Source organism: Adiantum capillus-veneris, chromosome 25, assembly GCF_014529385.1.
Source record: "Adiantum capillus-veneris isolate H3 chromosome 25, ASM1452938v2, whole genome shotgun sequence".
Taxonomy (NCBI): Eukaryota; Viridiplantae; Streptophyta; class Polypodiopsida; order Polypodiales; family Pteridaceae; genus Adiantum; species Adiantum capillus-veneris.
Genome location: NC_140955.1, coordinates 19,400,639 through 19,649,020, shown reverse-complemented (window position 1 = coordinate 19,649,020; position 248,382 = coordinate 19,400,639). Strand labels below are relative to the sequence as shown.

The window sequence follows — 248,382 nt, the reverse complement described above, 5'->3', positions numbered from 1 at the left end:
CTCGTAAGAATACTCCTTATTCCTCTCGATCTACTCTCATACCCCACTAGCTCTCACCATCTTCGAAGGTGTGTGAGGTCTTGGGTCTGAGATCGTGAGGGAATTGATGTTGTGTTTGCAAGTGTAAGCTTGGTGCTTGAAGCTTTCATCTTCATTGCACCATCAAGTTATTGAAGGAACACAAAGTATTGTATTGCAAAATGTCTCTCTTGATGGGGGAAACCTATAATACAAAGCCTTTTGGAGGGGGGACCGACTCCATGTAAATCCGGTCCTCAACTGTTGTCAATAGCTTAATTTCTCTCTCTTTTTGAAGTATTGTTCATGCCTATCTAACTAGGTGTTATGCTTTTGTTGCTCTCTCCATCCAAGCACTCTTGCTATGCTCATTAGGAATCTATTCTAATGAAATGCTCACTATGTCTATGTTATTTTCTGCTACACATAAGTTACTAGACCATTAAATGTTACATTGGTATCAGAGCACAAGGTTTCTCTTTTCTTGCTCAAGAAGAGAGGTCCTCAAGCTAACTATAAATGGTTGGTATTATTAATTTCAATTGAGTAAGTAGAATAGGGATTTTTCAGCCTTGCAGTGCGCTTGCTTCATGCAGATAACGGGGCATCACCTTCGAGAGCTATGGTCTTAATAGTGGAGTCCTACTGGGCTTGCCTATGGCTTAACCACTATTGAGCTATTAGAAGCTTGATAGGAGTCAACATTGTTTTGGTGATGAAAGACTCTCTCTTCTATTCCTTGCAATTAATGATATTCGAGCCACAAGTACAGGAGCTTGAGTGCTTTTCTAAAGGGGTTAAGAGGAGTAGCAACTAGGGCTTGAAGTGCCAAAGTGCACTTAAAATTTGTACACCTAATTTTTTTTAGAATGGCTGACAATAGTAAAGAGAGTGAAATTAATGTTGATAACTTTGATTTTGCTAATAAATAGGCTACTAATGATGCCCCTATGCTTGTCAATTACCTTGTTTCTAAGCTTCAACAAGCCATGGGCAATCCATCCCTCCAAAGTGAAGTGCAACGGCAGCTACGTGCTCATGGGATTCTCCAAACTCCCCACCAAGAAGAGAGAGTACCTAGGAAGCCTCCTTGTGAGACTTCCAAAAGAGGCCTCTCTCCGATAAGGGAAGAAGAAGAGGATCCATACGAAGGGCTCAAAAATATATTACTTGACAACGCATCTCCTTCCCAAAGGAGAACTCAAGTTTCAATGGTAAAGCCCCCACCGAAAGAACGAGAAAGAAGTGAGTCTCCTGCCACCTCTGTGTAGATGGCTCCATGAAGACGACGCGCAAAATGCTCTCCAACACCCCCTAAACGGAGAAGACCATCGCACACTTTTTCACACCATAATTCAAAGAGGGACGACAGAAAACAAGAGAAGAAAAAGGCAAGGAAGAGGTCACCCTCTTCTCCATCTTCTTCATCCTCTTCCTCTTATGAAGAAAGTGATGGTGCAGACAAGGAGGAACAAGGGAAGAAAAGGGCAAGAAAGAGGTCACCCTCTTCTCCATCCTCCTTAAATTCTTCCTCTTCTGAAGAAAGTGATGGTGCAGCTTTCGAACCACCAAAAAGAAGAGGCCATAGGAAATCCTATGTTGCGTGGAAGAGGTCGTCCAAGCTCAAAAAGTTCAAAGAGGGGGAAAGAACATCTCTTTCCTTACCTACGATGGCACCTTTGGTGCTACGGACAAAGTCTTGGCCTTCATTCAACAATTGGATGCTACGTTTGGAGATGAGGGCTTCACGGAGTCCTCTAAGCTACACCATGTAGCTATGCATTTTCAAAAGTCTGCCAAGCAATGGTCGTCTAGCCTACGGGCAAACGATGAAGCTCCACGAACATGGAAAGCTTTAAGAGCTTCCATCATGAAGCAGTTTTTGGCTATCGATGCCAAAGACAAAGTACTCACCGAACGGCGAAGCTTGAAGCTCTCTCCCTACGAATCTATCCACAAATATGTAGACAAGTTTTGGGACTTACATCTCAAAGCCAATGTCTTCAAAAAGATGGATTTTGGAGAGAAAAAACAATGGCGGAGTATTTCAACTCCCAAAGGCCACGCACCATATCTGCGGTCATACACCATACCATGGTGGCTTCACGAATCAATTTTCAACAAGGGGCTAAGAGAAATCTTAAGCCCACGGAGAACAAGGACCGTAATAATGAGCCCAAGGGGAAGGACAATGTCCAAAAGTCTGCTAAAGGCAACGCCAACAACAACAAATCTAAGGAGAAGGGAGTTTAGAAAGGAAAAAATAAACTCTCTTGAAGAGCTTGAGCGTTATCGTAAGGATAACTGCTATTTCAAGTGTGGGGAGCAAGAGCATGCCTATTGGGTTTGCCCCCACAAGAATACACGAAATGAGCCTCCTAGAGCTACCTTGGTCGAAATCCAAGAAGAGGACGCTCACCAAAAAGGATCTCCTCTATGCCATGCTTGGGCAAAGGTAAGAGAACATGATGCTTTTTTATTCTCTTTGACCCTGGTTCTACTCACAATTTCATATCCACAGAGTTGGCCACCAAGCTAGGCATCCAAGCCTATGAGATGGGAGATGTCCTACCCGCCGATGGTGCTTTCAAGGGGAAAGAAGCCTCAATCACTCCCTTAATTGGGAAATTGAGGCTCCATGTCCAAAGCTATGTGGACAAGGAGGACTTCTTTATCTCTCCTCTCAAGCACGAGGATGTAATCCTAGGGGCACCATAGTTTGATCGCATGGCTGCCAATGTTAAATTTCCTGAAAGGCAAATCTACTTTAGGTTCAAGGAAAAAGATATGTACATAGATGCGAAGGATTTGGGTAACACCATACCCATTATACATACGCAAGCTTTCAATACGTCAATAAAGAGCTCTATTTTCGTGTACATGATTTTTGTTAAATATTCTCAAAATGAACCTAATGCTTTAGCAAAAGAAAATATAAACAATCACAAGGAATTAGAGTTATCCAATTTTCTCAAGGGATTTCAAGATGTTTTTATTGACGACATCCCTTGTGAACTACCATGCACACATTAAAATCCAAAAACGTTCAAATGCCACATGGAGAACATCCAACAATTCAATTCAATGGTAAAGGAATTGCACAAAAAATCTTCGCTTTTCCTTATGCCCTTATGTATGAGTGTTATTTTAATTGACCTCATGAAAACATAAAAGAATATAAAATATTAGTGAGAGTTTAGGAATTGATCTAATTCTTGTATAAATATATCAATAAAACAAATTACATACTAAAATGATGCATGCTATTAAATGAAAGAAACCCATAATATCTTTAGGATAGAAATGAATATTGAAATGTCTAAACCTAATCCCTAATAGTAATACATTGTAAACCTTCTTTGAGATACTTTTAGGAAGAAAAAGTCCTCATGGTATCCAAACCACATTAACAAAAAAAATATCGAGACAATGCATACATACTCTTATCTAAGTACATACTCCTCAACACTCCTACATCCCATGGATGCCATAGAGTTGAATTGGATGTGGATCATATCGATGCCCTTGGCCTTTGTTTGAGCACCAGAGAAAGAATACACCAAAATTTTTTTGGTTTGTATGTGTTTCATATGGTGTCCACCAAAACACCTTGAATTGCCATCACAATAGTGAGCAAGGGAATTGTGGTCATAACCAAAGACCTACATGATAATTGAGCCATTGATAAACTTTTACATGTGTATGAATATAACCAAGGACCTTGTCGATCAGACTTTCGAGAAAAATAAGATTTCCTTGACTTTAAGGTTATCCTATGTAAATAGCACTTGCCATAACTATGAATACCATCTTATAATAAGAAGAATCAAGAAGCTTCTATATGTCTAACAAAACCTGTGAAAAAAATTCACTCCATACATCCAATCCATAATTCTTGTAAAAGGATGGAGTAGGCCCTTGGGCATAATCCAATCCAATAAGAGAAAACATAACTCTTTAGTGGAAAACTTGATATAGCGGAATTTGACTGTGAGAGGGATGTAGATAGACTAGACTATTTTGGATCAGCCCCACCTCTCTGAGAGTAGAACTATGTAACAACAAAATCCTAAATGCACATATTCACGATGTGCAAGAGACATGACAATACTATAAAAAAAATTTGTGCAATATCTCAAGTATAAGAGCAAGCTAAGTTAAACATGTTACTATGATTGTGCTACCATATACGTGTGGTAGTGATGCGTGTGAACACACTTAGGACAGTCAAGGCATTTTTTCCCTCACTAGGAGGTTTCCCCCCTTGTGCATTGTATATACGCCCATTCATTCTAGGGCTATCTATCTTTCCATTGCACACTACGTAATACACTCTATTGTGTGCCTTGAGCTTCCTTTGTCTTCTCCAAGCTGTGTGTGTTTTTCTGCAACCCTAATTCCAACAATTGGTATTAGAGCAGGTTGCATCCTCCTGAGCCTAGTCCCCAGTAGCTCCAACACACGCTTGCTCAGTTTCTCGATTTCAGTGAGCTTTGACAAGTGCTCGCGCAGGTCAACAATTTTTTTTGGTTTGGACTCATTTTGGCCTCCATTTCCACTACAAGCAGTACTGCACATGCTATTTTGTCATTTTGTGTAGAATTTATGTCAGTGCTGTTTTTTGCATAACAGGTCCCTTACAATCTTCTACGGTTTGTGCTATATAGCACGTGTTGTTCCCGCTTAGTTTCTCCTTTTTTCGCGCAGTTTTCACATCAGGTGCAGCATTTACCATGGTTGACAACAACATAGATGTGTTCAAGATGTTTGCTGCTGAGGACAGATTGGATGGGGACAATTACCCTATGTGGGCTTGTATGATACAACATGTTCTTGTGTCGAAGGGCTTCTGGAACATTGTGCAGGGCATTGGTGTATGTCCTGGTTCTGGGGATGTAGGCGATGTTGAGGATGTTGCAGGTCTCGCTACAAGGATTGCTGTTGTTATAGTTGTTTTGCCTATAGCTAAGAAAGCTAGTTGGGAGTAAAAGATGTGTAGGCTCATGCATTGATTGCGTTGTCTATGAAGCGCACTATTGCTCCCCACATTCGTTCAGTGAAATCTGCCAAACAGGCTTGAGATATTCTGGCTGGTCTTTATGCAAGTCGTAATGAGGCTAAAATTGCATTGTTGCGTAAAGAGCTGGAATCGAAGATTATGCATGAGGAAGATGATATGGACACTTTCCTTGCTGGTATCAAGGATATCAATGAGCAACTTATTTCTGCAGTACGTGAAGTCATTTTAGATAGTTCCTTGTGCATATTGTTCTTGATGCGTTGCCAGGTTCTTACCAGACTTTTGCTTAGTACTTGGAGACTTATGACCCAAGGAAATCCTGAAGTTGTCAAGTTGATGCAGTATGCACATTGATGTTGCAAGAGTCACTTTTAAAAAAAAGTAGGATTAGACAGCGTACAATTGAACAGGATTTTATTGTTGCTCCAAGAAAGTATGTAATAGCAATGCAGCCACTTCTTATGGTTCTTCTGCGAGTGGAAAATCACATGTTCCTAATGCTTCTGCTGGCAACAATTTGTTTGGAAATTCTGGTGATAAGGGAAAAAAGAAGATACGTTGCCATTATTGTAAAGCTAATGATCACTTGATCAAGCAATGTCCTAAGTTGAAGGCGAAAGAGGCTAAGAAGAAAGAGGGTGTTTCCACTGCAAATGTTGGATCCACTACAAATACAGCTATTGTTGAGTCTTCTGTGAAAGGAAAAAGTGATGCTGATGTTGTTGCAGAATGGGCTTTTAGTGCAGAGTGTACCTATAATCCTGTTGTCCATGATGCATGCATGTCAGTTGCTGTAGATTCACATATGTGGTATTTTGATAGTGGTGCTACAAAGCATATTACCTCTCTCGAGTCTGTCCCTTATGGAAATTCAGTCAACAATGCTTCTTATTCGATTCAAGGAGTTGGAAAGATTGTGCTTACTGCTGCAAATAGAAGTTCTTTCACACTTGTTGATGCACTTTATGTACCTGGGATCAAGAAGAATCTTTTGTTTGTATCTGCACTTGCTAGACTTGGACTTGTAGTGAAGTTTGTGGATGACAGATGTACAATACATGATCTCAGTTTTGGTGATGAAATTGTTACATCTGGCATATTATGTCGTGGGTTGTATAATCTCACTTTGTATGGCAAGTGTGGGAAGAATTTTGCAAATGCAGTTGTGGATTCTAAGGCTATTTCATATTCAAAACTTTGGCATGCATATTTTGGGCATCTGAATTTTGCTAGTTTGCTGCGTTTGCAAAAATCTGATATGGTTGCTTCTTTATCGCCTCTTGAGTGACCTTTCAAACATGTTTGTGAAGTTTTTAATCTGGGTAAGATGCAAAGTTCTAAGTTTCCAAAGGATGGTTCAGTTAGCACCACATGCACGTCGCAGCTTGTGAATAGTGATGTTTGTGGGCCCATGCAAACTCCGTCCTTGGAAAATGACCTTTACTTTGTGACTTTCATTGATGATTACTCTAGGCATGCATGGGTATTTCCGCTTAAAGCGAAGTTCGAAGTTTTTATGTGCTTCAAACAATTTCTGGCTATGGCTGAAAATGTCTTGAAATGTACTATGGGCACCCTCCGTTTCGATCGAGGGGAGGAGTAAATGTCTCATGAATTTAATGCATTTTTGGCTAGTCGTGGGATAAAACACCAATGTACAATGCCTTATACGCCTCAGCAAAATGGTGTTGCTGAGAGGAAAAACATGTCACTTACGAAAATGGCACGATGTATGGTCAAAAGTCAAGCTTTGCCACATTCTTTTTGGCTTGAGGTCATCATGTGCGCCATTTACGTACTAAACAGGTGTCCTACGAAAGCTTTGCAATCTATTACTCCATATGAAGCATGACATGATAGAAAGCCTTCTATTGAGCACATGCGTGCTTTTGGTTGTTTGGCATATGCTTTGGTGCCACAAACACAACACAAAATATTGGATGATAAGGCTGTCAAATGTATTTTTGTTGGTTTTAGTGCTAAAAGCAAAGGTTACACGTTGTATCATCCGCAAACAAAGTGTATCTTGGTCTCACGCGATGTTGTGTTTGTGGAAGATTCTATTCAGCCCTTGTTGTCATGTACTAGAGACAGTAATGTCAACTCACAAGACATTTATGACACTTTATTGCTTCTTTAGTTTGAATGCAGATTCTAATGAGGCAAATGTACAGCCTATGGAGGTTTCTGAAAATGTTATAGATCAACCTATTACTGATGTAGATGTACTTGATGAGGAAAGGGCTGAAAATGAGCAGGATAGAGGTATGCCAAAATGGCTAGCGCATACATTGTGTGACAGTAAATTGGATGCACCTTTGTCTAATTGTACTAGTTTAGGCTCTCTCCATGCATCTTATGCATCAGATTGTTATGCTTTGGCTGTGTCTAGATTACATGATGTTGAGGAACCTTTGTCTTTTGATGAAGCACATTTCAAAAAATTGGATGGCTGCCATGCAATCAGAATATGATGCACTTATAGGAAATGACACATGGACTTAATGTGATTTGCCTCCTGGTAAAAAGGCCATTGGTACGAAGTGGGTTTACAAGTTGAAATGCAAGCCGGATGGTGAGATTGATCACCATAAGTCTCGACTTGTTGCAAAGGGTTATGCACAAAGAAAAGGCATAGATTATGAGGAGACTTTTGCTCTCACTTGTCGTATGACTATTGTGCGTTTTCTATATGCATTGGTAGCTCATTTTGGTTGGGATGTACATGAATCAGACATTGTTACTGCTTTCTTAAATGGTGACATATTTGAGGAAGTTTATGTAACATAGCCTCGTGGTCTTGTCAAGAAAGGACAAGAGGATAAGGTGTGCAAATGTCACAAAGCTTTGTATGGGTTGAAGCAATCTCCTCGTGCTTGGTATGAGAAGGCAGTCACTCATTTGTTCAAATGAGGCTTTCGTAACAGTCCAATAGAAAGCACATTGTATGTCAAGCGTGAGGGCGATGTACTTCTTATTGTTGTTCTTTATGTGGATGATTTGTTGATCACCGGTTCCAATGAGGCACATATTGCTGAATTTAAGGCTGACTTGAATACTACTTTCAAGATGAAAGATTTGGGGCTGTTGCATCATTATTTGGGCACACAATTTAAGCAATGTGATGGTGGTATTGCCTTGTGTCTAGAAAAGTTACATAGAGACATTGCTATGTAATTTTGGACTTAAGGATTGCAAACCTATTGCCACTCCCATGGAAATATGTTTGAAATTGAGTCTACATGATGCTGGTGATCCTGCTGTTGTCACTCTTTACAAAATTGTTGTTGACTGCTTCATTTTATGTATGCAACATGAGGCTGCTTCATTTATGTATGCAACAGGAGGCCGGATATTCAATTTGCAGTCTCACAGGTCAGCAAATTTATGCATAGCCCAGGGTCTAAGCATTGGCAGGTAGTCAAGATGATTCTTCTCTACTTGAGTGGCACTTTAGATCTTGGCTTGTTTTATCCCAAGGGGAGATCATTGCCGCCAGACTTACATGTCTTTTCGGACTCCAATTGGGCTGGTTGTTTTGACACGCGAGTGTCCAGAAGTGGTTTTTGTTTCATGCTTGGAAGTTCATGTATATCATGGTTGAGCAAGAAGCAACCTACTGTGGCCACTTATAGTTGTGAGGCTGAGTACAGGGAAGTCTTCAAAGCTACGGTTGAGTGTGTATGGCTCAGACGAATTATGGTTGATTTGGGTGTTGGACAGGACAGTGCTAACACTATCTACACTGACAGTCAGAGCGCATTGGCAGTTGTGAGCAACCCAATTTTTCATGCTCGCACAAAGAACATTGAGGTGCATTACCACTATGCCATGGAGAGGGTCTCAGCAGGAGAGATCAACTTGGCTTATGTACCAACATAGGACAATCTTGCAGATCTTTTCACAAAGGCATTGTCACGTGAGAACGAAAAGCTTTGGGCTTACTCCCCTTTGTGGATGATTATGTCCTCATGGGATGGCACTTCCCTTTACTCATGTGCCAGCTCTCGTTCACTGCATCACTCGTCGCATGGGGATTAGCTTACCATATACATGTGGTACTGATGTGTGTGAACACTTACCATATACATGTGGTAGTGATGTGTGTGAACACACTTAGGACCACCAGGGCATTTTTTTCCTCACTAGGAGGTTTTTTTCCCCGTGCATTGTATATATGCCCAATCATTCTAGGGCTATCTATCTTTCCATTGCTGTTGGAATTAGGGTTGCAGAGAAATACACACAGCTTGGAGAAGACGAAGGAAGCTCAAGGCACACAATAGAGAGTGTGTTACTTAGTGTGCAATTGAAAGATCGATAGCCCTAGAGTGATGGGCGTATATACAATGCACGGGGGAAAAAACCTCCTAAAGAGGGAAAAAATGCCCCGGCGGTCCTAGTGTGTTCACACACATCACTACCACATGTATATGGTAACAAATCCCACCTGGAGTGATGCGGTGAACGAGAGCTGGCACATGAGTAAAGGAAAGTGCCATGCCCTGAGGACAGGATCAGTCCACAAAGGGGAGTAAGCCCAAAGCTTTGCGGAAAGCTTCAAGCTTCTCACAAGACAATGCCTTTGTGAAAAGATCTGCAAGGTTGTCTTGTGTTGGCACATAAGCCAAGCTGATCTCTCCTGCTGAGAGCCTCTCCCTGACATAGTGGTAATGCACCTCAATGTGCTTTGTGCGAGCATGAAAAACTGGGTCCCTCGCAACTGCCAATGCGCTCTGACTGTCAGTGTAGATAGTGTTGGCAGTGTCCTGTCCAACACCCAAATCAGCCATAAGGCGTCTAAGCCATATACACTCAACCGTAGCTGTGAAGACTGCCCTGTACTCAGCCTCACAACTCGAAGTGGCCACAGTAGGTTGCTTCTTGCTCAACCATGATATACATGAACTGCCAAGCATGAAACAAAAACCACTTGTGGACACTCGCGTGTCAAAAAAACCAGCCCAATCTGAGTCCGAAAAAGCATGTAAGTCTGGCGGCAATGATCCCCCCTTGGGATAAAACAAACCAAGATGTAAAGTGCCACTAAGGTAGCGGAAAATCCTCTTGACAGCCTGCCAATGCTTAGACCCTGTGCTATGCATAAATCTACTGACTTGTGAGAGTGCAAACTGAATATCCGGCCTCGTGTTGCATACATAAATGAGGCAGCCAATAGCAGTTTGGTAAAGAGTGACATCAGCAGGATCACCAGCATCATGTAGACTCAACTTCAAACTTGTTTCCATGGGAGTGGCAATAGGTTTGCAATCCTCAAGTCCAAACTTACATAACAATGTCTCTATGTAACTTTTCTGACACAAGGCAATACCACCATCACACTGCTTAAACGGTATACCCAAATAATGATGCAACAACCCCAAATCTTTCATCTTGAAAGTAGCATTCAAATCAGCATTAAATTCAGCAATATGTCTCTCATTTGGTCCAGTGATCAGCAAATCATCAACATAAAGAACCACAATGAGAAGTACATCACCCTCACGCTTTACATACAATGTGCTTTCTGTTGGACTGTTACGAAAGCCTTGTTTGACCAAATGAGTGTCAGCTTTCTCATACCAAGCACGAGGAGATTGCTTCAACCCATACAAAGCCTTGTTACATTTGCACACTTTGTCCTCTTGTCCTTTTATGACAAAACCGCGAGGTTGCGTTACATAAACTTCCTCAAATATGTCACCATTCAAGAAAGCAGTAACAATGTCTGATTGATGTACATCCCAACCAAAATGAGCTTCCAATGCACATAGAAAACGCACAGTAGTCATACGACAAGTGGGAGCAAAAGTCTCTTCATAATCTATGCCTTTTTGTTGTGCATAACCCTTTGCAACAAGTCAAGCCTTATGGCGATCGATCTCACCATCCGGCTTGCGTTTCAACTTGTAAACCCACTTCGCACCAATGGCCTTTTTGCCAGGAGGCAAATCACATAAAGTTCATGTGTCATTTTCTATAAGTGCATCATATTCTGATTGCATGGCAGCCATCCAATTTTTTGAATTTTGTGCTTCATCAAAAGTCAGAGGCTCCTCAACATCATGTAAGCTAGACACAGCCAAAGCATAACAATCTGATGCATAAGATGCATGGCAAGAGCCTGAACGAGTACGACTAGACAAAGGTGCATCCAATTTACTGTCACGCAAAGTGTGCACCAGCCATTTCGGCATACCTCTAGCCTGCTCATTTTCAGCCCTTTCCTCATCAAGTACATCATGTACATCTACATCAGTAATAGGCTGATCTAGAACATTTTCAGAAACCCCCATAGGCTGTACATTTGCCTCATTGGAACTTACATTCGTATTGCCACCACTGAAAAGAGGCAACAAAGTGTCATAAATGTCCTGTGAGCTTACATTATTGTCTCTAGTACATGACAGCAAGGGCTGAACTGAATCTTCCACAAACACTACATCCCGAGAAACCAGAATACGTTTTTTTTGCAGATGATACAACCTCTAACCTTTGCTTTCAGCACTATAACCAACAAAAATACATTTGACGCCTTATCATCCAATTTTCTGCGCTGCACCAAAGCATATGCCAAACAGCCAAAAACACGCATGTGCTCAATAGAAGGTTTTCTATCATGCCATGCTTCGTATGGAGTAATAGACTGCAAAGCTTTCGTAGGACACCTGTTAAGTACATAAGTGGCACACATGATGGCCTCAATCCAAAAAGAATGCGGTAAAGCTTGACTTTTGACCATACATCGTGCCATTTCCGTCAGTGACATGTTTTTCCTCTCAGCAACACCATTTTGCTGAGGTGTATAAGGCACTATACATTGGTGTTTTATCCCACAACTAGCCAGAAATGCATTACATTCATGAGACATATACTCCCCCCCTCGATCGGAACGGAGGGTGCCCATAGTACATTTTGAAACATTTTCAGCCATAGCCAGAAATTATTTGAAGCACATAAAAACTTCGGACTTCGCTTTAAGCGGAAATACCCATGCATGCCTGGAGTAATCATCAATGAAAGTCACGAAGTACAGGTAATTGCCCAAGGACAGAGTTTGCATGGGCCCACAAACATCACTATGCACAAGCTGCAACCTGGATGTGGCCCGAAATGAACCATCCTTTGGAAACTTAGAACGCTGCATCTTACAGCCTTCACAAACATGTTTGACAGGTGCTTCAAGAGGCGGCAAAGAAGCAACCATATCAGATTTCTGCAAACGCAACAAACTGGCAAAATTCAGATGACCAAAACGTGTATGCCAAAGTTTTGCATCTGAAATAGCCCTTGAATCTGCAAAATTTTTTCCACACTTGTCATACAAAGTGAGCTTATACAGCCCACGGCACAAAAGGCCAGATGCAACAATTTCATCACCAAAACTGAGATCATGAACTGTACATCTGTCATCCACAAATTTGACTACAAGTCCAAGTCTAGCAAGTGCGGATACAAACAAGAGATTCTTCTTGATCCCAGGTACATAAAGTGCATCAACAAGTGTGAAGGAACTGCCATTAGCAGCAGTGAGCACAATCTTTCCAACTCCCTGAACTGGATAAGAGGCGTTGTTGGCACAAGTGACTGAATTCCCATGAGGGACTGACTCGAGAGAGGTAAACAATTCACGATGTGAGGTAATGTGCTTTGTAGCACCACTGTCAAAATACCACACATGTGAATCTGCAGCAACTAACAAGCATGCATCATGGGCAGCAGGATTGTAAGTGCACTCTGCGCTAAAAGCCCATTCTGCATCAACATCAGCATTACAGTTTCCTTTCACAGAAGACTCAACAATGGCTGCATTTGTAGTGGAACCAACATTTGCAGTGGAACCACCCTCTTTCTTCTTAGCCTCTTTGGCCTTCAACTTAGGACACGACTTGATCAAGTGATCATTGGCTTTACAATAATGGCAACGCATCTTCTTTTTGCCCTTATCACCAGAATTGCCAAACGAAGTGCTGCCAGCAGAAGCATTAGGAACATAATTTTTGCCACTCGCAGCAGAACCATAAGAAGTGGCTGCATTACTGTTACCACCCTTTCTTTGAGAAGCAATAAAAGCCTGTTCAACTGCACGCTGCCTAGTCCTGTTTTTTCTGGAAAGTGACTCTTGCAACAACAATGGGCATAATGCATCAAACTTGACAACTTCAGGATTTCCTTGGGTCATAAGTCTCCAAGTACTAGCAAAAGTCTGGTAGGAATCTGGTAAGGCATCAAGAACAGTCTGCACAAGGGAACTATCTGAAATGACTTCACCTGCAGAAATAAGCCGCTCATTGATATCCTTGAAACTAGCAAGGAAAGTGTCCATATCATCTTCCTCATGCATAATCTTCGACTCCAGCTCTTTACGCAGCAAAGCAATTTTAGCCTCATTGCGGCTTGCACAAAGACCTGCTAGAATATCCCAAGCTTGTTTTGCAAATTTTGCTGAACGGATGTGAGGAACAATGGTGCGCTTCACAGACAACGCAATCAATGCATGAGCCTACGCATCCTTAACATCCCAACGAGCTTGTTCTGTCGTAGGCAAAACAACTCTAACAGCTGCAATCCTTGCAGCAAGACCTGCAACATCCTCAGAACCAGGACGTACATCAATGCCCTGCATAATGTTCCAGACACCCTTTGACACAAGAACATGTTGCATCATATAAGCCCACATAGGGTAGTTGTCCCCATCCAACCTGTCCTCAGCAGCAAACATCTTGAACACATCTGTGTTGTTGTTGTCAGCCATGGTAAATGCTGCACCTGATGTGAAAACTGTCCGAAAATAGGAGAAACGTAGCGGGAACAACCTGTGCTATATAGCACAAACCGTAGAAGACTATAAGGCACCTGTTATGCAAAAAACGACACTGACAGAAATTCTGCACAAAATGATGAAATAGCATGTGCAGTACTGTCTGTAGTGAAAACGGAGGCCGAAATGAGCCCAAAATTTTTGTCGACCTGCGAACGCTCGCCAAAGCTCACTGAATCGGAGAAAGTGAGCAGGTGTGTGCTGGAGCAGCTGGTGACTAAGCTCGGGAGGACGTGACCTGCTCTAATACCAATTGTTGGAATTAGGGCTGCAGAGAAACACACACAGCTTGGAGAAGACGAAGGAAGCTCAAGGCACACAATAGAGAGTGTGTTACTTAGTGTGCAATTGAAAGATCGATAGCCCTAGAGTGATGGGCGTATATACAATGCACGGGGGAAAAAACCTCCTAAAGAGGGAAAAAATGCCCCGGCGGTCCTAGTGTGTTCACACACATCACTACCACATGTATATGGTAACAATTGCACACTAAGTAATACACTCTCTATTGTGTGCCTTGAGCTTCCTTCGTCTTCTCCAAGCTTTGTGTGTTTTCCTGCAACCCTAATTCCAACAGATTTCTCATAGTAACATATTTCAACTTTTTGGATTGTTTCTATCCAATACGTAATTGCTCAATGGGTTTGGAATAATTGGTGTGTCAGAAAAACATGCCTTGTATGAGGAATAGCATATGAAAACCCATAACATCCTTCGCATGAAAAAAGAAAAACATATTGTGATGCCTTGCCTAGAGCATAGAAAGCTATATCTATTTTGAAATGAACTCATGTCTTGTATGTCTAAAGGTTGAAGTAAAAATGTGACTCACACATAACTATCATGCTACAAGCATCAAATTAAAATTCAATGTACACGTCTCTTGGATATAAACTGAACCACTATCAAACAATAGTGTGAATGATCACAAATATATATAAGTAGTTGAAATAACTTGAAATATTAGTGAAGCTAGGAAATAGTTAGAAAATCCCTAACAATTAGAACGCACGGATCATAGATTGGCCTTGGCAAAAGATCACATATTTTTTTTTAAAAAAAGGTATTGCTGATCCATAATAATATTAGTTTTCCTTAAAACAAATCCAAGAAAATTTAATTTAAGAACAAAAATATATCACAAGAATAAGTCAAAACATCAGGATATCGAATAGATGTTGTATTGGCCATGTCATAGCAGTAAGAGAGAAACATCTGGCTTATATCCAAAGAGTTCATGAATGCATTTCATACCAACATATAAGCATGATTGCATGCCTTATATGTGTTTATTCCATGGCCGGCATGCATACATGCTTTGTATGTAAAAAGCTTGCTTTACATACCATAGATTGCACCTACAACCGTAGCTTGCATGTACATGCCATGCATATACATGTGCAAACTTTAAGTACATGCATATACATGTATATGCATGTATATTCCATGCATATACATGTGTAAACTTGAAGTTGCAGAAAAGACAACACCGTAGCTTAGGTACTAAAAGCTGCAAATATGAAAAGTTACATCATCCAAGTTGTTAAAGAAAAAAATAAATTTGTTACCCAAACTATGCTTGAAGAAGTTTGACATTACTATATCAGAGATTCTTGTCGTAAACATGGAATTGCACGGCGTAGAATAATTCTACCACTTGGTAGCACACACTTGCATGCACTATGGCAATTGCATGACTTTGCATGCAACTATGGCTACATCGATTTTCTCTATCAAATGATGAGCGGCTTCACCATGGTTAAGCTAAGGCTTCACCCTCCATAGCCTAACGCTAATAGTAGGTAATTAGGCAGTACGCTTCCACATAAACTAACCCATCAGAAGGGTGCTAGTGATGCTGTCGAGATGTCAAAGCCTTCCCTAATACCATTTGTTGGAAAGACATCTAGAAGAACGCATGCAAAGATAGAGAAGTTAAAGGAGAAGCTCAAGATCACGCAACACATGAAGTAGTATTATTGAGTGTGCCAATGCAAAGATAACGCTTGGCCTATAACGTTTTGCCTATGATGATGCCACATATACAAGCTGGGGGAATAAAACCTTCTAGTGAGGAAAAAATGTCCCATGGTAATCCTAAGTGTGTTCATGCTCATCACTACTATAGTATGGTAACGGAAATATGATTGAATGTATGATTAATGTGTGTTGGTTGATGTCGTGGACGTGGATTATGAGGACGCATTCACTTCGAGTAGCATCTACTTCTATAATAAAGAACAAAGCAAATTCAGCTCTTAGTTCATAAGAAATCCCCTCTCAAACCACTTTATATTTAACAAAATAGTTTCATTTTGGGATGGTTTGGACCCAATCTTTGCATATGGTCTTCCTTGCATGCATCTTTACTGTAATCTCTATGCAAAATTGGTCTTTGACGGCATATAACCACGTCTAATAGTGGTCTCAAATCATCGATACACAAGGGCTTGATGAGAGTAACAAACCCGTCTATGCGAAAGCCCCCCGCATGAAGTGCTCTTGCAAGATTTCCTAAGCCGTATGACTTGAGGTAGCAACCAACCAGTGGCACTCAAAGATGGTAATGGTTATTGTTGACATGCCATTCACATTGCATGTGTAGAGGTCCTTCCCAAAGTTTTACGATAAATAGGGCCTTGAGCTCACCACATCAAGATAAAGAGCCGAGTGTTTTATCAATTTACTATTCACCCTCCTTGCTTACTAGTGTTTCTAAGTTTTTTAAAAAAGCTTTTAACTCTCTAAACAAAGCTTTTTCTTTTATATTTGCTTTAGTTTCCCACCAAAAACTTCCCATCACCTTTCATACTATAACATGCACGCTTCAAATAACAACCCTTCGGGTGATATCAATCCAAATTCTTTAAAAAAAAGTACCACAATGACTTTACTATTCACTTTCTTTGTTTATTAAAGATCCTTCAAAAAATCCCCAACTCTCTAGACAATGCTTTTTCTTTTATATTTGCCATAGTTCCCCACCAAAAACCTTCCCATCATTCCACACGATACCATGGATGCTTCAAATAACAACTCTTCGTGTGCTATGAGCCCAAATTCTTTGAAAAAATTATTAAAAAAAGAGAAATTGACCGAGAAAAAGCGATGCAAAGCTTTAGAAACTACTCTCGACACGCAGTTTTCTTTCAACCATGAAGACAAAAATCAAAGAAGTAAAAATATTCTACTATTAACGAGTGAAAAAATAGCCGTTGCTTTTTACGCTAAAAAAAACATGATGGTAAGAAAAAGGATGAGAACATTCTTTCTCTTGGCTTAGTCAATTTGATGATCACTTTTCTTGCAAATTTTTTTAGTGAGAAAAGGTAAAATGTACAACTAATCTTATGGTTGCAAAAACTTTCTTATGTGAATTGTTTCACAAACAAGCATCAAGGCGAATGAATATCAAGCTCCAATCAAAGAGTCCTTTTTACCCATCTCAATGCTTGTCTTGGAGTAATTGTTCTTGGGTCCATTTCCTAGTTTACATAGACATTTTGGCAAACTTAATTGAATTTACGATGCTTGAAGACGATCCCTACTATACGATTCAAATAAAGTACGAAGACAGATGCCTTTGTTTAATCTTTTCAACTTTTGATATAGTATTGATTTGGTTGTGAAAATATTATTGCATAGACACTTAGTAGGCATTCTATAGTCAATAAATATTTTTTCATTAATATGATCTCTTTTAATCTTATCATGATGTCTGGGCTAAAATGGGCCTAAAATGATGCATATCAATTGGATGGCAACTAATATTCTAATGGTTTCCTGTTTTTTCATGATAAGTCATGTGTGACTATACTCTTTTGACAATTGTATTACAAGAAATCCATATGCCACCATGTATAGACCATAGATGTATTTCAATCACTTTTTGGTTGTGAAGAACAATTTTTGTTACCTGACGTGCATCGCTTTGTCTAGTGGTCTATATCTAAATATACTCAACATAAATGTTAGGCATGAATTAATATCATTAGCATATGTGTGTGTGTGTGTGTGTGTGTGTGTGAGAGAGAGAGAGAGAGAGAGAGAGAGAGAGAGAGAGAGAGAGAGTGTTGTATGCGACAATATGAAGACCCAGACCATTTATGCACAGAGATTCCACAAGAAACAAGGATACATGTAGGGAAGACGATGTGCATAGACTGTGTCCAATCCATCCCCCATGCACGAGTGAGCTCGTTAAAATTGAAAAGCAAGCTCTAAAAGAGAGATACATATATTCCACTTTGAATAAAAAGTAAAATACTTTATTGAAAACAGAGTTTGCATGGTTTAAAAGGGGTTTCCTGTGACCAAGGGTTGAATTGACTTTGCTCTTTATTGTAGGAGAAGAAGCCGCTGGAAGTAAATGCGTTCTTATAATCTGCTTCTACTCATCTACCAACTGGGCTACCTACACACATCAATTACCATCAAGTTTTCACCGGCATAATATTTGAGTTGGTTTAAAAATTAAAAGCATTATTCAATTCTTAATGATACTATTTCGATTAGTTCTCTATACAAGCATTAACCATACATTGTCTCTCTCAACAATCTGTGTGCTATCTAATGTGTGTTTGTGATAGATATTGACAAGTAGTAGTAGTCTTCGGTGCCTATAGGAAGATTGCCTCTACTTGGACATAGGTGAAAAAAAATCATGATGAAGAGGAATTCTAGCATGTAAGCATTATCATTAATCTTTTGGATGATTTTGAAAGGGCCATAAGATTAAAGAGTAAGCTTAACCCTAAGATGTTTTCAATGTTCTGAAATGCGTTTTTCACAACTCTGGGCCATACATAACGGCTTTCTTCATAAATTATTGGTTTACGGTCCTTCTGTGAGCACCAATTTTTCTGGTGCTCAATTGTGAGACATCTAAGGAGGTAAAAGATTGTGCCATTAGTGGCTTCAGTTTGATGTTTACTTTCAAGATGGGAAGCAAAACGAAAATCCATTTTACATTCCAAACTGAAACCCAAAGCTATCCAAAAGTGATTATCTAAATATGAGTCTCTATAAAAGTTGATCACTTTAGAAGACCATGCTGAGCAAACACATTTTTAATAAAAAGCTTCGCAGTTTGTGGTGTAGTCAATGTTTTCTCATGCCATAAAATATGCCATTTAGCTAAACCTTTGAATAGTTTATACCATATGATGATGGAATCAATAGAGGAAAACTTGCATGAAATCCACGGAAAACCCTTGCCAAGGCCCAAAAGGAATAGGCAAAAGCATGAGAAATCCTTGAGGCTTGCCATGTGCCTGTTTTACAAGCTCACTTACAATGTCAGTAGAAAGTTGTGCACTCTAAATGTTTATTCGAAAAAAAATATAGATATAAATTAATAGATAAATTTTATATAAACTCAAAGATTGAAGATTCCCTCTTCATGATTTTGCCTCAAAACTTTTTTCAAAAGATTGAAAACAGGCAATCCTTCACATCCTGCTTGCAAGCTAAAGAGTGCATTGTGCTGGTCATATATAGTCCAACAGACCATTGATATACTATGACAAAGCACTTCAATATTAAACTTTTTAGGCAAGTAACTGAAAGGGATGGTCAAACTTTGTTCAAGTGCACAAAGAAACATAAGATGATTCTCCGCATTATGAATGAGAAGGCTTTTTCTCAATCTCTTTTGCAATACCAGTAGACGTCGCAGGGACTAGTTGTCACCTACTAAGGAGAAGGCTATGGAGGTGTTTGCAAACAAAAAGGAGTAATTCTCAGCCAGCAGAATGCATGGGATCATTAAAGCCAATGACGGCAAAAGATTTGGTGAATGTCGGAGCCAAACCACGAGGTGCTCATTTCAGAAGTCTTGATCTATGGGTCAGAGTCTTCATTGGTGCCGGAGGCGTTTTAAACTTCTGCTCACTAGACCAATCAGCAGCCCGCATTACACCAGAGGTACTTGCCTTGGAGTGAAAGAATCCCTACCAAAATGATAAGACTACCATGATGGTCAGACCTAATCGCACTCAATTTATACCCGTTTGGACCTCAATTGCACTCAAATAGACAAGAACTATACCCAATTGCAGTCCATGATTAGACATGAACAATACTCAAACCCTCAATTAGACATGAACTATTACAGGGACCAAGGAGGTGACATCCTGACCTAGACATACACTACAAAAAACTTCCCTCAGTGACGTCAATTCTACTCCTCCATTGGCGACAGATGTGCCACATTTTTTGGTGTTTCGTATATAATTCCAATGCAGACAATGGTATGCAAGGTTCAAAATATCATATTGTCGTCAAGTACACGCCCAAACATAGATCATGGGAACTTTAAAGCGTAAGAACTCTACGACTTCAACAATATTTTGCTCACATTTGTAACATCAGAATCCAGAAACTATAAGCACATACAACCTCTACAAATGGAAATGTATGTACCTTGAGTGGAGTAACGCAAACCGTTTCTCTCTTTCATATACATCTTAAGCCATCCGTTTCACTCTTTATTGTACACTTCAAACACATGGATATGGGCAATGCCAACGACACCACCATCTCTCTATGAGGGAGGCTTCTTGTACAAAATACAGACACGAGCGTGCTACCATCCTAAGGTACCCGGCTCACCTTTGAAAGGACCAACCACCTTGGAAGTAATCCAGCCACCATAAAAATTTCCTGGTTGAGGCTGGGCTTTCTCATTGCCCACATAGCAGGCGTCCATGGCCCCACAGTAGAAGGCGATGTGGTGTGCTAGGGGCATGAAGCTGGCAGTGGGTTGCTCATAACTCCAACCCACTTTATCTGCTCTCTTGCCATTTACGTCCACACTCCAGTACGATGCCCTGCCCTTCCATTCGCAGAATGATGAGCCTGGTGCTGGCTTCACATACTCCATCTTTATGTCCTTAGGAGGGATGTAATACACTGCATGCATCCATACACAAGCTATTGGCATCATCCAAATGGAGCTTGAGAAAACAAAATGGATGAAGTAAACCAAGCCCGTGTGTGTGCGTGCGCATGCCCGCCTGTGTGCGCATCCATGCATGCACCTCCCTCTCCTGAGCATAGAATGCCAGTAATTGCCTCTCTCTCTCTCTCTCTCTCTCTCTCTCTCTCTCTCTCTCTCTCTCTCAGGCGCGTGCACACAGACACACACACACCCCACAAAGCGGAAGTACCTGGAGGATGGCTGGTCTCCAGTACTCGGAAGGCCTTGTGGGTGTCGGCAATGGTGACGTTGTTGAAGAGAATGCGTACTCGGTCCTTCTCGGGCTCCAGGCGAGGGGGCCGAGGATAGTCCCACACCGATTCCTGCCCCGCCCCAGGCGCCACTCTCTTCAGCCCTTCCATCCTCTCTCTCTCTCTCTCTCTCTCTCTCTCTCTGCGTCCCTCCCTCCCTTTGCTCTCTTCGTGTGTGTATGAATGTACTTCATGAGTGCCGTGTGCACATGCCACAGTTTCGATAAAAAAGGTAAGGTCCCACCTTTAATTTGTCACCCAACGATCGAGTTCTTTCGCCCTCCCAAACTTCGTTCAATCAGAACGCCTCCGATTGAAGTGGTGGGAGAGGACCTCATAGGTTGCAAAACCTATGAATGGACATCATATGAGCGTAGTCGCGGTCACTCATAGACGTTCACTCCACATGAATGATGTGATCGACAGAGCTCCGTGTGCTCTCTCTCTCTCTCTCTCTCTCTCTCTCTCTCTCTCTCTCTCTCTCTCGTGGTGTACACACACACCCACGATCTGATGTTTGAAGCTCGCCAGACGGGCACGCCCATGTCATCTCCATGAACAGGGCATCACCATCCTAGCTGTGATGAAGCCCCCCTCCTCCTCCTTCACAATTGTGGGACTGAGCTCCATCTGCACAACCAGTTGTATGTGTGACACATTAGCTGGAATTGATGGTCGTACAAATACAATCTGAATCACTGTAGGAGCAGTCGCGTGCAAGCATAGCTTGCCGCAACAACAATCGGAATGGTTTGCCTCAACACCCCCCCCCCCCCCCCCCCGCTACTATGAAGGCCGGGAATGATTTTGCAATGGCCATTCCCTGCAAAACGCGTTCCCACCATGGCTTTTGGCCTCCGTCGGTTGCCATGTGCTCGACAGTTATTACAGAATAGGACCATTCCCTACACCTTCATTATGTTGAGTAGCGGCAATTTGTTGTTCAAGAGCGCAGGAGAGAAACAGAAGCTTTGACAATGCTGCAAAATCTACCAGTCCCCTTGCAAAAGATAATTTTTGCACACATGGTACCCTTTCATAGCTAGCTCTCATTTTAGCTACCGATAGTGTAGCATGTGCGTAAACGCCAAGTGGATAAACGTCCAATGAGGGCGAATGCTTTATTGATAGACTGTGTGCATGTGCTCTCTCTCTCTCTCTCTCTCTCTCTCTCTCTCTCTCTCTCTCTCACACACACACACACACACACACACACACACACACACACACACCTTTTAAATTCAATCATATATACAAGAAATATGGGAAAACCCTAAAGAATATACAATGACATCATAGGTAAAAATACGAATACAACTAAAGGATACAAAAGTGATAAGATATAATCAATCGTGAAGATGGTGAAGAAGCCTATACAAATCCACCAAAAGCTATGGCAGCCTCTGACATTATAGTGAAACTGTGCAATCCAATGCTAGAAACCAAAATGAGAGAATGTAGTTGCAATAAGAACCATCTTGTCGCAACTCATATAAACCATGGGATTGAGAAGCTTCCATGCTCTGCCTCCAAAATCATCCACTCCACTCCATTGAGATAGGATGTGATACACTGAGGTAGGATGCAGATCTCCTACTATGAAGTGCAAGGGAATGTACCAAGACAAGGACCTCTCTGACCATATTAGCTTTCCCACATTATTGCTAATCTGGCACTCATATAAGCGAGAAACTAACGAAAGTTTATGATACTGTTGGCCTCCACCAATGTTTGCTCCTGTAAAGTATCCTAGATAGTAATCTCTATCTAGGGGAGGTCATGCAACTTCTGCAACCTGTATTTGAACATATGTGCTCTTTCTAGACCTAAAAACGTTGAGCCTCATCCCAAAGACTATTGTAACAGGACATATTGACACACATAGAATTGGGCTAGCAACCACATGGATAATGGAACATCTAAAGGTGAAGCAATGCCCAATGAATAATCAAACTCCTTTGTTAAATGGGGAGACTCAATATCATGTTTCCTCATAATAGTACCTACCATGAGAAGCACCTATGAGTGGATCTCGAACGAATCAATCCGCTGCTGAATTGGCCTCTCTTGGAGAACCTTAGACTGACCTCAATATGCTTCTGACTATTGATCCTAGTGCTCTACCTGCCTATCAAGCTGCTCCAGATCCACCTCTTAATCCTGCTCTGGTAGCCTCTCATCAAAAGGTCTATTTTGTTACGAGATTGGGCACCCTCATGTTGTAGTCTTTAGCTGCAATTGGGATAGCTGGCATAATGGTTAATTATGTGCTGTCAATTTATTTTTCTAATTGAGTTGATGATAATGATTTTGTAGAGTGGAATGTGAGAAGTTGATGAAGAGGCGCTGGCAATTACTCTTGGACATTTTATATTCGCACAGTATCTCAGAATTTCATTTCAACAAGCCACTATGGCTCTGTAAATAATTGTAGTGGGAACTCCCCTTATGGGTCATGCAAGAACTAATGAGCTTCACTCATTTACAAAAGTGAAGTGATTTTGTAAAAAGAGGGGCCTTAATTTTTGGCACCTTAAGCTCACAAATAATATATTAAATACCAACTCCACAAGAGAGGTGCAATGGAGTTTGGGGCTAGATTTAGGCCTTTCTCTTGCAGATTCTCTTCTCTACTCTCTTATGCTATGTTCTATTTGCTGTGTACTCTCTAAGCAAGTCTCTATCTCTTACAATTCTCTTACACACTCTTACAAGCCTGTCTATGTCAATTCTATGTTCTGTGTGTGTGTGTGTGTGTGTGTGTGTGTGTGTGTGTGTGTGTGTGTGAGAGAGAGAGAGAGAGAGATAGTCTAGGTGTGTGTGTGTGTGTGTGAGCGCGCTTGGAAATTGGGAAAAGAGGTGGACTGGTTGATGGTGATGTTTGTGAGCATGTGTTGAATAATTTAAGCAATCAATATCCCCATCTCTTCCTCCAACATATCTGTAAACAAGGATAGGCTTCCCTTGACCTTGTTCACTTGCCTATCTCTGTCTCTATCCATGTTGATCACTCTTACTACTCTATTACTGACTTTAACCCCTCTGACCTCTATCATGTTTTCAAAACAACATCGTGCTGTTGAGCATAACTTTGTTGGGTCTATTGCAGCTAAGGAGATCTAGTTCTCCTATGATAGTCTATCTTTTCTATTGTCCTCTAGGGAAATCCCTCACTAGACTTGCCCATCATATGACATCTAAGGCAATGGTTTTGTCCGCTTGTAAACACAACCTTTGCAATTTACATCTTTCATTTCCACTCAAAAGTAGTAGTGTTTGGAAATCCCATGGAAGGCATGACAACCACCTAATAAAGGGCACATCTGTCACGGTCTGCACTGAACATGTAACATTTAATGGTCTAGTAACTTGTGTGTAGCGGTAAATAGCATGAACATAGTGAGCATTTCATTAGAATAGCTTCCTAATGAGAATAACAAGAGTGCTTGGGTGGAGAGAGCAACAAAAAGCATAACACCTAGTTAGATAGCATGAACAATACTTCAAAAGAGAGAGAAATTAAGCAATTGACAACAGTTGAGGACCGGATTTGCATGGAGCCGGTCCCCCCTCCAAAAGACTTTGTATTATGGTTTCTCCCATCAAGAGAGACATTTTACAATACAATTCTTTGTGTTCCTTCAATACTAGCTAGTGCAATGAAGATGGAAACTTCATACACTAAGCAAAACACTTATCAAACACAACATCAATTCCCTCACGGTCTCAGACCCAAGACCTCACACACCTTCGAAGATGGTGAGAGCTAGCGGGGTATGAGAGTAGATTGAGAGGAAGAAGGAGTATTCTTACCAGTAAGATGTACATCTCCTCACATAGTCACTCATATTAGCATAGCTTAGCTTATTAATTAGCATGGTAGAGGAGATGAGCATGCATTGAATCTTGGCTCTTGGTTGGATTTGCATCACAAAGCCAAGAGTTGTTGGTGTAGGCCTTCCTTCTCACAAGCTTGGAGTAGGTGATAAGCTTTCCATTAAAGCTTGAGAAGGAGAGAGAGTCTTCTTACTCCACACATGAGCTAGTGTGAGTGTGTAGGTGATAATGCCTTTGAAAAATCAGCCCCCTCTCTCTCTTGGTCAACCCCTCATGCTATTTGCTCTTGCTAGCATCCTATTGGACCTCCCCAGGCTTAGCCAATGGTAATTAAGCAGCATAAGTGATAGCCTTCTGACATGTGTCCCCCTTTCCCCTTTTGTGAGAGCTTTAGGTAATTATTTAATTCAACTAAACTCTCATTGGACCCCTTTGCCTCCTGGCCAATAGGAATCAGGCAAGCCATTGGGCTGCTAAATGCTCATTGGTCCCCTTGGGAGACTGTCCAATAGTCTTCTAGAGAGCTTAATTCTTATTGGTTCCCTTTATTAAGTGTTTTTAAATTAATTAAACTAGATTACTCTAGAATAATTCTCATAGGTCCACCTCCAAGGCCATCCAATAGGAATTGGGTACACCTGGTGGGCATCTGGGCCATGTGTCCCTCATTCCCTTTGTGTAAAGGAAGCTTGTGTGTGTGTGTGTGTGAGTTTCTCTCTCATCCCCTACTTGTAAGGCTCGCCCCCTCCTATGTAGGGATTGACAAAGACTTTTTGTGACACACACTAAGCATCCAATTTCCCTAGTGTTTGGTCTTTGGACACTGGCCTTTGGACACAACCTTTGAATTTTGGAACCTTAGCATTTTGGAAGTCTTAATGGGCTGAACCTTAGGGTCTTTTAAGCCCATTGTTGCACATGGCTCTTTTACAGATGCCCCCCCTTTTGGATAACTATTTTCCCTCCTTTGGATCCCTACCGTGGCCGGTCTGCTAGCTTAACCAATTTCTAGCTTTTTCTCCCCTGGCACTTCCCCATATTAAATGATCAGTTTAACATGAGAAAATAATTTAGGAGAATTAGATATTGATTATTATGACATAACAAATGAAAGGTATGCCAAAAGTAACCGGCATTTACCTCAACATATTGGGCAACTTAAACTATGCAAGTAGCTCTGGAAAATCAATTTTTACTAGGTGCTTTGGAACTTGATATGTATCCTCAAAATTTGCTAAAGCAAAATCTTGTACCACGGTATTAAGAAGATCAATACATCTGCTATACAGAGAGGAGAGCATGCGAGCAAGGTGGCGGCAACCTCCTTGGAAGAGAGTATGACTATGAAAGGACCTCAAGCCAAAAGAATGATTTTCGCCACTCAACCTCGACCCTTCACAATCAATTACAACCAAGGTCAATCATTTTTGGATTTTATATTAGTTGTAGGAGCATCCCAAAATTCGCTCTATAACAACTAAATGTGAGAACCTCAATAAGGTTGCCAATCTTTTCCTCTCTCTCTCTCTCTCTCTCTCTCTCTCTCTCTCTACATGCTAGGGATATGTTGATGGAGGTTCTTGCAGTGTTGTTCAATCGTGCCATGTGTGAGGGGTTACCTGAGACTTGGAGGTTGTCTACTACTGTGCCTTCTTCAAGGCATGTGATCCTACAGAGCTTGGGAACTACCGCACTATTATGGTTGGACACACATTGGCACGGTTGTATGCATCCATTCTTGAGCAGCACTTGAGTATTGGGCATAGGGTGAGGGTGTACGAGCAAAGGGTCAAGCCGGTTTCAAGAGGGGTTTCTCCACTCTTGATCATATTCTGACACTCATAGCCATCATTGAGGAGGTCAGGTCACATGGGAGGCGGATTTATTGTAGCTTTGTGGATTTTCGCAAAGCATTTGACATGGTACCAAGAGCTCGATTGATGCTCAAATTGCAGGAGATGGGGGTGCCCATAGAGTTGATTTGGGGGATTATGGCTTTGTATAGATCAATGATGGGACATGCACGCACTCCGGAAGGGGTATCTGATTAGTTCACTCTACTATTGGGGTGAAACAGGGCTGCCCATTGTCTCCTACTCTGTTATGTATGTTGATGAGGTGTCTGATTACATTGACAGAGAGGGTGACAGAGGTGCCCATTTGGCAGGGACGTGGATCCCATTGTTGTTATATGTTGATGATATTGTGTTGATATTTGACTCATCAGAGGGTATGCAGTGACATCTCGAGGAATTCCTGCAGAGGACAGTGGATTGTGTGTAAACCTTGGTAAAACCAAGGTTATGGTGTTTAACACCACACCACAGTGGATCAAGAGATCAGCACTTACTTTCACGTATGGTCAGGAGATTGTGGAGTATACATATGCATACACTTACCTGGGGGTAGTCTTTACTGGGCCGAGATTTTCTTTAAGAAGAGCAGTAGAGAGTAGACTGACTAGAGCTTATGCGGCTTTGGGAGGATTGGAGAGGATGTGTTTGCAGGTTCGGTTCCAGGAACCTAGGACAAATTTATGGCTCTTTGATACTTTGATTGCCTCTACTATGCTATATGGGGTGCAGGTTTGTGGACCATATGTAGGCCAAGAAGGCTGGAGACATATGGAGAGGCCCTTGGTATCTATGATCTCTTGGCTGATTAGAGCCAAGGCCTCCGTACCTCATGATATCATTCGAGCGGAGTTAGCTGCCCCCCCTATGGAGATTGAGGCGCTTACCACACCAGTCTCCTTTGTACATACTACTTGAGTTACACAGGCATAGAGACACTTTACTAAGGAGAGCTAGAGAGAGACAGTCCTAGAGACAGATTACAAATTTCTTTACACTAGATATTAGACACCCAGAGGAGCATCCACCATGCAGATCTCTGCCCGCACTCATACTACCACTACTGGAATTCTCATAGACCGAGCATTGGAGCTAGGGAGATCTAGAGGACCGCGATTGAGGAGAGGAGCTACACAGTATCGAGATGGAGATTACAACAGAGGATTCGAGCCATACTTTCTCGATGTCCAAAGTGCGGATGAGGATGGATCTCTACCATATCCCCCCCCCCCCCCCCCCCCCCCCCTTTCTCTCATTGTACTACACAGTGTACTGGGCACCTTTTGTATTAGCTAGCACATCCATACATCCCCAGTTAGTAGTAGTTGTATTTTTGTTTCAGTTCTTTTTTGATTTCAAACATGGTATTAGATTCATTATGTTGTAACAGCTTGGTCTCATAGGTCATTTTGGCCTTTTGAAGACGTTAATATATCATTTCATTTCTCTCTCTCTCTCTCTCCATATATATATATATATATATATATATATATACATATATATATATATATATATATATATATATATATATATATATATATATATATATAATTATTTATAGTCTCTTCATAAAATTTTGATGTCTTGTGTGTGTGTACACGTGCGCGCAAGCTCACACTGAGTTTATCGATTGAAAGTTTGGTGTCTCAAGCCTTGTCACTATCTTACACGGGGTCCCTCCCTAGGGGAGATCTATGGCTACCATCATTCACACATGAGAGGGAAAATATGTGTTGGGGATAAAGGCCATTAGGCCAATACCATCAAAGGCTAACTGCTCCACTAACCCTAATCTCATTCTTTCTTATTGATAATATAGAACAATAAGGATTTCACATATAGTGTGAGAAGAAGCTCCACCAAAACTCTCTCTCCCTCTCTCTCTCTCTCTCTCTCTCTCTCTCTCTCTCTCTCAACCCTAAACTCTCAGCTCTTGTATTCCTTCCATGCTATGCACTCATAAACAACTGGTATCGAAGCTCATGGCGATTGTGGAGAGCACGACGACATTGTGGCGGAGATTGCGATGAAGGTGTGAAATTTTCAGCACTGTTTTGCAGGAGAATTTTGGCTGAGTAAAGGGTTGATTTTCAGCTTGATTTTGAATGCCTGTATCTGAAATGTCGTGGTCTACAACTTTTTAGTTGAAAGTTTTTCCAAATTTAGCATTGATTTTGTTGTACATTTGGCAAATTGCCTGCACGTCTAGGGTACACAGTTGCAGATTTTTATATATTTGTTTTGACAGATCTGTTTTGACCTATGAAAACAACCCATTTCAGGTCCATTCCCTCTAGTCTTGACCATTTTTTTGAGATCTACAACTTTGCACTGCAAATTCTGAATGGTTTGGGAGATATCGACTGACCGACTAAAGGGTGTTCAAAAAGTAATGCATATTGCATACTTCGTTTGCTCAATGCGTGGCTGATTTTCTCAGGGATTTTTAGCATACATAACAAAAGTTTATGTGTGGCTTTTGAAGGAAACAAATGCGTTCGAATTATGCTTATTGAGCCCATCTATGGTTAATAGTGCATCTTGCAATTTTTCACTTGTTTATGTGCATTGTTGATTAATCTGTTGCATGGTCTTGTGGATACTGCCTATGTACGCATTTGTGGAGCCACTTGGCTAATATGGCAGTCCCAACCATTTCTGAGGCTTGGTTCGAAAGATAGTCATTTCTAAGACTTGACTATAGCGTATCATTGCTTCGCCTTTTGTGAGGGGTGTGAGGTTTTTTGAAGCCGAACACTGGGGACCGGGTTACCCAGTGCAAGGTGGATTAGGTTGCTAGAGCTCCCCTTATCGTGGCCTCGCCATAGGACACGTATGATAGTGGACATAGGTGCTCAACATATGTATTCATGATATGTATGCATTGAGAGATGTGTTGATTCTTGACTCTTCTTGTTGAGATGCTAGCAAATATTGCTTATTCTAGTGATTTATGACATTTGGGATTTGAGATTCTGTTCCTCTTACAAAAGAGATTCTGCCAAAAGTTTCTCATGAATTTTATGGGTTGTGATTTCTTGAACATCTCTTTAACTTGCCATTCATTCTCTTGTGCTTCTATTGGGTTTCTTGGTTGAGATTTTACTCAATTTATAGTCTAAACTCTGTTGAATTTTTGTCAAGATTATTCTTGCCATTTAGTGGTATTATGGCTTCTTCTTCTTCGGAAAGCGCTTTGCTTAACATCGAAAAGTTTGATGGAAACAACTTTTCTTATTGGAAGAAGCAAATCATGAATGTCTTGGTTCAAAAGAACCAGGTTAAACCCATAAAGTTTCAAGGTGTCAAACCCGAGAATATGGATACAAAAAAATGGGAAGAGATAGATGAGCTAGCTAAGTCTACCATTCAGTTATCATTGTCTACTACAATGTGGAAGATGTTGAAGGAGGTGCTTATGCATTATGGTAGTGTTTGTGCAATCTTTATGATCAGACTAGTGCTGCATCACAAGTCTATTGGCTAAAGAAACTTGTTGATTGTCGCATGAAGAAGGGAGTTCGGTGTCAGATCACTTGAACGAGTTCAATGTATTTTTAGCCAATTGATTGCACAAAAGGTTCCTCTTGATAGCCTAAAAGCTATGTTTTTGTTGACCACTTTGCCAGAAAGTTGGGATACTTTTTGTTAGGAAATAAGACGTAGCTAAATAGATTTTTGAGTAGATTACTTAATGGAGAGAGATAGATTTCACACACAAGAGATTATAGAGTAGAGAGAGAGAGAGAGAGTGCACACGATATACATGGTTCACCCAATGTGGGCTATGTCCACGGGAAAGCAGCCACTCAACGGCTTTAGCACTTCAAAAGAAGAAGTAGTTTACAAAGGGATTAAACCCTTAATCAAGCTCCCGCCTTGCTTCACTCTCACCACCTCACACTCACCTTGTTGCATCAACTTCACACTATGAAATGTGTGTAGAAATGGCCTCCTTTTATAGGCCAAAAGGGCTGCCCTCTCTTATGAGAGGCATCCATGTGTAGCCGCCCTTGTGCGAATAAGTCCAAATCAGACCCTCTAATCCGCCCATGTGTGGCTGCCCTTGAGAAGACAAATCCGCTTTTGAATTCGGCCACCGGCCACTGGCCATTGACTTCCGACCACCGGCCATTGACTTCCGACCACCGGCCACCGGCCATTGACTACCGGGCACCGGCCAACCGACCGGTTGTTTTCCGACCACTTTTCGGCCGCCGTTCGGCCATAATATTCCGGCGAGGGAAAAAAAAAAGTCTCGGGGGCCTGTGCCCCCGAGGCCCCTAAAGTTGCCGCTGATTCTTTTCGTGAAAATTTTGGTTTCCGGTGAGTGATTGTCCTTCACGCACGATGGCTTCTCCTCATAATGGGGGCCTTAAAAATGTGCGCTTTTACCACAGAAAATTACAAGGGTAAATCAGGCTCCATACTTAACAATCTCCCACTTGGAGACTGATCTCCAATCCAAACCTGTGACTGCTTTCCATTCTGGCTTCTTATCCTTGAATGCCGATTGAAGATGAGCAAAAGCTCAACTTCTCCTTGTTGACCACCTTTGTAAACATGTCTGCAGGATTTTCACTTGTATGCACCTTTCCTAGCTTTAGCTGTCCCTCTTCCAAAAGAGTGCGTATGAAGTGATATCTCACCTCAATGTGCTTTGTCCTTGAATGAAAGGCTGAGTTCTTTGCAAGATGGATAGCGCTTTGGCTATCACTGTACAAGACACAATTGTCTTGTTTGAATCCAAGCTCTTCTAAGAATCTGTGAAGCCACAGAATTTCTTTGCTTGCCTCCGTCATTGCTACATACTCTGCTTCCGTGGTAGAAAGTGAAACCACTTTCTGCAGCTTTGAAGCCCAGCTTACTGTTGTGCCTCCAACCATGAACACATAACCAATAGTTCTCCTTCGAGTATCTTTGTCACCTGCCATATCTGCATCATCATACCCTTCTAGAAAAATATCAGTTCCTCCAAAATACAAAGCATTTGTTGTTGTCCCTTTTAGATACCTAAGTATCCACTTCACAGCTTGCCAATGCTCTTTACTTGGGTTGTCCATGAACCTACTCACAACTCCCACTGCATGTGCAATGTTTGGCCTTGTCCAGACCATAGCATACATTAGAGAACCTACCGCTGCAGCATATGGAACTTTAGACATATAGGCTATCTCCTCTTGTGTCTTTGGACACATATCCTTCGTTAGTTTAAAATGACCAGCCAAAGGTGTAGAAACTGGTTTTACATTTTGCATTGCAAACCTTTCTAGTATCTTCTTGATGTAATCTTCTTGAGATAGCTTTATTGTCTTCTTCGTCATGTCCCTTGATATTTTCACACCAAGTATCCTCTTTGCAGCACCTAAATCTTTCATTGAAAAAGATTTAGACAACTCCTCTTTTAGGTCTTTGATGTCCTGCATGTTAGCACTTGCAATCAGCATGTCATCAACATACAACATTAGGATGATGAACTTCCCATCTCCCAAATTCTTCGTGTAGACGCAGTGATCCGAGTTGCATCTTGTGAATCCATGATCCAACATCCATCAATCAAACTTCAAGTACCATTGTCTTGATGCTTGCTTTAAACCATACAAGCTCTTCTTTAATCTGCAAACCATTTTCTCCTTACCTTTTACTTCATACCCCTTTGGTTGAAGCATGTAGATTTCCTCCTCTAAGTCACCATGAGGGAATGTCGTATTTACATCCATTTGCTCGAGATTTAAATCATGAGCAGCCACAAGGATTAAGACAAGCCTAATTGAGTTCATTTTTACAACAGGAGAAAATATTTCATTGAAGTCAATACTTTTCTTTTGAGAAAACCCTTTTACCACAAGCCTAGACTTGTACCTTTTCTTCCCACCTTCTTCTTCCTTCAGCTTGTACACCCATTTGTTTTGAAGTGCCCGCTTACCTTTAGGCAACTCAACCAACTCCCATGTTTGGTTGCGATGTAGTGAGTCCATCTCCACTTGCATGCTCTTCGTCCATTCTTCTTTGGATTCATGTTGCATAGCTTCTTCGTATGATTCCGGCTCTCCAGAATCTGAGATCAAGAGATGGTTGAAGGAAGGAACAAACCTTTATGGAGGTCTACTTGCTCTTGTAGATCTTCGGGGAATAGGTTGAGGCTCCTCATTTGGTTGACGTTGTTGCACATTGTCACCGTTTGCAGTCCTTGAGTCTTCACCGTCCTCAAGCTCCATGTACTCATCACCTGTTTCTTTTGTTTGTTTTCTTTCCAAGTAATCTTTGTACATATTTTGTTCGTTAAAAATTACATCCCTACTCCTTAAGATTTTACCATCTTCAGGATTCCATAGGCGATACCCAAAGTCACCTTCTCCATAGCCAATGAAGAAACACTTTTTGGACTTTGCATCTAGCTTTGATCTTAGGATTCTATCTATGTGCATGAAAGCCTCACACCCAAACACTTTGAGAAATGCATAATTCACCGGTTTACCTGTCCATGCCTCTTCTGGAACTCCCCCATCCAATGCCGTTGAGGGTAACCGGTTGATTAAGTACATAGACGTGCTTACAGCTTCTGCCCAAAGCTCAAGCGGTAGGCCTTCGTGTAGCCGCATGCTTCGTGCTTGCTCCATGATTGTCCCGTTCATCCTTTCCGAAATCCCATTTTGTTGAGGTGTCCTTGGGGTTGTCCTTTGCCTCCGAATGCCATTGCTAGCACAAAAGCTTTCAAAAGCTTGGCTGCAATATTCACCTCCATTGTTGGATCTGAGGCATTTAACCTTGGTACCTGTTTCATTCTCCACAAAGGCTTTCCACCTTTGAAATATGGAAAATACATCGGATTTATTCTTCATGACATAAACCCATGTTTTTCTAGTCCCATCGTCTATGAATGTTACATAGTACAATGAGCCACCAAGTGATGGTGTACTTGCAGGACCCCAAACATCAGAATGAACCAACTCAAGTTTTTTATTTTTTCTTTCATTTCCTGATTTTTGAAATTTTACCCTCTTTTGTTTACCATAAACACAATCTTCACAGAACTCTAAGTCCACTTCTTTCAAACCTGGTAGAAGCTTCTTTGTTTGAAGGATTTGCATTCCTTTGGCACTCATATGCCCAAGTCGATAGTGCCACACTGCACTATCAACTTCTGTAGTTGCTGCACAAGCTGAAGGTTGCGTGCTAACAGTACACAAGTAAAGTGTACCGACCTTTTCTCCCTTGGCAACCACCAAAGATCCCTTTGAGATCTTCCACCGTTTGTTTCCGAATTCAATGTTGTGACCTTCATCGTCCAATTGTCCTGTAGAGATCAAATTTTTGCGAAGAGAAGGAACATGCCTAACATCTTTAAGCTTCCATTCATTTCCGTTAGCAGTTTTGACAGAAATTGTACCTTTGCCGACAATCTCACAAGCTTCATCATCTCCCAAGTATACATACCCAAAATTACCTTTGGTGTAATCTTGGAGATGTTGCTTGTGTGGTGTCGCATGGAATGAAGCCCCGGAATCTACTATCTAGGAATTAGACACATTGTCTAATGAGAGAATTAGAGCATCTTGCTCTACTTTACCTGCCACATTGGCCTCCGATGTTGGCTTGTTGTCTTGAGACTCAGTCTCCTTCTTCTTCTTTGACTAGCAATCCTTCTTGACGTGGCCCTTCTTGCCGCACTTCCAACATTCAAGAACTGACTTTGTTTGAGCGATCACGACCCTTTTGGCTTTTGAACCTCTCCTTAGGCCTTCCTCTTGTTTCCATTGACAATGCAGCACTTGATGATTCTCTTGTGCTTCTCGTTCGTATTTCCTCGCTTACGAGAACACCCACAACATCATCAAACTTAAGAGTATTTGTACCAGAGATAGAATTACTTACAGCCATCACAAGGTTGTCCCAACTATCAGGTAGAGATGATAGTATAAGGAGAGCTCGCACTTCGTCATCGAAATTGATTTTTACAGATCGAAGTTGACTTATGTTTGTGTTAAAGTCATTTAGGTGTTCTGCAACTGAACCATTCTCTGCCATCTTTAGATTGAACAAGCGCTTCATAAGAAATACCTTATTGGATGCTGATGGTTTCTCGTAGAAGTCGTCAAGTGACTTCATCAAGTCCTCCGTGGTCTTCATCTCCGAAACATTGAAGGCCACCATTGACGCTTGGACGCCAAGCTTAACCGGATTGTTCCCAGTGCCTTTCGATCAAGGACAATCCATGCTTCATCTGCCATTGTTGCGGGCTTCTTCGCAAGACCAACTAGTGGCAAATAGAGGTCCTTCTGGTAGAGATAGTCTTCAATCTGCATCTTCCAATGTTGGTAGTTTTTGGCATTGAACTTCTCAATCTTGAGCTTCCCTTCCTCCGCCATAACTCCCACTCAATTCAAGGAATCCTTTCCTTGAGATAATTTAGCTACGAGCAAACCTTGCTCTGATACCAGCTGTTCGGAAATAAGATGTAGCTAAATAGATTTTTGAGTAGATTACTTAATGGAGAGAGATAGATTTCACACACAAGAGATTATAGAGTAGAGAGAGAGAGAGAGAGAGTACACACGATATACGTGGTTCACCCAATGTGGGCTACGTCCACGGGAAAGCAGCCACTCAATGGCTTTAGCACTTCAAAAGAAGAAGTAGTTTACAAAGGGATTAAACCCTTAATCGAGCTCCCGCCTTGCTTCACTCTCACCACCTCACACTCACCTTGTTGCATCAACTTCACACTATGAAATGTGTGTAGAAATGGCCTCCTTTTATAGGCCAAAAGGGCTGCCCTCTCTTATGAGAGGCAGCCATGTGTAGCCGCCCTTGTGCAAATAAGTCCAAATCGGACCCTCCAATCCGCCCATGTGTGGCTGCCCTTGAGAAGACAAGTCCGCTTTTGAATTCGGCCACTGGCCACCGGCCATTGACTTCTGACCACCGGCCACTGGCCAACCGACCGGTTGTTTTCCGACCACTTTTCGGCCGCCGTTCGGCCATAATATTCCGGCGAGGGAAAAAAAAAAGTCTCGGGGACCTCTGCCCCTCAGGCCCCTAAAGTTGCCCCTGATTCTTTCCGTGAAAATTTTGGTTTCCGGTGAGTGATTTTCCTTCACGCACGATGGCTTCTCCTCATAATGGGGGCCTTACAAATGTGCGCTTTTACCATAGAAAATTACAAGGGTAAATCAGGCTCCATACTTAACACTTTTTGTACGGCAGTTAGTAAAATTCTTACAGTGAATGAACTAACCATGGAGAAGGTTGCTAGTTCTTTGTTGACTGAAGAGATGAACAGAAAGAACAATGACAATGGGAAAGGTTCTACTGATCTTAATGTCTGTGGTAGATCGCAGTCAAGAAAGGAATCTGTAGATAGAGGAAAATCAACAAGCAAATCTCGTTCTCGTCACATGAGATAAAGTATTACCATTGCAATAAGCCAGGTCATATACAAAAGGATTGTTTTAGATGGAAGAGAGAGCAAAGTAAAGCTAAAGGTAAGCAAGTTCAAGACAAAAGTGAACAGAAAGCTTCATCTGTGAAGATTGAAGAAGCAAACACAATGGAATCACATGGAGATGTGTTGTTCTTATCATCTCTTGACTATGATGTTTTAGTTGCAAGTTCCACTACTACCTTTCAAAATTGGATCTGATTCTGGTGCATCATTTCATGTTACTCCATGTAGAGAATGGTTTTCTACTTATGATGCTTCAAGGAAAGGTGTAGTCCGTCTTGGAAACAATTATGCGTGTGACATAGTCGGCACTGGTGATGTATAGTTGTGGTTTGCTAAATGTTGTCACTTCACTTTGAAGAATGTGAGACATGTTCCAAAGTTGGCAAAAAGTTTGATTAGCACTGGGAAACTTGATGATGAGGGTTATCATACCTCTTTTGGAGATGCTTCTTGGAAGTTGTCAAAGGGTTCTTTGATTGTGGCAAAGGGTTTCAAACATGGAACTCTTTACACTCTACATGTTGCTAATGTTAAGAATAATGTCATATGTATAGCCGAGCAGCCAAATACCTCTTTGTGGCATTGTCAGCTAGGTCATATGAGTGAAAAAGGAATGAGCGCATTTTCTTGTTTTGGTTATTTATCGGGTCTTGATTATTTTAAGGTGTGTGAGCATTGTTTGTATGGCAAGCAAACACAAGCTCCTCCAGCAAGGTCCTATGCCTAGTGTCTCATAAGGGGGTGCTTCTTATTTTGCCACATTCATCGATGACTATTCTCGCAAAGTTTGGGTTTATCCTCTTAAGTACAAAGGACAAATGTTTATGCTTTCGGAGCAAGGAGGCATGTGTAAAAGGATACACGGATGTTGATTATGCAGGGAATGTGGACAATAGAAGGTCCACGAGTGTCTATGTTTTTACATTTGCTGAAGATCTCGTTTACAAGATTTCATTGCTCAATGAGCCACTGAGGCAGAATATGTGGCCACCTCTAAAGCTTGCAAAGAAGCTATTTGGCTTGCTCATCTAGTGGGAGATTTGGGCATTCATGTTGAGATTACAATGTCGCATTGTGACAATCAAAGTGCTATTCAACTAGCACGAAATCCTGTGTTTCATGTGAAGACAAAGCACATTGAGATCAAGTAGCATTTCATTTGAGAGATGCTTGAGGATAAGTGCATCGAGCTTGTCAAGGTATACACACATAAAACCCTGCTGACCTTCTTACAAAGGGTTTACCTCCTGAGTTTTGCATATTGTTGTGACTTGAAGGGTATTGGGTAGAGCCATCATACTCTACTTACCCCTTTCTGTGCTTATTGACACATTGTCCTTTAAGTGGAAGGTTATTGGGGATAAAGGCCATTAGGCCAATACCATCACAGGATAACCGCTCCACTAACCCTAATCTCATTCTTTCTTATTGATAATATAGAACAATAAGGATTTCACATATAGTGTGAGAAGAAGCTCCACCAAAACTCTCTCTCTCTCTCTCTCTCTCTCTCTCTCTCAACCCTAATCTCTCATCCCTTGCATCCCTTCCACACTGTGCAGTCATCAACAATTTGGGTTGTTGTACGTGTAAACTATGGGTACACTAGGGGGGGTAAACTAAGGAGGATAGTGAACTAGGATTATGTGGATAAGCCACACCTCCCATGCCATGATGTGTGTGATAATTTGATGGTAAGGCCTCCACCTTGCAACATTAGGGTCATGGGCTCAAACCCCCCAAGGAGAGTGGATGGTGAACTACACATTTTCCCCCTTGACCCTAGTTTATCCCTAGTTCACTTGATGATCAAATGGTGTATATCTTTCTTGCATCATGCGGGATAACGAGTAGTAGATCTCTCCTAAAGGAGCCCATGTGAGATAGTGACGAGGGTGTCCAAGAGGAGAAAATTATTGCAGATGATTGGAATGCCACAATTCACGGGATGATGGCTATGCTGCTATTGGGGGGCTGTGGTACTTTCATTGGCACAACAATCCTACCCTAGTAGCCAAGGCTCCTCGGTCTCTTTTAAACTTCCTTCACATTTTGCTCATCTCACTTTACAAGCTATCAAAGTGGTTGGCTCTTGTGGCAAGATGGCTTATGCGGATCCATTATTCCCTTGTGGCAAGATGGCTTATGCGGATCCATTATTCCCTTCCAAGGATTCCCCTCTTGGCACCTATGGATATGAGAGGGTTGACCATCATCACCATTGAGTTAGGATCTGAGAGAGTGATTGTGGCCTTCTTGAAAAACTCCAAACTATCTCTTTTTTTGAGTATACAATGTGTATTGGCAAGAGCATTTCCGTCAACTTTTCATGAGTTTGAGGCCCATCTGTGTGATGTTATCATTGTCGCAATTTACAAAATTACTTTCTAAATTATTTTGAAGCTACATGCACACATGTTTTGAGTTCCACTCTTTCTACTATGTCTGATACCTTGATGGATATATGGTCAAAGCTATTGTAACCTTTCTAAATTATTTCAAAGGCTGGATGCACACATGCTTTGAGGTCCACTCCTTTCATTATGTCTAATACCTTAGTGAATATATGGTCAAAGCTAATTTAACCTTTGAGTGATCATCGAGATACTCAGTAGAGCAAGCTCTTTCAAGATAATGGAGGAGAATCGCTAATCCTTTCAAGATGGTGGCCCACACTAGTGTGGTGTTCAATATGAATCAAGGATACATCACTTGGAACTATGCACCCCCAATGGTTCACTTTGTACTTTACTCATATTGTATTGTGGCTAGCCAAAATTCTAAATTTTGGGCTTCATCAAATGAAAGAGGATCTTCCTCATCATACATACTATACACATCCAAATAAGAGGCATGCTCAAAACATGAACAAGTATGATTAGATAAAAGTGCACTGTTACAAGATTAGGCACCCTCCTATTGTATGTGGTTAGCATTATAATTGGGATAGTTGACGTGTAATGGTTAATTACGATGCTATCTTTTATTTTTACTAATAGTGAGACTAATACTATGTAGATTGGAACTCTGGGAGATGAGGTGAAGGTGCCAAATAACATCTCTCGGCCATTTATATTTCCACAGTGTTTTAGTTATTTTTGCCAATAATCCAATATGGTTTCATTGTGTATATCTAGTGAGAAATCACCCTATAAAGGGTCATGCAATAAGTGATAGCCACTACTCATGTACCAAAGTGTAAAGAGGAGCCTCAAATAGCTGGCACCTAAATTAGGTTTCATGATAGAAGAATCCATAAGAGGCGCCCTAGAGTTTGGGGCTATAATTTTATGCCATTCTTGTGCAAGATTCTCCTCTCGCAAGTCTTATGCTAAGCTTTGTGTGCAAAAATTATGTCTACATCTCCTTCTCTTACATGCTTTCTCTATGAAGTCTATTTGTGTGTGTGTGTGTGTGTGTGTGTGTTTATGGTGTCCTTGTCTAATTGTGTGTTTTTGGGTTTTGGAAGAGATGGTGAGAGTTTGATTGTTGTGTGTGTGCAAAAAATTGAATAGTTTCAGCATCCATTCTCCCATACTCCCAACAATGGTATCAAAGCATTTGGTTTGAGGTAAACAACAATTTGATTCCAATTTCTAAGGAGGACTTTTAAATCGCTAGCATCGGACTGGAAAATCAAAGCTTAATCAGCAAATTGATCCACAAATTGTGTTTATCAACCATTACAATTGGTATGACAAGCATCTAATTCATTGCAACCACTAAAATTTTGTGGATTGTGATTCAGGTAAGTACTAAGAGAAAAGACAAGAACAGACTTTCATGAAGGCGGACGTACGAGGAAATGAGAGAGAAAATTATGAAGAGACTTGACGGGACAAGTCAAGAGATAGCTTTTGAGAGCCCTCCAATCTTTCTTAAAAGAGAATTTGAATTTTATAACCTCGGGAGCGAAGCTGGAGGACAATCAATCACCCTAGAAGAAGAAGCTTCAGTTGCATCAAGATTTTTGAATATGAAATCGAAATTGCGACTTTTTCCACCTGAAGCAAGGATTATACCATTAGATACTATGCCCAACCAACTACACCAACCAGACAAGAGCCTGCCATGGGAATCAATACTTGCATGTAAAGATACTTCGCATGTGACCACCACCAAAACCGTGCAAAATTGGTAGCAACAGGGTTGCCTTGGCTTTTGGAACACCTTGTCCTTCTTGCACATTGGCCCGAGATGGCCCTTGCTGGCCACCATCACTCCTTTCTTCTCCCACACTGTCTCTCTTGTGCCTTCCTCATTGCGCTTCTCTTTTTGAACACACATTCATTCTAGCTTTTTAATGAATGGTGCTTATAAACCCCTTGGTCAGTCGCCCGTTGCATGCCTAACTAATTAAGCCAAAGGCCATTTACTTCTAGGGGCAATTCGCCACCCAAAATCCTCATTCCATTTAAAACCTTGGCCAACCGCCCAATCTCGGGTGCCATCGTTTGACTCCAAAAAAAATAAAATTACTTTACCAACCAATTTCAAAGCTCTCTGGCCACCCATTGAGAATCAAACCGCTATCATAAGGGCTAATTATTTTTTCCTTCACACTACAACTCAATTCCACAATGGTCGGTTGCATCTCAGCCAACTTGGGAATTTTTGGGATCCAAGGTTAAGGATCTTAAATCAATTGACATTTCTCATTCGGGTATAGCATAAAAAGTAGTTGACTTAAAGAAACGAAAGTTGATCCCACTTTTTGACGTCCATCAAGAAAATTTGGATTCCTCTCTTATTAATTGCCATTTAGAATTGGGAAAGGGAGTTTGGAGCGAGTTCTCTCGCACGCAAATCTGCTCAATTGATCGCCATATTTCAACCTCGCCTACTTTTGGATTGAACGTCGTCACTGAACGTACAACTAAGTAAAAATTTTCTTTGTCTTTTTCTTTTATTTACTCATTGTTTTGCATACCGGTCATATCCACATATATATAGCCATGTAAAAAAATCTATATAAATATAAATATACACACACACACACACACACACACACACACATATAAGAAAAAAAGAAGCAAAAGAGAAGAGCATGCCATCATGGATCACCTTCCACAACTAACACCCTCAATGCTACGCAGCTCACAAATTTGCAACAATCACTTGCATATGAGCGCTTGTGAAGACATGAATTAGAAGATAGACTATAGCACATTGCACGAGCCGAAACTGCACTTATTCCAAAGCAAAATTTTTTAAAGCAAAAAGGCTTTCACTTTTAAAGATTTTAAACGACATTGAGGATGCTAGTACTGTTTTGGCATGGGTTGGTCAATTAGACGACTATTTTCTTGATGAAGACTTATCTGAGCATGACATGGTGAAATATGCATCAAATCACCTCACCAATAGCGTTGCACTATAGTGAAATGCCACTAAACAACGAGGTAGAAGACCTCGTACTTGGCATGCATTTAAAACGTTGTTTCTACCTCATTTCTTACCCACATAAAGCATACCACTAGTGGGATTTAGTTCTTCAAGGTAGAAATGACGATGTACAGTCTTACAATGATCTTTTTTGGAAGTGTCTCATTCATTTGCAAGCCTTTGAACATGTCAGATGCTGCGGGTACCTAAAGTGTAAGTACATATTTGGGTTAGCTAGTACTATAGATTGGTGGTGAGGTAAACATGTTTGAGCCAGATTCATTGTTAGAAGCTATTAACTTGGCTCTTAATGCATAGAAGAACAAAGGTGGACATCAACTTCACACTGGTCAACCTACTAACACTAACCGTAACAACAGAGTTCCTTTCTCTCTCCTAACTTTGATAGGAAAAGGAATCAAAGTTGTACTTTCTTCAAGAGATGTAAATTTGACAATTTTACTATAGCTTCTTAACCCCATAGCAACAACAACAATAATGTGAAACCTAGAGGCAATCAAAATCTTTCCAATTATCAATACCCTACTCAACCTTCCAATGGTAATAAAAATGTGAAATGTTTTAAATGTTTTCACTTTGGCCACTCTGTAGATAAGTTCCCAAACAACACTGCTAAGAGCAATGATCATTCAAATGCCCAATCCAATGGAGTCACACATAATCCCAACCAATCAGATCATTCAACAAAAACCGCTCAAATGGTGCACAAGTTAACCTCATCGAAGATGCTATTCCCGATGACAATGAAGCTGAATCCAATTATGGTGAGGACTATGATCCTGAGTATGATGCCAATAACAAAGAATTGATTGCTATAGTGCACACTTTAAAATTTGGAAACATTATTTAATGGGTGCTAATTTGATAATCAAAATTGATCAACAAAGTATCAAGTATTTATTATCTCAACCCTTCATAGATGATAGGCACATTCAGTAGACTCCTTTTATTCAATTTTTTTAGTCCAACATTCAATACCAACCTGATAAAGAAAATGTTGTAGTTGATGCTTTGAGTCGAAGACCCTCTCTTAACAATCTATCAATTATTAAGAGAGGGTACTTGATTTGATTTTATTCCTAAAACTTATACACAAAATGATAATTTCAAAATCACATAGTTGTATATGCTTGACAATTCGGTGCACACATTTCTAAAATACACCATACAAGAAATTTTTCTTCATTTTAAGCAAAAGTTATGTGTCACAAAACCATTTTGTCTTTTACTCATTGAAGAGTTGCATAAACCATCCTATGCTAGACATAGAGGATTTGCTGCTACTTTCCAGAATTTATGTCATAATTTTTATTGGCATGCTATGAAAAGTGATGTTAAATAGTATGTTTCATCTTGTTTGTTTTGCCAAAAGATTGAAGTAGCAACATGTAAGAGATTAGGCCTTCTACACCCTCTTCCCATTCTTGAACGACCTTGAAAACACATTTTTATGGATTTTGTTACTGGTTTCTCACTCATTGTTCACAAGCATGATATGATATGGACTATCATTGATCATTTTCTAAACAAGCATACTTCATTCTATGAAAAAAAAATTCTCACAACACATCAAGTTGCACTTCTCTTTCTTAAAGCTGTCTTTCCTCATCATTGTTTGTCAAAATTCATAATATCTGATAGAAATTCCAAATTTTATAGTGCTTTTTACACTACAATATTTGAAAATCTTGGTACTACTCTTGATTTTCTTTTGCATTCAATTGTGAGTCTAATGGTCAAACAAAAGTCACTAATTGCACCATCATTGATTTATTGAAAGCTTATAAGAAATGGGATGATTACATGCATATTTTATAGTTTAGTTACAACAATATCACTCACTTTGCTATAGGTAGATCTAAGATTGTGTATGGTCACTCTCTTCCTACTCTTGCTTCACATCTTTCTAACATTGTTCATGTTACGGTGGATACTTTTACTATAAATTTTTATGACATTTATTAAAGTGTTCATTCTACTATTAAGCATTCACAAGAAATTTACACTAAGCATGTTAATAAACATCACAAAGCACATGAGTTTAAAGAAGGTGATTATATTATGCTTTGAATTGAATCGAGAATTATAGTGTTGATACAAATATTTTTGTAAAGATTGCTCATTGTTTTTATGGTCCATTGAAGATTTTTTTGTAATAAGTGATGTTTCATTTCGTTTAGAATTACCTTAACATTGCTATATTCACAATGAATTTAACACTAGTCTCTTACGACTCTTTCAAGGACCACTACCTACACATCACATTTATGGGGATCCACCTTCATCAAGAAGGGAAACTCATCCCTCGTCAAATAGTTGATCACACGACCACCACCACATGCACTTGCACGATTTCCAACCAATATCTTTGAGTTTTAAAGGCCATCCTAGAGAAGATGTTAAATGGATGCCTGAAATGTTTTTCCAAAACTTTTCAGATCTTCTTCACTTTTGCCATCACTCAAGGTCCAGTTCATTCTCTATTGAGCAATTGAGGACAGTTGCTATCCGTGGTGGGGGGGATGTTATGAGATTGGGAACCCTCCTTTTGTTAGCATTACAATTGGGATAGCTGACGTGTAATGGTTAATAACGGTGATGTCTTTCATTTTTAGCTAATAGGGAGATTGATGTTGTGTAGATTGGATCGACATCGAATGCCAATAAGAATCTTGCTTATTCCCTCCTCTCGCACATCATTACTTTTTCCATGCATTGACTGAGTATGCATCAGATAGGGCCACATTACAAGGCCGCGCATTAGCACAATTTTTAACCCATGCACTGCACATACCCTGAGGCGATATCTTGTCGTCTGGGAGGACTCCGACTAGGAGGGGGGGAGGCATTCTCAATGTGGACCCAATGAAGGTAAAAAGAGAAAAAAATGGCATGTTTTTCGACTATTTTGAAGGGTTTTCGTTTGATTGCAAAATTTTCTGGACTAACCTAAGTACATATGCCCTATACAACACGAATCTACAAGTATATGGGGCCAAACGCCAAATTAGGCCTCTAGGTGTGTGTATATATGTAAAAATAGCCATTTTTCGGACAAAATATTGGTAAAACGGAGACATCCGCCCATAAAAATTGCATGGGATTTGAGGAGAAGGCACCAAATAATTTCTCAGCCATTTATATTTGCATAGTGTTTTAGTTATCGTTACCAATAAGCCAATATGGTTTCATTGTATATATCTAGTGAGAAATAACCCTATAAAGGGTCATGCAATAAGTGATAGCTACCATTCATGGACAAACGTTTAAGGAGGGGCTTCAAATACTTGGTACCTAAAATAGGTTTCATAATAAAAATTAAATACTGGACTCCACCAGAGGTGTTGTTGAGTTTCGGGGCTACAATTTTAGGCCATTCTTGTGCAAGGTTCTCCTCTCTCAACACTTATGCTAAGCTTTGTGTGCAAAAATTATGTCTACATATCCCTCTCTTACATGCTTTTACTATGGTCTATTCTATGTGTGTGTGTGTGTGTGTGGTGTCCTTGTCTAATTGTGTATACTTGGGTTTTGGGTGAGGTGGTGAGAGGTTGATGGTTGTGTGTGTGAAGAAAATTGAATAGCTTAAGTACCCATTCTCCCAAACTTCCAACAGCGGTATCACAGCTTCTGGTTTGAGGTAATCAACGATTTGATTCCAATTTCTAAGGAGGAATTTCAAATCGACAGCATCAGATTGTCAAATCAAAGTCTAATTGGAAATTAACCAACAAATAAATCCAAAAATTGTGTTTATTGACCATTACAATCAGTATGACAAGCATCTAATTCCTAGCAACTGCAAAAAACTTTTGGATTGTGAAGTCAGATGTGTGAGGACATGAGAGAGAGAAGATTATGAATAGACTTAACTTTTGAGATAAAGTATTTTGAACAAGCTTGGTAAGAGCAAATCTTGGTTTGGTAGAGAAAAGAAGAGGGGACAAGTTAAAAGACAGATTTTGAGAGCTCTATAAGATTTCTTAGAAGAGAACTTGAATTTCATTACCTTGGGAACGAAGCTGGCGGACAATCAATCACCCTCCTGGAAGAAGCTTGGGTTGCATCAAGATTTTTGAATTTGAAATCGAACTTGCAACTTTTTGCACCCGAAGCGAGGATGATTTTACCATTAGATACAAATGCCCAACAAACTACACCAACTGGACAAGAGCTTACCGTGGGAATCAATCCTTGCATGCAAGGTTACTTCGCATGTGACCACCACCAAAACTGTGCAAAATTGGTAGCAATAAGGGCACCCTAGCTTTTGGAACACCTTGTCCTTCTTGCACACTGGCTGAGACAGCCTCTACTGGCTGCCATCACTTCCTCCTTCCCCCATCCTCTTGCTCTTTGCGGCCTTGCTTTTGCTGCACTTCTCTTTTTAAACACACATTCACACTAGCTTTTTAACAGACTGTGCTTATGAACCCCTTGGTCGGCAGCCCATTGCATGCCCAAAAAGTGGATTAATTTTATTTGCAAGTTAATCAATTCGTGTTTTCTGGCTAAAGGTGATGTTTTTTCGACTTTATATAAGCATGGATTTCTCTCATATGTACGCTCTCTAAGGTGGCGTTGAGGTAGGTGAAATAAGTACCAAGGGAGGGAGAGAGAAGAAGGATTAGACGAAGAGAGAAAAACATACTTGTGAGATAGACATACGATAGGGGTGTGAGAGTATCGACAACGAGAGAGAGAGAGAGAGAGAGAGAGAGAGAGAGAGAGAGAGAGAGAGAGAGAGAGAGAGAGAGAGGTTCGAGCCTGAGAGGGTGTGTGAGGGATATATAGAGAGAGAAAATGCCAAAGTGAAAGCGACAACCGAGAGAGAAAATCATTTGCACAATAGTCGAATTGTCATTTGTGCAATGATAGGGGCATAATATTCATAGCGCACAAATCAAGCATATATTCTTGCACATTCCACTAAAGCAGTTATTGGTGGTCACTCATGGCACTAGTAGATGCTTTTCAAGGTTTGAGACTACTCGTGACACTAGAATATGCTTTTTGAGAAGTGGGACCCCTCATGGCACTAACACATGCCTGTGAGACCTTGCACCACTCATCCATCACTATCAGATGCTTTTTGAGACCATGCTGCTTCAGCCTATATAAATGATATAGAGGCAAGCAGCATATGCAACACAAGTGACTCGGAGGTGCCAATCAAGAGAGATTTTTTGATTTTCCCTGTACTTCTTACAATGCATGTAGGATATGCAACTACTGGTAATGAGGTTGTTTGTAAAATCCATGATGAGCTTCACAAACTCCCCCCTAATGCACCCCTTGAAGAAAAGAAGATGTTCACGCAGAGGGAGCATGACACAAACAAGGCCATCTGGATGTTCAACCACCTTAACCGCGCTCGCAACACCTGAGACAAGGAACTCAATGAAGGCTATGAGACAATGAAAAGTGCTCTAGCCAAGTGGGAGACATGGGGCTACATTGACAGTACTCGAAGGGCCACTTTGCAGGAGGAGATTGACCATTTGCTTGTCTGCAAACACACAATCAACCTGGTGGACATCTCTAGCTCTAATGTGGCGGAAGATTGAGGTGGATTTAAATAACGATGCACTAATGAACATATTTACACAATTATGCACTAGCACACAATAAATTGTACTAGTTTGATGCAAGTTGTACTGTGTGTGTGTGTGTGTGTGTCTGCAAGTTTGATGCCCTACCTAATATTGTAAACAACTTATTTTAACTATATGATGGTGTTCTTTGAATTGTAATGATTGATATGACTAATGTTGAGTATGCTATATATAGACTTTTGCAGATAAAATAGTAATTAAAAATACTTTACTGAGTTGAAGAACTACTTACGTACATAAACACACATATAAATAAATATATAAATTGTACTAGTTTGATGCAAGTTGTACTGTGTGTGTGTGTGTGTGTCTGCAAGTTTGATGCCCTACCTAATATTGTAAACAACTTATTTTAACTATATGATGGTGTTCTTTGAATTGTAATGATTGATATGACTAATGTTGAGTATGCTATATATAGACTTTTGCAGATAAAATAGTAATTAAAAATACTTTACTGAGTTGAAGAACTACTTACGTACATAAACACACATATAAATAAATATATATATTATACTTAAAAATACTTTATTGAGTTGAAGAACTGCATACGTACATAAACACACACATATAAATAAATAAATAAATAAATAAATAAATATATTCTTAGACCGACAATGTAAAGAAATATTGACAAGCTTTGTATACATGAAACCATGATTACATTTCCAAACATGATCAAAAAGCATGATTATATTGACAAGCAATCAAAATTTCGGCAGCATAATGGCGTGAAAATGCAAACAAAAAATTTTCCCATTCCATACTTGCTTTCGTGAAAGCTTGCCTAACTTTCGTTAAGCTTTGTATACATGAAACCATGATTACATTTCCAAACATGATAAAAAAAGCATGATTATATTGACAAACAATCAAAATTTTGACAGCATAACGACGTGAAAATGCAAACAAAAAATTCCCCATTCCATACTTGCTTCCGTGAAAGCTTGCCTAACTTTCGTTAAGCTTTGAATACATGAAACCATGATTACGTTTCCAAACATGATAAAAAAGCATGATTATATTGACAAGCTATCAAAATTTTGACAGCATAACGGCATGAAAATTCAAACAAAAAAATTCCCCATTCCATACTTGCTTCCGTGCAGCAACCCAATGCTCACGGGAAGAAGAAATTACATACGCAAAAAAACATGTGTTGGTATATTACTTTCGTAAATCGAAAGCTCTCAACTAACTTCTATCTAGCTAAATAAATATGAAATCATGACTGCATTAATAAGAATGGTCAACACCAACAGCATGTCTTCAATCATACCAAAAAAGTGGCACCCAAACACGTCGTCCCATACAAATCATAAACTAGAAAACACCATAGATAATACCAATGTTGATGTCAATCAAGGGTAGTGTGATCCGGGCTCATATTGTTGCCAGTTGGTCTCCTCATTGCTATCTGCATCAACTACTGGAATAGCACTTACACATGGAGCCTTGAAGCGTGAAAGATGTTGCTGAAAGACCTGCGAATCACTATCTATGCAGAGGCATTGTCTAGACAACTCAATGCAAACATGGCCCAAGCCACCACATCCAGAAAAGATATCAACAATGTAGGTGCGTTCCGCTGTAAATGTCCGCACGAGCCAGTTAAAAAAAGAAAAGAAACATGCGTATTTTTACTTTATGTAACATATTCTAACAAGACATAGTAGGAAGCATATCTTCTTACCAAAAGAAGTCAAGGCTACGGTTGGCGGCGGCACCTCTAAGAGCAGGTCCTCCAATGTACTCTCCATCAACACGCTCCACCAGTATTCCGGACTTGGCATCGAAAGATTTGTTATCCATGCTCTCTCCATCTCGTCGATCATAGATAGGACGTTGACCCTTATGATAAAACAATCCTAGCAATAGTGTTTCCACCTACAAATTACAATTAGAATGTGATCTAATTGAAGAAAACTATGAGCTTGCTTTTTCAATCACCAAGTAACTTTACTTACTCTCTCAATCTCAATGGTCTTTCGCACATAACCATCAGGGATCAAAATAAGGATGGTGTGCATCATTTTGAATCTTATCTCAATGGCATGGCTAGACATAATCCCAAAGTGATTAGTGGAGCTTAAGGTGATGTACCACCCATTGTCTGCCACATACTTAGAAGCTATTATGGCCATTTTCTTACTTAATTTTTGAGAGAATTGATTCCATGGAGGGACCTGCATATTACGCATTGTTAATTTATTTAAAGTTCCAAAACTATCATAAAGTGCCCATTGAGGTAAGTTGAAGAATGCACACCTCGTTCTCCAAAAATTTCTCAACTTTAAAATTTGTTGAAAAATCCGCAAACAAAAGAGAGGCCACTTCATTGCTCTTTTCCCCATCAACATTGGCTGAATGTAGAAAATCCAAGATCCTGCATACGATCAAACACATGTATTTCAAACATTCACACCACACACCACACATAGTCAATCTTTATTCTCACATGTATTTACCATTTTTCATCATCGAGAGAAATTTTATAAACATCTAGCATGTTGCCAATACTAGTCACATCATAATCTATGGAAGGCATTGCATAATCTAAAAATAAAATAAACTTGTTGAGTAGACAGAAAGTGACAGCTAGATATCTTTACAAGCAAGTTTACATGTGGAACCTTGAGCACCTTTTTTGTTCTTTTTGGGTGACTTCTTGGGCTTCTTGGATTTAACAAACTCCAATCGTCTCTTTATAGAGGAGACTGTACTAGTGTTTACTCTTTTTCAAGAGGTGGCTTTCTTGGAAGCTGAGCCAATCTCCTCAATACCCTCTTCATTTCTTTCAAGAACGTGCTCTAAAGAAAATAAAAATATATTACTCTCACCACAAACATACTCTAAATAGTATGAGCACTTTAACAATTTTGTACTTTTTATAAATGCCAAAAAATAACCTTTATATAAGTTCCCTTCGTCACGTGGTAGGGTGCCTCGAGTGTAATCTAAGCACCAAGGGCAATACTCAATTTTCCAAGCAAGCAAACCATAATCTCTCATCCATAGTGGATGCATACACTCCTCACAAGAGAGGTCCCTTCAACTTTCAACAACAATTGACAACTTCTCCAACAAAGTTTGAGCATAAAGCTAAATTAGCCATCTATATGATATGCATGTAACTTTCTTTGAGCTCCTTTACCGAGTGAATTATTTATTATACAAACTTTAAGTGAAAAATAGAATATCAACCATAAAAATATCAATTGTATTACCTGAATAATACTCTCCTCAAAGATTCCATGAGCTCTAGAATTTTTTCATCCGACTCTTTTGTGTTGAGCTTACTCCAAAGCTCCACAAAAGCTTTATCAATGTGCTCCCTCAACTGGTGATGAAACCATGCTTCAAAGCCCTCCGACATTTCATCAATCATTTTCCCTTTGATCCTTATATATTGCTTCAAGATACTTCCCCGATACCATTCTTTACGCAAGTACATTCTAAATTTCATTGCACTAAAATAACGCTCAGAAGTAACATCATCTACACGGCAACGCATCAAAGAGTGCAATATTTTCTTTTTCCTATAGAGAAAACAATAAAAAAACCATAAATGCATTGATTCATTCGATGATTTCATGTGCATTTTTGAGCCAAGGATTATTACCTCTTCGGTGATATTTTAGAAGTTGCCAAAGAGTGGAACTTGCCTCTTGTAAGGCCCACCTGATCCTTGTCTCTTATCCAATTGAAGTTAAATAACAAAGAGAAGAACCATTGGCCATTAGTGGGGTTGGCAATGGCCAACATCTATGTTGCATTTGCACAAAATAAAATAAAATCAAAATTTCAATCCAATAAATCCAATCCAAATGACATGTCAACTTACAATTTTGTAGAAATTCAAACATGAGTGGTGAGAAGAGAAAGTGTTTACCTTATAAGCTCTTTCTTTGAATATTTTTTCTACTCTTCCTTGAGCAATCGTTTCCTTTTCTGGCACTGAAATCGATGGATCATTGATCTCTTGCATCTTTTTAATAAGAGACATGTCAAAGTCTTCCTTTTGTAGAGCAAGTAGGAAAAAAAGTAAGATTTTACAAAATTATGCCTAACTTTAGAAATCACTAGTAAAAAGTCTACTTTAAGGTAAAAACGTACCTTTCATATGAACATTGCCAATAAAAGAGGAGGAGAGTTGTACCAACTCCCTTTAGATGCCTTCTTCTCGCAAGCAAGCTCTACCTCTATCCATCGAATCCAATCTTGGGGAAAGTCTTTTATTAAAGAATCTTTGCTTTCCACGGCTAGTTTTTGGAACAAGAAGATCTCCTGACCAACATTTGTGCTCACAATGGTTCTACCAATCCTAAACCACAATATCTTAAATTAAATGGCAAGAGAATGACATCAATAAAGAAATAGCAATGTATTTAAAAACAACAAATGAGCCTACTCATTTTCAGAGCGTAGAGATAGCATAAGCTCCCCCTCTGCACTTCTATCGACATAGACAAATTGACACTTGACAAAACAATGTCTCCACCTTATCATTGAAAATTCTACAACAACAAAAGGGCAAATTAGAAAGCATAGAGTAATATAAAACAACCTTATATTAAACAAAAAACAAATCACTTACGTGTTTTTATCAAGCGCATCCAAGTTTTCAAGCGGTGATTGCCATCCCAAACAATAAATTTTTTTCCCCTTAAGTCTTCCCACTCCCCCATTCTTCTTTGTATAATTCGAAAACATAATGTTGATCATGGCCAGGCTGACATAGAAAATGGAGCTCCAAGCACACTGTATCCAGACATCTCAAACCTTTTCACCAAGCCCTCAGTGCCTGGACCCACCGCTCTAATGGATTTGTTTTCCATCAATCTGCAGAGAGGAATGCGAGGAGGTTCCCTACCTCTCTTTACAATAAAACCCTCTACAATCTCCTCCAATATGCGACCATGAACATCCTTTCCAAACACTATAGGATGATCGGCAAGTTTAGCAAAAATTATCGTTGCTTCATACACGCTTTAGGCAACCACTCCACCTTGTATAGCATGAATATCTATGAGCTCCTCTTCTTCATGCACATCACCCAATATATCTTCCTTCTGATGGACATTGGAAGAAGCAATGGAAGATCATGCATTGGCCGTATTTCCAGTAGTGCCAGACCTTAATGTGTATCCTACTCCTAACAGCAAAAAACAATAAGGCCACAACTAGTTTAGTATGTATAGACAAAAAAAAGACCACAAATAGCTTAATATAGTTGAACTTACTTTGAGAGATACCTGTCCTGCCACGTTGAGATGGTATATGAACCATAATCTATCAACCATAATAAACAACAAAAATATTCTTAGCAATGACAATACAAATAGAAACTTCAAAATTTTGACAGCATAACGACGTAAAATGCAAATAAAAAAAATTCCCATGTCAAACTTGCTTCCATATAGCACCACAATGCTCACGCGAAGAAACAAATACAAATCCACTTCAATATGTGTCAATATAAATCCACTTCAACATTTGTTTAGCTCTGCTCTACAACAACGAGTTTACTACAACAAGTTTACTACAACGAGTTTATTTGTGCTTGGTTGTGTAGTATGAAAATGCATCATTGTAAGTGTGTGAATGCAAGTGTGTGTATGTTTGTGTGTGTGTATGCATGATTGTTACTGTATGTGTGTGTGTATGCATGATTGTTACTGAGTGTGTGTGTGTGTATGCAAGTGTAATGTGTGTGTGTATGCATGATTGTTACTATGTGTGGGTGTGTGTGCAAGTGTAATGTGTGTGTGTGTGTGTATGCATGATTGTCACTATGTGTGTGTGTGCAAGTATAATGTGTGTGTGTTACTGTGTGGTTGTGTGTGTGAATGCAAGTGTGTGGGTGTGTGGGTGTGTATGCATGTATGTTCGCCCGGAGGAGCTCCATTAAGAGATTCATTGGGGTTCCATTGGAGCTCCTTCATGCCCTGAAAGGCATGGTGAAAAGGCAGCGCGCATGCTGCCTTCTCACCATGCCTTTCAAGGCATGGGGGAGCTCCAATGGAGCCCCAATGGAGCTCCTAATGGAGCTCCTCCATGCCTTGAAAGGCATGGTGAGAGGGCAGCGTGCGCTACCTTCTCACCATGCCTTTCAAGGCATGGGGGAGCTCCAATGGAGCCCCAATTGAGCTCCTAATGGAGCTCCTCCGGCGGATCGGACATGAGCGCGCTACAACACACACATACATTCTCTCTCTCTCTCTCTCTCTCTCTCTCTCTCTCACACACACACACACACACACACACACCTTTGTGAGTAGAAAACGTGCACACACACACACACAAGATGGATGCGTGAGTACCTCTTCTTCTTCTACTCCTTCTTCTTCACAACAAAACAACCTCCTTCACTTTCATTCTCACTTCACTTCACTTTCATTTCAATTTCATTTCAATTTAAATGTGAGATATTTATAAAATATATACATTAAACCAACACATAAATAATTCTATACCAAGCTACTAATTGAAATAATAGAATTAATATATAGTAAAAATGCTACGTTATATATGTAACTTAAACACACACAGTCATGTGTGTGTGTGTGTGTGTATATATATATATATATATATATATATATATATATATATATATATATATATATATATATATATATATATATATATATATATATATGTACACACACACACACACGCGCGCGCACGCGCACACACACACACACAGATCACACACACAAGATGGATACATATATATAACTTAAATAGAAAAAATGCTACATTTTTTACCTCTGTGTGTGTGTGTGTGTGTGTGTGTGTGTGTGTGTGTGTGTATTAGCACACTCAAATCACACTAATTTTGAGTCAAATTTGACGTTACTTTTTCCTAGTTTTGAGATACTAATGATTAAATTGATTGCGAATGGTTAAAATGTCAAAATTGTACACACACACACACACACACACACACACACAAGATGGAGGCACTATTAGATTGCATTAAATGCAGTCATTGAACCACCATTTATAAATTAAATGGCCCGCTAAATTTGATGACAAATTCCACTAGCAAGCACAAAATTATAGAATGTACATATTTAAAAATTATAATTTACCAGTTTGAATGCACATGCATTCACAACCGTCATATATTAAATGACGTACTAGCCAGTTTAAATGCAATTCTTCAATTATGATTTTATTATTCTTTGAGCCGTCTGTGTTAATGCACAATATATTATGCAACTGTCTTATACACAAAATCCATGGGTCTTTTCGTCTACCTACCAATCTTTCACTTTCATTAACCTTCACCACCTTGACTTAACCCACCACAGTTTTCTCGCATCTCCACCCTGTAATCTTTTGCTTGAGATAATATGTCCAACATGAAAGTGACAATAACTTGGAAGGTTGGTGGTCAGATAGTCAACCACGACATTCAGTTGAGGGGAAACTCATTGTTCCTGAGTGCTTACTATTTGCAGAGCTTGCTGCCTCCATCTTGCCATTTTCAATCACTATCTGCTCTTTTTTAAAGTGATTGTGGCCTAACAAAAGTCTTATTGCAACCACAGTGGGATGTTGAAGGTCATCAGCATTTCTTAATATATGGATCTTTGTCGAGCTTGTTTGAGTTGCTTCATTCAGACACATTTATATAGGTATCTGACAGTGAGAAAGAAAATGATAAAGAGATATCCAAAAAGGTTTTAAGCATTGTGCATCTTGAAAGTAGCGGTCATGATATAGGACATCGCAAAACTTAGTCAATTGTCATTTGGATTCAACAAAATCCAAGGGCAAAAAAGTTAAAGGATCTATTAACATTATGTGGAGCTCCTTTGCAAGTTGCTAAACTTCCGCAACATTATGATGGAAATTGGTGCTTTGAGTTGCCTGCAACTCAGGATAAAACAAAACAAATGTCAGGGATGGAACAACACTTTGATGGTCACTTGTGGACTCGCCCATCTGTTACAACCATGTCGATAACATGCACAGTTCGTCTAAGCCATTGTTTGGGATGCATGCAATGCAATTATTCAACATGTCCTCATTATATTAAAGAAAAAGAATTTAATATAAGAGATTTTCATGTATATTTGGACAGACAGGTCAAGAAGGACTATCTTGCAATGGAAGAGAAAACAACAATAACTTGTCATTATTGTCAGAAGGTTGTTACTTGTGTTGCTACTTGTCCCTGCAAAATCTATTATGTTTTGCCTAGAGATGGTACAATGTTGCGACTGGCAATACATGTTGGTAAACATTGTCATAATGTTAAGGCAGAAACCTCCAGGGCTGCTATTTCAAGAGTGCAGAAACTGGTAGACATAGTAATAAAAATTGAAAAGGGTGGCCCAAGAAAAATTCAAATGTTGGTGGCGCAACAACTTGTGCTTAACTCTTTGATTGGTGAGGAAGCTGAAGTTACATCCGATGGACAATTCAATGATTTTTTGGAAGAAATGATGCCACTTGTTCAAACCAAAGGGTATGAGAAACTCAGTTTTGTTCCTTGAATTTGTTAATTTCTTAACTATTATTGGTTTAACTTTCTTGGGATGCATCATGTAGGTTTTCTTCAATTGTTTCAAAGGAGAGGAAGAGTCAAGGTGTTGTTATTGAGGATGGATATGATACTATTTTATTGCTTCAAAAAAAGTTCATGTTTTCTTTTTTCCATGGGAGTAGATTTCTTGGACATGGCAAAGAGGATGACAAGTGCTTCCTACAATTCACTGCCACCTTCTCTTGGCAGTCAATCCATTGACTTTGGATGCATCTTGTATTGCATGACAGGAAACTCACCCTGCATATAGAACCTAAATTGAAGAGGTTTTGAGTGCCCCACAAGAGCTTCCTTTGAATCACACAAGTGGTCCTCAATATAGCTTATAAAATCTGGCACATGCGTTAAAAGAAATGGAGTAGGCTTTGTGCTCTCACATGATTGGAAATGTTCCATGAGATGTGGAAATGTAAAAGTCATGCTTGTCCTTAGCTTCTACATCTCACTTACTAAAAATTGCATCAATGTCTTTGTGTGTATGACCCACCATTAAAAAACCCAACTGGATCATCTTGAATGTCCCTTGTGCAACTAGCAATGACAAAAATGCAAATAGATAGCTATTTTTGTTTTCTTACCCACAATTATCCAATTGCAATAGTAAGTTATCAGGAAACTTTTTTAAGCCATAGACATCACCACGCCCTACATCTTCATTTTTACATATTGATACTTGTGTGATCCCTTTATGATGATCTAGTGCTTTCTTGGAATTTAGAGATTGAAGCACTATAGAAGTCGACCTTGGCATTCCATCTAGCTCAAGGTCACCCTTTTCATGACTATCCAATCTCTCTAGATTTCTTAAGCATAGAGATAGAGAGCCAATTGTGAAGTTTGGGTCATGTGGCCACAAATCAACTGCAAAGTGACCATATCTTCCTTGCCCATGTCCATGCGTAATCATGCCAGTCAAAGAGACTGGAAGCTAAGGAGGCCTATCTGTTTGCTTTGAGTTTCACCTAGCCTTGGAATTGCAGCCTTTGCTTGGTCCATCATGTCATGTATGATGCACAAGTTTGTTTGTGGTTCCAACTGAGATGCCAAGTGCCAACCATAGTAAAAATTTCTATAGCTTTGTTGTTGTAGCATGTGAACTCGAAGCTTCCTTAAAAGTGCATTACTCTCTTGTAGACACTTTGTTGATGCCATTTTGTCCTTTATTTCTGAGCAAATAGCACATTTGGAGAACACGCTTGTTGTTGCAAGACTAACATGATTGAACTCTGTGTTCCATATCCGATTAATGAAGATATTGACACTTTCTTACTTCCAACTTGTTCCAAGGTCTTATTCACTTCTATCCATATGTCTATTTGTTTGTAGATGTCAGGGATGACTAATTGCGTTTCACATGTTCCATCATGCATTGTGCGGCTTTTATGTGGCATTTTCTCTGCATTCTTCTCAACAAAGTCTCTAAGAATTGCTCTTCCCATCTCTGTGTGATCTCAACCCGCTCTTATTGTCCCTTTGTTTCCATGCGTTGCCCTCCTCACACCTTGCTCAAATTGAGCTCTGTACCTATAAAAAGATGTTCTTGGTATACCATGCATCTCCTACCATGCTTTTCCACATACAACCTTCACAATCAAGTGTGTCATACACATAATTTGTACGTTCCTCCTATTGCAAACACCAAAAATATTTTCGCAAGTTGAGCAAATCTTCTCTACTTGATATTTGGCCACATTTATCTAGACAACATTTATCCTGGCCTTTGAAGCTTTAACACTAGAATGGTAACAGGACACTTTTATGTCCTTGGACACTTTTGTGTCCTGTTAAGTGACCATTTTGCTTCAATTATTTGAAGAGTATGAAAATGAATTTCTAGGTGCTATATATCCACAAAGTTGCATTATGAGCTGAAAAAAACTTATCATTTTTTTTTGAGTATCGATCTCACCATTAACCTTACACTTGCAGAACATTTTTGAACCTAAACTGTGTGAAAAAACGGGTCCTGTTTTTGGCTTTTTTTTCAATTTTTGGCAACTGTACCAGTCTAAACTTCATGTTTGTGAGGTTTAGATGGCTAGAGGTTAGGCCTTCATAGTTCTCAACATGTTTTGATGCTTGTAGGGAGAGCTAAGTGTTAAAATTGAAAGTTATGACCAATTTACAAGAATTGCATAATCCTGTTTTTTGGCCAAAATTAGCACTTTTATGAATTTTTTGGTGGCTTTCTTGATATTCAAATTCAATTTTGATTGTGTAAGTGTAATGTATAACATAAAGCTAATCTTCCTTGAGTTTTGGGGGACCTAATATGCTATATAGCATAGTATGATGATGGTTGAGTTTTTTGATTGGTTGCTGAAGAATACGATACATTTTAGAGTAGCAAGTATAACTTTCTCAATATTGCTAGTTTCTTAGGCCAATTGTGTGTATTTTGTAGGTAGTAACCATATCTAATCATAGACTACAAACTTGGCTAGATATTGAGTACTTTCTATGGGTTTCTAGAGGTCATAATGCTAAACCCAGTTTTTTCATGTTTGCTGTATGTAGCACTTTATCATTGCCCCCAAGGTTCCAATTGTAAGAGATCCATTATCCTTTTGACATGCTCCATGGCTCCTTTTGAATCCAGAGGCCCAAAGGGAACTAAGAAAACATGTATATAGTATCTGTATTGAGCGTGACTATAGAAACTTTGATGATAGGTCCGCATAATGGCAAAAATGCAACTTTTTTGTACCTATTTTTTTTGCCCAAAAAAACATTAGTGAGGTAAAAGCAACCATATGTTTTGGTCACCAACCCATTGAAGTTAACGGGGCATTTTATCTCATGTCCTACAAAAATCTCCACTCTTATTTATATGCAATCAACCGTAAGCAATTGCTGTTTTGGGTAAAATGCACTGGTCCATCAACTTTGGAGGCTTGTAGTGACCAAGGGATGAGAAAAATTACAAGTTTCTCATTTTTTCCATATGTAGTAGTTATTGAACTATAAGCTCATGAAAGGATTTTTGAAAATGAGTGGATCTACTATGGTTTTGGAATTTTTTCCCAAAACCCTGAAAGGACACTTTTATGTCCTGTTAGGTTACCATTCTAGTGTTAAGAGCAAGAATCCTAGGCTTTCTATTAGCCATACAATAAGTTTGCTTGTGTACAAAAAGTGACCTTGTCCCTGCAACAAAATTTGCAGCCGCATAATCCACATTGTCCATCTCCTTGCATGTGTCTTCATCCACAAGTTCTTTGCCCAATGGTTTAACAAGCAATGGTGATCCTTCTTGGAAGGTAACCCTCTTAATAGGCCATCATACTAAAGTAATGCTGTCACTTGAACTCGTCCTTGTTCCTTCATTGTAAGCCTCTGACCAAAGCAAGACAACACACTCTTTCCAACTCTCTCGCAATTGATCTCCGTAGTCAACTTCCTCCATATGTTCTCCTTCAAGGGCCACATCCACTTCATCATGTGGCATACTAACCATGCCACATTTCCCTGTAAGCTTGACATTTTGTCTCTCCCATTTTGCAAACCCACCAACCATCGATGCATGAATTGCTGGAAAGGGCAAGCAAGAAAAAGAGTCATGGCAATGATCAATAGACACTGACAAGTTACCATCTCCAAGTAATTCACCATGGCACAAACCCGGGGGATCCATTCTATGTACAAAATGGGACGCCATTTGCAAGCGAACAACTTTGATAAAACCCCTATGTACGACTTATATTAGGGAATATGACCCCCCTTTCAATGCTTATACATCAATCAATGAAGAAAACTATCATACCCCTACCTTACATTAATAAATTTAGGTCTCACATTATCTAACTGAGTAAATCTAGTCAAAGAGTGTGTAGCATAGTGATTGGCAACGTACTAAGGAACCACTTTTGTTGATAACTAGATGTACCCTCAATGTGTCTTAGTTTGACTTTCAAAATATGTGCCGATCAGCCTGCACTCTAGCTCCTCGTCCAATTGTGACCCATCTAAATTACTCAAAAATATGGATATAAAGTTGTGTTAGTTTCTTCGTGTAAATTTGTATCTGTACAAGCTCTTTATAGCTTTCATCCCTCAACAAATGAACTATAATCACAAAACAAGCAATTGATACAAAGCAGTGTTAGTTCTTGCATGTATCTTTGTAGCTAGTGACTTACAAGTTCAAGGGCAGCCTCTTTTGGAAAGCCATGATTTTGAAACACAAAAACTTCCTCTCATTTTTCCCTTTTCTCACCCCCCCCCCCCCCCAAATAAATATGATACCCCCTCCGTTATTTTTAAGCTTGGGAGATAAATTATTGGGGCCCTGTCCCTAGCTTATATGCTTATGTAACTTGTAAAAAACCCCCCCTCCCCTACACTTACGTGGTGCAGTAAGTTTACCATGGTGAATCCCCCGGGGCCACAAAACACTAGGTTTGGTTGAAAATACACTCCCATTTGCAACCACCTTGTCTCCAATGAGGAGGTCTACAAGGTCTCCACTTTGAATGACTTTTGGAAAGATACCTAAAAAAACATTCAATGCAAGAGTAGTCTCAAGATTTGACCATGTAGCACAAACTTGAAGCTCATGTTGAGGATTATTAGAAATATTAAAGTAACATGTGAAAGATATGGGTTTGCAATCATAGAATGTACCACCCTCCACTTATATTACACGCTATCACTCATCTAATATGTACCCTCATAGTAGCCTCAAGATTTGACCACGTGGAAAAAAACTTCAGGTCCTGCCAAAGCGTATTAGACACGTTAAAGGGCCATGTCAAGGGTATGGGTTCCTAATCATTCAATGGAGTGGATCCCACTTTTATATACTTTATGTTTAGTCGGCTAATATCACTTCATGTATACCTTCAGAGTAGACTCACGAGTTGACCACGTGATAGAAACTTTAGGCCTAGTACACCAAGGGTTATTAGACACATTTAAGGAATGTCAAGTCTATGGTTTTGTAATTATTCAATCTACCAAACCCCACTTCTATTACATCCAATGTTTACTTGGCTAATATAACTTGGGGTGTACCATCATAGTGTGGCCTCAAGATTTGACCACATGGAAAAACCTTGAGGTCCATGCTAAGGATCATCATACACTTTCAAGGCCTATGTCAAGACTATGGGTTTGAAGCTATTCAATCTGTATGTTTACTCAGTTAAGATAACATCGGTTGTACTAGTAGCCTCAAGATTTGACCACGTGGAAAAAACTTGAGGTCCATGCCAAGGAGTATTAAAGAACAAACCTATATCCCTCTATGTACAGTAAGCACAAAGTAGATATATAAAATTTATATACACATAGGCATGTAAATAGGCAGTAAAATCTATTGAGATGGACCTTCACAGTAGCCTCAAGATTTGGCCGCATGGAAAAAACTTGAGGTCCATGCCAAAGCGTATTACACACGTTAAAGGGCCATGGAAAGTGTATGGGTTCCTAGTCATTCAATGGACCGGATCCCACTTTTATATACCTTATGTTTAGTCATCTAATATTACTTCAGGTATACCTTCAGAGTAGACTCAAGACTTGGCCACGTGACAGAAACTCTAGGCCTACGCCAAAAGTACACATTTAAGGAATGTCAAGGCTATGGGTTTGCAATTATTCAATCTACCAAACCCCACTTCTATTACACCCTATGTTTACTTGGCTAATATAACTTGGGGTGTACCATCATAGTGTGGCCTCGAGATTTGACCACGTGGCAAAAACTTGAGGTCCATGCTAAGGATCATCATATACATTCAAGGCCCATGTCAAGGCTATGGGTTTGAAGCTATTCAATCTGTATGATTAATTTAAGATAACTTGTGTTGTACCAATAGCCTCAAGATTTAACCACGTGGCAAAAACTTGAGGTCCATGCCAAGGAGTATTAGACCAAAACCTACATCCCTATATGTACAGTAAGTACCAAACAGATATATGACATTTATATACACATAGACATGTAAATAAATATAGATATATGGGCAAATATGCATTGACTAATGGAAGGATATTTTTGAAAGAAAGAAAGAAATAAATATGGAAGTGTATATGTATGCGGACGTACTCGCACATATGCATGCATACGCACACATATGTTCATGCATAGCATACTAGACTATACAATATTGATATTTATATAAATATATAGACATAAATAAATAAATACACACACACATATGCACAAACACATTCATTTCTACAACTATGCATATTTACATATGTATTTTAGATACACATATGTATAAATACGTACACACACATGCATAGCATGCATGACACACACACATATGTGTGTCCGTGCACATATGTATAAATATGTACACACATGCATAGCATATTGCATAACACACACACACACACATGTGTGTGTGTGTGTGTGTGTGTGTGTATGTATAATCATGTATATATGTATTCACATATATACATAATTATATGTGTGTGTGTGTGTGTGTGTGTGTGTGTGTGTTTGTATATATATATATCAAGGTGAAAACACACCTAATATACGGCCCTTTTAGATCTCTCTCTCTCTCTCTCTCTCTCTCTCTCTCTCTATATATATATATATATATATATATATATATATATATATATATATATATATATATATATATGTATGTATGTATGTTTCTAACCGGTCACCTTCCGCCCAACGCTGTCTCTTTAAATATCTACATCAACATGAACTACTGTGCACTTTTGTTTTCTTGCAAAAATTGTAGCGCAAAAAACTTCTTGTTTGTGCTGCACGCCAAAAGCCTCCCATTTTGTAGCAGGAAAACTGCTTGGGAACATCAAATCAATGCTTTTATTGCACTTGATGATTATTAGGTCAGTGAGAAAGATCCAATTTTTTGTCATGAGGAAGGTAGGAGAGCATCGTGCAGGCGACCTAGCCCTATGTTGAACGGTGGACTCAAGTTGCAACAACCCCGTATCTAGTAATAGGACAACCATTTTATAAAGAGGTGTGTGTATGTGTGTGTGTGTGATTAATGAGGTGTGAGGTGTGTGTATGTGTGTGTGTGTGTGTGTGTGAGAGAGAGATTAATGAGGACTAGATATTTCTTGGACTTTGAAATTAGGGGGGGTCATGGAGCATTTTGTTTTGAAATCAAATTTAAAATTCCCTCTCTCTCTCTCTATATAGGGGTTCTCTCTCTCTCTCTCTCTCTCTCTCTCTCTCTCTCTCTCTCTCTCTCTCTCTCTCTCTCTCTCTCTCTCTCTCTCTCTTCTTTCCAAGGCTCAAATCAAAATATGGCTGCTCCAAATTGTCATAGGAAGTCAGTGATGTGGAAAAATGTGTCTCAGCTTAATATCGTGTTGTTTTCAATTTCAAAAATGTCGATTGAGAGCAAGGGGAAAGTGAGGAATTCTGCCCATTTTCCTCGAACACTACAGGAAGTCTTGAAACCTTGAAGCCAACTAAATCTCTCTCTCTCTCTCTCTCTCAATCCCTCATTTTTGTCGACATGGTCAAAACATTAGTGAGGTTATCTCTCCTAGCTCTTCACTCTCCCTAAGTAATCTCTCTCTCTCTCTCTCTCTCTCTCTCTCTCTCTCTCTCTCCATCCCTCAGTTATGTCCACATGTTGAAAACTTTGGTGAGAATGTCTCTCCTAGTTTTCCCTAAGTGACTTGGTTTTCAAAGCCTCAATGACTAAATTTGGTGCTCTCTCACTCTCTCTCTCTCTCTCTCTCTCTCTCTCTCTCTCTCTCTCTCTCTCTTTTGTGCACATGGTCAAAACATGAGTAAGGATGTTCTCCTTACTCTCCCTAAATGAGTGATTCTACTCGTCTGTGTGTGTGTGAATGGTTTCATCATTCTCTCTCTCTCTCTCTCTCTCTCTCTCTCTCTCTCTCTCACACACACACACACACACACACACACACACACACACACACACACACACACACACACACACACACACACACACACACACACACACACACACACACACACACACATACGCACGCATGCACGCACACACATATTTCCCAAAGCTGTTTTCACATGGTCAAAAGTGCAATGAGGATGTTCCTCCTCACTCCACCTACACGAATAAGATCAATTCTCTCTCTCTCTCTCTCTCTCTCTCTCTCTCTCTCTCTCTCTCTTTTGTCCACATGGTCAAAACTTTAGTGCAGATACTTCTTGACACTCTCCCTAAGTATGTGAGCTTGGCCATCTCTCTCTCTCTCTCTCTCTCTCTCTCTCTCTCTCTCTCTCTCTCTCAAGTGTGTCCCTTAAGTTTATGTACTATTTCATACTACAAATTGGTTTGCAATACATCTTAATGGGTCTGTTATTAAAAAAGAGTCATAAGGTAGTGGCTCCAATTTGTTGTTAATCATAATCACATGGCAGCAAAAGCTAAAATAGCAACTATTGCCTATGAATTCACTTTTGTTTGTTTCACACCACTCAAAATAGAGAGTTTGCTAGGATTAAATGGCTTAAGTAATATTTGTGCAAGTGTTTTATCCATTTACTTAAAAAGCCACAAGTTGAAGAAGTGAAACTGAATGATCTTGTCAAAAGCGTTCAGATGAATTTCTAGCTATATTTTTCAAATATCAAAATTTGTAAGGTAGTGAAAAAAACTTAACCACATGCTCAAAGGAGAATGCAACGACAATTAGATATAAAAGTCATTTGTAGCTATTGCACTTCAAAAAGAAGATACACTCGCTCATAGGTTTTGAACATGTGACAGAACACACTCACATGGGTTTTGACCATGTGGAGAGAGTAGTTATAGTTCAAAAAGAGTGGTCAAAAAACAAAAGAGAATATTTAAAAATGTTTTTACTACTTGTTGAAAAGCTAAGCAAGTGCATTATTAAATGCTCAAACCTCAAAAGAGAAACTTTTACCCAATCAATACATCTACTCGTTCTGACAACATGGTCAAAAACTAAGTGGGAGCAAGTTTTGTCCACATGTTCAAAACCTAAGTGAGTGTGTTTTCAAGTGTTCAAAACCCAAATGAGCAAGTTTGCTTCACATTCTCAAAACCTACGTATTTGGTATTTAACCAAGGACTTTTTGACACAAATTTCATCTTCAAAGATGAAAGGAATTTATTTTTTAAATAGTGTGTTATACCTTCCTTTGTGTATGAGGTGTGAGTTGTCAATAATCAAGCGTGCTATAGACATCAGCAAGGTGCATTTGTATAAATCTACCTTGTTGAAGAATCCTTGGCTAGACATTCTTGACATAGTACAAAATGACTTATGGGCCATGATAGTAGATCTAACTATATGTACAACTTATCCTTGGGATATGAAAAAGACATCTACTTGAGCAAACTTAACATCTAAATACATATATGCCTTATTGCATCGAATTGTTAATGACCCAAAGTTTAAAATATAATTGTCAAGTATAGAAGAGAGTTATCATCCCTCAAACAATTGTTTAAATGTGCATTGTTGAGTGAAACTATTTGGTTGCAAGGAGAAATTGTAGATGGTACTTTTTTGTCAAGCATAAGCCTCCAAGAAAGATATGATTAGGGAATTTTGACTAAGCAATGTCTTTTTGGGGTTTGATAGATACACCACATGGTATCATGACAACTTCATCGGTATCTGAAACTACATCAAAGCTATGTGTTATCTTGGATCTTAATGGCCTACTGTTATGACGTTGTTTTGCAAAATCCCAAAAGTTCCAAAGTCTCCAAGTTGGTAAAAATTGGGTGGTTCTTCCGCCAGGGTGTATGGAGTTTCTTAATGCCTTGTTTGATAGATTTCATGTTGGAATTTGGTCAACAGCTTTACTCCACAACGTGTTGGCAATAATAAGGTATTTAGAGACTCATGCAATGAAGAATTTTCCTTTCTTCATGATATAGAATCAAGAAAATTGCCACAAGAATTCAAAGACCATCATATATCGACCTGATAAGATGGGGGTGGAAGCAATGTTTAAACCTCTTGAGTATATTTGGAATCAGTCAAGAATTGTACATTTCCCACCTCCTTTGATGTCAATGTTGCGGATCCAATTTTGATTGAAGAAGTTTTTCCATACTTGGTGCAATTAAGCTAGTCAAGTGATGTATGTGGGGTTGTCAAATTTTATTGCTATGGTCAAGAGCCTATTCAATTTGGACATGCATTGTATGAGCAATTTAAGAGTGTTATTGATGGCTCGACCAAACCTAGCGATAGTGATGTCTCATCTTCTCAATCAGTTCAATCCAAATGTCTTGGCACCAAGCATGGAAGATTTGTTCAATCCTCTATCACCTCTTGCTTTAAAGGGCCTTCTCTATCACAAGGATTGACTTCATCAATCACGACCACAATAAAGCATGCTCTTTTGCCATCAAATGTTCTCAAAGATCGAAGCTACATAAACTTCCTTTGACCTCAACTTTAAAGGACATGGAAGCTATGCAAGAGTTGGGCTATAACAAGAGTTACATAAATGGAGGATCTGTTAAACGTTTCATAGATAGCTTACAAAAAATGTATTCCCACCAAGGATGATATCAAAGCCCCATGATGTAAATTCCACTCTGATAGAGTGAACAATAGATTTTCATCAAGATGCACCTTTGACAACACATTTTTACATTACTTTGTATTTTGTACTTTTGTTATTTTAAGTAGATATACTTGCAATTAGTTTAATTTGTGTATGATTGTTTGGTGTTTCTTAACACCACCTTCTAAACGAGAAAATAATCTACTCTTATGCCCAAGAAAAAGCTTTACTTAAGAACTTATCACACTTGGTTGCATCCTTTTGGATTGTAATGGTCATAAGTGACCTAGATAAAGTCTTGTCATGCTTCATGCCAAACACAGTTGTCATACATGTTGTGGTCACCCATGTAAAATTTATTGGAGAGTTAACCTCTATGTGTATGAGTGAATGTACTCCTTAAGCATTTTAATGCTCTATGTACACAAACACATTGTCACACATTGCTAGTTGTATATTATTTCCATCATTTGTTCTTGTATCTTGTCTCATTAGTGAACTAAGTAAACAAGCATATTGTACCTTTCTTTTTTATTTAGACATTTCACAATCTTGCTGATATAGTTTGATGATGATTTTGGGATAATATGAAAGGACTATAGTAAACAATATGCATGTATAGAATTCTAGAGAGACATGACATTGCTTGGGCTTGATCAAATAGTTCAACGTAAAAATTTTGCTCACAATGTCAAACCTACTCAACAATGGATCTCTTGGAGTTGAAGTGATTACTCAAAAAATAATGCATTTTGGGTGCATTTCCAAGTTCTCGTAGTAACTTACCAAAGTTTGATCTAAAGATCTATGGTCTTATTAAAAGTTTTCTCTACACATTTATCCACATTTATGATAATAAGTTAATGACACAATTCGAAGATACAACAAGTAGTACCTCATTAACAATTTTTATGGTTGGAAAGAGAATAATTATGATTGAAACACATAGCAAAGTACTATATCGTGGATAAAACTTCACTACATTTACAAAATGGGAATCAGGATTCCCATATTCACTAAGAAGGTGTTATTTTGCATATTGATCATATCTACATATATGTAGCTATTCAAAAAATAATAAAAATAAAAATAATAATAATATATATATAGACACACACACACACACACACACACATACACATAAATAAAAAATATTTAAAAAAGAAAAAAAGAAGAAAAACAATAAAAAAGTAAAAAAGGAGAAAAGTACGCCATCGTGGCTCACCTTCCACAGCTACTCTCTATTACTGAATAGCTTACAAATTTACAACAATCACTTGCATATGAGCGCTTGCAAAGACATGAATTAGAAGATAAGCTATTGCATATTGCATGAGCCAAAACATCACCTACTCCAAAGCAAAACAGAATTAGCACAAAGGTTTTCACTTTTAAAGATTTTGACGGCACTTAAGATGCATATACTATTTTGACATGGTTTAGTCAATTAGACGACTATTTTCATGATAAGACTTTTTTTAGCGGGACATGGTCCAATATGCATCAAATCATCTCACTAGTAGCGTTGCATTATGGTGGAATGCCATTAAACAGAACGGTAGAAGACCTCGTACTTAGCATGTATTTTAAAAAATAAATTTCTACCTCATTTCTTACCCACATAGTATAAAGCTAAAACACGCCTCTAGTGGGATTTAATTCTTCAACGTAGAAATGAAGGTGTATAGATTTACACTGATCATTTTGTAAAAGATCTTATACATCTAAAAGCCATTGAATATGTCGACCGCAGGAAACTAAAGCATAAGTACATATCTGGGTTAGCACTGTAAATTGGTATTGAGATAGACATGTTTGAACCAAATTTATTGTCAAAAGCTATTAACTTGGCTCTTAATGCAGATAAGAAGAAATGTGGAAATCAACTCTACACTGATCAACCAACTAACACTAACCGTATAACAAGAGAGTTCCTTTCTCTCCTAATTTTGATAGGAACATAAATCAAAACCGTACTATCTTCAAGAGATGCAGATTTGACACCTTTCTTATACCTTCTCAGCCCCATAGTAGCAACAACAACAACATGCAACAAGGAGCAATCAAAATATTTTCAACAATCAACACCCTACTAAACCTTCAAGGGTAATAAAAAGATGAAATGTTTTAAATGTTTCAGTTTGGCCATTATACAGATAAGTTCTCAAACAACGCTGCTGAGAGCAATGGTTATTCTAATGGACAACCCAATGGAGTCACATATAATTCCAACCAAAGATCATTCAACAACAATCGCCCAAATGGTGCACAAGTTAACCTCATCGAAGATGCTATTCCTGACGATCATGAAGTTGAAGCCAATTATGGTGAGGGCTATGCTCCCAAGTATGATGCCAATAGCAAAGAATTGACTATTGTAGTGCATGCTTTAAAAATTAGAACACATTATTTAATGGGTGTTGATTTAATAATCAAAATTGATCAAAAAGTTATCAAGTATTTATTACATTAATCCTTAATAAATGACAGGCATATGAAGTGGAGTGATTTTATTCAAATTTTTTAGCCCAACATTCAATACCAACCTGGTAAAGAAAATAATGCACCGATGCTTTGAGTCAAAGAGCCTCTGTTAATAATCTATTGATTATTCCAAGTACTTCATTTGATTCTAAGCCTAATACTTATGCACAAATTGATGATTTCAATATCACATGGTTGCGTATGCTTGACAATTCAGTGCACACATTTCTAGAATACACCATAAAATAAATTAAAATCTTTTGTTAAGCAAAATTTGTGTGTCACAAAACCATTTTGTCTATTAGTCGTTGAAGAGTTGTATATACCACCCTATGTTGGATGTATAGGATTTGCTGCTACTTTTTAGAATTTATGTCATGATTTTTATTAGCATGCCATGATAAGTGATGTTAAATAGTATGTTTCCTCTTGTTTCTTTTGCCATAAGATTAAAGTAGCAATAGGTAAGAAATTAGGTCTTTTACATCCTCTTCCCATTCCTGAAAGACCTTGAGAACTAATTTTTGTTAACTTTGTTACTGGTTTTCCACTCACTGTTTCCAAGCATGATATATATGGATTAACATTGATCATTTTTCAAAACAAGCATACTTCATTCCATTCAAGAAAACTTTCACAACACATCAAGCTACATTTCTCTTTCTGAAAGTTGTCTTTATTCATCATGGTTTTTCAAAAATCATTATATTTGATAGTTGTCTTTCTGATATGGATTATCATTGATCATTTTTCAAAACAAGCATACTTCATTCTATTCAAGAAAAGTTTCACAACACATCAAGCTGCATTTCTCTTTCTGAAAGTTGTCTTTCTTCATCATGGTTTTTAAAAAATCATTATATTTGATAGAGATTCCAAATTTTGTAGTGCTTTTGGGCTATAATTTTTAAAAATATTGGTACTACTTAGATTTTACTTCTACATTCCGTCATGAGTCTAATGGTCAAACGAAAGTCACTAATTGCATCATCATTGATTTGTTGAAAACTTACGTTTCTTATCAACCAAAGAAATGGGATGATTGTGCGCATATTTTACAGTTACCTAATAACAATACCACTCACTCTGCTACAGGTAAATCTCCATTTAAGATTATGTATGTTAACTCTCTTCCTACTCTTGCTTCACGTCTTTCTAACATTATCTACGGATACATTTACTACAAATTGTCATGACATGTATTCAAGTGTTTATTCTACTTTTAAGTATTCACTGGAACGCCACACTAAGCATGCTAATAAACACTGCAAAGCATGTGAGTTTTAAGAAGGTGATTATGTTATGTTTTGAATTGAAAAGCGAAGAATTAAACGTAAATCTTGTCCCTCATTTTTATGGTTCATTCAAGAATTTTATTGTAAAAAATGATGTTTCATTACGTCTATAATTACTTTCACATTGGCACATTCACAATGTATTTCACATTAGTTTCTTATGACCCCTATCTACACATCACATTTATGATGATCCACCTTCACTTGTAGATCAATAAGAGCGACTCATCCTTGGTCAAATAGTTGATCATGAAACCACAACCACACACATTGGCACGATTTACAACCGCTGTCTTTTGATTTTTAATGACCACCCTACAGAAGATGCTAAATGGATGATTGATTTTTTTTTTAAACTTTTCAGATCTTTTTCACTCTTTCCATTACTCACGGTCCAATAGATTCTCTATTGAGCAACTAAGGATAGTTGCCATCCTTGGTGGGAAGGATGCTACGAGATTGGGCGCCCTTCTTTTGTTAGCATTACAATTGGGATAGCTAGCGTGTAATGGTTAATTACGTGCAATCTTTTATTTTTACTAATAGTGAGATTGATGTTGTGTAGATTGAAATTCTAAGAACTGAGGAGAAATAATATCTCTCGGCCATTTATATTTGCACAACATTTTATTTATTTTTGCCAATAAGCCAATATGGTTTCATTGTATCCATTTAGTGAGAACTTCACCCTATAAAGGGTCATGCAATAAGTGATAGCCACCACTCATGGATCAAAGTGTAAAGAAGGGCCTCACATACTTGGCACTTAAATTAGGTCAACTTCACAAGAGGTACCATGGAGTTTGGGGGCTATAATTTTATGCCATTCTTGTGCAAGATTCTCCTCTCTCAACTCTTATGCTAAACTTTGTGTACATAAACTATATTTACATCTCCTTCTCTTACATGCTTTTACTATCAAGTCTATTCTCTGTGTGTGTGGGGGGGGGGGGTGTCCGTGTCTAACTTTGTGTACTTGAGTTTTGGGAGAGATGGTGAGAGGTTGTTGCTTGTGTGTGTGAGGAAAAATGAATAGTTTAAGCATCTATTCTCTCGGACTTCCAACATGCACTCAATTCATTGTTACGCAAGGTTTGTACCAACCATCTTGACATACCTCTAGCTTGGTCATTTTTAGCCATATCCTCATCAATTACATCGTATAAATGTGCATCAAAAAATGGTTGATCTATAATGTCACGATGGTGGCAAAGGAATTTTGCTTGCAAATCATAGAGATATGAGAGGGTTGTGAGGTTGGTGGCTTTGGGTGGCCTCTTCATCGACTTGTCCTGCTCTCTAGCTTTTCTTGCAAGTGTACGACACTCTCTCTTCGGTGTTGCTTCTTGTCTTAACAATATTTTTTTTCTTCAAGTGGTGTGGATGGTGGTATAGCATTTTTCTACCCTAGTGTTGTGCACCACTAGTTAGTCGAGGAAGTTATAGAGCATGATGCCTTGATAGTGTAAATTTTGAACATTTATTCTTTTGGGAAACATAAGTATGATTGGAAATACTTCCTTTATTGGTCATGGTAAGCTTATATGTATTACTATGTTTTATCAAGGACAACTGATCCTCTAGGTTAATGCCATCCTAAGTACTTTAGAAAGTTCTCTAATTCCGAAGACTTTATTTCCACAAAGTTCAATGAACTATTGATGTAAGTTTATTGTTACTAGAGCACCACAAGTTTGTAATTTAAATGTAGAACTAGGTGCAAAAATATCACAATTTTCTCATTTGTTGACCTATTATACATATTTCAATAGCTACACTTGTGATTGCCATTAATTATATGTTTATTGATAGTATTTGCCACACTATGACAAGTTTGGACTGAATTATGAAGTATTAAAACTGAATTATGAAAATTGGTTTCCACAATGTGGCTTTACTAACCCCTGAAAATTTTATTACCACAATCAACTTGTAGAGACATGATGACACTCTCATAGAAGCGTCAAACTTATTATGCTTCTCATATCAAACGACACATATTGACGAAAAGACATTCATATGGGAGAATGAGGGGTTATTTTTTGTATGAATACAAAAGAATGTTGATGTTGCATTGTTAGCTTATGGGATACTTGTTGAAATTAAAGTCTAAGAAAACATGGTTCTATGAAATGGAATCCATGAACATAGCTATATTTCCCCTAGAATAAATATCTAGCTCGAATGCTATGAAATTGGATAAAGCCAAACTTTGTCAATAAAGCCACATGGCTGATTCTTTTGCATGTAAGGCACAATTTGAGATTTGAACATCCTTTATTCCTTTAAAGCATGGAAACATGCTGCAAATTGGTAGAGGTAATTTCATAAGAATGCAAAAATAGCATTATTTTAATATAAATCTGCTTGAACAATCTTTTGCAAGAGCAATGTTGAAATTGGAATGTTTAGTCCAAAATATTGGCGAGATTTTTTTCAGCTTATGAGCCAACTTTTCAATATAAAACACTTCAAAACTCACTTCGAATTTATCATAACAACTCTAGAAAGTTGGTCCACTAAGAGCACATAAAAGTCTTACGAGTACCAATCGAGTGCTACTTAGGAGCCAACTTTTTAAATAACTGTTGTTGTTTGCACAAAAATGCTTGTAATGAAAATGGAGGTCAAAATGAGGCTGAATCAAAACTTTTATGAAACCAAAGTACACTATCTTTTTGGAGGCACATGCAAACATGCAAATGCTCCCCAAACATCACCACCATAAGAGGCAGTGAAATCTTCTCAACAAAGTTTCAAAGTTCAAGGTTCTTTAAGTGGCAAATGACTAGCAACACCTTAGTGCCTATTCAAAAATTAGGGGATTTCTCTTTGTAATTTTGCAATGTTTTGTTGCTTTGAACTACTACTTCCACTCCTTATCTCACTTGAGGTTATGCACAAAGCTTGAAATGAGACTTCCAAAGTAATCTCAAAAAACTCTTTCCTTTTGTAAAGGACCTACACTATACAATGGCAATGAAAAGGAACCAAGAGTTCCTGCGTTTTGTGTGTGTGCTACTTACATTTTCGATATTTGAAGGTACGGCCTACAATTCTAACACTCAAAGAAATCCTTTAAGCTTAAGGTAAAGGTGCTTCCACTACTTATTCAAGTTGAAAGAAAGCATGAAATTTATCTTTTAGGTGGCTAATATGTGTGTGTGTTCTACTCCAAAATAGAGCTTTGTTCTGTGAGTTTTGAACCTCTACAAATTTGTGAACATTTGGGATGGCATTGTTTCCAATTAGGAGGGATGATTCCTCTTTGAAAATTCAAGTACCTTTCCAAAAAGTGGCTTTTATTACCTGGATTAGCAAGTTCCTTTTCACTATCACTGAATTATTGGGAGTGTTTTTGACTCAAGAAGTCCCTGCTGAACAGCTAAACCTCAATTGGAAAGCATTATGTAGCTTCAAGATGAAGGCTTATTTTTATAGAAAAATTGTTTTGTTTTTAAAAAATAATGTGATGGACATGCATGCATATATATATATATATATATGTATATAACAAACAGTTTTAGAAGAGATCTGTCTGTTTGACAATATTCACAAATTCCTCCCTGTTGAGCTGACGATCACCTGCAAAAATTGTCAGAGCTGGTTGAAAGAAAGGTTTAATGCAAAGGAATGTGCAACAACAAAAGCCGCCGAGGGGCAAGCAGAAAAGCATGCCTACAAGCAGGCACTCACCATCATAGTCCGCTTCAGCTATCATTTCCCACAACTCTTCATCGGTAATTTTGAGTCCCAGTTGAAGCACTGCAGTTTTAAGGTACTGATAGGTGACTGTTCCCTACAACCATCCCATGTTGAAACGTTACACCGCCAGCTTAAAAATGGTACAGTTTAAAACCTCGTGCAATGGGCATGTTCAAGTCACTAAGATCATGCAAGATAGGATATGTACGATATATGGATCCATTCATACCATACAACCGTAAGATACGTCAAATCAGTACGCACGTTTAATACAATGCAGTACAACATCGTAGATATCGTACATGGATTTGACCATTAATCACTCTTGGAAGCTTAGAAAAGCAGAATATTTTACCAACAACCTGACTCACCTCAGCACTATCTAACACAGGGTCTTAAATGAAGCTAAGGTGGTGGGATCAACGGCGGGGAAGTGTCGGCACAAAACCAAAACCAAATGCGCCTGATGCTGAAAAGTAAACAAGGACATGGCGGGGGGGGGGGGGGGGGGGGGGGGGGGTAGACATAAACTAGCTTTATCATCAAGGGCACTCACATGCGTTTCAACAACCCACACGCGCATGCATGGTGAGCTCACCTAGCTCCCATCCGTGGGGTGGTGGGTTCAAATCCCGAGCTGTTGTCCGTGGCGTTGACTTTTTTGAAGCCGTTCTTTGGCCTCGAGATTCCCCCGCAACCAGCCCCACCGTCGATCCCACCGCCCGGGCCTCATCAAGACCCCGTGTTAGATAGTGCTGAGGCCTCACGAGACCATGATAATGACTGAGTAGGAAAGGTCTTCCAGAGCAAATGCGAGAGACTTGTATACATAAGATCAACAGTTTCTTTGCGGATTGTGAATTGTGATCTTGTATGTTTATGAAATATGATGAATAACCTAAACTATTATATATTTAGGTTTTTTTCTATAAAATAGTACAAAGTTTTACCCACCAAAAACTCATACTACCAGCTTTTGTTGCTTCATAAACCCCCTTGTGGTGGACGTACACCATCATATGCAGCACGTGCGCGCACGCACATGTGTGTGTTCATTCCCAATTTCACATAAAAGCCAGATACCCCCCCCCCCCCCCCCCCCCCCCCCCCCCCCCCCCCCACCCCTGGTTTTCTTAGCAAATTAAGGCAAAAGAAGAAACCTTTTGCTCCATTAGATAACACATGTAAGCAAGAAAATTGATCAACCAGAAGGGCTCCAGATAGTAAGCATTAGTGTGTACAGAACACCAGCGCCCCATTTCTATTTTGGGAAAAAACAAAACAAAACAGGTATGACATACCAAAGGGATCAAGCTTCCCTAGTTTTATTATTTCAAGGGATCCCACAACAATCCAAAGCAATCAATCAACTAATGGTTTAGCACCAAGTCAGAGACCGTTAGCAAAAAGGTATAGTAAAAGAGCCTGAGCATCCAAATTCCATGACAAACAATTCTGATCAAGGTCAAAATCTGTGAGTACAGACAGCAAATAACATCAAGTCTACCCAGCTCACAGTAGCCCAAAGCCACCCCAAGGACAAAACCACTGGGTCAGAAATTTGACTGCATTTTTCAGTTACAAACACCACCAAAACCAAATATACAATGATCTTTATCTAGTCAAAAAATACCAAAGGCAAAGACAAATAACATCATTAGATTTAACCACCTCCAGTTACCATGACATGATATAACCAAGGTTTAAAAATCCTTAAGTAAACTTAAAATCAAGAAATCCAATCCACTCCATGTTTAAGGAAAAAAAACCAGTAGGACAAGATCTCAAGCCTAGTTCGCCCAGAGGGCCTCTCTTGGTCTTAGCATTCCAACAAGTTCAACTCCTCCACACATTCTCACACTAGTGGATACCCCGCCTTCAGTTGTTGACAAGCCATCCCACAATGCCAAGCAAGGATCCAAATCTTTGCTCTCCGATATCGATAACACTTTCTTGGAAGCAGTTGCTGATCTACAGCAGATTAAGGTACCAGAGAAACCATTGGTAGAAAAAATAAGCTTACAGCAGAGACAATCTTGAAGAACACCTTCCAACAAGTGTCCCTCTATGACATGTTGCGGCTAGATGCGAGTTTTAGAAGTGACACCCTTGCAGTTATTCAGTCACTTTACCCCGGAGCAGGTCCTAGTGGCGGGCACCTCCCAGTGCAACCATCAGAGTCCTATATGATATCCCATCCCGCTGTTCCCCTCACTGATTATAGAAGCCCTTGTCTCACCGTGTCCGTCTTGGGGCGGCAATTCTCAGGAGTGATAGTGGATGGTGGATCTAGCATCAACCTGATGCCCGAGTTCACTATGTTGGCTTTAGGTCTACAACCTACCCGCCCTGCTCCCTTCACAATTACATTGGCCGACCAAAGGATAGTCTACCCAGTGGGCATAGTGGACAAGGTGCCTCTGCAGGTACAAGACTTCACCTTTAACTTGGATTTTGTTGTGGTTCATCTTCCCCAGATTGAGGGGAGATTTCCTTTGCTCATCGGTAGACCATGGCTGCGCCACACTAAAGCGCTTCATGATTGGGAAACGATGCAATGTGGATACATACTCCTGGCTCCCCAATGCAACCAATTCGCCTAGGAGGCATGGATCCCGTAGTGCAGAAAAGTTATTTGTCAATAGAACCAACCCTGAACGAGAACAGCCTACTCCACCTGACGGGTCAGACAAAGATCTGCTGGAGTGGTTGGACGCTACCAAGTCTATGCCTTGTTATGGGGTCTCTATTCAATCTCTACGTAAAGGGACATTCTCCTCCAACGTTTCTACTGTCACTGAACCCAGTAAGCCACTTGAGCCAGCAGCAAGTGTCGAGGATCTACAAGAGTTCACATACAAATCAACCTCAGGACCATCTGTGTCCAACTGTTCGATCCAACAGTTCTTTGTGCTCCATGTACTACCCTTCACCAAACCTCTTCAAGGCGGCTTACAACAAAAAGATGTCAATTTAAAAGTAGATGACACACCAACTCCTGATGTCTCTCTACTCCTAGACACGGCAACTTCTTTTCCTACAATGCAATTTTCAGCAGCGCCCTATCCAGACCCTATAAAGGGAGCAAACTTCGGTGTTTCTGATACCCAAACGGCTCGGCTAGGCCAAATGCAGCGCAAACGATCATCTTTGCTCTGGTCTAGGTCACAGAACAAGCGCGATGTACCACCTTCTGCAGGCACATGCAATGATTTTGCACCAGATCGGTTTGTGAAAACCCTGTTTTTATACCTCCTCTTTCTTGGCTTCATCAACCAATTACCACCTTTCGCCCCCTACCTACCTCCCCTCACTCTCACTCGCTCCTACCCACCCCATCTCGCCTCTACCCAACCCACCTCGACCCTACCCTCCCCCTCACACTCACTCGCCTCTATCCACCCCCTACTTGCCCCTACCCTCCCCCTCACTACTCGCCCCTACCCAACCCACCTCGCTCCTACTCTCCCCCTCACACTCACTCGCCCCTACCCACCCCCTCACTACTCGCCTCTACCCTCCCCCTCACTCTCACACGTCCCTACCCACCCCACCTCGCCCCTACCCTCCCCCTCACTCTCACTCGCCCCTACCCCCTTCCCCCTCGCCCCTACCCACCCCCTCCCTCCCCTCCTTCCTAGTCCTCACCACCTTATCCCCTACCCTCCCCTCCACTCTCCAGTGTTAACAAGATACAAGGCGTAATTAATTCACCGGCGCAATTCCAGTTAGATTTTGAGCTTGCCTTGAAGATACTGAAATTTTTTTGCGAACTGAAATCTTGATCTAAACGCGCGGGAGCATTCTAATAGCCAGCTCTTTACCTTTTGGCCCATTTACAGTCGCCTTGTGACTTTCAGGCTTTGTTCATGCTAGGGCATTCTTCAGTTTCAGCTTCTGGCAGATTATTTCTCGTGGCAGGTGTCTGTACTTCTTCATCATCTCTTACAGTCGCCTACATCCCTTTCCTTCAGAACTTACTATCTTCTCTACACAGCTTCTCCAGTCTTGTTGGTCTACAATTTCCTCTGCTAGTTTCAGTGCCCTCTCTAATTTCAGTATTCTCTGCCAGTTTCTCAGTGTTTGTCTCACCGAGACAGTGAGTGGTTTTGTGGCGGGCAACCTGTAGCAGGGCTACAGTGTCACTAGCAGAGGACAAGCCGTTAGTTGCAGTTGGGCAGGGTTCACACTGGACGCACTCTCGCCTGGGCAATGACACATGGCAAGTGATACGGATGGTGGTCTAGTGGACACCGTGGCAAGGTCACCACCACCATAGTTTGGAGATAGGCTTAGCTGGATTGGGATATCGGCTAGCCGTTGGTGGCTCCTTAGATATGAGTGGTTGGAGGTGTATCATTATCCATTTTGTATGGTTTAGCGTCTAGCCTTGAGTCCTGAGTCTAGAGTTCTGCACGCCACTGGCACTCTCCCTGCAGGTTGGAGCCTCGACACCCCATTGTACCTTGAGTCCTGAGCTTGGAGCTGTGTGTGCTACCAGCTAGAGTTGTATGGTTCTTTGAGCTTGTCGAGTTCCATTGAGTTGAGTCTACAGTTGTGTTTTGAGTCGTATCGTTTCTTGGGTCATATTCCTCTTCTGTGTTTGAGTCATGTTCCTGTGTGATGTTCCTTCTATTAAAGTGAGGTTTCATGCATACTGCACTGAGGAGCACCCACTCTAGAGAGCGCGACACCTTTTCCTCGCTACAAGCGAGTACTGGCATTGTACTGAGTTCAAGCAATATAAAGAAATACCGAAAGGGGCGCCAAGGTTTGGGGCCAGTGCTCTCTCGGGGTGCAACTCCGCCACTCCCCATTTCGTGTGCCGTGCACTCTCTTTCAGTTCAGTGTTATTTGAAGTGCTAAAAGTGTTCAGTCTGTTCTTCCCGTTGGCACATGGTGCCCGTCCCGTGACTCTGTGTGTGTGTGTGTGTGTGTGTGTGTGTGTGTGTCATAGCTCTTTTGCCGGTTTGTTGGATGGATTTCTCACAGACTCTTGGCCTCTGGGATGGTCCATAAGGCAAGGATGTCCTCTCAGTGCCTTGCTTTATGCGATCGCTACTCACCCCTTGCTTATGTATTTGGATTTCTTGACTTCCATTGGTAGATTGCATGGCCTAATGTTACCATCTTTGTCGGCCATGCTTATGCACATGACTCTGTTTATGACTCGCAATCACTATGATGATATGGAGCAAATTATGCATGCTCTTCACTTGTTTGGATTGGCAGCAGGCCTCAAAGTTAATTTCCGTAAACTAAAGTTACTACCTTTCAATGAGTATGATTGGCATAAGCTACTATGGTCAGGGGAGGTTGTTCCTCCAGGTATCATAGTTCGCCTTTTGGGTTATCCACTCACTTGGAATGCGTCAGCTGTGCAGAAAATGGATTGGGTTCTCCAACGTTTGCATTCCAAGTTAAATTATTAGAAATTGTCCACTTGGCCACTACATGTACGGCTCAAGATTGTCCAATGCATTCTTATGGCTTATGTGCAATTTTACTTACCTTTGCTATCTTGGTCTTGGGTGCGTTTGCAGTCTCTTATGTCTAGTATTTTGGAGCATTTTTGGCACACATCGTGTCACAGAAAAGGTCTCAGGCTGTTGTCTATGGACAAGTTGTGCTCTCCCAAGCGCCTTGGAGGGCTGAATATTTTGGATTTGCGAAGTCATGTTACGCTATTGCCAGTCTTGGTGGAACAACAATAGCCCTGGACACTCATGGTATCACATTTGTGTGCGCATATTGTTACATCGTCCTTTGGTCATTGGCAGCCAACATATAAGGAAGTTAAATTTTGGGAAGCTTGAAGGGCACATTCTAGGATGTCCCTTTACTTCTTCTCTCGTTGCTGGTAATCTGGGCTGAATATTTTGGTTTTGCGAAGTCATGTTACGCTATTGCTAGTCTTGGTGGAACAACAATAGCCCTGGACACTCATGGTATCACATTTGTGTGCGCATATTGTTACATCGTCCTTTGGTCATTGGCAGCCAACATATAAGGAAGTTAAATTTTGGGAAGCTTGAAGGGCACATTCTAGGATGTCCCTTTACTTCTTCTCTCGTTGCTGATTGGAAGATTACCACCTCACATTTGGAATGGAATGGTCGACAATCCCCTCTCGGCAATTCCTTCGATTGGAGAGCCTGCATTGGAGCAAGGTTTTCTCTTTGACTTTGGTCCAACAGTCTCCTTGCCAAGCGTGTTTTCTTTCTCATAAAGGGATTTACCAAGTACATCAGGTGGTGGATGACACGGGTCATGTTCTTTCGTTCTCTGATGTGGCATCTCGTTTTCGATTGGGATTCCACTATTCTCCTCTTTTGTAATGTACCCAACATTTATCCATATAAGTCATTTTAGTTATTTTGCAAAGTAATTGAGATTCTCAATTTTGTGAGTCATCATGAGTTTATCAGAGCAATCGGATTGAAAATCGGGTTTAGAATCTATTTATTTATGATCTTTCTTTATGTGGAACAATAGGTTTATGTGGGAACCTAATCTATGTGTAAAGAAAAAGCTTAGAGATAGTATTTTTAGGAAAGAAAGAGAGGTGAGTCAAAATTAGGATACTTCTTTCTTTCTCTCTCTCAAGATAGAATGGAAACTTGTAAGTATAGAGCTTTTTGAAAATCGCCCATAAGATTCGCGAACGTTAAAAAAAAAATATATATATATATATATAAAATTTAAAAAATTATAGAGCCGCGACGACGCGCGAGTTTTTCCTTCTCCTATTCTTGAAACCCTCTCAGTATTCTTAACACTCCCCTAGGGCCTATATAAAAGACCCTTCTCCTCTCACTTTGAACACACACACCTACAGAAGCAGAAGCTCTCTTGCGACGACACGCCGGAGGAAGTCTCTCTCCCTTAACCTGTCACCTTCAAGCCATCTCCATCTCCAATCCTCGACGTGCAGTCTCCAAGTTTGTGAACACACTCTCTCTCTCTCTCTCCAACAACACGCTTTTCTTTTCTCTATTCCAAAGCTATGGTTCCGAAGCGTGTAACGCGAAGTTGTAAGGACGCCCATGCCGTTGCACCACCAAGGAAGGTGGAAAGAAAGGTGTCTACTCCGAACGTATTTCATGTGGAAGCATCAACCGAAGAAGAAGTCGAAGCCGTCCAACCTCTAGCAAAGGAGTTAGCCGCACGCGCTCCAAATTCGGTAAGACAAATTTATAATTCTGCGTTGCTATTCATGTTTGACTTGGGAAGCTAAGCATAGGGAACCCCTTAAACTGTCTGAGAAACGTGATTTATCACAAGAAACAAGCATATGTTTTCATAGATTAGTGAAAGAACTATTTGATAAATTGTCACTGTTTGTTGAATTGTTATTGTTTGATAAGTGGATTCTGATTGATATGAAGAATTGGTTGAACATGTGTGAAGAATCATTTAAAGAGAAGAATTATTGAAAGAATATCTTTTGTTCCTCGTGGGTAGTGAGGTGATTCCGCGGTTAGCGGAGATAAGCTGAGGTTATCGGCTCTCTTTTGTTCCTCGCGGTTAGCGGCGGTTAGCGGGATGCCTGGTTGAAACCGGCCTGTCCAATCCAAAAAGGGCGGTAGACTTTAAACTTAAACCTTGATTTAGCTTTCACCCATTTAATTTGTCGTCCACTTTACCTGTACTTTCAAGACACAACAAAGGGAAGAGGGATACAGGCTGCTAGATTGCACCTGTATGCGTAGATCGACACCAGATTGGCCCCTAACTTAGGCGCCCCTTTCGGTATTTCTTTATTGTTTAAAAGAGGGAATAAACGCTGTGGTTCTTTCCAAGCTGCCCCGCACAACCTTGGCTGAATTTTGACTGTTCTGGCTTGATTTCGGCAACATAACTGTACTAGAACCCTTCACGGTCAGTATTCCCACGCATTAAATGACTTCCCCGACGCATACGGGCACTTTGCAAAACCTGGCGAGAATCTGCAGCACGCTGAATTCTCTGTTTTCAGCCCTGAAAATGCGCCAGATCGCCTGTACAGCGGTCCCCTTGCGTCCTCGAACTTCCTGGGGGTATTAGGGTCCGTTTAGGGCCAAAACCCTAAACCTGCAAAAATACACAGCAGGCTGTAATTTACTGTTTCGGGCTCCATTTCGCGTGCCGGTCGCATCTGTAGCAAGTCCTCGAGCTCCCGCACCTGTAGGGCTACTTGCCCTTTGAATCGGACGAGATTTCTGGCGTGAAACCTCTCCGAATTCACCTGTACCTGCGGGGGATTAGCCGCTAGCTAATCCAGTACCTGTGCAAGAGGCTCTTGCCTCGGCAATCGCGCATGAACCCACACAACTGTACATTGGTCAAATGAAGAGCCCACTAGAGGGGCATGACATACTACCAAAGGGGAGAGAGAGGGCAGTGCGTAGCGTGCAGGGCATCACTCCTGGCACCGCACTGTACATAGGAGGGAAAGCAAGCACTCCATAGCTCTTAACCTGTGACAAAATCTGAAAATGAGCCTCTCCCAGCTTAAAATTCAGCGCCACTTCTTGTTGCATAAGGAAAGTGCACCAGAAGGTGCCACTTGGCACATTTATAAGCATTTTCCCGTTTCGGGGTTGCCGCCTAAAAATCTCCCAATCGGTCGCCCAGTTGACTTCACGGCAGAGTAAGAAAATGTTCTCCTTGTCATTCCGGAGGTAATGACGCAAACACATTTTCAGGTCCCAAAATAGCAGTTCCCTAAATTTTAGGAGATGCTGCCATTGTATCTTTCTAGGTCACCCGACCCTCTTTGTACACTGCGGCCACATCCAGAACTGAAATGTAGCCTCTGTAGCAAAGGATTCCACTTTGGCTAGTCAATGACCCCACTTGGCTAACCATAGTCCTTGTCCAACTTTAGTGCTCTCTTGCCCTCAGGCCTGGACTCCCTCTGGACAGTTCCACACTAGCTATGCAATGCAGGGCAGTTAGATTTCCCGAGGGGTGTTTCCAAAAAGTGAAAGTAAATAGATAATAAGAAAGAAATCAATAAAAAGGATAGATAGTAGTCACACGCTGGTGACATACCCCCCTCTTGAAATCTCAAACGTCCTCGTTTGCATCTATGTCGTGCATGCTTACAGTCAACACTGATGCATTCAACACCTGTCGACACATGTACGACACATACATGATCATTGTCAACCGTGGTGTATTCAACACCTTGTCGACTCATGTATTGCCTGCGTGTGAACCCTGTCCCAATGACATAGTGGTAGCTTCGCACTCTGCCATTGCTTTGAGTCACTAACTTTCCAATGACAAAATGGTAGCTGCACATTTTGCCACTGTCTTATAGTACACGTTGGATCCCGTAACACTTTCGAGCATACCCAAACCGACAGTTTAAGAATGCAGTTACACATGTACTCTTTAATAGAAGCAATTACTATATTCTTGACAAACTGACAAGAAATACTCACTTCTATAGCACTAACCAAACTTTTGGACATTCCATAAGAGCAATTGCCAAACTGACAATCTATACAGCTCTAACATTCATGTAACAGGTATTTCATTTGAGCTCACTTTAAATACCATGTACATGATTTGTTTCAGAAGCCATTGTCACACTGACAATCCATGTAGCTTTGAAACTCAAGGGGTCAAGGTAGGTTGCAAACCGAAGGCTTCAAGGTAAAGTGATAACACAGTTGGTGACTCTGCAAGTTCACCTTCTTCCATCCACTTAGCATCCATTGGTGGATAGTTTTTGAACTTTACCAAGTAACGCCTAGCAACCTTGCCTTTCACTTTCCTTTCTTTGTGTGCCAAAATCTGTTCGGGGACCAAGATCTCGTCAAGTTCCTCGACTTCCGGTTGATCTTCAGCTGGCATATCTTCTGGCACATCACCCACATAGGGTCTGAGAAGTCTCACATGAAACGCATTGTGAATCTTCCAACTGTTAGGCAATTTCAGCCTATATGCAACATCACTGATTATGTCGCATACTTGAAAAGGCCCATAGTAACGCATGCTGAGCTTTGGAAACAGTCTTTCCTTGCCCTTCATCTTCTTTAACCTTGCCTTTTCAAAGCGTAAAAGCACCCAATCACCAAGTGAATATACCACTTCACGACGGTGACGATCAGTTGCTTTGTTTTGCTTTGCCTGAGTCTTCTCTAAGGCCATTTTGACCTTCTTGTACATTTCATCCATGTCCTGAACATACTTATCTGCTTCAAATATCTTGTCCTTTGTATGCAGTATGGGAGGAACTTTCTTGCCACCTTCAACTATCTCAAAAGGTGCCTTGCCAGTTGATGAATGCACTGTATTATTGTATGCATACTTCACCAATGGCAAATACTGCTCCCACTTTCCTTTATGCTCTGACACATAGCACTTCAGCAGATCTAGGACAATAGAATTTGCCTCTTTTGACTGCCCATCTGTTTGAGGATGAAATGACGAAGAGAACTTGAGCGTTGTGCCCATATTCTCAAACAAGCCTCTCCAGAACAAACTTGTCATGTGTGGATCACGGTCGCTAACAATCGACTGTGGCATGCCATGATACTTGAAAATATTGCTCATAAACAAGCGTGCCATCTGATCTGGTTTTATCTTCTTCCTGACAGGAATAAAATGAGCATGCTTGCTAAATCTGCAAATGATGGTCCAAATACCATCGTTTCCTGTCTGCGTTCTCGAAAGATCAAAGATAAAATCCATAGCAATACTTTCCCATGGTTTGTCTGGAATAGGTAGTGGTTGCAATAACCCTGGTGCCTTTTGCCTGTCAAACTTGACCTTTTGGCATATTAGGCATTCTCGCACAAAGACATCCACATCTCTTCTCAATGTAGGCCAGTAGAAGAATGTCTCAGCCGCTTTAACTGTAGCATCAATACCACGATGCCCTGCATACGGTGGGACATGACTCTCTTCCATAACTTTGCGTCGCAATGGCTTTGTGACACACAATCTGCCATGCATCATCATGAACCCATCTTTGAGAAGATAGTGTTCATGACGTTGTCCATCCATTAGCTACTCGAAGACCCTTGCAAAATCTTCATCATTTGCATACTTTTCTCTCATATCATCAAGTTCATGATGATAAGGAATTGACACACCTGAAATTTGTGGCTTCCTTGACAAGGCATCAGCCACAACGTTCTTCTTGCCTTCCACATGCCCAATCTGAAAATGGAACATGGACAAAATATTTGCCCATCGCATATGCTTCTCAGATAACTTTGTCTGTTTCAAGAAGTATCGCAAGGTCCGATGGTCCGTTTGGACAACGAAGTCTGCACCTAGCAGGTAGTGTTTCCAACTTAAGAGCGCATGAATCACAGCCAGTAACTCTTTCTCATAGACCTGCATGGTCATCTTTGGCCCTTGCAAAATTCTGCTCTCATAGGCTACTACCCTGCCATCTTGCATTAGCACTGCACCAATGCTACTACCACAGGCGTCACACTGGACCACAAATGACTTCCTAAGATCTGGCAACACAATGACTGGATCCGAAGTCATCTTTTCCTTTAAGAGATTAAAAGTTGAAATCTCTTTCTGTGTCCATCTAAAGGTGACTGCCTTGTTTTGAAGAGCATGTAAAGGTGAAGCAATCTCAACGAAATTTCGGATAAACCTTCTGTAATAGGAGCATAGTCCCAAGAAACTTCGGACATCGTGCACCGTCTTCAAATCTGGCCATGACTTGATCGCTTCAACTTTTGCAGGATCCATTCTGACACCATCCTTTGAGACAATGTGTCCCAGAAAGTGGATCTCTTCCAGAAAAAATTCACTTTTCTTTGCATTGATGAGCAACCTATGATTGCGTAACTCTTTGAACACAATGGCCAAGTGATGCCTATGCTCCTCTTCATTCTTTGAGTAGACTATCATGTCATCAAAGAATGTACCAACAAGCTGCTGGTGTGGACGGAAAATTCTGTCCATCATCCTATTGAACGTAGCAGGAGCATTTGTGAAACCAAAGGGCATCACTAAAAATTCGTAAAGGCCAAACCTCGTTTTAAAAGCAGTCTTGTGCACATCCTCTGATCTAATGCGGATCTGATGGTACCCACTCTTTAGATCTATCCTGCTAAACATAGCTGCTCCTTCTAATTTGTCCATAATATCATCAATTCTAGGTATAGGGAACCTATTCTTGATGGTATTCTTGTTCAGTGCACGGTAGTCTATGCACATACGCCATGAGCCATCCTTTTTCTGCACCAACAACACTGGAGAATAGAATGGAGATGAATTGGGCTGAATCAGCCCCTTTTCTAACAGCTCCTGTACTTGGCCCATTATCTCTTTCTGCTGAGCCGCACTAACCCTGTACGGAGGCTTATTTGGTGGGCTACTGCCTGGCACCAAATCTATCGCATGGTCCTCGGGTCTCTCTGGCGGTAATTGAGACGGTAATGAATCGGAAAAACAATCACTATACTATTGTAAAAACATTGACCTTTCTTTATCTAGCACAGATAAATTTGATCCATCACAATCTGACACTTCACGTGCAAAAACCAAGTACGCAGAAAGATACTTTTTCATCACAGAAGTAATAGCAGAAGCTGATACAGTGGGAATAGACTCCCCTTTAAGCTTTACATCCAGAATGTGAGTCTTTCCCCTGCTCTGTACAGTGATCTTTTTGTTGTAGGCATCCATGATTCCCTGTACACGAAACAACCAAGGAATACCTAACAACACATCACATCCGTCCAGTGGCATGATGTAAAATTCTTCAGCATCTACATAGGACTGGATATGTAGACGCAACTTTCCAATGATGGGTGTCACAACCTCTGTATGGCCAAGACATGCCAAACCTGCCTCTGCTGTATACCCCATCTCTTCAGGTTTGATTCCCAACTTTGAAGCCAATTCTAAGGAAATGAAGTTGGCTTTGGCACCTGGATCAAAGAAGATAAGCACTGTTTGATCCCTGACCTTTCCCCATGCTCTGCAAAGCTCACTTGCATCTGAATTTGGCTTATCGCCCACCATATCTGACACTAGACCAGCCATGGGCTTCTTTCCTTTCCTGTCCTCCTTATCTTCAGAATCAGCTGGCCTTTTCTTTGTAGGACAATTGTAAGCAATGTGGCCAGGCTGCTCACAAATAAAGCATTTGTTCTCTGTCCTCAGGACCTTCTTTTGCTCTTCAGACTTGCGAGGAAAACGTCTTTTCCATTTCTTCGCTGGTCCCTACGTTGGCTGGCTCCTGAGTCACTTTAGGAACCTCCTTGGAAACATACTTCTTCGCTGAATTTTTCTTGGCTGATCCTTCCTTGACGCCAGTATTGAATTCACAATCTTCTCCCTTGAGCAAACCATTGCCAATGTTTGCTACCTCGATGAGCTGCGTCAAAGTAGTGACTTTGGTCTTCGTACAGTACTTTCTCAATCCTTTGGGTAGGCCACAACAGTATTTTTCAATCTGTTATGTCAATGGCACAAACCTATAGGAAGTTACTGGAAGTAGAGCTTTCCAAAACTTCCGATTGTAATCATCCAGATTCTTGCAAGTGGCAGCATTAAGCTGGTGCCATTCTGTCATGACATCTGCTTCAAAATCATCAGATAGCCATGCTGCTGCAAAAATCTGCTTGAAGTAAATCCATGTGGACGGAGCTTGCCCTTGAAGCAGTAAAGTTGTCCACCATTGTCCCGCATTCCCTGTCAAGAAAGTGGCTGCCTTGCGGACCTTTGAAGCCTCTGTAAAGTTTCCCCCTGCATAGGCCTTGTCAAACTGCTGGAGGAATGAGAGAGCCTTCTTCCTGTCATCAAACCCTGTAAAGGTCGTGAATGACACACCTTTGCCACCTTCTTTGTATGCAGTTGGCCTCTCCAGCGGTGTTAAATTGTCATAAGGAAGTGATTGAAACATGGGAACACTGTTAGGGTTCATTTGTGTTCCCTGACCACAATTAAGTTGACCTGGAAACGCCATATTTAGCTGCTGTAATTCCAGCCATACCAAAATTTGCCTGTGGCATCCCAAATTGACCCTGAGTGCTCTGAAACCCTGGTAGCATGCCCGTGACACTATACATGGGGTTGGGCATCATTGTTTGAGCACTCCCAAACACTGTTCCTGGCGTGTAAAACTGATTTCTAGGTGCATGACCAGCCATGCTCTGGAATACCGATCCACCTCCAAATAGCCAAGGTGTACTGAAGGTGGTGGGAAGACCTATTGCATAGCCTGTAGGTTGCTTCCCTGCCCATTAGATCCAGCTATAGGCTGCTGAAACGTGGCGGGCTGAACTGATACAGCTTGAAAGACTGGCATCTCAGCCACCTGTTCTTGCACCTTAGGCATAGGTTGTGGAGACTGCATGTTCTCCGTCAAGTGTACAGGTGTTTCCATTGACTGTGTAGTATGAATCACCTGTGCTCGAGCCTTAACAGGCTTTTGAATATGATCCAGTGACCCAACTTGCTGAGACGGAACAGGAGGTTGCAGAAAGGCTAAAAACCTTGGATTCTGCATTACTTGTGTGAACATAGCCACAGCAGTAGCCAACTGGGTCCTGAATATATCATCATCCGTCTGTGGTGGTCTTGAGGACTCACCCACTTCATGTGTCTGTTGACCCTGTGAAGAGGAAACCTCTTCAGTCACATCATCTGGTCTGTCAGCCATAATTGCAATTGCGTGTGTCTGGTCTATGATCCCCTGTGTCTTCAAGCCCAATCTGACCAAGGCTCACTTCTATGGGAAAAAGTGATTTAATCCCGTCGATGGAACCATGAAACCGGCCTGTCCAATCCAAAAAGGGCGGTAGACTTTAACCTTAAACCTTGATTTAGCTTTCACCCATTTAATTTGTCGTCCACTTTACCTGTACTTTCAAGACACAACAAAGGGGAGAGGGATACAGGCTGCTAGATTGCACCTGTATGCGTAGACCGACACCAGATTGGCCCCTAACTTAGGCGCCCCTTTCGGTATTTCTTTATTGTTTAAAAGAGGGAATAAACGATGTGGTTCTTTCCAAGCTGCCCCGCACAACCTTGGCTGAATTTTGACTGTTCTGGCTTGATTTCGGCAACATAACTGTACTAGAACCCTTCACGGTCAGTATTCCCACGGATTAAATGACTTCCCCGACGCATACGGGCACTTTGCAAAACCTGGCGAGAATCTGCAGCACGCTGAATTCTCTGTTTTCAGCCCTGAAAATGCGCCAGATCGCCTGTACAGCGGTGCCCTTGCGTCCCCGAATCTCCTGGGGGTATTAGGGTCCTTTTAGGGCCAAAACCCTAAACCTGCAAAAATACACAGCAGGCTGTAATTTACTGTTTCGGGCTCCATTTCGCGTGCCGATCGCATCTGTAGCAAGTCCTCGAGCTCCCGCACCTGTAGGGCTACTTGCCCTTTGAATCGGACGAGATTTCTGGCGTGAAACCTCTCCGAATTCACCTGTACCTGCGGGGGATTAGCCGCTAGCTAATCCAGTACCTGTGCAAGAGGCTCTTGCCTCGGCAATCGCGCATGAACCCACACAACTGTACATTGGTCAAATGAAGAGCCCACTAGAGGGGCATAACATACTGCCAAAGGGGAGAGAGAGGGCAGTGCGTAGCGTGCAGGGCATCACTCCTGGCACCGCACTGTACATAGGAGGGAAAGCAAGCACTCCATAGCTCTTAACTTGTGACAAAATCTGAAAATGAGCCTCTCCCAGCTTAAAATTCAGCACCACTTCTTGTTGCATGAGGAAAGTGCACGAGAAGGTGCCACTTGGCACATTTATAAGCATTTTCCCGTTTCGGGGTTGCCGCCTAAAAATCTCCCAACCGATCGCCCAGTTGACTTCACGGCAGAGTAAGAAAATGTTCTCCTTGTCATTCCGGAGGTAATGACGCAAACACATTTTCAGGTCCCAAAATAGCAGTTCCCTAAATTTTAGGAGATGCTGCCATTGTATCTTTCTAGGTCACCCGACCCTCTTTGTACACTGCGGCCACATCCAGAACTCAAATGTAGCCTCTGTAGCAAAGGATTCCACTTTGGCTAGTCAATGACCCCACTTGGCTAACCATAGTCCTTGTCCAACTTTAGTGCTCTCTTGCCCTCAGGCCTGGACTCCCTCTGGACAGTTCCACACTAGCTATGCAATGCAGGGCAGTTAGATTTCCCGAGGGGTGTTTCCAAAAAGTGAAAGTAAATAGATAATAAGAAAGAAATCAATAAAAAGGATAGATAGTAGTCACACGCTGGTGACACTGGTGGTTAGCAAGATACCTGACGGTTAGCGAGATGGGAAGATTGCGCAAATCGCGGTTAGCAAATAAATCCTTTGCAAAGGCTCTGTTGATTAAACAGAGGAAGTCCGTGGGTAGCCGCAAACTCATGAGCAATTGGAAAAGTTGTTTTTGTTGAAATATAGGGCTGTCTTCATTAGGCCTTGTTTGAATTCATTTGGTATTGTTTGAAGGGTTGTATAAAAGAATCTGTATTTGGAATTAATTAAGGAACACTGTTTGTATATGTAAAACAGTGTGGTAAAAAGTGTGAGTGTGGGGTGGAAAGTGGGGGCTGGCTCAGGTTGCCAGTCAAGGATGGGTGGTCTCGATTAGTCGAGAAACTCTCCATTCCCTCTTATTAAGAGAAGTGAATATTTAGAGACTCATTGTGCCAAGAGTCGAGATGGCCCAAATCTACGTAACACAAGATTACTATTTAGTTTAGACTAAGTCTCATATCATATTTATGGTTTATGGATGGCGGCCGTGCCTCTTAAACATGGGAAAAAAGGCGTTTATAGATTCTAAATATGTCAATGGAATTTCATCTTTATGTTAGGAAACAGCTTCATTAGAATGCTAGAGTTATCGACCTGGCTTGTGGTGTATGACCCTTATAACCACGTAAACGATGGATAGAGGACTTCCTCTCTTCTGTTGCTCGTATCTCTACTTTGTGGAAACAGAGTAGGGTGTCGTCAATGGAAAAGGAGAATAAAGGAAGGCCATCTATCAAGTCGCCCCAATCTTCTCGGGGTTGGGGACCTCACATCTTTGGCAGGAGATTCAAAGGATGCTTGTTGATCTCTCACCTATTCCTCCTTTGAATGCGGACTCTCACTGTTCTGATTGGAATCTTGCTGATATCAGCCTGGAATGCATTTCAGCTGGCAACGTTTATGCCCTCCTACAATCCGATGCGTGGATTGTGCGTCATGGTAATCAGCTGTAGTCACTCTCCAAGTCAATTTTATGGTGGAAACGAACATTTTCTAGAATTTGGCAGAGTCATCTCCCTCTGAAGGAACGTATCTTCCTATGGCGCTGCTTGGTGGAAGCTCTATCGATTGGCAGCCTATTGCATGCACAGCATATTTCGCCTTCTACTTGCATCAGATGCCATGAGGATGAGAAGACTGTGCCACACTTATTGTGGGGTTGTCACTACTCCAGATCCTTCATTCGCCACGTGTCGGCTGCTCTTCGGCTCCGGTTTTGGCTTTTTGGGATGCTTCAATCTCAACAGTCTCAGTTTACGGTCTTTTTTGGCTGGGTCAGATTTTGGGTTCTGTGGGCCATTTGGCACCATCGCAACCTTTTAATGTTTCAAGGCACTGATGTTGTCCCGTCTCCCTATTTCAAACTGTCGCTTGGTCAAGCTGCATTTTGCTTATGATGTTGGGGACATTACTCTTGAAGCCTGACTGTTTCTAGCCCTCGAAGACTCATAGTGCTCTGCCTTTTGTATCCCTTCTTTTTTATGGGTTTTCCTCACTTTGAGGTTTCCCTCTTGTAAATTAAATCAACAAGATTTACCACAAAAAAAAAAGTGTGTGTGTGTGTGTGTGTGTGTGTACTGTGGGAGTGTCGCCACTCTAGCACCTTTATTCCACATGCTCTCCGGCATCGCTTCCCATCTAGAACTTATTATAGATGGTTCTCGCTTTTTGGAGTACTCCAGCCTCAGCAGTCTCAGTTTGAGGTCTTCTTTAGCTGGTCAGATTATAGATTCTGTGGGCCATCTGTCATCACCGTAACTCAAAGATGTTCTAAGGTTCTCCTATTGAACCCCTTCCTTACTTCAAATTGTTGCTTGCACCAGCGCTACATTATGCCTATGATGTTGGAGACATCTCTCTTGAAGCCTATAGAATTTACTTTGAATGCATTTTAAGCTTTCTCCCAGCTGAACACTACATGTTCTTCCCTTTGTACATGAGCTTCCTGATGGGTTTTCCTCACATTGAGGTTTCCCATATGTAAATTAATCTAAAAATGTGTGTGTGTACTATAAAAAAATGTATGTGTGTGTGCGCGCGCATGCGCGCGCATGTGTTTATAGTGAAAATTTCTCTCACCGAAAGGAAATAGCATAATTGGACTAAAGCTAAAAAATGCTTATTTAAAAGTACATCCACATTCAAATATACAAGATATCTCTCTTACAGATATCTCGCTAGCAAAATATCTCTCTCATGAGAAGATGTAACTCTGTATGATTGAAATGCTTTGGCATCTTCCTCCTATGGTGCTCAAAAAGCTATGATTTGACTATGATGGGGATGTCAATGTCTCCTGCTTCCAGTGGCTGAGCACCACTACACTATTGAGCAAGACACCTCTAGAAGATGAAATATCTTCACGTCGTGTCCCTCCTGATGTCGGTGAAGCGCGCATGATGTCAACAGCCGTACTCATGCTTGGGTGTGCGGCAATGAAGAAGCGGGTGCTTGTGCTCCGCCTGGACGGACCCAGCTGGTGAGGTCTCCTCTCCCATATAAATAGCTGTCCAAAATATCTAGAGCACCAAGGGAGAGTAGGAGCGCCAGTGATAGTGCTATCCCTAGATGTGATAGTGGAAGGTGTCTAAATTTTAAAACAAATCCATTACTGTCTAGGCGTGAATGAGCCCCAAGGCCATCTCATTCTGTAGAGTCGCTCTCATGTCTCTAGATCATCATCATAGCAACAGTTTTAACGAACATGTCATCATACCAACTATTATGAAGCAACTACTTCTAAAACACCGCTACTCCTCAACCCCTGATCCCGAGGTTGAAAATACCTCCTTCCTACAAACCAACTCCTATTTCTAACCTGACACTCCAGACAATACTCTAATTTGTGGCTGGTGTTGTCTCTGTATATCTAAAATGCCCTCAAAGACACCTGCATCCAGTCTAAGTGCTCCATTGCAATTCCATATGGCTGGGTCTGATAGGTTTTATGGAATCATTTCGAGTTCTTCTGAAAAATAATGGCTTTTCCCCCTTGATTAAAATATCCACCTTCCCTTTCGGCCTGCCATAATCCGAAAGACAGAGAGAGAGGGGGGCGGGGGTAAAACAAAGCTTTTGGCAGATTTGTGTTGGCTTCCCGCAGCTACTTTTAGCTTCTACACCATCTTCAGGATTGATTGCATCTTATAACTGAGGGATCTTGTGGTTGTATGGTGTTTTCACTATGATGTCATTGTATATTTTCCCATATTTCTTGTGCATTTCCCTATGAACGAATTTTATGTAATGCAAAGGGTAAAAACCTTGCTTTACTTAGAGAGAGAGAGAGAGAGAGAGAGAGAGAGAGAGAGAGAGAGAGAGAGAGAAATGAAATGTAATATTAACGTCTTCAAAAGGCCAAAATGACATATGAGACCAAAAGGTTACATGTGGTGAATCTAATACCAGGTCTGGGTACAAAAAGTACAAAGAATTGAAAAGAAAATAATGGGTAGGGGTGGGGTGAAAGCTGATACATAGGGGAATACAAAGGGTGAGCTGATACAATGGAGCTCTCTGACAGTCGAGGCATCATATACATATACATCGGCATCCGGGACGGCTCCTATGTCGCGCCAGTATGGTATGGATCCTCTGTCACAATCTGCGTCAATGTCGAGAGGGCCCCCTCATCTGTGGGCAAAGGGACCGCCCCAACTCTATCGCCCGATCAAGCAATATGCCTCTGGTGCCTCTGGTGTTGTTACGCTGGGGGGGCTGCTCAAACTCTTCTATCTGTGACTGAAAGAAATCTGTAATCTTCCGCTGTCTCTAGATCTCTCTCATCGTGCCCCTCTTCAAGAGATCCTCTCTGTGTTTGCGAATCTCCAGTAAGTATAATCCGAGGCATCTCCGATCCTGGTATCTCATGACTCTAGAAAGTGGCCCAAAACCCTCTCTAAATAGACAGTGAAAGCGGCCTCGTATCTCATAATATATTGGGCAGTGACATATGTAATGTAGCTTTGTCTCTGGCTCTATTTGGCACACCTGACAAATCTTGGACTCAGCGGGTACTCCTCTAAGTATGTGTGTCTCGATCTCTAGCTGATGTGAGGATTGCATATCTGACCAATAGCACATCGTATCCCGTGGGATAGATGAGTATCCATGTATCCTGGTCTGATCACAAAACCATCCTCCGTGAGTTGGAGAAGATGCTCTCTATTGAAAGTCATCTTCGTACCTAGCTCATGTGTAGGTTGTATCCATGTCCTCTTCGTATCCAACTGAATCAAGTCCTGTCTGATGAGTCCTGTCTGATGAGCCTGGTAATCTCTACCCTAGTGAGGGAGATGGAGGGTGCATCCAAAGAGTACTGAAATGGGGGTAGCCGGTCCATACTAAAGCCATGTAACTGAAACCAAGATACCATTTCTGCATACCAACATGAACTATCTCCCTGCAATGCAAGCTGTCGCGAAGACTCTAGTGCTAATCGAGCATATCTGTCCTAGGGAGAGCCCAAGTGCTATGCATAAATGAAACTGGTCGAGTGAGTGCCTCCACTACCAATGGAGGAGCAGCGAGCTCCGCCCTAACAATGTCATGTGGTACTGAGGCCTTGGCCCTAATCATCCGAGAAATCATAGACACCAAGGGTTTCTTTATACATCTCCGTCTATCAGTACTGCCAGCTCTGCTATGATGATCAACCGAGGGGCCCCATATCTCCACTCTATACAACATGGCCGAAGTGACCAAAGTGTCAAAGAGCGAAAGCTTTGTCCGAGGTTCCTAGAACTGAACCTGCGAGCATATCCTCTCAAGTCTTCCCAATGCTGCATAGACTCCGGTCAATCGCGAATCTGCTGCATGCCTCAGGGAAAATATTGGACCACCGAAAACCGCCCCAAGATAAGTGTATGTATCTGCATACTCCACAGTCTCTCGACCATATGTAAAAGTGGGGGCGGACCTCCTTACCCATTGCGCCGTGGTGTTAAACACCATTACCTTGGTCTTACCAAGGTTCACAAACAGTCCATTGTCCCGCAAATACATGCAATGCATCCAAATGATGCTGCATCCGCTCTGGAGAATCAAAGATCAACACAATATCATCAGCATATAATATAGCAACGGAATCCATGTCCCTGCAAGCTAAGCACCTCTATCACCCTCTGTATGTACATAATCTGAAAACTCATCTACATATATCCCAAAGACAGTCGGAGATAGGGGACAACCCTGCTTCATCCCAATGGTGGAGTGAACCATGTCGGACATGCCGTGAGTAGTGCATACTTGTCTACCACTGTCCTGTATAAAGCAAAGATCACCCAGATCAGCTCTGTGCAAGGTTGGATCAACACGTACGTACGGATTGGTTCTGTACCGTACGGACGTTCTGTACGGATCCGTACCGTACGAAACGATCCATACGTCCTTTTTTTTGGGGTGTGGAGCCCGTACGGTGCTGATTTAAAATAAAAATTCAAGTCTCTTGCAGTAGTTATACTATGTGGTTGTCTTGTAAAACGTGTCTTTGAATGTCTCTATAAGTTGTTGGCTTCTCTCTTGTTTTTTATTGGAAATGTCCTAGAAAATCTACTACTTTGCGGTTTTTTTACAAGAGTACGTATTTTTACGTACATAAAATTTTTTCCTGTAGGGAACAATGTACAATACGTACATATATGCCACGTACGGTATGTTTGGTACCACCTTGGCTCTGTGGGCACCCCCATGTCTTGCAATCTGCATATGAGTCTAGCTCATGGCACTGTATCAAAGGCTTTGCGGAAATCCACAAAGCTACAATATATCCTCCTGCCATGGTGTCTACCCTCCTCAATAATGGCTCTGAGTGTCAAAATTTGGTCAAGAGTGGAGGAGAGCTTGTGCAGTCAAGAGTGGACTGCACAGGGAGAGACATCATTTTCTACTCTGAGATGCATCAGGCCCCGGGGCAGTCCATGCCCCATGTGAGCGGATACAGATGGGAGACAACTTGCAGACAGGAGACTCGATCAGAGCGCAGAGGACGAGGTTCAGGAGGAGTGGCAGTCTTATTCAGGGAGGAGCTACAGTCTTTGATACATATAGCTCGGAGGGATGAGCATGCTACGTACATGTGGGTGAGACTGAAGGCAGAGACAGGAAGATATCTCTACATTGCTATTTGCTATTTCCCTCCTAGTACGTCATTATATGCATCACCTAGAGGACATTCCCCCTTCTCTATTTTAGTGATGATATATGGGAGTTTTCCAGAGATGGCCACATAATTATCTTGGGGGATTTCAATGCTAGGACTGCCCATCACCAGACAGTATTCTATGATACCTCAGAGGAGTTGATGCGGGAGCTTGATATTACAGAAATGGACCTGTCTAGATTATCACAGGATGAGCAGCACACTGATTATGGCAGATACTTGATTGATATGGGGTTTGCACATGGATTGGCCATTTTGAATGGCCTACAGAGATTCCCTGCAACTGGTGGTTTTACATGCTTTCCATATCGGCATCGCGCTAGTACGTTGGATTATGTTATGGTTCCGCCAGAACTCATTCCTTCCTTTCAGGATTCTGTGGTGGAAACTAGGCCGGTTGGGATAGCAGTCGATCATGCTATCTTGTCTGTCACTCTATCGTTCCAGTTCAACACAGCTCCATTGGGAGAGGCCTCCACACATACTCGGTATACCTTCACGAGGGAGACGGATCACGTGTACACTGATGAGATATACACGCAGCTATGCACTCAGGAGCCAGGACGACCATTAGATGAGATGACTCAGATTCTGACAGAGACGCTACATGATGCAGCATTAGATGCATATCTTCACAACCAGCCTACACGCAGACGATTTGAAAGCATGCCTCAAAACAGTTGGTATGATGAGGAGTGTAGAGAGACGAGGATCAGATTACAGAGAGAGGTGCTCATGGATACTACTACACATAGACAGTCACGGATTATCTTCCGCCGCCTAGTGCGACGAAAGAAGAGGGCTTACCTATATCAATCAAAGCGTGATTTGTATCAGCTGTTTATGAGTCAGGACTCTAGTGAGGCATGGAGGCTTTTCAATGAGCACTCTCCACCGCCAGCCATCACTTCCATAGAGACATGGGGGGAATATGCTACATCTCTCTATACAGCATCGGGGCAACCACCTTTGCCTGACCCTCCACAGGCATGCCTAGAAACATGTATTTTCTTTACGGCTGAGAGGGTAAGGAAAGCCATTGACAAGATGAAGATAGGTAGAGCACAGGATCATGATGGTCTGGTAGCAAAGCACTTTATCCATGCCAGAGATATGCTTGCAGAGCCTCTTGCTATGACGTTTAATAGAGCCAATCCATGTGCAGTCCCCATATCAGTCAAGTATCTGCCATACAAAGTGTGCTCCTCATCCTGTGATAATCTAGACAGGTCCATTTCTGTAATATCAAGCTCCCGCATCAACTCCTCTGAGGTATCATAGAATACTGTCTGGTGATGGGCAGTCCTAGCATTGAAATCCCCCAAGATAATTATGTGGCCATCTCTGGAAAACTCCCATATATCATCACTAAAATAGAGAAGGGGGAATGTCCTCTAGGTGATGCATATAATGACGTACTAGGAGGGAAATAGCAAATAGCAATGTAGAGATATCTTCCTGTCTCTGCCTTCAGTCTCACCCACATGTACGTAGCATGCTCATCCCTCCGAGCTATATGTATCAAAGACTGTAGCTCCTCCCTGAATAAGACTGCCACTCCTCCTGAACCTCGTCCTCTGCGCTCTGATCGAGTCTCCTGTCTGCAAGTTGTCTCCCATCTGTATCCGCTCACATGGGGCATGGACTGCCCCGGGGCCTGATGCATCTCAGAGTAGAAAATGATGTCTCTCCCTGTAAAACTATCCTCAAAGGCCCCTACATCAAGGTGCAAAGATCCATTACAATTCCATGTAGCCACTCTGAGTGTGGTCCCACAGGTCTCGCACCGTCATGCGGAGCGCTTCTCGAGAATAACCACTCGTCCATCCCTGTAGAAGGCCACTTTCCCCTTCTCTCGAGCTGTCATTTATCTCGGGCATAACTTCTTTCATATGAGCAAGCTGTGTGAGTGTGAGGTCATCTTCAAGGAATATGCCTGTTTTCTTTAGTGTTGGACACTTCTTCAAGAAGTCCTTTGCCTCCATGGATGGGAAGCGCATGATTAGAGATCTTTCTTTTGAAGTCTTCCCACTTCCTTGTTTCTTCTTCCCTACCCTCCATGCCTTTGAATAAGTAGCCTCACTACCCATCATGCGGAGAAGTTCTTTGACTTCCCCTTCCACATCATCTCGGTCTTTTAGACCGGTTATTTGTATGTGCAAAGCTCTAGTCTTCCTTCACTGCTCTTCTTCTAAAGTCATGTTGATGATTGTAAGAGTAGGGATAGTCGTGGTTTCTTTCCCTTTCCCTTTCTTAGCGAATTCAATCCATTTCTTGTCCTCATCCGCTTTCTTTTGTGTCTTCGAAATTACATCCACCCACGAAGACGTCTTTGCCCCATTCTGTTTCTCTTCCTCTTTGATCATCCGTACATGTTCCTTGATAACCTTGATTTCATCTATTACCGAGGGTTGGAATTCACCTTCCTCTAGTCCATTGCTTGCTCTATCAACAAGTTCTCGCTTGAGGGCTGAGACCTCTTCTTTGAGTGCTTGTGAATCCGCCTTAAGTGCTTGTATCTCTACGTGCAGGTCCTCTTTCTCCTTCCATTGCATGCCTTCAATGAGGAACATTTGAAGAAGGCTGGCCTTCTCCTTCCACCATCCTTCCATCTCTGCTTTCCATTCCTTCATCTCCCTTTACACTTGTGTTATTCGCTTGTTTGTAAGCATGAAGGTCGCCTTCGTATGGGACTTGCAAACTGGTGAAGCGCTCATGACCTCCATCGTAACGGCCCCTGTTGCGCAAGCCCTCAGTTATACTCGTGTTTAGTAACATTGTTGAGTACTGATGGGGTTCTGTTGTTGCAACCCGCGATGGCGACCTGCTCAGCAAACTGTCCCAGGTCTGCTGCCTGTTGTGTCTGCACCTGTGCGTTGCTATGACTGCTGATGTGTAGCCTGTTACAGTACGTCTGCACAGAGAGAGAGCGAGAGAGAGAGAGAGAGAGAGAGAGAGAGAGAGAGAGAGAGAGAGAGAGAGAGAGAGAGAGACCTGCTCCCCCTGCGTTTCCATAGCCTTGCACGTTCAGCAACCCTTGTGCGCTCAGCAATCCCAGCCTTGCATGTCCAGCAGCCCGCCATGAGAGAGAGAGAGAGGACTTGGACTCGATGAAACTACACGCTGCCTTGCCCAAACCTGCCCTGTTGATATAACCTTACGTTGTTGCTGCAGCTGCCGTCTTCAAACGAGAGAGAGAGAGAGAGAGAGAGAGAGAGAGAGAGAGAGAGAGAGAGAGAGAGAGAGATGGAAAGAAATGATATATTAACGTCTTCAAAAGGCCAAAGTGACCTATGAGACAAAAGAGTTTACAAATGGTAAATCTGATACAATGTCTGTGTAAAAGATTGAAAACTGAAAACTGAAACTGAACTGAGCTAAAGTGAAATGGAACGAAATGAAATGGGATGAAATGAAATGAAATGAAAGGCTGAGATGCTGGAATCAAGATCCTATCCTATGATATCTAGCATCAGTCTTTGGCGAAGCTCATCAATGTCCTCCTCAGTGAGTACTCTGACTGGGCATCTCCCATGTCGTGCCAAAACAGTCCGGACCCTCTGATGCAGCTTCCACCAATGTCTCGATGACCCTTGCAGTCGTGGGCGTCTGGATCTCCCAAGCTCAGTGGCCGTGTCAGTCAGTGTACCTCTCGTACAGGTGGACTCTGTCTCTGGCTCTATATGGCATAACTAACAAATCCTGGCCTTTACTAGTACTCTTCTGAATCTACCAGCCTCAATCTCAAACCAGTGTGATGATGTGCGCACCTATCCAATACCACATCCTAATTTATGGGATAGATGAGTGTCCATGTAGGCGGTGATCCGAGCCTATCACAAATTTTTGGTTTACTATATTTTGTTGGTTTTCCTTGCTTCTAGAGGTTTACAATAAAAGAAAGAGTGAGAACAACCTCTTGGAAAAATTCAAAAAATGATTTGATGGGAATTTTTCCTTGACTAGTTCACCGGAGGTGAAAAGGAGAACCTAGTGGTAAAGGGAAGGGAAAATATGTAAATGTGAAAAGAAAAGATATGATGTGTTTGTGGAGCCATGCACCCATGATTCAAGGGTCATGAGTGGCTCATATCATCATGGCTTTGGAGCCATATGATTATTCAAACAGATGGGACCCAGGTGGAAGACTTGGTAAAGGAAGGACCACTCCGATCCAAGAAAAGTTGTCTTCATCAAAGTTGTAGCTGATGAGCTGGAGATTCTGACCATATTTTTTTAATAATTTTTGCATCTACGGTTTAGGAGATATGGCCAAAATGGCGGACGCCAGTTTTTTCAATTGTGGTGGAGACCACCCCCTCTACCTTTACACACACACCCTTCCTTTTCCACATTGAGTCCTCTAAAAATAAGCCATTAGTCTTCTCACCCTCCCCTCCTTCCTCCTCTCTCTCAAGCTCAAAAAACCATCACAAATTCCTCTTCTAATCACCTCTCAAATCATGCTTAATCTTGTTGTAATTCATAAGTTCTCATTCAACCCCTTTCTATTATTACTAGATATGTATTGATTTTATGTAGATTCTTTATATTTTGAAATAAGGAAGCTCTTGGACTCAAGCTATGGAGGAAGGAGTGAAGACAACACAAGTGATGTGGAGCCAATTAGTTGCAAATTGGTCAACAAATCACTTGGAAGGAGCTTCTTCATTGGTTGAATGTCCCTAATCAAGCTTCATTTGTACAAATTGCACTTGGATCTTAACCTCACTCCTAATCACTCTCTTTCATATATAAAGAGGCCCCCCCCCCTCTGTGATTTCAAGTCTCCCTCAGCCCCATTGAGTTTTTGTATCAATCACCATGAGCCCATAAAGCTCATTCATTCACTCTATTCTTGCACATTCTAGAGTGCAATTGTTTTATGCTAGTAACCTCCCCTCCTCTTACTTATGTTAATTAAGAGAAATCTTTTATGTGTGTGTGAGAGTTCTTGATGTGATTTTGGCTAATTCTTGAGTTGTTGTTTAGTAATCTACATGCTATTTGTGTTGGGAGTGCTTGAAGTTATCCATTCCTTGTACACACACTAAGGTTAATGCTTCATTCATAGTGATAGCTCTCTCTCTCTCTCTCTCTCTCTCTCTCTCTCTCTCTCTCTCTCTCTCTTTGTGTAGCGGTCCTAGTCCACGCTTCCAAGACTAGATGGTGTCCTCATCTCATTTCCCTTGTGGCGCAATGGAGTTTGTTTTGGTGTAGAGGCCGCCATTCCAAATTTCCTTCGTCATAAATTGGTGCCCCCACGGAGGAGTTCTCAAGCAGCGCTCTGTCAATCCTATGAAGGAAGATCCATCAAATTCTCCGAGACTTCCACTATGGTCTCCCCAAGAAGCTCGAGAAAAGAAGCGTCTTTATCGACAAACGGCACGTATGCGGGTAAAGAGAGTTAACTACATACACCCTTCTTTGCTTCAAGGAAAATCTTGTAGTCATCAAGTCCCTAGGTCAAAGCATTGTGTTGAGTGCTTCGTGGCTAGTGTGAAGACACTTCCTTTGAAGCCTCGACTTCAAGTGGTGAAAGTACTCTCAAACTCGGGTATTAACAAGTTTTTGGAGGGGGAGCTACACATCAATGGGGTGCGGTATTGGCAAGAGGCTACATATGGTGATGCACTCCAACTACTACTAGCAAGAAGGCTCAAGGTGGTTGAGAGGGTAGCCATTGAACCCTATGAACTCTACAAAGCTGAAGATGGTCACACCAAAGCTAGGCTAATCACTGGTGAGCAAATTCTTCGCATCTCTCAAATGGTGGGATCCAAGAGAGCTCAGCTTCAATGAAGTGCTTCATGGAAGTTTGTATTTAATGCACCAATGAATAATCCCATTTTCTACAACTTTCAATCAGTTCAGAATATTAGGGTGAATATGCGCATTGATAGAAAGATTTTTTTCCAACAAAGATTGGTCTTCTATTTTGGAGCTGAGAGGTTGAGAGAGATATTGATGTCCCCTGACCCTATAATATTTCCTATTTTGGAGTATAATGTATCTTTTGATGTTCACATCTTCATCTTGCTTTAAGCATACTCCATGAATCATAGGGATTTATATGGACCTTTCCAACCTCTTGCTAGACAAACTGTGCATATAATAACTAGCACAAAGCTTAGGTTCCAAAACATCATAATGAACTTACTAGGCCCTCGTCGTCTAGCTGAGATTAATGCATCTATCAATCCATTTATTCTACCCTTAATAAGATATGATTTGAGCCTAGACGTTTTCATCTTTGTGCTGTATTGAGAGGAAGGCAATCCATTTTATGATGGCTTTCCCTAATTTTTTTGGGCGTAGTGGGGAAAATGCTGGGAATTTTTTGGATAACTTGGAGATGGCTTTCCTTGTCTCTGGGAGGGATGACGAAGCATTGAAATTGAGAGCTTTTCCTTTGGTGCTCAAAGAAGAATCTAGGGTATGGTTCCAGGCTCTAGATCCAACCCAAAGAGCTAATTGGGAGAGATTGAAGGCGGCTTTCCTACGAAGATTTCAATGAGCCAATTCGGCAGAAGAACTATGGCAACGGCTTCTGGCCCTTCATCAAGTTGACCCTCATGGTTATGCAACCTATGAGGAAGGTTTTCTGAAACTTTGGGGGCAATGGTCAGACTCACTAAACCCTGGTGAGCGAGCTCCCAATTGCCTCCAAAAGGATCGATTTATCTCAGATTTGTACCCCTTGCTAAGGGAGAAGGTAAAGAGCAAATTTCCAAATACTTTTGAAGATGCCTTAAGAATTGCTAGGGAAAAGAATAGAAAGATTCTCTATCAAGCCCAAGCTGGCCAGCTAGCTTTGGGAGGCAATATCACAACTATGGAAGCTTCTCACGTACCTCCAAATGTACCTAATGCACCAGACCTCAATAGAGGTCAACAAGAAGATATGCTCCAACAAATAAACAATCTCACAAACCAGCTAGAGGGTTTGAGAGTAAATCTTGTGCAGGGTGCAAGAAGGCCTATTGAGGGGAATGGTGGGAATCGGCCACCAATGCGACGTCAAGCAAGGGAAATGTTGTGTTACAATTGTGGGGAAAATGGCCACGGCATGTATAATTGCCCTCATCCCAGAAGATATGACTATCCTGTCAGAGGTCCTCGACAACAAGTAAGTCCTCCCCGTGCTAGAGCTCAAGCACAAGAGCAACCGCAACCTCAAATTTTGCAGCCACCTCGTGCTCAAGCTCAAGCCCCTGCTACTCAACCAAATGTGAGCATCATAAGGATGGAGGAGGTCGTCAAGGACAAAAGCAACCAGGAAGAAATAGCTAAAGGGAAGATGAAGATAGATGAAGTGGCTACAATGCCTATCAAGCGTGTGCGTGTCCAAGATAAAGTGAGTATAGAAACAAGCAAGGATGCAAGCAATGAAGCAAGTACATCTCGGGCAACTAAAGATGAAGCCAAGAAGAGAAAGACCCGTACTAGGTCTCAAATTGACATCTCTGATTTCCCTATGGGATCTCGGACACAACCTTATGACTTGACAGCTGATGTGAGTTCTCAAGGACCAAAGATTACTTGGCCACAAATACTTCATATCTCCCCAAAGTTGCGACGACAATGGTCAAAAATGGTGAGCACGAGGGCAAAGCGAAGTAAGCTAGTAAGTGTAATCAAAGCATGGACGAGAAAGAGAGTTCAAGTGAAGAGAGTGATAGCACTCTCGAAGTCATGGGCGTCACCATAAAGGAAACTACCTCATCAGAAGACAACCCAAGGATCCAAATGGAGAATGTGTGGGATGCCAGCCTAGAGAAGATGTTATCCAAGGATATAAAGGAAGAAGAAAAGGAGGGTTATGTAAATGTTCTCAAGAAGCATGCATCATTGTTTATTTCTGATTACACTCACATTACAGGTGTCACTGCAGTGAAGCATCATATCCATCTAAAAGAAGGGAGCAAGCCAGTAGTACAAAAACTAAGAAGATTAGGAGTTGTGCAACAAAATGCACTGTTGTCCGAGGTGAAGAGACTCTTAGAAGCAGGATTCATATACCCAGTAGAAGATTCAGAATGGGTCTCCCCAGTAGTGGTGAGGCCAAAGAAGAATGGTAAATGGCAAGTGTGCGTGGATTACAAGCCACTAAATGCTGCAACAAAGAGGGACCACTTCCCTCTCCCACTTCAAGATGAAATTCTAAATGAAGTAGCAGGCCATGAGCGATACACAGTGTGTGATGGCTACTCCGACTACTTTCAAATACGCATTGCAGAGGAGGACCAGAAAAAGACTACTTTCATCACACCATGGGGCTGTTTTGCATTTCGAGTCATGCCTTTTGGTCTCACCAACGCTCCAACCACCTTTCAATGATTCATGAACATGGTCTTCCAACCTTACTTTGGTAAGTCCATAAGGGTTTTCATAGATGACTTTTGTATTTACAGCTCCAAAAGTATGCATCTCGACAAGATTGATGAAGGATTTACTCGTTTAGCTAAGCTGGGTGGACAACTAAACAAGGACAAATGTCACATTGGGGAAAGCAAGGTTACACTATTGGGGCATGTAGTGTTCATTAAAGGAATCGAGGTAGATCTTGAAAAGATAGAAACATTGCTAAATCTACCTTCCCCAACTTCCATCAAACAATTAATCTCTTTCTTGCAAAAGCTAAGATATTTGAGTAGATTCATACACTTACTCTCCCAAGTGATATTTCCTCTACAACAGCTGACTCGTCAAGAGACGCTTGTTTGGAGTGAAGAAAGTGATGGGCATTTTAGAGAGATAAAAAAAATGTTAGGGTCACTCCCTGTAATCCTCCAACCTTGTTGGGAAGAAACATTCTTTGTAAACCCTAATGTGGGAGAAGAGGCCATTGGTGCTGCCCTCCTACAAAAAGATCCAAAAACATCCTTTATGAGGCCTGTGTATTTTGCTAGCCGCCTCATGGAAAACACAGAGAAGGCCTACACCCTGATGGAATAGCTAGTGTTAGCTCTCATGTTTGCCGTAACCAAATTTCGGCCATACTTGCTCCCGAAGAGGTTTGTAATTATCACTGTGGAGGATATGTTTCCCTATGCACTACAACATATGGAAATCTCTGACAAAATAGCAAAGTGGGTGGTGCGACTTCAAGAGTTTGATTATACAATATAGGTTGAAAGAACAACTCGAGCATGCTTAGCCGACATTTTAACAAACAAGTGCTATGAAAAAGTTTTCCATTTGAAGAGAAAGAAACTTCCACCACCTCCAGCTCTAGAGGCTCTGGTCAATGCTTATAGCCTCTACTTTGATGGAGCATACAAGAGAACCAAGGATAAGGCAGCTGCAGGCATCGTGGTCTTATCTCCATTGGGAGAGAGGATCCATGGTGAAGGGATCACTCTAGAAGATGTCCACTCCAACAATGAAGCAGAATATCAAGCTCTAATTCATGGCCTTTGTTGGTGCCTGGATAATTCAATTAAGAGATTAAATGCTTTTGGTGAATCCATGCTTTTGGTAAGGCAAATGCAAGGTACATGGGCTTGCAAAAATGCCAGTCTCTCTACTAAAATGAGAGAAGCCAAAACTCTTATGAGGAGATTTAGGGAGGCACAAGTACATCATGTGCCAAGAGACCAGAACAAGGATGCAGACCACCTAGCATCATCGAAGTTAAATGAGTCAATAGTGGGAGCAATGGCCATCAAACTTCCACTTCAGCAAGGCAAGGAGGACTTAGAAGATATTATGGACATTCTGGAGCAAGGAGAGGCTCCCAAACACTTGAATGCAGGGAAAGGCGATGGTTAGCTAGGAAGGCTACCAAGTATCACATAGTAAATGATAACTTGTATTGTCTTGGTAAGGATGGTGTGCTTAGGAGAGTGCCTTTGAAGAGTGAAATTGAAGAGATTTTAAAAGCTTGTCACGATGATATGTGCGGAGGACACTTTGCACACGACATCACTAGTAGAAAGGTTCTACAAGCTGGGTTTACTTGGCCAAGTCTTCATCGTGATGTCAAATACTGGTGTCAAACATGTGATGAATGTCAGAAAGCAGGACCACGACGGCTCATAGCTGAACCTCAGAACCCAATAAAGGTATATGGGCCCTTTGAGAAGTGGGGAATTGATGCCATAGGGCCTCTACCACGCACTCAGTCAGGTAAAGAGTACATCATCATGGGAGTAGACTACATGACTAGATGGGTTGAGGCTATGCCGACCAATAGAATTACTGCTAAGGATGTGAGTCAGTTCAGCTTTGACCACATCTGTTGCCGGTTTGGCACCCCTCTTGAAATACTATCTAATAGAGGACCAGGGTTTAGAGCAGACTTGGTAGGAGAACTCATGCAGAAGCTAAATATTCAGCATCAACACTCTACTCCTTACTACCCTCAGTGCAATGCATAGTTACCAGGGAACGGACATTTCGGGCCTTGGAACGCCGGAACGGCGTTCCGGCCGGCTGGGATTTTCTAGAACGCGTCGGAACGGAACGGCGTTCCGACTGGAAACTGTCACCGGAACGGGACGACCGGAACGGCCTCAACGGCCAGAAACGGCAGTTTTTGAAATTGAAAAAAATGACTGTTAGGCAGCCAACGGCCATTTTCAGCAGTCAAAAAAGTATATAATGCCCCCCTCCTCCCCCATTCTTCACACACTCATCAAGCCTCAAGGCCCATTCTCCCTTGCTTGAGCCTTGCTCTCAACTCTCAAGCCAAGCTCATTCTCCCTAGCTTGCTCTCAACTCTCAAGCCATAGTGTGGCGCCGCGGCATGCCTCAAGGCTCAAGCTCTCAACCTCTCTCTCTCTTGGGCTAACTTCTAAGTTCTAACCCTCAACTTTCAAGGCTCAAGGCTCAAGCTCTCACGAAATCAAGCAGCAAGCCTCTCTCTCTCAATCCCTCTCTCTCTCTCTCAAAGTTCAAGATCAAGCTCTCTCTTTCACGGATAATCCATCATCCATGGCCTCTTCTTCTCGTTCAACCCCCTCCGTTCATGCGGGCAACACTCAAAAGGCGAAGGAATGGTCGTGGTGGGATGAAGTGACCTCGGAGGGCACCTTGTCGGCGGCGGGAGGTTCTCGTGCATGGGGATGCAAGCTATGCTCTTACACGCGGAAAGGGGGGCATGACAAAGTGAGGGCACACTTTCTTCGAGTGTCGGGACATGAGGTGAAATTTTGTGCCAACGTAACCATCGAGAAGAGGAAGGAGCTCGAGGAAAAGGATCGGCAATTCAACCATAAAGCCAAGCCGGCACGCAAAGGTATTGATCCAAAGACCCTCATTTTCCCTTCTTCCTCTCTACCCGGTGTAGGTGTTGGTGCATCTTCAAAAGGTCCAATTCGTCGCCAAAAGACCCTTACCACCTCTTGGGACCCAAAGAAGAAAGAAGAGGTGGATGCGGCCGTGGCCCGATTCTTCTATCACGACCATATCCCATTTGTCGCAACGAGGTATGTACATTGTTTTATGATTCATCAATCTTCTCTCTCATTTCTTCCGTTATCGTCGTTTCCACTTTTTTGATACTAACCTCTTCTATGTTTGATCGAAATAGGTCGGAGTATTGGAAAGCCATGGTGCAACAGATAGGAGAGTATGGCACCGGCTATGTGCCGCCATCTTCAGAGGCTCTCCGAACCACCTTGCTCGATCGAGAGAAGGCTATCGTGGAGCAAGCAACCCTCAACATTCAGCGTCTTTGGGCAAAACATGGCGTTTCCCTCATTGCTGACGGGTGGAGCGATACAAGGAAGAGATCTATCCATGGTCTCGTCGCATACTCCAGTGGAGAGATGTACTTTGTGCACTCTCATGATGCCACTGAGAGTGGCAAGTCCGCCGATGTCCTCTCTGCAGAGTGGACAGCGGCCATAGAAACCATCGGTGAGCAACACGTGGTGGCCTTTGTCACAGATGGGGAGGCATCAAACAGGGCAGCAGCAGCTATCATAGAGGGCCACTATCCGCATGTGACAGTGTGCTTTTGCATGGCACACTGCTTGAACAACCTTCTGAAAGACATCGGCAAGCTAGACTGGATTGCTCCAGTCATTGCTGATGCAGTGAAGATGGTTACTTTCATCAACAATCACAACTTGGTTCGGAGTGAGTACCTCAAGAGGTCGGGCGGCAAAGTGCTTCTAAAGTATTCAGATACCCGCTTCGCATTCAACTTTCTTCTTGTACGCAGGCTGTCTGAATGTCAAAATGCGGTCCGACAGGTCTTCATCAGTGATGAGTTCACCACCTCCCCCTATGCAAAGACAGTTGCAGGGATTTTGTGCAAGGATAAGGCAGAGGATCTTGAGTTCTGGAAGGAGCTCAAGAGTCTAGATGCACAGGTAAAACCGGTGGTTCATTTGCTTCGAGTTCTGGATGGCATGGATCCTTGCATTGGCAAGATTTATGAGGCAATGGACCGCATGATTGAGCAGCTTGCACAGCTTGAGCCGAACGCAGAGCGATATGAGGAGATCCATGCGCTTTGCAGCTCGAGGTGGAATTCATATGCCTCTCCTTTACACGGGGCAGCGTACATGGTGGATCCAGAGTTCCAAGGTGCAGGGCAAGAGACAGATAGGGAAGTCATGAACCAATTTACAGAGATCTTAAACAAGATGGTTCTAGACAGAGATGGGCGACGCATTGTCAGAGATCAGCTGAGACAGTACAGAGAGATGCGAGGGTCATTTGGCAGTCCAGATGCTCAGATTGATCGCAGGAAAATAGGTTCAGTGCTTTGGTGGGAGGACTATGGCTATGATGGCCCTGAGCTTCAGAGATTGGCGATCCGTATTCTCAGCCAGTCAGTTAGTACCTCATGCTTGGAGCAATTGTGGAGTACCTTTAGCCACATTGCTTCCAAGAAGAGGAATCGGCTTGGAGTGGAGAAGGCTAATGATCTTGTCTTCGTCAGCGCAAATTTGAAAATGCTTTGCAAGAGTACAGACAAACAGACAGATCCTTTTACACAGTGGGAGATGGAGCAAGAGGCTTCTCAGGCGGGTGGAGATGCACATCCACCAACACCAGGTACTTCATCTGTGGCTGAGATCGAGCCGGACCTAGACCTCGATGATGAGGAATGGGAGGATGTGCATGATTTACAGCCGGCTACTACGGATTGGGAGGCCTCTCAGGCTAGTGGCTCTTGAGTCTTGAGTCTTTGCCATTTATCCACCTTTTTGTATGGCTGCTTGAGCCTTGCCCTCTTTGCCATTTGTAGCTACTAGCATCTTTATGGTATTTGTCACCTTCAGTCTTTTGGTATTGTGGTCACTGAAGTCTGGTTTGAACTTTGCCCCCCTTTGGTTTTTTTGAAGCACCTTGGCCGCTGGCAGCCCTTGAGGCTTGTTACTATGTTAGCCATAATTAATTCCAAAGTGTTATCTCTGACTACTACTCTTGTAATTATTTGAGAGCATTGTGTATGTACTATGGGCATTGTGTTTGCTCATTGTTGTTCATCTGGCTATGTTGTTCATCTGGCTACGTACTCTGGGCGCCTCACATCCCAATCAAGTCATAATAAGGTTAAATGGTCTTCGAATCGTGTTTTTTGTGGGTATTAGAGTCAAAGGACTCTAATACTACTTGTATTCAAACACATAACGCTAAAAAAAATAATATTTGGATGTTTTTTTAGCCTGCCGTTCCGCGCCGTTCCCGTTCCGGGCCCATTCCCATTCCCCCGTTCCGCAGGGAGGCCCGTCGCCGTTCCCGTTCCGCGTTCCGGGTAACTCTGGTGCAATGGCTTGGTGGAAAAGGTAAATGGAATCATTTGCAAAATTCTCACCAAATAGGTACATGCCAGGCGCCAAGATTGGGACAAACACCTGAATGGAGCTCTATGGGCCTATAGAACCTCCTTCAAAACCACATTAGGGTACACACCCTTTCATTTGGTTTATGGAAAGGAGGCGCTTTTGCCCATTGAAGTGAAGTTAACAAGTCTTCGAATATTGGGTAGCCAGGTAGGCTCTCAAAAGGAGAAAGTACATCAAAGGATCATGGATCTAGAGAGGCTGCAATTGGATCGTGAAGAAGCCATCAACCACTATTCTCAAGAAGCAGAGAAGCACAGAGAAAAGTTCAACAAAAAGCTAGCATCCAAAGACATCAAAAAGGGATCTCTGGTGCTTCGATATGACAATCGCTTCGACACTCGTAAGGATGGAAAGTTTCTTTTTCGATGGGAAGGCCCGTTCTTGGTCACCAAAAAGTTTAAAAATGGCTCTTACAGACTTCAAGACATTGATGGTAAAGTGCACAAGACCAGGACAAATGGATGGCGTCTAAAGCCTTATCACATCAGGATAAGGTCAGCCCAAGATCAAAGAAAGTAGGCTAGAGGCATAAATACCCCTAGCCTGGTTTGGGGGGGCTATGATCCGAGCCTATCACAATTTTTGGTTTACTATATTTTGTTGGTTTTCCTTGCTTCTAGAGGTTTACAATAAAAGAAAGAGTGAGAACAACCTCTTGGAAAAATTCAAAAAATGATTTGATGGGAATTTTTCCTTGACTAGTTCACCGGAGGTGAAAGGGAGAACCTAGTGGTAAAGGGAAGGAAAAATATGTAAATGTGAAAAGAAAAGATATGATGTGTTTGTGGAGCCATGCACCCATGATTCAAGGGTCATGAGTGGCTCATATCATCATGGCTTTGGAGCCATATGATGATTCAAACAGATGGGACCCAGGTGGAAGACTTGGTAAAGGAAGGAAACAGACACATGATTTTGCTGGATTTTTAAAAAATACTTCCACTCCGATCCAAGAAAAGTTGTCTTCATCAAAGTTGTAGCTGATGAGCTGGAGATTCTGACCATATTTTTTTAATAATTTTTGCATCTACGGTCTAGGAGATATGGCCAAAATGGCGGACGCTAGTTTTTTCAACTGTGGCGGAGACCACCCCCTCTACCTTTACACACACACCCTTCCTTTTCCACATTGAGTCCTTCTCTAAAAATAAGCCATTAGTCTTCTCACCCTCCCCTCCTTCCTCCTCTCTCTTAAGCTCAAAAAACCATCACAAATTCCTCTTCTAATCACCTCTCAAATCATGCTTAATCTTGTTGTAATTCATAAGTTCTCATTCAACCCCTTTCTATTATTACTAGATATGTATTGATTTTATGTAGATTCTTTATATTTTGAAATAAGGAAGCTCTTGGACTCAAGCTATGGAGGAAGGAGTGAAGACAACACAAGTGATGATGGAGCCAATTAGTTGCAAATTGGTTAACAAATCACTTGGAAGGAGCTTCTTCATTGGTTGAATGTTCCTAATCAAGCTTCATTTGTACAAATTGCACTTGGATCTTAACCTCACTCCTAATCACTCTCTTTCCTATATAAAGAGGCCCCCCCCTTTGTAATTTCAAGTCTCCCTCAGTCCCATTGAGTCTTTGTATCACTCACCATGAGCCCATAAAGCTCATTCATTCACTCTATTCTTGCACATTCTAGAGTGCAATTGTTTCATGCTAGTAACCTCCCCTCCTCTTACTTATGTTAATTAAGAGAAATCTTTTATGTGTGTGTGAGAGTGCTTGATGTGATTTTGGCTAATTCTTGAGTTGTTGTTTAGTAATCTACATGCTATTTGTGTTGGGAGTGCTTGAAGTTATCCATTCCTTGTACACACACTAAGGTTAATGCTTCATTCATAGTGATAGCTCTCTCTCTCTCTCTCTCTCTCTCTCTCTCTCTCTCTCTCTCTCTCTCTCTCTCTCTCTGTAGCGGTCCTAGTCCACGCTTCCAAGACTAGGTGGTGCCCTCATCTCATTTCCCTTGTGGCGCAATGGAGTTTGTTTTGGTGTAGAGGCCGCCATTCCAAATTTCCTTCGTCAGCGGGTCTGGTCACAAAACCATCCACTGTAAGCTCAAGGATATGCTCTCTGTAGAAAGCCATCTTCGTGCCAAGCACACGCATAGGTCGTATCCATTTCCTCCTAGTGTATAATTGAATCAAGTCCTGTCTGATGAGCTGAGTGATCTCGGTCCGTGTGAGAGACAAGGAGGGTGCGTCCAACGAATACTGGAAAGGGGGTAATCTATCCATGTCAAAACCATGCAACTTGCACCAAGCTTTCATCTGTGCATACCAACAAGAGGTGTCTCCCTGTGAGGCAAGCTGTCGAGAAGACTCCAAAGCTAGATGGGCATATCTGTCTCTGGGGAGATCCTAGATACTGTGTATGAAAGAAACGGATCTGGTAAGTGCCTCGATGACCACTGTGGGAGCAGCGAGCTCTGCTCGGAGAATCTCATGTGGTACAGACCACACCATATACTGTGTATGAAAGAAACAGATCTGGTAAGTGCCTTGATGACCACTGAGGGAGCAGCGAGCTCTGCTCGGATAATCTCATGCGGTACAGAAGCCTTGGCCCTAATCATCCGAGAAATCATAGAGACTAGAGGCCTCTCCATGCACTTCCATCCATCAATACTGCCAGCCCGGCAATGGCGGTCCACTGATGGCCCCCATATCTGCACCCCATAAAGCATAGCTGATGTGACCAAAGTGTCCAAAATCCATAGTTTCGTTCGAGGTTCCTGAAACTGAACCTGCGAACACATCTTCTCCATCTTCCCTAAAGCCGCATATGCTCTCGTTAGCCTAGTCTCTGTTGTTCTCCTCAAAGAAAACACTCGGACATTAAAGACCACACCAAGGTAAGTGTATGCATCTGTATACTCCACCGTCTCCTAACCATATGCAAAGGTAGGTGCAAATCGCATGACCCACTGTGGTGTGGTGTTGAACACCATAACCTTGGTTTTGCCAAGGTTCATCGATATGCCGCTATCACTAGCAAATGTGTGCAATGTATCCAAATGTCGCTGCATTCCCTTTGGTGAATCTGAGATCAACACAATATCATCTGCATATAGTAGCAATGAGATCCAAGTCCCTGTTAACTGTGCTCCTCTGTCGCCTCTCCTCTCAATGTAATCTGTAACCTCATCCACATAAATACCAAATAAAGTAGGGGAGAGTGGACAACCCTATTTCACCCCAATAGTGGAGTGAAAAATCTCAAACACCCCCTCAGGAGTGCGGACCTAACCCACAGTTGTCCTGTACATGGCCATGATCCCCCAAATCAGCTTTGTGGGTACACCCATCTCCTGTAACCTGCACATCAGTCGAGCTCTAGGGACTGTATCAAATGCTTTGCGAAAGTCCACAAAAGTACAATAAACCCTCCTACCATGTGATCACCCTCCTCAATAATAGCTCTGAGTGTCGATATGTGATCAAGAGTAGAAAAGCATCTCCTGAAACCTGTCTGTCTTGATGCTCGTATGCCTACTCTTTCTGCCCATCTACTCAATTGTTGCTCAAGAATAGATGCATATAACCTGGCCAATGTGTGCCCAATCATAATGGTGCGATAGTTCCCAAGCATCATTGGATCTCTTGCCTTGAAAATAGGCACAACATTCGACATACTCCAAGTATCAAGAAAACATCCTCACACATGGCTTGATTGAACATCAATGCAAAAGGTTCTTATCTCGGGCATGTCTAAAGTGCTCCGCCACCAATCCATCATGATCATATGCTCTCCTAGTCCTCATCCACCATCTCAGCGGTAAAGAAAATGCATGTCTCTGGACATGGCATCGGGGGGTCTAGTAGAGGCGGCTGTCCTGGAAATGTGTGAAGAGATACTGCATACTCACCCCAAGTCTTAGTGGATGTGATAGCTGGCGGAGGGGAGTGCTCATGAAAGAATCTTCATGCCTCACCTAAGTCCTGTCTCAAAAATAGCTTATACAACTCCTCTAGCTGAGCGAGATAAGCCCTCTTCTTCCATCGCACAAGCCGTCGAAAGGAAATCTGTGACTGTCTATGAGTAATGACTCCCAAAAACACCCCTCTCTGAAGTGTGGCTCTCGTCTCTCTACACTCCTCATCATACCAACTGTTCTGGGGCATGCTCCTAGAACGGCGTCTGTGCTCACGCTAGCTGTGTGGGTATGCCTCTGCTGTTGCATCATGTAATGTCTCTATCAGTATCTGGGTAAGCTCCTCTAATGGAAGTCCCGGCTCCTCAGTAGCTAAGCGTCTGTGTATGCCATCTATGTAGACAGAACCAATCTCTGATGTGAAACTGTATCGAGTATGTGTGGATGTTTGTGTCAATCGAGCTGTGCTGAACTGAAAAGAGACGGTAAACATGAGAAGGGCATGATCTACTGCTACATTGATAGGCCTAGGCCCGACTGTAAAATCTTGAATAGAGGGTATAAAATTGGGCCGAGCCAAAACATAATCCACTGTGCTAGCCCCATGTCTGTGAGGAAAACAAGTGAACCCACTCGATGCTGGAACTCTCTGTAGACCATTCAAAATGGCCAGTCCATGTGGAGAGAGAGAGAGAAATGAAACGAATGTAATATTAACGTCTTCAAAAGGCCAAAATGACCTATGAGACCATGTGGTGAATCCAATACCAAGTCTGGGTACAAAAAGTACAAAGGACTGAAAAGAAAATAGTGGGTAGGTGTGGGGTGAAAGCTAATACAAAGAGAATACAAAGGGTGAGCTGATACAATGGAGCTCTCTGACAGTGGAGGCATCATATACATATACATCAGTATCCAAAAGGCTGTAGAGGTTCAATGTCCTCCAAGGTAAGCACTCTGTCGGGACGGCTCCTATGTCGCACCAATATGGTATGGATCCTCTGTCGCAATCTGTGTCGATGTCGAGAGGGCCCCCTCATCCGTGGGCGACGGGACCGCCCCAAGTCTATCGCCAGATCAAGCAGTATGTCTCTCATGCCTCTGGTGCTGCTATGCTGTGGGGCTGCTTAAACTCCTCTGTCTATGATTGAAAGAAATTTGTCTGCGTTGTCGCTGGATCTCTCTCATTGTGCTCCTCTTCAAGAGGTCCTCTCTGTGAGTGTGAATCTCTAGTAAGTATAACCCGAGGCATCTTGGTATCTCATGACTCTAGAAAGTGGTCCAAAACCCTCTCTGAATAGAGAGTGAAAGCAACCTCGTATCTCTTAGTATACTGGGTAGTGACATATGTAATGTAGCTCTATTTCGGGCTCTATCTGGCACACCTGACAAATCCTGGACTCAATGGGTACTCCTCTAAATCTGCCTGTCTCGATCTCTAGCTGATGTGAGGATGTGCGTATCTGACCAACAGCACATCGTATCCCGTGGGATAGATGAGTATCCATGTATCCTGATATGATCACAAAACCATCCTCTGTAAGCTGGAGAAGATGCTCTCTATAGAAAGCCATCGTCGTACCCAACTCATGTGTAGATTGTATCCATGTCCTCTTCGTATCCAACTGAATCAAGTCTTGTCTGATGAGCCTGGTAATCTGTGCCCTAGTGAGGGAGATGGAGGGTGCATCCAGAGAGTACTGTAATGGGGGTAGCCGATCCATACTAAAGCCATGTAACTGAAACCAAGATGCCATCTCTGCATACCAACATGATTTATCTCCCTGCAATGCCAGCTGTCGTGAAGACTTTAGTGCTAATCAAGCATACCTATCTCTAGGGAGAGCCCAGGTGCTATGCATACATGAAACTGATCGAGTGAGTGCATCCACTACCAATGGAGGAGCAGCGAGCTCCGCCCTAACAATGTCATGTGGTACTCAAGCCTTGGCCCTAATCATCCGAGAAATCATAGACACCAAGGGCCTCTCCATACATCTCCATCCATCAATACTGCCAGCTCTGCTATAATGATCAATTGAGGGGCCCCATATCTCCACTTGTACATCATGGCCGAAGAGAGAGAGAGAGAGAGAGAGAGAGAGAGAGAGAGAGAGAGAGAGAGAGATGAGATGAGATGAGATGAGATGAGATGAAATGAAATGAAATGTTATATTAACGTTTTCAAAAGGCCAAAATGACCTATGAGAGAGAGAGAGAGAGAGAGAGAGATGAAATGTTATATATTAACGTCTTCGAAAGGCCAAAATGACCTATGAGATCAAAAGATACACCCGTATCAGATGTGATAGCTTCATTTGAGATGAAGTATAAAAGGAAACATCCTAGATCCTAAAACAAAAGACAATCCCAGTAGGAAAGGTAATGCAGCTGGTAGTAGGATACAATCTCATGTTTCAAATTGTAGAATGAGGGTATGGCAATGAGGAGGACACACTAATAGGGGGACAAAAATGATGTCGCAAAAACTACAAGCAGCACTCCAGAAACCAACTGAATTTCAATGAGATGTGAACTAAAACATAATGAAAATCTGGACAGAGTCACCAAACTTCAAGACAACGCTTCAGAAATCAACTGAATTTTAATGAGATGTGAACTAAAAACATGATAACCTGAAGACTTGCCCAAAATAAAATATTTTAGTCTTCTGAATGACCTTGCAACAAAGGCATCTTAAAAGAAGTCACATATTTTCCAACATTCGTACGAAGTACGTGTAGCTTTAGTATAAGATACTCACAGTTTTAGGATCTTTGAAGAACTGGTCGAAAAGCTTGGATATCTCTTCGGTAGAAGCACGTTCACCTATCTTACCTGTCATCATTTGTAAAAACTCTTCAAATTCTATGGATCCACTGTCATTTGCATCAATTTCTCTTATCATCTGATCAATCTCCTGGTGAGTTGAAAACGTTTGAACGACTTCAGTCAAATGATGATACTTTCAAGACCCATAACTGCTGTTTATCAGACCTCTGAACACAACATAATGCACATGGGAGTATTAAATACACAACTTTTGACTGATTGTGTTTCAAATGTGCGTGGTAAGCCCACGAAAGCAGATTGCAGTGAAAATCAACATAAAAATCTCTCAAGCAAGGCTACATTCCTGACTTTTAGCGATCCAACTACAGCATGAGTATTGGCCACTTGTACTCTTGTAGGGCACCATGTTGCACCTGAAGAGAATCCGACTATTTTCCTAGGGGGCTGCTTTAATAAAAAACACAAGTGACGGTCAAGAAAAGGGAGTACTAATGATTAAAGCACTTACATCCACACTCTCCATCTTACATATACTCTCCTGCAGGATAATGGACCATTATGAATGTCACCAGTGCTTTTGAAATGTCACTCTGGTCTCATCTCTACTGTTAAGTTTTCACCAGTAATATTGATACCCACACCGTCAACAACTGAGACCTCTTCCCAACACGTGCTAGGCTTGGGTATCCATTTCTCAGTAACTTGAGTTTGTGACAAAGGTTGGCCGTTGAGTCGCCTAAATTTGAAGTGAAATTTGTCCAAAGTGTGTATTTGGATTTGGGAGTGTTCACTCTGCCTACATTTTTCAGTCTCACAAGATTCCTTAAGAATTACAAAAAATATGCAACTTCCAAAGTCCTTTGGCCAATGAACGGTTTAGATTATTAGGATCACTCCTACAAAGGTCTGAATTCTTTGGCCTTGACTGAAGTAAAGAGCATTAGGACTAAGCGCCCTTTAGCAAGTCGTCACAAGCCTGTTCAATCCTTTGAATGCCCGAAGAGCCTGACACTCAACCAAGTTCTTCCAATTTGCTCGACAAGGCTCAACAAAATAATATGAGAACTAGACATAAAGAAGTAATGAGTATGTTCACACAGATTCTTCAAGTATAGATATACCCTGGACTTGCAATAGTGTTATAATACTTGTATGTGCCAATTTGTGTAAAATCAACAAAGTATACTGGCACACATTGATGAGCTGTAATTGTCCTCTCTTAAAGTGAATTCTGGCTGAATATTCTGGATATAAGTGACCTTGAACAATGTACCCGCTTGCAACAGTATTATAATGTACCTCATGCCATGGTACATAAGCATGCCTGCACAATTTTTTTCCTAGTAACTTTTCATATTACTAGTGAGAAACCTCGGAGAGGATACGCATGCATGAACACACAAGATTTTAATGAACTTGTGTGAAAGCATTCTCAAGCAGCTAATAATGGACGTTTTGGTGGAATTAATTTTCCTCTTTGCATGGGAAACCTTACCACCTGCCTATTATTCTGCAACATGACTTCGTTTTGAAATGCAGCACATTTTTTGGCAGCGTTAAAGGCATGAAAAAAGATCTACCTCTGAGAGCTTTTTTTTTTTGGCAACAAGTAAACTCATTTTAGGTGCTTTTAGGTGCTTGGATTTGCACATGGTGGCAGCCACATGCGAAAGTCTCAAATCCATGAAAAACATGACAATTTATCCCTAGATAATCTCTTCTCAACTGCTTGGAAGAAATTAAAATTCAGTGGTCATTCCCAAAATTACAAATTATAAAAATATCTCACCTCTGTCCTAGATTCAAATCCAAGAGATCTGCAGGTAGCAACGAAAGCTAAATTATTGAGGAAAACTATGCACATGAGTTCAGATGCTAAACAGAATTTCAAATAAACAAATAATGCTGATGTGAGAATAGGTCAGGCAAGTAAGGGCACTGAAATGCCTATTCTGATTCTTCTTCAAGTATGACGACATATGAATATTACAAAGATTTGCCCAAATGCCCTTTCGTCTGCGCTACTGCTTTGAAGGTAGAAGTTCTTCAAGGCTTCACCGAAAATTTTGTCAACCCTGATTTTCTTTCGAAGTTACACATTTTTCCTATCTTTTCAACCATCCCCAAACAGCCCAAAATTTATAGAACTCTCTGTCCTTTATGTGTTATCGATGTTCTAAATACCATGCACTTGTTCTGTCCATTCTGTTCAATCAATTTACACCCATGTTTCAACTGGTCTTAAGCATATTACACCATAAGTCCAAAAAATCCAACCCAAAAAGAAAGTCCAAAAATTCCAGCCTAACAAACTATGACAAGGGTCTGAAAAATACAAGCACATCACAATACTAAAAAGCGTGAACTATGAAAAGCATTTTCTGATAAACAAAGCAGCAACAAACGAACAAACCTACACACAGATAATGGTTTGTTTTAAATGTATATACAAAAACAGGAAAGCAGACAAGCCTGAAAAGCAGGCAAACTTAACCATCTTGGTGGGGAAATGAACCTCATTGCTTGTTGAAGTTCCTCAGCATCAATTGTGCCTGAAAGAGAAGAGAGTCACAGGCTATGAGATACTCGGGTAAAAATAAGGAAAAAAACAAGCTGATGTCACTGTCATGATTTCAACAAGAGTAAAACTAGTGAATGTGCAATAAACCTACATAAGCTACATTCTCAAATTATGATGAGAGTTTGAGAGAGAGAGAGAGAGAGAGAGAGAGAGAGAGAGAGAGAGAAATGAAATGAAATGAAATGTTATATTAACATCTTGAAAAGGCCAAAGTGACCTATGAGACCAGAAAGTTACAATGCGGTGTATCTGATACAAAGTCAGATTAAAAAAATAAATTAAACTAGGATAACAAAATATAAATACTGCGGGATCCTAAACTAAGCAGTACAATGTGAAGAGAATATGGGAGGGGACTAGAGATCCATCTTCATCTGCACTCTAGACGACGAAAGAGTATGGCTTGAATCTTTTGCCATAGCCTCCTTCGAAATTGTGTAGCTCCTCTCCTCCCTCAGGGTCGTCTAGATCTCCCTAGCTCCAATGCTCGGTCTATGAGAATGCCAGTAGTGCGGGTAGACCTCTCCACCGTCGCTGGTTACTCCTCTGTCTGTTCTTCTGGGTGTACAGTATCTAGTGTAAAGAAATCTGTGATCTGTCTCTGGGGATGTCTCTCTTCACCTCTCCTCAGTAAGGTTTCTCTATGCTTGTGTAACTCAAGTACATAAAGCCCAAGACATCTTTGATCCTCATCACTCATGACCCTAGATAGAGGTCCAAAACCTCCTCTCAATAGACAGTGAAAACGGCCTCGTATCTCATAGTACACTGTGCAATGACATATGTAATGTACTTCTGTCTCTGGCTCTAGATGGCATAAGCGGCATATTCTATTATTTGCTGGTGTCCCTCTGAATCTGCCAGTCTCAATCTCGAGCTGATGTGAGGACGTGCGTATCTGGCCAATGGCACAACGCAAACCATGCGAAAGATGTGTGTCCATATAGCTAGGTCGAATTACAAACCCATCCCCCGTGAGGTGGAGAAGATGCTCTCTATAGAAAGCCATCTTTGTGCCCAACTCTTGTAACGGCTCTATCCATGTCCTCCTCGTGTCCAACTGGATCAAATCCTGACGGATGAGTCTATTAATCTCTACCCGTGTCAGAGACCTCGAGGGTGCCTGAAGAGAGTATTGAAAAGGAGGCAACCTCTCCATGGTGAAACCATGTGTCTCAAACCATGGTGTCATCTGAGCATACCAGCATGATGTATCCCCGTTAAGAGCTAATTGTCTGGAGGACTCCAAAGCCACCCTGGCATATCTGTCTCTGGTAGTATCCCACAGACTGTGTACAAAGGAGACTGATCTTGTGAGCGCCTCAATCTCCATAGGGGGAGCAGCTAATTCCGCTCGAATGATATCATGCGGTACAGAAACCTTGGCTCTAATCAGCCGAGAGATCATAGATACTAGGGGCTTCTCCATACGCCTCCACCCATCCTGGCCTATAGAAGGTCCCCAAACCTGCACCCCATATAACATAGTAGAGGCAACCAAAGTATCAAAGAGCCATAACTTTGTCCTAGGTTCCTGGAACTGAACCTGTGAACACATCCTCTCCATTCCTCCCAGAGCCGCACCAGCTCTAGTTAGTCTAGTCTCTGCTGCTCTTCTCAAGGAAAATCTCGGCCCAGTAAAGACTACCCCCAGGTAAGTGTATGCATCTGTATACTCCACAATCTCCTGACCATACTTGAAAGTGGGTACTGATCTCCTGACCCATTGCGGTGTGGTGTTAAACACCATAACCTTGGTTTTACCTAGGTTAACACACAATCCACTATCCTCTGCAAAATTGCGTAGTGCATCCAACTGTCGTTGCATACCTTCTGGTGAGTCAAATATCAGCACAATATCATCAGCATATAGCAACAATGGGATCCACGTCCCTGCCAGCTATGCACCTCTGTCACCCTCTCTATCGATGTAATCAGACACCTCATCAACATACATACCAAATAGAGTAGGAGACAATGGGCAGCCCTGTTTCACTCCAATGGTAGAGTGAACTAAATCAGATACCCCTTCCGGAGTGCGTACCCGTCCCATCATTGATCTGTACAAAGCCATAATCCCCCACATCACCTCTATGGGCACCCCCATCTCCTGTAGTCTACGCATCAATCGAGCTCTTGGTACCATGTCAAATGCTTTACGAAAGTCCACAAAGCTACAATATATTCGTCTCCCATGTGCTCTGCCCTCCTCAATGATGGCCCTGAGTGTCAGAATATGATCAAGAGTGGAGAAACCCCTCCTGAAGCCGGTTTGACCCTTTGCTCGTACCCCCTCGCCCTCTGCCCAATTACTCAAGTGTTGCTCCAAGATGGATGCATACAACCGCGCCAATGTGTGTCCAACCATGATAGTGCGGTAGTTCCTAGGCTCTGTAGGGTCACCAGCCTTGAAGATGGGCACAATATTAGACAACCTCCAAGTCTCAGGTAATCCCTCACACATAGCACGATTGAACAACACTGCGAGAACCTCCATCAGCATATCCCTGGCATGTATAAAGTGCTCCGATACTAGACCGTCATGATCATATGCCTTCCCGGTCTTCATTCTGTCAATGGCCCTTTGTACCATCTCAGGTGTAAAGAAAGTGCTCGTAGCTGGGCAAGGCTTGGTAGGGTCTGGAAGGGGTTCCTGTCCAGGAACCGTATATAATGATGTCGCATATTGGCCCCACACCTCAGGTGCAGTAATCACTGGGGGAGGGGAGTGCTCATGGAAGAGACGCCATGCCTCTCCTGAGTCCCTACTCAAGAACATCCGATAGAAGTCTCACTCCATTTGGGCTAGGTGAGCTCGCTTCTTCCGTCGCACAAGGCGTCGGAAAGCAATCCGAGACTGTCTGTAAGTGATGACTCCTAATAGAAGATCCCTCTGAAGCTGGTCTCTCATCTCTCTGCATTCTTCATCATACCAACTATTCTGGGGCATGCTCCCAGAATGTCGTCTCTTGCCCGGCTGAGTGTGTGGGTATGCCACTGATGCAGCCCTGTGCAATGTCTCAGTCAGTAGCGTGGTGCACTCCTCCACTGAGAGGCCTGTACCATTTGTGCCAGCTGTGCCTTCCAATAGACGGTGCCAGATCTCCTTTGAATAAACGAAATCAGTCTCTGGAGTAAATGTATAGCAGGTGTGTGACCTGCCTCCTGATGTCTGGGTTGTACTATACTGAAATTTAACGGATAGTGTCAAGAGAGCATGGTCTACTGCTATGCCCACTGGCCTGGCTCCCACTGTGAAATCCTGAATGCAGGGGATAAAGCTCGGTTGTCATAACATAATCCACTGTACTGGCCCCATGTCTATGTGGAAAGCATGTGAAACCGGCTGCTCCAGGAAATCGCTGTAAGCCATTAAGTATGGCTAATCCATGTGTAGTCGTCATTTCCATGAGGTATCTCCCATACTCCGTTTGCTCTCTGTCATCTGAGCATCTGTCAAGCCCCAATTCACCCACATTCAGCTCTCTAAGCATCTCATCTGAAGTGTCGTAGAAGACTGTCTGCGAGTTCCCCGTTCGGGCATTGAAGTCCCCTAGGAGAATGATATGACCATCCCTAGAAAACTCCCAAATGTCATCATCTAGGATAGAGAAAGGCGCCTGCCCTCTAGATGCGGCATACATTGATGTACTGGGAGGAAAGTAACATATGGCAATATATAGGAATCGACCTGTGTCAGGTCTCAGTCTCACCCACATATATCTAGCATGATCATCTCTTCGTACAATATGCAGTAATGGTTGTAGTTCCTCTCTGAATAGCACTGCTACTCCTCCTGAACCTCTACTCCCGTGCTCAGATCTCGCATTTGTCCTGTGAGCTGTTTCCCATCTGTATCCCACCACATGTGGCATTACCTGTCCAGGGGCCTGATGAGTCTCTGAGAAGAACACAATATCCTTGTCTTTGAAACTCTCCTCCAATGCGCCCACGTCCAACCTTATAGACCCATTACAGTTCCAGGTAGCCATCTTTAGTGTGGTCCCATAGGTCTCGCACCGTCATGCAGTACGCCACTCTAAAATCACCACCCGTCCATCTCTGTAGAAGGCTATCTTTCTCTTCTCCCTTGCCGCTGTAATCTCTGGCATTACCTCTCTCATATGTGCGAGCTGTGAGAGAGTCAGGTCATCACTGAGGAAAATTCATGTCTTTTTGAGAGTAGGCCTCTTCCTCAAGAATTCCTTCTTCTGTTCCAACGAGGGAAAGCGTAGTATGAGAGCTCTCCCCTTTGAAGACTCACCCGTGCCATCACTTTTCTTACCTACCCTCCATGCCTTTGTGTGCAGAGGCTTTTCCATCCCCATCATGGATGTAAGGCTTGTGACCTCTTTCTCCACATTGTTTATGTCTTTGAGACCGGTCACTCTCACATGCAGTGCTCGCATCTGCCTTCTTTGTTCCTCTTCGAGAGTCATGTTGATAAGCGTCGGTGTACAAGGAGTTTCTTGACCTTTCCCTTTCTTGGCGACCTCAATCCATTTTTCAGCCTCGTCCGCCTTTTTCTGTGTCCTTGTTATCATCTCCGCCCATGAAGATATCTTTGCCACACTCAGTTTCTCTTCCTCTGTGATCATCCTTACATGTTCCTTAATTTCCTTGATTTCATCTATTACCGAGGGTTGAAATTCGCCTTCCTCTAGTCCATTGCTTACTCTATCAGCAAGCTCCTGTTTAAGGGCTGAGACTTCTTTTTTGAGTACCCGTATCTCAGCGTTTGGGTTCTCCTGTTTGAGGGTTGAGACTTCTTCTTTGAGTGTCTGTATTTCTGCGTTAAGGCTCTCTTTCTCCTTCTTCCACTGTGCGCCCTCTTTGAAGACCATCTGAAGTAGGTTGGCCTTCTCCTTCCACCATCGTTCCATCTCTGTTTTCCACTCCTTCGTTTCCCTCTCCATCTGCGCCATCCGCTTATTCGTGAGCACGAAGGTTGCCTTTGCTCGTGGCTTGCAAACAGGTGAGACATTGGCGGCTTCCGTGTCCTGTGCAGGGTCTTCTTCAAGTGGATTCCTTACGGTGAGGCCCAAAGAATCAGGGTCTTCTTCAAGTGGATCCATTACGGTGAGGCCCAGAGAATCAGAGAAATTGAGAGAGAGAGAGAGAGAGAGAGAGAGAGAGAGAGAGAGAGAGAGAGAGAGAGAGAGAGGTGCGATAGATAGGTTGAGGAGAGGGGGGGGGGGGGGGGGGGGGGGGGGGGGGGTTTCGCGATAGACAGAAGAGGGGGGGGGGGGGGGGGGGGGGGGGGGGGGAGGAGCGGGGGCGGGCAGCGCGAGAGAGAGGGAGCAGCGAGGGGAAGCGCGAGGGGCAGGGGCGGGCAGGGAGCGGGGGGGGGGGGGGGGGCGGGCAGGCGGGAGGGGCAGGGGCAGCGAGAGAGAGAGAGAGAGAGAGAGAGAGAGAGAGAGAGAGAGAGAGAGAGAGAGAGAGAGGAGAGAGAGAGAGAGAGAGAGAGAGAGAGAGAGAGAGAGAGAGAGAGAGATGAAATGAAATGTTATATTAACGTCTTCAAAAGGCCAAAGTGACCTATGAGACCAGAAAGTTACAATGTGGTGGATCTGATACAAGGTCAGAGTAACAAAAATGACAAAACAAAATACTATGGAATCCTAAACTGCTAGGTGTGAGCTAAGCAGCTAGGTGGGATAGCTAAATCACAAAAGATCCTCACTAGCGGATCTCATCAATCTCCTCCATGGTCAATAGCCTGAACGGGCGTCGTGCATGTCGGGCCAAAGTGATCCGAATCCTCTGGTGCAGCCTCTTTCGATGTTGTGTAATCCTCCGTAGTCGCGAGCGTCTGGATCTCCCTAGCTCGGTCGCTCGGTCGATCAATGTGCCTCTGGTGTGAGGCGACGAGCTCTCCTGTGGTAGTAGCTCCTCCGGGTGTCCAGTGTCTGCTCTAAAGAAGTCTGTGATCCGTCTCTGAGACTGGCTAGCCTCTCTCCTCATCAATCTCTCTCTGTGTCTGCGCAGCTCGAGCAAAAACAGACCCAAGCATCTCTGATCCTCGTATCGCATGAATCTGGAGAGTGGTCCAAAGCCCTCTCTGAACAAGCAGTGGAAGCGGCCATGTATCTCGTAGTAGATGGGGCAGTGGCAAGTGTAGTGCAACTCTGTCTCAAGCTCTATGTCACACAGGGGGCATGTCCTGTGATGAGCATGCAGTAGTGTGTGCAAGTGATAGAGCACGAGAAGGTGTGCGAGTGTTGAGGCTTGAAGAGCAGGCGATGGCATGCTGAAAGGGGGGCGGTACAAATCGAAGTAAGAGAGAGAAGGGAGCGCACGATTTTGGAAGGGGAAGATTGAGTGAGTTCGATTGGGCTCCTCACTTCCCTTTATTATAAGTAAAGGACCAATTGAAAGTTAGTGGCCAAGCTCAATGTGAACTTGGCCAAAGGTTAATAACCTTTAAAACTATACACAAAGGGGGCCATTTGGGCCTTTAACGCAACATCCTGGCCTCTGCCGGTACTCCACTGTATCTCCCAGTCTCGATCCGCAGCTGGTGTGAAGATGTGCGTATCTGGCCAATAGCACATCGTATCCCATGAGACAAGTGGGTGTCCATGTATCTGGGCCTCATCACAAAACCGTCCTCCGTAAGCTGGAGAAGATGCTCTCTGTAGAAAGCCATCTTCGTGCCCAAATCCTGTGCTGGCTGTATCCATGTCCTCCTGGTGTCTAGCTGAGTCAGGTCCTGGCGGATGAACCTGGTGATCTTGGACTGTAAGAGTCAAAGAGGGTGCATCCAGTGAGTACTGGAAGGGGGGCAATCTGTCTATATTGAACCCATGCGCGTGAAACCCACTGTAACAGGGAACGGGGGGAACACGGCCCAAACGTTCCGAAACGGCGTTCTGGACGAGTCCCATTTTCGAAACGGAGATGGGAACGGAACGCCGTTCCGGAATGGGGTGTAACCGGAACGGTGTTCCGGAATGGGCGAAACATGAGGCGGAACAGCGAAACGTGGGGCGGAATGGGCAAAAGTAGGCATTTGGGGGAAAAAAAGTGGGCTTTTGGGGGCAAATTTAGGCTGTTCATGGAACATATTTGATGCAGTTTGAGGGCACGTTAGGGGGCAGATTTGGGGGCAGTTTTGGGGTTGTTTAGGAGTTTATTTGAGACTAAGATGAATGGAGGTAATTCAATCCTTACTTTAGGTGGACCGTTCCAGCCCCGTTCCCATTCCGCCCCCCCCTCCTCCTCCCCGTTCCCGTCCCGTTCCGGACCCTCCCGTTCCCGTTCCCCATTCCCGTTCTGGGTAACTATGGCACTGAAACCATGATGTCATCTCCCCATACCAGCATGTTGTATCTCCCTGCATGGCTAACTGGCGAGAGGACTCAAGTGCAAGGCGGGCATATCTGTCATAGTTACAGGGGACGGGGGGGGACGGGCCTGGGGCCGGGGGACGGCCGTAACCGGGCCGGGAACGCCCGAGAAGATGGGCTCGCACTTTGTTTGCACCACCCGTTTTGCCCTCATGTAGCTCCCGAGAAGAGGTTGAATCTTCTTGAGAAGCTCACGGTGTATGAGGTTGCGGAAGCGGCCAAGAGGGGCCGTTTTGTTGCCGTTGATCCTTCCGTCACGGCGACACCGCGAGAGCAGAGGGAAGCCAACCTTGACGACATCTCTCGAAGCTTCAAGAGCCATGCATCTACACCGTCCTCTTCCGTTCCGCATCACCAAAGCACTCTCAACGAAAATTGGAATCCTAAATTGAAGGAAGAGGTGGATAGGTCGGTTGCCCGATTCTTCTTCCACGACCACATTGCCTTCCATGCTTCGCGGTGAGTTTCCCTTGGCATATGCACATTGCAATCTTCCATTTTGTATTCATAATGGGTTATAACTTCTCGACTCTCGACTCTCCGTACTAACACAACATGCTCTATTTTGTGTGGATAGGTCTCCATACTTTCGAACCATGGTTACGAAAATAGGGGAATATGGCTCCTCTTATGTGCCACCTTCATCGGAGAGGCTTTGCACCACCCTCCTTGACAAAGAGAAGCTTGCCGTGGAGCAAGCGGCCCAAGCAACAAAGGATTTGTGGGAGACCAATGGCGTCTCTCTCCTTGTAGATGGATGGAGCGACACCCGCAAGCGGTCCATCCACGGGGTGGTGGCCTACTCTCGGGGGGAGATGTACTTTGTGGAGTCACATGATGCATCCGATAATGGCAAGGCCGCCGAGATGCTTGCTGCGGAGTGGACAAGCACCATAGAGATCACCGGCCCAGAGAATGTCCTTTGTATGGTTGCAGATGGAGAGGCGTCAAATAGGAAAGCCGGAGCTATCATTGAGGGCATGTATCCCAACATCCATGTCACATTTTGCATGGCGCATTGCCTGAATAACCTCCTCAAGGACATAGGGAACTTGTCATGGATTTCACCCACCGTTGGTGACGCCTCTCGAATTGTCTCCTTTGTGCTCAACCATCAAAAAGTGCGCCATGAATTCTCAAAGAGGATCCACTTGTCCTTGCTCAAATATTTAGAGACAAGATTTGCATTCAATTGGCTTATGCTAGGCCGCTTGTCTACATGTGGCGGAGCCTTAAGGGGCCTCTTTCTCAGTGATGAGTGCTAGGCCATGCCAGAGTCTACATCAGCAACAGGATTGAAATGCCAAGAATGGGCCGACGATGCCGCTTGGTGGGAGGAGGCGAAGACTCTTGACACCATGGTCAAGCCTATTCTACACCTACTTCGAATGGTGGATGGCTTGAAGCCATGCATTGGCAAAGTCTACGAAGCCATGGATCGGATGATAGAGGCACTTGAGAAGCTTGTGCCTGACCCTGTTCAGTATGCGGAGATTCATGGCTTGTGTGAGTCGAGGTGGAATGGATACTACTCTCCACTTCATGTGGCAGCTTATGTGCTTGACCCTGAGTTTCAGGGAAGGCGTCAAGAGACCGACAAGGAGGTGAGCAAAGGATGGCGGCTTGCATTGGAGCGCCTTGAGCCTAGCAGTGACATTAGGCGCAAGATTCGAGACGAGCTACTCAACTACAGGCAAAAGAAGGGCTCCTATGGATGTGTAGATGCACAGCTTGATCGCAACAAGATTGGCTCGGTTTTGTGGTTGGAGGACTATGGAGGAGATGGCCCACATTTGCAGCGCTTGGCTGTTCGTGTCCTTAGCCAAGCATGTACCACTAGTTGCTTGGAGCAAATATGGAGTGTGTACAGCCACATTGCCTCTAAGAAGAGGAATCGCCTTCGGGTTCAGAGGGCCAATGATTTGGTGTTTGTGAGCGCTAACTTGTGCATGCTTGCCAAGAGCGTCACACACAAGGAAGATCCCTTCACTGAGTGGGAGGTGGCACAAGAGAATCCATCTATGGCCGATACTCTTTTGGAGGAGCTAGAGGAGGACTTCGAGCCTCAATGCGAGCCTCCCGAGCCCTCATACGTCACTGACGACCTCGACTACGACGACGATATAGAGATTCAGCAAGCGAGCACTTCTTGAGTTTGATGATCATTGATCACTCGACTCTCGAGTCTAGACTCTTGAGTCTACGACTCTACCTACTACATAGCCCTTTGTACTTTTTGTTATCCTTGAGGCCTCAGGCTTGTCCCAAGTCCTTTAGGCTTTTTGACTCTTGAGCCCTTGTGGCATGCACTTCTCATTTTGTATACATCGATCATCGATGTTTTATTAGCACATTTCTGCCTATATGACTCGTGTTCTTTGGTCTATTTAGTGTAAATTTATGGTCAAAGTGATGCTCTATGTGTGTGGCATGTGTGTAGGTCAAAAAATGCCAAAAAAACTCTTTTTTTTTGCCGTTCCGACCCCCGTCCTAGTTTCCTGACTTTTGCCGTCCCGTCCCCGTTCCCGACCCCGACCCGCCGTCCCATGTAACTATGATATCTGTCTCTAGGAAGTTCCCACATGCGGTGTATTAAGGAGACAGATATGGTGAGCGCCTCTACCACTAGTGGGGGGGCAGCTAGCTCTGCCCAAATAATGGCCCGTGGTACTGAAGCCTTGGCTCTAATGAGCCGTGAGATCATAGAGACTAGTGGCTTCTCCATGTCCCCCCATCCATCAGTGCGACCTGTCCTCCCGTGATGGTCCAATGAAGGTCCCCAAATCTCAGCTCCATAGAGCAATGTAGAAGCCACCAAAGTGTCAAAGAGCCAGAGCTTTGTCCGAGGCTCCTGAAACTGAACATGTGAACACATCCTCTCCAATCTACCCAATGCTGTGTGGGCTCTGGTCAGTCTAGTCTCTGCTGCTCTCCTCAATGAAAATGCTGGTCCACTGAAAACCACTCCAAGGTAAGTGTAAGCATCTGTATACTCCACCGTCTCCTGGCCGTATGTGAATGCGGGCGCTAACCTCCTGATCCATTGTGGGGTGGTATTAAATACCATGACCTTGGTTTTACCAAGGTTGACAGACAAACCACTTTCATGGGTGAACCTATGCAAAGCATCCAAGTGACATTGCATCCCCTCCGGGGAGTCAGAGATTAACACAATATCATCAGCATATAACAATAGTGGAATCCATGAACCTGCCAGCTGTGCACCTCTATCACCATCTCTCTCAATGTAGTCAGAAACCTCATCCACATACATACCAAATAGAGTAGGAGAGAGCGGGCAACCCTGCTTCACTCCAATAGTGGAGTGAACCGCTGTAGATAGGCCCTTTGAGGTGCGTACATGCCCCACTACTCACCTGTATAATGCCATGACCCCCCAAATAAGCTCTGTAGGTACTCCAAGCTCGTGTAATCTGCACATCAATCTAGCTCTGGTTACTATGTCAAATGCTTTGCGGAAGTCCACAAAGCTACAATAGATCCGTCTCCCATGTGATCTTCCCTCCTCAATGATGGCTAAGTGTCAAGATATGGTCAAGAGTAGAAAAACCTCTCCTGAACCCTGCCTGCCCGGCTGCGTGTATCCTCTCTCTCTCTCTGCCCATCTGCTCAGCTGCTGCTCAAGAATGGATGCGTACAACCGTGCCAATGTGTGTCCGATCATGATAGTGCGATAATTCCCAGGCTCCATAGGGTCTCCTGACTTGAAGAGAGGTACAATAGTAGATAGGCTCCAAGTATCAGGCAAGCCCTCAGACATGGCACGGTTAAACATAACCGCTAGAAGCTCTGCTAGTAGATCTCCGGCATGCATGAAGTGCTCAGCCACTAAGCCATCATGATCATATGCTCTCCCAATCCTCATCCTGTCGATGGCCTTCCTCACCATCTCAGCGGTGAAAAAAGCACATGTATGGGGGCATGGATCGGGGGTGTCGGGAAGGGACGGCTGTCCAAGAACTGTGTACAGAGATGACACGTACTCACCCCAGGCCTCTGTAGAGGTAATGGCAGGGGGGGGAAGTGCTCATGAAAGAGCCGCCATGCCTCACGTAAGCCCCAACTCAAGTATACCTGGTATAGGTCCTGCTCTAGGCGAGCCAAAAATGCCCTCTTCTTCCGCCTCACTAGGCGCCGGAAGTCAATCTGTGACTGTCTGTGAGTGATGTCCCCCAAAAGCACCTCCCTCTGAAGTCCAGCTCTAGTCTCGCTGCATTCCTCATCATACCAACTGTTCTGGGGCATGCTCCCAGAACGGCGTCTCTGCTGAGGCTGGGTGTGTGGGTATGCCTCTGCTACTGCATCATGTAATGTCTCTGTCAGTATAGTAGTACGCTCCTCCAGAGGTAACCCTGGCTCTTCTGTACACAGGCGTCTGTAGATCCAATCTATGTATACACAGTGCGAGTAGGGGCTGCTGTCTGTGGCCTGTGTGCTACACTAAACTGGAAAGAGATGGTCAACGACACAAGAGCATGATCCACTGCCACCCCAACAGGTCTGGGTCCAGTCGTGAGATCTTGGATACTAGAGATGAGACTCGGCTGTGCCATGACATAATCCATTGTGCTGGCTCCATGTCTGTGTGGAAAGCATGTAAAACCCCCCGCATCGAGAAATCTCTGTAGGCCATTCAAGATGACCAATCCATGTGCAGTCCCCATATCTATCAAGTGTCGTCCATACTCAGTATGTTCCCCATCCTGTGATAGTCTGGATAGGCCCGTCTCTCCAACATCCAGCTCTCTCAGCATCTCCTCTGAGGTATCATAAAAAACTGTCTGATGATGGGCAGTCCTAGCATTGAAGTCCCCTAAAATGATGATGTCACCATCTCTAGAGAACTCCCAGATGTCATCATCCAAAATAGAAAAGGGGGATTGTCCTCTGGGTGGTGCATACACTGATGTACTCGGGGGAAAGTAGAAAATAGCAATGTAAAGATATTTGTCTATCTTTGCTCTCACTCTCACCCACATGTACCTAGCTTGCTCATCCTTGCGAGCTATATGTATCAATGGCTGCAACTCCTCCCTAAATAACACTGCCACTCCTCCTGAGCCCCGCCCTCTGTGCTCTGATCGTGTCTCCTATCTACAGGCGGCGGTCTCCCATGTGTATCCATTAATGTAAGGCATAGACTGCACAGGGCCCTGATGCGTCTCAGAGTAGAAGATGATGTCTCTCCCACTAAAACTTTCCTGAAAGGCACACACATCAAGACGCATAGATCCATTACAATTCCAGGTAGCAACTTTGAGTGTGGTCCCATAGGTCTCCCACCGTCATGTGGAGCGTGGCTCCAAAATCACCACTCTTCCATCTCGGTAAAAAGCAATCTTACCTCTTTCCCTTGCCGCTCTAATCTCTAGCATTACCTCCTGCATATGAGCGATCTATGAGAGGGTAAGATCATCCCCGAGAAAGATGCCCGTTTTCTTGAGAGTTGGTCTCTTCTTCAAAAGGCCCTTCGCTTCCATGGAGGAAAAACGAAGGATGAGTGCTCTTTCTTTCAAGGTTTCCCCCTTGCTCCCATTTTTCTTGTTGCCCACTCTCCAAGCTCTTGAGTGCATCGGGTCATGAACCCCCATTAATGCCATGAGTTCTTTTACCTCTTCGTCCACATTATCTTTGTCTTTAAGGCCACAAATTCTCACATGTAGAGAGTGCACACGCCTTCTTTGCTCCTCTTCTAGTGTCAGGTTAATTATGGTGGGTGTGGACGTTGTTGTTTCCTTGCTTTTCCCTTTCTTGGCAACCTCAATCCATTTCTCGGCCTCATCCGCCTTTTGTTGAGTCTTTGTAATAAACGTCCACCCAAGAGGTCGTCATTTCTTTGTGCTGCTCTTCCCCCTCTTTGATGGCTCGCACTTATTCTTTGATCGTGTTGAGCTCTTCAAATTACTGAAGATTGCAATTCTCCTCCTTCAAGTGTGTTTCGTGATCGTGCCTCAGCTAGCTCCCTCTTGAGTGACGCAATCTCTTCGTCTTGGGCCGTCACACATTCTCCTAGTGTAGTTATCTTGCTTTCTTGGGCCAACACGCAGTCGTCAAGAATTTTTATTGTACCCAGTAAGTTGCGGTTAATTTTGTTGATGGTTTCAGTCATTTCTTCTTTGCACTTTTGAAATGCATCCTCTAAGGGGTCGGGCTTATCATTCTCTTTCCTCATACTTGGTGGCCGCCAGAAAACGAGAGAGAATTTGCGACTGTAGTAAGAGAGAGGAGAGACCAACCTACACGCACCACATTATGCATACATGTTTTTTTTTTTCCGAGAAAAGGATCCTTCTATTAGTTAATGAAATTAGGGCTACATCCACCTCTGCAAGAGAGGGCTACAACAAGCATGATGGGGAGACTCTCCCAATGAAAAAACAGCATATATACAATGAGGCTAAATCAAGAGATGGGAGGAGGGAAGAGCCACACAGGTGGACAGTAGTGCCATCTGAGCACCCCCTGGACTATGGTGTAGAAAGGCCCAAGGCGCCAGAGTCAAAGGAAAGCCTCGCGGCGCTCCCGCATGCGGTCGGAGCTACCCTGTAGTCCCTCAAGCTGTCCTTTGAGAGTATGGATCAGCTCTAGCCAAAAGTCATGAACAGTCTCTGCTGGTGGCACAGGGCGAGCCTCAAAGATGCGGAAACAGCGGGCCCGCCAGATGAACCAAAGTGTCAGGCCACTGATGAGCTCCCAACACTCCTCTCTCTCATTGCACCACTCCTGTGGAGTAAGCTCTGTAGCAGGCTGGAGTGTAGGTCGCCCCCCCTGCATCACTATCATCCTACTGGTGGAAGATAGCTCAAACTGAAGTGCCGGGCCCGTGAGGGTGGACCAAGCCGCTGCCCCCCAAGTGTATTGTCGAGCCGTGGAGAGGGCAGGCATCAGCCGAAGAACTTGTAGCCACACCTGCTGGGCCGAGGGACAGTCCCAAAGACAATGACGCTGACTCTCCACCAACTGGTCACAGGCTGCACATGCGGCCGAGAGACCACTATGCACAAGCCAGCTCCCTACTGCTGTGGCTCTGTGTGCAACCAACCACTGAAACAAAGTGACGCGCCTTGGCTGTCTGGAGTCCCATAGCCTCTGTCCAAAGGCTGCCAAGAACTCGACTGTGAGGCCCTCCTCCTCCCAATGACGTGCTCCAGCGGGGCGGGCCTCTCTCTGTGCTGCAAGTATATGACGTCCAAGCCGAACAGTGTACTGAAAGAAGGGGACTCCTGGACAGTCTGCAGAAGAGAAGGGGTCCCTCCATAGCCACTCACCACGATCCCACTGTACTCGTGCCAGTGGACAACACTCCCAAGCCCATAGCCTCCAGTGTCCAGTCTCAAGAGCTGCTGGGTCAGGGTCTATGACGCAAGTCCTCCCATAGATGCCCACAACTCTGATCCTCTGGAAACAACACTCTGCTACCTGTGGGGCCTCTACTGCAACTCGCTCTAATCGTCCCCCACCTTGAAGCTCGAAGAACAGGGCTGGGACAGTCTCTGAGCAGGCCCTGACTGAAATGAGAACCTCCAGTCGTGTGAAGGCTCCCATCCACCGGGGTGCTACTGGCTCGAGAGGCGAGAGCCACTCAGCTGGAACTGACTCTGAGATGTCCTGACACATGCTCTGCACCCCTCTCATGCCCTGTAGTAGCTGGAAACCCTGCACCTCCTCTAACAAACCTGTGAACTCTAGCCAGTCACCTAGAGAGCGCGCTGGACCTGCTGCCATGGGACCCCAAGAAACATGAGGCCGACTCCCAACCAAGTGGCCTCTGTGAGTGCTAACCATGGGGTTCCATACGAGGGGCTGCGGTAGGCGCTCCTCCGTGCACGTCGGCTGTCTCTGCTCTAGGCCACGCCGTAAGAGCTCCCAAGATCGAAGCAAACTCACAGCGAAGCGGTCCTCCAGTCTCCTGCTCAAACCAGCTCGGCGCAACCCTATAAAGATCCATCTGGTCAAAGGTTGCCAAGGGCCTCCTAACTAAGGCACCCTGGCACGAAGCCTCTGCAGCAAGAACTCCTTCCAGGGCTCCTCGCCTGGAAGAAGTCCTCTGACAACGAACTTCCCAAGAAGGGCTCTGCTCTGCTGTGCTGGATCAATGATCCCAAGCCCTCCCTGAGAACAAGGAAGTGTGATGATCGACCAAGCCACCTTGGCTCGGGCAATCTGAATGTCACGACCTGACCAAAGGAAGTTCCTGATCAGCCTCTCTACCTGGCTGATACAAGAACTCGAGAAGATCCAGCAAGAAGTGATGTACCACATAGTCGCCAACAACACCTGGTTGGCAACTACTACTCTACCAACCAGCGAAAGTCGTGCTGAGCTCCAATGTAATAGCTTTCTCCTGATGGACAGGAGAAGAGGAGCAATCTGCTGCTCGGGGGACAAGTCCAAACCAACCTGACAACCCAAGTACCGAACTGCAGTCCCTGGGTGAATCCACCTGAAACCCTCTCCTGGCATCCAATCTAGCATAGGAGCACTGCCAACCGAGAAATCCACTGTCTTTCTCCAGTTGATCAGTGCGCCCGATGCACAGCAGAAGGTCTCCAAAGCCTGCTCACATCTGTGTAGATTGGCCTCCTGGCCCTCTAAGTACAAGGCTGAGTCGTCGGCAAACTCAGCGTCCAGAAGCTCATCCCCCGTATAGGGAGTGCTAAGCCCCTCAGACCAACCTGCTCAGACCAACCTGCTGTGACACCAAAAATCTGCTCATCGCCTCTGCATAGAACAGAAGGAGAAAGGGGGCAAGAGGACAACCCTGTCTGACCGATCGTGTGAGTATGAAGCGCTCACCTCTACCTCCTGCCAAAAGCACCTGACTGTGAGCCTGTCTGTACAAAGCTGACACCCCTCTGATCCAAGCATCTGAGAAGCCCATCCTACGTAGAGTACCCTCTAGAAAGTCCCAGTCAACTCTGTCGTATGCCTTCTCAAAATCGACAAGAAGAATCACAAGGTCCTCCCCATGGAGCCGTGCCAGGGCAGAAGCCTCCCAAAAAGTGAAGATGTTGTCAAGGATACTGCGTTCCTTAACAAAACCTGTCTGAGTCCCATGTATAAGGCTCTCCAAAAGTGGTTGAATCCTCAAACTCAGAGCCTTGGCAAGAATTTTGTAGGCTGAGTTGAGGATGGTGATGGGGCGCCACTGTCGAATCTCATCCAAGGAGCCACCCTCCTTTGGAATGAGGTAAATCAGGCCCTCACTCATGCTATCCGGCATCACTCCTGTGTGCAGAATGTACTGAAAGGCACTACAAAGATCTGGGCCAAGCAGGTCCCAGTACTCCAAGAAGAAGCTGGGAGTCAGCCCATCCTCACCTGGACAGCTACCACGAGGGAGGGCCCTAAGAGCCGTGTGCAGCTCCTCAAGCTGAAGAGGCATCTCTAGCCTCTGGCGCATCTCCTCATTCACAAGACAAGGCATCTGTGCCCAAACCTACTCCCTGCATGCATCCTGCCGCTTTGACTGGGGCTCAGCCGACAGTAACTCACGGTAAAAGTCAGTAGCAACTGCACGCATATCCTCGGGCTCACAAACAACTGACCCATCGGGTCTCCTCAACTGATTGACCTTGGCATGCGAGTGCCGAGGTCCCACTGTCTCAAAAAAAGCACCAGTCACTTTGTCACCCACCTGAGTCCACTGAGATGCCTGTCGGTGAAAGGCAAACTCATGACGCCTCTCCTCTGTGCAAGCAAGCTCCTGTCGAGCCTGCTGTAACTGCTCCTCCAACCATGGACTGTCTGGATGCTGCTCCTGCATCCTCTGTAGTGAAGCAATGCCTCGTCTGAGACGCTGCTGCTCCTCTCTCGCTGCAGCCCGTCGAGCTAGAGACTCCTGGAGAAAAAAGTGGCTAAGCTGAGCTAGGCCTAAGGCCACTCTGTCTACAGGTAGAGCCTGGCTGTCCATGCACTCTGTCCAAAGAGCCTCTACCCTCTCTCTGAGTGCTGAGTCCAACAAGACCCGCTCTGGGATGCGAAGCATCGTACTCCCACTCCTCTGCCTGTCTGCCACTTTGAGGATCACTGGTGCATGGTCCGAGAAGGATGTCCCTGCCAGGATGCCCACTGATCCCCCCAAGTCACTGAAGTGGTCACTAGTGTAGAAGCGATCTATCCGCGATAGATTCACTCCTCCCACTCTGCGGTCCAATCTAGAGAAGGCAAGACTCTCAGGAGGCCTCACAAAGCCAGAGTGCTGCCATGTATCCGAGAACCTCAAAGTCATACACAACCTCTCTCAAGCTGCTAACTCGACTCCATGCACAGTAGCATGGCTGCCTCCAATCCTGTCAGAAGGGTCCAACATGTTGAAGTCCCCTCCTACACACCAATGGTCAGCCTGTGGCAAAGACTCAACAATTTGTGACCAAAACTCTGCACGAGCACTCGCCACATTGGGCGCATAGATGTTCAGGAAGCCCACAAGGCCACCTTGAACCTGCATAGTAATCCACTGAGCCCTGCCTGGCACAATAATCCCTCTGCCCACAATGGCCTGCTGCAATGAGTCCGCAATAGTCATACATACCCCACCCTGGATGCCTCCAGGTCCAAAAGCAGCTGACCAAAAGGTATCATATCGTCCACGCAAAATCTGACCACATCGCTGAATGCGGCTCTCAGACAGATGGTACTCCTGAAGCATAAGGAGATCAATCTCTCCTCCCACAAGGCAACGCTAAAGCTCCTGACGCAATCGGCCCCGCTATCGCTGAACCTGGGGCCCACCTAGTCCCTGCACGTTCCACGAGACGATCCTCATGGGGAGCGAGAGAGAACAGATGCTGCCGCAGTAGCAAGACGGGCTATCTTCAAGGCTGGCGTGGATGGGGAGTGATCCGCATCCGAGCGTCCTCTAGATAGGCGAGACTACAGTGAGTGCCTAGCCCAAGCCCAAGCAGAGCGAGCCGTGCGCAAAGCAACCTCCTCTGTCCAGGAGTCCTCATGAATGTATACATAGCAAGGCAAACACTGCGTATCAGCAAAAAAGTACACCACAATGTGCCTACATCCTACTGAGTCTAGGGGTGTCACCGCAAACTTGGCCAGTGGCCACAAAGTCTGCAGCAAATCTGTAACTCCAAGTTCTCCCATGTGGTGAGAGAACTCGAGAACCTGTGTATGTAACCATCCCACCACTGAGTCGAGGGACCACTCTGTCTCGGTCCTACCACAGAGGGGGAAGGAGAAACCAACTGCCGAGTCCAAGGCCTCTGTCCCCCTAGCGGCGAGGAACAAAGCATGGACCCTGAAGCAGGCTGCCTCGTGGTCTGCTCCGGAATCGCCGAGAAAGCGAGTGAACCCGTAGTCGAAGAAATCCCAGCGGCGTCGGAGGTCAATGCTCGTCAGACCACGAGGGATAGCTGCAAGGGAAGATGTCTGAATCTGCAGAGGGGGCCGCAAGAAGGGCTGACCCTCTCTCACTAGGCGACTCGTGGCAAAGGCGCTGCCGGCGAGGGACCAGTCTCCTGAGTCGACTGTGGAACTGGAGCAGGAGGGGGGGGAACGGAGGGGAGGAAAAGCGGGGAGGGGCGACAGAGGTAAAGGGCGAGGTGGGGAGTGGACGGGAGCAGAGGGCGGGGGCAGGATGAGGAGGAGGAGGGGAACTCTGAAGGGGGGCAGCTGGCGAGGGTGAAGCGGAGGTGGAGGCTGGCGCAGGGGGCTCCTCCTGCTCAAGAGGACCAAAGCGGTTCCCCGTGGGAACCCACTACTGCTGAGTAGGCACCTGAGGGCCACTCTGAGTGCCAGGCTGTCGCTGTGGCCCCTGGCGTCGACGGCCACAGGCCTGCTGCCAATGTGCCACCCCTCCTCCACTGGAGCCCCAGGCTCGGAGGGTGGCTCTGAATCTGTGCGCTGTGCCGCTGGGCTGTGGCTGCGGCCCAGCCTTGGCAGGCTGGGGCTAAGGCTGAGGTGCAGGTCGTGGCCTCCTCCGTGGACATGCCTTCGCTAGGTGGCCCATCTGTCTGCAAATGAAGCATTGGTTCGGGAGACCCGAGTACTCCACACTCTGTCTAAACCAACCCTCACTCACCCGAGGCAGAAGGATGACCTTCGGGAGCGTGTGGGTATCTCTGACCAAAACTCGAACTGAGGGGATGCCAGCCGCCTTGGCAACTACTGATGCTGCCGTACGAGGTGACTCCAAGACAGTCCCGATGGCGGAGCCAATCCTGGAGAGAAGTGGTAGGTACTCCCTCCGTAAACCCGGAAAGCAGACTGAGATGGGGATGTCTTCCTCCTCTACTAGCACATCCGAAGTCGGTTCAAAATCATGTCACCATTGTCGAAAGTGGGCGCGTGATGCTCGGATGGCCAGTGGACTCATAGATATGACCTTGGAAGCCATCTCGGAGGTCTCGAACTCAATCTGGTAGTACCCCCGTCCGAGAATCTGGACATCCAAGATCTTGCCCACCTCTGCGAGAAGGCGGGCCTGGAGAAGGTCTCGCAACTCTCCTCTGCTAGGACGGGTGCCGAGAATTTTGCAAATGACCGAAGTCGCCTGCAAACGCTCAACCTCAGCAGCTAGGCTCGCTTGCTCTGTCGGCGATAGAGCAAGTCGAATGGTGGGCTCAGTGGGGTCGGGCGAGGGGGCTTCAGATGAGTCCCTCTGTGGCGGAGCTAGAGCCTCCATCTGTGTCTACTGCTGTGGCGAAGAAGCGGACGGTGAAGAGACTCTGCAACCGAGCACGCCGAGCACTGTCCGAAGAAACAGTGGTGCAGAGCCAAGTGCAGGAACCTTCGGGAATGACGAAGACGGGGGAGGGGGGGATAAGGCAGTGAGCGAGAAGTCAAGGGGTAGCGGGCGGGGGGGGGGGGGGGGGGGGGGGGGGGGGGGGGGGCAGCGGACGGGCTGAGGGGCAGCGTGAGGTGAGGGCAGCGGGCTGCTGCGCGCAAGGGCAGGCGGGGTGGGCTGGGCTGATGCACGCGGGCGGGCAAGTTGGGCTGGGCAGATGCGCGCAAGGGCAGGCGGGGGACGGGAGGCAGCAAGGGGGGGGGGGGGGGGGTAGCGAGTGCTTCAAAATAATGCAATAGCCGGTCATTATGCATACATGTTCTCCCACACTAAGCCTATATAGCATACATTTGCTTTCTGCACGTGCCAATTTTGCAATTTCTATGAATTTTGCAGTTTTCGAATTCCTTGTAAATTCCCTGTAAAATTCTAAGATTTTGTAATTTTACACTGTTATGTTTTCAATTTTCTGAAGGGCTAAGAAGAAAACTGTAAATTCCCTGTAAACATCCCTGTAAAATTTTGTAATTTCTCTGCAGGGCTGAGAAAAAAAGGGTTGAAAACTTTCGGAAAAAAACCTGCACCTGCACTTGCGGGGGGGGGGGCTTTGGGTTGCGCACGAAAAACTGCCTGTGATGGGGTGAGCAGGGGCGGCGTGAGCAGGGACAGCGTGGCAGTGCAGCTCGTGCAGGTGACTCAGGTGAGGCAGCACGCAGGCAGTGCTCAGGTGAGGCAACGCGCGCAGAGAAGACAGTGCAGGCAGTGCTCAAGATGAGACTGTCGGGCAACCTGTTGCGCAAAAGACTGACGCGCTGTTGGGGTTTCCTCTGCAGACGCGCAGGTCACGTCGCACAGCAGGGGCAGCCTTTGTGTCGCGCAGCAGCCTTGAGAGAGAGAGAGAGAGAGAGAGAGAGAGAGAGAGAGAGATGAAATGAAATGAAATGAAATGTTATATTAACGTCTTCAAAAGGCCAAAGTGACCTATGAGACCAGAAAGTTAGAATGCGGTGTATCTGATACAAAGTCAGATTAACAAAATAAATTAAACTAGGATAACAGAATATAAATACTGCGGAATCCTAAACTAAGCTGATAGGTGTGAAAGGTGAAAGGCGAGAAATGTGTGAACTAAGCAGTACAATGTGTAGACAATATGGGAGGGAAGTAGAGAGATCCATCTTCATCTGCACTCTGGACGACGAAAAAGTATGGCTCGAATCCTTTGCTGTAGCCTCCTTCGAAACTGTGTAGAGAGAGAGAGAGAGAGAGAGAGAGAGAGAGAGAGAGAGAGAAGAGGGGGGGGGATATAGCATGAGCAATAACTCAATAACAAAAGACAGTGCTCATACTATAGAGAGAGAGAGAGAGAGAGAGAGAAATGAAATGAAATGATATATTATCTTCAAAAGGCCGAAATGACCCATGAGACCAAGCTGTTACAACATAGTGAATCTGATACCATGTCCGGAATCAAAAAGAACTAAAACAAAAAATACTACTACAAGCTGGGACTGTATGGATGTGCCAGCTAAGACAAAGGTGCCCAGTACAATGTCTAATACAATGAGAGAAGGGGGGGGGGGGGGGGGGGGGGGGGTAAGACATCCATCCTCGTCTGTACTCTGGACGTCGAGAAAGTATGGCTCGAATCCTTTGCTGTAGTCTCCGTCGATATTGTGTAGCTCCTCTCCTCAATCACAGTCGTCTAGATCTCCCTAGCTCCAATGCTAAGTCTATGAGAATGCCCGTAGTGGTAGTATGACTGCGGGCAGAGCTCTGCAATGGTGGCTGCTCCTCTGGCTGTCCAATATCTAGTGTAAAGAAATCTGTAATCTGTCTCTGGGACTGTCTCTCTCCAGTAGAGAGAGAGAGAAATGAAATGGAATGTTATATTAACGTCTTCAAAAGGCCAAAGTGACCTATGAGACCAGAAAATTACAATGCGGTGTATCTGATACAAAGTCAAATTAACAACATAAATTAAGCTAGGATAACAAGATATAAATACTGCGGAATCCTAAACTAAGCTGATAGGTGTGAAAGGTGAAAGGCGTTAAAAGTGTGAACTAAGCAGTACAATCTGTAGACAATATGGGAGGGAAGTAGAGATCCATATTCATAGAGATCCATCTTCATCTGCACTCTGGACGACGAGAAAGTATGGCTAGAATCCTTTGCTGTAGCCTCCTTCGAAACTGTGTAGCTCCTCTTCTCCATCGGGGTCGTCTAGATCTCCCTAGCTCCAATGCTCGGTCTATGAGAATGCCAGTAGTGCGGGCAGACCTCTCCATTGTTGGCTGCTCCTCTGTCTGTTCTTTTGGGTGTACAATATCTAGTGGAAAGAAATTTGTGATCTGTCTCTGGGGTTGTCTCTCTTCAGCTCTCCTCAGTAAAGTTCCTCTATGCCTGTGTAACTCAATTAGATATAGCCCAAGACATCTCTGATCCTCATAACTCATGACCCTAGATAGAGGCCCAAAACCTTCTCTGAATAGACAAGGAAAACAGCCTCGTATCTCATAGTACACTGTGCAATGACATATGTAATCTACCTCTGTCTCTGACTCTAGATGGCATAAGCGGCATATCTTGCTATCTGCTGGTGTCCCTCTGAATCTGCCAGTCTCAATCTCGAGCTGATGTGAGGACGTGCGTATCTGGCCAATGGCACAACGCAAACCATGAGAAAGATGTGTGTCCATATAGCTAGGTCGAATCACAAACCCATCCTCCGTGAGGTGGAGAAGATGCTCTCTATAGAAAGCCATCTTTGTGCCCAACTCCTGTATCGGCTCTATCCATGTCCTCCTCGTGTCCAGCTGGATCAGATCCTAACGAATGAGTCTATTAATCTCTACCCGCGTCAAAGACCTCAAGGGTGCCTGTAGAGAGTATTGAAAAGGAGGCAACCTGTCCATGGTGAAACCATGTGTCTCAAACCATGATGCCATCTATGCATACCAGCATGATGTATCCCCATTAAGAGCTAATTGTCTGGAGGACTCTAGAGCCACCCTGGCATATCTGTCTCTGGTAGTATCCCACAGACTGTGTACAAAGGAGACTGATCTGGTAAGCGCCTCAATCTCCATAGGGGGGGGCAGCTAATTCCGCTCGAATGATATCATGCGGTACGGAAGCCTTGGCTCTAATCAGCCGAGAGATCATAGATACCAGGGGCTTCTCCATATGCCTCCAACCATCCTGGCCTACAGAAGGTCCCCAAACCTGCACCCCATATAACATAGTAGAGGCAACCAAAGTATCAAAGAGCCATAACTTTGTCCAACTGAACCTGCGAACACATCCTCTCCATTCCTCCCAGAGCCGCACCAGCTCTAGTTAGTCTAGTCTCTACTGCTCTTCTCAAAGAAAATCTCGGCCCAGTAAAGACTACCCCCAGGTAAGTGTATGCATCTGTATACTCCACAATCTCCTTACCATATTTGAAAGTAGGTACTGATCTCCTGACCCATTGCGGTGTGGTGTTAAACACCATAACCTTGGTTTTACTTAGGTTTACACACAATCCACTATCCTCTGCAAAACTGCGTAGTGCATCCAAATGTCGTTGCATACCTTCTGGTGAGTCAGATATCAGCACAATATCATCAGCATATAGCAATAATGGGATCCACATCCCTGCCAGCTGGGCACCCCTATCACCCTCTCTGTCAATGTAATCAGACACCTCATCAACATACATGCCAAATAGAGTGGGAGACAATGGGCAGCCCTGTTTCACTCCAATAGTAGAGTGAACTAAATCAAATACCCCTTCCGGAGTGCGTACATGTCCCATCACTGATCTGTACAAAGCCATAATCCCCCAAATCAACTCTATGGGCACCCCCATCTCCTGTTGTCTACGCATCAATCGAGCTCTTAGTACCATGTCAAATGCTTTGCGAAAATCCACAAAGCTACAATAGATCCGTCTCCCATGTGCTCTGCCCTACTCAATGATGGCCCAGAGTGTCAGAATATGAACAAGAGTGGAGAAACCCCTCCTGAAGCCGGCCTGACCCTTTGCTCGTACACCCTCGTCCTCTACCCAATTACTCAAGTGTTGCTCCAGAATAGATGCGTACAACCGTGCCAATGTGTGTCCAACCATAATAGTGCGGTAGTTCCCAGGCTCTGTAGGGTCACCAGCCTTGAAGATGGGCACAATATTAGACAACCTCCAAGTCTCAGGTAATCCCTCACACATGGCACAATTGAACAACACTGCGAGAACCTCCATCAGCATATCCCTGGCATGTATAAAGTGCTCCGCTACTAGACCGTCATGATCATATGCCTTCCCGGTCTTCATCCTGTCGATGGCCCTTTGTACCATCTCAGGTGTAAAGAAAGTGCTCGTAGCTGGGCAAGGCTTGGTAGGGTCTGTAAGGGGTTTCTGTCTAGGAACCGTATATATTGATGTCGCATATTTGCCCCAGACATCAGGTGAAGTAATCACTGGGGGAGGGGAGTGCTCATGGAAGAGTCGCCATGCCTCTCCTGAGTCCCTACTCAAGAACATTTGATATAAGTCTCGCTCCATCTGAGCTAGGTAAGCTCGCTTCTTCCGCCGCACAAGGCGTCGGAAAGCAATCCGAGACTGTCTGTAAGTGATGACTCCTAAGAGAAGATCCCTATGAAGCTGGGTTCTCATCTCTCTGCATTCCTCATCATACCAACTATTCTGGGGCATGCTCCCAGAATGTCGTGTCTTGCTCGGCTGAGTGTGTGGGTATGCCACTGATGCAGCCCCATGCAGTGTCTCAGTCAGTAGAGTGGTGCACTCCTCCACTGAGAGGCCTGTACCATTTGTGCCAGCTGTGCCTTCCAATAGACGGTCCCAGATCTCCTCTATATAAACGAAATCAGTCTCCGGTGTAAATGTATACCGGGTGTGTGACCTACCTCCTGATGTCTGGGTTGTACTATACTGAAATTTAACGGACAGTGTCAAGAGAGCATGATCTACTGCTATGCCCACTCGCCTGGCTCCCACTGTGAAATCCTGAATGCCGGGGACAAAGCTCGGTTGTGTCATAACATAATCCACTGTACTGGCCCCATGTTTGTGTGGAAAGCATGTGAAACCGGCTGCTCCAGGAAATCGCTGCAAGCCATTAAGTATGGCTAATCCATGTGTAGTCGTCATTTCCATCAGGTATCTCCCATACTCCGTTTGCTCTCTGTCATCTGAGCATCTGTCAAGTCTCAACTCACCCACATCCAGCTCTCTAAGCATCTCATCTGAAGTGTCGTACAAGATTGTCTGCAAGTTGCCCGTTCGGGCATTGAAGTCCCCTAGGAGAATGATATCACCATCACTAGAAAACTCCCAAATGTCATCATCTAGAATACAGAAAGGCGACTGCCCTCTGGATGCAGCACACACTAATGTACTGGGAGGAAAGTAACATATGGCAATATATAGGAATCGACATGTGTCAGCTCTCAGTCTCACCCACATATATCTAGCTTGATCATCTCTTCGTATAATATGCAGTAATGGTTGTAGTTCCTCTCTGAATAGCACTGCTACTCCTCCTGAATCTCTACTCCCATGCTTAGATCTCGCATTTGTCCTGTGAGCTGTCTCCCATCTGTATCCCACCACATGTAGCATCACCTGTCCAGGGGCCTGATGAGTCTCTGAGAAGAATACAATATCCTTGTCTTTGAAACTGTCCTCGAATGCACCCACGTCCAACCTCATAGACCCATTACAATTCCATGTAGCCATCTTCAGTGTGGTCCCATAGGTCTCGCACCGTCATGCAGTGAGCCGCTCTAAAATCACCACCCATCCATCTCTGTAGAAGGCTATCTTTCCCTTCTCCCTTGCCGCTGTAACCTCTGGCATTACCTCTCTCATATGTGCGAGCTGTGAGAGAGTCAGGTCATCACCGAGGAAAATACCTGTCTTTTTGAGAGTAGGCCTCTTCCTCAAGAATTCCTTCTTCTCTTCCAACGAGGGGAAGCGTAGTATGAGAGCTCTCCCCTTTGAAGACTCTCCCGTGCCATCACTTTTCTTACCTACCCTCCATGCCTTTGTGTGCAAAGGCTTCTCCATCCCCATCATGGATGTAAGGCTTGTGACCTCTTTCTCCACATTGTTTATGTCCTTGAGACCGGTCACTCTCACATGCAGTGCTTGCATCCGCCTTCTTTGTTCCTCTTCGAGAGTCATGTTGATAAGCGTCGGTGTACAAGGAGTTTCTTGACCTTTGCCTTTCTTGGCGACCTCAATCCATTTTTCGGCCTCGTCCGCCTTTTTCTGTGTCCTTGTTTTCATCTCCGCCCATGAAGATGTCTTTGCCACACTCAGTTTCTCTTCCTTTGTGATCATCGTTACCTGTTCCTTGATTTCCTTGATTTCATCTATTACCGAGGGCTGAAATTCGCCTTCCTCTAGTCCATTGCTTACTCTATCAACAAACTCCTGTTTAAGGGCTGAGACTTCTTTTTTAAGTGTCCGTATCTCGGCGTTTGGGTTCTCCTGTTTGAGGGCTGAGATTTCTTCTTTGAGTGTCTGTATTTCTGCGTTAAGGCTCTCTTTCTCCTTCTTCCATTGTGCGCCTTCATTGAAAATCATTTGAAGGAGGTTGACCTTCTCCTTCCACCATCCTTCCATCTCTGTTTTCCACTCCTTCAATTCCCTCTCCATCTGTGCCATCCGCTTGTTCGTGAGCATGAAGGTTGCCTTTGCTCGCGACTTGCAAACAGGTGAGACATTGACAGCTTCCGTGTCCTGTGCAGGATCATCTTCAAGTGTGACAGTTTGTGCAACACCCATCAAGCATTCATGGCCTTGACGTTGATCCATTACGGTGTGGCATAAAGAATCATTTTCCATTATAAAATTCAAGCTATCTACTGAAGCAACACTGTCCACCATGGCTGCAAGATGTTCACTGTCCTTGAGTAGTGCTGTCATATACCTTGTCAGTTCACCCTTTGTGACACCAAACTCTTTCAGGCGCCGAACCTCCTGCACTGCCACATTGACTGCTCCTCTCCAGTCCTTGCGCTCTGCAGAAATAGTTAAGGTGCTTACAGAAAAGCCTTCCCTTCCCGAGTCACTGTGGTCAAGCTCGATTCCAATGAATGGCGGATCTGCTTTCTGGAAATCTGTGCTGGACTGAAGATCTCACGAGCTGTATAGAGATTGTGCCAAACATTCTCTGACTGACTGTCAAGGGAACCCTTAGGAGGGAACGCGCATGGCTGCTGTGAGAAAGAGAGAGAGAGAGAGAGAGAGAGAGAGAGAGAGAACCCTACCTGACCTGCTGAGGCTGTGCGCTGCTGCAGGTTGCTGTGTCCGCCTGTTGCTCAGAGGGAGAGCACAACAATGACGCGTGAATGTACCTGAGCATGCCCATGTGACCTGCGCGAGCCTGTCAACTTCATTGCCATAGCTTGTTGGTGTGACACGCACAGTGAGAGAGATCACGTTATTGGTGTGGGGCAGCAGCAGCAGGTGAGCACGCTACAGAGCAGCAGCCATGGAGAGAGAGAGAGAGAGAGAGAGAGAGAGAGAGAGAGAGAGAGGGCAAAACAGCCTGCTGCTGACTGCTGCACGAACCCTAAAAACAGGCCTCTGTTTGCTGCGCGAACCCTAAAAACAGCCTGTTACTGCTGCGCAAACCCCAAAACAGGCCTCTGTCTGCTGCGCGAACCCTAAAAACAGCTTGTTACTGCTGCGCGAACCCTAAAACAGACCTCTATCTGCTGCGCAAACCCTAAAAACAGAGCAGAGCAGCAGCCATGGGGAGAGAGAGAGAGAGAGAGAGAGAGAGAGAGACAAAATTGATACAATCTTGGTGGATCTAATGCAATGTCTAGGTACAAAATAAAATGAAGTAAAATAAAAGCTAACATGAACATCAGTGTCCAAGGATGCCTGGCATTGGGCGTTGTATGAGGATGTACTTCATCGGTTGCTGAAGAGCATCATCAATGTCCGCCTCTGAAAATAGTCATACTCGACGTCTACGGTCTCCCATGAGAAAGAACAAGAGTCAAGCTGCAGCACCGTGCTTCCTTCCTCTCAAGTTCAGTGCAAGATGTGAATGTGGTTGATGCTTATTATTGACATACAATGAGCATTAGAATATGTGCTAGCGCATTCTTTAAGAGTGTTCTCTCTTGGGTGGATGGTCATTTACATTTTACATGGAGTTAGTCTCTACTAATTTTGGTACTGCGTCAGTTTTTTGCATAATCGAAGCAGCGTCACCATGAAACGCGTTTCGACAGGTCCGGGGAGGTGAAACGTTTCGGGCCTTGAAACGTTTCACTCACCAAGTGAAACACGAGCCGTTTCACTAACAACAATTTACCATAGTTTTAGTTTCAAAGTCGCTAAACTCACGTTTCGGCCTCACATTTCACTGTGCTCTAATTTTGGATTGAAACATTTCGTAGTGAAACGCCACGTTTCAAGGTGAAATGTTTCGGCCTTGAAACGTTTCGCGGTTACGCTGAATCGAAGGCAATTAATCTTCTTCTTTTTTCTTTTTTTCTTTTTTTCTTTTTTTTTGGGGGAGGGGGGGGGGGGGGATGGATGGACAAAGTGATTGCATAGTGTCACAACCTGCTAACGTGGCAAGCCTTGAGATGCAGGCCAACCTACAGATCTTGGCCGAGGGGCTCAGAGAAGCAGCAAAAGAAGCAGAAGAAGCAAAAACAAAACAACTCCCAACTTATGAAGTTTGGCCGAGTGGCCTAAGTAATAAAAGCGGAAATCCATCCAGTCTACGACATCATCAGTCAGTGGAAAATCCGAAGCGTCCGTACGGCTGCACTTCATCAACTGATAGCACTGTCACAAGCCTTTGTGAGTGTGTGTGTGTGTGTGGATCCTGCTTTATTTTGATTCCTTTATGTCTCTTGGGCCCCATCCGACGGGGTCCCATAAGTTGGTAGGACTTCTTCTTCTGCTGTTGCTTGTTCTTCTTAGGGTTTAAGCCCCTCGGCCGTGATTTGAAGGTTGGCTCTGCTCTTCACTGACTTGACACGTCAGCAGTTTGTGACATCTCCCCTTCTTGAAAGAGAGTAATCGTCCACGATAACAGCATATCTACAAAACAACTCAAGTTAGCTTTAAAAGAAATTCCGAGGGACAATCAGTTTGCTATTTTTTTTGTTAAGGAGTTGGCTTCTCCTTTCGTCCAGATCGGACTCTTGATATGCTGGCGTAGTAAAATTAGCCATCACACCCAGACCACATTGATCTTCTACGGGTGTCTTGATGCACTAAAATTACATACCCAGGCAATCTCATCCAGTTAGAAATATTCAGTAGTTGGCACATCACGATGCAACACAAATGCTCACATATGCATGCTACAAGACACAACAAACAACGCCGATGAGCACTCCCCCGAGACAAACGGTCTGCGATATGAAGCTACTTAATGACTACCTCGTCACTCCCCCCGCAAATAACCTAAAAAGGTCCGGGCCATGAGCTCAGAGAACTGTACAACCAAACGCTCTCCAGACCGCAGTCTGTGTCGCTTGGAGGTTCAAGCATACAACAAACGCTCCCCAGACATCGGCCTGCGTCGTTTGGAGGTTTTCTAGCATACAACAGAACGTTCCCCAGACATCGGCCTGCGTCGTTCGAGGTTCAAACAATACCAAAACAACATTTCTCACTTCTCCACCCGAGAGTAAAATCAACAATTAATGAAACCAGTATTAAAACCAGAGTCAAACAATTCAAATCGGCACCAAGACAGGTTTAAAACAGATAGCATCCATTTCAAACAAAATTCAAACAATACTTTCTGAAACAATGTTCAAAAGTATCTAACTAGAAAATAACTAGAGAGGTAATTCAGGGCTCTGTTCGGACAACCGAACTTTAAGGAAAACTGGCTTGCCCTTCTACATCACGGTGATGGTTCGATTCCGAACCTGGAGAGTCGCATCATTCTTGTCGTGCCAGGGCATGCCCAAGAGAATGTCGCAATTGCCCAACTTCATAATGTGAAAATCAACTTTTCCATGATAATCTTGTATAGTCACTGGAAGAACACCAATGAGTGGTACGACTTTCTGAGTTTGCCCCGTGGCTAGCTCAGCTTCAATTTCTCCACGCTCTGCATCAAGAATTATGGATGGATGAAGTTCTCCATAGCTCCGGGGTCAAAGAAAATAAGGGATTTCAAGCCGTTGACTTTTCCATAAGCTCTTCATAATTCATTAAAACTCTCGAGGTGTATCCCATAAATATTGGGTACTAGTCAAATAGCAAGTCTAGACCTCTTGGCCGGAGGTGGCCCCGAGGATTTGTCTGACGTGGGAGCAAAAGATTGCACTAAGGACGTCGAGGCTCACTTAGGACATGTATTGAACGTATGCCCTGTTTGGAAACATTCGAAGCATCAGCCTTCTTGTAACAAGGCGTCTCGTTGATGGTGTGTCAGGAGGCCGTTGAGGCTGGTTCTCACGGGATTCCCAAGGATTTTTTGGTTGTTGCTGGGAGTTCTGGTTAGTGGCCGGAGTTGCTTCCGTGGGAAACTCCAACTTTCCTTTCATCATTTTGTAGCCGACCGCGGCATGGTCCATAAGCTCTTGCATGGTTGAAACTTGCTTGGACAAACAATATTCCTGCAATGGTGATGATAATCCAATGATGTAGCGTTCGCACCGGTCCTCCAAGGGAATGAACTTAAAGAAGGACATCGGAAGGTAGACGTCGAGAAACCTTTGGTTATGGTCCTCCATGGTCTCTATGCAAGCATTTTCAAGTTGCCCCATTCTGACCTAATCTGGACTTCGAACATAGAAGTCATGTAACTACGAGCAAAAACTGTCTTGAAAGCTTGCCAAGTCCTTGGAGCATGCGGTTGTGTCGCGATTGAGCTCCACCATTGCATAGCATTATCTTTAAGAAATCCCTCTACTCGAGAAATCTTGAATTCTTCTGCATAGTTCCCCAAAGTATAGATGTTGTCAAATTGCTGTAGGAACTACAATGCTTTCTTCTGAACTTTCACCTCAGAAAAAGTGAAAATTTGACTGTCGTGCCGCCATCTTTGAAATCTTTGGGTTGGTTAGGCACGTATCCTGGGTACGGATAATAAGGGTATCCATATGGGCTCCAAGCATTGTAGCCTGGTGGTGGTGGTGGTGGTGGGGGAGGTGGAGGCAACGGCGATGGCAAAGGCGGTTGCACTGGATCGGGGTCAGATGACTGCACCATATTCCTGAAGACTCCCCCGATTGGGACAGACGACTGTGAAGGTTGCCGGTTGGAAGCCCTCATACTTTTTGGTGCCGGAGGAGGAGGTACCACCTGAGGCATCAGAGGGGGTAACATGTAATTCAAAAATTGTTCAAAAGTTTGCAGCATCGGAAGATTCTGCTGAGGATGCCGCGAAAGAATGTAGTGAAGCTCGTCGACAAGAAACTACAAACATTCTACTGAATCCATGAACGCCATGTCTTGGGTTCTTTATGGCTTATGCCCTGTAAAACAGAGCGATGAAGACGGGAGAGCGCCCGATGCACGATGAAGTAAGGGTGGGAGTGGCTAATAAGTCTGGGGTCGGGATCCGAAGATACTTCAAATAAAATTCCAATAGTCTCTGGTTTGCTCTGTCTGCTCTTTTGTAGGACGGTATGCTTTCAGAAAAGCACACGCCTGATGCTCTGATGCCATTGTCACAAGACGGGCACCACGTGCCAATAGAAAAGAACAGACTGAACAAACTTTTAGCACTTCAATAACAATTGAACTGAGAGAGAGAGAGACAACACACGACACGGAGTGGCGGAATTCCACCCCAGAGAGTATTGGCCCCAAACCTTGGCGCCCCTTTCGGTATTTCTTTATACTGCCTCAACACAGTACAAGCCGGTACTCCAGACTCTGCACCTTCTCTAGGAAGCATGCCAGAGAATAAGCCCATGACCTCACATTTAAAGACCCCAAAAGCATCTAGTTCAAAAGCAATGCCCAAAAGCTACCAACGTAAATCACAGAAAACCGTACAACTGCTACGTCAGCAGTCAACACAAAACGCGGAAATCCGTACAATCTGCCACGTCATCAATCAGCGGAAAATCCGGAGTGTCCGTACGATTGCCACGTCATCATCTAATAGCACTGTCACAAGCCTTTGTGTGTGTGTGTGTGTGGGTCCTGCTTTATTTTAATTCCTTTATGTCTCTTGGGCCCCATCAGACGGGGTCCCATAAGTTGGTAGGACTTCTTCTTTTGTTGTTGCTTGATCTTCTTAGGGTTTGGGCCCCTCGGCCGTGATCTGAAGGTTGGCTCTACTCTTCACTGACTTGACACGTCAGCAGTTTGTGACAGTGGCAGCGTTGTGTAGACAAACATCTAAGCACGTGCTTTTGGGCCAGTAGCTTTTAAACTTCATGCTTTTCATGTGAGATTCTTTTGTACAGGCGAAGGGTGACACTGTGGGCTCACTCTGGCATTTTACCCCGTGGGAGATGCAGAGCAGAGCCACAGAGTTGTACCCAGTTGAAGCAATATAAAGAAATACCAGAAGGGGCACCATCGTTTGGGGCCATTGCAGTTTGGGAGTGGAACTCTGCCACTCCATCTCTTGTGCAGACTGACTCTCGGTCAGTGTATTGAAGTGCTTAAAAGTCTGTTCGGTTTGTTCTTTTCAGTTGGCTCGTGGTGCCGTCCCATTATAGTGGTATGAGAGCTCCAGTCGTGTGCTTTTCTGAAAGCATACCCGCCTCTAAAGAACAAACAGAGCAGGATGGCGTTTCTAGATTCTTCAGAGTACCTGCAGTTTCTCCTCCACGAACTTTGCGACAAACTTTCATGGAATCCTCAACAAGATCTCCCAGTTCTGCAAAGCTTTCGATAGTCCTTGAATTACATGTTGCCCCCCATGTTTCCTCAGGTAGTACCAACTCCACCGGCACCAGAAAGCACAAGGGCCTCTACCCGACAACCTACTCAGTCTTCTATTCCAATTGGGGGAGTTTCCAGAAACATGGTACAGCCCTCTCCGGTGCGACCGCCTCTGCCACCGCCATTGCCACCACCACCTCCTGGATACAATGGTTGGAGCCCTTATGGATATCCTTATTACTATCTACATCCTAGATTTGCTCCAAACAAACCAAAAGACTTCAAGGATGGTAGATCTACAGTAAAAATTTTCACCTTTTCAAGAGTGAAAGATCGGAAGAAAGCCTTATAGTTCCTACAACAATTTGACATCACCTATGCTTTGGGAAACTATACAGAAGAATCAAAGATCTCTCGAGCAACAAGAATGGCCGAGAAGAAGCTCAATGGGTTGCCGAAGTACCGAGCCGCATCTGGATGGCTCACATTAGCAGATCTCGCACATCTTCCACAAGGGAATGGGCTGAAAACTGAAAACGCTGGCTGATTTCTGGGAATAGGCTAGCGCTAGGGCTGATTTGGCAAATCGCTGGCTGAATTGCCCCCAAAACGGTACAGCTGATCTAGAGCAAAAACGTTGGTAGGCTGCACGTTCTTGCAAAAATGCTAGGATGGTTTGTTGCTAGCGCTCCTCCATCTACTGCAAGTGTTTGCCTGTTGCTCCCTTTATAGGTGAGAATTGGGCTTTTTGATCTCATTAAGGCTTAAATAAGGCAAAACCTCTATCAAATTCTTATAAAATAAATCATTCAAATGATTTATTAATAGTTTGATTGGCGTTAAGTTTTTGGGTGAAACTATCGCACATCTGTTCACCCGGGAATTTGATTGACGCGGGGAATGGCTCATTGGATTCCTCTAACCTAAAACTACGTGCACGTCATGCCAGTGCCCACCGTAGTGTAACAACACTTGTCAAAACACTTGTACAATCCATTTATGCAAGAGGGTTCCAAAATTGGAAAACCTAACCTGATGGACTCGTTCGGACATGCACGTCTTGCGAATGGGCTTAAAAAATTGCCGGTACTAATCCTCTTAGGATTCTAGGCACTCCTAGATAGGTGCAGAATTGGCTTTGGAAGTCAATGAAGCATGTCCACGTGGCACACAGAGCCATGTGCACGTGACATCTCTAGAACTAGAGGAACACGAACTGTTGGAACTCTTTGAAGATGAAGAAAGATCTGGGTCATCCTTGAAACGAACACGCTTCTTGGATCTGCTTACCACCTCGAAAATCAACTTCCGGCCAAACAACTGGGGAAATCGGCTAATTTTCTCTTCTTCCAAGAGTGCTTTAAGCCTTTCCTTAACTCTGGTTCATCTTCTTTTCAAGAGCTTTGTCCAACCTTTCTGCAAGTACAATTTCCGCTTTTCTGCACTCGCCTTTTCTTTCAATTTCCTTACCGCCTTGAGAGGAGAATCGATGGCCTCTCCCTATCTCAAGTGAATCTCATCAATTGGGTAATCTTTAGGTGATTCACATATTTCAGGTCTTTGGAGCATAGTTACCCGGAACGCGGAACGGGAACGGGAACGGCAACGGGATCCCCGCGGAACGGGGGAACGGCTAGGGGTCCGGAACGGGAACGTCGCGGAACGGGAGGTATAAAAAACACCCAAATAGTGCAATTTTTAGCTCCTTGTGTTTAAATACAAGGAGTATTAGAGTGCTTTGACTCTAATACTCACAAAAAACTCGTTTTGAAGACCATTCAACCTTGCTATGACTAGATGATGTGAGAGAGAGAGAGAGAGAGAGAGAGAGAGAGAGAGAGAGATTTGAGAGAGTGGGAGGGAGAGGAAGAGAGCTTGAAGGCTTGAAGCCTTGAGCCTTGAGAGAGTGAGTCTTGAGAGGGAGAGATCTTGAGAGTGAGAGGGAGAGCTTGAGCCTTGAGGATTAGCTTGTGAAGAGAAAGGGGAAGGGGGGTGCATTTTATGAGTCCTTGAGGCCTTGCACACTTTCAAAAGAAGCCCAAACATTTACTTCAATTTTTTCAATTTTTGCCAAATTTGTTTGTAGCCGCTGGCCGTTCCAGGGGCATTCCGGAACGGTCCGGGGGCGTTTCGGAACGTTCCGAAACGGCCGTTCCGGTTTGCATTGGCCACCCGGAATGTCAGACATTCCGGGACGTTCCGGAACGTTCGGGAAGAGAACTGCCCCCCGGAACGCCGGAACGGGGGCTAGGGGGCGTTCCCCGGTAACTATGCTTTGGAGTACTTAATTAACCTTTTCACACACGTTCAACCTGCAGTTGACGTTTGTACTCCATTCTATCAAGATTCCCCGCCGAAAATTTGTCAAAATCTTCGTTGGTTTCTTTGGTTCCTACACTAGGTTTCAGCTTTTCTTCATCTCCACGTATACCAAAGGTCAAAGGGATCTTGTCTTCGTCAAATTCTTCACAAGAACCCATGTGTGTCGTAAAAAGGATCGGATCCTCCGTAGAAGAAGAATCGTTCTGAGCTCTGATACCATTGTGACAGGCTTGGACACTCCAAGCAAGAAATCAATAGCAACACACAAGACGCACTGGCCTGAAAGACTGGCGCCCCTTTCGGTATTTCTTTATTACTGCTCTACACAAAGTACTACACCCGAGCGTCCAACTCTCTCTGAGAATCTGTGTCCAGATGCTCTGCGGAAGATGGCCCTCAAGGTGCTTATAACCTTACAAGGGATGCCCAAAAGCAGAGCCCCAAAAGCATATGATCAAAAGCACTTATCTCCCAAAGCCTTGCGTAAAAACTGCCAACTCAGCAGCGCAAATGCCACATGGCAACCAGCCAGCACATTTGACGAAAATCAGCCCAGAGTTCAAGTTTTTGATTGTTTGGGTTTTAGGCCCCTCGGCCGGTGCTCCATAAGTTGGGTAGGGTTAGGTTTTTATTAAAAACCCTAACCCCTTCTGTTTACGCCCCTTGGCCCATCTTCTAAGTTCAATTCCTCTTGTCCTCTCCACCAGTTCTTTTCAATTGGATACGCCATGTCATCACTTTGTGACAACATTGATGCCTCCGTCCTCGGCTTCAGACACAGATGGAGGCTCTTGCCTCGCCTCAAAAGGACTCAGACGAAGCCCCCTCACCCGACCCCACAGAGCCCACCATCCGACTTGCTCTTTCACTGACAGAGCAAGCGAGCCTTGCAGCAAAGGTGGAACGTCTTCAAGCCATTTCTGTCATCTACAAGATTATCGACACCCGGCCCAGCAAAGGCAAGGTGCATGATCTCCTCCAAGCCCGCCTTCTCCCGGAGGTGGGAAAGATCATTGACATACAGTTCCTCATGCATGGCTACTGCAGATCAAGTTTGAGACTCTTGGGATGGCGAACAAAGTCATTTTGATGAGCCCGCATGCCATTTGAGCAGTCAAGGCCCATTTTCGACAATATACCATGGTTTCGACCCAGTTTCTGATCTTCTTGTCAAGGAAGCAGATTTGCCTATCTCGATCTCTTTCCCCAGCTTGGGGAGAGAGTACCTCCCACTACGATCCGGGATCGGTTCCAAGATTAGGACCATCTTGGAGACACCGTGCACGGCAGCTTAAGTCTCTTCGAAGGCAACAAGTATACTTATGGTACGCATTTTGGTTCAAGACATCCACACCCTCCCGAAGATAGTCCACCTGCCTAGGGTGAGTGGGGGATGGTTCTGCCAAAGCATGGCGTATTCGGGACTCCCGAACTAGTGTTTCATATGCAAACAGATGGGCCATCTTGCGAAGGCTTGTCCTTACAGAAGGACCCGACCCGCATTGGGTTCCTACAGGGAACCAATGGCATGCAGCTGGCCAGTAGCATTGGGTTGCTACAAGGAACCAATTTGATCTTTCTGCTACACCATGCCCATAAGGAGACTCCTTCCACCTGAGCCTCACCATCGCGAGTCCCCCCTCCGCCCACCGACTCCACCACCTCGTGTCACAAAGTGATGACGTGGTGGACAGCAGAAACCCTAATTTCTGCCAAAAACCCTACAATTCCTGCAAACCCTAATTTCCGAAAATCGCGGAGGCTGAAAAAAAAATTATTTTTTAAATGATGAGCGACGCAAATTTTGCTTTTTCTCTACACAATGAGAAAGAGAGAGAATGCTTTTGCTTTCAAGTTTTGACTCTCTGTGAGAGAGAGAGAGAGCAATTGCTTTTGATTTGAAGCTTTTGGGGCTCTGTTTTTGGGCATCCCTTGTAACCTTTAAATCAGTGGTGAGGGCCTCACTTCTCAGAGCATCTGGACGCAGAGTCTGAGAGTGAATCCCGACCCACTCTCTTGTACTTTGAACTGATTAATATAAAAAGAAATCCCGAAAGGGGCGCCAGTCTTTGGGGCCAATATCTCTAGGCACGGAACTCTGCCGGGCCAGTGCAAATCTATTGTGATCTGTGAATTGTTTTGAAGTGGTTATTTGGTGCTGTCGCGGTTGATTCTTGACTTGGAGTGTCCAAGTCTGTTACAGTGGTATCAGAGCACGGCCGATTTCTCTTCTACGAGAAATCCGATCCCCAATTTTTTTCCGCGGCACTTATGGCTTCACGCAAGGATCAGTCGACTCCCTCTACATCTGGAGATGCAGGCAGGGATCACAACGAAGATTCTGGCAGAGTATGGCCCGCCTCGGCCTACTCAGGCGGAGCGGCGAGAGATGGAGTGTCGCCAGTTGATCGGCGATGCAATGAAGATGATGCTCAATTTTGCGAAGGACCCAAAATTTGCAAAATATATGAGCGAGACTTCTTTTCAAGAAGTGCATGAGCAGTGGCAGAAAACCACTACACCCACTCTCAAGAAACCTTCTGCTCACAAGAAATATTCAGAGAAGGAATTAGAAGAGGTGTTTGATGCACGGATTGCTCAACTTTTTGACGCGCAAAAGAAAGCCAAAAAGCACGGCAAAAAGCAGAAGAAAAGCACTGACTTCCCAGGATATGTGGGTCGTCGGTCGACTTTTGACAAGGCAAAGAAACGGAAGAAGCGTATTCGATGTGAAGGAGTACCCAGTTCTTCTTCTTCTTCTTCTTCGTCATCTGACATTTCTTCTAGCTCTTCAGATTCGAGCGAAGAAGACAGAAAAGGTAAAAAACGAAGCAAGAAACAAAGCTTCGGAAAGGGCAAGAAAAAGGCAAAGAAGGCTAAATCTCGCCCAGAGCCTGACAGTTCTACTGAGGACTCGTCTACAGACAGCTCAGATTCCGATGACGAAAACTTTTATGCGAACAAGAATAATTTTTACAAAGCTAACCAGTATGACTTTCTCGAAGATAAAAGCAAGAAAGTCCGAGAGTTTAAGGAAGGTGGCCACTCGATCAAGTTTGATACTTTTTCAAGATACTCGGCTGCTTCGAAGGCTTTGTCTTTCATACAGCATTTTGAAATCGCTTTCGCGGGAGGACGCTATTCAAAGCACTCCAAGATTCGGAGAGCTGCCTCTTACTTTAAGGGGAATGCTCGTACTTGGTGGTCCACTCTTCTTTTAAACAAGACCGCGCCAGTTAATTGGCTGAAATTTAAGAAGCTTTTTATTTCTTCTTGGTTGACTCGAGAGTATGAACGCGATATACGAGCTGCTTGGAACCATCTTCGGATGACGAAGAGAGATACAGTGGATGCTTATTGCGAGAGATTCTGGAGCTCTTTTCTACCCGCCTCTTCATTCAAGAAGATCTCGTTCAGAGAACAGATTGAGCGGTTTACCTTGGGTCTACCTACAGAGATCCGAGATCACTGCTTCGAACAGAAATCAGCTTCTATTCAGGAGTTGATAAGTCATGCAAAACGGGGCTTTGCCATTCACTCTGGCAGTCTGACCTACCCCACAGATGAGGCCATGACACAACGAGCCGAACAGACTTCTGGGAATGAAAGTAGAAAGAAAAAGAGAAACCCAGAGAAAAAGGATGCACGACCCAAGCTTACTCCTGAGGAGAGAGCTCGCTTCATCAGAGAGGGGAAGTGCTTTGGCTGCGGGGAACATGGACATATCTCCGCGAAGTGCCCTAAAAGGCATAGAAAGAACAGAATGATAAAGACGACGATAGGCCTGAGAGTTCGAGAGCAGCTGAGGAACGTGGCAGAAAAGGCAGATAGAAAAGCAGAACTGGTACCACATGGCGTGGGACCTGCACCGAATCTAATGAATGGAAGTACAAACTTTGCTGCTTTTGGGGCAAAGTGAAGGATCAAGAAGCTCTTTTGAAGGAGCCAAGGCCAACTTCTTTTCACTTGGAATTGGCGGCTCGATTTGAAATTACGCCCGACAGACTGACGCCACAGGCGGAGGTAGTTCGACTGGCACCCGGATGGGATGTTGCCATTACACCGAGCATTGGCAAACTTCGTTTGCAATGACAGGGGTGTTCCGGGCACGCGAGTGACGTTCTACTCAGGATCCCTTGGTACCACAAGAACTAAGCCGTGGTTGACTACCGGGCCGAGAAAGCGACTTCGATAAATGAAGGGCTTAGAGATTGTACTTGATGAACTTCAGTTTCTTACTCATTCTTTTGGGAGAGAACTGAACGATGGATAAAGGTTGAATATGTTTTGACTTGATCAAAAGAACGCCAAGATTTTTCTTCACACTCATGCTGATTGCTTTTCAGAGGGCCTGAAGATCAAACCATTGATCTGATACCTCGAAGCACGCCACCAAACCAGCCACCTTACTGTGTGAGCCGAGTACAGAATGAAAATATTATGAACCCAGTGAAAGACCTCTTGGAAAAGGGTCTTGTCCAGCATAGTACTTCACCGTATTGCTCTCCATTGTTGTTGGATTTGAAGAAAGACGGATCTTGGAGAATGTGCATCGATTATAGCGCTCTCAACAAAATCACCATCAAGAACACATTTTCGATTCCTAGGATCGATGATATACTCGACAGGTTAGAGGGATCCTCGTGCTTTAGCAGGATTGACTTGAAGAGTGGATATCATCATATCCGAATCGCGCCGGGAGACGTCTACAAGACAGCCTTTCGGATGAATTTTGGGTTATTTGAGTTTTTGGTGATGCCTTTTGGCTCAACCAATGCTCCTGCGACATTTAACCAGATGATGGACAGGATTTTTCAAGAGTACAAGCTATTTGTTGGCACTTTCTTTGATGATATCATTGTTTTCTCCAAGAATGAAGCAGACCACAGAGATCATATGCTTCAGAGATACATTTTTTTGGGGACACTGTCTCAGCAACAAGAGTGCAAATGGATCTGGCCAAGATAGACACTGCCCATGACTGGCCCGATTTGAAGAATGTCCATGAAGTTGAAAGCTTCTTGGGACTGTGTTCGTACTACAGACGGTTCATTTGAAAGTTTGTAGAGGTTGCTTCCCCTTTGCATATCTTGATACAGAAAGGAGTCCCTTTCTCGTGGGGATCCACAGAGGTGACTGCCTTTCAGACATTGAAAGAGAAATTGACTACAGGACCAGATTTGACTTTGCCAAACTTGCAGAAGTCATTTGAAGTATTTTGTGATGCTTATGGTCGTAGTCTGGGTGCGGTCTTGATGCAAGAAGGCCATGTCATTGCTTACGAGAGCCGATTGTTCTCTAGGCCGTAGATGACAACACAGATTTATGAGAAAGAGCTTTTGGTGGTTATCCATGCTCTTACTCAGTGGCGGCATTACCTACTCGGAGCGGATTTTACTGTCTTTATAGACCATCAGAGTTTGCACTACTTCTTGCCACAGAAGAAGCTTTTGGAAAAGCAGATGCGGTGGGCGAACATCTTGTCACAGTTTCACTTCCAGATTGTCCATGTGCAAGGACAGAAGAATGTGGTGGCAGATGCTTTGTCTCAAAAGCTGTTGGTTTTGGCTATTTCCGCAATACGTCATGGGAGCTTCGAGGATATGGTCAATCAGTATGCCATAGATACAGATTTTGCACATATTTTCACACGGATACGGGATGGGGAGACAGTAGCTGGATACTCCCTTCGGGAAGGCTACTTGATGAGAAAGACTATATTGTGCGTTACACAGCAGTTGAGGGAAAAGGTTATAACTGAATGCCACTGTCCACCTTTTACGGGTCACCGCGGCATTGCTACCACCATGAAGGGGGTCGAGAGATACTTGTAACCGGCCTGTTCAATCCAAAAAGGGCGGTAGACTTTACTTCGAACCTTGATTTAGCTTTCACCCATTTTAGTCGTCTATTATACCTGCGCTATAGTGACACAAGAGAGGGGAATGGGATACAGATGCTAGAATGCACCTGTATGAGAAGACCGACACTAGATTGGCCCCTAACTTAGGCGCCCCTTTCGGTATTTCTTTATTGTTCCAAAGAGGGAATAAACGCTGTGGATCCTTACAAGCTGCCCCGCACAAACTTGGCTGAATTTCAACTGTTCCGGCCCGATTTCGGCAGCATAACTGTACTAGGACCCTTCACAGTCAGTATTCCCACGCATTGAGTGACTTCCCCGACGCATACGGGCACTTTGCAAGACCTGGCGAGAATCTGCAGCACGCTGAATTCTCTGTTTTCAGCCCTGAAAATGCGCCAGATCGCCTGTACAGCAGTCCCCTTGCGTCCCCGAACCTCCTGGGGGTATTAGGGTCCGTTTAGGGCCAAAACCCTAAACCTGCAAAAATACACAGCAGGCTGTAATTTACTGTTTCGGGCTCCGTTTCGCGTGCCGGTCGCATCCGTAGCAAGTCCTCGAGCTCCCGCACCTGTAGAGCTACTTGCCCTTTGAATCGGACGAGATTTCTGGCGTGAAACCTCTCCGAATTCACCTGTACCTGCGGGGGGGGATTAGCCGCTAGCTAATCCAGTACCTGTGCAAGAGGCTCTTGCCTCGGCAATCGCGCATGAACCCACACAACTGTACATTGGTCAAATGAAGAGCCCACTAGAGGGGCATAACATACTGCCAAAGGGGAGAGAGAGGGCAGTGCGTAGCGTGCAGGGCATCACTCCTAGCACCGCATTGTGCATAAGAGGGAAAGCAAGCACTCCATAGCTCTTAACCTGTGACAAATTCTGAAAATCAGCCTCCTCTCTCATTTTAGGCGCCCCCTCTCTGGCCAGGAGTAGCAGAATGCTCACAGAGTGCCACATGGCACATTTTCCGACTTTGGGCATTCCCGGCTAAAAATATCTCAACTAGTGCGTCAGTTGACTTTGCAGCAGAGCAAGAAAATGTTCCCTTTGTCATTCCGGAGGTAATGACGTCAACACATTTTCAGGTCCCAAAATAGCAGTTCCCTAAATTTTAGAAGATGCTGCCATTGTATCTTTCTAGGTCATCCGACCCTCTTTGTACACTGCGGCCACATCCAGAACTGAAATGTAGCCTCTGTAGCAAAGGATTCCACTTTGGCTAGTCAATGACCCCACTTGGCTAACCATAGTCCTTGTCCAACCTTAGTGCTCTCTTGCCCTCAGGCCTGGACTCCCTCTGGACAGTTCCACACTAGCTATGCAATGCAGGGCAGTTAGATTTCCCGAGGGGTGTTTCCAAAAAGTGAAAGTGAATAGATAATAAGAAAGAAATCAACAAAAAGGATAGATAGTAGTCACACGCTGGTGACAATACTTCTTTTGGCCGAGACTCAAAAAGGATGTGGAAGAGTTTGTGAGCAGAATGCTAAAAGGTCAAGTTTGACAGGCATAAGGCACAGGGATTGTTAGAGCCTTTACCCATACCCACCCACCCCTGGGAAAATATTGAAATGGATTTCATTTTTGATCTCCCGAGAACACAGAATGATCACGATGATTTTCCGATTACATGGCACGTCTGAGACGATTGTCTCTGACAGAGATCCCAGATTTGTGAGTTTGTTTTGGAAGGCAATTTGGGAGAACATTGGCACGCAGTTGCAGTTCTCGTCATCGTTCCACTTGCAGACTGACGGGCAATCTGAGATTGCCAATTCAGTGGTTTTAGATTTATTGAAGTCTTGTATCTCGGATCAGAAGACTCAATGGGAAAAGAACTTACCTTTGGTGGAATTTGCCTACAATAACACGATAACACTCTTCGACAGTGAAGACGCCATTTGAGATTGTTAAAAGTGCTGCAAAGGTTCCATCCTTCTTGAGCACGAAAGATTAGATATTTGAAGCAGATGAATATTCGCGAGATTTGGATACGGCTTTTGCCAAGGTTCGCAAGACTTTGCAGAAGTCTCAAGAACGACAGAAAAAGGCAGCGGCTCTCCATCGTCGCGACTTGAAACTGAAGGAGGATGATTGGGTGCTCTTACGTTTTGAGAAGGCATGCCTAAGAAAGAAAAAGGGAAAGGAGAGGCTTTTTCCAAAGCTTAGTATGCGATACTACGGACCTTTCCAGATTACTTAAAAGATAAATGATGTCTCCTTCCGATTGAAACTGCCAGATACTTGGAGGATTCACAATGCATTGTGAGTCTCTTGAAACCTGTTAAGGGTGATGTGTCTGATGATGGGGAGCCTGATGAGCAACCCGAAGTGGAAGAAAACGAGGAGATCCTTGTTCCTGAACAGATTTGGCACATAAGGATACGAAGACTAAAGGTAAAGTCCGAAGGCGGTTCTTGGTTAAGTTCAAGAACTTTCCTGCATTTGATGCGAAGTGGATGGAGGAGGAGGACCTAGCAGATACTCCTCGGATTGGGAACTTTACCTCGATGTTTTGGTTTAGCATAGTCTACTCCAAACGGAACCCAGAAATTCAGCTTGGCCGAAGATCTCGTGCAGTGGGATGCACAAGAGGGGAGTTACTCCGCTGCTTTGTCAACAGATGCCTTGATTTTGATACTAAAGTCACTGATGTCTCTTTGAGCTTCAAGGATACTGAGAGCTGACAGTATTCTGCTGGATGACTTTATGAAATGGAATTCCTGATAATGATACTGATTTGTTCTTGACTTCTTTTGAGTGCAGAAACTGATAGAAAAAATGACTGCAGCATTTTGGTCTGATTGATCTCGAATAGACATGGTTGCAATAGGGGTTAGTCAATCGGACATCGATGAGGTCCCGATTGGACCTAGATGTGATTGCTAGCTACATTGCCGATAAACCATGGTCTAAGATCCGAATGAATGTTGAATGTCATGAGATGTCCTGTGATGTCGTGTGATGTGACTGTCGATTTTGTACATGTGCTAGATGTGTGTTCCTAGTACGTAGGTACTAACAGTCAGTGTTTGCTAAGACGGTTTATGGCTTTTGTCGGTTTTGCACGCGTAATCGCGGTCGATTACAATGCTTTCAAGAGGGGGGTATGTCATAAAGTGATGACGTGGCGGATAGCAAAAACCCTAATTTCTGCCAGAAACCCTAAAATTCTTGTAAACCCTAATTTTCGAAAATCGCGGAGGCTGAAATATATTTATTTATTTATTTATTTATTTATTTATTTATTTATTTATTTATTTATTTATTTATTTATTTATTTATTTATTTTTATTTTTTATTTTTTAAAATGATGAGCGACGCAAATTTTGCTTTTTCTCTACGCAATGAGAAAGAAAGAGAGAATGCTTTTGCTTTCAAGTTTTGACTCTCTGTGAGAGAGAGAGCAATTGCTTTTGATTTGAAGCTTTTGGGGCTCTATTTTTGGGCATCCCTTGTAACCTTTAAATTAGTGGTGAGGGCCTCACTTCTCAGAGCATCTGGACGCAGTGTCTGAGAGTGAATCCCGACCCACTCTCTTGTACTTTGAACTGATTAATATAAAAAGAAATACCGAAAGGGGCGCCAGTCTTTGGGGCCAATATCTCTAGGCACGGAACTCCGCTGGGCCAGTGCAAATCTATTGTGATCTGTGAATTGTTTTGAAGTGGTTATTTGGTGCTGTCGTGGTTGATTCTTGACTTGGAGTGTCCAAGTCTGTTACACCCCACCTCCATCTCCCCCTGATGGGACAGGCACGCCACACACGCAACCTGGTGGCCAACCTGCAACTGGCCAGTAGCATTGGGTTCCTACAAGGAACCAATCTTCTACTACAGGATGCCCCTGAGGAGACTCCTTCCACCTCAGCATCAACATCGTGAGATCCCCCTCCGCCCGCCAACTCCACTACCCCACCTCCGTCTCCCCCTCCTCCACCCTTTCCTCTCGCCCCTTCTGTCTCCCTTGATGGGCCCGCAGCCTCGTCTCCTGGCCCGTCGTCTCATACCCCACCACCGGCTCACGGGACAGGACACTCCTTTGTAGCTCGAAGATCTCTTGCAGTGCTTTTTCCATAAACCGACTCGCTCAAGAGGGACAACCCTACCTGAGGACGCCACTTTTGGTGCAGGCTTCCCCTATTGAGTCAGTCCCGTAAGGGCTGACTAGTTTTGACATTCGCCAACGGTAGGATTTTTTTCGACTACGACTTTACACGCTTTCTTGGCGACCCATCTCCTGAACTTAAGGCAGTTTGCTTCAGAGTACATGTTTTCTTCCTGGTGGCAAGAGGCACAGATGCCTTGGACACAACGGTGGGTTTCTCTTTTCGACTATGTGGCAGGGATCACACAGAGTGGAATATGCATACACTATTGGATTGGCCCAATGTACAGCTCTTGAGTTCTCTCACCATACAAGCTTAGGAGTGACAAACTTGATATAGACCCTATGCCACTAGTGAAGTTCTCTGTGATGCCACCTGATGCAACAAGTTGTACACACATTGTGGTATACTTCTCTGCAGACACCCAGAGTATTGAGGATAAAGGCCTACTGGCTCCCCTGCATTATACCCCATAGTCTAGACTACTGTATAGGCTCATTTATTCATTATTTGTGTGTTTGACCATTAGATAGCCAGACACAATGTGTAAAGATTGCACCCTAAACTAAAACATATAAAGGACGTCTTAAAACTTGAGTGTACAACAGAAGTACACTTCCAAATCTCGTTTTTCTCCTTTGCGGTCTCTTTTTGCTCTCTTCTCTCGTGCATAAGGCAGCAGGCCCCCGGACACACACTGCTGATGTGGCAGGTCAACGGGTAATGCACCGACAGGCTGACGTGGCAGGCCGTACGGAGCTCCGCAATTTCCGTTGACATGCTGATGTGACAGCGTATGGATTTCCGGTAATTACGTTGGCTGATTTTGACTGCCTTTACTACAGATTTTTGAAACAGTTGCTTTTGGGAACTATTGCTTTTGAGTTTGAAGCTTTTGGGGCTCTGCTTTTAGCATCCCTTGTAACCTTTATAATGAACCCAAGGGGGCTCACTCTGCAGAGCATCTCGACGCAAAGTCTGAGAGCGAGCACCCGCGGGAGTTGTACTTTGCTCAAAGATTAATATAAAAAGAAATACCGAAAGGGGCGCTAGTCTTTGGGGCCAATACCTCTTAGCACGGAACTACGGTGGGCCGTGTCGTCTTCTGTAACTTTTTAAAGTGAATCTCTGCTGTGTCGCGGTAGAATCTTGATTTGGGGTGTCCAAGTTTGTTACAGAGAGAAGCCGCCTGCAGGCAATTGGCCGTTATGGTGAGAGCAAGAGAAAGAGACTGCAGCTCTGGAATCGGCCTTGCATGTGGCTATGGCCCTGATACCAATGTAGAATAGCACAACAGAACACACACACCTACGGCTACACCTCTCCCTTTTCATGACCCATGAGGCCACCGCCAACCTGTATGGGTAAACTCCTTATTAATTGACACATGGCCTTCTTGGCCCCTATCCATGCTCCAAGAGGCGGTTCCCACGGTACACGGCCCCTAGCCGTAGTGCCGCATGCCCTAACTATCTCGTTACTCAAGATTCATATCACCTCACAAGTGAATCAAAAAAGTACTGCGATGAATCAAAAAAATATTGCACTACACCTATACTCAAACTTACATATTTTTACAAACGTACATGAATCAATATGTTTTAAACAAGTGATAAAATCACAAGGCCTGCCTTTCGAGAGGAGTAGTGGAAGGTAAATATCACTATTGCAATTTAAACAAGTGCAATAATTCTCAATTTCTAAGGGTTGTGTCTCGTTGGATTGGTGCAAGACATAGAGCACTACAAAAATTGTAAGACATAGCCAAATTTGCAGTGCATACAACCAGACTAGACTTCATTCAATGCAAACCTTTGCACTATATGCCATATGCCCAAATGCGTCCAATGGGACTCAATTTTAAGTCCAAGTTTAAAGCCTTGCCATGATTCAATACTGAAGTGCTTGTAAATTTGTACAAATTTTCTTCCAATGCAAGATCGGAATTGAGCAAGGACTTGTGAACCTTACCCACTAGAGGTAGATACCCTACAAGCTGAGTTGGAGCAACAGATGGCGACGACCAACAATAGACAAGGGGGAGGAGTGAATTAGCAATGTTGAATCCGATCAACACACAAGGATGCATATAGAGGGTTATGGCTACATTAGACAGTGGAGGTGGTTGAGCCGCATTGGACAAGGCAAAAACAAGAAATTCCAGCCAGCACAAGACGTCGTATTCGTCGGCAATCACAATGGACAACCCTTCATTTTGCGTTATGGGAGCTTCGACCATCCGGCCATATCAGTACTTGTGCTTAGACTCTCTCATGGAAACCCTTTACAGCCCCAAACGGTCCGGATCTCAAGATCCTTTTGCTTCGCCTCTCCAACGCCACATTCTCCTACAATATGGCCTTCAAGCCTATCGATTTTGCTCACCTTCAACTCCCGGAGCTCATCTCCCAACCCCTCTGCAGTGTGGACTCCTCTTCAAAGCTCGCATTACCAAACCCCTACTCAACCGCAATACCCCCCTTCTGAATGTTGTTGGCAAGCCTTCAAGGTTAACCGTCTTCTCTCATTTGCGCTCCCGAGAAGGGGCGGTGTCGAGCAATTGCCCACAGAGATGTAGCAGACAAAGATATAGGGAATGAATAACAAGCTCGAATGGTTGTCGATGCATCGACATGCAAGGAAAATAAATCCGAGCCACCATCACTATGGTTTTTAGCCCTCACAAGCAGAGAATCAATCCTGACAGGCAACCTTGAGCTCCTCAGTGTAGGTCTCAATGAAAGGGTCTACAATGACAATTGTGATCGTGTCAGTGGAAACGACGGCCACGATGTCGAATTTGAAGTAATGAGAATTTTCCTTTTGCCGAAGGAAGATGTAACGGAATGTGCCATACAGATTCAAGATTTTCCCCTCTATGGAGAAAGATTTGCTTCTCTCATCTATATCGGCGATCACGAACAACAACAAGGCTTCATTGATTATCAAGGATTTCCCTTTGTTAGACAGCTTGCAACCATCAGGGAGGGATTGCGAGCACTTAAGGGTTGGCTGACTGCAGGCAATGAGGCTTGAGCTGTGCTTGACCCACGAGCTGGGGAGCCAAGCTGCTGGAAAGTCAAAGGTGGTGCTCGGTTGGACTCCTCTTCTAGTGGCAAATCTGCTGTGGGAAAAAAAAAACGATCTTAGTTCAGTTGCACGTTGAAGAGCGCACTGCAACAGACCACAACATAGACTCGTCAAGTTTGCCCCACAAAGAGCACATGTATGCTGGCCATACCTGCACTAGCAGTAGAATGGCTAGCAGGGCTTTCCTCAAACAGGGAACGCCTACACCTCTTCTCGACTACGCCTTGCCCGGAGTTCGGGCTTGGGGGCAACTCAGCAACTCAGAAGAACTCTCTAATGCCGGGTACGCTGCACGCTTGTTTGCAGGGCGAGGAGGAGGCTCATCGAGTTTGCACAGTTCTGCAAGAGAACAAGAAGATGAAGCCACGACTCAAGCAAAACATTCACCAGCTGAGCAAGCCAAAGACAACATAGAAATGACCAGCACACAACAAACTCACCAACGCCAAGGACAACCAGGCCGTGCAAGCAAAACGCTCGGAAGCATGGGGCATGGCATCTAGCATCGCTTTGGGAGGCCAGGCTGAGATTCCCAACGAGCAAAACCCGAGGGGACAGGCTGACTGGCTGTTGTGGGAGCAAGGCAGTGGAAACACGACCAAAACACATCAGCAACAAGCATCGACGAGAATCAGTGGGCCCCATGACAAATCATGCACACTTCACGCCCAGGCGGCAACCAAAATATGCAAGGCAAATGATGATCGACTAGCAGAACCAATTTGCATCAATCATGCAACCTGGTGGACTTGGACACACAATATTATATGCTTCACTGGGCTCCGTGAGTTGGCAGGCTTGAAGTGGAGGCATTGGATGGCGAAAATAGGATCAGCTGAGCAAAAGACATTGCCCACAACTACAAGCAAAGCATGCCCACTCAAAGGCACAGAGCCATAACGCAACAAGCCAACACGACACTCTCCCGACACGAACAGAAAGCGATAATTGCACCCGTCAATCGAGGGCGAGCCGTTACTTGCACTACCCTCGCCAGCATCACCACCACCACAAGATGCCATGATGATAGAGGAGCTCCCAACAAACTGCCAAGCTCTGAGATGAAACTACATCAGCTTCTGCAGCATTCAACTTTATGTTGTCAAGAGGCACTTCAAATCTGACCTTTTACGGCTTGCTAACGACAAGCATTCTCAAGAGCAATTGTAGACCACAGAAACGATCTTTCACCACACAACAACACCTCAAAGTTCAAAGTTCATTTGCTGACGACAAGCATTCTCAAGAGCAATTGTAGACCACAGAGACGATCTTTCACCACACAACAACACCTCAAATCTCATTGGCTAAAAGAAAGATGACTTGCAAAGATGACTTGCTGGCACATTTACAGAAGAAGCACACAAAATGTTTCATTCAACACCTTAGCAAGATTATAACCAATTGAGACAAGGGCTTGCACAAGACAACTTATCGGGGAGATCTTGAAGCTAGACAGTGCATTTTACACATTACAATATACCTTATTCGTGCCTTCTATATAAGATACAAGAACCATGTGGAGGCATCTATGCCGGAGCTTACAGAGAAGCCTCAAAACAAGATAGTGCAGTACATTTCGGTTGCCTTCCAAAGACCTTGCGTGTCAGCCACCAAAACTGAGGATGAACCTAGCATGATTGGTCAAACCACAGCTTTCTGCTCCCAGCATGACATGATGCACCGTAAGCCTCAAAAGGCCGCCGCAAGACCTGCAGCCACAAGAAGATGACCTCCATGCATCGCTTCCTTTGCCAGAAGCAGTGCGCTCAAGTTTGCAAAGCACACCCGCCATAAGAGTTAGAAGCGCAGGACTGCATCACCTCCTCTTCCAGAAGCAGCGCACTAAAGTTTGCAAAGCACATTGTCGTTTCTAGAGCGCTCGTCTCAAGTAGATGTTGATACAAATATAAGCCTGCTCCTGTGCCACTCGAGACTCCCTTCTACGACGCACAATCCCAACATTCAGGAAAACATCCTGATCATTTCTTTGAATGGTTCATGTCCAAGTCAAATATGAGTGCTGGTCCAATTCAAAGTACTAGGACCGATTATAAAGCAGCTCAACTTCCACTACCTGTGAGTGCACCAACAACCTTTGAACACTGCATGATGGAATGAAAATTGTAGCTAGTAAGGTTGCCATTGGACCTACCAAAATCATGTGCATTGCGCTTTCTATACTCTAGAAAATCTATGGACACAGAAGCAGCATAGCTCCATCGAATTTTGCCTATAAGCATTGACGCATCCTGTTTCATTTGCAATGACTCTCCAACATCTGTACTTGAATCACTTGCAATTTGATATGGACGGGGAGAGTTGGGAGAGTTTTGAAGACAACAAGACGGTATTAGATGCAGTGCAATCTAATCAGGCCGTGTCGTAGGACTGCAGCCACTCAAACCTCGACTGCAATCACCGCCAAGAGCAAACAACGAAACCTGTAATGCGCAACCTTCTCTGTCGAGAGCAGGGCAAAAAGGACTCACAAAAGTTTGGAAAGCAAACCCTTGCCACGTGGCGCTTATCCGGCCGTGAATCCAACGGCCTCGGCAACCCTATGGCCTTCCACATGCCTAGTCTCAAAATGGCTCTTGGGATTTGTGGAAGTTCCACCCATGCTAAGTATTTATCATTTAACCTCTAACGCTACGTTTCATTCTTTCACAGGCACCCAAAATCTTTTCCTTGGTAGATGAGCATTCATTTCATATTTTAAAACTCAAGACATGCCATCATTAGATTTACACTCTTCATTTAAATGAGTGCCCAGTATCTCATTTCAACCAATCAGCATTTTTGCCCTATCAAAAAATGCTTGAAAATACAACTCAGCCTTTTTTCTATTTTAGTCAGAAAAAAGAGAAGGCATCACTATAGCCTTTGCCCTTTGGGTAGGCCAAAAATTCCAACCATAGCATTTCCATATTATGCAAACCAATCTATGTACATATCATATAAAGCTTCTTGTAACTAAGTCAGACTTTGTAAATAACTAATTTATTTACGAGAAAAGAATTATCTAATTAGTTGTGTGCACATCAGAATAGATTTAGCAGTTCTGGGGCCTCAGGTGCGCCCAAGTTTGGGCCAGTGCACCTCAGGGAGACCCTAGCAGAAAATACCCTGAAGCCCAAATCGAGTCTTCAATGAAGGGGTAGATAGTAGCCTCAGATTTCAGGCTCAGAAAATTACGCGCACTAGTGCAAGCACAAGAATGAGATGGGGTCCTTAGAATAATAACCCTAAGGCCTGAATCATTTTACGACCTTAGGATAAGTCAGTTAAGGTATTTTTAAATTGTCTATGCCGGACCAAATGATCGAACAAGTACGAACAGGTAATGCCAGAGCAATGTCGGTACGGCATTGCGCTGGGGAGCAGCTAACAATTTCATTAGTAGCATCTGTGTGCAGTTGTGAGTTAATTTGCACATTTCATTCATAGCCCAAGGATTTTTAAAAGTGAAAGTTGAAGGGTTTTTAAAGTTATTAAGTGTGCCAAGTGGCACACTTACCAATGCAAACTAACTCTCTCTCACTCTCACTCTCACCCTCTCTCTCTTCCTAGCGCCCCCTCTCCCTAATGGCTATTTAGGAGGCCCTACTCCCCCACTTTCAGTGTTGGCAGTGCTCCTACCCCCCTATTGTGAGTATGCCCTACGCATTGGAGCCCTCCATGGAAGCTTGAGAGCAGCCCCTTGTGACATATGTGGTGGCCTCGTGCTCCCATTGTCTAGAACAAGGGCTCTCATAGCCATAGCCAGCTTTTGGTGAGGTTTCATCGCGAGAAGTTGCAACAGGCACTCTCTTCGTAGAGTGTGGTGGCTGTAAATTCTCTGTTTTCAACCCTTAATCACCTCCTTTACGTTGAATTTCAGCAAAATACATATAGAATCTAGTTCTTCTCTACCTACACTACGCGTACACCAAGTTTCGTGCAATTCCATCACGGAAAAGGTCTCTTTTTCGGCTCTGGAAGGTGCTCAGGTAACATTTTTAGGTGATGTGCAGAAAATTACAGCAAGCATGTGTGCGTGCATTTTGCGTGTTTCTCCCTTGTTTTTGTTGCAGGAATAAGTATGCATAAAGAGACTCAGTTAGCGGAAGGTAGACTCTCATTTTCGAGAGCTTCCGTTGAGTTTTGTGGAAGATAGACTCTTGTTTTTGAGAGCTTCCCAAAATCTCATAGCAGAGGGAAGATCCTCTCAGTATTCAGAGAGTAGCGTTCGCACTCTCTCAGTCAGAAGCAGAAAGAAAGAATAGAGGACGGGCTATTGCCCCGTTCTTGTGCTTGTAAAGATTCTTCCTTAGTAATAAAGATATTCTCTTTATGGGGGGACCAAAAAATCTTCTGGTCCCCAATGAAGTGTCAAGCTTTTCCTCTCTCTCTCCAATTCTCTTGAGTATTTGAAGTACAATTAAAAGTCAGTTTACGCTTCCATATTTTTGTGACAGTGGTATCAGAGCAAGGTGATCTCTCTCTTCCTTAAGGGATTGACGACTCTTGTCAGACTGCAGAAATGGGAGGACGCGAGATAGAGTTCTCTCTCCTTCAACAGCAGGTGGAAGAGTTGCAAAAAGCTCTCTCCCATCCAGAAGTCCAAAAGATTCTCCATACTCTTGAGAAAGGGAAGGAGAAAATGCCAATGGGGTCGGGAGAAATCCCGTAGAACCCAAAGGCGCCGGAACCAAGGAAAGATCCTTTGATTGGAACCTCCCGCACGCACGAGAGGCACAGGAAACCTCCAGAACGTCATGTGCGGTTTAACCCAAAGGTTCAAGAGCAGGATCCCCCTGATTCCCCTCAGTTCTCTGTCATGAAGGATCTGGATGACATAGTTGCTCCGGAAGACATGTTCCTGGAAGATCCGTCGCAGCAAGAAGTGTATTCAAGGGAAAAGACTCCTGTCCATAAGGAGTCTAAGCATAGAAAGAAGGAGCATCATAAGAAGAAGCACCACAAGCAGAAAACATTCAAGTCGGGAGACAAAGATGTGAAATTCGACACCTACAATGGGCGGCGTGATAATGACAAAGCGTTGGCTTTCATCCGCCAATTCGAAGTTGCATTTGCTGAAGGGAATTTTAAAGAAAGATCCAAGCTTCGCCATGTCAGTTTGTACCTGAAAGGCACCGCCAGCAGTTGGTGGTTAACCCTTATCCTGGAAGATCGCAAACCCCAAGATTGGACTGCTTTCAAGAAGGAGTTCTACGCACAGTTCCTTCCTCCAGACTATGAGGAAGAGGTAAAGAAAGAATGGGATCGACTTTCACAGTCGGAGAACGAAACTGTTCCATGCTATGTGGATAGGTTTTGGGATGTTCTCTTGAAAGTCACTCCATTCAAGAAAATTGACGATTCGGAAAAGATGCGCAAGTTTGAAGCAGGATTGCATGAAACCTTGCAAAAGGCTATGAAGCTTTACCCTCGAGGTAACTTGCAGATACTTATGGAATCAGCCCGCATAGCTGATGGAATACATGACAAGGGTACTCCCAGGAAGATGGAGCAAAGCACTTACCATGCCAAGTGGCTCTCCATGAGCAGCCTACCTCTACTTCTTTTTCTCAAAAGAAGAAAAGAACCGCCTCCGAAGCAGAAGCAAAGCCAAATCAGCCCAAGAAAGGGAGATATCTCTCTCCTGCTGAGTTGCGAACTTACATTAGTGAAGGAAGATGCTTCAAGTGTGGACAAGTTGGTCATATGAAGGGTGACTGTCCTACCAAACCTCCACAACCACCCTCTTCCAATGCAGTCCCAGATGTACAGGGAAATACAACCAAGGATAGAAAAGAAAGAGCTCTTCTTAAAGCATGGGGTAGCATCAACAACCAACGGGCTCTTATTTTGTTTGACCCTGGCAGTACAGACAACTTCATCTCTACCAAGCTAGCTGATGACCTGAACTTACAGCCCAATCGTTTTGGAGTTTCTATTCAAGCACAATCTGCTTTCAAAGGGCAGAACTCAAACTCTACTCCAATCATAGGGAAGTTGAATCTAAAGGTCGACGACTACAAGGATCAAGAGTCTTTCTTACTAGCTTCACTTGAAGGATGCGATCTTATCTTGGGAATGCCTTGGCACTACAAGATGCATCCCATTCCGGACTATGTTCAGAAAACCTTATCCTTTGCTCATAAAGGAAAGGAGTATCTTGTACTTGCAGATGTAGGTGATTGGCGTATTCCTATCGCCAATCACATTGCCATCAATAAAGAAATGAAAAAGTGTGTTTCAACGTACTTGATTTTTGCAAGAGAGAGAGATGTGTCTGTTTCACAACTTTCTTCCTCTTTAGAGCATAAAAGACTTAAGTTATTAGAAAGTTATAAAGATTGCTTTGCAGATGAACTTCCAAATGAACTCCCACCTTCGCGACATGAGGATCATACAATTGATTTGATCCCAGGAAGTTCTCCTCCAAATCAGCCCCCTTATCGAGTTAGTCTAATGCAGCAAGAGGAAATTCTCAAGCAGGTTAACGAACTTTTGGAGAAGGGCTTAATAAGGCCTAGTACTTCTCCATATTGTTCACCTGTCTTGCTAGTACAGAAAAAGGATGGCACATTCCGCATGTGCATAGATTATAGATCTCTAAACAAGATCACAATCAAGAATCGATTTCCAATCCCTCGGATTGACGACATTCTTGACAAGTTACAAGGAGCAAGTGTTTTTAGTCGTATAGACTTGAAGAGCGGTTATCATCAAATCCGCATAGCTCCTCAGGATGTGCATAAGACTTCATTTAGAACAACCTTCGGATTGTATGAATTCTTAGTGATGCCTTTTGGACTCACTAATGCACCAGCCACATTCAACAGAATGATGGATAGAATCTTCCACTCATATAGAAGCTTCACTGGTGTTTTCTTTGATGACGTCTTAATCTTCTCAGAGACGGAAGACGAACACTATAAGCATCTCGCCTTAGTGTTTGAAGAATTACGCAAACACAAATTATTTGTGAATGCTAAGAAGAGTGAGTTCTTTCTAAAAGAAATCCACTATTTGGGCCATATAGTATCTCACAATCAGGTGAGAATGGACCCTGATAAGATTCAAGCAGTTGTAGAATGGCCTACGCCAACTACAGTACATGATGTACGAAGTTTCCTTGGCCTCTGTTCCTATTATCGGCGTTTCATTCGAGCTTTTGCCGCGATAGCAGGTCCCCTCCATGACCTGACAAAGAAGCGGATTCCATTCCATTGGGGGTCTGGACAAAAACAAGCTTTCGAAAAGCTTAAGTATCTACTCAGTCACGGACCTGTTCTCACCGTCCCTGATCTTCGCAAACCTTTCGAGGTATACTGCGATGCATCTGGAGATTGTGTAGGAGCAGTTTTGAACCAAGAGGGTCACACGATAGCCTATGAAAGTCGGCGCCTTAAAGATGCAGAGTTGCATGTCTCCATATACGAGAAAGAGCTAATGGCAATAATTCATGCTCTTTTCATTTGGAAACACTATCTATTAGGAGCTGATTTTATTATCAAGACAGATCATCAAAGTCTTCGCTACTTTCTCACACAGAGAAAGTTATCAGAAAAGCAGATGAGATGGGCCAACTTTCTTTCAATGTTCCATTTTCAGATTTTACATACTTTTGGAACGAAGAATGCAGTCGCAGATGCTCTCTCCAGGCGTCCAAAGATCAATGCACTAACAGCAATTTATCATGAGGAACTAGAATCTCTCAGCGAGATGTATCCTCAAGATCCAGACTTCACCACAATTTGGGCAGATCTTCAAGCTGGTCACTCAAAGCCACCTTATTCCATTAGGGATAATGCGCTCTATCGTCAACAAGCAATATGCATAGCTCAGCCCTTACGACAGAAGGTGATGGATGAAGCCCATAATTCCCCTTATGCCGGGCATCGGGGAATTGCTTCCACCACTAGTGCCCTCGAAAGGTATTTCTTTTGGCCAACACTCCGTGCGGACATTGAAAAACATGTACGAGAGTGTTTAGTCTGCCAAAAAGTAAAATATGACAGACATAAAGTTTATGGAAAGCTTCAGTCGCTCCCTGTGCCTAACACGCCATGGGAAAGTATTGCCATGGATTTTATTACGGATCTTCCTCAATCCAAGAATGGAAATGATGCAATCTGGACTATAGTAGACAGATTCAGTAAGCAAGAACATTTTCTTCCAGTAAAGAAGACGATCAAAGCTGATCACATGGCTAGAATATTTCTAGCTCAGATTTTTAAACACCATGGATTGCCAAAGACTATTGTCAGCGATAGAGATCCCCGCATGACTAGTCTATTTTGGCAGGCATTGTTTGAAAACTTGGGAACTAAGCTTGACTTTTCATCAGCTTATTATCCTCAAACAGATGGTCAAAGCGAAATCGCTAATGCCACTCTTTTAGATCTCCTCAAGTGCTATGTTTCGGAACGACAATCCGAATGGGAACAGTACTTACCAATCGTTGAGTTTGCGTATAATAATACCATACATTCCTCAACTGGTAAAGCTCCCTTCGAAATTATTTATGGGAAGCCACTCTTACTTACTCTTACTTCCTATTATGGTGACCAAAGAAAACATCTTCGCCGCAGATGAATTTGTGCGCAATATTGATATTGCCCATCAACAAGTAAAGCAAGCGATTCTTCGTACTCAAGAGCAACAGAAGAGAAAAGCAGACAAGCACAGAAGGAATCTCAATCTTGAAAAAGAACAATATGTCCTGCTTCGGTTTGAGAAAGCTAGATTGAAAAAGCGGGTCGGCAAAGGGAAACTTTCCCATAGATTTTACGGCCCTTTCAAAATTACAGATAAAGTCAATGACGTGACTTTCAGATTGGATTTGCCTTCTCACTGGCGCATCCATAATGCTTTTCATGTCAGTCTCCTCCGACCATATGTTGGACCTCCTCCAGTGGCACCAGTACAAGAAGATCCTCCAGAAGTCGAAGAGACTGAGGAAATCCTTCAACCTCAACAGATAATCCACCACTCGGAGAGACAACTCAAGTCGGGGAGTCTACATCGAAAGTATTTAGTCAAGTTCAAGAATTACACTCCTTTAGATGCAAAGTGGATGACTGAGTCCGATCTTAAGGACTACCCAGACATCTTGCACAGTTATGTTGACGCTCTACAGTTGAGGTCAACTGTTTAGAACCAAGAGGGATGTAACTAAGTCAGACTTTGTAAATAATTAATTTATTTACGAGAAAAGAACTATCTAATTAGTTGTGTGCACATCAGAATAGATTTAGCAGTTCTGGGGCCTTCGGTGCGCCCAAGTTTGGGCCAGTGCACCTCAGGGAGACCCTAGCAGAAAATACCATGAAGCCCAAATCGGGTCTTCAATGAAGGGGTAGATAGTAGCCTCAAATTTCAGGCTCAGAAAATTACGCGCGCTAGTGCAAGCACAAGAATGAGATGGGATCCTTAGAATAATAACCCTAAGGCCTGAATCATTTTACGGCCTTAGGATAAGTCAGTTAAGGTATTTTTAAATTGTCTATGCCGGACCAAATGACCGGACAAGTGCGAATAGGTGATGCCAGAGCAGTGTCGGTACAGCATTGCGCTGGGGAGCAGCTAACAATTTCATTAGTAGCATCTGTGTGTGCAGTTGTGAGTTAATTTGCACATTTCATTAATAGCCCAAGGATTTTTAAAAGTGAAAGTTGAAGGGTTTTTAAAGTTATTAAGTAAGTGTGCCAAGTGGCACACTTACCAATGCAAACTAACTCTCTCTTACTCTCACTCTCACCCTCTCTCTTCCTAGCGCCCCCTCTCCCTGATGGCTATTTAGGAGGCCCTACTCCTCCATTTTCAGTGTTGGCAGTGCTCCTACCCTCCCTATTGTGAGTATGCCCTACGCATTGGAGCCCTCCATGGAAGCTTGAGAGCAGCCCCTTGTGACATATGTGGTGGCCTCGGGCTCCCATTGTCTAGAACAAGGGCTCTCATAGCCATAGCCAGCTTTTGGTGAGGTTTCATCGCGAGAAGTTGCAACAGGCACTCTCTTCGTAAAGTGTGGTGGCTGTAAATTCTCTGTTTTCAGCCCTTAATCACCTCCTTTACGTTGAATTTCAGCAAAATACATATAGAATCTAGTTCTTCTCTACCTACACTACACGTACACCAAGTTTCGTGCAATTCCATCACGGAAAAGGTCTCTTTTTCGGCTCTGGAAGGTGCTCAGGTAACATTTTCAGGTTATGTGCAGAAAATTACAGCAAGCATGTGTGCATGCATTTTGCGTGTTTCTCCCTTGTGTTTTTTGCAGGAATAATTATGCATAAAGGGACTCAGTTAGCGGAAGATAGACTCTCATTTTCGAGAGCTTCCGTTGAGTTTTGTGGAAGATAGACTCTTGTTTTTGAGAGCTTCCCAAAATCTCATAGCAGAGGGAAGATCCTCTCAGTTTTCAGAGAGTAGCGTTCGCACTCTCTCAGTCAGAAGCAGAAAGAAAGAATAGAGGACGGGCTATTGCCCCGTTCTTGTGCTTGTAAAGATTCTCCCTTAGTAATAAAGATATTCTCTTTATGGGGGGGGACCAACCCATCTTCTGGTACCCAATGAAGTGTCAAGCTTTTCCTCTCTCTCTCCAATTCTCTTGAGTATTTGAAGTACAATTAAAAGTCGGTTTACGCTTCCGTATTTTTGTGACACCGCTTGGCAGAGTACTATCAACCTACCAACACCCCCAAAAACACAAACTGGTTGACTCTAACTCATTATAGACAATCTATGACAAACAAGTGGAGTGGCTCCTCTCTTGTGCAGCACACATTGCACTAGATTCAATTAGCTGATTTGGGGCTAAACCAAAAGCCTCAAGGTAAAGCTCTAGTATCTGAGGAGTATCTGTGAGTTCCTCCTCCATCCACTTCACATCAAGAGCAAGATATTCCCGAACCTACTCAAGTATAAAAATCTCCTCAATTTCTCCTACCTTTGGTTGCTCCTTTGGCTCCCTGATTCCTATGGCCCTTCAATTTTGAAAGGTCTCAATAAACTCATTGGAAATGCATTGCTAATCTTCCAAGTATCTGGTAACTTCAGTCTAAGGATACATCATTGATCTTTTCTGAAATCTAGAAGCACCCATAGTATCGCCTACTTAGTTTTGGAAAAAGCCTCTCCTAAACCCTTCTTCTTTCTAAGGAATGCCTTCTCAAACGTAAGAAGCACCTAATCATCTTCCTGCAAGAGCAAGATATTCTTAAACTTGCCCAAGTATTTCTGGACAAGCTTTCCCTTCACTTTCCTTTCCTTATATGATACATGCTCACGTATAAAATCTCCTTAATTTCTCCTACCTCTGGTTGCACCTCTGGCTCTTTGTCCTATGGCACTTCACTTTTGAAAGGTCTCAATAAACTCACATAAAATGCATTGTGAATCTTCCAAGTATCTGGTGACTTCAGACTGAAAAATACATCACTGTTCTAAAACTTGCAAACACCCATAGTATCGCATACTTAGCTTTGGGAAAAGCCTCTTCTTACCCTTTTTCTTTTTAAGGAGTGCCTTCTCAAACCTAAGAAGTACCTAATCATCTTCCTTTAATTATAGGTCGCATCGATGCATGTGTGCTGCCTTCTTATGCCGTTCTTGAGACTGAATATCTTATCCTTGGTGCACAATATCAGCGGAACCTTCTTGCTCCCCTCAACAATCTCAAATGATGCCTTCCCCATCGGAGTGTGAACAATGTTGTAAGCAAACTCGACCAACAACAAATACTTTTCCTGCTAAGGCTTATTTTAAGAGATGTAGCATTTCAACAAGACTAATACCATTGAGTTGGTAATCTCTAACAGCCCATCGATCACACAAGTAGCACTAGTGAGCAAAAAGGCAAAGAACTATGTTGGATCAAGCCTCTCAAAAAGGTTGTTGATTTGGCTCATGATTTCTTCCTAGTGAGATCAGCTCACTCTATAAGGTGGTCGGTTCGGACAATCGGCATGAGCTTGAAGGAAACTTTGAATCTTTGACTCTTAACTCTAAAAAACTTGAATCCTCAGATTCATCCATAGGTTTTACAAAGATCGAATCAGCAAAAAGACTCGATTTCATTAATTTGGAAATAACCGAAGCCAATACAAGAGGGACTAAATCGCCCTTTAACTTTACATCTATCCCCACATCTTTGCCTTAAGTAGTCTTTAATTGAAGCTTCCTAGCCTTTGACTCAAGTCACTAAACCATCCTTGTGATTTGAAGGCATCCCTGAAAGCACATCAAACCCCTCAAGTGGCATCATATGGAAGTCCTCATGCCCTACATAACCCTAACATGGCAAGCGGAGCTTGCCAATGAGAGGCGCTACAGCAACTTCATGCCGCTAGGGCAAGCATTGCATCCATTTGTGGTCCCATGTCCTCGGGCTTGACTGTAAGACGAGCCGCCATGATGAAGAGGCTGAAACACAAAACTCAGATTCCAAGATATTACCATCTCATACAATTGCTGATAATGTTGTCCAGGACACAGTCTGTGAACAAAAATGTCAATTGACTGGAAAGTTCCACCCGCCACGGACGCTCGAAAATGAAATTAATTCTCAACCCGTCAAATTTCAAACCTTCATCTGTTATCTGAAACACGCTTATTCCTTTACTTTCATCCCTTTCACAGCCCCTTCTAGAAGAGATCTAGTCCATTTTGAGGAAATTTGTAACCAGCTTGCTGGCCTTCAAGATCCCTACCTTCCATTCAGACTAACTTTACACGAAGGAACAAACAATCCAAATGATGATTCCTGCTTGATCATTGTGCTTGATATGATTGCATCTGGTATCATGTACCCTCTTGGTAGGGGAGCTCTAACCCTGTGGGCAGTTTCAAAAAACTAACAGAAGGATGTTTTCACAGGAAAAAAAAAAAAATATATATATATATATATATATATATACACACACACACACACACGCGATTGCATCCGATTCAACTTACAATAAATTATCGATACAAAAAGCAACCTCAGAGTCCTAACATGAAGGAAATGTTCAGTGCACACATACCAGAGTTATCCACGTCAAAAAGGTCGAATATTTCTCTAATTTCTTGTCGTTGTTCGTCTGTGGGCAGCACTTTTATTGATGCCGATTTGCCATTCAAACGGGCTGACACTGAGGTTGATGACGACATCTGCTCAGTAATTGGACAGGCATTAGACAAAAGCCAAGTGGGTGATGTGTGCCTCCATGCATGCTTCTTGTGAGGTGGGTGTGTGTGCGCGCGCGCATGCGTTCACATGTGTGTGTGTGTGTGTGTGTGTGTGTGTGTGTGTGTGTGAGAGAGAGAGAGAGAGAGAGAGAGTGAGTGAGTGTGATTACAGTTTGGCAATTTCTGACCATTACGCGTTCTTCAATGGTTCAAGTCTCTCTCTCTCTCTCTCTCACACACACACACACACTCACACACACTAAAGAGAGACCAGACAGGCGAAGTACCATGGCTGGAACCTGCACGAATAGTGCACTTCTTTGAGACAATTACAAAGTTCAAACTGCTGCAGATGGATGAGATGCATGAGACTAAATTTCATCATCTAAAAGTCAACCCCAAGCGGCTTCTCAGATCTTTGAAAATGTCATGACGGCGCGCCTAGTTAATTCAAACCCCAAAACCTCATTTGAAATATAGTTACGAGTCGGAGTGACGGACCGACGTCGTTACACAGTGTTAGGATTTGACGCCCTTCTTCCCTTCTTTGACTCTCGAGCCCTTGGAATGAAGGCCACTTTGAGACAACAATGGTGTTTTGAAGGGAGAAGGCAAAATATGCCCATCTTCGTGGAAGGATGCTAATCCCACTCTTCTGTCATTAGAAGGGCAACCCTTAGGACAGCCTTTTTCTTGGACTTGAACTGAGGTCAAGGCCCACCAAAGATAGGAGTGGAGACATTTGCATTCACATTCGCATTTTACATATTGACAGGAATTAAAAGTAGATGAGGGGGATCTGGGTGTGTGGTTAAGCCATTCATAATCTAGTAATTTTCTAAATTCTAATGGGAAATGGGCCGGCCATTGCTAAGTTCTAACTTAACCTAATGGGAATTGGGCGACTCAATGCTCACCCAAAATTTTGAACGAACCAAACTCGAGAGGGGTGGTGCGAGCACTACGGGTGTGACTCTTGCTCTCAGCCTCTCTATGTAGGTGCCTGTAGGGATTTGGAAAGATATCGAGTGTCGATGGTCACAAGGGGTCACAAGGAGTATCGAGTGTCGATGGTCACAAGGGGCTAACATCATGCCCACACACAGCAAAGGAACTGCAACAAAAGAGGGGAAAGAAATGTGGGATTTGTTGCGTCAACACATGAGAGAGTTGGAAGGTCTTGTGACAACACGAAGACTCATGCGCAGAGACTTGCGAGCAGCCTTCGGACTCTTCTCGGGCTCTCAGTCTGCCCCCTATTAAGCTTCAGTCTCGGACAGTGTAAAAATTGATTAGTTTCTCCAATAGAGTCTACCCGTTTCTTGTATGGAAAATGGATGCCTTGACGTTCAATTTGCATTTGTACAAATGAATATTGCTACGACTCTTTGTTGGCCTTTGTCATGAACAAGTATTTGGTAATGCTGAAAAATGCTTGTTCTTTAAGTTTTCTGTGTTGTGTAAGGGGACTTTTTTTACTCTTCAGCCATTGGAAGGGCAATGTTAAATTTTTCTCTTCTATCCAGAAGGGCATACTTCTTACATACCTGTCTTTTGACATTTTGAGTTGCCTGTCAAATCCTAACACTGGTTACGACTTACAAATGCATTGTTGCCATTTTTATTGGCCCGAGGCCTTATTAATAGTGCAAAGGGCAAAGGCCACGGAGATGACTTCCCTTTTTTGCTGGCTAAAAATACGAATAATTTTTTTTGGAGTGAGAAACTTTCTGATTGGTTTCTAAAGTTAGTGGGTCATTATTGCATTGATCGAGCTATAAAGCGATTGATCGTGGGGGTCTTGACACCCTTGGGACTATTTGACACCCCCCTTGTCACGTGGGATCAATCGAACGATCTCGATCGTCTGTTTATTCTTAGGAATAAAAAGATTTCGATCGATTCAACCTCCGCGACTTGAACCACCACCTACCATACCGGACACCAAGACTCTTCCATTAAACTATTGTGCGCTACTTGAAATGGAAGCGAGAACGTTCGGTCATATAACAAAAATGACAGGGTGAGGATCACACGGTGTTCACTCGAAGATCATTTTGGGATGCTCGAGGTCACACCATGATCACTTTGAAATAAGTGGGTTCACAAGGTGATCACATCTTGATTGGGATTCACACAGGGATCACTTGGCAGTCACTTGATGTTCACATCAGTTTACATGAAGTTTACGTGGAGTTCACTTTAATTGTGATCACATAGTGATCACTTGGGGATTCATTCGCCATCGGACGGTGCAAAACCAATCCAGCCACCCCCAATCAATAGCGACCGTAGATCCCACCTAACAGAGGGGGTGTCAATTAATCACGAGGGGTCTTGACATCACGATTCCTCATCACTAGTAATGTGGTAACTGTTCACTTTTGCTTATGGGATTCATTAAAGGCCCTTAAGTCGAAAGCGATGGACAGTTGGCTCTTTTAAAAAAAAAACTATGAGCGCCACTCTACGGAGGCGGCCTCCTTAGTTTTTAAGGTTAAAAATATTTAGTTCTGTGTTACAAGGGTGAGACACAATATATGTGTGTGCGTGCGTGCGTGCGTGCGTGCGTGTGTGCGTGTGTGTGTGTGTGTGTGAGTGAAATCTGTGTTGAGCTGTGGACGTCTTCCAGCCTGTGCGCCCCCCTATGTCAGAGGTGGTCTGCCTGCACGTTGTGGTCTTCTCCTCTGCCTACGCGAGTTGGACCTACACAAGTTTCGCGACCTGAGCTGCCTGCGCGAACTCCCCTGCCTGTGCTAACTGAGCGCCTTGACGTGCTCGAACTCTGTGTGTCTTCCTTGTAGCAGAAAGTCTTCAGCGTTGTGGTTCTGCCCTGCGCAGCCAGTTTCAATTCCTGTGCAGGTCTGCCAGGGTTTGTGAGGCTACTTTCAGGTGGCAGGTGATGCTATCAGGTTGATCAGAGGTTTGGTATTGTGTCAAGCTCAAAAGTGTAAAGGGCAATGCTGAGTTGATGTACCTATGTTGTGGTTTTTGGATGCATTACTGTGCCAAGTATGTACAGAGCGTTGGTTCCTCGGTTATTTGCGAAGTTTTCTAGACATTTGGTTTTGTTTGGCGAGGCTTTGTTGATTTATGTTCGACTCTCTGTGCGTCTTTAAGCGTCGGAAAGCAATGGAACCCACGTCGGAGGCCGCTTTGGAGATCAAAGCATGCTTGTATGAGGACTTTGAGGAGGCTCGACAGCATGGAATGGTCAGGCGCCTGCTCTTGAGGTGCGCATTCTGGTACAGGACCTCATGGACCCAGTTGCGCAGTATGCTATGAATGCAGTTATCCTGTTTTTCCTGAGGAAAATGCCTACTGCGCAAGATGTCAGGCAATGGGTAGATTTTCTTCTCAAGCGACAAGCTTTCCGTGGGGTCTACTTTGGGGTGCGTGGATTTTATGAAGTTCTGCTCACAGATATGGAAGCAATAAATCTTTTGCTTGAGATATCTCCCCTCTTTTTTAATACGCAGATGACACATGTTCTCCCGTGGGCACTCACTAAAGACTACCAGAGTCTTATTCGTCACAAATGCCCGGTGTGGGTGGAAATTGTTGATTTCCCCCGCACATGGAGACATTTCCTGCCGTTGTTGGCTGCACAGCTTGGAAAGGTTATTTGTCCCCCCAAATTGGATGCGAATACCAATAGGTTTTACATTCTCTGGGACACTGACAAGATTACCCCTAATGCTATTATGGTTGACTCAGGAGATCCATGAGTGGGCAAGCGCCCCTTTAAACTTAAATGGGGAAAATTTGCGAATTCATGTTTTCGATGTGGCAAATTTGGTCATATGAAATCCGAATGTCCAGAGCCGGTCTTGCAACCCCCTCCCTCTGTTGATCCTTCGTCCACCTCTATCCCTACAGGAAAACCCACAAGTGAAGTCAAACAAAGTGGAGTCTCTACTGCTAAGGTGGCTTCGAATGTGGAAAAAGGGAAAGACAAGGTACAATAATCCAATGATACTGGGAATGGGACTGTTGCTAAAAGCAAAAATGTTGGACCTGCTAATGTCAATACATGGGTGGTGCCAAAAAAAGCATTGAAGATTCTCACATGTTCCTTCTGTTAATGCCAACAAGAATGCATCGTTTAAGCAACTTCCATGTAATGACAATCGCACGTTGATTGATGCATGGGACAAAGTGATGCACTCTTACAAAGATGTACTCCTTGGTGAGACTTCCACATCGCCTGTGAACACTGTGGACACGTTTCCTGCTTTGACTTAGAGGTTGGGTCCTCGTACGGATGTAGTGGATGGAGACGTGTCTATGGGCACCTCCACTTGATTATGATGTTTGTTGCTTTTACATATGTTTCCAATGCAAAGTCATATTAAATGCATCTCATACAATGTGTGTGGTTTATGCAACCTTGAAAATTGGCGTCTGACCTGGCACTATGTACATACATGTAGGGCAGACATAGTTGTATTGCAAGAGCATAATCAGTACGAGTTTGCTGGTCAATGTTCCTATTTTGCCGGATATTGGATTGCGTACGTTGGCTTGCAAGATTTCTCAAGTTTATTGATGTTGGTTCGCCATGAGCTTCAGCCTGTTCTGCTATACAATGATCCGCATGGCCGGTCGATGGTTGTACAGTGTTTGCTGAATGGTCGAGTTTATGAATTTGGAGGTACTTATGCATCCCGGGGGATTCACCATGGAAAATTTATTGCACCACGTAAGTGCAGGGGAGGGGGTTTTTTTTACAAGTTACATAAGCGTATAAGTTAGGGGCAGGCCCCCTATTATAAGTTCTCCCAAGCTTAAAAGTAAGGGAGGGGGTATCATATATATGGGGGGGAGAAGTGAGAAAAGGGGAAAATGAGAGGAAGTTTTTGTGTTTCAAAATTATGGCTTCCCAAAAGAGTCCAGTCTGCCCTCAAACTTGTGAGTCAATAGCTACAAAGGTACATGCAAGAACTAACACTTCTTTGTATCAATTGCTTGTTTTGTGATTGAGGGATGAAAGCTATAAAGAGTTTGTATAGATGAAAATTTACACGGAGAACCTAGCCCAACCTTATAACCATGTTTTTTGAGTAATTTAGATGGGTCAAAATTGGACAAGTAGCTAGAGTGCAGACTGAACGGGCACATAGTTTGAAAGTCAAACTAAGACACATTGATGGTACATCTAGTTATCAACATAAGCGGTTCCTTAGTACAGTGCCAGTCACTATGCTACATGCTCTTTGACTAGTTTTACTCTGTTAGATCATGTGAGAACTAAATTTTATATGTAAGATAGGGATATGATAGTTTTCTACATTGATTGTCCTATAAGCATAGAAAGGGGGGTCGTATTCCCTAATATGAGTCGTATATAGGGGTTTTATCAAAGTTGTCCGCTCGCAGGTAATGTCCCATTTTGTGTATAGACTGAGTCCCCCGGGTTATGCATACACGCCTCTGGGCAAAGAGCTGCTTTATGGCGCGAAATCTCGTCTCACCCCTGGACCTCGAATGCATTTCTTTGTAGAGATTTCAATAATACCCCTGATTTGCTTGATAGCACCACGAGAAACTCGCATATGTTGCTTGCGGAGAAACACAAATGGGATCTTCTTGTTGCCTCTGCTCAAATGATTGATATATGGTGTTGTTTGCATCCTGATGCTTCTGGTTTATTCTTCTTATAGAGCACGATTGGATTGTTGGTATTTGCTTAATGGGCAACAGTATGAAGAATTTGTATTTGACATGAGGATAGATTATGCTCTGCAGCTATCGGATCATTATCTTGTTTTGCTGTCTTTGTATTTTGGACACTCTCTTTGTGATCGGCCTCTTCACAGGAAACGTTTGTTGCATGTTAATAATGCCTATCTTACTCATGAAGTTTTTCGTCACATGATTGCTGATATTATTTCCCCGCTGCTAGCTCAAATGCATATTGATTTGGATGCTGCTTGGTATCGCTTTGTCATGAGAGTACAAAGTGTGATTTTTGACTATGGTATGCAGTATATGTAGTTTATTCGGGGGAATGTCATTGATGCAAAATGGGTTAGTCAACGATTACAGCAGTTGGCCGATTTCTGACTCTGAAATGCTGGAGTTATGTGAAGCTAAAGTGTGTATTCAACAAAATGATAACAGTAAAATTGCTAAATGGCAGACGCGTGCACATCAACAGGCTTTTATGGATAAAGGTTGTGCTTCGAAGAAATTTTTTAAGCATCTGTATCATTCAAGGGTCTCACAGTCAATTAAGCGGGTTATGCTTCCCTCGGGTGCTTGGACTTCTTCGAAGCGGGAACTTGCTGAGGTTATGGTTTCACATTATCGTAAGGTGTTTGCTGCTCCATCTCAGCCTTCTTCGGCAGCTTGTCGAGCGGGTAAATTGTTGCTTTCTTATGTTTGTCTGATCATGTCTTCGCAGGAGGCACAATGCCTTGAGGATCCTTTCTCTGTTTCCGAATTGTATGGTGCCTTGCTTGCATTGAACTGGTAGAGATCTTCCGGTTGGGACGGACTTACTATGGAATTTTTCCTCACCTTTTGGGATGATCTTAAACAGCCCCTGCTTTTCATGTTAAATGTGGCATGGGAGAAACAAGATCTACCAATTTCATGGAAAGAGGGCTTACTTAAATTGTTGCCCAAGCAAGCACTTTGCGAGCAGTTCTCTCATTGGCGGCCCATAACTTTGATGCCGGTGGTTTACAAAATTTTGGCTAAAATGTTGGTCCGCCGCATCAAGGACCATTTGTTTACAGGACTTCATCAGGCTCAGTATGGTTTCATTCCTCGTCGTCAAATCATGGACAATTTGGCCAATGTTTATATGATTGGCATGGAGTATGCTAAGTATACGCACAAGATGTGCTGGTCATGCAAGTTGATATTGAAAAGGCCTTTGACACTGTGCAATGGGACTTCATTGCTACCACAATGAGATGTCTAGGATTTGGTCCTAAGTTGGCCAATGTGGTTTATTTCTTGTATGATTGTAGTACATCTTCGGGGATCTTGGAAGATTGATTGACAGAATCATGGCCGCTTGGTTGTTCGGTTAGGCAAGGTTACCCCATTAGTGCTTTGCTGTATGCAATTGCCTCTCATCCTTTGTTGATGTATCTTGATTACTTGACCTCTGCGCAGTGTCTTCATGGTTTGCAACTACCATTCGGTCATACCTTTATTGGGCAGGCTTATGCAGATGACTCGTTGTTTATGCCCCGCAATCAGCAAAGCGATGTTCAAGTGATTATGGAAGCTTTGGAATTGTTTGCGAGTGCGGCTAGTCTTAAAGTCAATTTTTGTAAATCAAAGCTTTTGCCACTTCGTTCTTGTGATTGGCATGCTCTGTTGTGGCCAGGAGAGATTGTTCTTCTAAATGTAATCACCAAGCATTTGGGTTATCCAATTGGATGGAATGTTACTCACACACATAAAGTGGATTGGGTAATGAATCGCGTGAATGTTAAATTGCATTACTGGAAGCTTTCTACTTGGCCACTGCATGTTCGCCTGCGGATTGTTCAGAGTATCCTGATCACGGCATATGTTCGGTTCTTTTTGCCATTGTTGCATTGGCCTCACCATTGTCTTGATTCTCTCATGTCGGCCATTTTGTCTCATTCGTGGCGAATGCATGCTCACAAAAAAGGTATGCGTCTGATGTCAATGGCAAAACTTTGTACACCAAAGCGCTTTGGTGGTCTGTATTTTGGACCTGCGTAGGCATGTCCTTGCTAGGAAGGCTATGCTTTTGCCTACACTTACACAAAAATCTCAACCTTGGACTCTTATGTTTGCACACTTGAGTCAACATGTGGTTACATCATCATTTGGTCACTGGCAATCATCCATTTGGGAAGCAGTATTTGGTAAGATGGATGGTCATATTCCTGGATGCCCACTTTCTTCCACCTTGCTTCTGCATGGAAACAGGTTACGATTCATCTATCGTGGAATGCTCGGAGGGAAGGAAATTCACTTCGCACGGAGAACCTTCATTGGAGCCGGGCCTTTTCTCTTACTTTGGTCGACCGCTCGCCTCACCAGACGTATATTCCTCTCCTGTCGTGGCATTCGAGTGGTTGAGGATGTGGTGGATGCAGATGGTTTCACTTTCGAGTTTCCATTTGCCGCTCGCCGCTTTGGATTGGGCATGCACCATCGCCAGTTTTGGAGAGAATTACAGCAAATGTTGATAGGTTTTTTGCCCGTTTCACCTCAATCTGATGGTAATCGCATGTCTGACTGGAAGCTTGGGGAAATGCCTTTTCAAGATATTTCTGCCGGTCGGGCATATGCTCTTCTTCCGTCTCATCCATGGCTTGCTGATCATTGCAACGCTATTTGGCACATGCATAAATCAGATATTTGGTGGCGAAGGCTTATATCTGCATTATGGAAAAGCCATTTGCCGTTGAAGAAGCGTTTGTTTCTTTGGTGGTGTTTACTTGGTGTGCTCCCTGTGGGTACCTTTCTTAGGATGCACCGTATTTGCCCTTCATCATGTGTTCGTTGCCTCTCTACCAAGGAGGATGTTTGTCACCTCTTGTGGGATTGCTGTGTTACTCGAGATTTCCTTCGTCGGGTATCTGCGTGTATGCGGCTACGTTTTCCCACGACGGTCTTCCATAAGTGGTTTTGGGTTTTTGGTATCTTCTCACCGGCGTTGCAGTGCTTTGTAGTCTTCTTCATGTGGGTCAGGTTTTGGGCGTACTGGAGCCTGTGGTGACAACATAATAGAAATATGTTCCATCGCATTCATATAGATCCCTTGCCTTTCTTCAAGCTTTCCCTTAGGCAGTCTTTGCGGTTCTCCTTGGAAGTTGGTGATATCACGACAAAGATACATCAGCTTTCTCATGAATGCTTTTAGCTATTTTGTACAGCCGAACACTTTTGTGTTCCTTTTCTTGTACATCTTTTTGGTGGGTTTTCCTCTCTTTGAGGTTTCCCACATATAGAAAAAAAAAAAGTGTGTGTGTTGGGACAGGAAAGTCAAGGAATGTCGACCACGAGTGCGCCTCTGGCTGCGATCTGTCAACTGGCGTAGTGTGCTGCAAATTTGTTGCGATCTGCTGCCATGCATGGCCCTGTATCGGTAGGCTGGATGGGCATGTCCTCTTTTGTAGTCTGTTGCCACACCTTGTGCCTTGGAATGGTCTTCAGAAGAAGGTTTGCCTCGGTTGCAATACCGAAGGAGGACGAGGGCGACGAGTGTGCAGGAGTCTCCCCTGGGAGAGCTACGACTGAGAATGGGTGGACGGGGAAGAAAAGCAGGAAGAGGAGGCTGAGACACAGGTGATCACCTCAGTAGGGGGCACTATTCTCACTGTGCTGCAAGACAAGAGCAGTAAGGACGCACTATAGCTGCCCTGTCTTGCCTTCCCGAGGTCCGGTGGTGCAGCTGGAGCAAAAGGGTTTTCGAGATGGCCCCTCGCAAGAAGACTCGCAAGTTCCTTAGCCGCTCGCGCTTATAACAAGCCGCCCTCTCTCTTAACGGCCTCTCTACTCATCCCGACTCTCACCTCCACTATGGTCCGCTCGCCAATCTCTCTCCCAATAGTATCCAGGGTGCCGTCGCTGCAGGCTACAACTCCTCTGCAATATGTATATCTTGACTGTGTCAGCACTACTACAGGGAAGGAGGCTACAAAGCACAGTGCGATACCATCTCGGACAAGCAGCGCGCGCTAGCAGTGCACCAGTTGGCAGCTCTGGCACCGACAAAACCATTTCACTGGATTTGGAAGAATATCTCAATATTGTGGACCTCTCTTAACATATTTGCCACAATTGACGGTGTTGTGGTGTCTGTTGCTTCTGCTTTCTGTAATATTATGCCGAGCGAGCCCTCCCTCCCTCCCTCCCTCCCTCCATGTGTGCAATACTGTGGTCCACAACCAAGCGTATTGTACCTTAAGATTTAGACTCTTACTTTACTTGGAAACCTACGTGTGCAGGTTGTTCCTCGCACACCAAGACAATTGATCATGTGGTCTTCCAAAGTCCTTTGCGATGCAGAATCGTCTATGCATTTGGTTTGCACACAATTGTTGCCCTCTTCTCTCCACAATTTTGGAGGGGAGAGAGAGAGAGAGAGAGAGAGAGAGAGAGAGAGAGAGATATTTGCTAGAAACATTTTTGTCCTTGCCAAAAGAACTCTTGTTTGATAGTTGGCTTTACAATAGTCTAGTAAAATGAGCATTTTCACAAATTTCAAATTTCAAACTTTGGACCATTGGGCTCAAGTATCCCCCATCTTTTTACACCTTTTTGGTCATAGGGTTGGTATTATAATCGGCAGGCCTTGTGATTTCATCACTTGTTGCTTTATATGAAAAGGAGGCGCACTTTTTTGAGCAAACAAGGGATACACATCACAAAGACAAGCAAATATATTCACATTCCACTGAACTAGGGAAAGGAGACTCACGAATCATATTCACGATGGGTAGGCATTCTCGTGCCCCGGGGGGGGGGGACTAGCCTAGTGAATCTAACTCGTGCTTGCAACCAATGTGGCTTCCCTCTTGTGGTGCGCGTGCGCACATGTTGCGCCCATGGTCTCTGTTCATTGCATTTTAAATAACATGGCCCACATTTTTTGGACTATTGCTTAAAGTTTGTCCAACGTAGCCAACGCAATGACCATCCCCCCGCGACGCGTTCGTGCGATGGCTAGGCATTCCAGTAACGTGAACTTACGAGTGCTGCTTCTGCTTCGTTACCTCCCAGCCTACAAGGTAAGCCATGCGACGTCTCTTCTCTCTCTCTCTCTCTCTCTCTCTCTCTCACACACACACACACACACACACACACACACACACACACACAAAGCAGATTGCATTGCCTTTTCTTTCACACACAGCCTGCAAGGTAAGCCATGCGACTTTTCTCTCTCTCACACACACATTGAGCAGATTGCATTGCCTTTTCTTTCACACACACAGAACAATAAGTCCATTCAAAATTCATCGTTTGTCAAAGTATGGATTTCCTTCAAAGTGTCTCTTTCAGCAAGAAATGGTTTTGATTCGTAAATTGAGTTATGGCCTCATGTGCCAATGAGAAACACATCTATTTGTATACTACTACAGGTCTTCATTATGGTTCTTAGGCATTTGCGTTTATGGCTGCCAATGAGCGGCAATGTCGTGCGCTTCATTATCGTAGTCAATGATACATTTTGGTGCACTTAGAACTACTTATGTTATGGCTGTCAGTCTTTGGTTTGGTTTATATGGTTGTTACATGATCATGCGTTTTTTCATACATTTGGTACAATGTTATTAGGTGTTTTTTGTTGGAAAAGGCTATCTTTGTGATGTTTGCAATGTGTGGTTTGTTGGTTCGCATGAAAACACCAGCACCAAACGAACTTGATCGGACGGACACATGTGCGCACAAGATGAGGCCGGACGGAATAGGTTGTTTTTTTGACCGAACGGATGCATATGCGTGAAATGGCAAAAAGTTCGCATCCGTTTGTTGCACTCTTTTTGAGAATGAATGGCCGAACGAACAGCCTCATCTGTGCTTTACATCTATCGCTGGCCCCCTTTCTTGAACAACACATGAGTTGCATTTATACATATAAAATGTCATTATACGCCAAAATCCCGAATAATCACCGAATAGCTGTTTTATTTCTTTTCAATCGAAAGATGTTTCGATCAAATTATCTTTCAATCAAAAAAATATTTATATAAGGACCGTCGCCGATTTCGATCAAAACCAGTGACTGCAGGAGAAGGAGCAACAAACAGCTGGAGCTTGAGGTATAATTTTGAAGTTGTTATCATTTCTTCTAACTTGTTTTTGTGTGTTGTGCTAGACTCGTGTGGTGCATTTGTTTTTCTCTCGCCACAGAGTTGGCTTGCAGGTTATAGGCCACTTCGTGGTGTTTAGCCATCCGGCTCACTTCAGAAGTGGATAGAAACTAGTCACTTTTCTCGTGTTGTGCAACCACTTGGCTCACTACAGAGAGGTTTTAGGACAGACTTAGATTCTCACTCGTGTGGTGCAGTAGTCTTATCTCTCACCACCACAGGACTGAGTTAGAATCTAGTGGTCGACTCGTGGAATACAATAGGCATGATGCTACACCTCTCACTTCAGAGTGACCTATAGGTTTCTCAATTTTAGATCGGCTCAAATCATCGTTTGTATCACGTAGAAACGCAAGAGTTTTGCTCGTCAATAGAGAGTGTAGAGATGCATAGTTTATGCCCTCTTCATTTCTGTGTTACACATTGTTTACTCTCGTGTTTTGAACTCCAAAGACATGTCATTTGTGTTGTGAGTTCCACACACTTCATCAGGGATTGGATTAAGTCATATCATCGTTCTTACTACATAGAAATATGAGAGATACGTTTGTCTACCTAAGAGTGGAGCGATGCATACCTATGCCCTCTTCATCTTAGCATAACACACCTTGCTCTTGCACTTTCTGATCCATAGATATGCTACTCATCAGTAGATGACTTGGTGTAAATATGTACGATGTTTGGCCACAATCTGAGATTTTTAAGTTATCCGCTGATGGTTGTGTTGTGCGTTCCACAAACTTCATTAGGGATTAGATTGATTAAACTATCAATTAACATTACAACAACGTCCAAGACTTGTGTTGAGCGTACCTCACACAAGCTGGGTTGTTCACATTCACCCTCCGATCATTTATGTGTATTATGCAACGCACATAACACGGTCCAATTCTTGTGATGAGCGTCCCTCACACTCCTAGCCTGTTCATCTCTCTCCATCTCTCTCTTTGTGTATTCTCCTCTCCATTGTACATTGTATGTATTGCAATTTATCTTTGTGTATTCTCCTCTCCATTGTACATTCTATGTATTACATTGTATGTATTGCAATCATAATTTATCGTCGTTTGCTATGAATTATGTCAATTGTGTATGGATTAGGATCATGACATGATTTGAAAGTTTCCCCTCCCCTCTGACAACATTCATGTTTTAAAATTATATGCAACTATGGCGGATATTAAGATGGCAAAACATCAACTAAAATTCACCTTCGAAGTGATAGTACATCACTTTCATCACATGTTAGAGCGTGAACTTTGTCGTGGCCTAAACCCCTCTACTCCGAAACATTATTACCAGTTCATAGAGGCCTTAGTGAAGTCTGTATACAAGATAGAGTGTACCCACTTCTCGCAGTCCGCACCCAAGCGTGACCTCCGCAATGTGGCTAACTCGTTGAGTTACCCTCGTGCCCGAAGCAAGAACTTTTGACGTGTGGCATACTTCTAGAATTCGGCGAGTTACTAGTAAGAAGCTCCACGTAACTCGCCGAGTGACGTGGTCATGCCACAAAGGCAAAAAATTATTTCCACGTACATGCACACACGGCATTGCCACGTAACTTGTTGAGTATCTTGGCTATGCCAACATAGGCAAGCCACGTAACTCGGCGAGTTACGTGGCAATGCCTACTAGATTGTCACATAGGCAGGCCACGTAACTCGGCCAGTTACGTGGATGCCTTCCTAAAAAATCTCTCAACAAAGACATGGCATACACGTCAGATGTCCATGTAACTCGGCATGTTACGTGGTCGCCACGTAACTCGGTGAGTTATGTGAACGCGTCTTCAACCGTTTGCATGCCACGCAACTCGACAAGTTAAGTGGCACTCGATGAGACTTACAGAGATTATTGAACATGGATCCACATGCGTGCATGGACTTTTTTGACAAGAATCGTACCGATTGTCTAGAGTCAGAGAATGTCTAGATCAAATCTCTGTTACTCCTTGTCTCCATTGAGACTCTTTTTCCCTCTCTTTCTCTCTCTCTCTCTCTCCTCATACAATGTGTATAAGAGTCCCTCTACCACATGATAAATATCATATCATTTTTTGTAAAATTATATACAAATTCATATCCAAAAATATATGTATTTCCAACCTTTGGGGGCGCTATATTCATATGACCATATGGATGCCAATGTATTCCCATGTAGATAGTCATAGAGACAACCATATAGATTCCAATATAGATTTCCATAGAGCCATATAAAGACGATCATATTCTAATCCATCATATAGAAAGATAGCAATGAAGATGACCCTATTGATGACATTAGTCGATCATATTGATGATCCACATATAGACAACCAATCTTTACAAAGTTAACCATATATATGTCCATGCAGACAATTTTATTAGATGACCATAGAGACAAATTGTAGATACACTTGTAGAGGACCATGTAAACACCCATATAGAAACTATAAAGACAAGCATGTCCTAATCCATTTAGAAGGATACCGATTTAGAAGGATACCGATGTAGATGAACATATAAAGGTCCACATATGTGGCAATCAATCTAATCATATAGATGAAAATATAGACAACCATATAAAGACCCATGTACATGGACAAAGATCCATTAATACCAGATGATCATATCCTAATCCATGATAGAAGAGCTAAAATGGTTTGTATGAGCCATATGTCCCATTTTAGCACATAGTATGGCCCTTGACTGCCCAAACCATATCGGATGACTCTGTGACATGTTAGGACCACTTGTGCAAAGTCTCATGGTCATCCGATATAGTTTGGTTGGCCTCGACTCATACTATGCGCTAAAATGGGTTGTATGAGCCATATGTCCCATTTTAGCACATAGTATGGGCCTTGACTTCCCACACCATATTGGATGGCTGTGAAACTTTGTAGAGGTGGGTAAGTGGGGTTCAAATCCATTCGTAAAAATTCTCATGGCCATCTAATATGGTTTGGACAGTTCCAAACCATATTATGCGCTAAAATGGGTTGTATGACTCATATGACACATTTTAGCACATATTATGGGCCTTGACCACCCATACCATATTGGATGGCTATGAAACTTTGCACGGGTAGTGAAATGATCCCACCCGTGAAAAGTCTTGTGGCCATCCAATATGTTTTGGGTGGTCGGAAACCATACTATGTGCTCCAATGGCCATATGGCCCATTTTAGCACATAATATAGGCCTTGATCAACCATACCAGTTTAGATGGCTATGCAACTATTTAGGGGTGGGGGTGAGAACCATTTTCCTACTTGTGCAAAGTTTCACAGCCATCTGCTATGGTATGTGTGATCAAAGCTGATACTATGCATAATGCGCTAAAAGGGGTTGTATGAACCAAACAACCCATTTTAGCACATAGTATGGATCGGGACAGCTTAAACCATATCGGATGGCTGTAAGACTTTTCAAGGGTGGGGATGAGTCCCATTCCACCACTTGTAGAAAGTTTCACATCCATCGAAACTGAATTGGGCGGTCAAGGCCCATACTATGCGCTAAAATGGGTCGTATGACTCATATGGCCCATTTTAACGCATAGTATGGGTCAAGACCGCCCAAACCATATTGGACGGCTGTGAAAAATTATAGGAATGAGAGTAATCACTATTCTTCCACTCATTCAAAGTTGCACATTCATCCGATATGGTATGGGCAGTTAAGTCCCATGCTATGCGCTAAAATGGGTTGTATGAGCCATATATCCCATTTTAGCACATAGTATGGGCCTTAACTGCCCATATCATATTGGATGGTTGTGTAATTGCAAGGGGTGAACTAATGGTTCTCACCCCCACCCGTGAAAGCTCTTGTGGTTGGCTTGGGCGGTCCCAAACCATACTATGTGCTAAAATGGACCCTATGTCTCATACGGCCTATTTTAGCACATATTACGGGCCTTGATTGCCCATACCATACCAGATGGTTGTGAAACATTATAGGGATGGGATAATACTACTCACCCCCACCTGTGAAAAGTCTTGTGGCAATCCAATATGGTTTGAGGGTGGTCTCGAACCATACTATGCACAAGAATGGGTCTTATGGCTCATACGATCCATTTTAGCGCATAGTATGGACTTTGACCACCCAAACCATATTGAATAGCTGTGAGACTTTTCACGAGTGAGTAAATAGTACTCAACCCCACCCATGCCAAGTCTTATGGCCATCCAATATGGTTTGAGAGGTCTCGACCCATACTATGTGCTAAAATTTAGCACATAGTATGGGCCCTGACTGTCCATACCATATTAGATGGTTGGGAAAATTTTCAGGGGTGAAAAAATTATACTCTCCCTTACTCATACAAAGTATTGTGGACATCCAATATAGTTTGGGTATTCTCGACCCATACTATGCGCTAAAATGGGTCGTAAGGCTCATACGTCCCATTTTAGCGCATAACATGGGCCTTGACCGCCCATATCATATCGAATGGTTGTGTAACATTGCAGGGGTGAAGCAATGATGATCAATCCCATCCTTGCAAAGTCTTACGGCCATCCAATATGTTTTGGGAGGTCCCTAACCATACTATGTGCTAAAATGGACCGTATGTCTCACACGGCCCATTTTAGCACATATTATGGGTCCTAATTGCCCATACCATATTGAATGTCTATGAAACTTTTTTGGGATGGAAGAATAGTGCTCATCCTCACCCATACAAAGTCTTGTGGCCATCCATTATGGTCTCAATAGTCTCAAAACATATTATGCGCTAGAATGGGTCATATGGCTCATACGGTCCATTTTAGCATATAGTATGGGCTTTAACCATGCAAACCATATCGAATAGCTATGATACTTTACATGAGTGAGGAAATAGTACTCAGCCCCGCCCATGCAAAGTATTATGACAATCCAATATGGTTTGAGAGGTCTCAATCCATACTATGTGCTAACGTTTGTTGTATGCACCATATGTCTCATTTTAGCACATAGTATTGGCCTTGACTGCCCATACCATATTGGATGGCTGTGAAACATTGTGGGAATGCGATAATCGTACTCATCCCCACATGTGTAAAGTATTGTGGCAATTCAATTTGGTTTGGGTGGTTTCGAACCATACTATACGCAAGAATGGCTTATACGATCCATTTTAGCGCATAGTATGGACTTTGACCACCCAAACCATATCAAATAGTTGTGAGACTTTGCACAAGTGAGGAAATAGTACTCAAAACCACCCATGCAAAGTCTTATTGGCAATCCAATATGGTTTGAGAGGTCTCGACCCATACTATGTGCTAAAATTTGCTGAATGAGTTATATGTCTCATTTTAGTACATAGTATGGACCGTGACTGCTCATACTATATTGGATGGTTGGGAAAATTTACAGGGTTGGAAAAATTATACTCTCCTCCACTTTTTCAAATTATTGTGGACATCCAATATAGTTTGGGCAATCCCGACCCATACTATGCGCTAAAATGGGTCGTATGGCTCATACGTCCCATTTTAGCGCATAAGATGGGCCTTGACCACCCATACCATATTGGATGGTTGTGTAACATTGCAGGGGTGAAGTAATGGTGATCACCCCCAGCTATGAAAGTCGAGTGGCCATCCGATATATTTTGGGCGGCGGTCCCTAACCATACTATGTGCTAAAATGGTCCCTATGTCTCATACATGGCTATGAAACTTTACAAGGATAGAATAATAGTTATCATCTCAATCCGTACAAAGTCTTGTGGCTATCCAATATGGTTTCAGTGGTCTCAAACCATACTATGTGCTAGAATGGATCGTATGGCTCATACAATCCATTTTAGTGCATAGTATGGGCCTTGAACACCCAAACCATATTGGATGGCTATGAGACTTTGCACGAGTGAGGAAATAGTAGTCAAACCCATCCATGCAAATTTTTATGGCCATCCAATATGGTTTGGGAGGTCTCGACCCATACCATGTGCTAAAATTTATTGTAAGATCCATATGCCCCATTTTAGCACATAGTGTGGGCCTTGACTGCCCATACCATATTGAATGGTTGGAAAAATTTTCATGGGTGGAGGTGATGACCATTTCACTACCCGTGCAAATTTTCACAATAATCGGATATGATATGGGTGGTCAAGGCCCATACTAAGCGCTAAAATAGGTCGTATGAGCCATATAGTCTATTTTAGCACGTAGTATGGGTCAAAACTGTTCAAACCAGATTGGATGCCTATGAAAATTTTCATGGGGTGGGGATGAGCGACATGTCTCTACCCATGCAAAGTTGCACAGTCATCCAAGTTTAGGGTTTATGGATTAGGGTTTAGGGTTCATGGTTTAGGGTAGCCATACGACCCATTTCGCGTATAGTATGGATGGAGACCTCTCAAACCATATTAAATGAATGTGAAGCACCAGTCCCCCACCCTTCCAAAGTCTCACAACCATTCGAGTTCCGGATTTATGGGTTAGGGTTTGGGGTATAGGGTATAGGGTTTAAGAGTTAGGATTTATGGTTCAAGGTTTAAGGTTTAAGGTTTATGGTTTAGGGTTTAGGGTTTAGGGTTAATGGTTTGTGGTTTGTGGTTTAAGGTTTATGGTTTAGGGTTTAGGGTTAGGGTTTAGGGTTAGGGTTTAGGGTTTAGGATATATGGTTAGAGTTTAGGGATAAGGATTTAAGTTAAGAGTTCAAGGTTAAAGGTATTGGGTTTATGGTTTAGGGATTACGGTTTTGGGTTCAGGGTTTAGGGTTTACAACGCATAGGATGGATCGAGACAACTTAAACCATATTGGATGGTGACGAGTCTTTGCACCGGTGAGGATGAGCACCATTTCCCCACCCCTTCTAAGTTTCACAGTCATTTGATATGGTTTGGGTGCTCAAGGTCCATACTATGCGCTAAAATGGACCATATGGCTCATACGACCTATTTTAGCACATAATATGGGCCTTGATGACCCAATCTATATTGGATGGCCACGAGAGTTTTCATGGGTGGGGGTGAGTAACATTATCCCACTCCTGAAAATTTGCATAACCATCCAAATTGGTATGGACGTTCAAGGCCCATACTATGTGCTAAAATGGGTCGTATGAGTCATATGGTCTGTTTTAGCTCATAGTATGGTTTGAGACTTCCGAAACCATATTGGATGGCCACAAGACTTTACACGGGTGGAGGTGAGCACCATTATTTAACCCCTACAAGGTTGCACAGCCATCCAATATGGTATGAGTGGTCAAGGCTCATACTATGTGCTAAAATGGGTCGTATGAGCCATGTGCCTCATTTTAGCACATAATATGGTTCGAGACCACACAAAGTATATCGGATGAATAAAAGACTTTGTACGGGTGGGGATGAGCGTCATTTCTCTACCCATGTAGTTTCATAGCCACGTGATATGGTATAGGCGGTCAAGGCCCTTACTAGCACTAAAATGGGATGTATGAGACATATGGCCCATTTTAGTGCATAGTATGGGTCAGGATTGCCCAAACCATATAGGATGGATTAGAAACTTTTCATGGGTGGGATTGAGCACAAATTACCCATGCGTGCAAAGCTGCACATCCATCCATAATAATATAGGCCGTCAAGGCCCATTTTAGGGCATAGTATGTAATGGGAATGGCCTACGAACTTTGAGAATAACGAAATTAAGAGAATTAAGGTGAGCATTTTTGTGAGATCACTTTGAGAACATAGAGGGTGAAATTAATTGATGGTAGCAACATAAACATAGTACACATAGTACTTAATTAACTTGGCATGAACAATACTTTTGCAAGAGAGAGAGTATTAGGGAACATGACAATAGTTGAGGACCGGATTTACTTAGAGCCGGTCCCCCCTCTAAAAGGCGTTTGTATTATAGATTCTCCCATCAAGAGAGACTTTGTTATAATACAATCTTTGTGTTCCTTGTGACCTTGGTGATGCTATGAAGATGGAAAGCTTCATGCATCACGAACTTAACATAAACTTTGCAAAAAGCATGAACTATCCCAAGCCTCAATCCCAAGGCCTCAAACACCTTTGAAGGTGGAGAGAGCTAGCGGGGAATGAGGGTAGGGAAGAGGAAGAGGAAACATTCCACAGGAGAAAGAAATAGTTCCTCACTTATCATCACTCTTCTTACTTAGCATAGCAGAATAGCATAGTAATGAAGATGAAGAAGATGACAAGCTTAAGCATTGAAGCATGGCTCTTGGTTAGATTTGCATTCCATCAAGAGTGTTGGTGTATGCTCTCCACTTCTCAACAAACTTGGAGAAGGAGATGGAGCTCTTGCATTTTGCACTCCACACAATGAGAGATGTGTGTGTGTGTGTGTGTGTGTGTGTGTGTGTGGAAGAGATACCCCCCCTCTCATACTTGGTCCACCTCTCTCTCTCTCTCTCTCGTATTATTTTATTATTTTCTTTGGACATGTGTCCTCTTTTTCCTCTTTTGAGAGAAATAAATTTTTATTATTTATTTTTATGTATCTAAATTCTCATTGGATCCCTCTAAAACCTAACCAATAGCATTCAAGCACATCATGAGGACCACATGTGGTGGAGGATCATTTGAACATGTGTCTTTTATGCTTATTAAGTCATTTGGTTGAATGGAATACTTCAAGGACTTATTCAATCAAGCAAACATGTGTCTTTTATGCTTCTTAAGTCATTTGTTTTGAATTAAATACTTCAAGTTTTAATCAATCAAGCATGCCCGGGGTTCATGACTCTTGAGAACTTATCTTTGAATTTAACATTTCAAAAACCTTAGTCATTTAAGCATAAAAATCACCTCAAGATTTGGGCAAGGTTCCCACAACCACTTTAAGCGTCTTAGCACCTCATGCTTGGGTACAATTCCCACCTCGAGGTTAGCCCTAGCTTACGTAAGGTCAAAGGATTTTTTAACACTAACTTTTGGAGGTCTTTAATGAAGCTAACCCTAAGGTCTTTTAAGCTCCATTAGGTAGCATTGCTCTTTGACATACCATCTCTCATTTGGACCCCTTTACCATTGGACCCGTGTTGAGATAGATCCGTAAGCACATGTCTATATTCTAACCCTTGTTCCCGTTTATTATCCCACATTAAATGATCAATTTAATATGAGAAAATCATTTGGGTTGGTTAGATATTAGATTTTATGGCATAGTTTGAGTTGGGACCACCCAAACCATATCGGATGACCGTGAGACTTTGCACTTGTGGGGGTGAGAACCATTTTCCCATCCTGCAAAGTTTCACATGGATCAAATATGGTTTGGACGATCAACGCCCATACTATGTGCTAAAATAGTTCGTATGGCTCATATGACCAATTTTAGTGTATATTATGTATTGAGACCTCCCAAACAATGTTGGATGGCCACAAAAAATTTCACGGATTGAGATGAGCGCTATTTCCCAACCCGTGCAAAGTTGCATAGCCATCCAAACTACTATGGGTGGTCAAGGCCCATACTATGCGGTAAAATGGAATGTATGGCTTGTACAGTCCATTTTAGCGTATAGTATGGTTTGGAACCACCCAAACCATATTGGATGGCCACGTGACTTTGCATGGGTGGATTTTAACTCCATTTCTCCACCCCTAAAAAGTCTTGTGGCCATCCTTCTAGTTATAATACAAGTGGCCCCGTCGACGCTATCGGCCCCGTCATGGTGTCATCAACCAAGGCGTTGTCCGCTTTGTTCTTCACGCACTCGTTGAACCTCTTCGACACACCCGTCGTGTTGGATCACCAATCCGCCCACACCGTCCCATTGTCGCACCCATGCACTGCCCGTCGGCCTCACCGATGCTATCGGCCCCATCACGATGAAGTCGGCGGTGGCATCGTTCACTCCATTCTTCATGCACTCTTTGATCCTCTTGTGGCTCACAGGTCGATCCACAATGACCCATCACCCTTGACGTGCATGGCTCGTTGGCTCCGTCGGCGCTACCGACCTTGATGAACTCGATCACAGTGTAGTCGATGGTGGCGTCGTTTTCTCGGTGCTTTAAGAACCCGTTCACCCTTGACGTAGTCGGCCTCGTCGATGCACCTGACCTTGATTGAATTTTTCACGTTGTCGTTGGCAATGACGTCATGCGCTTCGTGCTTCACGTACTTGTTATCCCTCACCCACATACTCGGAGCATGAGCCCAACCGTTGGCCCACGCCGTTTCATCAACGCGTCCATGCCCTCGGTTATTTTCGGTCCATGTAGTCGGCCATATCATGATGGAGTCGTCGGTGGCTCTGTCAAGCACCTATCGACCGTCATCCGTGCGGTTAGCTCCTCACCGCACCACGAGCCATCTCGTCAATGCATCGGGTGTCGTCGATGGACACGTCGTTCACGCCCTTGGCCATTGCATCCTCTCATGGAAACCTTCTCTTGCGGCCTTCCCCCAAGAAGGGGGTTTCCCCCGTTTGCCGTGGGACACGGTTCTTGGGGGGTTTGTCGGCCCGCGCCGGATTGTGTACAACTATAAGATAGTGGTGCTCGGTTCAGACGGGAACGGGGCGCAAACTCAGGAGAAAAGGACGGGTGAGGTGAGGCGACAAGTTCCCCTCACCCCTCTTGTGATGTTGGGGATGCAACCCCCCCCCCCCCCCCCCCCCCCCCTTCGGGCGAGTGCTAAGGCTAGCTTCCACCGACGGGCTTGGCTACTTTCGAGCCATTTTCAGGTCTCGTCGGGGCTCGACGTGCTCGGGGTGACTGACGGGGCTCAATAGGCGATGACTGATGGCTGACCGTGTCCAGGGTCGAGGCACCAACTACGGTAAGCTCCCACCCGGGCCGCGGTGTGATCAAGGACGGGGCGGATGTTTTTTCCACCGTGAGCTACGTGTGGCTTGTATGGATACGGAAGGTCCCGAACCCGTGTGCATAAGTAAACCTAAAGCTATTTTAAAAAAAATCTTTCTTTTTGTGATCCAGTGATATTTCAAATAAATAGAATTTTATTATTAATTTATACATTTAAAAAATAAAAAATAACATAAGAATATATATATTTTTTGCTTAAATTACCACGTAAATAAAAATAAAATAAAATAATGACATGGCTATTGAGGTGGCCATGCATGAATAACATGGTCATCCACGTGGCAAGCTGATGTCGATGATTGATGACATGGAATGCATAGGTGGAAAGATGAGGTGGCGGATGGAATCCCCTCATTTGCCATGTCATATGATGACATGTCAAAATGGTGACATGTAATGATTAGGTGGAAAAAAAGGACGTGATGAGTTGGCAAGGTGGCCATGTGGCATGCTTTGTGGCTCATGAGGTGGCTAGTGATGTGGCAAGCCATGCAAACGATACTTACACGTGGCATGTGAGGTGGTGGATGACATGGCACTTAAGGTGAAATGGCATGCAAGGTGGCAGTGGAGGGTGGTGGATGAGTTGGCAATCAGAGTGACATGGCAAGCCAAGTGTTATGGTCAAAGTGTTGACTATGGTGATGTGGAAGGTGAGATCATGGGTGATGACATGGACCTTTGGATTATGGTCAAAGTGTTGACTATGGTGATGTGGAAGGTGAGATGGGGTGATGACATGGACCTTTGGTGACGTGGCGGCCTCCTTGTATGAGGTGGACTAACCAACTAGGATTGGGAGGGTAGAACCAAGCCATGGTTGGTTGACAAGTGTCAAAATTTTTAGGTTTGGTATTTACCAAACCTAAGGAGGCACACCTCAAGTGAATGGTGCAAGTGAAAAAAATTAAAACAATGAAAATGTGTCTTTTCCTTACTCAAATTGACTCAAATTTTTTTCTATGAGGACCTTACACTAAGAGTTATGACATATATGAAAATCAAAATGAGTGGCAATGTAAATTATTTATTAGATTCAATAAAAAAACTCTATCAAGGTTCTTTGAGCAGTCTTTGTTATTTTCTAAGGTAGATCTTAAAAAATGAACCGTTGAAATTTAATTTTTTTTGCATGGTCACATTCCTCGGGTCATAATCTATCAAATTGGCCGTTGGATCTTGTGAAATAAGCTCTATATCATTAGATATCTGGTGTAAAAGAATAAGGTTTTTGTAAATAGAAATTCTAACAAAGAAAAATGAACATTAATTATGCAAAGATCCAAAAAATTATCAATAAATCAAGTTAAATTGCTTGCCAAGTGAACATTTCATGTGCAAGAGGGTAAGTAAAGAAGAAAAGCCCATAAAAAATTATAAGTACTTCTTCATCAAGGTCACAATGTTGTGACAAGGTGTGACAAGCTGAAGCAGACTAGTCCTTGCACAATTAAATTACCATTTAGATGTGAAAAAATGAAGATCAGAGCTTTCCATTGTGTTTGCAACTATGTGCTTTGTGTGGCTACCACATCTTGCCTCTTCAAAGTAAGTGCAAGCAAGTCAAATGTATGTAGGAATGGCAAAAAAGAGGTTGTTTCTTGGCTGTCTTGGTAGGGGAACCTGCTGAAAGTGGGTACACCTTATCATGAATACACCCAGCAGCTTCAACACGCATTTACGCTCGCTGCTTTTGACATAACTGTAATGACATCAGGTTCACTATTGAACATGGTCAAGGAGTCTATTGGACAGATTGCAAAGATTTTTCAGGATCTAAAAAATCCTGAAATCATTACTTTGCCAGGCATAGCTACTCACATACAACTTGTGCAACAATATATACTGAGTTCAAGAGCAAGGGAAAGCTCGAAAGAGCAACAAAGTGCACGAGAGTGGAAGTTAGCTCTTCCAATGCTAGAGAGGAGCCAAAAACTGCGGTTAGAATAGAGTCTTCTACTAGTGCCACTCTCGCTCTCTTTCAGTCTCAACCCCCCCTTGTATTATATCTTTTGCCAGAAAGTGCAATCTTCAACGTACAGGCTCTCTAGTTGGGAGAAGGGAGATGGGCACATGTGAAGCATGTAGGTGTCACATATCCTACGTTTAAAGAGCCATTGTATGTGACAAATATCTTCAAAGTCCACTTGCATGGACCCACAGTGGATCAGCAGGTCATCGACGAAGCAACAATTTTGGACATCGCTCATCACGGCATTATTTATCCACTTGCCATGGTCCGCCACATAGAGCGTCCAATGCTCATTTCACGTTTTTGGAATGGCGGCCATGTAGAGCAGTGGCTAAGAGAGTGCACTGCAGATGCAGTCAACCTGCCATTCACGATTATGTAAGCACTGAAGGAACAATAGAGCTGTTCCAAAATATAATTTTACAGATAATAAATGCTCTTCTTTAGACCCTAAAGTATCTACATGCGCACGACTATCTCCACAATGACCTTCACTCCCACAACATGATGCTTCACTTTGGACAAAAGGGGGTCTATGCAGGCATTGTGGATTGGGGGTAATGTAAAAAGACCAAAACAACGACACGCTTTCCTCCTCTCCGCAACTTGCAAATAGAAACTAGAAAGCAGAGTGAGAGAGATTTTCCATGGGCTGCCCCAGAATGCATATCTACTAATCCCCCTCCCTGAAATAAAGACATGGATATCTAATTCATGTGTCATACTTGTAAACAACTCTTGAAGTGCATGTCAGTGCCACAAGAGCAAAACAAAAGAGATTTTTAAAGCAATGTACTTACCCACCTTGAGAGTGGCAAGCGAAACAATCCCTCAACCCAACCTAACGCTTTTGATCTTTTTCTCTGTCTAAACGGTGTCCATAGAGTGAGCTATGGCATTGTAATGATTTCTGCACCAGCTGATGATTAAAGTGATGAATTATTTATTATCCTCTTTAGTTGAGCTTGTAAATTATATAATTGATCAAGTTATCTTGTCTCTTTCCAACCACATAATGATACATATTACGTCTCTTTCTTGTAGCATGATTACATTATCCTGTCTATTTCTTTGAAGATTTAAAAGTGATAACCTATTAACTTTACGATAAGTCTTTCTAATGATGACATGTTTGCTTGATTGATAGATATGGAAGAAGAAGCCACGCTGAAGCACAAGCCATCTACAAAGAAGAAACCACGCTGAAGCACAAAGAAGAAACCACGCTGAAGCACAAGCCATCTACAAAGAAGAGAGAGAGCAGTATGGCCAAGAGAAAGACCTCGAAGCTATTATGCTGATCAAAGAGGATGAGTCCAGGTTGCAAAGGCGAGCCTCTCAGCCTTAACGAGTGCAGGAAGTTATGTCCAAGCCACTTTGTGTGCCAAAATTTATTTCGAATCAGCGACAATGCCAAAGAATCAGCTCCTGTGAAGCTATCAGATTTGCAGCACAAAGGACTCGCACGAGTATTGCTACGAAGATTCATACGTCGAGAGAGAGTTATGCCAAACAATAAAACCAAATGGCACTCTAATTTATACAGCAATGCTATGTTACAACATCCTTGGGAGGCATGTAGATTGGTCAGACCGCCCCAAGAATTCTGGGGTTGAGCATGGTCGAATTGTAGAGAAAGTGGTAGCCACTCACGCTAATAATCCAATGCCTGCAAAAAAACATCCCATAGTTTTGCTTCCCAAAGAATCAGAGACGCTTTTTGCATTGGCAAGCCAAGGGCAAGATCTTGCAAGCCAAGGAGAGACACTTGATATTTTGCACGACAGAATCCTTGAGCTTGAGATAGAGCTATCAAAGGTCCAAGCCAAGCTACAATGGTATGCAACACTGTATCGACCATTGCTAGATCAGGCTGGTCCTTCGTAACAAGAACCTCCAGGTCCATCTCCTGCGCCTAAAAGTATAGAGTTTGACATAGATGAACTACTCAATGAGATGACTCAATCTTTGGCTTGAGCACTTTGCTCACTTTGCCCCTATCTATTTTAGCGAAGGGCTACAATTTTTGTAATCATAGCTTGTCATTTATGGGGGTGTTTGTTTTGAGGGCCAATGATTATAGGGAAGTAAATCTGCCTTTTCATGTCTCTTGTGTTTGTCCTCTCTCTCTCTCTCTCTCTCTCTCTCTCTCTCTCTCTCTCTCTCTCTTCAAGTTGAAGTGTCTATTATTGTGATTCAACATCTGTTCTTAACCCATGGAAAAGTTTCAATCCTTGCATTGCCTTCACAAACAACCTCCTCAAACTAAGTATAGGGCTCTTCCTGCCACATACTCTTCTCCAATTTGATTTCTTGCTCCTTCCTTTGACTTTCACAAGAAAATATAGCATCATCTCACATTCTCCTTTTGAAAACTTGTATGCAAGCAAGTAGTGTGTTATAGCTACTCATCATGTTATGACCAAGCAAGCTGCCTCATCATCCATCATCCGTTTTGACCACGTGCTTGCCTCCATTCTCCTTCAACCCAACTCATTGAGATGGATGTTGAATATTCTCTTCTTTAGAGTACGCTCAAGGAAATGGTATATATTCACACCAATAATATTACTAGTTAGCCACCAACCCCTCATGTCCCCTCCTAGCCTCTTGTATGCAAGATGCAAGTATGGATTGTGTAGCAACGCTAACACTGCATGCGGGGTCTCCTTTGCTTCAAGTTCTCATCTTGTGTGTGCTATATTGTTGCAGCATGCAATCAAAATTCACATGAAAGCACTACGCAAGGAGTGGTGGAAGTTAATATTTCCCTACTATCTAAAGTAGCGGGCAAAAGAATATGTTGCCACAATACCACTACTCTCAAGGAACGATTCTTTATGTATATGAGGAAGAAATTGGAGATGTCCAACCTATGAAGCCTAATAAGTTTGATGGATATTGGAATCTATAATCACCACAATTTATAAATGTGGCTAGCGGGTGATGTAACATTTATCATTGAAAACTATTGGTGGACTCACACAAGAAAAAGCAATGGAGTGGCAAGGTATTCAAGGGAGCTCATGTAGCAAGTTTTCCGAAGTTGAGGGATGCACGTTTGATTTTGTCCACCGACAACTCTCATGCTCACTTTTGTGTACTTGATGACAACCTCATTCAGGTATTTGCTTGAAGAAAATCTTGTGCTTTGTCACAAGACCAAGCTACCACTTTTGGCAATTATCCTATCGGCACACATAGCCTTAGGCTTTGAAATAGAGGTGTGTTACTTGTTTGGTTACATCCAACGCATACACGGATAGAAGATCGGTGAGCAAGTGAATGAGCAGCCTTGGCAGCATGAGGGACTGAGGGTGCTGGGTCATGCTCAGGAGACGATTCCGGTGTTGGATGATGGGTTGGGGCTTAAGGAGAGGATTGTGAAGTGGGCCCTTTGTCCTCTTTAAAATGAGGTATAACAAAAAATCTAGAGGTGGAATGATCAGGGAGAGGAGGAGACGCAATTGTAGGAGCTTGCTATGATGCTTGAGGCACCTCATTGTACCTCCGAGGTGGAGGTCGTGGTTGTGGTGGACAAATGCGTTGGGGGACTCCCTTAGCCCGTGTCTACATAAGATTGATCAGGATTTGGATCATCATCGTCTTGAATACCTAGACTTGGATATCAAAATAATCTGCCAGGTTCCTTGTCTACAAACAAAATTCCTAACTTAAGTAAATATATGTAGAAATCCTTAAAGGATTGGAAAAGCAAAAGAGTGAGGCTTACACTTCTACACTCCTCATCATAGATGCGCTCTAATAGAAGCTTTGCGTTTGCAAGAACTCTCCATCCACAAGAATGCACGTCGTCTTGTTTGGGCACCTTGCAACTAAGAATTAGCATATTGTCCTGGGTCAATGCTTGTCAAGCAGCCACAATTTTTTGAACAAACTTGCAAGACATAGCAGATGGTGATGACATGTTGCATATAATTTTCAATATCAATGAACAAAAAACTACCTTCACACATTCGCATGGAACCTGTGCGTAGAGTTTGCAAGGTAGCAATGCTTGTGCTCGATGTTCAGTCCAACAAGGTTCCAATGTGAACTATTTGCAAATAATTATGCATTATGCTACTATTCATAGTAGACAAAATATTGAAACAATGATAAAATAGACAAGACTTACTCTTCATTGTAAGCTATAAGTAAAACCTTGACTGTGTCCATGTTGATTGATTGAAGCCAATCAACAACATCATTTAAGGAAGTGGCCTCTGAGGTCAACGCCACTGAAAGTTGTGCGTCTAACATACCTCAGTGAATTGACAATTCCATGGAAGATTAGAGACAAGCATGCTAATGAGTATCCCAAACATGTTAGAATCACAAAATAATCTCTACAAAACAAAATTCATGTACGCCATTTTGAGGGCTAAAAATAATGTAACAAAGTTCTCACCCTTTGCTTTTCTAATATATTGAAATATTAGCACATTGTCCCGTATCTGAAACTAATGTGTTTGGATTAGCCCTAGAGCTTAAGTTATGACCACGGAAAAAGTGTCATAAAGTGGTCGTCGTGCCACAATACAAAAAAAAGGGGGGGGTGGGGGGGGGGGGGGGGGGGGGGGGGGGGTTTCTCTTGAGCAAACCCCCCTCTCCATAATGGGAAGCTATATCCTCTCTTATGCACTAAATTCAAAACGGGCTCATTTTTGAGTCCTCTTTTGATGACTATAGGTGGTTTATGGTTTGAGAGTTTGCATTGAGAATTTGCTCATTTTGCAAGGGAGACTTTGTCTGATTACCCCTAAATTTCTCGCCATAGCTTTGGCTTGATTGCCATACACCATTTTTATGCTTTTGTATTCATTGGATTGAGACGTCATTTCCCTCTTGTTGTGGTCAACTTTGCTCTCACATTGAGGGGCATACAATCATAGATAAGTGTTCACGTATCCACACTTGTAGGAATGTGTATGAAATGTATGCTTGTGTGGCTACGAGTTACAAGTAGCTAGATTTGAGCTTTGGTAGTGATTGAGTCATTCTCCCACTCGCTCTACAAGTTCAAGGCATAGGTTCTAGGTACATTCGACAGTTGAGATTTGCATTAGTGTGCCAATTGTAGAGCATAGAGTGGAAAAAGACAAAAAAAAGCAAAAAAAATCGAAAAAAAGACAAAATCACACAAAAGTCAAAAAGGAAAAAAGTGACCAAAAAAGTAATAAAATTTCACACAAATTCACAAAAAATCATATTCAAAAATCCAAAAACAAGGAGCGGAGATTTCAATTTTTCTTTTTTTGGAGAGGAAATCACACCAAGAGTAGAATGAGCCGAGAATCTAGAGAAAAGACATAAAGAAAGAATAAGCGAGAAGAAACCGATACAAAGCAGGCCGCGAGTCACTACAAAAATAAATCAAAGATTTTTGTCAAGAAAGACGCATCGAACTTGTATGACACAGAGCAACAAAAAACCCATAAGAATCTAATCAACCACACAAAAACCCAACTCAGTAATCGAGCTTAAGGAGAATTTGACCATCATGGCAATATTCAAGAACCGAATTAGCAAATTGGGGCAAGTTTTGAGCCTGTTTTGGAAAAAATTGGTAAAATCAGAGTTTTAAATCTCGACAAAGCTCAAATTATGGCATAGAAGGTTGGAAAAAGCTCCCAACTAGGTCGTCTTAACCTCTTTGATGGAAAACATCAATGTTCCAGCCAGATTTGGAAAGTTGTCTTGCAGGCTAGTCAAAGACTACAAACAAATTGAAAGAGATCGTCTAAGCCACAAATTGGCGAGTGTAAGAAATTGCATTGCAAATTGGGGTTAGGATTGAATGACCAAGAGCACAAATGACATTTGATTGCAGATCGAGCCATTTAGAACCCTAGTTTTTCATCGTTTTAAAGGATTGTAGTCAAATCTGGCGCATTCAAGCTAGAGTTACCTAAATCTTGTGAGTTTGAAGAGCACTCAACTGACAGAATTGCTTTGGCACAAGCACCTTTGTCAAACCGAAGGAAGAGGAATTTGACTGTACAACATAAAAATTGGCTAGGAGCAACCTCAAAAATCAAGAAAAACATGGACTTGAGTTGAGCCAAGAGTTCAAGTGAACCAAAGTGAGTCAAGTGGTAGCACCTACACAAATGCAACAAAGAAAAATTTATAGCTATATGGCTATGGTGGAGACAAAGTCTTATATGTAGATGTAGAAGGCCATATGAATTTGATGAGCAACAAAAGCAGCATAGGGAGCCAAAAACCTTAGTGATCAGAGGGAAGCTAGATCCAGAGAAATCCCAGACATTCATAGAGTTTAATGGTGGGAGGTATTGCAAGCTCAAAGATGAGGTGCGAATAGAAGTGCAAAAAATTGATCCAAGTGGTTATCCAAAAATTTGCACAAGCCAACAAACCATACAATTGGTGCATATGCAATCAGGATCATTGTACATGGATTATAGTGGTCAAGTCTACAATCGAGATCCAAAAATGGAAAATCCAAGAGACCACCCAATAGAAGCAAGTCTAATGGGAGAACCAAGTCAAAGAGAGCATAAAAGTCAAGATGGAGCAACAATCTACAATCTAATGCTAAGTGTTCTAAAAGAGAATGCTGACAACTTGGAAACCACAAAAGCAGAGACTTCTCAACAAGATCTTGAGATGGACAAACGGATTGAAATACCACTCGTAATGGTGTAGTGCTTACATTGTGGAGGAAAAGGTGGACATTTTCTAGAGGATTTTCCCAGGAATCCGGACAACAGGGGCATATCAACTGTAAAGCATCACACATAGCAAACAGGAAATGAAAATTCTAATGTAAGTGCATCTAGCTTGTCGTTTTTTTATGCAATCAAATACTCTTGCATTACCATTAGAAACACTTGTAAGAGCACTACAAGTTCAAAAGTTGCATGAAGATGCACACGCACATGAAAAACTTAAATTGGAATCTTTGAAAAACAAGTTCATGTGTGAGTTTAGTCAAAGTATCTAGTTATCACTAGAGATTAAAAAGAGTGTTAGGTTTTCAAGTGATTTGCATCCACAACCACTCGTGTGCAATCATTTATGGGTCTAACGAACACATCAAAATGAATGCTACTAGCATTTTATGGCACACATAATTCATATACACACTGTGTAGATCGAGAAGGACACCTGTATAAAAAGAGTCGACCAGTGTTTGAGAGGCCTACATACCAGCTCATAGAATTATGCCCATTGATAGATCAAGAAGGATGGTTTATCTCTAGACAAGCATATATTATGACCGAAATGAATGTAGATATAGACGAGAGTCTAAGATATATGATGCCTTGGGTCCTAAACCACAAAAGGTCATGTCTCATAGGAGAACCACGGGATAGACAATATTAAGGTGAAGATTACGCAATTTACACCTTGACCTAGGGAGACATTTTTCATGTTTCACAAAGATACATAGGACACTATGCAAAAGGTTTGCAAATGCCAAACATCGAGAGTGAAATACGCTCGGGGAGTCCACTATGTAAAAATTGCATATAGCACGTGCGAACAAGAGGTACTAAAATAATCCTTTACGTGTATATTTTCAAGTATTATATGTACCCCTTATGTATGAATTTTTGTAAAAAAACTAACCCTTATGTATGAAAATTTTCATTTTTTCATTTAAAAAACCCTTTATGTAAGTACATTATCTATAAATGTACTTAATTATAAATCCCTTATTTTGTTTGCACGTGCTATCTCACATATTTCCTAGTGGACACCCCGGGGAAATATGCAGTGTGCATTTACATTCCCAAAGGTGAGAACATTTTCCTTTGATGGGACATTTGGTGATACGAATAAAGTACTACACTTTATTCAACAATTTGTTACAGCTTTTAGAGGTGATCACTTCACGGAAGGCTCCAAGCTACGCGATGTTACAATGTATTTCCAAAAGTTAGCTAGGCATTGGTGGGCTACTCTAAGAGCTCAACGTCTAGTGCCAAGGACTTGGAAGGAATGCCGAATTGCTATCATGAAACAATTTCTCCTAAAAGGCACTAAAGATGGTCTTAACCGCATGGAGAAGCTTCAAGTTGGAAGAGGGAGAAACCATCCAAAAGTACATTGATAAGTTTTGGGATCTACATCTCAAAGCCACTGTCTTTAATAAGATGGAATTCTCCGAGCAAAGCAATAATATTTCACTGGGCTTCCAGATGATTTGAGAGCATATGTTAATGCTCAAAGTCCCAAAACAATCTCCGTCGTGATACACCACTCTATTGTAGCTACTAAGATCTTTCCTACAGCTACTACAAAGACGGTGGTGAGATCCAACGAGCGTAGAGAAAGGCCACCAAATGGGAAGAGACCTCCCAACAATAATCGGGCCAAAGAGGAAAAGAAGAAGGACAAAGGCCTTTACAAAGGCAAGAAATGTCTTTCTCCCAAAGAGATGGAGCGCTACCACAAAGAGAACTGATGCTACTAGTGTGGAGAACAAGGTCATGCATATAGAGCTTGTCCTTCACGGATAGCGAAGAATGATAATCCACAAGCATCTTTGGTTAAGACAATAAAAAATAAGACGATGAATCACGCCAATGCTATGCATGGGGCAAAGTGTGATCACCCTAGGAAGGGGGAAGCTGCAAACCCGTCAAACTCAGCTCTTGTACTAGGAACCACAACATCACTCAGACCCGGGGGAGTCCACTTAGATATATGTAAGATAGCATGTGTGAACAAAATATAGGATTTATAATTAGATTTTTTAAAATTCAAAAAGTGAATATTTTCATAGAAAAGGGCTAGTTTTTATACAAAATATACATAAGGGGTACATATAATACTTGAAAATATATAGGTAAGGATTATTTAGATAGTTCTTGCTCACACGTGCTATATGCAATTTTTACATAGTGGACTCCCTGGGACTCAGAGACCATAGAACTTCCAGCCATATCCCTTCAAAGCAAAAGCCATTAAAAGACGATATGGTTGTTGAAAGTTCCCAGTTGACCCAAATTCCTTCAAAATCTACTAACATATGCTTCTATGAAGACTTGAGATTGAGACTGGTAGATTCAGAGCGATACCAACAGATAGCAGGATTTTCCGCCTATGTGCCCATATAGAGCCATAGAGAAAGATGCATTATATATGTCATTGCATAGTGTAATATGAGGGGTCGCTTCCAGTGTCTATTCACAGAGGGATTCAAACCCTTCTCCAAAGTCATGAGCTATTAGGACCATAGGACCATAGATTTCTTGGACTATATCTACTTGAGTTACACAAACACAAAGATATTTTAGTCAGGATATCTAAAGAGAAACATATTATCGAATTCTTCACACTAGACACTACACAGATAGAGGAGAAGCCACCATTACAAATCTTAGCTCATACTCACACCTGTGATACTCTCATTGAACGAGCATTAGAGGTCCAAGTGATGAGTGAGTTTAGTAATCCACCTACGTAAGAGGCAAAAATGGTGCATCAAGGGAGTATTGTCCAGAAGGGAGGCAAACTATCCATGCTAGAGCAATGTATCTGGAACCATGATGGAATCCACGCATATGAGCATGGTGTCCCCTTGTAAAGCTAATTGCCTGGAGGACTCAAGGACCAATTTGGCATATCTGTCTCTGATAGTATCCCATAAGCTATGTATAAAGGAGACCAATCTTGTAAGAACCTTATCTCCATGGGGGGGCTACTAACTCCATTGTGATAATCTCGTGTCACACGGAGACCTTAGCTCTAATCACCCGAGAGATCATAGATACCAAGGGATATCCATACCTCTCCACCCATCCTCACCCGTAGAGGGTCCTCCAACATGAACCCCATAGAGCATAGATGAAGCTACCAAGGTATCAAAGAGCCAGAGCATTCAGGCTTTGTGGAGCTGTACCCGTGATGAACACATTCTTTCCAATCCTCCCAAGGCCGCATACGCACTTGTCAGTCTAGTCTCTGCTACTCTCTTCAATGAAAACCTTGGCCCTGGGAAGACTACCCTAAGAGAAGTGTATGCATATGTGTACTCCATAGTCTCCTAACCATAAGTGAACATATGCACTGATCTCCTGATCCACTACGGTGTGGTGTTAAACACCATAACCTCTACAAAAGATATTTAATACATCCAGACGTCGTTGCATAGCCTCCAGTGAGTCAGAGAATACAACATGATTTCATAAATATATTACAACAATGGGATCCATGTCCCTGCCAGCTAGGCACCTCTATCACCCTCTCTGTCAATGTAATCAAAAACCTCACCTGGAGACAATGGATAACCTTTCTTCACTTCAATATTGGAGTGAACTAAATCAAATATTCCCTCTATAGTGCATACATGTCCCAACACTTATCTGTATAGAGTCGTGATCCCTCAAATGAACCCAATGGGCACTCCCATCTCTTGTAGTTTATGCAATAATTTGGCTCTGGGCACCATGTCAAATGCTTTGCAAAAATCCACAAAGCTACAATAAATATATCCCCCATGTGACCTACTCTCCTAAATGATGTCTCTGAGTGTCAAAATATGGTCAAGAGTGGAGAAGCCTCTCCTGAAATCGGCCTATCTTGCTAGCATATTCTCTCACTCTCTGCCCATCTACTCAATTTCAGCTCAAGGATAGATGCATACAACCATGCCAATGTGTGTTCAACCAATCATAATAATGCAGCAGTTTCCAAGCTCTGTAGGATCACTTGTCTTGAAGATAGCCACAATAGTAGATAGTCTCCAAGTCTTAGGTAGACCATCACAAATGACACGATTGAATAGAACTGCAAGAACCTTTACCAACATATCTCTAGCATGTATAAAGCGATCTTCTACTAAACCATCATGATGATATGCCCTCCTGGTGCTCATCATGTCAATGGACATCTTTACCATCTCACTTGTAAAGAAGGTACTCATAGATGGGCGTGGATTAGGAGGATCTAGAAGGGGTGTTTGTCCATAGAATGTATATAACAATGTTGCAGACTGACCCCACACAATAGGAGAGATATTCATTGGGCAAGGGGAGTGATCATAAAAGAAATTTCATGCCTTTCTTGAGTCTATACTAAAGAAAAATTGTTCTCGAGTCTATACTCAAGAAAAAATGGTAATAAACTCAAGAACAATTGGTATACGTCTTGCTCCATTTGAGCACTTCTTTTGTTGCACAAGGCAATGAAAGGTTATGAAGACAATTTGTGATTTATGATCCCTCTGATGTTATGCTCTCATCTCTCTACACTCCTCGTCATACCATCTGGTTTGAGACATGCTCCTAGAATGATGTCTTTGATTAGGTTGAGTGTTTAAATATGCCCGTCCTACTCCATAATACATTATCGCAGTTAGGAAAGTGGTGATCTCCTCCACATAGAGTCTTATCCTAGCTATTGCACACAGACGACTATAGATCTCCTCTATATAGGTGTAAACATATAGTGGGTATGTGACCTCCCTCTCCTGACACCTAGGCTGTACTGTACTGAAAGGAGATACAAAGTGTCAAGAGAGCATGATGCACTACTACACCCATTGGTCTGGGTCCTATTGTGAAATCATGAATGTAGGAGATGAAGTTGGCCACATGCCTATGTAGAAAGCATGTGGAACTAGTCGCTTCATGTAGGCCATTAAGTATGGCTAGACCATGTGTAGTCACCATGTCTGTGAGATGTCTCCCATGCTCTATTTGTTCTTTGTCTTGTGAATGTCTTTCAAGGGAAATTGAATTCACACTAAGGAAGGGATGTTGTTCTTTTAAGAGAGGTTATGGTTGCTCCATTCCAACTCTTGGCTTTGTATTTGCTTAATGTTTGGTGAATACCGCTTATATTGCACATTTCCATCACACTTTGGCCTATAGTATCACTCATGTTTGTAGAGGTAGGGAAAACATTTTTCCCAACACTTTCCTCAACTTATATAATAAGATAGAGGGTGAAATATTTTATTTTTTTTTTGGGGGGGGGGGGGGGGTTTGTGTTTGAAAACTCGAAAACAATCCCCAACTCTTGCTATAAAAGTTGACGATCAAAGAGATCAAGAACAATGCCTATCAAGGATCATTGAATGACAGGGCCGGTGGAAGAGAAAGCGCAGGGCAATGGATGGATGTGGTGATAGGGATTGGCTCTAATTGACGGCAATCCTTTGCTGGGATTGGCTCTAATTGATGGCAACCCTTTGCTGGGATAGAATTACTAGCTAATTAATCTAACTTATTTTGGTCCAAACATGCACCCACTACATGTATTTCTTAGCTTGCAAGCTCACAAGTTTTTTTAAAACATAGAGTTTGCAAATTTGAAATAAATCTATACCAACTGAGATCCTTGGTGGACTCAACAAATCCACAAGCCCAAATTATAAGGGCTTAAATATCAGTTGAGGGAGCAATTGACTATGATGGGTGGGACATGGAAACCTAAAGCACCATAGCTTAGCTTTATACATAGAAAATGATAGATAGAGTGTAGAGAGAGGAAGATGATGTGTTGATAGAAAAAGAGAAAAACACCATTCTAGTTCCATTATTTTGAGGCTTTATATAAGCCTTTTGGATACATTTAGTTGAGAGACACTTTGTAATTCTTTCAGCTCGTTAACATCCATCTTTTACATCATTTATGATGTTACCATGGCTTAGATCATGCCATGGATTGTGTTATTTGGCCTAGATGGGCTTCTCATAGAAAATTCAAGTCATGCTTACCCAACAAAAGTTCATTGAGCTTGTCAAGAGTCACCCACTGTTAGCAGCGGCTAACACATGCTACACCAATTATGTACCAAGCTGTGGATGTGCTATAGTGAACAATATTTCCTTTTCATTGTATAGGGCCTTGGGCTCATTTAGGAGTTCCAAAGTTGTATAAGTCTAGGCTAAAGAGCTCAACTTTATCCCATAGCTGAAGGGTTTGAGGCCCAAAGCTATAAAAGAGCCCTATGCTTAATGAGAAGTCATTCTTGGGTGAGTTCTCCTCTTTGTAGAGTGGATGGTCATGAGGCTCATGGGCTTTCCATGCCCATGTAGCTCTTGATTTCTAATAATCAATTACACTTCCTTTCTTATTAGCCTTCTTTGTTTGATTATGTGGAGTGAGATTGTATTAGTGTGATCTCTTAATCCCGTTTTTGAGTTAATCTATTCTATCCACACCATTGGCCATGGTGTGTGAGGGCTATGCCTTCCTTCTCTTCATCTCTCTCTACAATGTGTGCGGTTAGTGTGTGTGCATACGTAGTTGCATTGAGGGGTTGTGCCGGAATGGACACACTAATGCGGAGTAGGTATGTTAATTGCATGCTTGTTTAGTTGTGTGATTAGAGTTGTGAATAGAGTGATTGATGTGAGAGTTTAATTTCAACCACATGATTGTGTGCAAGTGATTAGTAAGTAGGAATGTGTGGGTGATTAGAGGAATTCCTTTCCATGGCTTCTCTCTATGATGAGTAGAAGGATCCCTTGAATCCTCTATGTCTATAGATCCTAGGATCGTGCTTCCATGCCCTAGCCGGGTTGCCGATCCACGATTTGACAATTTTGTGGGTTGCAATTAGGTCATGCTACAACACCTCCCTTACATTTGGCGCCGTTGCCGGGGATCGATAACTTAAGCTAGTGAGTTTAGAATGTGTAGAATAGAGTGATTTCACTACTAATTTTGTTGAATTTTTGAGTGTGTGACTCAATTTTTGGTTTGATTGATGAATTATTGCATGAAATTGATGTTAATATTGAGTTATGAATACCCCAAACCCCCAATTTCATTAATTTCATGCTAACCCTTGCTAATTCGCTTCTTTCCATGCTAATTTTACTAATTTCATGCTAATTTCTACTAATTTTGACTAACCTTGCTAACCTAACCACTAACATTTGAAGTGTAAAGTATGTGAAATCCCCTTGCAAGAGGTGGAATCATCACTCTAATCAAGTTAATTGTATGAATTTATGCATAATTTGATGATTTGAGTGTTTGATTTTTGACCTACAAATGGTCAATTTTGGAGCCGAATTGATGGTGTACACACTTGTGTGTGCAATGATGTGACTTCGCGTGGAGCAAAGGAATAGCTTGGAGTGTAATTATGATGTAAGTGCACTCACTTGTTATGTCAATTCTTGATTGATTAATGTGGTTCAATGTTGTTAATCATTTGCTAAAATTAGGCGTGTAACAGAAATTGACCTACACTTTGCACCTAATTTGATACACTTGGAATGAAATTGATAGTCAAATTGTGACTAATGAACTTTGTGTATAACCAAATACTGCTTAATTCTCATCAAGAATTCATGAGTGTGCATAAAAATCATTGTGTGTGTGCACACACCAAAGAGGGAAAAAACTATCAAAAATTTCAAGTGTGTGTGCACCTAATTTTTAGCGTGTGTATGCATATAAAGTGATGGAATTGATGATACATGAGTATGCAATCATGTAAATGATGAGTATGTTAGGCTAATTCAATCATTGGATAAGCCTAATTGCCAAAAAATTGGGCAAAAATTGAGTGTGTGTGCCCATCCATGACCACTTGATTTTTAATGATTGATGGTCAATTGGGACACCTAAATGATTTTTAATTGTGAAATGATCATAAAAAGTGTGTGCAACAATTAGGCCTAAGCCTAAATGCAATATTTCCAATTGAGCCAAATTTAATCATTTATGCTTAATTTTTGAGTGTGTGCATTGCTTGATTGGGTAAAATAGTGCTAATTTTTTAGAAATTAAGCATGCATGCATTTACTTATGCTTGATTGAGTTTGCAATTTGTGCATTTCAATGTGAAATTGATGGATTCATTGCATAAATTTTTGTTTTAAATTTGGGTGTGTGTGCCTACTCAATGGCATTGAATATCCAAATTAAGGATGAATAATTGGTTGCAATTACCAATTATGATGATTAAAACACCTAAAAAAGTGATGTGTATGTAATTGTTTGACTTGGAATGAATTAATTGGTACCCAATTGAAAATTATTTTTTGACCATTGTCATGTATGTCGAGGCGGTATTTACAAGTTTCCATAATCATGATCATATAGCCATGCAAACCATAATGGCAAATTCAATTGAATTTGGATGACGAGGGCCATTAGACATGAGCAATTCAAGATTGCAATGATGACAATTGGGAAGGTTTTTGCCAATAAGAGAATTGGTGCACTATGTTGTGCATATGCTATGCCTCATAGAGTATAGGATGCATCAATTTCATAAGGTTTACCCACTTTGATCATTAATGGATCAAATTTTTGATGTGTATCATACCAAATGACTTGGAAAGATTATACACACTCAATCAAGACCGAAATGTTTTTATGAGATTGTGACCAAAGTTTTGATATCAATTAAGGATTTGAACCTAACTTTGAGTGTTTGCAAGACTATTCAAACAAAAGTTGAGAACAAGTTGATGTGAGATGACACTTAATTGATTAAAAGACGTATGCTATGATCGAGGTGATTTTGCACACAAAATTCATTTCAAGTGGCATTGGGAGTTAAATTTGAGAGTAGGGGCAAGCTTGTGTTAGTATGTGTTAGTCCTCATAGGATCATGAGCATAGGGGATCGATGTGGTGAAGGATTAAGAGAATTATCACTTGATTTAAGAGAGCCAGAACTGTGGCATTTGTGAGAATGCCCCCTAAGTTTTCTTTGAAAAATAAAAATAAAAGGAGACACACACACACACACACACACACACACACACACACACACACACACACACACACACACACACACACACACACACACACACACACACACACACACACGCACACTGATTCGTTGGCAACTCGTCAGTCCACTTTTGTCGACGCCCTCACCCACTTGCAGATTGTTTTGGTTGCTTGCACTCAATATCCACCTCGAGCGGTCCCACCTACCGAATATGGCGGTTTCCTAAATTCAAATGCCTGCTCTCACTTTCTGAAGCTTCCCCAGCTTGGCGAGTCGCGACAAAGCTATCAACAACCCCGGGTTAACCGCAGGAGAGAATGTGAAAGGGTGCTCCTCCCAATGAGGTGAGGAGCCTAAATTTTAATGAGGGCTATGCCGCTGTGGTAGGCTTGCTCTTGCAGCACCGAGGGTGGCACCTTCAAGTGTTGTTGATTGCTCGTCCGCCTTCATAGCTACAAACTACTCACACACACAATTGGCTGAGTCCCGCAGCTCCCGCTAAGCTCGCCATGGCCCCCTGCAAACAAAACACACACACACGGAAGCATCGAATGCCTGCCTTGTGTGGCCTGACCCACACACACACTGTTTTTTTTTGCGATAATGTTAAATCAGACAGCCCGACTCTCAAAAACCCACTAGCCTCAAAAAGCGTTGTCCGTTTTGTTCGGCTGCATGGGCTTGATTGGCAAGTGGTACACACTTAACTCCGCAGCTTTGAATCACCACACATGCCTCTGCTTGTGAAAGCTTACCCACATCGTGCAACAAATTGGATCTCCTCCCTCTCTCTGTCTTTCGCCTACAGGTGGCCAAGCCAACTCAGAAAATATAAAACGATATTGCCTCTTATTATGATATTTTATTTTTTAAAAAGTGGTTCTCACTCAGGCCTCCTTCTCGAGCCTGAAGTAGAAGAAAAACAAAAAACAAAAACGGCGTTGAATGAACTTATGAGGGCAATTGGTCATCAAAATAAAAATTCTCAGCTTAACATTGGGACAAAAGAGAAATTCAAGGATGCTTGAAAGCGGAATCAACAAATGAAGAAGGTGTCTACATGGTTGAGCTTGTGTTTGATTTCAATGTCAGTATGCTTTAAGGCACGAATTTTAGAATAACATTTGAAGTGGTACGGACAATTGTGTGTTGGTTGACCACTAAGAGCAGTAGAAACTTTTACTTCATCTCTCTCTACTATGTATGCCAAATGTGCTTTGGTTGAGCATCAAATATCAGTGAATGGCTATAAAATTGGACTAAAATCTTTGAGGTTTGAGATTAACAATGGTTCTTTGATTGAAATTCTCATTGCAGTAAAATGGCAAGCTCTATTTGAAATGCATGTGAGCTTCATGAGAGTTACAACAGATGCTGATTTGTGCTTGCTTGGTCGGACTTTGTGCTTAAACTTTCTTGTGCATTTTTAATGCTTGAAATGAATGAGAAATCATTGGAAAGCATTAAAATTGAGCTTGTTTTGATGGACAAGAGTGTGCCTAAAAATTTGAACTTTGCTTTGAGCATGCTTTTAGTGCTTACTATGACAAATGCTTTGAAGCACTAATGATTTGAGTTATTTTTGAAGAGTTGTGGCAGGAGTGTGATCTCATTGATCCAAGGAGTGGTCATCATTGCAATGGATTGTAAAATTTGGCTATTCAGAGCCATTCATCTTCATTTCATCAAGTTGCAGTCATCTCTAGCTCATAGCGTGCTCTAAATTGTAAAATTTATTGAGCTAGTTGTTAGCCAACCTTTTGAAAAGCTTTAAATTGTAAAATTTATTGAGCTAGTTGTTAGCCAACCTTTTGAAAAGCTTTAAATTGTAAATTCGGCTTTTGAGAGCCACTTCATTTCATCAAAATTGCATTATTTTCAGCTCTTGGCTTGTTTTTAATTCCATACTTCAAGTGAGCTAGAAATTAATCCACTTTTGAATCATGCATGAGAGATGGTAAAAATTGTAAAATTTGCTTATGTAGAAGCATATTTTATCTCTCATTGTTGTTATGTTTGCATAAATTTGCTACTAAAGAGCATCATGTGCTTAACCAAAGGCATTTTTTTTTCCTTGGATTTTTTCCCTTTGGAAAATTTAGGCTTGCAAGACCCTAGCTTTAGGTTTTCATTAATGTTTTTGTGTGCTTTTGGATTTCAATAAAAGGCCCTTGGAGCTTGTGTTTACACTTAGCTTCAAATCAGCTTCTTTTGCAAATAAAAGGATCAAGAGACTTCTCTACAAAGGGGATGCTTGCTCAAGGATTCTCAAAAGAGCATGAATAGGTGTAATCCTTCCATTGTTTTACTCTTTTATCTCTTCATTCTCTTGCTTGGCTTAAGTGAATCTGCTTCTAAGCTATGGTTATTTCATGTTCGAAAGCTAGGCATGCTAAAGTTTCAACACTTTGCTTTGTGAAAATTAACTCATCAAAAAATTAGGTTTTATGTGTGCTAATCATAGGTAATTGGCCTTGACCTTAGGTTAATGGAGGATCATTTCTTGCTAGTCCTTGACTCTTAGTGATAGTCTTAATACCCCTTCATTTTTAACATGACCTACGGGTATGATTAGGCTTTAGTCCTTTAGTCCAATTGCCATAAGCATCTCATATTGGAAGAAACAAAAAAAAAGTTCTTTTAAAAAAAAGAGAATCAATGAAGCAAAGAAGTATCAATAAAAAGTAGCAAAAATGCTACTAGACACATGAAAAGAAAATTTCTATGTTATGTTGTGTCTATGTGAAGCCTAATGCCTTATTGGCACTTGGTAGGTGAGAGGAATCACCTTGGCTCGCTTGGTCAAGGCCCTAAACCGATGCCTTGGGCTGATAGGGGTTAGCCGTCGCCTTGGTAGGCTAGTAGGCTTTTGGAACACCTTCTTGGGGGTTCAAGGAGCCGAGAGTCGCACCTAGACTTGCCTTGGGGTGGTAGCTTTGTGATGTGTTTTTACTTTTTTCAATGAAATAACAAAGACAAAACTTTCACGAGCTTCAAAAAGCTTTGACAATGTACTAATAGATTAGGAGCTTTTTTATAGTCCGTAGACATGATAGACTTGGATGATTTATTAAGATTGTTCACATAGTTTTTAGGCTAGTAGGTTTATGAACTTGCATGAGCCTAGGGTCATAATTGATTGCTTGTGTTTCATGCATAAAACTGAAATTTCAAGTGGTTTAATCTTCATGATAGTTTGAGTGTTTTTTTTGCTTTATGTTGTCTAGTTTTTGACTATGATTCACCCATCTTTTAGAAGCAAAAAATTCACTTTGTGATTGTTCATTGTGCTTCATGGTTTACTTATTCTTGGTGGCCTTTCATGCTCATTACTTATTCTTATGTTTTGCAGCTCAACATTTCTTCCATGGACTTGCTTTCTACCATGTCACCTCGTCTTGCTTCACCGGCACACGAGGACGTGCGCCAAATTAGGAAGGGGGGAATGTTAGCAGCGGCTAACACATGCTACACCAATTATGCCCCAAGCTGTGGATGTGCTATAGTGCACAATATTTCCTTTTCATTGTATAGGGTCTTGAGCTCATTTAGGAGTTCCAAAGTTGTATAAGTCTAGGCTAAAGAGCTCAACTTTATTCCATAGTTGAAGGGTTGAGGCCCAAAGCTATAAAAGAGTCCTCTGCTTAATGAGAAGTCATTCTTGGGTGAGTTCTCCTCTTTGTAGAGTGGATGGTCATAGGCTCATGGGCTTTCCATGCCCATGTAGCTCTTGATTTCTAATAAAATCAATTACACTTCCTTTCTTATTAGTCTTCTTTGTTTGATTATGTGGAGTGAGATTGTATTAGTGTGATCTCCTAATCCCTTTTTTGAGTTAATCTATTCTATCCACACCATTGGCCATGGTGTGTGAGGGCTATGTCTTCCTTCTCTTCATCTCTCTCTACAAGGTGTGCGGTTAGTGTGTGTGCATATGTAGTTGCATTGAGGGGTTGTGCCGGAATGGACACACTAATGCGGAGTAGGTATATTAATTGCATGCTTGTGTAGTTGTGTGATTAGAGTTGTGAATAGAGTGATTGATGTGAGAGCCACATGATTGTGTGCAAGTGATTAGTAAGTAGGAATATGTGGGTGATTAGAGGAAGCCCTTTCCATGGCTTCTCTCTATGATGAGTAGAAGGAACCCTGGAATCCTCTATGTATATACATCCTAAGCTAGTGCTTCCATGCCCTAGACGGGTTGCTGATCCACAATTTGATAATTTTGTGGGTTGCGATTAGGTTGTGCTACAATGCCTCCCTACACCCACATGATAACCTTGGTGGCCTACTAATCGAAGGTCTACCTTCCAAGAAAATTGGCATTGTCAAGTGCTTATGGGCATTGGGTCAAGTTGCGATCCACCCTCTGCATATCTTATGCTTGTGTCCACAACTTTAAGTGGAAGGTTGCTGGAGTAGAAGGCCTTTGTGATGTTGGCCACCCAGACACTAACCTTGTAGCACTAAAACCGATTCATTTTCTTTCACTTATCTAGAGAACAAGGAGTTGATTGTGATATGAGAGAGCTCCAACCACCTCTCCATCTCGCTCTCCTCTCTCCTAGACTCTCTCTATGTTCATCGTCTCACCAACATTAGAGCATTCCATGTCTTTAGTGGAAGTTTAGATTGCACAAAAACCATGTATGGCAAGGTGATGCATCTGTCATGGCATCATGTAGTTGGCGCAAAAAAACACTTCTTCTTTTTCGGACCCATAAAACTTTGGGCAGTCTTCCACCCCTGAAAGAGAAGATGTCTACATACTTATACAATGCAACCTGCATGACACTACTTAGCGATCTCACGACCCAAAAATCCCTAGACTCATGACCTAGGGAGGAGACCATACATCGTTCAGTGTCTGAGCTTTGCCACTTGTGATTTTACCAATTCTCTGGGCAATCCGAACAAAATTGCTTTGGAATAGGCTTCAATACGGGCGTGTTCTTATGGAGTCTAATCCACCTAGGTCTTGTGTGGACTGAGCCAACAAGCGTTGACTTTAAGCTCACATCCACCAAATGCAAGAATTTCTAGGTTCCCAACACTTTGCAAAAGAGATTTTTTATAAATTGAAAAGCTTCAACGATTTTTTCTTGAGGTGAAAGCCAAAAGCAAGCGCTCAAGAGCCCGTGGCTATATATACAAAGCGCCTCTTTTGTGGCTTTTCAACTGTATATACATGATTAAAAAATGGTATATGTCTTTTCACTGCAATTGTAGAGTCGGCCACGAGGCTTGAAGCCTTACAATCTCCCACTTAAAGGCCAAGGTGGCCCAAGTGACTAAAGAATGTAGGGGCTATTATGTACAATTGTACAAACATGAAGTATGAGCGTAGCTTCACCCTACGCCCATCATCTCTATGCAATGTGCAAACCGCTCTGAGGCTAAGCTCTTCATTAGAGCATCCACCGGGTTTTCATCCGTGTGAACTTTGACTAACTCAATGTGTTTGCTAGCCAAAATATCCCTTACCACATGATACCTGACCTCTATGTGTTTTGACTTGGAGTGAAACATGGGGTTCTTTGCTAATGCAATCTCAGTGTGACTATCACAATGTAGCATTGGAGTCTTGTGTATACCAAGGTCTCCCTCTAGACAAGATAACCACATAGCTTCCTTATCGGAATTGGAAACTACAACATACTTTGCATCAATGGTTGTGGAAGACAAAGTGTAATTTTGGATACATGATCTCCAAGAAACTACCGCTCCAGCAAACAAGAAAACGTAACCACATGTGGATCTCCTAGTGTCCACACAACTCGCATAATTTGAATCAGTGTATCCAAATATAAATGCATCACTATTCCCAAAGCATAAGCACTTGCTAGCTGAACCCTTGACATATCTCAAGATTTGCTTCATTACTTCCCAATGCTTTTTGCCTGGATTTTCCATTAACTTGCTGACCACTCCCACTGCATATGCAATGTCTGGCCGTGTGCTAACCATGGCAAACATGAGACTGCCAACTGCCAAAGAATACGAAACCTTTGTCATCTCTACCTTTTCAACATCTAATTTGGGGCAATCATGCTTGCTAAGTTTTTTGTATGCTGCCATTGGGGTACTCAATGCTTTCCCCCCTTGCATATTAAAATGTTGCAAGACCTTGTGAATATATTGTTCCTACAAAAGTTCAAGTATACCACGTTTGCGATCTCTCTTGATACGCATACCAAGAAAGTGATGTGCATCGTCAAAATTTTTCCCAGAAAACTACTTGCTTAAGGCATCCTTGATAAGTTTAATCTCATCTTTTGACTTCTTGGCTATGAGCATATCATCCACGTACAAAATCAGAATGCTGAGGGAACCATCATTCAACCTCCTTGTGTATAATCAATGATCCTCTTGGCTCCATACGTAACCTTGGGACTGAATGCAATTGTTGAACTTGGTGTACCATTGCCTTGAGCCTTGCTTTAATCCATACAAATATTTCTTGAGTCTACAAACTAGTTCTACTCGTGTTGGCTTCTAAGATTTATCCGAAAACCTTCTGGCTGTTTCATGTAGACATCCTCTTCAAGATCCCCATGAAGAAACGATGTCTTCAGACCCATTTGGACCAATTTCTTGTCCTCCATGGCTACTAGACCAAGCATAAGATGCAATGTAGTCATCTTGACCACTGGAGAAAAGATTTCATTGAAATCCATGCCTTTCATTTGCTTGAACCCTTTAGCAACCAATCTAGCCATATACTATAGGCTCGAGGCCCATTTGCATGGCAATTCTTGTTTACCCAATGGTAACTTTGTCAATTCCCACATGCGCTTTTGGCACATGTGAGAATGCGTCACACCCAAATACATGTAATCTGTCATAATTGGGCTCTTTGCCTGTCCACATCTCCTGCAGAACCTTGTACTTTAGTGGTGTACTAGGTGATCAATTGATCAGATAAGCAGTTGTTCGTAACAACTTCTCCCCAAAATTCTTGAAGTAAGTTGGCCGTAGACAACATAGAAGTGACTCGTTCCTGAATGGTTTTATTCATACTCTCAGCCACACCATTTTGGGCGGGTGTGTAAGGGGTGGTAAACTATCTTCTAATGCCTCATTTACTCCAAAAGTTCTTGAACTCAGAGGAGATGTACTCGCCTCCGTTGACACTACGCAAAGCTTTAAGCTTTATACCCGATTAGTTCTCTACCAATGCTAAGAACTTCTGAAAGACGCTAAAGACGTCGCTCTTTTGCTTCAAGAGGTAAACACACACCTTTCTAGCAGAGTCATCTATGAATGTCAGGAAGTATAACGTCCCCCCTAGAGACTTGATTGGCATAGGTTCGCACAAGTCGCTGTGAATGAGATCTAGAGGACTCCCAAAGGCGCTGATGTCAACCTACTATGCAATGCTCACATAAAGAGAAGCTAGAGTAATCTAGCACAAGGATATAACCAAAACACTGCAAGACTTTCATTTCCTTTTGACTCAGATGCCCTAGCTGGCTATGCCACAACTCTGTAGTAGACGACAGCTTGGCTACACAAATAGAATTCTCTTTCACAGAAGAGACAGCATGACCATATTTCCCTTTTTGATAATCCAAGAACCATGAGTAAATACGATAATGTAACCCAAATCATCTAGTTATCCAACTCTTTGTCAATTTGGGTACATGTATGGCATTATGCAGCATAAGTGCCATTATCCATAGAAAACTTGATGCTACCCACACACTATACAATTGCCTAGATTCACCGTGCCATGTGTGGTAGTGTATGTAGAAAACCACTCCTTGTGAGGAGTCACGTGAAAGCTAGCCCCTAAGTCCACAATCCAATTCTGTGCATAACACTTGTCAAGAGCTAACAATGCATCATGACTCAAATCCGATGCAAAAATCAACACATCATTTGGTAGGTCAAAAACTGTCTCAATGGATGAATACTCAACCACATTAAGTTCTTCAATCTTCACGCTGCTTTTGGGTTTGTCAAACTTTGCTTTCTCTTTGCCTTATCATACTGCATTGTGCACCACTCTTTCTTCAAGTGTTCCTTTTTATGGTATTAGTAACACTCAACATTTTGCATGTCTTTTCCGTGACTCTTGCTACATCCTTGCCTGCGATCCTGAGAACGACCGCGACTGCGACCAAACTTCCTTTGCTTATCACAATTGCTACTAGCCACATAGGCATCACCATGCCCACTTGCATCAAGAAGTTGATGTCTAATCTCCTTAGTGAGCAACCCACTTGTGACATCATTGAACACTAACTTGCCATTCATAGCTGAATTGCTAATGGCTCTACAAAATATTTTCCATGAACTGGGTAGAGAGCATAGCAAGAAAATAGACTTGAGTTCGTCGTCAAACTCACTAAAGCCCTGAGATGTCAAGTGACTGAACACGGAGTTGAACTCATTTAAGTGTCCAGAAATTGTGGTATCTTCTTTCATGTTGAGCTTCATAATATTTTTCATGAGAAAAACTTTGTTGGATGCACTTTTTCTCTCCCATGCTGAATTGTAAGCTATCCCATAGAGCCTTGTCCCTATGATAGTGAAGAACATTGACTCGGCTAGATGTAGACGTATCTAGCCATGGTATTTGCATCCAAAAGCTCCCACTGAGCCTACGTATAGCCATCACCCTCTGCACGCTCTTTCAATGGTTTTGATAGACCTTTGTTAGTAAAAAATCCTTCATGCACTCTTTCCACAAGGTGAAGTTGCTACCATCAAACTTGTGGATGAAATATTCATCCTTTTCTAAAGAGGAAGCCATCGTTGATGAGAGGGTTTGAGAGGTGCCAAACTATGGCAAGAAGCTGCAAAAATTTGTGTAGAGTAACCTTTGTATCGGGAGAAAAACCTCAACAAAAATAGGCTCAAAAGTGCCAATGATAAAAGTCACGACTCACAAAAAAAATCCAATAGAGTCTCCTTAGTATGAGGAGTCAAAACTCAACTCAAAAAATGCATAGAATGTGCCAAACGCACTAAATGGACATAAAAAAGATGACACTGTCATTGTCGTGTGACCGCCAACTCGGTGTCAAAAGCATAAGAAACCGTCCATATACATATTCTATGGCGAGGGTACCGTAAGAGGGGAACTCCAACTACCTGTATTGCCGAAGGTATCCTTTGAGAATACCCCAGCTCAAAGAAAACCTCATGCTATCGACCCTCCAAAGGCTAAAGTAGACAGAATATGATTATCCACAGTCTCAGAAAGGGCTCCTCTGGTCCGAGTCTTAGAAACGGTCGGGAAAAATTCCAAAATAGCCAAAAAATGGCTCCACATGTAGTACAATAGGCAGTATCCCACAACTCAATGTACATGAGTGACCACGCTCAAACAAGCACCAAGAATTGCTGTTTGCAGTAAAAGTGATCCCTACGGGGATATTTGCTCTCAAAAGAGCTCAATAGCACTAGGTGTGCTAAAGAAAACATGCATATTTCAATGCATGTGTTTGCATAGAAACTGCTATCAAAATGACTGCCAAAATCGCCTAAAAAGTGTTGTATCTATAAGTGTCTAGAAACCTGGAGAAACTGTGTGTAAATGGGCTCAAAATCCCCTTGTAACCTGCGTGTCGGTGTTGGTATGCGTCGATTTCCATCGCCGAACAAAAATACACTAGTCGAACAGCCGCCAAGAGAGTCGTAGCCAAAAATCGTGCCGTAAAGTTCGATTGATGCGCTTGGTGCCGATGCCGGGTGTCACTCTTCTATGGTAGAGGCACCTCACCTGTGCGCATGGCAAGCACAACCGTCTATAGGAATGGTCATCCATGGGAACGCTCGCATCGAGGTTAGATGTCAAAAATCTGCCCACGTAAAGAGTGCCGCCAATGTTGATATCAAAGAATTGCCAAAAGTTGGTGCCGAGGTGCAAACATAATGTCGAAACACGTGTTGGAATGGCAAAACGTCGATGCTGGTGGCCAATTGTTGATGCCGAGGTGTTGAGATCAAAGCGTAAATCCCTACTTTCTCTCTCTCACACATGCTCACACTCTCTCTCTCTCTCTCACTATCTCACTTTCTCTCTTTCAAAGCTCTCTTACTCAATCTCTCAATCTTGCTATCTCTCAAGCAATTCGGGAGTGTATGTGAGCTTGGGAATCGGGGTGTCGAGGAGTCGAGGGTGGGGGGGGTGTGGTCGAGGGCTTGTGGTGGGATTGAAACCTTGCATACAAGGAGTTACTTAAAAAGAATTCAAACCAATTCAAGTTACTGTCAAAAGTGATGAGCTGCAGGACCATCTTTGATGAGTCGAAACAGAGCGTGTGTGTGAGAGAACTCTGCTCGGAGCCGAACTGCTCGGAGCCGACCTGCTGCCTCAACTCCTTCACTATTGACTTTTCAATACCTTCAATTGCTCAATTATGCTGCTCCATGATTACACACCAGCTACCCGTTCTACAACTCCTCAATAATTGCAATGCTACAACCAATCTTGCTTCCACTTGCTCGATTGCACTACTGTTGGCCGTTAATTGCTTGCCTTTTGAATGCTTTCCCAAGCTTAGATTTGATTCCTGCTCAAGCTTGTTCTCCTGCTTTTCTCGCTGGATTTAGCTCTTGGATCAATTTCATGCTACCAATTTCCTCTGCACTACCCAATTTCACTTGCTTGAAGGCTTCAAGCCTTTGTTTGCCCCAATTTGCATTCAATTTCCCGAGTCTTCTGCTTGTTGAAAGCTTCCTCAATTACTCACAAGCTCTAACTACTCATAATCTGCCTTGTCGATCCTTGTAGAGCTTTCCAAGCAAGCTCCCCTTGCTCGGGGTCACTGCACATGTGAATAGTTCGAGGCTCAGGATCCTGCTCCTAGGCCCTGATACCACTTGTAGAACCGGCTATGGAGTGCAAGAGAGGGAAGGAGAGAAGGGAAGGGGATGAGAAAAACACAGTCTATTTTTTGTAGAGCTTGTGAGAAGTACCCCTTCTCACTCTCCTTATTTTCTATATAAGCAAGAATATAATGGGCAGGCGCCCTGCCCACAGGGCCTGAAACCTAATAACAACCCCTTCATAAGTTGCCTAGAAAGAGACAACGGACAAGTTGTAGCTCTACTGCCACACCTAGAAAGAAGGAAACACTAGACATGTATGAAAAATGTGCAAAAAATAATCAAGATTTTCAAATGATAATGGTAGATGTGTTGCTTCCTAAGCTCCCCGTGACATCCCTTTTGCAAATTTTCTCTCTTTGCAAGGCTGGAATGCCTCCATCGGTCCTCTATGTTAGCAGCTATGGCTATGCAAGCTCATGGCGAGGGTGGCAACTCTTACTTCATTGTTTTTTTAAAACACATTTTGAAATGATGGTGATGTGCAGAGGATTGCCTTCTTGGATCCTCTCATGCTCGTTACCAAGGCTCTAAGTCCTCCGTTTCCTTTGCCTACCCCCTCTAAGGGTAGAGTGTTGTTTTTACATTCATGGTAGGGCTTGCTCTGCCTCTTGCTCTATGATTTACACACATGTGATTTCAATATTTGAGTGTGGAACGTGGAACGTGGTCAACAAGGTTTGATCTAAATATCAAACTCTCTCCCTTCCACGTCAGCAGAGAGTTCGATATCTAGATTAGCCCTATTAATGGGCTACATCTCTCTCTCTCTCTCTTTCTCTCTCTCTCTCTCTCTCTCTCTCTCTCTCTCTCTCTCTCTCTCTCTCTCTCTCAAATGTATGCATAATTGGTATATGTGTGATAAGTAACTCTGAGTGTGATGGGTAGATAGATATATTGAGATGCGAAAGGTTCCATTGCTCTATGGTGCTTCATTTATTTTGAATGCTTTTCTACTCTCTCGAGACACTCTACATTGGAGTTGATTACCTCATTAGCAATCTATTGCACTATGAGAAGCCTTTGGTGGTTGTGATGCTTGTAAAAATTAGCGGGCGATGCCCAATAATTTTCCATCAAAATTGTAAGAACATTTAGTGCCCCCAGGTACTTGATCCCCTTGATCTTTTGGGTTCTCTTCATGGTGCTGACCACATAAAATGCATGCTCAACTGGAATTGGTAGCCTAGTCTTAGAGTGGTGGTAAAAGCTGATGCCACTGCATGATTTTGACATGTGTAGCTTGGTGGCCGCTTGGATTAGAAATAGAAGTGTTGGTGGAATAATCTGGTGGGGTCCACCACCGGCTTGCAGATCATGTCCTAGAATGTAATAAGGTGGTGTTTTTGGTGAAGATGGATGTTCTTGTCTTTTACTTTGACCTTATCAACTTGAGAGCCTCGACTACTATCTCTTTGGAGATGCTCACCTCTATGGGTTGGCCTGAAGAATCTGAGATCTGGGCTGTCCCATCTTCTTGTATTTTATTGACCAGTTCATATGTCCACTACAAATCAGCTCTACATGGTTCCATCTAGTAGAAGGACTGGAGTCCAAGGTTTTTGTGGGCTTCTTGGAGCTTTGATGTTGAGCCACATCATATATTTCTTTCATCATCATCATCTGTAGTTCAACTCCCTGGTTGTCCGTTGTTCTAAACCAACCTTTGAAGATTGCCACATGATTCTTGTCGAGGAGATCCCCTGCAAAAGTCTTATTGACCTCTGAGATAAACTTCTCCTCCAACTGGTATTCTGAAAGGTCGAGAAGTCTTTGCTTCTGAGTCCCTTTTTTTTGTCCCTACTACATTGAGACAGTGCATTGGCATGGTTGTGCATAAGCCTTTGCACTTGTTGATGCCACACTCTATCACCGCTCATTGAATTTTCTTGACCCAACTCTCAAGTGTAGGTCAACTAGTCCTCTAGTATTCATATACGGAACTATCTGCTCATCGCAAAAACTATATTTAATGAATAAATCCAATATCCTCTTAAGAGATGTTACTTTGGCTAAAAGGGACCTCTACCTAAATCTCAAACTAATAGTTGAGTGCACCTTGAGATGCTCATGGAACCAAACTTATTGCTTCCACTCCTTAACTAATGGTATAGCCTATCTCAAGAGAGATGTTTTAATGAAATAAAACGTATTGCTCCCACTTCATAACTAATAGTGGAGCCTATTTGAAGCAAATGCTCCACCTAAGAAAAATTTATTTGTCTCTCTTCTCAAGCAATTCCTTTCAAAAATTGGAATGTCTTTCTCTAGATATGTTACATGATATAATTTTGAGATACGTAGATATGGGCTATCCATGACCCCCCTTTTATATCCTATTGTTCATTGAAAACTACTTGATTGCTCTTACAAGGCCCTTTGGGATTCATATTTTTCCTGATAAATATACAGGGTTTGAAGTTTGGGGAAATTTGGATGCATGAATGTCTTTTTCGAATCACTTTTTGACTAGAAGGCTCTGAAAATGACACTGTTGGTGCAAAATTTTGAAGAGTCCAAATTGTCCCAAAATTGATATGCAAGCTTGTGAGGGCATGCTAAAGTTGATGGGAACAAAAATTTGCAAGCTTGGACTCATTTGGCAACATGAGATAATAAGCACGCTTATTATCTATTGTGCCATTTTTTCATCCTTTTTGCATTTTGTTGGCTTGGGCACATGATGTTTCCCTCCTCTGAATGTGTTTTTACACTTTTTGGGTTTGAAAGTGATTCCCTTGGAATATATTTTGGAATTTGGAATCTCTGGTGCATTTTGTGATGGTGTGATCATGATATACGTGATTTTTGACATGTGAGGGGGTTCAGGGCCTTGATCCCTCATGAGGATAGACTGCATGAGTAGAAAATACCAAGTTGGGCCATTTTGGGGTCAACATATAACAAGTGCGCTTATTATCTATAGGTGCAAAAATTTAGCTTTTTCAACTTCTAATGCTACACAATTGTCCTACAGGCCTAGTGAGTAACCTTTAGCCCTAATTTGAATTGATTTTGGTCTCCTTGAGTTATTTCTATAATTGGTCCTCTGACTTTGGTGGTTTTGCTCCTAGCACTTGATATTAGATGTTACTTTTGTTCTAGCCATGAATGGGGCGGTGTCCCAAATGCCTTGAGGAGTGGCCCTATCAAATTTGATCCAGTTTGGGCTGGTTTTGAAGCCCTGGTTAAAAAATGACGCTTTGTGGTAGTTCGAGCCAATTTCTTGTGTTTGAGGCCACAATTGAGTTTTCCATTTAGTTTCACCTAGGTACATTGGTTATGACACCTATGGGGAAGCCTTCTATGAAGTCAGTTTTTGATTCAGACTCCATGCCAAATTTCAACTTATTATCTATAGACCCCCCTAGCCTTAATTTAGATGGTCATATGAGTCATTGGGAATGTTCTAATAGTACTTGCTATGTCCCCCTTCATGCTTGGTAGGGTTTGGTCCATAAGTTTGGTAGTTACAATCATTTTTCACCCAGGAAGGTTCTGCTAACCTAGGGTTTTTTGAGCTATCTCGACCCCAAAAACAAGTTCAAACATGCTCTTTCGTAAGTTAGGAATGTATCTCTCATGTCTCGTGCACGACTATGTAGCATGGAGGTCGGTAGAAGTAGACAAAAGCATGCACAAACAGGGCTCTGAAGGCTCTCTCCAAGAAGGCAAAGTAGAAATGAGACTAGTTTTGGTCTACTTGGGCTATACATACATGGGCTTCCCAAACCATTTTCTCCGAAATTCCCCAATTAGTCCTACTGAGCTGTGAAGTACACATTGATTGCTTCTTTTCCTAGAATTTTGCCAAATCAGGCATTATGGGTCCAATTTAGGCTTTTCATCATTGTCATCGAAATTGAACAAGATTTGACATCTCGTCTATCTTCCCTTCTTGATCACACTAGGGTATCTTCCATTTCCATTAGGAGAAACTTGGACTCACTTTGGGCCCTGTAAGAAGTTCCACGTCAGCTTAGAGAGAGAAAAGGAAAATGTTAGATAGTACATTTTACGTTATACTTTTTTGTACCAACAAATAGCCAAAATGACATTCTTTGTTAGGTAGCCAACATCTTTATCATTCTTATCCTTCGTTCTCTTGTCAGGAATCCAACTAACTATACGACTAATGATTTGAATGCCAACTTACAAGAGTTCCCTTCAAAAACTTAAGCTACAAGACCTCTATCAACTCTAAAAATGAGACTACAGTCTTCCCTCCTAAAACTTGAGATATTTCATTAGTTTGGAGTGTCTGTCTCTCTATCAACTCCAGCAATCGAGAACACTCCTTTTTTTTAATGAAAGCACCAATTTGAATTTGCAATCCTCAACCCCTTCATCTTCAACACCTACCCAAAGAAAGAACACACATCATCTTCACGTTGATGTATTGCAAGAGTACGCACCATTGCAGAAACGTAGGAGGGAGTCTTCTTATCTCAACAAGAGAAAGAACTTAGAAGGACAAACAAGCAACATCATTTGGATTTGTGGATCAATGGGTCTATTTACCTAAAGGATCCTACAACAAATGCCCCACCTCCCTTTGCTAATATCACTAACCTTTAACATTTCATAGGTGATGGAAAGGATGGGCTATTGGGCTACACTCAACATTTGAAAATGCAAGGATTGAATGCAGAAAAGAAAAGAGACTTCCTAGTGATGGAGAACATGCAGTTGGAGAAACGTAGCGAGACATGCACTCAGAAGATTTTATCAAACAGAGAGACAATCCAAAGCCTTGAGAAGAAGATCACAAGTTTGCATGAGAAAGACACCATGCTTGGGACTCAAAAAAGAAAACAATATCTATGCAACATAGAGAACATGAAAATTGGTAGTGCCAGCCTGAAAAAATGAATACGTGCTATAAGGTCACTCAAAGTTTGTTTCTGCTTTTGTATCCTATATATGCGTTACACTTTCTTACTATTGATCATGATGCATGGTGCTATCTTTGCAAGTCTTTGCTACATCCAATCTCGTACAGAGTAGGTTGCAATGCTGGAGTACATTATAGTAATCTAGTTTCAAAACAAGTAGTTGAAGAGATGATAACTAAATTTTTTTTGCATAAATTGAAAGGGACGCTCCTTACCTCCTTCATGAAGGAGAACTAGCTTGAACCAATGGAAGTGTAAGCAATACTCGATGAGAGTGGCATCTTGTAGATGGGATACAGGGCACTCTTCAAAGCATTAGCTAACAAATCTTAAAATAAACTACAAAGAGGATCATTGCTGCCAAATCCATCACATGTAAAGGCTACACATCGGCACGTAAACAATGAGTGTTTAAAAAACTTGGGTCACCATTACATATTGAAGCAATATTCTTAGGGAAGGGGGGTAGAGAGGTACAATATAACAAGCATAACAATCTCTTTGCTAATCTTGAAGCATTGCAAAGGTATGCAGTTCACTTCTTTGACACGAGCAGAGAGGAGTGCAATGGGGTTCTCAAGTTTTCTTTGAACCTCGACGAGTGCGAGGTCTTGAAGAACAAGAAGCTAGAGAGAGTCACCATTACTCTCTAGCTTCTTGAAGAACAAGAAGGTAGAGAGAGTCACCACCCTCATGAACAGAGCTTTGGATCCATCAATAACCAAAGAAGACCCACAATACTTTAGCGTGCAATCTGAAAAAAACATTCTGATGCTATGATCATTTCAGGTATACTTAGTTCACTCTATAATAACAAAAATATTGCATATTTGGTTATTGATTTTTTGTTTCTAATTTTTCATTGCAGGTTGATAAGTTTTGAAATCTTCGATTGGGTTTTTAGTCAAACCCAAATTCCTTCTATCATTAGTGAACAAAGAAACATAGGCGTGCTTTCAGTGGAAGGAATTGGTGACTATACAATTGAATGGATCATGGGAAGTGACTTAAAGACTCTTAAGTTCATGTACAGTATAACACATAGTGCAGCTGTGGCAAGTCCATGCTTATACTGCATGGTTGATGCACAATATCTTGAGAGTGTGCAATGGAGTAGAGCTCCCAACAGACATCTTCAAGATAAATCTTTTAGGCCAGTGCTTGATATTCCTCTAAGTAGAGTGCACTTCTGTACACTTCATGCACTTTGCAGAATAATTGAAAAGTTAGTTCGTTTGTACATATGTTTTGCATGGACCTTAAAGCGAGAGAGTGAGTCGAAAAGAGTCATCAAAGCATTAGAGAGAGAACTCTCAAACATTGGTTTGCATGAAGGCAATGTCAAAATCGAAGAGGACCCTAAGATGTCTCAAAGTCGTTACAAGGTACCTAGGAAAGAATCGATAGGCAGCATGAAGGCCATAAGGTTTCTTGGGTTTAGGCTCAAAGACTCTGATAGAGAGGAGAGGAGAAACCTTTTCAAAAAATGGAAATAGTTACACAAATTGTGGTTAAAGACAATGATGGTGGTGGGGCAATCCAGAATCACAAGGCGAACGTGTAGAAATCACTTAATAAAATTTCCCATTACATTGAGAAACATCTTGGGACTAAAGTAAGCTCACATCATTTCAAGAAGCCTTGCTCGATTGGAAGAAGGCACACCTGGCAGGGTGGGGTGGGCAACATATCATGCTCCATATATGCAAACAACATTTAAAACTCTACTCTACTCACCATTTTGTTTTATTCCAATGCAGCACATACTGTTCAACAATGGTTTATATTTTGCCAAGACATACGGATCATTGTCAACATGGTCCACACAAGGCATGGAAAAGACCCACTCCATGGCAATAATAGGTTACTTTAAGCACACCAAACATGGGGGAGGAAAGGATAAAGCCAATAGCCTTTTAGAGTTACACCAATGGACTTATAGATGACTTATTCATAGAGCAAGGCAAAAGGAGATTCTTAAGAGCTCAAAAATTACACGTTCTTTACAACACATCTGCAAAGATAAAAAGCAAAGGGCTTGGGGAAACTCAAATGGGGGGAGCACCATGCAAGGTGGCGACAACCACAAATCCAAAGCGGGAGAAGATGGGCCTAAGTTCATCATTTTTATCCTCTTTGCTGCATCTCCTTCTTCCTCACCGTGTACCTCTTCAACGTGCAAGCCCGTAGAAAAACTCTTTCCACCGTTGATGGTAGTATCCACGTAGGCATCAAGCATATTCTTTCCCTATAAAATAACTATTTGTTGTATCTAAGCTCTCTGGGTCTTCAACTCTTACTGCCAGAGCTTGAGCTATGTAGGACATGAAATAGGGGGCTCTGAGTGCTTGGCACCCATACTCAATGCCAAAGACACTTAAAGCAAACTATTTCTCTATCAGGATTATCCTTTTCGCATTCATTGGTAGTGGATACCCACCACACAATCTTGTAATATTTAACTTTCATTGCAAACAGTGGGAACTTTGCATTGTCCTCATAGTATTCCTTGTGGTATATTATAATCTACAAAACAATATTAAAACATTCATGGGTCATAAGTGAGATACGTACAATAGATTCAAACACCCCATGTATTTAGAAAACACAACATCCTTGCCTTGTACTCCAGTGACAAGCCCTTGCTGTAAGCCTCACTAAGGAAACTATTGTCATACACAAGCACCTATCAACAAGCAGATTGATCTCAATATTGCATCATTGGGCCATCTCCAAAACCATCTGAATGCCTTAAAAATATTACCATATGATTCTCGTCCATTTTCAGCATGGACCTTCCCCAGAAGTAAATAGATGACTATTTTCTACCTGGGCTCTAGGTGCCATAGGGATACCCATGTTTTCCATGCCAAATTTTCTTGTGTTCAATTGAAACTACTCATTTGTTGGCAATTCGACTTCTACGGACTTTGCTTTGTTGAAATCTTTCATCAGTTGCCTCCCCTAAAGTGAACTATGTGTATAGTTGTGTTAGTAAGTAGATGTTGGTTCACTCCATCGTCATCCACAAATCCCATGTCTGCCTCACAGAAATTCACAATTGCAGCTAGGCAATAGTCCTCCCGTATATTCAGCTCATGCATGATATCCATGAGCAGAATGTAGTGAATGTTTTCCTCCATAACAAAGCTAGGAGTGCAATTCCGAGGCAAAGACCCTTCCTCATTTGGGATTTCTTGCTTGCTTCTTATTACTGCATTCGCAAGAGAAGCAAGAGTTAAGCCTGCACCAAATGTTTCCTTTAATACCTCTACCCGCTCTTCTTATGGTCCAAACTGTACCTCCACATCCTCTACCTCTTCCTTTGGAGCCAATGGGCAACTACCAAAATTTGATGTTGACTGGGAAGTCTCTAATTCACCATCCGTCAAAAAGTACAAGTAATAGACAAACCCATGGTCGAATTCCACTAAGCAACACTTTTTTGAGTCCCTAAAACATTTGTCTTGGACAAGTAGTGCATTGGAGGGATACTTTTCTAGATAGCAATTTAGTCTCTTTGCCATACGGTTCTCAAGGTCAAGCTCAATTGGGTGCACATATCTCATGCCATCAATTGTGAAGGAATTGTAAAAAATGACTGTTTCATACTGTTGCAAATGCATTTGTAGGTACCCAATTGAGCAATCAATGATCCGCAGGATAGAAAACTCTGCATTAAACATTCTTGATAGCTCTAGTGCATGGTGATGAGCATGTATGCTGTATAATAATGTGTACAACTTTTCTTCACATGTATCCTCCCCTACATCATTTGTCTCCAAGACTATGTTACCCATGTGTGAAAGAAAAAGCAAACCAAAAATACTATTATATATTGAATAGTATTTGGTATCAAAACCAAGCAAATAGTGAGCTTGAAGAATCCCTCAAGGTCTTTATTTGCTTGGTTGTGACCCGTGTGTTGAGGTCACAATAGGTCACATGATGAGAGTTAGAATCAGGAAAATAGGGGCCTGAAGAATCCCCTATGGCCCATATTCACTTGCTTCTAACCCATGTGATTATGTCACTTCAATTCACTATGTATCCATGTCCTTTTGACACACATCATGTAGTGAGAGCTAGAACTAGGAGAATAAGGGATGGAGGAATCCCCTAAGGCCCCTATTTTCTTGGTTTTGACCTGTGTCTTGAGTTTATAACAGGTCACGTGATGAGAGTCAGAGCTAGGAAAACAGGGGCCTGAAGAATCCCCCATGGCCCCTATTCTCTTGCTTCTGATCCATGTGATTATGTTAGTACAATTGACATTGTATCCATGTACTTTCAACACATGTCACGTGATGAGAGTGGGTCTGAGGAATCCCCTAAGGTCCCTATTTGCTTGGTTTTGACCCACATGATAACGTCAATAGAATTCACAATGTACCCATGTCCATTTGGCACAGATGGGTCATAACATAGCAATAAATGTTATCATCAACAGATATGTAGGCCCACTTATTCACTATGCCCAAACATAGCATTAAATGAACAACCATAGCCTTGCACAGTCACACAAGGAGTTATTATTCCAAGTATGCCTTGAACCTCACAATTTTGCATGAAGAATCTCAACTAATTTGTTCGATTTGTAACGATGCTAATTTTGGCATTGCATTGGGGGGGGGGGGAGAGAGAGAGAGAGAGAGAGAGAGAGAGAGAGAGAGAGAGAGAGAGAGAGAGAGAGAAAGAGAGAGAGATAGAGATAGAGATAGAGAGAGAGAGAGGACCTGTCTCTGCAATATCCAATGGTGTCAAGGTGGATGGTGATGCGGAAGGTAACAGCCTCAAGGCTTTGGAGGTCACTAAGAGCAAGATTGTGAGAGGTGGCTGAGAGTAAGATCACGAAAAGGTGAAGAAAAGGGTGATGGTGATGTAGTAGTAATAGACTCAAAGCTTTGGAGGTTGCTCACCGCAAGATCACGAGAGGTGGCAAAGGAAGAAGATCGTAAAAAAGACAAAGGAAAGGGCAATCTTTTTCTCCTATTTGAAGATGGAGATGGTGACTGCAACGGTGATTGGTTTTTTATGCCAAACGATAACTTAAAAAAGGCACGTGGGCTGTGCTCACAAGGATAACCAGTTTGGGAGCAATAAACAGACTCAAATTATCATGCAGTACTATCGACCAACCACAATCAAATAAGTGATGATGCTCATTAAAGAGGTGCATGGTCCTGAGTTTAGAGGTAATTACCCCTATCGAACATTTTAACTTTACCCCACCCCAGCTCAACGTTCATACAATGAGAAAATAGTAAAAGCACGAGTGTTCCTTTGCCTCTTTTTTCATCCTCTTCTGCCTCTCTAGTGATCCCATCTCGCATAGCATTTTAACTCTACCCTTGCTAGTGCTACACAGTGAGCAAACCTCCGCTTGTGCTCCCAACCCACTTTTCGCATCCTCTTTTGCCTCTCTTATGCTCCCATTCCTCTTTCTGCGTCCTGTTCTGCAACACTTTGTTGATGCAGATCTCTACACACACTGTAAAGGTATGCCATTATGCTTTTGTGTAGTTCTATTTTGTGAGGTTAGTACCAAGCGAATAGGGGTAGGAGATCTGTGTTCGGTGCTCCTCTTTGCTTGGTACTGACAATCATTGCTTGGAGCCCCTTCTGTGCAAGAGACATTTTCTCACAGAATGTGGTGCGCTTTTTTTTAATGCTATTTGTAGAGATAGCTCGTGAAAAGGCCAAGCCTAGTAGAGCAACAATGAGCAAACTAAAAGACCCCATGATGCAGATCTCTACAAAAACTAAAGAGATATGCTATTATACTTTTGTGAAGTGTTATTTTTTGAGGTCAATTCCAAGTAAATAGTGTTAGGAAATAAGACGTAGCTAAATAGATAATTGAGTAGATTACTTAATGGAGAGAGACAGATTTATATACACGAGATTATAGAGTAGAGAGAGAGAGAGAGAGAGTACACACGATATACGTGGTTCACCCAATGTGGGCTACGTCCACGGGAAAGCAGCCACTCAATGGCTTTAGTACTTCAAAACAAGAAGTAGTTTACAAAGGGATTATACCCTTAATGGAGCTCCTGCCTTGCTTCACTCTCTCCACCTCACACTCACCTTGTTGCATCAACTTCACACTATGAAATGTGTGTAGAAATGGCCTCCTTTTATAGGTCAAAAGAGCTGCCCTCTCTTATGAGAGACAGCCATGTGTAGCCGCCCTTGTGCGAATAAGTCCAAATCGGACCCTCCAATCCGCCCATGTGTGGCCGCCCTTGAGAAGACAAGTCCGCTTTTGAATTCGGCCACCGGCCATTGAATTCGGCCACCGGCCACCGGCCATTGACTTCCGACCACCGGCCACCGGCCATTGACTTCCGACCACCGGCCATCGGCCATTGACTACCGGCCACCGGCCAATCGATCGGTTGTTTTCCGACCACTTTCCGGCCGCCGTCCGGCCATAATATTTCGGCGAAAAAAAATCTCGGGGGCCTCCGCCCCCGAAGCCTTTAAAGTTGCCCCTGATTCTTGTTCGTGAAAATTTTGGTTTCCGATGAGTGATTTTCCTTCACGCACGATGGCTTCTCCTCATAATGGGGGCCTTACAAATGTGCGCTTTTACCACAGAAGATTACAAGGGGAAATCAGGCTCCATACTTAACAGTCTCCCACTTGGAGACTGATCTCCAAACCAAACCTGTGACTGCTTTCCATTCTGGCTTCTTATCCTTGAATGCCGATTGAAGATGAGCAAAAACTCAACTTCTCCTTGTTGACCACCTTTGTAAACATGTCTGCAGGATTTTCACTTGTATGCACCTTTCCTAGCTTTAGTTGTCCCTCTTCCAAAAGAGTGCGTATGAAGTGATATCTCACCTCAATGTGCTTTGTCCTTGAATGAAAGACTGAGTTCTTCGCAAGATGGATAGCGCTTTGGCTATCACTGTACAAGACACAATTGTCTTGTTTGAATCCAAGCTCTTCTAAGAATCTGTGAAGCCACAGAATTTCTTTGCTTGCCTCCGTCATTGCTACATACTCTGCTTCCGTGGTAGAAAGTGAAACCACTTTCTGCAGCTTTGAAGCCCAGCTTACTGTTGTGCCTCCAACCGTGAACACATAGCCAGTAGTGCTCCTTCGAGTATCTTTGTCACCTGCCATATCTGCATCAGCATACCCTTCTAGAAAAATATCAGTTCCTCCAAAATACAAAGCATTTGTTGTTGTCCCTTTTAGATACCTAAGTATCCACTTCACAGCTTGCCAATGCTCTTTACCTGGGTTGTCCATGAACCTACTCACAACTCCCACTGCATGTGCAATGTCTGGCCTTGTCCAGACCATAGCATACATTAGAGAACCTACCGCTGCAACATATGGAACTTTAGACATATAGGCTATCTCCTCTTGTGTCTTTGGACACATATCCTTCGTTAGTTTAAAATGACCAGCCAAAGGTGTAGAAACTGGTTTTGCATTTTGCATTGCAAACCTTTCTAGTACTTTCTTGATGTAATCTTCTTGAGATAGCTTTATTGTCTTCTTCGTCTTGTCCATTGATATTTTCATACCAATTATCCTCTTTGCAGCACCTAAATCTTTCATTGAAAAAGATTTGGACAGCTCCTCTTTTAGGTCTTTGATGTCTTGCATGTTAGCACTTGCAATCAACATGTCATCAACATACAACATTAGGATGATGAATTTCCCATCTCCCAAATTCTTCGTGTAGACGCAGTGATCGGAGTTGCATCTTGTGAATCCATGATCCAACATCCATCGATCAAACTTCAAGTACCATTGTCTTGATGCTTGCTTTAAACCATACAAGCTCTTCTTTAATCTGCAAACCATTTTCTCCTTACCTTTTACTTCATACCCCTTTGGTTGAAGCATGTAGATTTCCTCCTCTAAGTCACCGTGAGGGAATGCCGTATTTACATCCATTTGCTCGAGATTTAGATCATGAGCAGCCACAAGGCTTAAGACAAGCCTAATTGAGTTCATTTTTACAACAGGAGAAAATATTTCATTGAAGTCAATACCTTTCTTTTGAGAAAAACCTTTTACCACAAGCCTAGACTTGTACCTTTTCTTCCCACCTTCTTCTTCCTTTAGCTTGTACACCCATTTGTTTTGAAGTGCCCGCTTACCTTTAGGCAACTCAACCAACTCCCATGTTTGGTTGCGATGTAGTGAGTCCATCTCCACTTGCATGCTCTTCGTCCATTCTTCTTTGGATTTATGTTGCATAGCTTCTTCGTATGATTCCGGCTCTCCAGAATCTGAGATCAAGAGATGGTTGAAGGAAGGAACAAACCTTTCTGGAGGTCTACTTGCTCTTGTAGATCTTCGGGGAATAGGTTGAGGCTCCTCATTTGGTTGACGTTGTTGCACATTGTCACCGTTTGCAGTCCTTGAGTCTTCACCGTCTTCAAGCTCCATGTACTCATCACCTGTTTCTTTTGTTTGTTTTCTTTCCAAGTAATCTTTGTACATATTTTGTTCGTTAAAAATTACATCCCTACTCCTTAAGATTTTACCATCTTCAGGATTCCATAGGCGATACCCAAAGTCTCCTTCTCCATAGCCAATGAAGAAACACTTTTTGGACTTTGCATCTAGCTTTGATCTTAGGCTTCTATCTATGTGCATGAAAGCCTCACACCCAAACACTTTGAGAAATGCATAATTCACCGGTTTACCTGTCCATGCCTCTTCTGGAACTCCTCCATCCAAAGCCGTTGAGGGTGACCGATTGATTAAGTACACAGACGTACTTACAGCTTCCGCCCAAAGCTCAAGCTATAGGCCTGCATGTAGCTGAATGCTTCGTGCTCGTTCCATGATTGTCCTGTTCATCCTTTCCGAAATCCCATTTTGTTGAGGTGTCCTTGGGGTTGTCCTTTGCCTCCGAATGCCATTGCTAGCACAAAAGCTTTCAAAAGCTTGGCTGCAATATTCGCCTCCATTGTCGGATCTGAGGCATTTAACCTCGGTACCTGTTTCATTCTCCACAAAGTCTTTCCACCTTTGAAATATGGAAAATACATCGGATTTATTCTTCATGATATAAACCCATGTTTTTCTAGTCGCATCGTCTATGAATGTTACATAGTACAATGAGCCACCAAGTGATGGTGTACTTGCAGGACCCCAAACATCAGAATGAACCAACTCAAGTTTTTCATTTTTTCTTTCATTTCCTGATTTTTGAAAATTTACCCTCTTTTGTTTACCATAAACACAATCTTCACAGAACTCTAAGTCCACTTCTTTCAAACCTGGTAGAAGCTTCTTTGTTTGAAGGATTTGCATTCCTTTGGCACTCATATGCCCAAGTCGGTAGTGCCACACCGCACTGTCAACTTCTGTAGTTGCTGCACAAGCTGAAGGTTGCGTGCTAACAGTACACAAGTAAAGTGTACCGACTTTTCACCCTTGGCAACCACCAAAGATCCCTTTGAGATCTTCCACCGTTTGTTTCCGAATGCAATGTTGTGACCTTCATCGTCCAATTGTCCTGTAGAGATCAAATTTTTGCGAAGAGAAGGAACATGCCTAACATCTTTAAGCTTCCATTCATTTCCGTTAGCAGTTTTGACAGAACTGTACCTTTGCCGACAATCTCACAAGCTTCATCATCTCCCAAGTATACATACCCAAAATTACCTTTGGTGTAGTCTTGGAAATGTTGCTTGTGTGGTGTCGCATGGAATGAAGCCCCGGAATCTACTATCCAGGAATTAGACACATTGTCTAATTAGAGAATTAGAGCATCTTGCTCTACTTTACCTGCCACATTGGCCTCCGATGTTGGCTTGTTGTCTTGAGACTCTGTCTCCTTCTTCTTCTTGGACCAGCAATCCTTCTTGACGTGGCCCTTCTTGCCGCAGCTCCAACATTCAAGAACTGACTTTGTTCGTGATTTGCTCCTTCTTGAGCGATCACGACCCTTTTGGTTTTTGAACCTCTCCTTAGGCCTTCCTCTTGTTTCCACTGATAGTGCAGCACTTGATGATTCTCCTGTGCTTCTCCTTCGCATTTCCTCGCTTAGGAGAACACCCACAACATCATCAAACTTAAGAGTATTTGTGCCAGAGATAGAATTACTTACAGATATCACAAGGCTGTCCCAACTATCCGGTAGAGATGATAGTATAAGGAGAGCTCGCACTTCGTCATCGAAATTGATTTTCACTGATCGAAGTTGACTTATGTTTGTGTTAAAGTCATTTAGGTGTTCTGCAACTGAACCATTCTCTGCCATCTTTAGATTGAACAAGCGCTTCATAAGAAATACCTTATTGGATGCCGATGGTTTCTCGTAGAAGTCGTCAAGTGACTTCATCAAGTCCTCCGTGGCCTTCATCTCCGAAACATTGAAGGCCACCGTTGACGCCAAGCTTAACCGGATTGTTCCCAGTGCCTTTCGATCAAGGACAATCCATGCTTCATCTGCCATTGTTGCGGGCTTCTTCGCAAGACCGCCTAGTGACAAATAGAGGTCCTTTTGGTAGAGATAGTCTTCAATCTGCATCTTCCAACGTTGGTAGTTTTTGCCGTTGAACTTCTCAATCTTGAGCTTTCCTTCCTCCGCCATAACTCCCACTCAATTCAAGGAATCCTTTCCTTGAGATAATTGAGCTACGAGCAAACCTTGCTCTAATACCAGTTGTTAGGAAATAAGACGTAGCTAAATAGATAATTGAGTAGATTACTTAATGGAGAGAGACAGATTTATATACACGAGATTATAGAGTAGAGAGAGAGAGAGAGAGAGTACACACGATATACGTGGTTCACCCAATGTGGGCTACGTCCACGGGAAAGCAACCACTCAATGGCTTTAGTACTTCAAAACAAGAAGTAGTTTACAAAGGGATTATACCCTTAATGGAGCTCCCACCTTGCTTCACTCTCACCACCTCACACTCACCTTGTTGCATCAACTTCACACTATGAAATGTGTGTAGAAATGGCCTCCTTTTATAGGCCAAAAGAGCTGCCCTCTCTTATGAGAGACAGCCATGTGTAGCCGCCCTTGTGCGAATAAGTCCAAATCGGACCCTCCAATCCGCCCATGTGTGGCCGCCCTTGAGAAGACAAGTCCGCTTTTGCATTCGGCCACCGGCCACCGGCCATTGACTTCCGACCACCGGCCACCGGCCATTGACTTTCGACCACCGGCCATCGGCCATTGATTACCGGCCACCGGCCAATCGACCGGTTGTTTTCCGACCACTTTCCGGCCGCCGTCCGGCCATAATATTTCGGCGAAAAAAAATCTCAGGGGCCTCCGCCCCCGAGGCCTTTAAAGTTGCCCTTGATTCTTGTCCGTGAAAATTTTGGTTTCCGGTGAGTGATTTTCCTTCACGCACGATGGCTTCTCCTCATAATGGGGGCCTTACAAATGTGCGCTTTTACCACAGAAGATTACAAGGGTAAATCAGGCTCCATACTTAACAAATAGGGGCGAGAGAACTGCATTCGGTGCTCTTTTTCGCTTGGTACTGACCATCGTCGCTTGGGGCCCATTGTATGTGAATGGGAGATTCGCTCAAAATGTGGTGCCATTTTCTTTTATGCTCTTGGTAGAGATGGCTCGTGAAAAGACCAGGCCTAGAAGAGTGACAACTGAGTCCTCACATGCTCAAGCAAGAAGA

General features: G+C 43.0%; 3 protein-coding genes and 2 pseudogenes across 5 annotated transcripts; all 5 read right to left on the bottom strand.

Annotated features, from left to right (window-relative positions):
• Nucleotides 1–20,197: 20,197 nt before the first annotated feature.
• LOC147424529 (uncharacterized) lies at nt 20,198–21,252 on the bottom strand. The gene is made up of 2 exons (XM_086500690.1): nt 21,029–21,252; nt 20,198–20,771 (listed from the first exon to the last, which is right to left on the bottom strand). Exons 1-2 carry the CDS (start codon nt 21,198–21,200, stop codon nt 20,446–20,448), a joined length of 498 nt encoding a protein of 165 aa, XP_086356816.1. The 5' UTR covers nt 21,201–21,252; the 3' UTR covers nt 20,198–20,445.
• Nucleotides 21,253–49,116: 27,864 nt separating this feature from the next.
• Nucleotides 49,117–51,864, bottom strand: LOC147424528 (uncharacterized; annotated as a pseudogene).
• Nucleotides 51,865–59,085: 7,221 nt separating this feature from the next.
• LOC147424527 (uncharacterized) lies at nt 59,086–63,769 on the bottom strand (annotated as a pseudogene).
• Nucleotides 63,770–73,448: 9,679 nt separating this feature from the next.
• Nucleotides 73,449–181,389, bottom strand: LOC147424525 (caltractin-like). 3 transcript variants are annotated; one of them, XM_086499726.1, is made up of 7 exons: nt 181,245–181,389; nt 180,599–180,725; nt 119,170–119,206; nt 118,444–118,471; nt 116,626–116,781; nt 73,767–73,869; nt 73,449–73,655 (listed from the first exon to the last, which is right to left on the bottom strand). In XM_086499726.1, exons 2-7 carry the CDS (start codon nt 180,723–180,725, stop codon nt 73,594–73,596), a joined length of 513 nt encoding a protein of 170 aa, XP_086355852.1. In that variant the 5' UTR covers nt 181,245–181,389; the 3' UTR covers nt 73,449–73,593. The 3 variants fall into 3 exon arrangements, with proteins under 3 accessions (XP_086355852.1, XP_086355850.1, XP_086355851.1); XM_086499724.1 differs by having other exon boundaries at nt 180,914–181,387; XM_086499725.1 differs by having other exon boundaries at nt 181,031–181,385.
• On the bottom strand, nt 122,430–123,227 carry LOC147424526 (uncharacterized). The gene is made up of 2 exons (XM_086499391.1): nt 122,888–123,227; nt 122,430–122,836 (listed from the first exon to the last, which is right to left on the bottom strand). Exons 1-2 carry the CDS (start codon nt 123,225–123,227, stop codon nt 122,430–122,432), a joined length of 747 nt encoding a protein of 248 aa, XP_086355517.1.
• Nucleotides 181,390–248,382: the final 66,993 nt, after the last annotated feature.

Coding starts and splice junctions, on each gene's coding strand:
- LOC147424525 (XM_086499724.1), bottom strand. CDS start 180,934: ATGGTCAGAAATTGCCAAACT. Junction 119,207..180,598: donor TTTTGACGTGGATAACTCTG/GTATGTGTGCAC, acceptor CTTCTCTTTCAG/GCACAATTGATGCTGAGGAA. Junction 118,472..119,169: donor GAACTTCAACAAGCAATGAG/GTTCATTTCCCC, acceptor TGCTACCTGCAG/ATCTCTTGGATTTGAATCTA.
- LOC147424529 (XM_086500690.1), bottom strand. CDS start 21,200: ATGGAAGGGCTGAAGAGAGTGGCGCCTGGGGCGGGGCAGGAATCGGTG. Junction 20,772..21,028: donor GGAGACCAGCCATCCTCCAG/GTACTTCCGCTT, acceptor GGATGCATGCAG/TGTATTACATCCCTCCTAAG.
- LOC147424526 (XM_086499391.1), bottom strand. CDS start 123,227: ATGGCTACCTGGAACTGTAATGGGTCTATAAGGTTGGACGTGGGCGCA. Junction 122,837..122,887: donor CATATGTTACTTTCCTCCCA/GTACATCAATGT, acceptor TCTCTATCCTAG/ATGATGACATTTGGGAGTTT.